The sequence below is a fragment of the Heterocephalus glaber genome, unplaced genomic scaffold (assembly GCF_053883595.1).
Source record: "Heterocephalus glaber isolate CG9 unplaced genomic scaffold, H.glaber_assembly_v1.0 deba00000546, whole genome shotgun sequence".
NCBI classification, from domain to species: domain Eukaryota; kingdom Metazoa; phylum Chordata; class Mammalia; order Rodentia; family Bathyergidae; genus Heterocephalus; species Heterocephalus glaber.
Genome location: NW_028258147.1, coordinates 32,727,928 through 32,975,182, shown reverse-complemented (window position 1 = coordinate 32,975,182; position 247,255 = coordinate 32,727,928). Strand labels below are relative to the sequence as shown.

The 247,255-nt window shown below is 41.1% G+C and overlaps 2 protein-coding genes across 6 annotated transcripts; one reads left to right on the top strand and one right to left on the bottom strand.

Annotated features, from left to right (window-relative positions):
* Nucleotides 1–72,457: 72,457 nt before the first annotated feature.
* Nucleotides 72,458–111,804, bottom strand: Hepacam2 (HEPACAM family member 2). Of its 5 annotated transcripts, none has more exons than XM_021242867.2 (10): nucleotides 111,599–111,804; nucleotides 104,175–104,525; nucleotides 100,899–101,183; nucleotides 90,987–91,283; nucleotides 80,960–81,085; nucleotides 80,851–80,875; nucleotides 80,722–80,759; nucleotides 79,465–79,538; nucleotides 76,227–76,336; nucleotides 72,458–73,104 (listed from the first exon to the last, which is right to left on the bottom strand). In XM_021242867.2, exons 1-10 carry the CDS (start codon nucleotides 111,657–111,659, stop codon nucleotides 73,101–73,103), a joined length of 1,371 nt encoding a protein of 456 aa, XP_021098526.2. In that variant the 5' UTR covers nucleotides 111,660–111,804; the 3' UTR covers nucleotides 72,458–73,100. The 5 variants fall into 5 exon arrangements, with proteins under 5 accessions (XP_021098526.2, XP_087060843.1, XP_004862739.3 ...); XM_087204717.1 differs by having other exon boundaries at nucleotides 104,175–104,792; nucleotides 111,599–111,786; XM_004862682.4 differs by having other exon boundaries at nucleotides 72,969–73,154.
* Nucleotides 111,805–118,442: 6,638 nt separating this feature from the next.
* On the top strand, nucleotides 118,443–246,925 carry Vps50 (VPS50 subunit of EARP/GARPII complex). The gene is made up of 28 exons (XM_004862683.3): nucleotides 118,443–118,598; nucleotides 127,130–127,198; nucleotides 141,634–141,756; nucleotides 142,843–142,914; nucleotides 148,570–148,623; nucleotides 149,428–149,498; nucleotides 150,255–150,372; nucleotides 150,458–150,493; nucleotides 151,643–151,725; nucleotides 156,670–156,712; nucleotides 158,088–158,186; nucleotides 159,637–159,777; nucleotides 177,430–177,562; nucleotides 181,284–181,375; nucleotides 185,173–185,267; nucleotides 185,596–185,694; nucleotides 197,068–197,158; nucleotides 199,553–199,729; nucleotides 202,416–202,534; nucleotides 204,856–204,962; nucleotides 219,982–220,103; nucleotides 223,681–223,761; nucleotides 236,225–236,373; nucleotides 237,366–237,462; nucleotides 238,527–238,685; nucleotides 241,951–242,072; nucleotides 243,840–244,029; nucleotides 246,212–246,925. Exons 1-28 carry the CDS (start codon nucleotides 118,566–118,568, stop codon nucleotides 246,329–246,331), a joined length of 2,895 nt encoding a protein of 964 aa, XP_004862740.2. The 5' UTR covers nucleotides 118,443–118,565; the 3' UTR covers nucleotides 246,332–246,925.
* The last annotated feature ends 330 nt before the right edge of the window (nucleotides 246,926–247,255 follow it).

The window sequence follows — 247,255 nt, the reverse complement described above, 5'->3', positions numbered from 1 at the left end:
CCTCCCCGCCTCTGGGCTTTTGGCTGTGCAGCTACTTGGATCCACGCTACAGAGGCACAGGGGGATATAAAAGCCATTGTCCTGAGCTGCAGAAGTGAACAACAGAGAGAGGACCCCTCGCAGGCTCCTGGAAGAAAACAAGACCATTGAAAAGTGGAGAATCTCTGCAATAAAGGCACACCAGATCACTGTGCTTGGTAAGTTGGAAGGATCATCACCTCCCATTGGAACCTGGACTTCTTTCAGGGGAAAGGCAACTGAAAACTGCAATAGAATCTTGCAGAGTGCAACCGTGTGGGACTTACAACTTGGGACTTACAGCCAGAAATCTGCCTGAATCTCATGGGTCTGGGACTAGCTTACTGAGACTCATTGACATAACTGCACACTGCTACCCACTTTGTCTATTGTGACAGCAGACATACCCTGAAGGAGGCCCTTCATTTTTAAAGGTGATAGATTAGTAACTACCACAAATTATCATTTTCTAAGATGTACTTGATGCTATGGTGTTGCTGATTGTATCACTTGAGCTACGGTGTTGGGATTGATCTAATCAGTTGTCCTTCCCGGTATAATGAACATGAGATCGCCTCAGAGCCATTATAGACTCAAATCCTAAAAACCAGCTATATCTGGAAGACACTTCTGAGAAGCAATCATTCCATAAGGGTTCTAAATACATCAACAAAGATACTTACAATAAGCAACTTCAAAATATCAACCCAGGAACTAAACCAAGGACACTACCAAAAACAAAAATGAGAAGACATTTAAACAAGTCACTAACTCAGACTTCCACCCCTCAAAAGGCAATTCTGGGGGAAATGAGGTGGAAAAGTCTGATAATTAACCACCTGGACAACTTGAACTGATAGCACAGGAAGTAACAAAACAGATGAATGAGGCTCTGGAAAAATTCAAAGCAGAAATAATCTCCCAGATGACTACAGAGATGGTGAGCAGAGTGAAAGACAGGATTAGAGGCTCTAGAACAGAAACTGATAAAAAAAAAAACAGATGAGCTCAGAACCATGCTGGAAGCCAGCAATGCCCAGCATAAGAAAGAAATGGAAACCATGATGGCCCAACATAAGAAAGAAATGGAATCCATGAAACAGATTCAAACAGATATCCTGGAGATAAAAAACTCCATTGAAAGTATTAACAGCAGATTGAGCGAATGTGAAGATAGACTTTTATACACTTATACTATTTTTTTTGGAGCACAGTATTATAATGATTTCTTTAGTTCTTTGCCTGGATGTGTAAATGAGAGTAACAGATCTCCTGGAGCTGTATGCTTGAAGGTGTCACTGTAGGTAAAATTAAAACAGAAGTCATCTAGCCCACACTTTCATGTTCTTAGAGGAATACCAAGGCTCTGAATCTCTGAGTCTCAGTTTCCCTATTTTGTGAGTCATAAGATATCAATTATTTTACAAGTAATGAAGATAAAATTTTATAGATATCATCACACTTTCATGACTATACTTCTTGAAGAACAAAACATTTTGATAGAGTATTAGTGAGCTGTAAGGAAGAACAGCTCCCAAAGTTATTAAGTGACCATGAGGGTCAAAGTCAAAGAAACTTGATTATTGGAAACACGGTTATTTATTTATCTCATATAGATGTTGTCTTTATTAAATATATAGAGGGCAGGCAATTCAACTCAGTGCAACTGAAAAAGCATTTATTGTTTGTTATAAAGTGTATATGTTGGGTTAGATGCCTTAAGGGTCACTCAGAAGATCTTATCTTCTTGGGGATTTCTGAAGTCTCACTTCCTGTGACAAATGTTTATTTAGAATTTAAGAAACTGCTTTGAAGTTTCAGAGAGCATCTGTTATAAACCTAAGTTAAAGTTCTGCTGGGAATTTTCACAGGCATGAAAACAGTCTCCTAGTTTATGCGCAATTTGGGGCAAGTCATTGAGCTGTCCTCTTTCCTAGGAACATATTCAAGTGAGAAAGTTCTTACACACAAATAAACAAGTAAACAAATTGACTACTGGAGGACCAGTAGTATTTGAAACTAATACATTCCCAAGGTAAACTTGACAGAAGATATATTAGCATTTGCTCCTGGAGGACAAGAAAACTCATGTGTGCCTCACATAGACCCTGGACTTGGAGCCAGTGGTGTAGTTTGAAGATGAACTCTGCCATTCATTAGTTTGGTGTCTTTAACAAAATCACGTAACTCCTGCAATCTTGGTTTCTCCATCTGTGAAGTGGGAAAATGTTCTAGCCCACAGGAGTCTTGTAATGACTGAAAGAGGTCATTATGTGAAAGTATTTGTAAATTTCAAGGTTAAACTGGTAATCACAGTAGACAGTGTTATCCATGAGATCAGAAGGAAGGAGAGAGTAACAGGTTTAAATTCACATGTAACTATTTTCTGTATCTGTACAGAAATGGATATCTTTGATTTCTTAATGACTCATGAAATTAAAATATGCATGTATGTATTTATAAACATGAACTTTAAAATATATACCAATGACACATGAGTACACATAACAATGTAAAAGCACAATAAATACAGGTGTCATTGAAGAGGACGCTTGCTCCTAAGCCACCCCGCCCTTCCCTTGAGGGAGCCCAGGACCACCCAAGCAGGTTCAAAGGTGTATCTTCAGGGACCCAGCATCTGCCTCTGTGGCCTGAGGCCCTGGGCCCAAAGGTGGGGAAAAGGAGCAGGAGTGGCCACGCCCACCCTAGGGCGGGGACTGCGGCTCAGGGGCTATAAGAAAGCAGAGCAGTAGGTGGCACGCTCAGTTGCACCTTCTTCCTTGGCCCGCTGAGGAAGCTGCAGCTATGGCCCTGTGCGGGTCAGCCTTGGAAGAGGCGAGCCCGGGGTGGGAGCATCCCGAGCCCCACATGCCACCGGGCCTGAGCCCAGAACAGGCTTGGGCCTGGGCGCTGGATAATTTCGAGGCACTGTGCCACCGTTCCTGCCCGAGAGGTGGAGAGGTCCACTCCCACGAAAGCCAGCCGCTGCCCTGGGTTTCCACCCAAGACGAAGACGGAGCCACCCCCTCAGTAGGCAGGGGACAAAAGCGCCAACGAGAACCCAGGGGACTGCAGCTCCACTCGGCTCAGGGCGACCCAGCCCATGCTAAGGTGAGAACGGGGAGATCTCTACAGCCCCGAAGAGCCCTTGGGATGAACTGCGGGCAGGGAAGGAAAGAAAGAGACGGAAACCATCCCTCTCTCTGGCTGGCGGATGGGCTTCCCGGAGCACGGCAGGCAGGGCTTGGGCTTCTTTAGGCCACAGGGAGCCCAGGGAGAGTGTAGGGTACTCTCCCGAGAGCAGGGAGTGCAGGAAGGGCAGGAGAGCGAGCTAGGAACCCAGCTTAGTCTCTCCCAGGCCCAAGTGGAGGTCCTTCCCGACTTCGGGGTGCCTGCAGTTTCTGTGGCCCTCAGAAGGAGTTTATCTGGCGTGGGGAGCGCTGTGAGCGGGGCTTGCCCACACAGCCGGGAGGGCAGGGCTTTTGCAGGCTCCTCTGTTCCCCAGACAAGTTCAGGCAGGCGGAAGCTTGAGCCTGCGGGGCCTACAAACTGGCCCCTCACCCATCTCCTCTGTCTCACGCGGTGTCTGGTCTCCAACAGGTCAGCTGGGGCCGAGCGACCCCCAAGCAGCCAGGAGATGTGGGCATCAGCGGCGGAAGTGGACAGATCCAGGCCCAGAGCGCGTGCTGCAGTCCGGCTCAGCCCAGGAAGCTGCTCAAGACCCAGGCGCACCGCAGCCAGGAAGCCCAAGAGGAGAGCGAGCCCAGCCTTCGGGAAGCCTCACCTCACCGCACCATGCCCGATGCCCTTCCACTGAGGCCCTGGGAGGAGCCCTGCAAGCTGCAGTGGGGACCTTCCCACTGTCCCTGTGGACTCCTGAGCTCCACCTGCCCCCTGCACCCCTTCCGCCCTTGAGGTCTCTGCCCCGCAGAGCCCCCCTCACTGTGCCCTTCCTCTCCTGAACCACCCTTGCCACCTTTGTGCAGGACAAAGGAAGGACTCCCCGCATGGAGTCAGTAGCATGCTCAAGGACTCTTCGAGCTGTTTACGTTTGTCACGGGGGTTCTCTCCTCGCGATGGTACGGGATGAATAAAGTCGTTCCCCCATTCATGGCCTGTGCAGTCGTGTTGGAATGGGAGAAGTCAGGGTGGGGAGGGTGGGGGGAGGGTCTGGAGGCCCCAAGGTCGGCCACCGGGGTCACAGGGGTGAGGCTGAAATCCAGGGCAAGTTTGAGGAGCTGTGTGGAGCGAGAGAGCGGAAAGGCACACCTGGGTGGGCTTCTCCCTAGGATTGTGGGAAAGAGTGTGTGCGCTCGCTTCTGGAGGGGCCAGAAGAAAATAGACACCCAAACGGAGGTTCAAAAGGCTCCTTGTGTTTCATTCACAAGGCAGGGAGGCGGACTCAAGGGCCCCACCCAGACATGGGAGCTGGGAGGGTGCCCATGCCAGGATTCCTGGCACTCGGGAGGTTGGGGCAGGTGGAGTTCGGAGCCAGCTCGGGCCATGGAGTGAGTTCTAGGCCAGCGCGAGCTACATAGTGACCCGGGTTCCACACACATGGAAAGAGGACAAAAGAAAGAGAACAAGAAAGGAAGGAAGGAAGCAAGGAAGGGAGGACAAAGGGAGAGAAAGAATATGGGAGAGTGGGAGAGGGGGAGGGAAAGAGAACAGGAGAAGGAATGGAAGAAAGGAAGGAAGGGAAGGGGTGAAAGAGAGCAAAAGAAGAATGTATACAAACGCCCACACCCATACACCCCCCCCGCCCCCCCCCCCACAGAGTTTCCAATTCTCGGGAAGCCCAAGACTCCTTCGCTCAACTCAGTGGAATGATGACTTCTTCATCTGCGCCATTTTCTTCCTTTGCTGTGCTTTCTTTATTTGTTTCTTTCTTTCTTTATTCATTTATTTTTTGGTACCGGGAATCAAACTCAGGTCCTTGCGCTTTGGCATCAGGTGGTAAAACAACTGAGCTAAATCCCCGGCAAATATAGACTTTTAGTTTTTATTGTTTTGGGCCTGGGGATGGAACTCGGGACCTTGCGCTTTCCAGGCAGGCAGCGGAACCACTGAGCTAAATCCCTGGCCCAGCCATTTTCTTTCTTTTTGCTGCTCCTGGGTGAGACAATCTACCTGGCACCGAGGTAGTGGGGGAAAGGTTTACTTAGCTGAGAGTCTGTACAGCCTGCAGGGCGTGATTCGCTGGCTCCAAGGCAAGTTGGCTGGGCAGAGGGGCAACAGTTGACGGTGGACAGAAGCCGGCAACAAGTAAGTAAGCTTAACAGTGACATTCTTCCCTTTAATTTGTACAGAGGACTTAGGGCGGGTAGTAATCAAACGCCAAAACCCAGCGCCCTTGAGCCTAGCATTGGACCGGGAACCAATGCCAGGATCACACACTCTGGATCCAGCCACTGCTGGGAAAGCAATCACGATGGCCACGTGAGGCTTTAGGGGAGACGCAATACAAATCACAACAGTCATGCATCCTTCAAAAGCCGCCTTCCCCAGGCGTGGTGGTGCACCCTTTATTCCCAGCACAACCCAGGCTGAGGCAGGAGGACTGCCCGGATTTCAATGCAGGCCTGAAATACAGAGCCAGGATGTTTCTCAAAATAACAACAACCAAAAGGAACCCTCGGGATTCTCAAGGAGCTCGTGGTAGGCAATCCCCGCACACCAAGCACTAAGGAGGCCAGCCTGGACTCCACCGTGACAAGTAACTGAAGAGAGGAGAAGAGAAGAGAAGGGAAGAGAAGACAGCAGAGGAGAGGAGAGAGAGGAGAGGAGAGGAGGAAAGGACGGAAAAGATGAGCGGGATGGCCAATCTGCTCTACCATGAAGTGACTCGTGATCTAGACCAGGATCCGGCCTCCCTGAGGGTCTCCTCTGAAGCCAGAGAACGTCTCTCCGAGGTGGGAGGAGAATGAGGTGTTCTGTAATGGGTCTGGGCCAATCTAGCACAGGAAGCCTTTCTGTTGGGAAGGCAAGGGGCCACTGAAGGGGACGCTTGCTCCTAAGCCACCCCGCCCTTCCCTTGCGGGAGCCCAGGACCACCCAAGCAGGTTCAAAGGTGTATCTTCAGGGACCCAGCATCTGCCTCTGTGGCCTGAGGCCCTGGGCCCAAAGGTGGGGAAAAGGAGCAGGAGTGGCCACGCCCACCCTAGGGCGGGGACTGCGGCTCAGGGGCTATAAGAAAGCAGAGCAGTAGGTGGCACGCTCAGTTGCACCTTCTTCCTTGGCCCGCTGAGGAAGCTGCAGCTATGGCCCTGTGCGGGTCAGCCTTGGAAGAGGCGAGCCCGGGGTGGGAGCATCCCGAGCCCCACATGCCACCGGGCCTGAGCCCAGAACAGGCTTGGGCCTGGGCGCTGGATAATTTCGAGGCACTGTGCCACCGTTCCTGCCCGAGAGGTGGAGAGGTCCACTCCCACGAAAGCCAGCCGCTGCCCTGGGTTTCCACCCAAGACGAAGACGGAGCCACCCCCTCAGTAGGCAGGGGACAAAAGCGCCAACGAGAACCCAGGGGACTGCAGCTCCACTCGGCTCAGGGCGACCCAGCCCATGCTAAGGTGAGAACGGGGAGATCTCTACAGCCCCGAAGAGCCCTTGGGATGAACTGCGGGCAGGGAAGGAAAGAAAGAGACGGAAACCATCCCTCTCTCTGGCTGGCGGATGGGCTTCCCGGAGCACGGCAGGCAGGGCTTGGGCTTCTTTAGGCCACAGGGAGCCCAGGGAGAGTGTAGGGTACTCTCCCGAGAGCAGGGAGTGCAGGAAGGGCAGGAGAGCGAGCTAGGAACCCAGCTTAGTCTCTCCCAGGCCCAAGTGGAGGTCCTTCCCGACTTCGGGGTGCCTGCAGTTTCTGTGGCCCTCAGAAGGAGTTTATCTGGCGTGGGGAGCGCTGTGAGCGGGGCTTGCCCACACAGCCGGGAGGGCAGGGCTTTTGCAGGCTCCTCTGTTCCCCAGACAAGTTCAGGCAGGCGGAAGCTTGAGCCTGCGGGGCCTACAAACTGGCCCCTCACCCATCTCCTCTGTCTCACGCGGTGTCTGGTCTCCAACAGGTCAGCTGGGGCCGAGCGACCCCCAAGCAGCCAGGAGATGTGGGCATCAGCGGCGGAAGTGGACAGATCCAGGCCCAGAGCGCGTGCTGCAGTCCGGCTCAGCCCAGGAAGCTGCTCAAGACCCAGGCGCACCGCAGCCAGGAAGCCCAAGAGGAGAGCGAGCCCAGCCTTCGGGAAGCCTCACCTCACCGCACCATGCCCGATGCCCTTCCACTGAGGCCCTGGGAGGAGCCCTGCAAGCTGCAGTGGGGACCTTCCCACTGTCCCTGTGGACTCCTGAGCTCCACCTGCCCCCTGCACCCCTTCCGCCCTTGAGGTCTCTGCCCCGCAGAGGCCCCCTCACTGTGCCCTTCCTCTCCTGAACCACCCTTGCCACCTTTGTGCAGGACAAAGGAAGGACTCCCCGCATGGAGTCAGTAGCATGCTCAAGGACTCTTCGAGCTGTTTACGTTTGTCACGGGGGTTCTCTCCTCGCGATGGTACGGGATGAATAAAGTCGTTCCCCCATTCATGGCCTGTGCAGTCGTGTTGGAATGGGAGAAGTCAGGGTGGGGAGGGTGGGGGGAGGGTCTGGAGGCCCCAAGGTCGGCCACCGGGGTCACAGGGGTGAGGCTGAAATCCAGGGCAAGTTTGAGGAGCTGTGTGGAGCGAGAGAGCGGAAAGGCACACCTGGGTGGGCTTCTCCCTAGGATTGTGGGAAAGAGTGTGTGCGCTCGCTTCTGGAGGGGCCAGAAGAAAATAGACACCCAAACGGAGGTTCAAAAGGCTCCTTGTGTTTCATTCACAAGGCAGGGAGGCGGACTCAAGGGCCCCACCCAGACATGGGAGCTGGGAGGGTGCCCATGCCAGGATTCCTGGCACTCGGGAGGTTGGGGCAGGTGGAGTTCGGAGCCAGCTCGGGCCATGGAGTGAGTTCTAGGCCAGCGCGAGCTACATAGTGACCCGGGTTCCACACACATGGAAAGAGGACAAAAGAAAGAGAACAAGAAAGGAAGGAAGGAAGCAAGGAAGGGAGGACAAAGGGAGAGAAAGAATATGGGAGAGTGGGAGAGGGGGAGGGAAAGAGAACAGGAGAAGGAATGGAAGAAAGGAAGGAAGGGAAGGGGTGAAAGAGAGCAAAAGAAGAATGTATACAAACGCCCACACCCATACACCCCCCCCCCCCCCCCCCCCCACAGAGTTTCCAATTCTCGGGAAGCCCAAGACTCCTTCGCTCAACTCAGTGGAATGATGACTTCTTCATCTGCGCCATTTTCTTCCTTTGCTGTGCTTTCTTTATTTGTTTCTTTCTTTCTTTATTCATTTATTTTTTGGTACCGGGAATCAAACTCAGGTCCTTGCGCTTTGGCATCAGGTGGTAAAACAACTGAGCTAAATCCCCGGCAAATATAGACTTTTAGTTTTTATTGTTTTGGGCCTGGGGATGGAACTCGGGACCTTGCGCTTTCCAGGCAGGCAGCGGAACCACTGAGCTAAATCCCTGGCCCAGCCATTTTCTTTCTTTTTGCTGCTCCTGGGTGAGACAATCTACCTGGCACCGAGGTAGTGGGGGAAAGGTTTACTTAGCTGAGAGTCTGTACAGCCTGCAGGGCGTGATTCGCTGGCTCCAAGGCAAGTTGGCTGGGCAGAGGGGCAACAGTTGACGGTGGACAGAAGCCGGCAACAAGTAAGTAAGCTTAACAGTGACATTCTTCCCTTTAATTTGTACAGAGGACTTAGGGCGGGTAGTAATCAAACGCCAAAACCCAGCGCCCTTGAGCCTAGCATTGGACCGGGAACCAATGCCAGGATCACACACTCTGGATCCAGCCACTGCTGGGAAAGCAATCACGATGGCCACGTGAGGCTTTAGGGGAGACGCAATACAAATCACAACAGTCATGCATCCTTCAAAAGCCGCCTTCCCCAGGCGTGGTGGTGCACCCTTTATTCCCAGCACAACCCAGGCTGAGGCAGGAGGACTGCCCGGATTTCAATGCAGGCCTGAAATACAGAGCCAGGATGTTTCTCAAAATAACAACAACCAAAAGGAACCCTCGGGATTCTCAAGGAGCTCGTGGTAGGCAATCCCCGCACACCAAGCACTAAGGAGGCCAGCCTGGACTCCACCGTGACAAGTAACTGAAGAGAGGAGAAGAGAAGAGAAGGGAAGAGAAGACAGCAGAGGAGAGGAGAGAGAGGAGAGGAGAGGAGGAAAGGACGGAAAAGATGAGCGGGATGGCCAATCTGCTCTACCATGAAGTGACTCGTGATCTAGACCAGGATCCGGCCTCCCTGAGGGTCTCCTCTGAAGCCAGAGAACGTCTCTCCGAGGTGGGAGGAGAATGAGGTGTTCTGTAATGGGTCTGGGCCAATCTAGCACAGGAAGCCTTTCTGTTGGGAAGGCAAGGGGCCACTGAAGGGGACGCTTGCTCCTAAGCCACCCCGCCCTTCCCTTGCGGGAGCCCAGGACCACCCAAGCAGGTTCAAAGGTGTATCTTCAGGGACCCAGCATCTGCCTCTGTGGCCTGAGGCCCTGGGCCCAAAGGTGGGGAAAAGGAGCAGGAGTGGCCACGCCCACCCTAGGGCGGGGACTGCGGCTCAGGGGCTATAAGAAAGCAGAGCAGTAGGTGGCACGCTCAGTTGCACCTTCTTCCTTGGCCCGCTGAGGAAGCTGCAGCTATGGCCCTGTGCGGGTCAGCCTTGGAAGAGGCGAGCCCGGGGTGGGAGCATCCCGAGCCCCACATGCCACCGGGCCTGAGCCCAGAACAGGCTTGGGCCTGGGCGCTGGATAATTTCGAGGCACTGTGCCACCGTTCCTGCCCGAGAGGTGGAGAGGTCCACTCCCACGAAAGCCAGCCGCTGCCCTGGGTTTCCACCCAAGACGAAGACGGAGCCACCCCCTCAGTAGGCAGGGGACAAAAGCGCCAACGAGAACCCAGGGGACTGCAGCTCCACTCGGCTCAGGGCGACCCAGCCCATGCTAAGGTGAGAACGGGGAGGTCTCTACAGCCCCGAAGAGCCCTTGGGATGAACTGCGGGCAGGGAAGGAAAGAAAGAGACGGAAACCATCCCTCTCTCTGGCTGGCGGATGGGCTTCCCGGAGCACGGCAGGCAGGGCTTGGGCTTCTTTAGGCCACAGGGAGCCCAGGGAGAGTGTAGGGTACTCTCCCGAGAGCAGGGAGTGCAGGAAGGGCAGGAGAGCGAGCTAGGAACCCAGCTTAGTCTCTCCCAGGCCCAAGTGGAGGTCCTTCCCGACTTCGGGGTGCCTGCAGTTTCTGTGGCCCTCAGAAGGAGTTTATCTGGCGTGGGGAGCGCTGTGAGCGGGGCTTGCCCACACAGCCGGGAGGGCAGGGCTTTTGCAGGCTCCTCTGTTCCCCAGACAAGTTCAGGCAGGCGGAAGCTTGAGCCTGCGGGGCCTACAAACTGGCCCCTCACCCATCTCCTCTGTCTCACGCGGTGTCTGGTCTCCAACAGGTCAGCTGGGGCCGAGCGACCCCCAAGCAGCCAGGAGATGTGGGCATCAGCGGCGGAAGTGGACAGATCCAGGCCCAGAGCGCGTGCTGCAGTCCGGCTCAGCCCAGGAAGCTGCTCAAGACCCAGGCGCACCGCAGCCAGGAAGCCCAAGAGGAGAGCGAGCCCAGCCTTCGGGAAGCCTCACCTCACCGCACCATGCCCGATGCCCTTCCACTGAGGCCCTGGGAGGAGCCCTGCAAGCTGCAGTGGGGACCTTCCCACTGTCCCTGTGGACTCCTGAGCTCCACCTGCCCCCTGCACCCCTTCCGCCCTTGAGGTCTCTGCCCCGCAGAGCCCCCCTCACTGTGCCCTTCCTCTCCTGAACCACCCTTGCCACCTTTGTGCAGGACAAAGGAAGGACTCCCCGCATGGAGTCAGTAGCATGCTCAAGGACTCTTCGAGCTGTTTACGTTTGTCACGGGGGTTCTCTCCTCGCGATGGTACGGGATGAATAAAGTCGTTCCCCCATTCATGGCCTGTGCAGTCGTGTTGGAATGGGAGAAGTCAGGGTGGGGAGGGTGGGGGGAGGGTCTGGAGGCCCCAAGGTCGGCCACCGGGGTCACAGGGGTGAGGCTGAAATCCAGGGCAAGTTTGAGGAGCTGTGTGGAGCGAGAGAGCGGAAAGGCACACCTGGGTGGGCTTCTCCCTAGGATTGTGGGAAAGAGTGTGTGCGCTCGCTTCTGGAGGGGCCAGAAGAAAATAGACACCCAAACGGAGGTTCAAAAGGCTCCTTGTGTTTCATTCACAAGGCAGGGAGGCGGACTCAAGGGCCCCACCCAGACATGGGAGCTGGGAGGGTGCCCATGCCAGGATTCCTGGCACTCGGGAGGTTGGGGCAGGTGGAGTTCGGAGCCAGCTCGGGCCATGGAGTGAGTTCTAGGCCAGCGCGAGCTACATAGTGACCCGGGTTCCACACACATGGAAAGAGGACAAAAGAAAGAGAACAAGAAAGGAAGGAAGGAAGCAAGGAAGGGAGGACAAAGGGAGAGAAAGAATATGGGAGAGTGGGAGAGGGGGAGGGAAAGAGAACAGGAGAAGGAATGGAAGAAAGGAAGGAAGGGAAGGGGTGAAAGAGAGCAAAAGAAGAATGTATACAAACGCCCACACCCATACACCCCCCCGCCCCCCCCCCCCCACAGAGTTTCCAATTCTCGGGAAGCCCAAGACTCCTTCGCTCAACTCAGTGGAATGATGACTTCTTCATCTGCGCCATTTTCTTCCTTTGCTGTGCTTTCTTTATTTGTTTCTTTCTTTCTTTATTCATTTATTTTTTGGTACCGGGAATCAAACTCAGGTCCTTGCGCTTTGGCATCAGGTGGTAAAACAACTGAGCTAAATCCCCGGCAAATATAGACTTTTAGTTTTTATTGTTTTGGGCCTGGGGATGGAACTCGGGACCTTGCGCTTTCCAGGCAGGCAGCGGAACCACTGAGCTAAATCCCTGGCCCAGCCATTTTCTTTCTTTTTGCTGCTCCTGGGTGAGACAATCTACCTGGCACCGAGGTAGTGGGGGAAAGGTTTACTTAGCTGAGAGTCTGTACAGCCTGCAGGGCGTGATTCGCTGGCTCCAAGGCAAGTTGGCTGGGCAGAGGGGCAACAGTTGACGGTGGACAGAAGCCGGCAACAAGTAAGTAAGCTTAACAGTGACATTCTTCCCTTTAATTTGTACAGAGGACTTAGGGCGGGTAGTAATCAAACGCCAAAACCCAGCGCCCTTGAGCCTAGCATTGGACCGGGAACCAATGCCAGGATCACACACTCTGGATCCAGCCACTGCTGGGAAAGCAATCACGATGGCCACGTGAGGCTTTAGGGGAGACGCAATACAAATCACAACAGTCATGCATCCTTCAAAAGCCGCCTTCCCCAGGCGTGGTGGTGCACCCTTTATTCCCAGCACAACCCAGGCTGAGGCAGGAGGACTGCCCGGATTTCAATGCAGGCCTGAAATACAGAGCCAGGATGTTTCTCAAAATAACAACAACCAAAAGGAACCCTCGGGATTCTCAAGGAGCTCGTGGTAGGCAATCCCCGCACACCAAGCACTAAGGAGGCCAGCCTGGACTCCACCGTGACAAGTAACTGAAGAGAGGAGAAGAGAAGAGAAGGGAAGAGAAGACAGCAGAGGAGAGGAGAGAGAGGAGAGGAGAGGAGGAAAGGACGGAAAAGATGAGCGGGATGGCCAATCTGCTCTACCATGAAGTGACTCGTGATCTAGACCAGGATCCGGCCTCCCTGAGGGTCTCCTCTGAAGCCAGAGAACGTCTCTCCGAGGTGGGAGGAGAATGAGGTGTTCTGTAATGGGTCTGGGCCAATCTAGCACAGGAAGCCTTTCTGTTGGGAAGGCAAGGGGCCACTGAAGGGGACGCTTGCTCCTAAGCCACCCCGCCCTTCCCTTGCGGGAGCCCAGGACCACCCAAGCAGGTTCAAAGGTGTATCTTCAGGGACCCAGCATCTGCCTCTGTGGCCTGAGGCCCTGGGCCCAAAGGTGGGGAAAAGGAGCAGGAGTGGCCACGCCCACCCTAGGGCGGGGACTGCGGCTCAGGGGCTATAAGAAAGCAGAGCAGTAGGTGGCACGCTCAGTTGCACCTTCTTCCTTGGCCCGCTGAGGAAGCTGCAGCTATGGCCCTGTGCGGGTCAGCCTTGGAAGAGGCGAGCCCGGGGTGGGAGCATCCCGAGCCCCACATGCCACCGGGCCTGAGCCCAGAACAGGCTTGGGCCTGGGCGCTGGATAATTTCGAGGCACTGTGCCACCGTTCCTGCCCGAGAGGTGGAGAGGTCCACTCCCACGAAAGCCAGCCGCTGCCCTGGGTTTCCACCCAAGACGAAGACGGAGCCACCCCCTCAGTAGGCAGGGGACAAAAGCGCCAACGAGAACCCAGGGGACTGCAGCTCCACTCGGCTCAGGGCGACCCAGCCCATGCTAAGGTGAGAACGGGGAGGTCTCTACAGCCCCGAAGAGCCCTTGGGATGAACTGCGGGCAGGGAAGGAAAGAAAGAGACGGAAACCATCCCTCTCTCTGGCTGGCGGATGGGCTTCCCGGAGCACGGCAGGCAGGGCTTGGGCTTCTTTAGGCCACAGGGAGCCCAGGGAGAGTGTAGGGTACTCTCCCGAGAGCAGGGAGTGCAGGAAGGGCAGGAGAGCGAGCTAGGAACCCAGCTTAGTCTCTCCCAGGCCCAAGTGGAGGTCCTTCCCGACTTCGGGGTGCCTGCAGTTTCTGTGGCCCTCAGAAGGAGTTTATCTGGCGTGGGGAGCGCTGTGAGCGGGGCTTGCCCACACAGCCGGGAGGGCAGGGCTTTTGCAGGCTCCTCTGTTCCCCAGACAAGTTCAGGCAGGCGGAAGCTTGAGCCTGCGGGGCCTACAAACTGGCCCCTCACCCATCTCCTCTGTCTCACGCGGTGTCTGGTCTCCAACAGGTCAGCTGGGGCCGAGCGACCCCCAAGCAGCCAGGAGATGTGGGCATCAGCGGCGGAAGTGGACAGATCCAGGCCCAGAGCGCGTGCTGCAGTCCGGCTCAGCCCAGGAAGCTGCTCAAGACCCAGGCGCACCGCAGCCAGGAAGCCCAAGAGGAGAGCGAGCCCAGCCTTCGGGAAGCCTCACCTCACCGCACCATGCCCGATGCCCTTCCACTGAGGCCCTGGGAGGAGCCCTGCAAGCTGCAGTGGGGACCTTCCCACTGTCCCTGTGGACTCCTGAGCTCCACCTGCCCCCTGCACCCCTTCCGCCCTTGAGGTCTCTGCCCCGCAGAGCCCCCCTCACTGTGCCCTTCCTCTCCTGAACCACCCTTGCCACCTTTGTGCAGGACAAAGGAAGGACTCCCCGCATGGAGTCAGTAGCATGCTCAAGGACTCTTCGAGCTGTTTACGTTTGTCACGGGGGTTCTCTCCTCGCGATGGTACGGGATGAATAAAGTCGTTCCCCCATTCATGGCCTGTGCAGTCGTGTTGGAATGGGAGAAGTCAGGGTGGGGAGGGTGGGGGGAGGGTCTGGAGGCCCCAAGGTCGGCCACCGGGGTCACAGGGGTGAGGCTGAAATCCAGGGCAAGTTTGAGGAGCTGTGTGGAGCGAGAGAGCGGAAAGGCACACCTGGGTGGGCTTCTCCCTAGGATTGTGGGAAAGAGTGTGTGCGCTCGCTTCTGGAGGGGCCAGAAGAAAATAGACACCCAAACGGAGGTTCAAAAGGCTCCTTGTGTTTCATTCACAAGGCAGGGAGGCGGACTCAAGGGCCCCACCCAGACATGGGAGCTGGGAGGGTGCCCATGCCAGGATTCCTGGCACTCGGGAGGTTGGGGCAGGTGGAGTTCGGAGCCAGCTCGGGCCATGGAGTGAGTTCTAGGCCAGCGCGAGCTACATAGTGACCCGGGTTCCACACACATGGAAAGAGGACAAAAGAAAGAGAACAAGAAAGGAAGGAAGGAAGCAAGGAAGGGAGGACAAAGGGAGAGAAAGAATATGGGAGAGTGGGAGAGGGGGAGGGAAAGAGAACAGGAGAAGGAATGGAAGAAAGGAAGGAAGGGAAGGGGTGAAAGAGAGCAAAAGAAGAATGTATACAAACGCCCACACCCATACACCCCCCCCCCCCCCCCCCCCCACAGAGTTTCCAATTCTCGGGAAGCCCAAGACTCCTTCGCTCAACTCAGTGGAATGATGACTTCTTCATCTGCGCCATTTTCTTCCTTTGCTGTGCTTTCTTTATTTGTTTCTTTCTTTCTTTATTCATTTATTTTTTGGTACCGGGAATCAAACTCAGGTCCTTGCGCTTTGGCATCAGGTGGTAAAACAACTGAGCTAAATCCCCGGCAAATATAGACTTTTAGTTTTTATTGTTTTGGGCCTGGGGATGGAACTCGGGACCTTGCGCTTTCCAGGCAGGCAGCGGAACCACTGAGCTAAATCCCTGGCCCAGCCATTTTCTTTCTTTTTGCTGCTCCTGGGTGAGACAATCTACCTGGCACCGAGGTAGTGGGGGAAAGGTTTACTTAGCTGAGAGTCTGTACAGCCTGCAGGGCGTGATTCGCTGGCTCCAAGGCAAGTTGGCTGGGCAGAGGGGCAACAGTTGACGGTGGACAGAAGCCGGCAACAAGTAAGTAAGCTTAACAGTGACATTCTTCCCTTTAATTTGTACAGAGGACTTAGGGCGGGTAGTAATCAAACGCCAAAACCCAGCGCCCTTGAGCCTAGCATTGGACCGGGAACCAATGCCAGGATCACACACTCTGGATCCAGCCACTGCTGGGAAAGCAATCACGATGGCCACGTGAGGCTTTAGGGGAGACGCAATACAAATCACAACAGTCATGCATCCTTCAAAAGCCGCCTTCCCCAGGCGTGGTGGTGCACCCTTTATTCCCAGCACAACCCAGGCTGAGGCAGGAGGACTGCCCGGATTTCAATGCAGGCCTGAAATACAGAGCCAGGATGTTTCTCAAAATAACAACAACCAAAAGGAACCCTCGGGATTCTCAAGGAGCTCGTGGTAGGCAATCCCCGCACACCAAGCACTAAGGAGGCCAGCCTGGACTCCACCGTGACAAGTAACTGAAGAGAGGAGAAGAGAAGAGAAGGGAAGAGAAGACAGCAGAGGAGAGGAGAGAGAGGAGAGGAGAGGAGGAAAGGACGGAAAAGATGAGCGGGATGGCCAATCTGCTCTACCATGAAGTGACTCGTGATCTAGACCAGGATCCGGCCTCCCTGAGGGTCTCCTCTGAAGCCAGAGAACGTCTCTCCGAGGTGGGAGGAGAATGAGGTGTTCTGTAATGGGTCTGGGCCAATCTAGCACAGGAAGCCTTTCTGTTGGGAAGGCAAGGGGCCACTGAAGGGGACGCTTGCTCCTAAGCCACCCCGCCCTTCCCTTGCGGGAGCCCAGGACCACCCAAGCAGGTTCAAAGGTGTATCTTCAGGGACCCAGCATCTGCCTCTGTGGCCTGAGGCCCTGGGCCCAAAGGTGGGGAAAAGGAGCAGGAGTGGCCACGCCCACCCTAGGGCGGGGACTGCGGCTCAGGGGCTATAAGAAAGCAGAGCAGTAGGTGGCACGCTCAGTTGCACCTTCTTCCTTGGCCCGCTGAGGAAGCTGCAGCTATGGCCCTGTGCGGGTCAGCCTTGGAAGAGGCGAGCCCGGGGTGGGAGCATCCCGAGCCCCACATGCCACCGGGCCTGAGCCCAGAACAGGCTTGGGCCTGGGCGCTGGATAATTTCGAGGCACTGTGCCACCGTTCCTGCCCGAGAGGTGGAGAGGTCCACTCCCACGAAAGCCAGCCGCTGCCCTGGGTTTCCACCCAAGACGAAGACGGAGCCACCCCCTCAGTAGGCAGGGGACAAAAGCGCCAACGAGAACCCAGGGGACTGCAGCTCCACTCGGCTCAGGGCGACCCAGCCCATGCTAAGGTGAGAACGGGGAGATCTCTACAGCCCCGAAGAGCCCTTGGGATGAACTGCGGGCAGGGAAGGAAAGAAAGAGACGGAAACCATCCCTCTCTCTGGCTGGCGGATGGGCTTCCCGGAGCACGGCAGGCAGGGCTTGGGCTTCTTTAGGCCACAGGGAGCCCAGGGAGAGTGTAGGGTACTCTCCCGAGAGCAGGGAGTGCAGGAAGGGCAGGAGAGCGAGCTAGGAACCCAGCTTAGTCTCTCCCAGGCCCAAGTGGAGGTCCTTCCCGACTTCGGGGTGCCTGCAGTTTCTGTGGCCCTCAGAAGGAGTTTATCTGGCGTGGGGAGCGCTGTGAGCGGGGCTTGCCCACACAGCCGGGAGGGCAGGGCTTTTGCAGGCTCCTCTGTTCCCCAGACAAGTTCAGGCAGGCGGAAGCTTGAGCCTGCGGGGCCTACAAACTGGCCCCTCACCCATCTCCTCTGTCTCACGCGGTGTCTGGTCTCCAACAGGTCAGCTGGGGCCGAGCGACCCCCAAGCAGCCAGGAGATGTGGGCATCAGCGGCGGAAGTGGACAGATCCAGGCCCAGAGCGCGTGCTGCAGTCCGGCTCAGCCCAGGAAGCTGCTCAAGACCCAGGCGCACCGCAGCCAGGAAGCCCAAGAGGAGAGCGAGCCCAGCCTTCGGGAAGCCTCACCTCACCGCACCATGCCCGATGCCCTTCCACTGAGGCCCTGGGAGGAGCCCTGCAAGCTGCAGTGGGGACCTTCCCACTGTCCCTGTGGACTCCTGAGCTCCACCTGCCCCCTGCACCCCTTCCGCCCTTGAGGTCTCTGCCCCGCAGAGCCCCCCTCACTGTGCCCTTCCTCTCCTGAACCACCCTTGCCACCTTTGTGCAGGACAAAGGAAGGACTCCCCGCATGGAGTCAGTAGCATGCTCAAGGACTCTTCGAGCTGTTTACGTTTGTCACGGGGGTTCTCTCCTCGCGATGGTACGGGATGAATAAAGTCGTTCCCCCATTCATGGCCTGTGCAGTCGTGTTGGAATGGGAGAAGTCAGGGTGGGGAGGGTGGGGGGAGGGTCTGGAGGCCCCAAGGTCGGCCACCGGGGTCACAGGGGTGAGGCTGAAATCCAGGGCAAGTTTGAGGAGCTGTGTGGAGCGAGAGAGCGGAAAGGCACACCTGGGTGGGCTTCTCCCTAGGATTGTGGGAAAGAGTGTGTGCGCTCGCTTCTGGAGGGGCCAGAAGAAAATAGACACCCAAACGGAGGTTCAAAAGGCTCCTTGTGTTTCATTCACAAGGCAGGGAGGCGGACTCAAGGGCCCCACCCAGACATGGGAGCTGGGAGGGTGCCCATGCCAGGATTCCTGGCACTCGGGAGGTTGGGGCAGGTGGAGTTCGGAGCCAGCTCGGGCCATGGAGTGAGTTCTAGGCCAGCGCGAGCTACATAGTGACCCGGGTTCCACACACATGGAAAGAGGACAAAAGAAAGAGAACAAGAAAGGAAGGAAGGAAGCAAGGAAGGGAGGACAAAGGGAGAGAAAGAATATGGGAGAGTGGGAGAGGGGGAGGGAAAGAGAACAGGAGAAGGAATGGAAGAAAGGAAGGAAGGGAAGGGGTGAAAGAGAGCAAAAGAAGAATGTATACAAACGCCCACACCCATACACCCCCCCCCCCCCCCCCCCACAGAGTTTCCAATTCTCGGGAAGCCCAAGACTCCTTCGCTCAACTCAGTGGAATGATGACTTCTTCATCTGCGCCATTTTCTTCCTTTGCTGTGCTTTCTTTATTTGTTTCTTTCTTTCTTTATTCATTTATTTTTTGGTACCGGGAATCAAACTCAGGTCCTTGCGCTTTGGCATCAGGTGGTAAAACAACTGAGCTAAATCCCCGGCAAATATAGACTTTTAGTTTTTATTGTTTTGGGCCTGGGGATGGAACTCGGGACCTTGCGCTTTCCAGGCAGGCAGCGGAACCACTGAGCTAAATCCCTGGCCCAGCCATTTTCTTTCTTTTTGCTGCTCCTGGGTGAGACAATCTACCTGGCACCGAGGTAGTGGGGGAAAGGTTTACTTAGCTGAGAGTCTGTACAGCCTGCAGGGCGTGATTCGCTGGCTCCAAGGCAAGTTGGCTGGGCAGAGGGGCAACAGTTGACGGTGGACAGAAGCCGGCAACAAGTAAGTAAGCTTAACAGTGACATTCTTCCCTTTAATTTGTACAGAGGACTTAGGGCGGGTAGTAATCAAACGCCAAAACCCAGCGCCCTTGAGCCTAGCATTGGACCGGGAACCAATGCCAGGATCACACACTCTGGATCCAGCCACTGCTGGGAAAGCAATCACGATGGCCACGTGAGGCTTTAGGGGAGACGCAATACAAATCACAACAGTCATGCATCCTTCAAAAGCCGCCTTCCCCAGGCGTGGTGGTGCACCCTTTATTCCCAGCACAACCCAGGCTGAGGCAGGAGGACTGCCCGGATTTCAATGCAGGCCTGAAATACAGAGCCAGGATGTTTCTCAAAATAACAACAACCAAAAGGAACCCTCGGGATTCTCAAGGAGCTCGTGGTAGGCAATCCCCGCACACCAAGCACTAAGGAGGCCAGCCTGGACTCCACCGTGACAAGTAACTGAAGAGAGGAGAAGAGAAGAGAAGGGAAGAGAAGACAGCAGAGGAGAGGAGAGAGAGGAGAGGAGAGGAGGAAAGGACGGAAAAGATGAGCGGGATGGCCAATCTGCTCTACCATGAAGTGACTCGTGATCTAGACCAGGATCCGGCCTCCCTGAGGGTCTCCTCTGAAGCCAGAGAACGTCTCTCCGAGGTGGGAGGAGAATGAGGTGTTCTGTAATGGGTCTGGGCCAATCTAGCACAGGAAGCCTTTCTGTTGGGAAGGCAAGGGGCCACTGAAGGGGACGCTTGCTCCTAAGCCACCCCGCCCTTCCCTTGCGGGAGCCCAGGACCACCCAAGCAGGTTCAAAGGTGTATCTTCAGGGACCCAGCATCTGCCTCTGTGGCCTGAGGCCCTGGGCCCAAAGGTGGGGAAAAGGAGCAGGAGTGGCCACGCCCACCCTAGGGCGGGGACTGCGGCTCAGGGGCTATAAGAAAGCAGAGCAGTAGGTGGCACGCTCAGTTGCACCTTCTTCCTTGGCCCGCTGAGGAAGCTGCAGCTATGGCCCTGTGCGGGTCAGCCTTGGAAGAGGCGAGCCCGGGGTGGGAGCATCCCGAGCCCCACATGCCACCGGGCCTGAGCCCAGAACAGGCTTGGGCCTGGGCGCTGGATAATTTCGAGGCACTGTGCCACCGTTCCTGCCCGAGAGGTGGAGAGGTCCACTCCCACGAAAGCCAGCCGCTGCCCTGGGTTTCCACCCAAGACGAAGACGGAGCCACCCCCTCAGTAGGCAGGGGACAAAAGCGCCAACGAGAACCCAGGGGACTGCAGCTCCACTCGGCTCAGGGCGACCCAGCCCATGCTAAGGTGAGAACGGGGAGATCTCTACAGCCCCGAAGAGCCCTTGGGATGAACTGCGGGCAGGGAAGGAAAGAAAGAGACGGAAACCATCCCTCTCTCTGGCTGGCGGATGGGCTTCCCGGAGCACGGCAGGCAGGGCTTGGGCTTCTTTAGGCCACAGGGAGCCCAGGGAGAGTGTAGGGTACTCTCCCGAGAGCAGGGAGTGCAGGAAGGGCAGGAGAGCGAGCTAGGAACCCAGCTTAGTCTCTCCCAGGCCCAAGTGGAGGTCCTTCCCGACTTCGGGGTGCCTGCAGTTTCTGTGGCCCTCAGAAGGAGTTTATCTGGCGTGGGGAGCGCTGTGAGCGGGGCTTGCCCACACAGCCGGGAGGGCAGGGCTTTTGCAGGCTCCTCTGTTCCCCAGACAAGTTCAGGCAGGCGGAAGCTTGAGCCTGCGGGGCCTACAAACTGGCCCCTCACCCATCTCCTCTGTCTCACGCGGTGTCTGGTCTCCAACAGGTCAGCTGGGGCCGAGCGACCCCCAAGCAGCCAGGAGATGTGGGCATCAGCGGCGGAAGTGGACAGATCCAGGCCCAGAGCGCGTGCTGCAGTCCGGCTCAGCCCAGGAAGCTGCTCAAGACCCAGGCGCACCGCAGCCAGGAAGCCCAAGAGGAGAGCGAGCCCAGCCTTCGGGAAGCCTCACCTCACCGCACCATGCCCGATGCCCTTCCACTGAGGCCCTGGGAGGAGCCCTGCAAGCTGCAGTGGGGACCTTCCCACTGTCCCTGTGGACTCCTGAGCTCCACCTGCCCCCTGCACCCCTTCCGCCCTTGAGGTCTCTGCCCCGCAGAGCCCCCCTCACTGTGCCCTTCCTCTCCTGAACCACCCTTGCCACCTTTGTGCAGGACAAAGGAAGGACTCCCCGCATGGAGTCAGTAGCATGCTCAAGGACTCTTCGAGCTGTTTACGTTTGTCACGGGGGTTCTCTCCTCGCGATGGTACGGGATGAATAAAGTCGTTCCCCCATTCATGGCCTGTGCAGTCGTGTTGGAATGGGAGAAGTCAGGGTGGGGAGGGTGGGGGGAGGGTCTGGAGGCCCCAAGGTCGGCCACCGGGGTCACAGGGGTGAGGCTGAAATCCAGGGCAAGTTTGAGGAGCTGTGTGGAGCGAGAGAGCGGAAAGGCACACCTGGGTGGGCTTCTCCCTAGGATTGTGGGAAAGAGTGTGTGCGCTCGCTTCTGGAGGGGCCAGAAGAAAATAGACACCCAAACGGAGGTTCAAAAGGCTCCTTGTGTTTCATTCACAAGGCAGGGAGGCGGACTCAAGGGCCCCACCCAGACATGGGAGCTGGGAGGGTGCCCATGCCAGGATTCCTGGCACTCGGGAGGTTGGGGCAGGTGGAGTTCGGAGCCAGCTCGGGCCATGGAGTGAGTTCTAGGCCAGCGCGAGCTACATAGTGACCCGGGTTCCACACACATGGAAAGAGGACAAAAGAAAGAGAACAAGAAAGGAAGGAAGGAAGCAAGGAAGGGAGGACAAAGGGAGAGAAAGAATATGGGAGAGTGGGAGAGGGGGAGGGAAAGAGAACAGGAGAAGGAATGGAAGAAAGGAAGGAAGGGAAGGGGTGAAAGAGAGCAAAAGAAGAATGTATACAAACGCCCACACCCATACACCCCCCCGCCCCCCCCCCCCACAGAGTTTCCAATTCTCGGGAAGCCCAAGACTCCTTCGCTCAACTCAGTGGAATGATGACTTCTTCATCTGCGCCATTTTCTTCCTTTGCTGTGCTTTCTTTATTTGTTTCTTTCTTTCTTTATTCATTTATTTTTTGGTACCGGGAATCAAACTCAGGTCCTTGCGCTTTGGCATCAGGTGGTAAAACAACTGAGCTAAATCCCCGGCAAATATAGACTTTTAGTTTTTATTGTTTTGGGCCTGGGGATGGAACTCGGGACCTTGCGCTTTCCAGGCAGGCAGCGGAACCACTGAGCTAAATCCCTGGCCCAGCCATTTTCTTTCTTTTTGCTGCTCCTGGGTGAGACAATCTACCTGGCACCGAGGTAGTGGGGGAAAGGTTTACTTAGCTGAGAGTCTGTACAGCCTGCAGGGCGTGATTCGCTGGCTCCAAGGCAAGTTGGCTGGGCAGAGGGGCAACAGTTGACGGTGGACAGAAGCCGGCAACAAGTAAGTAAGCTTAACAGTGACATTCTTCCCTTTAATTTGTACAGAGGACTTAGGGCGGGTAGTAATCAAACGCCAAAACCCAGCGCCCTTGAGCCTAGCATTGGACCGGGAACCAATGCCAGGATCACACACTCTGGATCCAGCCACTGCTGGGAAAGCAATCACGATGGCCACGTGAGGCTTTAGGGGAGACGCAATACAAATCACAACAGTCATGCATCCTTCAAAAGCCGCCTTCCCCAGGCGTGGTGGTGCACCCTTTATTCCCAGCACAACCCAGGCTGAGGCAGGAGGACTGCCCGGATTTCAATGCAGGCCTGAAATACAGAGCCAGGATGTTTCTCAAAATAACAACAACCAAAAGGAACCCTCGGGATTCTCAAGGAGCTCGTGGTAGGCAATCCCCGCACACCAAGCACTAAGGAGGCCAGCCTGGACTCCACCGTGACAAGTAACTGAAGAGAGGAGAAGAGAAGAGAAGGGAAGAGAAGACAGCAGAGGAGAGGAGAGAGAGGAGAGGAGAGGAGGAAAGGACGGAAAAGATGAGCGGGATGGCCAATCTGCTCTACCATGAAGTGACTCGTGATCTAGACCAGGATCCGGCCTCCCTGAGGGTCTCCTCTGAAGCCAGAGAACGTCTCTCCGAGGTGGGAGGAGAATGAGGTGTTCTGTAATGGGTCTGGGCCAATCTAGCACAGGAAGCCTTTCTGTTGGGAAGGCAAGGGGCCACTGAAGGGGACGCTTGCTCCTAAGCCACCCCGCCCTTCCCTTGCGGGAGCCCAGGACCACCCAAGCAGGTTCAAAGGTGTATCTTCAGGGACCCAGCATCTGCCTCTGTGGCCTGAGGCCCTGGGCCCAAAGGTGGGGAAAAGGAGCAGGAGTGGCCACGCCCACCCTAGGGCGGGGACTGCGGCTCAGGGGCTATAAGAAAGCAGAGCAGTAGGTGGCACGCTCAGTTGCACCTTCTTCCTTGGCCCGCTGAGGAAGCTGCAGCTATGGCCCTGTGCGGGTCAGCCTTGGAAGAGGCGAGCCCGGGGTGGGAGCATCCCGAGCCCCACATGCCACCGGGCCTGAGCCCAGAACAGGCTTGGGCCTGGGCGCTGGATAATTTCGAGGCACTGTGCCACCGTTCCTGCCCGAGAGGTGGAGAGGTCCACTCCCACGAAAGCCAGCCGCTGCCCTGGGTTTCCACCCAAGACGAAGACGGAGCCACCCCCTCAGTAGGCAGGGGACAAAAGCGCCAACGAGAACCCAGGGGACTGCAGCTCCACTCGGCTCAGGGCGACCCAGCCCATGCTAAGGTGAGAACGGGGAGATCTCTACAGCCCCGAAGAGCCCTTGGGATGAACTGCGGGCAGGGAAGGAAAGAAAGAGACGGAAACCATCCCTCTCTCTGGCTGGCGGATGGGCTTCCCGGAGCACGGCAGGCAGGGCTTGGGCTTCTTTAGGCCACAGGGAGCCCAGGGAGAGTGTAGGGTACTCTCCCGAGAGCAGGGAGTGCAGGAAGGGCAGGAGAGCGAGCTAGGAACCCAGCTTAGTCTCTCCCAGGCCCAAGTGGAGGTCCTTCCCGACTTCGGGGTGCCTGCAGTTTCTGTGGCCCTCAGAAGGAGTTTATCTGGCGTGGGGAGCGCTGTGAGCGGGGCTTGCCCACACAGCCGGGAGGGCAGGGCTTTTGCAGGCTCCTCTGTTCCCCAGACAAGTTCAGGCAGGCGGAAGCTTGAGCCTGCGGGGCCTACAAACTGGCCCCTCACCCATCTCCTCTGTCTCACGCGGTGTCTGGTCTCCAACAGGTCAGCTGGGGCCGAGCGACCCCCAAGCAGCCAGGAGATGTGGGCATCAGCGGCGGAAGTGGACAGATCCAGGCCCAGAGCGCGTGCTGCAGTCCGGCTCAGCCCAGGAAGCTGCTCAAGACCCAGGCGCACCGCAGCCAGGAAGCCCAAGAGGAGAGCGAGCCCAGCCTTCGGGAAGCCTCACCTCACCGCACCATGCCCGATGCCCTTCCACTGAGGCCCTGGGAGGAGCCCTGCAAGCTGCAGTGGGGACCTTCCCACTGTCCCTGTGGACTCCTGAGCTCCACCTGCCCCCTGCACCCCTTCCGCCCTTGAGGTCTCTGCCCCGCAGAGCCCCCCTCACTGTGCCCTTCCTCTCCTGAACCACCCTTGCCACCTTTGTGCAGGACAAAGGAAGGACTCCCCGCATGGAGTCAGTAGCATGCTCAAGGACTCTTCGAGCTGTTTACGTTTGTCACGGGGGTTCTCTCCTCGCGATGGTACGGGATGAATAAAGTCGTTCCCCCATTCATGGCCTGTGCAGTCGTGTTGGAATGGGAGAAGTCAGGGTGGGGAGGGTGGGGGGAGGGTCTGGAGGCCCCAAGGTCGGCCACCGGGGTCACAGGGGTGAGGCTGAAATCCAGGGCAAGTTTGAGGAGCTGTGTGGAGCGAGAGAGCGGAAAGGCACACCTGGGTGGGCTTCTCCCTAGGATTGTGGGAAAGAGTGTGTGCGCTCGCTTCTGGAGGGGCCAGAAGAAAATAGACACCCAAACGGAGGTTCAAAAGGCTCCTTGTGTTTCATTCACAAGGCAGGGAGGCGGACTCAAGGGCCCCACCCAGACATGGGAGCTGGGAGGGTGCCCATGCCAGGATTCCTGGCACTCGGGAGGTTGGGGCAGGTGGAGTTCGGAGCCAGCTCGGGCCATGGAGTGAGTTCTAGGCCAGCGCGAGCTACATAGTGACCCGGGTTCCACACACATGGAAAGAGGACAAAAGAAAGAGAACAAGAAAGGAAGGAAGGAAGCAAGGAAGGGAGGACAAAGGGAGAGAAAGAATATGGGAGAGTGGGAGAGGGGGAGGGAAAGAGAACAGGAGAAGGAATGGAAGAAAGGAAGGAAGGGAAGGGGTGAAAGAGAGCAAAAGAAGAATGTATACAAACGCCCACACCCATACACCCCCCCGCCCCCCCCCCCCCACAGAGTTTCCAATTCTCGGGAAGCCCAAGACTCCTTCGCTCAACTCAGTGGAATGATGACTTCTTCATCTGCGCCATTTTCTTCCTTTGCTGTGCTTTCTTTATTTGTTTCTTTCTTTCTTTATTCATTTATTTTTTGGTACCGGGAATCAAACTCAGGTCCTTGCGCTTTGGCATCAGGTGGTAAAACAACTGAGCTAAATCCCCGGCAAATATAGACTTTTAGTTTTTATTGTTTTGGGCCTGGGGATGGAACTCGGGACCTTGCGCTTTCCAGGCAGGCAGCGGAACCACTGAGCTAAATCCCTGGCCCAGCCATTTTCTTTCTTTTTGCTGCTCCTGGGTGAGACAATCTACCTGGCACCGAGGTAGTGGGGGAAAGGTTTACTTAGCTGAGAGTCTGTACAGCCTGCAGGGCGTGATTCGCTGGCTCCAAGGCAAGTTGGCTGGGCAGAGGGGCAACAGTTGACGGTGGACAGAAGCCGGCAACAAGTAAGTAAGCTTAACAGTGACATTCTTCCCTTTAATTTGTACAGAGGACTTAGGGCGGGTAGTAATCAAACGCCAAAACCCAGCGCCCTTGAGCCTAGCATTGGACCGGGAACCAATGCCAGGATCACACACTCTGGATCCAGCCACTGCTGGGAAAGCAATCACGATGGCCACGTGAGGCTTTAGGGGAGACGCAATACAAATCACAACAGTCATGCATCCTTCAAAAGCCGCCTTCCCCAGGCGTGGTGGTGCACCCTTTATTCCCAGCACAACCCAGGCTGAGGCAGGAGGACTGCCCGGATTTCAATGCAGGCCTGAAATACAGAGCCAGGATGTTTCTCAAAATAACAACAACCAAAAGGAACCCTCGGGATTCTCAAGGAGCTCGTGGTAGGCAATCCCCGCACACCAAGCACTAAGGAGGCCAGCCTGGACTCCACCGTGACAAGTAACTGAAGAGAGGAGAAGAGAAGAGAAGGGAAGAGAAGACAGCAGAGGAGAGGAGAGAGAGGAGAGGAGAGGAGGAAAGGACGGAAAAGATGAGCGGGATGGCCAATCTGCTCTACCATGAAGTGACTCGTGATCTAGACCAGGATCCGGCCTCCCTGAGGGTCTCCTCTGAAGCCAGAGAACGTCTCTCCGAGGTGGGAGGAGAATGAGGTGTTCTGTAATGGGTCTGGGCCAATCTAGCACAGGAAGCCTTTCTGTTGGGAAGGCAAGGGGCCACTGAAGGGGACGCTTGCTCCTAAGCCACCCCGCCCTTCCCTTGCGGGAGCCCAGGACCACCCAAGCAGGTTCAAAGGTGTATCTTCAGGGACCCAGCATCTGCCTCTGTGGCCTGAGGCCCTGGGCCCAAAGGTGGGGAAAAGGAGCAGGAGTGGCCACGCCCACCCTAGGGCGGGGACTGCGGCTCAGGGGCTATAAGAAAGCAGAGCAGTAGGTGGCACGCTCAGTTGCACCTTCTTCCTTGGCCCGCTGAGGAAGCTGCAGCTATGGCCCTGTGCGGGTCAGCCTTGGAAGAGGCGAGCCCGGGGTGGGAGCATCCCGAGCCCCACATGCCACCGGGCCTGAGCCCAGAACAGGCTTGGGCCTGGGCGCTGGATAATTTCGAGGCACTGTGCCACCGTTCCTGCCCGAGAGGCGGAGAGGTCCACTCCCACGAAAGCCAGCCGCTGCCCTGGGTTTCCACCCAAGACGAAGACGGAGCCACCCCCTCAGTAGGCAGGGGACAAAAGCGCCAACGAGAACCCAGGGGACTGCAGCTCCACTCGGCTCAGGGCGACCCAGCCCATGCTAAGGTGAGAACGGGGAGATCTCTACAGCCCCGAAGAGCCCTTGGGATGAACTGCGGGCAGGGAAGGAAAGAAAGAGACGGAAACCATCCCTCTCTCTGGCTGGCGGATGGGCTTCCCGGAGCACGGCAGGCAGGGCTTGGGCTTCTTTAGGCCACAGGGAGCCCAGGGAGAGTGTAGGGTACTCTCCCGAGAGCAGGGAGTGCAGGAAGGGCAGGAGAGCGAGCTAGGAACCCAGCTTAGTCTCTCCCAGGCCCAAGTGGAGGTCCTTCCCGACTTCGGGGTGCCTGCAGTTTCTGTGGCCCTCAGAAGGAGTTTATCTGGCGTGGGGAGCGCTGTGAGCGGGGCTTGCCCACACAGCCGGGAGGGCAGGGCTTTTGCAGGCTCCTCTGTTCCCCAGACAAGTTCAGGCAGGCGGAAGCTTGAGCCTGCGGGGCCTACAAACTGGCCCCTCACCCATCTCCTCTGTCTCACGCGGTGTCTGGTCTCCAACAGGTCAGCTGGGGCCGAGCGACCCCCAAGCAGCCAGGAGATGTGGGCATCAGCGGCGGAAGTGGACAGATCCAGGCCCAGAGCGCGTGCTGCAGTCCGGCTCAGCCCAGGAAGCTGCTCAAGACCCAGGCGCACCGCAGCCAGGAAGCCCAAGAGGAGAGCGAGCCCAGCCTTCGGGAAGCCTCACCTCACCGCACCATGCCCGATGCCCTTCCACTGAGGCCCTGGGAGGAGCCCTGCAAGCTGCAGTGGGGACCTTCCCACTGTCCCTGTGGACTCCTGAGCTCCACCTGCCCCCTGCACCCCTTCCGCCCTTGAGGTCTCTGCCCCGCAGAGCCCCCCTCACTGTGCCCTTCCTCTCCTGAACCACCCTTGCCACCTTTGTGCAGGACAAAGGAAGGACTCCCCGCATGGAGTCAGTAGCATGCTCAAGGACTCTTCGAGCTGTTTACGTTTGTCACGGGGGTTCTCTCCTCGCGATGGTACGGGATGAATAAAGTCGTTCCCCCATTCATGGCCTGTGCAGTCGTGTTGGAATGGGAGAAGTCAGGGTGGGGAGGGTGGGGGGAGGGTCTGGAGGCCCCAAGGTCGGCCACCGGGGTCACAGGGGTGAGGCTGAAATCCAGGGCAAGTTTGAGGAGCTGTGTGGAGCGAGAGAGCGGAAAGGCACACCTGGGTGGGCTTCTCCCTAGGATTGTGGGAAAGAGTGTGTGCGCTCGCTTCTGGAGGGGCCAGAAGAAAATAGACACCCAAACGGAGGTTCAAAAGGCTCCTTGTGTTTCATTCACAAGGCAGGGAGGCGGACTCAAGGGCCCCACCCAGACATGGGAGCTGGGAGGGTGCCCATGCCAGGATTCCTGGCACTCGGGAGGTTGGGGCAGGTGGAGTTCGGAGCCAGCTCGGGCCATGGAGTGAGTTCTAGGCCAGCGCGAGCTACATAGTGACCCGGGTTCCACACACATGGAAAGAGGACAAAAGAAAGAGAACAAGAAAGGAAGGAAGGAAGCAAGGAAGGGAGGACAAAGGGAGAGAAAGAATATGGGAGAGTGGGAGAGGGGGAGGGAAAGAGAACAGGAGAAGGAATGGAAGAAAGGAAGGAAGGGAAGGGGTGAAAGAGAGCAAAAGAAGAATGTATACAAACGCCCACACCCATACACCCCCCCGCCCCCCCCCCCCACAGAGTTTCCAATTCTCGGGAAGCCCAAGACTCCTTCGCTCAACTCAGTGGAATGATGACTTCTTCATCTGCGCCATTTTCTTCCTTTGCTGTGCTTTCTTTATTTGTTTCTTTCTTTCTTTATTCATTTATTTTTTGGTACCGGGAATCAAACTCAGGTCCTTGCGCTTTGGCATCAGGTGGTAAAACAACTGAGCTAAATCCCCGGCAAATATAGACTTTTAGTTTTTATTGTTTTGGGCCTGGGGATGGAACTCGGGACCTTGCGCTTTCCAGGCAGGCAGCGGAACCACTGAGCTAAATCCCTGGCCCAGCCATTTTCTTTCTTTTTGCTGCTCCTGGGTGAGACAATCTACCTGGCACCGAGGTAGTGGGGGAAAGGTTTACTTAGCTGAGAGTCTGTACAGCCTGCAGGGCGTGATTCGCTGGCTCCAAGGCAAGTTGGCTGGGCAGAGGGGCAACAGTTGACGGTGGACAGAAGCCGGCAACAAGTAAGTAAGCTTAACAGTGACATTCTTCCCTTTAATTTGTACAGAGGACTTAGGGCGGGTAGTAATCAAACGCCAAAACCCAGCGCCCTTGAGCCTAGCATTGGACCGGGAACCAATGCCAGGATCACACACTCTGGATCCAGCCACTGCTGGGAAAGCAATCACGATGGCCACGTGAGGCTTTAGGGGAGACGCAATACAAATCACAACAGTCATGCATCCTTCAAAAGCCGCCTTCCCCAGGCGTGGTGGTGCACCCTTTATTCCCAGCACAACCCAGGCTGAGGCAGGAGGACTGCCCGGATTTCAATGCAGGCCTGAAATACAGAGCCAGGATGTTTCTCAAAATAACAACAACCAAAAGGAACCCTCGGGATTCTCAAGGAGCTCGTGGTAGGCAATCCCCGCACACCAAGCACTAAGGAGGCCAGCCTGGACTCCACCGTGACAAGTAACTGAAGAGAGGAGAAGAGAAGAGAAGGGAAGAGAAGACAGCAGAGGAGAGGAGAGAGAGGAGAGGAGAGGAGGAAAGGACGGAAAAGATGAGCGGGATGGCCAATCTGCTCTACCATGAAGTGACTCGTGATCTAGACCAGGATCCGGCCTCCCTGAGGGTCTCCTCTGAAGCCAGAGAACGTCTCTCCGAGGTGGGAGGAGAATGAGGTGTTCTGTAATGGGTCTGGGCCAATCTAGCACAGGAAGCCTTTCTGTTGGGAAGGCAAGGGGCCACTGAAGGGGACGCTTGCTCCTAAGCCACCCCGCCCTTCCCTTGCGGGAGCCCAGGACCACCCAAGCAGGTTCAAAGGTGTATCTTCAGGGACCCAGCATCTGCCTCTGTGGCCTGAGGCCCTGGGCCCAAAGGTGGGGAAAAGGAGCAGGAGTGGCCACGCCCACCCTAGGGCGGGGACTGCGGCTCAGGGGCTATAAGAAAGCAGAGCAGTAGGTGGCACGCTCAGTTGCACCTTCTTCCTTGGCCCGCTGAGGAAGCTGCAGCTATGGCCCTGTGCGGGTCAGCCTTGGAAGAGGCGAGCCCGGGGTGGGAGCATCCCGAGCCCCACATGCCACCGGGCCTGAGCCCAGAACAGGCTTGGGCCTGGGCGCTGGATAATTTCGAGGCACTGTGCCACCGTTCCTGCCCGAGAGGTGGAGAGGTCCACTCCCACGAAAGCCAGCCGCTGCCCTGGGTTTCCACCCAAGACGAAGACGGAGCCACCCCCTCAGTAGGCAGGGGACAAAAGCGCCAACGAGAACCCAGGGGACTGCAGCTCCACTCGGCTCAGGGCGACCCAGCCCATGCTAAGGTGAGAACGGGGAGATCTCTACAGCCCCGAAGAGCCCTTGGGATGAACTGCGGGCAGGGAAGGAAAGAAAGAGACGGAAACCATCCCTCTCTCTGGCTGGCGGATGGGCTTCCCGGAGCACGGCAGGCAGGGCTTGGGCTTCTTTAGGCCACAGGGAGCCCAGGGAGAGTGTAGGGTACTCTCCCGAGAGCAGGGAGTGCAGGAAGGGCAGGAGAGCGAGCTAGGAACCCAGCTTAGTCTCTCCCAGGCCCAAGTGGAGGTCCTTCCCGACTTCGGGGTGCCTGCAGTTTCTGTGGCCCTCAGAAGGAGTTTATCTGGCGTGGGGAGCGCTGTGAGCGGGGCTTGCCCACACAGCCGGGAGGGCAGGGCTTTTGCAGGCTCCTCTGTTCCCCAGACAAGTTCAGGCAGGCGGAAGCTTGAGCCTGCGGGGCCTACAAACTGGCCCCTCACCCATCTCCTCTGTCTCACGCGGTGTCTGGTCTCCAACAGGTCAGCTGGGGCCGAGCGACCCCCAAGCAGCCAGGAGATGTGGGCATCAGCGGCGGAAGTGGACAGATCCAGGCCCAGAGCGCGTGCTGCAGTCCGGCTCAGCCCAGGAAGCTGCTCAAGACCCAGGCGCACCGCAGCCAGGAAGCCCAAGAGGAGAGCGAGCCCAGCCTTCGGGAAGCCTCACCTCACCGCACCATGCCCGATGCCCTTCCACTGAGGCCCTGGGAGGAGCCCTGCAAGCTGCAGTGGGGACCTTCCCACTGTCCCTGTGGACTCCTGAGCTCCACCTGCCCCCTGCACCCCTTCCGCCCTTGAGGTCTCTGCCCCGCAGAGCCCCCCTCACTGTGCCCTTCCTCTCCTGAACCACCCTTGCCACCTTTGTGCAGGACAAAGGAAGGACTCCCCGCATGGAGTCAGTAGCATGCTCAAGGACTCTTCGAGCTGTTTACGTTTGTCACGGGGGTTCTCTCCTCGCGATGGTACGGGATGAATAAAGTCGTTCCCCCATTCATGGCCTGTGCAGTCGTGTTGGAATGGGAGAAGTCAGGGTGGGGAGGGTGGGGGGAGGGTCTGGAGGCCCCAAGGTCGGCCACCGGGGTCACAGGGGTGAGGCTGAAATCCAGGGCAAGTTTGAGGAGCTGTGTGGAGCGAGAGAGCGGAAAGGCACACCTGGGTGGGCTTCTCCCTAGGATTGTGGGAAAGAGTGTGTGCGCTCGCTTCTGGAGGGGCCAGAAGAAAATAGACACCCAAACGGAGGTTCAAAAGGCTCCTTGTGTTTCATTCACAAGGCAGGGAGGCGGACTCAAGGGCCCCACCCAGACATGGGAGCTGGGAGGGTGCCCATGCCAGGATTCCTGGCACTCGGGAGGTTGGGGCAGGTGGAGTTCGGAGCCAGCTCGGGCCATGGAGTGAGTTCTAGGCCAGCGCGAGCTACATAGTGACCCGGGTTCCACACACATGGAAAGAGGACAAAAGAAAGAGAACAAGAAAGGAAGGAAGGAAGCAAGGAAGGGAGGACAAAGGGAGAGAAAGAATATGGGAGAGTGGGAGAGGGGGAGGGAAAGAGAACAGGAGAAGGAATGGAAGAAAGGAAGGAAGGGAAGGGGTGAAAGAGAGCAAAAGAAGAATGTATACAAACACCCACACCCACACACCCCCCCGCCCCCCCCCCCCCACAGAGTTTCCAATTCTCGGGAAGCCCAAGACTCCTTCGCTCAACTCAGTGGAATGATGACTTCTTCATCTGCGCCATTTTCTTCCTTTGCTGTGCTTTCTTTATTTGTTTCTTTCTTTCTTTATTCATTTATTTTTTGGTACCGGGAATCAAACTCAGGTCCTTGCGCTTTGGCATCAGGTGGTAAAACAACTGAGCTAAATCCCCGGCAAATATAGACTTTTAGTTTTTATTGTTTTGGGCCTGGGGATGGAACTCGGGACCTTGCGCTTTCCAGGCAGGCAGCGGAACCACTGAGCTAAATCCCTGGCCCAGCCATTTTCTTTCTTTTTGCTGCTCCTGGGTGAGACAATCTGCCTGGCACCGAGGTAGTGGGGGAAAGGTTTACTTAGCTGAGAGTCTGTACAGCCTGCAGGGCGTGATTCGCTGGCTCCAAGGCAAGTTGGCTGGGCAGAGGGGCAACAGTTGACGGTGGACAGAAGCCGGCAACAAGTAAGTAAGCTTAACAGTGACATTCTTCCCTTTAATTTGTACAGAGGACTTAGGGCGGGTAGTAATCAAACGCCAAAACCCAGCGCCCTTGAGCCTAGCATTGGACCGGGAACCAATGCCAGGATCACACACTCTGGATCCAGCCACTGCTGGGAAAGCAATCACGATGGCCACGTGAGGCTTTAGGGGAGACGCAATACAAATCACAACAGTCATGCATCCTTCAAAAGCCGCCTTCCCCAGGCGTGGTGGTGCACCCTTTATTCCCAGCACAACCCAGGCTGAGGCAGGAGGACTGCCCGGATTTCAATGCAGGCCTGAAATACAGAGCCAGGATGTTTCTCAAAATAACAACAACCAAAAGGAACCCTCGGGATTCTCAAGGAGCTCGTGGTAGGCAATCCCCGCACACCAAGCACTAAGGAGGCCAGCCTGGACTCCACCGTGACAAGTAACTGAAGAGAGGAGAAGAGAAGAGAAGGGAAGAGAAGACAGCAGAGGAGAGGAGAGAGAGGAGAGGAGAGGAGGAAAGGACGGAAAAGATGAGCGGGATGGCCAATCTGCTCTACCATGAAGTGACTCGTGATCTAGACCAGGATCCGGCCTCCCTGAGGGTCTCCTCTGAAGCCAGAGAACGTCTCTCCGAGGTGGGAGGAGAATGAGGTGTTCTGTAATGGGTCTGGGCCAATCTAGCACAGGAAGCCTTTCTGTTGGGAAGGCAAGGGGCCACTGAAGGGGACGCTTGCTCCTAAGCCACCCCGCCCTTCCCTTGCGGGAGCCCAGGACCACCCAAGCAGGTTCAAAGGTGTATCTTCAGGGACCCAGCATCTGCCTCTGTGGCCTGAGGCCCTGGGCCCAAAGGTGGGGAAAAGGAGCAGGAGTGGCCACGCCCACCCTAGGGCGGGGACTGCGGCTCAGGGGCTATAAGAAAGCAGAGCAGTAGGTGGCACGCTCAGTTGCACCTTCTTCCTTGGCCCGCTGAGGAAGCTGCAGCTATGGCCCTGTGCGGGTCAGCCTTGGAAGAGGCGAGCCCGGGGTGGGAGCATCCCGAGCCCCACATGCCACCGGGCCTGAGCCCAGAACAGGCTTGGGCCTGGGCGCTGGATAATTTCGAGGCACTGTGCCACCGTTCCTGCCCGAGAGGCGGAGAGGTCCACTCCCACGAAAGCCAGCCGCTGCCCTGGGTTTCCACCCAAGACGAAGACGGAGCCACCCCCTCAGTAGGCAGGGGACAAAAGCGCCAACGAGAACCCAGGGGACTGCAGCTCCACTCGGCTCAGGGCGACCCAGCCCATGCTAAGGTGAGAACGGGGAGATCTCTACAGCCCCGAAGAGCCCTTGGGATGAACTGCGGGCAGGGAAGGAAAGAAAGAGACGGAAACCATCCCTCTCTCTGGCTGGCGGATGGGCTTCCCGGAGCACGGCAGGCAGGGCTTGGGCTTCTTTAGGCCACAGGGAGCCCAGGGAGAGTGTAGGGTACTCTCCCGAGAGCAGGGAGTGCAGGAAGGGCAGGAGAGCGAGCTAGGAACCCAGCTTAGTCTCTCCCAGGCCCAAGTGGAGGTCCTTCCCGACTTCGGGGTGCCTGCAGTTTCTGTGGCCCTCAGAAGGAGTTTATCTGGCGTGGGGAGCGCTGTGAGCGGGGCTTGCCCACACAGCCGGGAGGGCAGGGCTTTTGCAGGCTCCTCTGTTCCCCAGACAAGTTCAGGCAGGCGGAAGCTTGAGCCTGCGGGGCCTACAAACTGGCCCCTCACCCATCTCCTCTGTCTCACGCGGTGTCTGGTCTCCAACAGGTCAGCTGGGGCCGAGCGACCCCCAAGCAGCCAGGAGATGTGGGCATCAGCGGCGGAAGTGGACAGATCCAGGCCCAGAGCGCGTGCTGCAGTCCGGCTCAGCCCAGGAAGCTGCTCAAGACCCAGGCGCACCGCAGCCAGGAAGCCCAAGAGGAGAGCGAGCCCAGCCTTCGGGAAGCCTCACCTCACCGCACCATGCCCGATGCCCTTCCACTGAGGCCCTGGGAGGAGCCCTGCAAGCTGCAGTGGGGACCTTCCCACTGTCCCTGTGGACTCCTGAGCTCCACCTGCCCCCTGCACCCCTTCCGCCCTTGAGGTCTCTGCCCCGCAGAGCCCCCCTCACTGTGCCCTTCCTCTCCTGAACCACCCTTGCCACCTTTGTGCAGGACAAAGGAAGGACTCCCCGCATGGAGTCAGTAGCATGCTCAAGGACTCTTCGAGCTGTTTACGTTTGTCACGGGGGTTCTCTCCTCGCGATGGTACGGGATGAATAAAGTCGTTCCCCCATTCATGGCCTGTGCAGTCGTGTTGGAATGGGAGAAGTCAGGGTGGGGAGGGTGGGGGGAGGGTCTGGAGGCCCCAAGGTCGGCCACCGGGGTCACAGGGGTGAGGCTGAAATCCAGGGCAAGTTTGAGGAGCTGTGTGGAGCGAGAGAGCGGAAAGGCACACCTGGGTGGGCTTCTCCCTAGGATTGTGGGAAAGAGTGTGTGCGCTCGCTTCTGGAGGGGCCAGAAGAAAATAGACACCCAAACGGAGGTTCAAAAGGCTCCTTGTGTTTCATTCACAAGGCAGGGAGGCGGACTCAAGGGCCCCACCCAGACATGGGAGCTGGGAGGGTGCCCATGCCAGGATTCCTGGCACTCGGGAGGTTGGGGCAGGTGGAGTTCGGAGCCAGCTCGGGCCATGGAGTGAGTTCTAGGCCAGCGCGAGCTACATAGTGACCCGGGTTCCACACACATGGAAAGAGGACAAAAGAAAGAGAACAAGAAAGGAAGGAAGGAAGCAAGGAAGGGAGGACAAAGGGAGAGAAAGAATATGGGAGAGTGGGAGAGGGGGAGGGAAAGAGAACAGGAGAAGGAATGGAAGAAAGGAAGGAAGGGAAGGGGTGAAAGAGAGCAAAAGAAGAATGTATACAAACACCCACACCCACACACCCCCCCCCCCCCCCCCCCCCCCCCACAGAGTTTCCAATTCTCGGGAAGCCCAAGACTCCTTCGCTCAACTCAGTGGAATGATGACTTCTTCATCTGCGCCATTTTCTTCCTTTGCTGTGCTTTCTTTATTTGTTTCTTTCTTTCTTTATTCATTTATTTTTTGGTACCGGGAATCAAACTCAGGTCCTTGCGCTTTGGCATCAGGTGGTAAAACAACTGAGCTAAATCCCCGGCAAATATAGACTTTTAGTTTTTATTGTTTTGGGCCTGGGGATGGAACTCGGGACCTTGCGCTTTCCAGGCAGGCAGCGGAACCACTGAGCTAAATCCCTGGCCCAGCCATTTTCTTTCTTTTTGCTGCTCCTGGGTGAGACAATCTGCCTGGCACCGAGGTAGTGGGGGAAAGGTTTACTTAGCTGAGAGTCTGTACAGCCTGCAGGGCGTGATTCGCTGGCTCCAAGGCAAGTTGGCTGGGCAGAGGGGCAACAGTTGACGGTGGACAGAAGCCGGCAACAAGTAAGTAAGCTTAACAGTGACATTCTTCCCTTTAATTTGTACAGAGGACTTAGGGCGGGTAGTAATCAAACGCCAAAACCCAGCGCCCTTGAGCCTAGCATTGGACCGGGAACCAATGCCAGGATCACACACTCTGGATCCAGCCACTGCTGGGAAAGCAATCACGATGGCCACGTGAGGCTTTAGGGGAGACGCAATACAAATCACAACAGTCATGCATCCTTCAAAAGCCGCCTTCCCCAGGCGTGGTGGTGCACCCTTTATTCCCAGCACAACCCAGGCTGAGGCAGGAGGACTGCCCGGATTTCAATGCAGGCCTGAAATACAGAGCCAGGATGTTTCTCAAAATAACAACAACCAAAAGGAACCCTCGGGATTCTCAAGGAGCTCGTGGTAGGCAATCCCCGCACACCAAGCACTAAGGAGGCCAGCCTGGACTCCACCGTGACAAGTAACTGAAGAGAGGAGAAGAGAAGAGAAGGGAAGAGAAGACAGCAGAGGAGAGGAGAGAGAGGAGAGGAGAGGAGGAAAGGACGGAAAAGATGAGCGGGATGGCCAATCTGCTCTACCATGAAGTGACTCGTGATCTAGACCAGGATCCGGCCTCCCTGAGGGTCTCCTCTGAAGCCAGAGAACGTCTCTCCGAGGTGGGAGGAGAATGAGGTGTTCTGTAATGGGTCTGGGCCAATCTAGCACAGGAAGCCTTTCTGTTGGGAAGGCAAGGGGCCACTGAAGGGGACGCTTGCTCCTAAGCCACCCCGCCCTTCCCTTGCGGGAGCCCAGGACCACCCAAGCAGGTTCAAAGGTGTATCTTCAGGGACCCAGCATCTGCCTCTGTGGCCTGAGGCCCTGGGCCCAAAGGTGGGGAAAAGGAGCAGGAGTGGCCACGCCCACCCTAGGGCGGGGACTGCGGCTCAGGGGCTATAAGAAAGCAGAGCAGTAGGTGGCACGCTCAGTTGCACCTTCTTCCTTGGCCCGCTGAGGAAGCTGCAGCTATGGCCCTGTGCGGGTCAGCCTTGGAAGAGGCGAGCCCGGGGTGGGAGCATCCCGAGCCCCACATGCCACCGGGCCTGAGCCCAGAACAGGCTTGGGCCTGGGCGCTGGATAATTTCGAGGCACTGTGCCACCGTTCCTGCCCGAGAGGCGGAGAGGTCCACTCCCACGAAAGCCAGCCGCTGCCCTGGGTTTCCACCCAAGACGAAGACGGAGCCACCCCCTCAGTAGGCAGGGGACAAAAGCGCCAACGAGAACCCAGGGGACTGCAGCTCCACTCGGCTCAGGGCGACCCAGCCCATGCTAAGGTGAGAACGGGGAGATCTCTACAGCCCCGAAGAGCCCTTGGGATGAACTGCGGGCAGGGAAGGAAAGAAAGAGACGGAAACCATCCCTCTCTCTGGCTGGCGGATGGGCTTCCCGGAGCACGGCAGGCAGGGCTTGGGCTTCTTTAGGCCACAGGGAGCCCAGGGAGAGTGTAGGGTACTCTCCCGAGAGCAGGGAGTGCAGGAAGGGCAGGAGAGCGAGCTAGGAACCCAGCTTAGTCTCTCCCAGGCCCAAGTGGAGGTCCTTCCCGACTTCGGGGTGCCTGCAGTTTCTGTGGCCCTCAGAAGGAGTTTATCTGGCGTGGGGAGCGCTGTGAGCGGGGCTTGCCCACACAGCCGGGAGGGCAGGGCTTTTGCAGGCTCCTCTGTTCCCCAGACAAGTTCAGGCAGGCGGAAGCTTGAGCCTGCGGGGCCTACAAACTGGCCCCTCACCCATCTCCTCTGTCTCACGCGGTGTCTGGTCTCCAACAGGTCAGCTGGGGCCGAGCGACCCCCAAGCAGCCAGGAGATGTGGGCATCAGCGGCGGAAGTGGACAGATCCAGGCCCAGAGCGCGTGCTGCAGTCCGGCTCAGCCCAGGAAGCTGCTCAAGACCCAGGCGCACCGCAGCCAGGAAGCCCAAGAGGAGAGCGAGCCCAGCCTTCGGGAAGCCTCACCTCACCGCACCATGCCCGATGCCCTTCCACTGAGGCCCTGGGAGGAGCCCTGCAAGCTGCAGTGGGGACCTTCCCACTGTCCCTGTGGACTCCTGAGCTCCACCTGCCCCCTGCACCCCTTCCGCCCTTGAGGTCTCTGCCCCGCAGAGCCCCCCTCACTGTGCCCTTCCTCTCCTGAACCACCCTTGCCACCTTTGTGCAGGACAAAGGAAGGACTCCCCGCATGGAGTCAGTAGCATGCTCAAGGACTCTTCGAGCTGTTTACGTTTGTCACGGGGGTTCTCTCCTCGCGATGGTACGGGATGAATAAAGTCGTTCCCCCATTCATGGCCTGTGCAGTCGTGTTGGAATGGGAGAAGTCAGGGTGGGGAGGGTGGGGGGAGGGTCTGGAGGCCCCAAGGTCGGCCACCGGGGTCACAGGGGTGAGGCTGAAATCCAGGGCAAGTTTGAGGAGCTGTGTGGAGCGAGAGAGCGGAAAGGCACACCTGGGTGGGCTTCTCCCTAGGATTGTGGGAAAGAGTGTGTGCGCTCGCTTCTGGAGGGGCCAGAAGAAAATAGACACCCAAACGGAGGTTCAAAAGGCTCCTTGTGTTTCATTCACAAGGCAGGGAGGCGGACTCAAGGGCCCCACCCAGACATGGGAGCTGGGAGGGTGCCCATGCCAGGATTCCTGGCACTCGGGAGGTTGGGGCAGGTGGAGTTCGGAGCCAGCTCGGGCCATGGAGTGAGTTCTAGGCCAGCGCGAGCTACATAGTGACCCGGGTTCCACACACATGGAAAGAGGACAAAAGAAAGAGAACAAGAAAGGAAGGAAGGAAGCAAGGAAGGGAGGACAAAGGGAGAGAAAGAATATGGGAGAGTGGGAGAGGGGGAGGGAAAGAGAACAGGAGAAGGAATGGAAGAAAGGAAGGAAGGGAAGGGGTGAAAGAGAGCAAAAGAAGAATGTATACAAACACCCACACCCACACACCCCCCCGCCCCCCCCCCCCCCACAGAGTTTCCAATTCTCGGGAAGCCCAAGACTCCTTCGCTCAACTCAGTGGAATGATGACTTCTTCATCTGCGCCATTTTCTTCCTTTGCTGTGCTTTCTTTATTTGTTTCTTTCTTTCTTTATTCATTTATTTTTTGGTACCGGGAATCAAACTCAGGTCCTTGCGCTTTGGCATCAGGTGGTAAAACAACTGAGCTAAATCCCCGGCAAATATAGACTTTTAGTTTTTATTGTTTTGGGCCTGGGGATGGAACTCGGGACCTTGCGCTTTCCAGGCAGGCAGCGGAACCACTGAGCTAAATCCCTGGCCCAGCCATTTTCTTTCTTTTTGCTGCTCCTGGGTGAGACAATCTGCCTGGCACCGAGGTAGTGGGGGAAAGGTTTACTTAGCTGAGAGTCTGTACAGCCTGCAGGGCGTGATTCGCTGGCTCCAAGGCAAGTTGGCTGGGCAGAGGGGCAACAGTTGACGGTGGACAGAAGCCGGCAACAAGTAAGTAAGCTTAACAGTGACATTCTTCCCTTTAATTTGTACAGAGGACTTAGGGCGGGTAGTAATCAAACGCCAAAACCCAGCGCCCTTGAGCCTAGCATTGGACCGGGAACCAATGCCAGGATCACACACTCTGGATCCAGCCACTGCTGGGAAAGCAATCACGATGGCCACGTGAGGCTTTAGGGGAGACGCAATACAAATCACAACAGTCATGCATCCTTCAAAAGCCGCCTTCCCCAGGCGTGGTGGTGCACCCTTTATTCCCAGCACAACCCAGGCTGAGGCAGGAGGACTGCCCGGATTTCAATGCAGGCCTGAAATACAGAGCCAGGATGTTTCTCAAAATAACAACAACCAAAAGGAACCCTCGGGATTCTCAAGGAGCTCGTGGTAGGCAATCCCCGCACACCAAGCACTAAGGAGGCCAGCCTGGACTCCACCGTGACAAGTAACTGAAGAGAGGAGAAGAGAAGAGAAGGGAAGAGAAGACAGCAGAGGAGAGGAGAGAGAGGAGAGGAGAGGAGGAAAGGACGGAAAAGATGAGCGGGATGGCCAATCTGCTCTACCATGAAGTGACTCGTGATCTAGACCAGGATCCGGCCTCCCTGAGGGTCTCCTCTGAAGCCAGAGAACGTCTCTCCGAGGTGGGAGGAGAATGAGGTGTTCTGTAATGGGTCTGGGCCAATCTAGCACAGGAAGCCTTTCTGTTGGGAAGGCAAGGGGCCACTGAAGGGGACGCTTGCTCCTAAGCCACCCCGCCCTTCCCTTGCGGGAGCCCAGGACCACCCAAGCAGGTTCAAAGGTGTATCTTCAGGGACCCAGCATCTGCCTCTGTGGCCTGAGGCCCTGGGCCCAAAGGTGGGGAAAAGGAGCAGGAGTGGCCACGCCCACCCTAGGGCGGGGACTGCGGCTCAGGGGCTATAAGAAAGCAGAGCAGTAGGTGGCACGCTCAGTTGCACCTTCTTCCTTGGCCCGCTGAGGAAGCTGCAGCTATGGCCCTGTGCGGGTCAGCCTTGGAAGAGGCGAGCCCGGGGTGGGAGCATCCCGAGCCCCACATGCCACCGGGCCTGAGCCCAGAACAGGCTTGGGCCTGGGCGCTGGATAATTTCGAGGCACTGTGCCACCGTTCCTGCCCGAGAGGCGGAGAGGTCCACTCCCACGAAAGCCAGCCGCTGCCCTGGGTTTCCACCCAAGACGAAGACGGAGCCACCCCCTCAGTAGGCAGGGGACAAAAGCGCCAACGAGAACCCAGGGGACTGCAGCTCCACTCGGCTCAGGGCGACCCAGCCCATGCTAAGGTGAGAACGGGGAGATCTCTACAGCCCCGAAGAGCCCTTGGGATGAACTGCGGGCAGGGAAGGAAAGAAAGAGACGGAAACCATCCCTCTCTCTGGCTGGCGGATGGGCTTCCCGGAGCACGGCAGGCAGGGCTTGGGCTTCTTTAGGCCACAGGGAGCCCAGGGAGAGTGTAGGGTACTCTCCCGAGAGCAGGGAGTGCAGGAAGGGCAGGAGAGCGAGCTAGGAACCCAGCTTAGTCTCTCCCAGGCCCAAGTGGAGGTCCTTCCCGACTTCGGGGTGCCTGCAGTTTCTGTGGCCCTCAGAAGGAGTTTATCTGGCGTGGGGAGCGCTGTGAGCGGGGCTTGCCCACACAGCCGGGAGGGCAGGGCTTTTGCAGGCTCCTCTGTTCCCCAGACAAGTTCAGGCAGGCGGAAGCTTGAGCCTGCGGGGCCTACAAACTGGCCCCTCACCCATCTCCTCTGTCTCACGCGGTGTCTGGTCTCCAACAGGTCAGCTGGGGCCGAGCGACCCCCAAGCAGCCAGGAGATGTGGGCATCAGCGGCGGAAGTGGACAGATCCAGGCCCAGAGCGCGTGCTGCAGTCCGGCTCAGCCCAGGAAGCTGCTCAAGACCCAGGCGCACCGCAGCCAGGAAGCCCAAGAGGAGAGCGAGCCCAGCCTTCGGGAAGCCTCACCTCACCGCACCATGCCCGATGCCCTTCCACTGAGGCCCTGGGAGGAGCCCTGCAAGCTGCAGTGGGGACCTTCCCACTGTCCCTGTGGACTCCTGAGCTCCACCTGCCCCCTGCACCCCTTCCGCCCTTGAGGTCTCTGCCCCGCAGAGCCCCCCTCACTGTGCCCTTCCTCTCCTGAACCACCCTTGCCACCTTTGTGCAGGACAAAGGAAGGACTCCCCGCATGGAGTCAGTAGCATGCTCAAGGACTCTTCGAGCTGTTTACGTTTGTCACGGGGGTTCTCTCCTCGCGATGGTACGGGATGAATAAAGTCGTTCCCCCATTCATGGCCTGTGCAGTCGTGTTGGAATGGGAGAAGTCAGGGTGGGGAGGGTGGGGGGAGGGTCTGGAGGCCCCAAGGTCGGCCACCGGGGTCACAGGGGTGAGGCTGAAATCCAGGGCAAGTTTGAGGAGCTGTGTGGAGCGAGAGAGCGGAAAGGCACACCTGGGTGGGCTTCTCCCTAGGATTGTGGGAAAGAGTGTGTGCGCTCGCTTCTGGAGGGGCCAGAAGAAAATAGACACCCAAACGGAGGTTCAAAAGGCTCCTTGTGTTTCATTCACAAGGCAGGGAGGCGGACTCAAGGGCCCCACCCAGACATGGGAGCTGGGAGGGTGCCCATGCCAGGATTCCTGGCACTCGGGAGGTTGGGGCAGGTGGAGTTCGGAGCCAGCTCGGGCCATGGAGTGAGTTCTAGGCCAGCGCGAGCTACATAGTGACCCGGGTTCCACACACATGGAAAGAGGACAAAAGAAAGAGAACAAGAAAGGAAGGAAGGAAGCAAGGAAGGGAGGACAAAGGGAGAGAAAGAATATGGGAGAGTGGGAGAGGGGGAGGGAAAGAGAACAGGAGAAGGAATGGAAGAAAGGAAGGAAGGGAAGGGGTGAAAGAGAGCAAAAGAAGAATGTATACAAACACCCACACCCACACACCCCCCCCCCCCCCCCCCCACAGAGTTTCCAATTCTCGGGAAGCCCAAGACTCCTTCGCTCAACTCAGTGGAATGATGACTTCTTCATCTGCGCCATTTTCTTCCTTTGCTGTGCTTTCTTTATTTGTTTGTTTCTTTCTTTATTCATTTATTTTTTGGTACCGGGAATCAAACTCAGGTCCTTGCGCTTTGGCATCAGGTGGTAAAACAACTGAGCTAAATCCCCGGCAAATATAGACTTTTAGTTTTTATTGTTTTGGGCCTGGGGATGGAACTCGGGACCTTGCGCTTTCCAGGCAGGCAGCGGAACCACTGAGCTAAATCCCTGGCCCAGCCATTTTCTTTCTTTTTGCTGCTCCTGGGTGAGACAATCTGCCTGGCACCGAGGTAGTGGGGGAAAGGTTTACTTAGCTGAGAGTCTGTACAGCCTGCAGGGCGTGATTCGCTGGCTCCAAGGCAAGTTGGCTGGGCAGAGGGGCAACAGTTGACGGTGGACAGAAGCCGGCAACAAGTAAGTAAGCTTAACAGTGACATTCTTCCCTTTAATTTGTACAGAGGACTTAGGGCGGGTAGTAATCAAACGCCAAAACCCAGCGCCCTTGAGCCTAGCATTGGACCGGGAACCAATGCCAGGATCACACACTCTGGATCCAGCCACTGCTGGGAAAGCAATCACGATGGCCACGTGAGGCTTTAGGGGAGACGCAATACAAATCACAACAGTCATGCATCCTTCAAAAGCCGCCTTCCCCAGGCGTGGTGGTGCACCCTTTATTCCCAGCACAACCCAGGCTGAGGCAGGAGGACTGCCCGGATTTCAATGCAGGCCTGAAATACAGAGCCAGGATGTTTCTCAAAATAACAACAACCAAAAGGAACCCTCGGGATTCTCAAGGAGCTCGTGGTAGGCAATCCCCGCACACCAAGCACTAAGGAGGCCAGCCTGGACTCCACCGTGACAAGTAACTGAAGAGAGGAGAAGAGAAGAGAAGGGAAGAGAAGACAGCAGAGGAGAGGAGAGAGAGGAGAGGAGAGGAGGAAAGGACGGAAAAGATGAGCGGGATGGCCAATCTGCTCTACCATGAAGTGACTCGTGATCTAGACCAGGATCCGGCCTCCCTGAGGGTCTCCTCTGAAGCCAGAGAACGTCTCTCCGAGGTGGGAGGAGAATGAGGTGTTCTGTAATGGGTCTGGGCCAATCTAGCACAGGAAGCCTTTCTGTTGGGAAGGCAAGGGGCCACTGAAGGGGACGCTTGCTCCTAAGCCACCCCGCCCTTCCCTTGCGGGAGCCCAGGACCACCCAAGCAGGTTCAAAGGTGTATCTTCAGGGACCCAGCATCTGCCTCTGTGGCCTGAGGCCCTGGGCCCAAAGGTGGGGAAAAGGAGCAGGAGTGGCCACGCCCACCCTAGGGCGGGGACTGCGGCTCAGGGGCTATAAGAAAGCAGAGCAGTAGGTGGCACGCTCAGTTGCACCTTCTTCCTTGGCCCGCTGAGGAAGCTGCAGCTATGGCCCTGTGCGGGTCAGCCTTGGAAGAGGCGAGCCCGGGGTGGGAGCATCCCGAGCCCCACATGCCACCGGGCCTGAGCCCAGAACAGGCTTGGGCCTGGGCGCTGGATAATTTCGAGGCACTGTGCCACCGTTCCTGCCCGAGAGGCGGAGAGGTCCACTCCCACGAAAGCCAGCCGCTGCCCTGGGTTTCCACCCAAGACGAAGACGGAGCCACCCCCTCAGTAGGCAGGGGACAAAAGCGCCAACGAGAACCCAGGGGACTGCAGCTCCACTCGGCTCAGGGCGACCCAGCCCATGCTAAGGTGAGAACGGGGAGATCTCTACAGCCCCGAAGAGCCCTTGGGATGAACTGCGGGCAGGGAAGGAAAGAAAGAGACGGAAACCATCCCTCTCTCTGGCTGGCGGATGGGCTTCCCGGAGCACGGCAGGCAGGGCTTGGGCTTCTTTAGGCCACAGGGAGCCCAGGGAGAGTGTAGGGTACTCTCCCGAGAGCAGGGAGTGCAGGAAGGGCAGGAGAGCGAGCTAGGAACCCAGCTTAGTCTCTCCCAGGCCCAAGTGGAGGTCCTTCCCGACTTCGGGGTGCCTGCAGTTTCTGTGGCCCTCAGAAGGAGTTTATCTGGCGTGGGGAGCGCTGTGAGCGGGGCTTGCCCACACAGCCGGGAGGGCAGGGCTTTTGCAGGCTCCTCTGTTCCCCAGACAAGTTCAGGCAGGCGGAAGCTTGAGCCTGCGGGGCCTACAAACTGGCCCCTCACCCATCTCCTCTGTCTCACGCGGTGTCTGGTCTCCAACAGGTCAGCTGGGGCCGAGCGACCCCCAAGCAGCCAGGAGATGTGGGCATCAGCGGCGGAAGTGGACAGATCCAGGCCCAGAGCGCGTGCTGCAGTCCGGCTCAGCCCAGGAAGCTGCTCAAGACCCAGGCGCACCGCAGCCAGGAAGCCCAAGAGGAGAGCGAGCCCAGCCTTCGGGAAGCCTCACCTCACCGCACCATGCCCGATGCCCTTCCACTGAGGCCCTGGGAGGAGCCCTGCAAGCTGCAGTGGGGACCTTCCCACTGTCCCTGTGGACTCCTGAGCTCCACCTGCCCCCTGCACCCCTTCCGCCCTTGAGGTCTCTGCCCCGCAGAGCCCCCCTCACTGTGCCCTTCCTCTCCTGAACCACCCTTGCCACCTTTGTGCAGGACAAAGGAAGGACTCCCCGCATGGAGTCAGTAGCATGCTCAAGGACTCTTCGAGCTGTTTACGTTTGTCACGGGGGTTCTCTCCTCGCGATGGTACGGGATGAATAAAGTCGTTCCCCCATTCATGGCCTGTGCAGTCGTGTTGGAATGGGAGAAGTCAGGGTGGGGAGGGTGGGGGGAGGGTCTGGAGGCCCCAAGGTCGGCCACCGGGGTCACAGGGGTGAGGCTGAAATCCAGGGCAAGTTTGAGGAGCTGTGTGGAGCGAGAGAGCGGAAAGGCACACCTGGGTGGGCTTCTCCCTAGGATTGTGGGAAAGAGTGTGTGCGCTCGCTTCTGGAGGGGCCAGAAGAAAATAGACACCCAAACGGAGGTTCAAAAGGCTCCTTGTGTTTCATTCACAAGGCAGGGAGGCGGACTCAAGGGCCCCACCCAGACATGGGAGCTGGGAGGGTGCCCATGCCAGGATTCCTGGCACTCGGGAGGTTGGGGCAGGTGGAGTTCGGAGCCAGCTCGGGCCATGGAGTGAGTTCTAGGCCAGCGCGAGCTACATAGTGACCCGGGTTCCACACACATGGAAAGAGGACAAAAGAAAGAGAACAAGAAAGGAAGGAAGGAAGCAAGGAAGGGAGGACAAAGGGAGAGAAAGAATATGGGAGAGTGGGAGAGGGGGAGGGAAAGAGAACAGGAGAAGGAATGGAAGAAAGGAAGGAAGGGAAGGGGTGAAAGAGAGCAAAAGAAGAATGTATACAAACACCCACACCCACACACCCCCCCGCCCCCCCCCCCACAGAGTTTCCAATTCTCGGGAAGCCCAAGACTCCTTCGCTCAACTCAGTGGAATGATGACTTCTTCATCTGCGCCATTTTCTTCCTTTGCTGTGCTTTCTTTATTTGTTTGTTTCTTTCTTTATTCATTTATTTTTTGGTACCGGGAATCAAACTCAGGTCCTTGCGCTTTGGCATCAGGTGGTAAAACAACTGAGCTAAATCCCCGGCAAATATAGACTTTTAGTTTTTATTGTTTTGGGCCTGGGGATGGAACTCGGGACCTTGCGCTTTCCAGGCAGGCAGCGGAACCACTGAGCTAAATCCCTGGCCCAGCCATTTTCTTTCTTTTTGCTGCTCCTGGGTGAGACAATCTGCCTGGCACCGAGGTAGTGGGGGAAAGGTTTACTTAGCTGAGAGTCTGTACAGCCTGCAGGGCGTGATTCGCTGGCTCCAAGGCAAGTTGGCTGGGCAGAGGGGCAACAGTTGACGGTGGACAGAAGCCGGCAACAAGTAAGTAAGCTTAACAGTGACATTCTTCCCTTTAATTTGTACAGAGGACTTAGGGCGGGTAGTAATCAAACGCCAAAACCCAGCGCCCTTGAGCCTAGCATTGGACCGGGAACCAATGCCAGGATCACACACTCTGGATCCAGCCACTGCTGGGAAAGCAATCACGATGGCCACGTGAGGCTTTAGGGGAGACGCAATACAAATCACAACAGTCATGCATCCTTCAAAAGCCGCCTTCCCCAGGCGTGGTGGTGCACCCTTTATTCCCAGCACAACCCAGGCTGAGGCAGGAGGACTGCCCGGATTTCAATGCAGGCCTGAAATACAGAGCCAGGATGTTTCTCAAAATAACAACAACCAAAAGGAACCCTCGGGATTCTCAAGGAGCTCGTGGTAGGCAATCCCCGCACACCAAGCACTAAGGAGGCCAGCCTGGACTCCACCGTGACAAGTAACTGAAGAGAGGAGAAGAGAAGAGAAGGGAAGAGAAGACAGCAGAGGAGAGGAGAGAGAGGAGAGGAGAGGAGGAAAGGACGGAAAAGATGAGCGGGATGGCCAATCTGCTCTACCATGAAGTGACTCGTGATCTAGACCAGGATCCGGCCTCCCTGAGGGTCTCCTCTGAAGCCAGAGAACGTCTCTCCGAGGTGGGAGGAGAATGAGGTGTTCTGTAATGGGTCTGGGCCAATCTAGCACAGGAAGCCTTTCTGTTGGGAAGGCAAGGGGCCACTGAAGGGGACGCTTGCTCCTAAGCCACCCCGCCCTTCCCTTGCGGGAGCCCAGGACCACCCAAGCAGGTTCAAAGGTGTATCTTCAGGGACCCAGCATCTGCCTCTGTGGCCTGAGGCCCTGGGCCCAAAGGTGGGGAAAAGGAGCAGGAGTGGCCACGCCCACCCTAGGGCGGGGACTGCGGCTCAGGGGCTATAAGAAAGCAGAGCAGTAGGTGGCACGCTCAGTTGCACCTTCTTCCTTGGCCCGCTGAGGAAGCTGCAGCTATGGCCCTGTGCGGGTCAGCCTTGGAAGAGGCGAGCCCGGGGTGGGAGCATCCCGAGCCCCACATGCCACCGGGCCTGAGCCCAGAACAGGCTTGGGCCTGGGCGCTGGATAATTTCGAGGCACTGTGCCACCGTTCCTGCCCGAGAGGCGGAGAGGTCCACTCCCACGAAAGCCAGCCGCTGCCCTGGGTTTCCACCCAAGACGAAGACGGAGCCACCCCCTCAGTAGGCAGGGGACAAAAGCGCCAACGAGAACCCAGGGGACTGCAGCTCCACTCGGCTCAGGGCGACCCAGCCCATGCTAAGGTGAGAACGGGGAGATCTCTACAGCCCCGAAGAGCCCTTGGGATGAACTGCGGGCAGGGAAGGAAAGAAAGAGACGGAAACCATCCCTCTCTCTGGCTGGCGGATGGGCTTCCCGGAGCACGGCAGGCAGGGCTTGGGCTTCTTTAGGCCACAGGGAGCCCAGGGAGAGTGTAGGGTACTCTCCCGAGAGCAGGGAGTGCAGGAAGGGCAGGAGAGCGAGCTAGGAACCCAGCTTAGTCTCTCCCAGGCCCAAGTGGAGGTCCTTCCCGACTTCGGGGTGCCTGCAGTTTCTGTGGCCCTCAGAAGGAGTTTATCTGGCGTGGGGAGCGCTGTGAGCGGGGCTTGCCCACACAGCCGGGAGGGCAGGGCTTTTGCAGGCTCCTCTGTTCCCCAGACAAGTTCAGGCAGGCGGAAGCTTGAGCCTGCGGGGCCTACAAACTGGCCCCTCACCCATCTCCTCTGTCTCACGCGGTGTCTGGTCTCCAACAGGTCAGCTGGGGCCGAGCGACCCCCAAGCAGCCAGGAGATGTGGGCATCAGCGGCGGAAGTGGACAGATCCAGGCCCAGAGCGCGTGCTGCAGTCCGGCTCAGCCCAGGAAGCTGCTCAAGACCCAGGCGCACCGCAGCCAGGAAGCCCAAGAGGAGAGCGAGCCCAGCCTTCGGGAAGCCTCACCTCACCGCACCATGCCCGATGCCCTTCCACTGAGGCCCTGGGAGGAGCCCTGCAAGCTGCAGTGGGGACCTTCCCACTGTCCCTGTGGACTCCTGAGCTCCACCTGCCCCCTGCACCCCTTCCGCCCTTGAGGTCTCTGCCCCGCAGAGCCCCCCTCACTGTGCCCTTCCTCTCCTGAACCACCCTTGCCACCTTTGTGCAGGACAAAGGAAGGACTCCCCGCATGGAGTCAGTAGCATGCTCAAGGACTCTTCGAGCTGTTTACGTTTGTCACGGGGGTTCTCTCCTCGCGATGGTACGGGATGAATAAAGTCGTTCCCCCATTCATGGCCTGTGCAGTCGTGTTGGAATGGGAGAAGTCAGGGTGGGGAGGGTGGGGGGAGGGTCTGGAGGCCCCAAGGTCGGCCACCGGGGTCACAGGGGTGAGGCTGAAATCCAGGGCAAGTTTGAGGAGCTGTGTGGAGCGAGAGAGCGGAAAGGCACACCTGGGTGGGCTTCTCCCTAGGATTGTGGGAAAGAGTGTGTGCGCTCGCTTCTGGAGGGGCCAGAAGAAAATAGACACCCAAACGGAGGTTCAAAAGGCTCCTTGTGTTTCATTCACAAGGCAGGGAGGCGGACTCAAGGGCCCCACCGAGACATGGGAGCTGGGAGGGTGCCCATGCCAGGATTCCTGGCACTCGGGAGGTTGGGGCAGGTGGAGTTCGGAGCCAGCTCGGGCCATGGAGTGAGTTCTAGGCCAGCGCGAGCTACATAGTGACCCGGGTTCCACACACATGGAAAGAGGACAAAAGAAAGAGAACAAGAAAGGAAGGAAGGAAGCAAGGAAGGGAGGACAAAGGGAGAGAAAGAATATGGGAGAGTGGGAGAGGGGGAGGGAAAGAGAACAGGAGAAGGAATGGAAGAAAGGAAGGAAGGGAAGGGGTGAAAGAGAGCAAAAGAAGAATGTATACAAACACCCACACCCACACACCCCCCCGCCCCCCCCCCCCCACAGAGTTTCCAATTCTCGGGAAGCCCAAGACTCCTTCGCTCAACTCAGTGGAATGATGACTTCTTCATCTGCGCCATTTTCTTCCTTTGCTGTGCTTTCTTTATTTGTTTGTTTCTTTCTTTATTCATTTATTTTTTGGTACCGGGAATCAAACTCAGGTCCTTGCGCTTTGGCATCAGGTGGTAAAACAACTGAGCTAAATCCCCGGCAAATATAGACTTTTAGTTTTTATTGTTTTGGGCCTGGGGATGGAACTCGGGACCTTGCGCTTTCCAGGCAGGCAGCGGAACCACTGAGCTAAATCCCTGGCCCAGCCATTTTCTTTCTTTTTGCTGCTCCTGGGTGAGACAATCTGCCTGGCACCGAGGTAGTGGGGGAAAGGTTTACTTAGCTGAGAGTCTGTACAGCCTGCAGGGCGTGATTCGCTGGCTCCAAGGCAAGTTGGCTGGGCAGAGGGGCAACAGTTGACGGTGGACAGAAGCCGGCAACAAGTAAGTAAGCTTAACAGTGACATTCTTCCCTTTAATTTGTACAGAGGACTTAGGGCGGGTAGTAATCAAACGCCAAAACCCAGCGCCCTTGAGCCTAGCATTGGACCGGGAACCAATGCCAGGATCACACACTCTGGATCCAGCCACTGCTGGGAAAGCAATCACGATGGCCACGTGAGGCTTTAGGGGAGACGCAATACAAATCACAACAGTCATGCATCCTTCAAAAGCCGCCTTCCCCAGGCGTGGTGGTGCACCCTTTATTCCCAGCACAACCCAGGCTGAGGCAGGAGGACTGCCCGGATTTCAATGCAGGCCTGAAATACAGAGCCAGGATGTTTCTCAAAATAACAACAACCAAAAGGAACCCTCGGGATTCTCAAGGAGCTCGTGGTAGGCAATCCCCGCACACCAAGCACTAAGGAGGCCAGCCTGGACTCCACCGTGACAAGTAACTGAAGAGAGGAGAAGAGAAGAGAAGGGAAGAGAAGACAGCAGAGGAGAGGAGAGAGAGGAGAGGAGAGGAGGAAAGGACGGAAAAGATGAGCGGGATGGCCAATCTGCTCTACCATGAAGTGACTCGTGATCTAGACCAGGATCCGGCCTCCCTGAGGGTCTCCTCTGAAGCCAGAGAACGTCTCTCCGAGGTGGGAGGAGAATGAGGTGTTCTGTAATGGGTCTGGGCCAATCTAGCACAGGAAGCCTTTCTGTTGGGAAGGCAAGGGGCCACTGAAGGGGACGCTTGCTCCTAAGCCACCCCGCCCTTCCCTTGCGGGAGCCCAGGACCACCCAAGCAGGTTCAAAGGTGTATCTTCAGGGACCCAGCATCTGCCTCTGTGGCCTGAGGCCCTGGGCCCAAAGGTGGGGAAAAGGAGCAGGAGTGGCCACGCCCGCCCTAGGGCGGGGACTGCGGCTCAGGGGCTATAAGAAAGCAGAGCAGTAGGTGGCACGCTCAGTTGCACCTTCTTCCTTGGCCCGCTGAGGAAGCTGCAGCTATGGCCCTGTGCGGGTCAGCCTTGGAAGAGGCGAGCCCGGGGTGGGAGCATCCCGAGCCCCACATGCCACCGGGCCTGAGCCCAGAACAGGCTTGGGCCTGGGCGCTGGATAATTTCGAGGCACTGTGCCACCGTTCCTGCCCGAGAGGCGGAGAGGTCCACTCCCACGAAAGCCAGCCGCTGCCCTGGGTTTCCACCCAAGACGAGGACGGAGCCACCCCCTCAGTAGGCAGGGGACAAAAGCGCCAACGAGAACCCAGGGGACTGCAGCTCCACTCGGCTCAGGGCGACCCAGCCCATGCTAAGGTGAGAACGGGGAGATCTCTACAGCCCCGAAGAGCCCTTGGGATGAACTGCGGGCAGGGAAGGAAAGAAAGAGACGGAAACCATCCCTCTCTCTGGCTGGCGGATGGGCTTCCCGGAGCACGGCAGGCAGGGCTTGGGCTTCTTTAGGCCACAGGGAGCCCAGGGAGAGTGTAGGGTACTCTCCCGAGAGCAGGGAGTGCAGGAAGGGCAGGAGAGCGAGCTAGGAACCCAGCTTAGTCTCTCCCAGGCCCAAGTGGAGGTCCTTCCCGACTTCGGGGTGCCTGCAGTTTCTGTGGCCCTCAGAAGGAGTTTATCTGGCGTGGGGAGCGCTGTGAGCGGGGCTTGCCCACACAGCCGGGAGGGCAGGGCTTTTGCAGGCTCCTCTGTTCCCCAGACAAGTTCAGGCAGGCGGAAGCTTGAGCCTGCGGGGCCTACAAACTGGCCCCTCACCCATCTCCTCTGTCTCACGCGGTGTCTGGTCTCCAACAGGTCAGCTGGGGCCGAGCGACCCCCAAGCAGCCAGGAGATGTGGGCATCAGCGGCGGAAGTGGACAGATCCAGGCCCAGAGCGCGTGCTGCAGTCCGGCTCAGCCCAGGAAGCTGCTCAAGACCCAGGCGCACCGCAGCCAGGAAGCCCAAGAGGAGAGCGAGCCCAGCCTTCGGGAAGCCTCACCTCACCGCACCATGCCCGATGCCCTTCCACTGAGGCCCTGGGAGGAGCCCTGCAAGCTGCAGTGGGGACCTTCCCACTGTCCCTGTGGACTCCTGAGCTCCACCTGCCCCCTGCACCCCTTCCGCCCTTGAGGTCTCTGCCCCGCAGAGCCCCCCTCACTGTGCCCTTCCTCTCCTGAACCACCCTTGCCACCTTTGTGCAGGACAAAGGAAGGACTCCCCGCATGGAGTCAGTAGCATGCTCAAGGACTCTTCGAGCTGTTTACGTTTGTCACGGGGGTTCTCTCCTCGCGATGGTACGGGATGAATAAAGTCGTTCCCCCATTCATGGCCTGTGCAGTCGTGTTGGAATGGGAGAAGTCAGGGTGGGGAGGGTGGGGGGAGGGTCTGGAGGCCCCAAGGTCGGCCACCGGGGTCACAGGGGTGAGGCTGAAATCCAGGGCAAGTTTGAGGAGCTGTGTGGAGCGAGAGAGCGGAAAGGCACACCTGGGTGGGCTTCTCCCTAGGATTGTGGGAAAGAGTGTGTGCGCTCGCTTCTGGAGGGGCCAGAAGAAAATAGACACCCAAACGGAGGTTCAAAAGGCTCCTTGTGTTTCATTCACAAGGCAGGGAGGCGGACTCAAGGGCCCCACCGAGACATGGGAGCTGGGAGGGTGCCCATGCCAGGATTCCTGGCACTCGGGAGGTTGGGGCAGGTGGAGTTCGGAGCCAGCTCGGGCCATGGAGTGAGTTCTAGGCCAGCGCGAGCTACATAGTGACCCGGGTTCCACACACATGGAAAGAGGACAAAAGAAAGAGAACAAGAAAGGAAGGAAGGAAGCAAGGAAGGGAGGACAAAGGGAGAGAAAGAATATGGGAGAGTGGGAGAGGGGGAGGGAAAGAGAACAGGAGAAGGAATGGAAGAAAGGAAGGAAGGGAAGGGGTGAAAGAGAGCAAAAGAAGAATGTATACAAACACCCACACCCACACACCCCCCCGCCCCCCCCCCCCACAGAGTTTCCAATTCTCGGGAAGCCCAAGACTCCTTCGCTCAACTCAGTGGAATGATGACTTCTTCATCTGCGCCATTTTCTTCCTTTGCTGTGCTTTCTTTATTTGTTTCTTTCTTTCTTTATTCATTTATTTTTTGGTACCGGGAATCAAACTCAGGTCCTTGCGCTTTGGCATCAGGTGGTAAAACAACTGAGCTAAATCCCCGGCAAATATAGACTTTTAGTTTTTATTGTTTTGGGCCTGGGGATGGAACTCGGGACCTTGCGCTTTCCAGGCAGGCAGCGGAACCACTGAGCTAAATCCCTGGCCCAGCCATTTTCTTTCTTTTTGCTGCTCCTGGGTGAGACAATCTGCCTGGCACCGAGGTAGTGGGGGAAAGGTTTACTTAGCTGAGAGTCTGTACAGCCTGCAGGGCGTGATTCGCTGGCTCCAAGGCAAGTTGGCTGGGCAGAGGGGCAACAGTTGACGGTGGACAGAAGCCGGCAACAAGTAAGTAAGCTTAACAGTGACATTCTTCCCTTTAATTTGTACAGAGGACTTAGGGCGGGTAGTAATCAAACGCCAAAACCCAGCGCCCTTGAGCCTAGCATTGGACCGGGAACCAATGCCAGGATCACACACTCTGGATCCAGCCACTGCTGGGAAAGCAATCACGATGGCCACGTGAGGCTTTAGGGGAGACGCAATACAAATCACAACAGTCATGCATCCTTCAAAAGCCGCCTTCCCCAGGCGTGGTGGTGCACCCTTTATTCCCAGCACAACCCAGGCTGAGGCAGGAGGACTGCCCGGATTTCAATGCAGGCCTGAAATACAGAGCCAGGATGTTTCTCAAAATAACAACAACCAAAAGGAACCCTCGGGATTCTCAAGGAGCTCGTGGTAGGCAATCCCCGCACACCAAGCACTAAGGAGGCCAGCCTGGACTCCACCGTGACAAGTAACTGAAGAGAGGAGAAGAGAAGAGAAGGGAAGAGAAGACAGCAGAGGAGAGGAGAGAGAGGAGAGGAGAGGAGGAAAGGACGGAAAAGATGAGCGGGATGGCCAATCTGCTCTACCATGAAGTGACTCGTGATCTAGACCAGGATCCGGCCTCCCTGAGGGTCTCCTCTGAAGCCAGAGAACGTCTCTCCGAGGTGGGAGGAGAATGAGGTGTTCTGTAATGGGTCTGGGCCAATCTAGCACAGGAAGCCTTTCTGTTGGGAAGGCAAGGGGCCACTGAAGGGGACGCTTGCTCCTAAGCCACCCCGCCCTTCCCTTGCGGGAGCCCAGGACCACCCAAGCAGGTTCAAAGGTGTATCTTCAGGGACCCAGCATCTGCCTCTGTGGCCTGAGGCCCTGGGCCCAAAGGTGGGGAAAAGGAGCAGGAGTGGCCACGCCCGCCCTAGGGCGGGGACTGCGGCTCAGGGGCTATAAGAAAGCAGAGCAGTAGGTGGCACGCTCAGTTGCACCTTCTTCCTTGGCCCGCTGAGGAAGCTGCAGCTATGGCCCTGTGCGGGTCAGCCTTGGAAGAGGCGAGCCCGGGGTGGGAGCATCCCGAGCCCCACATGCCACCGGGCCTGAGCCCAGAACAGGCTTGGGCCTGGGCGCTGGATAATTTCGAGGCACTGTGCCACCGTTCCTGCCCGAGAGGCGGAGAGGTCCACTCCCACGAAAGCCAGCCGCTGCCCTGGGTTTCCACCCAAGACGAGGACGGAGCCACCCCCTCAGTAGGCAGGGGACAAAAGCGCCAACGAGAACCCAGGGGACTGCAGCTCCACTCGGCTCAGGGCGACCCAGCCCATGCTAAGGTGAGAACGGGGAGATCTCTACAGCCCCGAAGAGCCCTTGGGATGAACTGCGGGCAGGGAAGGAAAGAAAGAGACGGAAACCATCCCTCTCTCTGGCTGGCGGATGGGCTTCCCGGAGCACGGCAGGCAGGGCTTGGGCTTCTTTAGGCCACAGGGAGCCCAGGGAGAGTGTAGGGTACTCTCCCGAGAGCAGGGAGTGCAGGAAGGGCAGGAGAGCGAGCTAGGAACCCAGCTTAGTCTCTCCCAGGCCCAAGTGGAGGTCCTTCCCGACTTCGGGGTGCCTGCAGTTTCTGTGGCCCTCAGAAGGAGTTTATCTGGCGTGGGGAGCGCTGTGAGCGGGGCTTGCCCACACAGCCGGGAGGGCAGGGCTTTTGCAGGCTCCTCTGTTCCCCAGACAAGTTCAGGCAGGCGGAAGCTTGAGCCTGCGGGGCCTACAAACTGGCCCCTCACCCATCTCCTCTGTCTCACGCGGTGTCTGGTCTCCAACAGGTCAGCTGGGGCCGAGCGACCCCCAAGCAGCCAGGAGATGTGGGCATCAGCGGCGGAAGTGGACAGATCCAGGCCCAGAGCGCGTGCTGCAGTCCGGCTCAGCCCAGGAAGCTGCTCAAGACCCAGGTGCACCGCAGCCAGGAAGCCCAAGAGGAGAGCGAGCCCAGCCTTCGGGAAGCCTCACCTCACCGCACCATGCCCGATGCCCTTCCACTGAGGCCCTGGGAGGAGCCCTGCAAGCTGCAGTGGGGACCTTCCCACTGTCCCTGTGGACTCCTGAGCTCCACCTGCCCCCTGCACCCCTTCCGCCCTTGAGGTCTCTGCCCCGCAGAGCCCCCCTCACTGTGCCCTTCCTCTCCTGAACCACCCTTGCCACCTTTGTGCAGGACAAAGGAAGGACTCCCCGCATGGAGTCAGTAGCATGCTCAAGGACTCTTCGAGCTGTTTACGTTTGTCACGGGGGTTCTCTCCTCGCGATGGTACGGGATGAATAAAGTCGTTCCCCCATTCATGGCCTGTGCAGTCGTGTTGGAATGGGAGAAGTCAGGGTGGGGAGGGTGGGGGGAGGGTCTGGAGGCCCCAAGGTCGGCCACCGGGGTCACAGGGGTGAGGCTGAAATCCAGGGCAAGTTTGAGGAGCTGTGTGGAGCGAGAGAGCGGAAAGGCACACCTGGGTGGGCTTCTCCCTAGGATTGTGGGAAAGAGTGTGTGCGCTCGCTTCTGGAGGGGCCAGAAGAAAATAGACACCCAAACGGAGGTTCAAAAGGCTCCTTGTGTTTCATTCACAAGGCAGGGAGGCGGACTCAAGGGCCCCACCGAGACATGGGAGCTGGGAGGGTGCCCATGCCAGGATTCCTGGCACTCGGGAGGTTGGGGCAGGTGGAGTTCGGAGCCAGCTCGGGCCATGGAGTGAGTTCTAGGCCAGCGCGAGCTACATAGTGACCCGGGTTCCACACACATGGAAAGAGGACAAAAGAAAGAGAACAAGAAAGGAAGGAAGGAAGCAAGGAAGGGAGGACAAAGGGAGAGAAAGAATATGGGAGAGTGGGAGAGGGGGAGGGAAAGAGAACAGGAGAAGGAATGGAAGAAAGGAAGGAAGGGAAGGGGTGAAAGAGAGCAAAAGAAGAATGTATACAAACACCCACACCCACACACACCCCCCCCCCCCCCCCCCCCCCACAGAGTTTCCAATTCTCGGGAAGCCCAAGACTCCTTCGCTCAACTCAGTGGAATGATGACTTCTTCATCTGCGCCATTTTCTTCCTTTGCTGTGCTTTCTTTATTTGTTTGTTTCTTTCTTTATTCATTTATTTTTTGGTACCGGGAATCAAACTCAGGTCCTTGCGCTTTGGCATCAGGTGGTAAAACAACTGAGCTAAATCCCCGGCAAATATAGACTTTTAGTTTTTATTGTTTTGGGCCTGGGGATGGAACTCGGGACCTTGCGCTTTCCAGGCAGGCAGCGGAACCACTGAGCTAAATCCCTGGCCCAGCCATTTTCTTTCTTTTTGCTGCTCCTGGGTGAGACAATCTGCCTGGCACCGAGGTAGTGGGGGAAAGGTTTACTTAGCTGAGAGTCTGTACAGCCTGCAGGGCGTGATTCGCTGGCTCCAAGGCAAGTTGGCTGGGCAGAGGGGCAACAGTTGACGGTGGACAGAAGCCGGCAACAAGTAAGTAAGCTTAACAGTGACATTCTTCCCTTTAATTTGTACAGAGGACTTAGGGCGGGTAGTAATCAAACGCCAAAACCCAGCGCCCTTGAGCCTAGCATTGGACCGGGAACCAATGCCAGGATCACACACTCTGGATCCAGCCACTGCTGGGAAAGCAATCACGATGGCCACGTGAGGCTTTAGGGGAGACGCAATACAAATCACAACAGTCATGCATCCTTCAAAAGCCGCCTTCCCCAGGCGTGGTGGTGCACCCTTTATTCCCAGCACAACCCAGGCTGAGGCAGGAGGACTGCCCGGATTTCAATGCAGGCCTGAAATACAGAGCCAGGATGTTTCTCAAAATAACAACAACCAAAAGGAACCCTCGGGATTCTCAAGGAGCTCGTGGTAGGCAATCCCCGCACACCAAGCACTAAGGAGGCCAGCCTGGACTCCACCGTGACAAGTAACTGAAGAGAGGAGAAGAGAAGAGAAGGGAAGAGAAGACAGCAGAGGAGAGGAGAGAGAGGAGAGGAGAGGAGGAAAGGACGGAAAAGATGAGCGGGATGGCCAATCTGCTCTACCATGAAGTGACTCGTGATCTAGACCAGGATCCGGCCTCCCTGAGGGTCTCCTCTGAAGCCAGAGAACGTCTCTCCGAGGTGGGAGGAGAATGAGGTGTTCTGTAATGGGTCTGGGCCAATCTAGCACAGGAAGCCTTTCTGTTGGGAAGGCAAGGGGCCACTGAAGGGGACGCTTGCTCCTAAGCCACCCCGCCCTTCCCTTGCGGGAGCCCAGGACCACCCAAGCAGGTTCAAAGGTGTATCTTCAGGGACCCAGCATCTGCCTCTGTGGCCTGAGGCCCTGGGCCCAAAGGTGGGGAAAAGGAGCAGGAGTGGCCACGCCCGCCCTAGGGCGGGGACTGCGGCTCAGGGGCTATAAGAAAGCAGAGCAGTAGGTGGCACGCTCAGTTGCACCTTCTTCCTTGGCCCGCTGAGGAAGCTGCAGCTATGGCCCTGTGCGGGTCAGCCTTGGAAGAGGCGAGCCCGGGGTGGGAGCATCCCGAGCCCCACATGCCACCGGGCCTGAGCCCAGAACAGGCTTGGGCCTGGGCGCTGGATAATTTCGAGGCACTGTGCCACCGTTCCTGCCCGAGAGGTGGAGAGGTCCACTCCCACGAAAGCCAGCCGCTGCCCTGGGTTTCCACCCAAGACGAAGACGGAGCCACCCCCTCAGTAGGCAGGGGACAAAAGCGCCAACGAGAACCCAGGGGACTGCAGCTCCACTCGGCTCAGGGCGACCCAGCCCATGCTAAGGTGAGAACGGGGAGGTCTCTACAGCCCCGAAGAGCCCTTGGGATGAACTGCGGGCAGGGAAGGAAAGAAAGAGACGGAAACCATCCCTCTCTCTGGCTGGCGGATGGGCTTCCCGGAGCACGGCAGGCAGGGCTTGGGCTTCTTTAGGCCACAGGGAGCCCAGGGAGAGTGTAGGGTACTCTCCCGAGAGCAGGGAGTGCAGGAAGGGCAGGAGAGCGAGCTAGGAACCCAGCTTAGTCTCTCCCAGGCCCAAGTGGAGGTCCTTCCCGACTTCGGGGTGCCTGCAGTTTCTGTGGCCCTCAGAAGGAGTTTATCTGGCGTGGGGAGCGCTGTGAGCGGGGCTTGCCCACACAGCCGGGAGGGCAGGGCTTTTGCAGGCTCCTCTGTTCCCCAGACAAGTTCAGGCAGGCGGAAGCTTGAGCCTGCGGGGCCTACAAACTGGCCCCTCACCCATCTCCTCTGTCTCACGCGGTGTCTGGTCTCCAACAGGTCAGCTGGGGCCGAGCGACCCCCAAGCAGCCAGGAGATGTGGGCATCAGCGGCGGAAGTGGACAGATCCAGGCCCAGAGCGCGTGCTGCAGTCCGGCTCAGCCCAGGAAGCTGCTCAAGACCCAGGCGCACCGCAGCCAGGAAGCCCAAGAGGAGAGCGAGCCCAGCCTTCGGGAAGCCTCACCTCACCGCACCATGCCCGATGCCCTTCCACTGAGGCCCTGGGAGGAGCCCTGCAAGCTGCAGTGGGGACCTTCCCACTGTCCCTGTGGACTCCTGAGCTCCACCTGCCCCCTGCACCCCTTCCGCCCTTGAGGTCTCTGCCCCGCAGAGCCCCCCTCACTGTGCCCTTCCTCTCCTGAACCACCCTTGCCACCTTTGTGCAGGACAAAGGAAGGACTCCCCGCATGGAGTCAGTAGCATGCTCAAGGACTCTTCGAGGTGGGTACATTTTTCACTATTTTTGTTTTGTTCTAATTATGTGATGAATAAATCTTTCCCTCATTCACCACATGTGCAATTGTGATTTAGTGTGTCAAGAGAGGATCAGATGGCTGGTGGAGGGTGTGGAGCCCCAAAGGCCGGAAACCCAGGTCTGAGATGTGAGGCTGAAATCTATGGCCAAAGTGAAGATGTGTGCAGAGTGATAGAGTAGCAAAGAACGAGTCCCTGGGCCTGTCGGTAGCTTTTCTAAAAACTCATGTTGCACTTCTAGTAAGGGGAGCAAAGACTAATCATGAGGATGTATCCTGAAAATGGTTCTGGCAGTTCATTAGCAGGAGAAGGAGGCAAATTCAAGGGCCAAGGTGCAATAAGTACCCTTGGAGCTGGGCAGAAGGCACCTGTTTGTTTTCCCAGCATTTCTTGGCTGAGGCAGGTGGAGTCCAAGGCCATGTAGTGAGTTCCAAGCCAATCGAACTCCATAGTGACCTAGTTTTTTAAAAATGAAAAAATAATGAAAGATGAGAAAGAGAAAAGGAGTGAGAGTGAGAAAGAGGAAGAAAGAAATGGAGGGAAATAGAGGAAAAGAAGGGACAGAAAGATAGAAAGGGAGAGAAAGGGAGAGAAGAAAAATTTGAATTCCAAGGAAGCCCAGGACTCTCCTTTGCTCAACTAAACTTACTCTTTTCCCTGATGGTTATTTTCTTTGTTACTTTGCTCTCCTTGGTGAGACAAAATATCTAGCAACCAGAGTGAAAGCGGGGAAGGTTTAGTTAGCTCTCAGTTTGTAAAGGTTTCAGTCCTTGATTCTCTGGATCCAAGGCAGGGTGGCTTGGAAGGTGGGCACCAGATTATGGTAGGCAGAGGCCAGCAACAAGGAACCTTAACAGCGTCCCTCTTTCCTTTAATCTATTTTTTTTTTTTTTTGGTACTGGGATCGAACTCAGATCCTTGTGCTTGCAAGGCAGGCGGCAGAACCACTGAGCTAAATCCCTGGCCGTTTTCCTTTAATTTAAATAGGCTATTTAGGGCTGGTAGCATCACCCAAAACTCACTGGGCTGAGCCTAGCATTTCACCAGGAATCACTTCCAGCATGACACTCTAGAGCGACCCATTGCTGAAATTTTGCTAAGACCACATGAGGTTTAGGAAAAATTAAATACAAACCACGAAACGTCTATATGCTTAAAAACTGATGTTTGCCAGGCGGGGTGACCTACACTTGGAACCACAGCACATCTCAGGCTGAGGCACAAGGATTGCCAACAGTTCAAAGTCTGCAATATGTAGGTAGACTTTATTTCAAGAAACAACTAAAAAGAAACGCTTTACTCAGATGTTGAACCCAGCCACATCGCCCTTCATGCAGGTAATGACCATGGAGGAGCAAACGCCCGCCTAGACACTTGTCCACCTTTCTGTCGCATACTTAATAAAACTGGAGGGAAATGTCAGCTCCTGCTCACTCTTGTGTCTGCTTGGGGTCTTGGCCAGGAGGGGACGGAGGGTGGGGCCACCTGGCCTGTGTGTGTGGGGGCGACTATGGAACCTTGAGGATCCCAGTGCAAGCACCAGACTAGGCTTCAGGGCTGGTGGGACATGAGGGACTGGGGAGGGGGAAGAGACACGGTGGGGGGGGGGATAAGGGTTGGTGGGGGCGAGAGTCTCCTCCCAAAGGGGACTAGGGCACAGGGGCCCCCACAGCTAAGGGTCCTCTCAGTGCCCCGACCTCTGCTCCAAGGCCTTGCGCAGTGCAGGCCCAGGACCAGTAGCCAGGGTCCCCACTTCATCCCTCAGGGCTCCTGCTCTGCCCTTCTGCTGGCTCCTTTGCTCCTGTGGGCTTTGGCTTCAGCACTGTGGCGGGCACCCCCCTGCTCCTGCTCTGCACAGGCCTCCCTCACGTGTGACCTCCTCCTAGAAGGAAAGCTGGTGGACACCTTCAAGGAGTGCTCATTCCGAGCCTGAGCCTTCCTACAACCCTTCACCTTTGCTTTCTCTGGGATCACAAACATTCAGGGGCTCCTGCCAGATCTGCCTCAAACTCTGAGCTCCCGCCCCTTCCCCCATTGCCCTTACTCTGTTGCACGCAAAGGGTTTTCACACTTTTGAGACACCACTGCCTGCTATTTTACTCCTTCTGATTCAAAACGTGTTTTGGGTTCATTAGGTTTATTGGTACATTGTAGGTATGCAATGCAGTTACATTCATCATTGGGGTCGTGTACCTTTGCACGATGCATCTTGCTTCTTATTTTCCCCCATTCCCCTGCCTTCCCTTCACGCCCTCCACCCTTCCCTATTTACAAAGACTTTTTGTCTATTTTTTCCTTTTCTCCTGTTTTTCTTTTCCCTTCTTTCCTTTCCCCTACCCCCCCTCACTCCCCCTACTCCTTTAGACCTTTTCTTCCTATTTCTCATTATCAAGTACACATTTTGATCCCTATTTGCACTTTTACTTATTCACACCAGAGAAACTATTCGGCATTTAGACATGTGTGTCCTATTTATTTCACTGAAGAGTATGGCCTTAATGTGCATACATTTAGCAATCAATATCTGCAGTTTCTCGTTCTATGTGGCTGAGTAATACTGCATTTTATTAAAACACAAAACAAAACAAAACAAAACAAAACCCCACATGTTTTTGTCCAGCCTCTAGTTGATGGGCAATTGGGTTGCTTCCAAACTGTGCCGCTATAAACATTGGTGCGCATATCTCGCTGTGGTATGATTCTTTTAATTCTTTTGGCAAGATACCCAGCAGGGGAATAGCTGGGTCAAATGGGACCTCTAATCCCGGTTCTCTGAGGTATCTCCATACTGATTTCCACAGTGGTTGCACCAGTCTGCACTCCCACCAACAATGGAGAAGGGTTCCTTTCTCTCCACCCCCCACCAGCCAGAGTCTGTCATTGGTTGATTTCTCTCTTTCTTTCTTTCTTTCTTTCTTTCTTTCTTTCTTTCTTTCTTTCTTTCTTTCTTTCTTTCTTTCTTTCTTTCTTTCCTTCTTTTTTTCTTTTCTTTTTCTTTTTGGACCAGGGATAGAACTCGGGATTTTGCACTTGAGAGGCAGGTGCCAGAACCACAGAACTACAACCCCGGCCCTATTGGTTCATTTCTTTTTTTTTTTTTAAATTTTTTATTGGTACATTGTAGGTATACAACACAATTACATTTCTCATTGTGAATTGTACCTTTATATAATGCATCTAGGCTCTTATTTTTTCCTCATTCCTAGCCCTCCCTTCATGCCCTCCACCCTTCCCTATTTACAAAGACTTTATTTCCAATTCTCAGCATTTTTCCTTTCCCTTCTTTCTTTTCCCCTGCCCCTCCCACTATCCCTACCTCTTTGGACCTTTTCTTCCTATTTTGCATTATCGATTATTCATTCTAATCATTGGTACATTTTAGGTATACAATATAATGACATTCATCATTGGAAATTTGCACCTTTACATAGTCTCTCTTGGTTCTTATTTTTTACCCTTGCCCAGCCCTCCCTTCCACCTCTCCAGTCCTCCCTATTTACAAAGATTTTGTTCCTATTTTTCCATTTTCTCATATTAATCCCATTCCCTTCTATCCTTTCTCCTAGCCCTCCCACTTCCTTCCCCTTTGCCCCTTTTCTTCCTATTTCACATTACCTATTATACATTTTAGTCCTTATTTACACTTTCAGTTTCTCACACCAGAGAAACTATTCAGTATTTATCCATGTGTGTCCTATTTATTTCACTTAAGAGTATCACCTCAATGTGCATCCACTTAGCTATAAATGTCTCTAATTTCTCATTTTTTATGGCTGAGTAGTACTCCAGTTTATAAAAAACCCACATTTTCTTTGTCCAGTCTCCAATTGATGGGCATTTGGGCTGTTTCCAAGTTTTAGCTATCAAAAACTGTGCTGTTATGAACATGGGTGCACATATATCACTGGGGTATGATACTTTTCATTCTTTGGGGAAGATCCCCAGCAGGGGAATACCGGGGTCAAATGGGACTTCCAGTCCTAGTTCTTTGAGGTATCTCCATACTGATTTCCACACTGGTTGCACCAGTCTACACTCCCATCAGCAGTGGAGCAGTGTTCCTCTTTCCCCACAGTCCCACCAGCATTTGTTATTGGTTGATTTTATGATAGCAGCCATTCTTTCTGGAGTGAACTGGAATCTCAGTGCTGTTTTCATTTGCATCTCTCCAATGACCAGTGATGTTGAACATTTTCTCATGTATTTATTTGCTATTTCTACTTCTTTGTCTGAGAAATGTCTGTTCATTTCAGATGCCCATTTTTGGATTGGGTCTTTAAATTTGGGAGGTCTGATCTTTTTAAGTTCTTTATAGATTCGAAATAGTAGACCTTTATCTGAGGAAGAGCAGGTGAAGATTGTTTCCCACATTGTGGGTTGTCTCTTCACACTGCTGGTGGTTTCTCTTGCTGTCCAGAAGCCTTTTAATAAGAAGAGATCCCACTTGTTGATTGTGCTAGTTCATGGGCAACTGAGGTTTCGTTCATAAAAATCTTTTGCTACACCGATGTCTTCAAGGGTTCTATCTAACCTCTGTTCCAACTGGTTTAGAGTTTCTATTTTAATATTTGGATCTTTAATCCATTTTGATTTTAGTTTAGTGCATGGTGAGAGATATAGGTCTAGTTTTAATCTTTGGCAAGTTGAAGCCCAATTTTTCCAGCACCATATATTAAAGAGGCTATCTTTCCTCCACTGAGGGTGTTTGGCTCCTTTATTGAAGAAGAGATGGCCGAGTGTGTCTGGCGTTGTTTCTGCATCTTCTAATCTGTTCCACTGGTCCTCAAGTCTGTTTCTTTGCCAGTACCATGCTGTTTTTAACACAGTAGCTTTGTAGTAGAGTTGCAGGTTGGGGATTGTGATACCCCCTGCCATGTCTCTGTTACCTAGAATTGCTTTTGTTATTCTGGGTCTCTTTTTGTTCCAAATGAATTTTTGGATTGTTTTCTCAAGGTCCATGAAGTATGCTGCTGGGATCTCAACTGGAATTGCATAAAATCTATATAGCAGTTTTGGAAGTATGACCATTTTTGCTATATTAATCCTTCCTACCCAAGAGCAGGGGATGTCTGTTCACTTTCTGATATCATCTTCAATCTCTCTTTTCAGAGTGCCATAGTTTTCAGAGAAGAGGTCTTTGATTTCTTTTGTTAGATTGATTCCTAGGTATTTCAGTATTTTGGATGCTATTGTGAAAGGAATTATTTGCCCTATTTCTCTCTCAGTGAGTTTGTCATTGGTGTAGAGGAAAGCTATTGAATTTTGTGTGTTGACCTTGTAACCAGCTACTTGACTGAATTTGGTTATTAAGTCTAGAAGACTTTTGGTGTAGTTCTTGGGGTCTTCTATATAGAGTATCATGTCATCTACAAATAATGACAATTTGACTTCTTCATTTCCTATCTTTATTCCTTTTATTTCTTTCTCTTGTCTAATTGCAGTGGCTAATGTTTGCAGAACTATATTGAACAAGAGTGGTGATAGAGGACATCCTTGTCTTGTTCCTGATTTTAGTGTGAAGGATTTCAGTTTTTGACCATTTAGTATGATATTGGCTGTTTCTTTTTCATAGATGGCTTCTATCAGTTTGAAGTAGAGACCATCTATTCCCATTTTTATAGGGTTTTTATCATAAATGCATGTTGGATTTTGTCAAATGCTTTTTTCTGTGTCTATGGAGATAATCATATGATTTTATCATTGGCTCTATTGATATAGTGTATTACATTGATTGATTTTCGTATATTGAACCATCCCTGCATCCCTGGGATAAATCCCACTTGATCAGGGTGTATGATCTTCTTGATGATCTTCTGCATTCTGTTTGCCAGTATCTTATTAAGGATTTTTGCATCTATGTTCATTAGTGAGATTGGCCTGTAGTTCTCCTTTTCAGTTGGGTCCTTCTCTGCTTTGGGGATGAAGGTGATGCTTGCTTCCAGGAATGAATTTGGGAGTATTGCTTCCCTTTCAATTTTATTGAAGATTTTAAACAGTAGTGGCAGCAGTTCCTCTCTAAATGTCTTGTAGAATTCAGCAGTGAAGCCATCAGGGCCCGGGCTTTTCTTAGTTGATAAGTTTTTAATTACATTTTCAATTTCCTTGGTTGATATTAGATTGTTCAGAATTTTTAGGTCTCCTTCGTTCAACTTTGGTAATTCATATGTATCTAGGAATCTGTCCATTTCTTCTGTGTTGTCCATCTTTTTGGTGTATAGGTTCTGTATGTAGGTATTGATGATCCTCTGGATTTCTGCTGGGTCTGTTGTAGTTTCACCCTTTTCATTCCTAATTGCGTGGATTTGGGCCTTTTCTTTCCTTTTTCTGATAAGGTTGGCTAAGGGTTTGTCAATTTTGTTGATTCTTTCAAAGAACCAACTCTTGGCTTCATTGATTTTTTGCATCGTTCTCTTAGTCTCCATTGCATTGATTTCTCCTCTGATCTTTATAATTTCCTCCCTTATATGAGCTCTGGGGTTGTCTTGTTCTTCTTTTTCTAGAAGCTTGAGGTGTAGCCTCAGGTTTTTTAATTGGGCTCATTCTGTTTTCCTAATATGCATATTAACTGCTATGAATTTCCCTCCTAAGACTGCTTTCATTGTTTCCCATACATTCCAATATGTTGTATTGTCATTGTCATTTAAATTAAGGAACTGTCTGATTTCTTCTTTAATTTCCTCTGTGACCCATTGGTTATTCAGAAGTGTATTGTTCAATTTGCATGTGTTTATGAAATTTTTTGAGTTTCTTTTGCTATGGATCTCCAATTTCATCGCACTATGGTCTGATAATATACAGGGGATAACTTCAATTCCTTTGCACTTACTTAAACATGTTCTATGTGTGAGTATGTGGTCTATTTTGGAGAATGACCCATGTGCAGCTGAGAAGAATGTGTATTCTGATTTTGTGGGGCGGAAGTCTCTGTAAACATCTGTTAAGTTCATTTGTTTAAGAGTTCGATTGAGTTCTAGTATTTCATTACTTATTTTTTGTCTAGTTGATCTATCTATTTGTGACAGTGGGTGTTGAGGTCCCCCACTACAAGTGTATTAGTGCATATCTGACTTTTCATGTCCATTAGTATTTGTTTTATATAGTTGGGTGCACTAGCGTTTGGTGCATAGATATTTATGATTCTCATCTCTTCCTCTTGGATTGTTCCCTTTACAAGGATATAGAGTGTCCTTCTTTGTCTCTCTTAATCAGTGTTGGTTTGCAGTCCACTTGATCTGCCAAGAGGATAGCTACTCCTGCTTATTTTCAGGTTCTTGTTGCATGGAGTATGGTTTTTCGCCCTTTAACTTTCAGTCTATGAGTTTCCTTTTGAATTAAGTGTGTTTCTTGTATGCAGCATATTGTTGGATTTTGCTTCTTGACCCATTCTGCCAGTCTATTTCTTTTGATTGGTGAATTGAGACCGTTAACATTGATGGTTATAACTGAAACATATTGACTTGTCATTGCCATGACTTTTTCTTTTTGTTGGGTTCTCCCCCTTTATATTTAATTTCTTGTCATGCCAGTTGGGTTCATTCTGCTTTGCTTCCTGGGGTTGTGATCCTCAATGTCTGTTCCTAGGATATTGTGTAAAATTCTTTGGAGTGCTGGTTTGGTATTCACGAAGTTCCTAAGGTGCTCTTTGTCATGAAAGTATCTTATTTCTCCATCCATTTTGAAAGATAGTTTTGCAGAGTACATCAATCTGGGCTGGAGGCTGTTTTCTTTTAGGGCTTGGAATATGTCACTCCAAGTTCTTCTTGCCTTGATGGGTTGTGTTGAGAATTCTGCTGTGATTGTGATGGGCTTTCCTTTGTATGTGATTTGTTTTTTTTCTCTGACTGCTTGTAGAACTTTGTTCTTCTGTTGTGTTTCTGGAATCTTAACAATTATATGCCTATGTGTAGACTTTTTTTGATCAAGGCTATTTGGAGTCCTATATGCCTCACTTATCTGTATGTCAAGCTCTTTTCCCCTTCTTGGGAAGTTTTCTGCCATTATTTCTGTGAAGAGATTTTTTATGTCATCTGCACTCTCTCCTGTTTCTTCATTGACTCCAATCAGTCTTATGTTATTCTTCTTTGCATCATCTAGCAGCTGCTGGATTGGTTTCTCATGTTCTCTTATAATTTTGAAGCAATTTTTCTTTTCCCGGTCACTATTTGCAATCTTATCTTCTATATCTGAAATTCTGTCCTCACATTGGCTCATTCTGCTGTGTAGACTTTCAATGTAGTTTTTCATGTCCTGGAAATCTATTTGCATCTGTTTCATGGATTCCATTTGTTTCCTATGTTGGGCTTCCATCATGTTCCTGAGCTCCTCTCTATATTTATTAATCATGTCTTGCACTAGGAGCACAATTTCTCCTGTTATGTGAGAAATTATTTCTGATTTCCTTTTTTCCAGATCCCCTTTTGTTGCCAGTTCAGTGGGTCCAGGTGGTTGAGTATCAGAGTGTTCCATCTCATTTCCTTTTGGGGTTGCTGTAGGTGATCTGGAAGTCTGGTTTTGAGATTTATTTACATGTTTTCTCATTTTAACTCTGGGGGGGTGCTGTTGGCGCCTGCGGGGATTACTTCCTCTGAGCTGGGAGAGGTGGGACAGGGGCCAGGAGCAGCGGTAGGAATGGTGGTCCAAAAGCCCTTTCCTGTGGGCTGGGAGCAGTGGGAGGGATGGTGGCAGGGAAGCCCCTTCCTGTGGACCAGGAACAGAGGGACAGTGGCTCAGAAGCCTCTACCTCTGGGCCGGGAGCAGCGGGATGCAGTACTGTGGTCTGGTGGTCTGGTATCCTCTGCATCTTTGTAGTGTGGAACCAGGTGGCTGTACAGAGCAGTGGGGGCGGGTCCAGTTGATTGTTACCAAGGCATGCACTGATTCGGTGTGTTCTGTGGGACTGGTGACCTCAGTAGGGCATGTGCAGACCTGCCTGTCTGCAGTGGGTATTGGTTCATTTCTTGACAGCAGCCATTCTTTCTGGGGTGAGGTGGAATCTCAGTGTTGTTTTCACCTGCATCTCTCCAATGACCAGTGACATTGATCTTCAAACAAGATCATACAATCTGACCAAGTTGGATTTATCCCAGGGATGCACAGATGGTTCAATATACATAAATCAATAAATTTAATACACTATATTAACAGAGCCAAGGACAAAAACCACATGATCCTCTCAATAGATGCAGAAAAAATCATTCGAGAAAATGTAACACCCATTCATTATAAAAACCCTACAGAAAATTGAAATAGAAGGTCTTTATCTCAAGCTGATTAAGGCTATGTATAAAAAACCAACAGCCAACATCATACTAAATGGTCAAAAACTGAAAACTTTCATGCTAAAATCAGGAACAAGACAAAGATGCCCACTACCACCACCGCTGTTCAATATAGTTCTGGACACATTAGCCACAGCAATTAGAAAAGAGAAAGAAATAAAAGGAATAAAGATAGGAAAGGAAGAAGTTCAATTGTCATTATTTGCTGATAATATGATACTTTATATAAAAAACCCAAAAAACTCCACCAAAAGACTTCTCGACTTTTTTTTTTTTTTGGTACCAGGGATTGAACTCAGGACCTTGCGCTTGTGAAAGACTTCTAGACTTAATTGACATTTTTAGTAGGGTAGCTGGATACAAGGTCAACACTCAAAAAACAATAGCCTTCTTGTACACAAATAGCAGACTCATTGAGAGAGAAGTTAGGGAAACAATTCCTTTTACAATAGCATCCAAGAAAATGAAATATCTAGGAATCAATCTTACAAAGGATGCAGAAGACCTCTACACTGAAAGCTATAGCACTCTGAAAAAAGAGAGTGAAGGGGATATAAGAAAATGGAAAGACATCTCTCATTTCTAGGTTGGAAGAACCAATATAGTGAAAATGGCCATACTTCCAAAACTGCTATATCGATTTAATGCAATGCTGATTGAAATTCCAACAATATACTTCACAGAACTAGAGAAAACAATCCAAAAATTCATTTGGAACTAGAACAGACCTAGAATAGCAAAAGCAATTCTAGGCAACAGAGATATGGCTGGGGGTATCACAATCCCCAACTTGAAACTACACTACAAGGCTACTGTGATAAAAACAGCATGGTATTGGCAAAGAAACAGAACTGAGGATCCATGGAGTAGATTAGAAGATACAGAAAAACTCCAGACATACTCAGCCACCTCATCTTTGACAAAGGAGCCAACTACCCTCATTGGAGGAAAGATAGCCTATTTAATAAATGGTGTTGGAAAAACTGGATTTCAACCTGCCAAGGATTAAAACTAGACCCATACCTATCACCATGCACTAAACTAAGATCGAAATGGATTAAAGATCTAAATATTAAAACAGAAACACTGAACTCACTGGAAGATAAGTTAGGTAGAACTCTTGAAGACATTGGTATAGGAAGAGACATTATGAACAAAACCTCAATAGCATGGGAACTAGCAGAAAGAATCAACAACTGGGATCTCATCTTATTAAAAAGCTTCTGCACTGCAAGAGAAACCACCAACAGAGCTAAGAGACAACCTAGAATGTGGGAAGAAATTTTTAGCAGCTGTACCTCAGACAAAGGACTACTATCTAGAATGCATAAAGAACTGAAAAAAATCAGACTCCCCAAATTCAAAGACCCAATTCAAAAATGGGCATCTGAAATGAACAGACATTTCTCAGACCAAGAAATAAAAGCAACAAATGAGCATATGAAAAAATGTTGAACATCACTGGTCATTCAAGAGATACAGATGAAAACAACACTGAGATCCCACCTCACCCCAGAAAGAATGGCTGCTGTCAAGAAATCAACCAATAACAAATGTTGGTGGGGTTGTGGAGAGAAAGGAACCCTTCTCCTTTGTTGGTTTGAGTGCAGACTGGTGCAACCACTATGGAAATCAGTATGAAGACACCTCAAAGAACTTGGACTCGAGGTCCCATTTGACCCAGCTATTCCACTGCTGGGTACCTTCCCAAAAGAATTAAAAGAATCATACCACAGTGACCTATGTGAACCCATGTTTATAGCAGCACAGTTTGTAATAGCGAAATCTTGGAAGCAACCCAAGTGCCCATCAACTGGAAACTGGATAAAGAAGATGTGTTTTTTTTTTTTTTATAAAATGGAGTACTACTCAGCCATAAAGGAGAGAGACATTTATAGCTAAATGGATCCATATTGAGGCCATACTCTTAAATGAAATAAATAGGAAACACATGCGTAAATGCCGAATAGTTTCTCTGGTGTGAGAAACTGAAAGAGTAAATAAGGATTAAAATGATTAAAATGAATAATTGATAATTTTAAATAGGAAGAAAAGGTCCAAAGGGTTGGGGGAAGTGGTAGGGAAAATTAATTTGTCAATTAGGTGAACATCTGGGTTTTGGTTCATCACTTCCCTTGGAAACCTTGATTAATTTATTAGATTTTCATCCCCATTTACTAAAAAAAGCAGTGAATCACACGGTATCACACTCCAATGATGGCAAAAGTTAATTGGAGTCCACATCTTTTCACATTTCTCCCTTCAGCAATTCTTTGCTGCTTTGAGTGGAACTATGTGCTAAGGGAGGCTGTGTGTTTTTTTGTGTATGAGAGAGATACAGAAATGAGAGGAATTACAAGTAATTGAAATGTGAATTTGAAAAAAAAATAAGAATATGTTTTTATTTCCTTTGATTTTTGGTGAGAAACTCTGGAGAGCTAAACAAAAATATCGCCTAATTTAAAACTAATAAAGTTATTATCTTGGTGCATACTTTTTATAGAATTTTGATTTGGGAATCATGTGAATATGTTATTGTCTTTGAGAAAAGTGCTTCCTCAGATTGTCTATGGAGTACAATGTTTTAACATTGGGTTTAGGAAGAGGGACACAGAGACGCAGTCCTAGTTTATTGGTTTTATGAATGATGTATCAGCAAAGAGAACAGCACCAAGGAAGGAGAGGACACAAGACCAAGAGAGGAGGGGACCGGTGGATGATGCCTGCCAACCCTGACCTGCCCACTCCTAGGCCTGCAATGGTGCAGCAACCTTTTGTTTTTTTTTTCCTAAACTGTTACAACTAAGTTCTTTGTTTTATTTTTTTACTCATTAAGTTTATTGGTACATTTTAGGTGTATAGTATGATGACATTCATTATTGGGGATTTGTTCCTTCACAGGATAAATCTTGGTTCTTATTTTTTTCCCCATTCTCCTGCCCTCTTTTTAACCCCTCCACCTTTCTTATCTTTGACATTTCTTATCTTACAAATCATGTTCAGTTTAGGAACCCATTCAGAGATACAAACCTGTATATGACACATGATCTTGGTGGTGTAAAACCACATTCACAGACAAAAGGGAATTCATCTCAATGATTATTAATCTTATTTCTGCTTTGGTTTTGCCTCTTTATTTCTTCATCCTGTTTTTCTTATCAACTTTATTTTTTAGGTGCACATTATCTTGTTATATTATACATTTATATGAGCTACCTTAAATCCTTTCTGGAACTGGAAAGACCATGAATAAATATATAAGTCACTAAACTAGGGAAATGCTGACATATTATTTGTTTATAAGGAATTTTAATTGTCTTAGGGTAAATCTTCTGTGTTGCCAAGCATATCTGTATGTTTACCATGAACATATGTTTTTTTTCAACTAGGTAGTTTTTATTTTACTAAATTCAGAGGAAAATGTTTGTGGAAGAACTGATTAACTTTTTCAGCTGAAAAATATGTAATTATGGTAGAGAGAGAAGACCAGAAAGGAGGAGTCATGGGATTCAGTCTTAATTTTTTTTCACAATATGCTGTCATGAAAATATGGAGGTACAGTGTAAATATGAAGTGTGCTTGAAATATTTTAAGGAAGAAATTTTCTATTTTTAAAAAATTTGCCATTTCTCTGCAAAACAACCAGCCATGGGAGGATAAGATTTTTTTGAATAGTTCTCTGTAACTTATACTTTACTGTACTTTGGAAAATAAGAAAAAATCTAATTGTATGTATAATTGTAGATATAAGATTATATGGTTTTACTCCATGAGACTAAGAATCAAGACCATGTAAAAGCAAAAACACAGTATTTATTTTGATTCCTTTTTCTTTGAACAAAAATTAAATGAAACTTTAATAAATCCTTTCCTTGGCAATTTCATAAGTCTTTTAAAAAACATTCTTGACAAACAAGTTGGTTGACAACCAGGCAGAAGGCACAGTCTTACTTTTGTGATGCAAATAATAAGAAATAAATTTGGAAATAAAAATTTAGTCATGAGAATTTAATAAAATAAAGCCTGATGAGAAATTTGCAAATGTAGAGTTTCTACATTTGTAGGTAAGATAAGATAGGGTCAAGGTTGGTGAAAGTGAAAGTAGAAGTTAGAATGAATTGGTGCTTTTTACAAAAATTTGATATAAAAAGACTGACAGGAAAACTTCATTCTTTTCTTTCTCTCAGTCGGCATGATAAAGAATGTCCCCCATGTTCCCTGGTTATACAACACATTCTGTGTAGACTGGAAAACCTGAAGTCCACTGCTGACAATAGATGCCTCTGCTCTGCATGTAAAAGAAGTAGTAAGAGGTACTGGAGTAAAAGTAAGAGGTCGATTTCTTTACTGTTTCCAGATGGATATGCATTTCCACTATTTGTCCTTAGATGTTTCTTTGTTACTTCACTCCAAAGTACTGCTCTGCCCAGGAAAACTCACCTGGTGAAGAGATGTAAGAGATATGTGAACTCTTCTATGGATTTCCAGGTCTGCAGGTAAAAGAACCTTAAATTATTTTATTCCTTTCCATAACTGCAAATCATATGAGGGTTTTGAGATGACTCAAGAAAATTATACTTATCAATCAATAAATATGAAGCGTAAGCAATCATTAAATTCTGTAGATAATCACCCTTTGAAACTCAATGCTTACTTCCTTGAATGAACTGTTTTCAAGACACTAACAGTCAGTATTGTCTTTGGAACAAACTCTGCCAAGAACATTTAATGGTGTCAACAGACAGCATTTCAATAAATGTTCAGTAAACAAATATTTAGGCTCAGTATTAGAATATGAACATAAACCATTTTGCCAGTTTGTTATACATCAGTCCAATTAGCTAACAGTCACTTGTAATCAAGAAAATAGCGTAAGAATCAAAGAATGAAATTTTTTGGTTGTCTTTCTTACCTCAGATGTGATGATCAAATAAAGGTATAAGAAAATTGAAATTTTTTCCCTAGACTACTACACTGATTTTGGAAATTGAGGATGGGGGAGATTCACTAAGCATCTGTAATACTGCATTATTTATGAAATTGATCTTTGAATTTAGTTGGACCTAGAGAATAAAACCACAGGCAATCAGGAAAGAAAAAATGGTCTTTGTATTTATAGGCAACATTTATTCTAAGGAAGAATATTTATTTTATGGAGGATCATTAGTTTTTAGTTAAGATATGCAAATAGGAGCCTGTTATTTACGGCATATTTAAAAGGCTGTCTTATTTCATCTTCCTCCCTAGCACATAATAAACATCCTAGGAATGACTGTAGATTGTAAATAAAATAAGTGCAACAGTTGCTGATGAAAAAAGGGAACGAATTCTACTAGTTTTTAAAATTTAGAATGAGTAACATAAAACTGTATTGAAATTGAAAATGTTGGTTTAAAAAATGTTGTTTTCCCATCTGGATGAGTTGGAAGGTAAACAGAGGAGGGAAATTTTAAAAAAGATTTTAGGGAGAAGGGAGTTTTAAAGAGAAAGACAGGGAGAAAATAGGTCAGACCCAGAAAAGGAGGGAAGCAAAGAATGATACAGCTACTGGAAGACAAATATATTCAGAGAAACAAAGAGACAAGCATATGCAGAAGAAAACAAAAGAAAACACAAAGCAAACCATAGGAAGAGGGAGGGAAGGAGACTTGGAGAAGAGTCAGAAAAGATGTCACCGCAGTTGATCTGGAGAAGAAATGAGCTGATTCCCTGGGACTGTCTACCCTTCAAAAGAGCATTGTCCCCCACCACAATTTTTAACAGCACTTGAAAGAGCATTTCTGGTTTGTTTTCAATTTTCAAAATTTATTTCTGAAAGAAACTTTTATATTTTCAAGAAATTCTAAAGCTTTTGCTCATGTCTAAAAGGCATCAAATTTCAAAGGGTGATTTTTTTTTTTTAGAGAATTACTTTTTCACATACAAAACAACCCAATCACTTTATTTTGTGCTACGAAATTGTAACTGCCATATCTACAATTTTATCTTAACATTTACTTTATTTTTAGGAAACTTAGAAGATAAACCTCAAATTTTCACTTCGTTTGTTTGCATTCTAATGAAAAAAGTAAATGCAGTATTTAGAACAAAAGATATATAGAAAATGAATTAATTTAAATAGGATAAATAGGATAATTATTTTACTGATATATAGGAAATGAATTTAAATAGAATAATTTTTTTTTACTGGATTCAATCTTACAAAACAAGCATATTCTCAAAATTTGGGTGATAGATATACTCATTATTTAGATTTGATCAGTACACATTGTACACATGGATCAAAACATTATATCGCACTTCATAAATATGTGTAATTACTATGCATCAATAAAAAGAAGAAAAAAAGGTAGGAAAAAAGCAATGATCCCATAACTTTCTATTCCAGAAGGTACAGAGGATTAGGTATCATTTCAGATGAGTCTTTATTCTTAATCTATTATGGAATAATCTCCCCATATTTTAGTATTTTACTAGATTCTTTTAGCATTTTACTTGATTAAAAAAGTTCTAAAATAAAAAATATTTCTGTAAATAAATTTTCTTTTCAAGTCAGAAGTTTCTAGCTCCATTAGAGACTTTTCCTAATTTTCTCAGCTCCAGGTAAATTTTATCTGATGGGGTCCTTTGAAGTATGTAGTCATTTATTTCCCCCTTAAATGACTGCAGAGTTCCCCCCAGGATTGAGTTTTCACCCCATCAGATGATTTCCCATGCATTCATTTACTCCTAGCTTGTTATTTTTGGAATTCACCCAGAGGTGTACATGAGTTACTTTGCTGAAACTGTTTCTTTTGCCAGAGGGGAAGTTTCTGTGTGTGGTTATTGATGTTCGGTTTCAAATCAATGCATGACAAATAAAGAAATAATGGAAGATGATTTGTGGCAGTTATACCTGCAGGCAGCTACTGCTCACATGTAAAAAAAATTCCATTTTATTATTTCAGAAGACTAAGGGCTTAGTTTCTCTTGGACAAAGAAGGAACAGAGACTTCTTAGTGGCAGCCTTGAGGTTAACTGGATAAGCAATTTTCTGGTTTTGGCCTCAACACAGGGTTTGTCTTTCTGTAGTTCTCTTTGCTTGTAAACAGACAGATTTGTGTTGGAAGGAGTTGAGCATTTGATGCTGCCTGTGTTGAGTGCCCCCCCACCCCCTGTTTTAGTTTTAGTGAAGGATCTTAGTTCTAAAATTACCAAGGCCACTAGAAAATCATGAAGATAACCAAGATGGCTTGAGAACTGGCCTGCTCATGCCCTTCGTGCCCTGATGTGAATTCCAGGGGACCACTGTGAGCAGGAAAAACATACACAATAGACAGTTGATTCTAGAGCTCTGGATCTAATGCACTGGCTCAAATGCATGGCCCAGAAGATATTTGTGTGTTTGCCTAGTTCTCAAAATTATTTTCAGATGGGGGGGGTGTCCTGTACATTTTTATATATACAGAAGCTATCATTTCCTTTTTAAATATTTTTTTCTGAGCCTTCCAATAAATTCTGAGGGAAGTAGAGGCTAAACATTGAGCTCCCCCATGGCACCACCAAACATGACTCATACTTACTCTGGATGGTCTTGGTGTTGAGCAGGGATGTGCTGAATAACTTCATAAATTGTGCTGTGATAATCTTGCCCTGATACTCCATCAGAGGTGGGAACAGACCTGCTTGGCATCTAGAATAAGTGGCAGGTCAGAAAAACCAAAAATTAGCCCAAGATCAGTCAATAGTATTTCCTTTATATTGTGCAGCTGAAAACATTGGGGAATAATGATGATTAGAGGATTAGAACTGTTTCTCATCCCTTGAATACTTATTTCTTCCTTGCCAGTTTCCTGCACTTACCCTTTGGTGGTCTGTATAGTAGCATAGCTATAAGGTCAGAAGAGGAATAGCTTGACAAAACTATTATATTTTTTATTCATTTAAAAAGAAAGCTGGCAATACCGTTAAGGAACTATAATAGCAGGGAACACAGCAAAAGTGGAGATATGGCAGGTTGGGACAAGAGAGCACATATTCTTATCTTTTATATTACATTTTAGTTACTCTTCTGACATTATTTGCTAATTATATGTGAAAAATGGCTGAAAAGAAGGAACAGTGTACAACCAGAAGCTTTACGCACATCGCAAGTGAGTAAAGACAGTACCAAAAAATACCACTCAAAGGGAGATGTTTCGGATTGAATGAACTAATGGGCTGTAAAAAATAAAAACTTGGACTGCACCTGCCCTGCAAGCGCAAGGTCCTGAGTTTGATCCCTGGTACCGAAAAAAAAACCCAACCAAACCACACAACCCTCCTACCCCAAACAAAAAAACCCAAACCCAAAACAAACAAACAAAAAACTAAAAGCTTGGCTAAAGTTAGAAAGAATACTGTATTTGTCTAGAAAAATATTTTATTTTATTGAGGACATTTTATTGAAACTGACATTCATGTTTTATTAATTCCCATTCCTTCTATTTCCTTCTTCCTAAAAATACTGTCTTCTAATGATTTAGACAAAGCCTGAATATCCTTGACACCCACTTTCTATTTTCATCCTGTTTCTGTGTATTTTCAGTCCTTCATATTTGTACAGCTTCACCCAGAAGCCTTTGCCCTGGATACGTCTGAGCAGTTCCCTGTCTCATCCCAATCTGACTTGTGAGGTTATGTTCAAATGTCTTGGCTTTATGCTCTTCTGGAGCTCCGTTTCCATTCCAGTTACTAAAGCTCTCAAGGACAGTGATTTGTTCTATCATTTCGCGTTAAAGAGATCTGATCTACATTTTGTACTTGAGATAGACTCTTGATTTCTTTGGCTATGGTAAAAACAATCTATAGATGATCACTGACTTCTCTAACCTAATATTAGAACTGTTAAATAACAAATGTGTTCATTTCATACAATTGCTTTCTGCTGGTTTTCCTGAAAGAGGTGCTAAATGGACAGTGAAATGTACAAGCAGAGAGAAAAGTATTTTCATTTTCACATGTACCAAAAATAAATCCAAGAGATTATCTTAACTTTTAAAAACTAAACTATCCCCCTCCCTCTTTGTGGAGGTAGTATGGATTGGACCCTGGGCTTTTGTACTGAGCTCAGTCCACCAGAGTGCTGTTATTTTCCTTCTTAACTTAAATCTTGAGATTTTGATTCTGTTAGTATTTCTTCTTTTCTTCTTGGGGCCGTCGTCTTTGGATGCTAGTGTTCCCATTAACTGCCATTCTGGCTGCTGCTTACTCAGATACTCCTCCTCTTCATGTGCTCGTCCTTATTTCCCTCTTCCTTTTGTTGCTAGTTTTGATTTCTCACTGCTCCCCCAAAGCACCTGGTCTCACCAATTAAGAAGCTCAGCAGAATTCTCCGGGGGTTTCAGCTTTGAAATTGGGCATGGCTCCAAATCAAGTTCTATTTATGAGGGAAATAAGTGGGGTTTCTGAGATGCAATTAAAAGATCCACTTCTGTGCTTTAAATTCTTGAGGAGTGTTAGCAGTTTAAACCTACAGAGGTCTTCCCAATTAGTATCTCAAATCTTGTACTGATTAATAACAAGTCTAAATTTAAAATTTCTTACAAAAATCTCACTAATTTCCAATGAATTCCTAGGAATAAAAAGTGTGAATTATTATAAATGAAGAAAAACTCCTTGTCTCAAAAATTCAATTATCAATCCTTCCAGTTCTTTAGTCTCCTGCTCCATTATCTGAAGCCACACCTTTTGGGGTGCTTTCTGCCACTGTGAGTAGTTTTAGATTACTGCTTTGCCAAATATTTATTTTTGTCTTTTTGTTGTGAAAGTGAAGAGTGAGTCACCCTGCATGAGATGAAATAGGACACCGCAAAGCACCTGCAGGGCAGCTCTCTTCATCTGTGACAACCGGGTGCTGTGCTACTGACTTACCCTCAGGGAGGGTGAAATCCAGTCAACTCCTCTCCATGACTCATATGGCACTTTGGAAATAGTCTGTGGCCAGGAGCCTGCTGAGAGAACCTTGCACATTGATAGAATCCTCTATACCAGTGAAGTAGCCATTTCCTAACAACAAGTAGTCCTTCTAAAAAAGGGAAGTGAGAATGCCCAGAAGCAAGCAATCCCTTTATGACCCTTTCCAAGGGGAACAAGAAAGCAGGGGAAAAACAAGTCCTACACAAATCTGTAACAGTGCTCATGAGGTGATTAGCCCAGAAACACCTTCTGCATGTCTGTTATTATTTTAACAGATTGTCCCCCTAGACTGGATAAATGGCTTCAATGATTACCCGTTTATCCCCTTTATTAATGCCCCCATTAGGATAATTACAAAAATTTAAACTTGCATACTTTAGGTCTATACTGTATGATAACTTCTTTATGGTGAGCATGGGGTACCTTCAACGGTATGAACAAATGTCTTTGAAATGCACTAAAGAGTTGTGAGGAGGAAATGAAGAGAAACTGAGGAACAGAGAGTTCAGTAAAGTGATGTGTTGCAGTCACTAAAGTAATGCAGAATAATTTCAATCAGAGATTCCCAATTCTCTATTGATTCAGTTCTCTTGAACTTCAGTTTAATCAATTCCCTCTTCCCTGAGCTTATAGTAAAGAATGTTTATTAATCAGCATAACTTCCTTATTTGTGTTAGCTTTACCTATAAAGGCAGAGAAAAATGCCTTAGCTCCCCAGATCTGCCAAAATCAATCATTACGGAGTTAATTCAGTAAGTGGTAATAAAGACATTTGACAGCATTGTCCGAGTGCTTAAATTCATGCTTCTTACACCTCTGGTGAGGCAGAATTTTACTTGGTTAATCAGCCACTAGAATACCAACCCTGGAAACACCAGAAGCATCTGGAAAAGCAACAAATTCATATATTCCGAAGTCATCCAGAGCATCTTCATGGCCTGAAATGGAAAACAACACTACTTACAAATTCAATGTTTTGATTTGCTATTGCTTTAAAAACCATTATAAAACTCATCTTCATTGTTTGTGTTAAATGGTAAGTGTACAAAACCAACTGGATATTTCCTAAGCCCTGTTGGTCATATTGCTGTTGAGTGATACCAGAAGTGAATTCTTCTGAAGCTGAAAATTGAAACTGAACTGGAACAATTATTCTTAAAGCCTCATGTGGGAACAATATATCATATATTCAGATGCACACATGTGGACAGGCTTATCCTTTGTAACCTTCAGTTATCAGAGAGTTGTGAACACTAAACCTTCAGCCAGATGTCAGCAGCTTTTGATCCACTCATAATATCCACTTTCCTCTGATAGATCTAACAGAGACCACCAGAAATGAAAAGAATATGTAAATAACTATAGCTGCTTAGACATGCAAAACACTGTACAATAAAGTATTACCATTCATCTAAACTTCATCTGTAAAATAATGGGGGTGGAAGTGGTTTGGAGGAAACAGATGGTCTGACATTCAATCATTTGAGCAAGGGCTAGAAAAGCAGAACAACCATACTGATTAAACATTCAGATAAAATAATTTTCCTAAGGGGAAGGTGGCACATATAGGAAAGAAACCCAGGTTTTGTGATGCCAAGGCCCAAGCAGAAGCTCCATTGTTAACTTATCATCACTTGGTATAGAGTCAACAGTGAAGGCCATGAGAGTCAACTGGAGACAAACAAGGACAGGGCCCTGTCAAACCGTCCTTTCCTCTTTTCCTTGGGATGGAGCTGCCAGCATTTCATGGGAATAAACAGTGATAGGCTCATTGGGCATTTTCAAAATAATAATGATAGGTCAATGAACAAGGAGTCAGCAGAATGCAGTGACTGGGCAAGTGACTTCATCTTTCTGATCTTTAGTTGTCTTGCCGTAAACATTCAGGCTTATCTTCCAGACTTGTATGGCTTACATTAAACCAGTACAGGAACACCACTTATAAAGTGAAGCCACTACTCAGAGGTAAGAGATTGCTAGTATTATACTGGTATTAGCTTATATTAATTCTATTATATTAATGTAATATAATATAATAGAAGTATCAACTAATACCATTAGTTAATGTCAACAATGTTATTTAATATGCTTTAATACAGCCCTTTTTAATATGGCCATTACCTGAAAATGTTTGAGCTTTCCTGTATTCTGTTTCTGGCCTGAAAAGACAAGTAGATATTTCTATCAGGGATAATAATTGAGGAAAAACATCCAAGAATAAAATTATTTTCACAAGAATATGTATATTACCTTCCTTCTAACTTCTGTCTTATAACTAAAGCCAAAAGAAAAAAGCACAGTAAGGTATATTTTAATAGATACACAAAATTTGAAACTTTTTTTTCTAATTTTAACCTACCTTTGTAGGGTTGATATTTTTTCCATATGAAGAGAAGAAGCATGGATATAATCAAAAATAGTGATATTCCAGTTATAATAGCTAAAGGGGACAATGATTTTGCATTTTGTGCGAGCTTCTCCAGTCCTAAATAAAAAGAAAAATATATTTTAGTAATAATTTATTGTAAATTTGATGTGTTTATGATTATTCTTTATCTTAAGACAATTTTGCAAATTTCTTTCTTTCCCCACTCTATTCCAAGAAGGACACCAAATGGAAGGAAAGTACTTATTGCATTTCATTTTAGTTTTTGGAATGTACTTATTTTAGAACACACACACACACACACACACCTCTCTGGGGATATTTGCGGATGGAAATGTGATCTGCCTGGGATCATACTGACACATTGTACTAGATGTAGCAAATAACTCACGTCCTACTTCTTAATTGTGTTTGCCACTTTAATTTAGATTTGTTTCAGTTCACTGTCTTTATATCCCCAGATGCTAGATGTGCCCCCCTCTTTCTCTCTCTCCTCTAGTGTAATTCAAGAATGTGAATTTTCTAAGGCATTAGGGTAAAGTGCAAGAAAAAAGGTGTTTATTTTAAATACACTTTTACTAATTTTTGACCAATCAAGATATGTCACTTAAGATGTATGTGTGATCATCAATACATACTTAAAAGTGGCATTTTATACCTAAGATTCACTTTGTAAGTGATTCCCTTTATTAATATCACTATAGAAAATGTTCTAATAGCTAACATCTGCTGAGATTTTACAGTATATCAGCATCTGTAGTAAGGGTACATGATACCTATTAGCTCATTGAATTTTCCCAACAATCTTACTAGGGAGGTGTTATCTGAGCATCTCCCTCTATGGATGAGGAAGCTGGTGCTTGCCTCAGGACACTGAAGTTGCCAGTGGTAGATATGACCCCAGATCTTAACACTACATCATACTTCTTAGTACTACTTTAACACAACCTAGTAAGCATGCCTGTGCTAATATCAGAGCCAGACTATAATGTGCTTAGTCATATAGTTAACCATGTACAGGAGGAAGAAGTTGTGATTGCCAATAAATTCAAGTCATAAATAGATGTCTTCTCTATCGACATGGGACTGAGATATTGACGTGGAGATGAATCCTGACCTTTGACTATCTCTGCCAAGATTAATGTGGGAATGAAAGTCATATGATACCATTTCCATTCCATAGTGGAGAATGGCCTGGAGAATTTGGGTGTGGTAAAGAACATTGTGACCACTGGACTGTGTAATAAATGTCAAGTCTGGATCCTGTCAAACCCACCAGAAAGCCTCTGTTCAGATTCCCAGCAGCCAAGATAAGCAGGAAGCCTTACTCGTTCTTTTTCGCTCAGTATTTAAACAGATATTAAACTCCTTTAAACCTCGGGTAGAAGAAGTAAGTGCAAAGTGATTTAAAATGAAACAGGATGGCAATTTTTGGTTCTAGAACCAATTTTATTGGTTCTAGTGCTAAACTAGAATATCTTAAGACTTAATAGAAAGATAGATGGCCTCTTTCTTCTCTTTGTTAATAAAAGGTATTCTACTGTTAGAAAGTTGGCCTCTTTGGAACTCTGTTGGCACTTGGGTTATTTTTTTTTTTTTTTCAATTGGGTTATCTTTGTGAGGTCTTAGTCTTTTACATTTTTCTTTTTTACATTTAGTTTTTGATATTGTGCTCCTACTTCACAGGTTTGTTCTCTCTAAAGAGCTGTATAACTTTAGGTGAGCCACTTGACTCTTGGGGTTTTGATTTTCACAGTAGTAAAATGAGGAAGTGAGAACGATAGCCTTTAGATTGTATTCTTGTTCCAATCCTCTGATTTGGTGTATAAAGAGAGACTTACATGAAGTTTCTTACATAAATCAGACATTATATCCAGTGCCATACTAGTAACTCAGCCTCAAAACATTGTTCATATGTACACTAAAGTCACTTATTTTACTGATATAAAGGACATATAGCACATAATTTACAAATAAGTAAAATATGCAATACTCTTTTTTGTTAATTCCACATAGCTAATTGATTCTTATAGCATATATATATAGCTGTTCACCTATGGGTGAAATTCACCTATGTTTTGGTAAAATTAGACTTCAAATAAATGCTGATCACTATCCAATTCAGTAAAGTAATTGCTAACATCATTGATGAACAAGTGTAGTATTAACATGAACATTGGTTGGTACTTAGTAAGATGAAAGTGAGGCAACAATGATGTATATTGAAACTTCATTCATTCATCAAAGACTTGAAGGACTGCTCAACTGATGATAGTTTTTAAATACTGAAAGAACATTCCCTCAGGTGTTTTTTTGGTGCCATACGTAATGTAATAGCCAGGACAATGTATTTTAAGATTAGTCAGCACCGTTATTTTCTCCATCATTTTTTTAACTGTAGATAATCTATTTATAGATAAAATTCCCTGAGTTTTGAAAAGTATCTTTTTCATTATCAATAAGTTTAAGATGTTTTCTAACTTTTATGGAAATTTCATATTCAATATGAATATGTATTATTTAGAAATGCATGATTTAAGCTTGTTATATTTTTTTTCTTTTTTGGTTTAATCTCATTCTTGTCAGAGTATATTCCTTTGAATTAGTGAGGTTTTTTTTAAATGACCATACAAGAGGTCATATGAAAAGAAGGTATGTTTTACTTTTGTTCAATGTAGTATTTTATATTTTTCACTTAGGCCAGGTTGTATTTCTAGTAACTTTTTGTCTGTTTGTTCTATGAATTACTGAAAGAGATATGTTACTGAGAGAGAGAGATCTTCTACTCTGTGGGTTTTTCTATTTTTGTCATATTTTTCTATTTATTAGGTATAGTTTAATGCATATTAATCCTATTAATGCATATTAATGCATCCTATTAATGCATACACATTTTCTGCTGAAGACCATTTTACTTTTATGAAATGTCTGTATTTTATCTGAAGTAATGCTTTTTGTCTTCAACAATTTTTCTAATTCTTTGATGTTACATGATATTGGTATAGCTCTACTCTCTTTCTTCTGGATGTTTGTATGGTTTATTTGTTCATCTTTTGTGTTTAGTTTTTCAGTATCCTTATATATAAAACGTGTCTCTCATAAGCAGAAAATAGAATTTTAAAATCCAGTTTAACAACATATGTCTTTTAGTTGGACTATTTATTCCATTGATACTTAATGTGATTACTTTTACATTTTGGGCTTGATCTGCAAATCATATTATTTTTTATCTTTCTTGCCTTTTTTGTTTCTTTTTCTCTACTCATTTTGAATTAATCAATATTTTATTTTATTCCCACCTCATTTTGAATTAATCAATATTTTATTTTATTCCTATCTGGTATTAAATTCTACATTTTTTGTCTCTTAGGCTTTAGAGCTTAAAAATGTTTTAATTGAAATTAATTCTTTTAATTATTATTGCTTTTTTCTGCTTCCACAGTGCAGGAACAAATTCTTTGTTGAAGTTGAGACATTTACAACTATAACATTCAAACTTGAATTGAGTAATGCCTGACTATATCTATGTTCTTTCTACCACTACTTCCTGACCATTGTAAGGAGAGACTCTTCTTCCAAATTAAGCCTAAATCTTCTCAGTTCTACAAATTAAAACTACAATAAATAAATGAAACCCATTCTATATATTATAACATTTCAGTTGTGTGGTGAAACCCGTATCTCCTTGAACATTCTCTTATTAAGATTCAAGAGCCTGAGATCACTTTGTTGTTCTGTATAGGACTGGTTTCCAGATTCTCTATTATCACAAGGGTGCAATTTTGAAAGCTAAACAAAAGTTAATCAATTTCACTCTTACACTATAAATTTAGAAGAATCCATACTCCACTATGATTCTCAATATGATAAAAGCTAATAGAATGCTCTCTGAAACACTAGAAGTGACAAAAAAAGTAGAAAAATGATAACAATACCAAATAATAAAAAAACAGGATTTATGATTGGAGGACCACTTTCAGCAAACTAATTCTCTATGTCTTCATTTTAAATCTGATATTAAAATCAAAATTAAAGAGAATTTTCAGATAATGCACAGCTAAATATATGTGTATTATACATATAAAAAGATGTATATTTGTTTCCCATTTACTTGGTATAATTTTATCATCATCATCATCATAATAATGAAATTAATTTTAAAAATTCACAGCATCACTTATAGGTATAGATAAAGAAATAGTCTCAGAGAAATTAAAATATTTGACATAGTTGGTAAGCTCCAGAACAGAGAGTGGTATGCAGATTTTTTTTTTCCTGGCTGGGAATTTTTTTTCCTGTTACTCTGTGGTCAAAAATGTTTTTTGCAACTGGCAAGTAGGGTCCTATAAGTCAGCTTCTCTCTAACACTAAATTTTCTTTCTAACACTAAACATCAGGTCCTTCAAACTCTTTTACTTCATGGTAGCCAGATGGCCATCCCCAAAATTCAATAATCTTGGTCCCCTCACAAAAAAAAGAATTAAATCCTAATTTATTCTATTTAGGCTCCTGAAATGTGCTTTACCATGAATAAAATGGAGAAAATCATTTCAGTATACTATCAGTTGTTTTGAAACTCAACTTGAAAATACACTGATGTTTATTATTTCAGAGCACTTTTCATTGTAATGGTGAAGTTTCACTTTGGCATACATCAGACAACTTGCCAGACAATTTGGTTTCAAAAATTGTTGTAGTAGCTTTATTAAAAAATGATTGACTGTCTTATGGTAAGACACATAAGACACGTTTCCTCTCCTTTCCTTCATTCTTAACTTTTTGTCTCTTTTGATGTATATTCACTAAAATGGCTGAATTTGTGCATTCTCTCCTATGGAAAATTGCATGTTTTCCATCTCTCATTTCTTGTTTCTTTTGACTCCCTTCTTATTGCCTTTTGGCCTCTTCCCTTGACCTGTTTGTCCTACATCAGAGAACCACCCTCTAGTGACCATCACCTATCACCCTAAAGTCTTGGAACATGAGGAATGGAGATAATCCTTTACTCAGAACAAAAGATCTTCCTCTTGATTCTTTTCTCCTCCTGACTCTCTGCTCTTAATATGGCTTCTCTATCACAGAATACAAACTGAAGAGCACAGCTGCTGTGCTGACCTAGGCAAGTGTGTTTTGGATAGATGAACTTTCAGAACACAACTTAAAAATAAGATAGTAGGAGGGCTGGGGATTTAGCTCAGTGGCACCGTGCCTGCCATTCAAGTGCAAGGTCCTGAGTTCAATCCTCAGTACCAAAAAAAAAAAAAAAAAAAAAAAAAGATAGTAGGAAAACTTTGACTGTCTTGTCCCAGAGAATGTATAGAGATCCCAGTGCACTTCTGGGGACTTGCAGCAGGACCCTTCTTCCTCTTTTCAGAGAGTTTAGGCTATTCGTTAGCACATAGCATGCCATTCTTCTCATTATTTAAACATGATTGACTCATTTACCAAAGCCCGAAGACAAATGCTCTTTGTCTCCTCCTTAGACAAACAAATAAAATGGAATACATGGTAAGCGCAAATATGAGCAAGAGGCGTGGTATCCATGGTATCGCATCCCTGCTGTTTAAGAGACTGCACCTAAAACAGGACAGCCATATGCTACCAGTCAGTGAGTCTATTTCTAGATCAGAGTGGAGTCCTAAGCTCTCTCCCATCCAACCTATTTAATGATTATGGCAGCTGATTCATGAAGATGAAGGCAACATACTGAAAGGTGTGCTATTTCTACACTCCACCATGACCGCACTTGACAGATGCAGTTACTCTGTGATAGATATGAAGGGGAAGTCACCCAAGGTCTCAGCTCTGGAATTCAGGGCTGTTGTTCCATCTTAATTGTTATCTCTGGTGGCCTAAAGTGAAGATCATCTCCAGGAGTGTATGACTTGAGAAATTTGTAGATAGATAGACGACATTAATAAATTCATTTTCCTGCCTTGGTTCTTTTTCCTATTCTCTTGCTATGAAAACATATAGAATATAAGTTATTGCTAAAATGGTAGATTTCTCAGGATTATATATAAATTCAAAACATTTCTATTATGGCTAAATCTTAAACTACAGCTACGTAGCCTTAGGGAACTCTACATTTAGATGCTTTTAATAAACGCAAACATTTGATTTTTGAGCAGATATTTCCATAAAGATTTTCATTTTATATATATATATATATATATATATATATATATATATATATTTTGCACATCATAATAGAGATTTAGGCTCAGTTAAAATTTTAAAATGGGAATATCTGCATTCAAAGAAATCATTAAGGCAATAAAATCATTACTTTTCAAAATACAAATATATCATTTTAATAGCTATTATTTCCTGGGAATTTCTAGATATTATTTTTAGTAATAGATGTTTATAATTTGTCACTAATATGAAATTATACACACATTATGGACAGAGTATGGGATATTTTTGTGTATAGTATCAAATTATCTAGGATGATGAGAAAATACACACTGGGCTCTACATGACTGTAAGACCACAGTCCTATCGACATTCCCAGTGTCTTTGAATTCAGATATTATCCCTTCCTAGCTGTGTGACCTTTCCCATTGTTTCTGTTTTCTTTAGAATATCTACTCTGACATACTGAAAGGTCAGTTAATAATATCTCCGATTAAATGTGCATTATGGCCCACAGAGGGGGAAGTTGCCATCTGGTCTAGTTTTACCCAGGCAGAAAAATGCACAGCTAATTGTCACGTTCTCTTGCCTTTCTCTCCTCAACTGAAAGTCTTCAATGAAACTTTTAATTATCCCTTGACCTTATCATTTTCTTTCTATATCTGTGACCTTGGAGTCTTCTTTGATTCCATTTTCATTTGCTCTCCACATCCTATTGTTGAGACTTTTTGACTGGCTGCATTTTTTGCCTCATTAAAAATAAAGAGCTTTATCTATTTCCTACAACTTGACTCTGGTTACACCAAACATCAACTCGATCCTGAAAACATCTCAAAAGTAGGTACCTTGTCCTTGGAAATGATTTCAAATTCTCCACAGTTCTTAAGACAGCTTGTTCATCAGAGTGGATGGTCATTGAATACCCAACTGATAATTACACTTAAATCTTCATTGCAGAAGTCCATTCATTTGGAAATGTAGAAAAAATTAAACACTTAATAAAACATGCCAGTATTACTCATTTTCTCCTCCATTTTTCTGCTGTTTGAGTTAAAGTTCTGTGGACATTTGGGAATTTGAAAAATAGCTCTGAAAACCACAAAGACTTCACTAATGTTAACAACCCTGAATCCCTCTGAAAAATAAGCACCTGCTCTTCTTATTTGCTATAATAACAAATGCCTGGTATTTGCACAGGTCAAACAGGTTTTTTTAGATTTTTCAAAAGGCAGTTATATGACATTAAGACTGTAGCTGTAGCAGGGCAGTAGTAATAAGATTGTAATTAAATATCAGAGGCTTCTGATATTATGAAAATACTATGGCTAAATATTAATTGAGAAAGTTTAGGCAGTGGGAAAGCCTTAACTTTAATATACATCTACATGTTATAGTCATGATTTCACTTGCAATGGCATAAAGAACAAGTCTAAGATGATACTTCAATTGTTAACAGATTTTTATATGCTTACTTATCATTTAGTTTAAAATAATGTTTTGGTTAGCTACTAGAGTGACAAGCTGATTAAACCTATAAATATTTTAGAAAAATAGAAAGCGAAGGACTTATCTATTTACATGTTTGTTACCCATTTTAAGTTGTAAACAGGTATTGTTGTTAGCAGGAATTATTTTTTTTCCTATAGTATACTCAGAGCCTATTCCAGTGTTTGGCCTATACTGGGTGCTTGAGTAATAAGTGAATGAATGCTTAATTTTAAAACCCTGAACACATATACTTTGAAGGTCTACAAGAAAATTTATTATTTACTGCCCTAATAAAACATAATTCAGGTAAAAATTCTATAGCTGCATTCTCTAATATGGTATCCACTAAAATACCATAGTCTATATTGTGGCTGTTTACATTTAAATTAAAATTAATAAGATAAAATAAAAATCCACTTCCTCAGTTGCATAGTCATATTTTAACTGTCCAAAAGCCAAATCAGGCTAGTGGCTGCCATACCAAAAAGTGCAGATATTGAAAATTTTCCTCATTGCAGAAAGTTTTACAGGACAGCACTTTTCTAAAGAGTATAATATTTTCTCCGTATTAAAAAAACCACTGGGTTAGTCTATAAATTCTAATATATGCCAGATATTTTGTAAATATGAATATCCTTAACTTTACAAAGTTCTTGGGAGGACCTATACTAAATATTTGTTTATCCCTCTGCAGGTTTGCAATAGTCTTATAATTCTTTTTGGTTCTTTAAAAGCTTTTTAGAAAACTTAAAATTCTATGGAGGAAAAAAGGTGGTTGTCATTTGTGCCTGCTAAATATTTAGACTGCCAGGTCTTACTTGCAAAACTCTCATCCAACAGGTCTCATGTGTCTTCCTGAAGCCAATCTTCCAAGGTGATTTTGATGCAAGTGGCCTAAGGGCCACATAGTGAAAAATTTAGCCCTAAGATTATAAGGATTATATTTTTCCTTCATTCAAAATACACTGGGCTTCTCTCTTATGGATCCTATTCTAGGTACTATGGTTATAAAAATGGAGAAAAAGAGGGCATCAGTGAGAATAATATCAATAGCCACCTTAACCACCGCTTTCTGTTCAAACTTGGCCCAGGTTTCCCCCAAGTAGAATCTTTGTATTTTTCTGTATGCAAAGGACTTAATAGTGACAATACAAGCAGTAAGAGAGGAAGAAAAACAAAAGGGAGAATGAGAAGGAAGAAAACAGGAAAGATGAGGGAAAGACAGAAGGGAAAGGCAAATGAGAAAAGAAAAAAGTAAGGACAGAAAGGAGAGAAAAGTGAACGAATTCAAGAGGCAAGCAGGAAGGAGAATGGATAGAACTTGGTGATTGAATGTGGGGAAGGACAATATGCAAAGGAAAAGAGTCTGGGGTGGCATTAGCTTTCTGTCTTAGGTTGGTAGAGGGCAGGAACATTCACTTAAACAGGGAATACAAACAGAATAGCAATTTATGCGGAAAGAAGATGGTTCAGTTTTGGTATGTTGTCTCTGATAATTTCAAGCAAAGACATCCAGAAGGCAGCTGGGCATTCATTTATAGAGCTTTGAAGATAAAGATTTTGGATGCACCGATGTTACATGAAACCATGGGAATGAGTGGAATCATACAAGAAATAATACAGGAGAATGAAAGCATACTGGGGGGGAATGCAGGGAATGCAAGGGAGGCAGAGAGGCAGAGGGCACAGAGAGGAGAGAGAGAGAGAGAGAGAGAGAGAGAGATCAGAAGGATGGGAATTTTGTGGGCATCTGTGTTTTAACAGTGGTTCTTAACTATTACGGGTTGATGACATTTCTGAAAATGAAGTGATTTCTAGAGAATTTCTAATTTTATAGATTTCCACAATTTTGTGACTTCTAAGGTACTGAGACTCTTGTTGAGAATTTCCACAGATTCATGTGTTGAAAGGTTTAAAAAAGAAAGGACCCAAGGGTCGGGGATTTAGCTCTGGTTTTGTCGCCTGCCACGCAAGCTCAAGGACCAGAGTTCGATCCTGGTACCAAAAACAAAAACAAAAACAAAAACAAAAACAAAAAAAGAAAGGATCCATGAAGAACAATGAGAAGGATGTCAAATAGGAAAACCAGTTTCCCAACCCACAGAGATTTGTTTATCTGATCTAATGTAACAATATTTTCTTAAGTTTCTGTTTATAAAATCAGGAAAGTAATAATTTCTCTCCATTTCATTTTGAGTTTTCTTTTTTTGAATCACAGAAACCATGATGTAGTTAACCTAGGAAAGAGAGTTTCTTAGGGCATATGAGCAACTCCAAAATGATTTTCTCTTCCATGTAGGTGTTCGATTGGGGAAAGCAAGGCCGACATACATTTGTGTCTTATTGGGATCCCTTCCTTTTATGTCACCCTTACCTATAGACGTGATGACTACAGTGAAACGAGTTTCATCTTGCCTCCCAGTTACATTGTTGTAAGCACAGCACACAAAGTCAGTTGTCTTCTGGGCTACCTTGTCCGACGCAACTTCCAAGAGAGGCCCGTGCTTAATGACATACGTTGCATTTTCAGTATTCTGGATCCAGGAGTAGATGTTAGGGGGATAAGAGTCAGCTGAACAGTCAAATAGGATGGCTTCTCCGAGGTCAACAGTAAACACTTCCCCTACTTTTAGCCCTTTATCAGAATTAACTCGAAGTCCATAAGGTCCATCTGTATCAATGTAAAAAAGAAATGGAGGGGTAATAGAAATAATCACAGCATAAGTTTTGGGTTTGGGAGAGCCTTTTATTTTCTTAGAAAATCTTCACATTAGATTGGAGAAAACATATTCTTGTTTAGACTCCAAATATACGATGAGGACCTAAATATGTTTCATTTTGATATTCATGAAAATTGAAGTTATTTTAGATGTGCTTGAACTTATTTGAAGTAGTAAAACCCTAAAGCTTAATTTACAATTTTACATATACTTTCATTATCATTGTGATGTTAAACTTTTCAATAATGTATTAGTAAATGTAAAATCTTGTCAAAAATGAAATTTTTCTGAAATAGTAATTGTAATTTGAAACCTTTTTTCAGCACATTATGACCACTATTTTCTCTTTGGCAACCATGCTTTGAATGCTGTATTTCTCCTCAGTGCTAGGATAGGTCATGCAAATATTTATCGAAGACCTAGTTTCATAAGGAACACAGATTTGTGCAAATAAATACAGGAGTGTTTCATATTTTCATAACATTTTAATAGTTAAATAATTTTAAAAATTCCTTCACCTTATCTAAGCTTAGGACTCCATTTGGAAAAATATTATCTTCACTTTCATTAACAAGTATCTATTGATCACCAATAAACCACTTAATCATGGATATCCCATGGTGTTTTTCTCACACTACAATACTCTTGTAGCATATTACCATTCCTATAGGATCTGATCTCCTCAAATGAAGACACATGTCCATTGCTTTTTTCAGAGAGAGAGAGAGAGAGAATTCCCCAGCTACATAAGTTTTCCCACCTAATCTAAATCATGGTTTATAGTCTAAAAACTTTCATATTTTAGGCTGACTGCACTCATATTTTAGCTGATCATAACTGATATTTATTGTATATTTGCCATGTAAAGATACTTTAAATGCATATACATATGACTCCACTTAATCTTTAAAGCAACCATATGAGGTACATGCTATTGTTCCTATTATAAGATTTTAAAAATTTGTTTGCACATGGTCACACAGCTATCAAATAGCAGAGCTAGGACTCCTAAAATATATGTATATAATCTTTCATATTACTTCCCTAAAAAGAAATAAAGTATAAGTCATATAATTTTCTACATCAGAATATTTTCTTGTTCCCTAATTATCAGTTCTACAATAACTTATTTTCTAATTGTGTATTAATTCTGTAATTAGTGAAATAGTCACTCAACAAATGTTTGAGAGATACTAGTTGTAAGGTAATATATTTAGTATATGAGAAACAGAAACAATTTGTAATCTTAAGAAATTTGCAGACTGGTTTCTTCCATAATGACCTGATATCAAAAGTCCTGATTTTGTTTTGAAAAAGTACCAATTACTCATTTCTAAATACATGTAATAATATAATGTAGTCTCTAGACCTTACAGTAAATAATTTTATCAATCATTAATTAAATGTTCTTTAGAAGTCATTTAAATTTTTTTCATCTCACTTTCCTCATCTTTTCATATAAAAAGTGTTTCATGACTGTTACTCCTAAGGTTTTTTCTATCTTTGAAACACCATGATGCTACATTAAAGTTATTTTGGATACTGGCAAGCCAGTCTCAAGTTTTCAGATTCCCAGAGCAGTTCTCCGTGAAGTAAGCATCTTTTTTTTTTTGGTACTAGGGATCCAACTTGGGACCTTGTGCTTGTGAGGCAGGTGGCAGAAGTCAGCATCTTTTGACTAATGTACCACTGGGGAAACAAATTTCCTAAGATAAAACAGAAACTGATGATACCAAGCAATGTATTATATTTAGCTAAGAAACATAGACTTATACAGATTTGCTTGCTAAAGATGTGGAGAAATGAGAAGGAAATGTATTAGTTAATTCTACTTTCAGTAAGCAAACCTAGAAACTAGTCATCATCCCTTGATATCCTAGGAGATTGCTTCTAGAATCACCCCCAGGATACCCAAATCTGCAGATGCTCAAGTCCCTGATATAAAATGGCATAGTATTTGCATATAATCTACATATATCTTTCTGTATATTTTACATCATCTCTAGATTACTTAGTCTGAATACAATGTAAACGTTACACGAATACTTATAATACCTTATTGTTTAGGAAATAATGACCTGAAAAATATGTACGTGTTCAATACACATGCAATATTTTTTCAAATATTTTCAACTGAGGTTGGTTAAATTTGTTGTGGAATCCGTGGACATGGAGGCTGGACTGTCCTCTAAAATTTAAAGTAATTAGAAACTGGAGGTGGAGAATTAAAATGAGGTATATCTTCCCCTTACCTGTGACTGTACCAGGACTTTGTCACACTGTTCTCTCACTTCAGGCTCTGAAGGAGTCTCAGGTGAAACCACTGGGGTAGGGTTTAGAACAATGTACTTTCTGTAAAGTGGAAGCCTCTATGTGAATTTTACTAAATATAAGTAGTGGAATGGGAATGAAAATTTGCTGTTATTCACTCAACCAAATGAATTATAAAATGTTACTCAGTGCCTCTAGACCTTACTATGTGCTGCTGGTTCCTGAGGCTGCATCTCAGGCAGCAGTGTCCCTTTGGGTGTCACACTGATGGAATATTAAGGAAGCAAATGCTTCTAACAAGGGGACCCCAAATATGGTTCACATGGAAGGAAACCAATGGGAGAAATGGGCTGTGGTTGGAAGTGCAAGAGACCTGAGTTTATATGTGCAAACTAAACTTGAGAGCAGAGTAAGGCAGACTTGATAAAGAAGACAAGTGTGATCATAAAAATATAGTCATTCAATTTAGACCTTTGTCTTCCCCCTGGCTTTTTTGAATGTGGCTGTAAAAACAGATTGCTTCAGAATTTAACACATATAGGGACGATTATTACTTTTTTCAGCGTGCTCACATTGTTCAACACTGTTTTGTGAACTCCTCATTTGGAATTGCTTTAGGACCTTACAACATAATGGAGTATTCTCACAAGTGGTAATTCTCCAATTGTGGAGAGTGCATTCACTTTTAGAAAAAGCCCAGTCATTTATAGCCAATGCTGGTGAATAAGGACAATTATTGAATTTAATAAAATCACTGTAGTTTAAATTAAAACGTAGTTTTAAGGAGAGGAACCCGATTATCTTAACTTGTCTTCTCTATTCACTTATGTTTGATTTTTTTTTTTTTTTTGGTACTGGGGATCAAACTCAGGACCTCAAACTTGCCAGGCCGGGGACAGAACCACTGAGCTAAATCCCCCGACCCTTATGTTTGATTTTGCTACTTAATTTGTTGTGTATCACGACTGACAGTTTTTTCTTTCCTTCTGTATATGTTATATCTGGCTCTTCATAGCCTCCAACCCCTCAAATTGTTGACTGTGGTGGTGCATGTCTGTAATCCCAGTACTCAGGAGGCTGAGGAAGGAGGATCGTCATGAATGAGTTCAAGGTCAGTCTGGACTACATAGTGAATTCAAGACCAGCCTAGACTACACAGGCAGACCCTGTCTCAAAAAACAAAAAATAAAACAAAACAAACACCTCAAATCCCCTAGCTTCTCTCTGCTCTATGAGCAGCTCTTCTAGATCTTGGAACTCTACACCTTGAGGCATTTAGATTCCTTACTTTTGGTCTGGAGGTGTAGTTCAGCGGTAAAGCACTTGCCCAGTGCTCTTGGTTCAATCCCCAGCACCATAAAAAATAAAATAAATTCCTTGCTCTGATATAATTTCTTAAAATGCTACATATTTTACAGTGTGATTATATGGTCTAAGAAATACATGTTCATTGCAAAAAAAATAGTAAAATTCAGAGAAGCCCAACACTGAAGAGTCATTTGTAATTTTACCACTCAGAGAACCATCATCTACATTTCAATGTGTGACCAAATCTTTCTCTCTGTCTCTCTCTACCCCTCACATACACAGACACAAACCTGTCCAGCTATATCTCACATTGTACATGCTGCTTACGATCTATATTTTCTGACTGCACTATGATGTTATTTCCCTTATCATTAGCACTTCCTTTTACTTTGAGTTGGAGCCTAGAATGTTACTAGAATGAATGGGCAATCTGGTTGGAGACATTTAGAGTGACCCAACCACAGCAGAAGGATAGTCCATTTTGATGGGATCATGGTTCACTTTCTTGTTTTTGACAGGGAGTTCCCCATGGAAATGAACTCTTTGCCTCAGGAATGGCTGTTTACTAAATGACTTGTAAAATCACATATCATCTGTTCTTTTTAACAATTTATGGCTGGGTGGGAACAATACCTAAATTTCCATCATGATGCTGCTTGCCACCCTGCTTGGGAGCAGATGGTAAGTATTTACTGTGAATGACCTTTTTTTCCCCTTTAATTTTTATCACTTAGAGTACTCCCCTGCAGCAGTGCCATATGTTACACACAAAATATGGTGGCTACTGGGTTATTATTCACAGCTGGAGCTAGAAGGCATACACATTTCACACGTAGATATCTATCTGAATTATTGACTTGACATTGTATTCCACCAAGGCCGATATCAGTCTATGACATCATAACCTCATAAATATGCAATTAATCTTGCTAGATTTTGTTGAACTTTCTTTCTGTCAAAATAAAAAAAAGTTTCTGCTTTCATGAAGAAAACTGTCAAAGAAACAGTACTTTTAGGAAACAATATGGTTTATTCATGCTAGAATTCTAAATTATGATGTGGCTCTCTATGGGGGAATATTAGAATATGACATTTACCTGGTTATTGAAGAACTTTGCTAAGGGTCAGGGAAAGAAAGGGTGGTGGTGGGGTAAAGCACTGCAATGATGAAGCTGTCATCTTATAGTGGGAATGTAACCTTTCCAAAGTCTCATCAAGTAACCTGGAATCTGAAAGGGGTATGCACAAAGATAATGTGTTCTATTTTAGTCAAGTTCAAAAATCTTATTTAAGTCTTAATCTGTGTCCGGTGTTGCTCTACAGATACAAAGGTGAGACTCTCATTTGGGGATGGGGTGCTTATGTGTGGAAGAGAGTAAAGGAAAGCAATGCAGTGAGGGCCAGGGAGAGGAAAGTCTCGTGTGCTGCAACTGCACAGCAAAATGCAAGTGATGTTGAGGAGGTGAGGTGAGTGGGGACAGGTGAGCCTTCCCAGAGAAGATGGCTTCAGAAGAAAGAGGAGGGCAACCAAGTGAAGGGAGAGCAGCGGGGATAAACTCCAATATGGCACCAATTCCCACAGATCGCAGCATGCTGCTGGTACGTGAGGAATAGGGCAAGGGACAAATCTTGCACTTATTTAATTCTTGTTACCCAGAAATAAGAAAAAGAAAAGTAAAACAAGGCTGAGATGGTGATAACAAGAAAAACTATTAAGTTGAGCCTTTTGTTTTTCTATATGTTACAAAATAGGTAATAATTGCTTAGTACAAACAAGACTCTTCCATTTCTAATCAAATCAAACTAGGACTGAGTGAATGAATGAATATCAATAAGATGAGATGTTGGCCAAGTATGTGTTCCTGCATTTGAACATAAAAATAATCTAGACAAAAAATTAATAAAACTATACTCATGACTACCAATTGGGTCAAAATCTTTCTTAACTATGTAGATAATTCATCTTTACAATGTGTAAATAGAACCCACATTTGCAAATTTTCTTTTTTCTATTGTCAGTATATACTGGTAGTAAAATTTCATAGACTACATCTGAAAGGATATAAAGAAAAAAGGTCGTTCCATAAGTAGAAGGTATGTTTTGTGAAATATGAACTTACTCAAATTGAAATACTTTAATTTTTCCAAATAACACAGGAAAAGAAAGACAGGAGTCTAAAGCATACTATTTAACATTTATAGGTCTGATTATGTTTTTTTTCTCACATTTTTATATTTGTCACACTGTGTATCTGTATATTCCATGACAATGAGATTGGTACAAAGACTTAACACATGTTGACAGACAGATCTTATTTTCACTATTCCAGATTAAAATAAACTATATAGTAAAATAAACGTGTCTTTCAAAAATAATATTTTTACAATATTGTGAAATAGGAAGAAAAGGTCTAAAGGAGTTGGGGGAAATGGGAGGGGTAGGGGAAAGGAAAGAAGGGAAAAGAATAAACATGAGAAAAGGAAAAAAATGGAAACAAAGTCTTTGCAAATAGGGAAGGGTGGAGGGGGTGAAGGGAGGGCAAGGGAAGGGGAAAAAATAAGAACCAAGATACTCATGTAATGGTACAAGATTCCAATGATGAATATAACTGTATTTTTTTTTGGTACTGGGTATCAAACTCGGGTCCTTGCGCTTGTTCAGCAGGTGGTGAAATCACTGAGCTAAATCCCCGGCCCTGTAACTGTATTTTATACCTAAATAAACAATGAAAAAAAAATATTTTCATGTGCCTGTCATTGCATATGCAATTTTTCCCAGGAAATTTTAGGGTAAATTTATAGCAAGAGTTTAAAGGTAGGGAGGTAGGTAAATGAAAAGATATATAAATAGAAAGGCCTAAGGAAAAAAATTGATGTAAAGAAGATATTTTATTATAGAAAAATTAAATATGTTCAATTAAGAAATGATGTTTGGGGAGATAAAAATTCTGCTGTTTTTTCTTTTCAGGTGTCTTCTATATTATCTGGGATCTCCAGAACTTCTCACTATCATGTTGTCAATTATAGGTTTGGTTTAAAAAAAAAGTAAAAGAGCTGACATTGATCGAGCTCTTCATATGTGCCCTACATTAATTTCCTAATTCCTTACATACTCTCACTTAATCCTCTTCACCCCTCTTGAGATAGATATCAGCATGACACTGGGGTCAGCCTGATCAGGTGATAAGGGAACTGATGCACAGGAAAAGGCAGTCACTTACATACACTGGTAAATGCAAGTTCAGGCTCAGACCTAGACTGTCCAAATGATTAGCTTGTGCTCATAATCACTCTCTATTGCACTCCCCCAAATGCATGATGTTTGCTACAGGACACAGTCAAAACCAAACGGGATGTGGCTTTCCTCAATTAACAAGAAATCCTTCAAGACAATCCCATTTCCTGTTGTCTTCCATCCATTAAACAATTGTTCTTTGGGATTAACATTCAGTATGTGATATCTGGCTGGTTTAATACCTTGTTTTGTACGGTATTTATTTTTTTATGTGAATATCAACTATTTAGATCAAGAAATCAGAATAACATAAGGTTGTGTCCACGTACTCCTAGATTTGATCCAGTTAGTACGTTTACATTTTCTTTTCCCTATATTTAAATACTTGGAGTTGAATGAAAGTTTTAAATCATGTCAAAATAACTTTATTGAGTCAAGAACACACATATAAACAGATTTCACCAAATCTAAGTTTTTCAGTCCAATGCTAGTCATGTAGTATATATAGTCAGATCTTTTCTTTGTGACTCTGTGTACAAGCCTATGCTTTAAGGCTGATAGAAAACTTCCACAGTGTTATCTGAAAATAAGTTTGTGTAAAATCATTGTAGGATACATAGCCACGGGTCCAGCTACAAAAATAATGCCATTGTTCCAAGTCCACTTAAATATCGCTTTGTGCAAGAAGTGTTTTCCCCAGTACTTTCTCCAGAAATAATATTTTCATCCTCTGTGCCAATAATGTTATTGTGATAGTAACGTAAACACTACTTACTATGAGCCAGTCAGTATTCAAAGCACTTTATGTAGAGTAACAGGTTTACTCTTCACAACAACTCTATGAAGTAAGCTACCATTATCACTATTATATAGTTGAAGAAACAGGCACAGAGAGTTAAGGTGGCCAAGCCAGGTTTGAACCCGAGCCTTTGTCTCCAGAGTTTCTGTTCCTACCTACTATGCAGCTGTGTATTTATTTTTATGATATCTATGACATTCTATTTCATGTTTCACTGTAAATATTCTCTCTCTTCTACTAAAACATAGAATAACGTCCAGTTTCAAGATTCAGTGATTCTCTTTTCTTAGCTTAGTCTCACTGGTGTAAACAAAATGTCTATGTACACCTGTATTACTACTTTGCTCTTCTCTTCTTCCCAGCAGTCCTTCCCTGCCCTATTGTTGGTGCTTTTAAGTTTCATCTGGTTGGGAAAGGCTCTATTTTGCACATTTACTGGTGAGGCTTTTCCAGAGTTAATAACACATTCCCTTGAAAGGACTCCATCAGTGCTCTATTGAAGAAAGTAGAATACAAATGTATTGATGATAAAATGGCCTCCATTTACCAAATGCTTGCTTTGGGTCAGTCATTTGCTATTTTTTTGCCTCATTTAACCATAACAATATGGTGAGGGGGTTTTAGATCTATCCATTTTATAGAAGAGGCTCTGAAAGATCAAAGGCTTTGCTTAATTAAGGTCATGCAGTTAATGACTAAACCCACTTCTCACTTCAGTGTGTCTGACTGCTAAGCATGTGAATGCAAGGTTTTAGTGCTTCTTCTGGTATTGTGAGGGTATCGTGGGCAAGTGAGTGGATATATGGAACAAACGTAATTCTCTTCTTATAATGTAGCCAGGTGAAACCTCCACCATCATCCCACCGAGATCACAAGTTTTCCTTTGCCATACCCCACTTTTATTAAGCTCTCACTGCAGTCATGCTCTAAGCTACATGGTAACTGGTAATGAGTTTGATAGGCCATTGGTTCTCAACTGGAGGGTTTTGCCCAGTAAAGGATATATGGCAATGTCCAGAGACATTTTTTTTACAACTGGAGAGGGGTGCTATTGCTATACAGTGAATAGAGGTCAGGGAAACTGCTAACCACCTCTCCAGTCCATCTCCCACAGTAAATAGTGATCTAGCCCAAAATATCACCAGTGTACAGTCTGAGAAACTCTGTGCTAAGAGGAAATTAGGATGCAATGCTAAACATGTTAGAGGTAGTGCTATGGAGTAGAAAGGACTGGGAAAATAATGCAATAAGGAAAATGAAGGATTTTGCTTGGGCTAGGGATGGTAATGTGACATGAATTGAAGTTTGATAAACTTAACTCTGCATATGAGTTGTAACAGAAAATAGAACCAAATAAACAGATCAGAATACTAATAACAACAGAAAAAAGAACCGAAGAAAATTGAAATCCAGAAATACTCATAATTACCAATTCTGGGAACCTGATTTTACTGTGGAATAATTCAGTTTTCTCTGACTATGATGCTTCCTGCACTTTTCTTCTAATCATGGAACTGAGGAAATGTTCAGAGAGAACAGTCATGTACTGGGCACACTACCAATGCCTAACTCGGGAGTACTTTGTTTCCTTGGAGTCAGCCCCAGAGCACATCTCTCTCCCAGTTTATCATCACCAACTCTTCTTCTTGGGGGTGAATAAATTAGTTCCTGTGCATGGTTCTTGAAATTGAGATTCTTACTTTCCACTGCATATGAATTTATACAGTGGACTGAATCACAAATTATGTTCTTGATCTTCAAGAAGTAGGGTTGTGCTCATAGATACACGTATTTTATGACAAGACAGTGACTAGGAAGTGTTATTATTACTAGGGCTGAATGACAATAATGATAAAGTCATCTAATGTAGATATTCTCTATGCTTACTCTAGTGAGAACTTCTCAGAAACAATAAAAGTTCATTAGTATTTAAAAACAACCAAAACAACTTACAATATATGGTTGGCGTAATAATATCACTTTCCATTTCACTGACGGGGTTCTTCACAAGGCAACTGTAATTCCCAATGTCTTCTTTGGTCACTGGAGCAATATGAAGGGTGTTGTTTTGGGGAGAAAAAGAATAGGTAGAACTGGTATGGACAGGCTTCCCGTTTTTCAGCCACTGAAAAACTAGCCGGGTGCCTCCTTCCACCTGGCATGTCAGGGTCATGTTTCCCACATACTCCACAGCCCCAGAGGAAGGATGATTCTGCACCACTGGCTTTGTGACAGGGTCTGCAATATCAAGGGACAGAAATAATTTTTTTTGTATCCAAGGAATTATAATAAAACTCCATAAAGTCTTTTAAATATTAAATCCTGGGGAAAGAACGCTAACACTTTATACTTTGCAAATATAGACTGCTTGGGCAATAATTACAATAAAATATCATGTAAAGTGCAAAATAATAAAATAACAAAATTATAGAACTTTCTTTTCACAGATTGCCTAATGAAACCCTTCACTCTGCAGATGATGTGTTTAGTGGTTGAGAGCTTTAGCTTTTTAATTTTCTGTTCATTGTGCTTTCTCCAATACCATAAAGGTATATACTCATAGGCAAGCTTTATATAGTTATTCGCCTTTCTTGGCTTGTCCTAATGTACCCAGAGCAGCTGAATGGAGTGAACATTTAACATCTTCAAACTATTCAGCTCATATAAGGTGTACTATTGGAGAATTGAGGGAAAGTTTTAGAGACTCACAAATGGATAATTTTATGTAAGGGAACTGATTATATGTTTTAATTACTTTGCATTTGTGTTGCAAGATTGTGTTAGTTTTTTTTTATGTTAGTTATTTTAACAAACCAAAGTCTACATTTCAACCCTGACTCAATAGAATAATAAGATAAAATACATTACTGGGATTATATCAAATTAGAGGTATAAAAGGCAATTATAATAGAAATTCCTATTGGAAAATCAAGTCATAGAAAATTAGTTTTATACTGCACTACCAGTACGGTACACAGTAGAAACTTAACATTGTATTTGTCAAATAAATGAATTTCTAAGAATGAGTAAATATTTCCTCTCTGAATTTTAACTCTGAAATTAATGAATATGGGTGAAAATTACATATGCATTGATAACCATTTCAGCAACATTCACCAATCTTTGAGTTTCTTGGCTCTTTATTGATTAAAAATAGTGACTTGTCCAGCATTACATAGAATTCAGTCCCAAAAGGGTCAACATTCAGTAGCTTTGAGTCTGGGAATGTTTCTCTCTTGCATTTTGGAGATATATATTTAATAATTTCCTTCACAAAGAGAATAAGATGACTCCCAAGGAACCAATAATTGGATCCATACTTAGTTTCCAATCAAACTTTTAGTCGAGGTGGATGCATTCTCCTCAGGCATATTTAACTTGAATCATACTCACATTTTTCCTATAATGGAAAAATGTGCATCAGGACACTAACAGGCTAAACTTTCCAGCTCAGAGGAGAAAGAAATAAATGAAAGACAATGAGAAACAAGTGTGAAAGTAGTATGTAGACCAGATGAGTAGTTCTGAAAACTCCAGCATTTTTCAGTGTGGATGCAATCAACCCATTTGGTTTAATCTTTTATCTTTCCTGACAACAGCAAAGGCCATGGAATAGGATTTGTTTGTATTATTAATATTTAAAAGGCAAAATGAATGCTGTGCATTTATTATTTATAAAGCTTTGTTTTCAAGTGCATCTCTGTGTGGAAACATATGTGGTATGGGATAAATAAGTAACATGTTAATGGTAGAGGAGAAGCAATCATTAGAATAGTTACTAGCTTGTGATCATACACTTGCCTAGAACAGTATAACTCAGATGTGGAAGTTTCTCTTCTGAGAAGAATTTTTTCTCAGGCCCTAAAGGCATCTGAAGGCTTTACTCAATTTTTGGTTTCACTTTGCCAAAAAATTCCAACTTCACTGTACATTAACATATAAGGGATGTTCTATTAAAAGTACTGAGGGAAACAGAACACTACATGGGAAAGCCTCATCTGCTTCCTCAGCTTCCCTGAAGCACTCCCTGTCTCCTCTACTGCCGCTCACTACTCCACTGACGGCTACTAAGTATACTAATGACCAGCAAGGTTTTAGGCACTGAAGACAAAGCAGCAAACAATGCAAAGTCTCTGCTCCCCTGGGCCTTGTAGTCTCCTTAGGGAAGAGAAGCAATAAACAAATAAAAATATGCAATATGCCCAGATGGTAATAAATACTACAAAAAAGAGAAAAACAGACTTGAAGATGGTGACTTTGTGACTTTATGGTGTGTGTGTTTGAGGAAGTGAGAGTACAGTTTATATAGGGTAGTTAGGAAAGACTTCACAGATAATGTAGTATTTGAGCTGAGACTTTAAAGGAAATAAGAGAGATATCAGGGAGAAAATCTATTGAGGTAGATTGAATACCAAGTACAAAGGTCCTGTGATGTGAGTGTTTGTCCGGTTCAAGGAAGAGCATGAAGAGCATGGCCAAAACAGAGTGAGGGAAGAAAGTAGAGGTAAGAACTGGATCAAGTAGGTGCTGGTATTCAAATAGGTTCTGGGAGGATTTCAAGCTGCAGGAGCAGAAGCAGAGAGACCAGGTGGTCAGCTATTAGGATGGGCCAGGCCACAGCTGGTGGGGTTGAGTAGGCAGTAAAGGGGCTGATGAGAAGTGGTCAGACTCTGTACACATTTTGAAGGTAAAGCCAACAAACAGATTTCCTTGTGGCTTGGATGTGGGATGTAAGAAAAAGCAATCAATGATGACTATAAGACTAGACTGAGAAACCGATAAAGTAGAATTAATATTTACTAAAATGAGAAATATTTTCAAATAAACAGGTCTAGAGAGAAAAATCAGAAGTTGGACTTTGGACACAGAATATTTAAGGTATGTCATTTACACATTTTGATAAGAAAAATAAACATTTTAAAATTAGCTGACCTCACTCTTCAGAGGACATTTCCAGAAACTTTTATTGCTGTTATGTATGATCTTTGAGCTAATTCTTCCCCAAATGGTGCTGGACACTGTACATATCCCTTATGTGCATGTCTAATTTAATCCTCAGAAAGCCTCATGAAATAGATAATAATGTTATCAGTGTAATGAGATGGTAAGGCTTTGAGGTTTAATTAATTCATCCGAAGTTGCATAGCCAGAACATAATGCCCACAAATTTTAGTGTCCTGAGCCTCTGCTGACTCTACACTAGCTTGCTATATGTCAGAGTAGACTCACCATCAACAGTGACTTGTATCTTCTGACTCGAGGATAGAGTTCCATTTCCTTGAATGTTGACCTTTACAATGTAATTGCCTTCATCATCAAACTGCAGTGGATTAATGAGCAGAGAAGCATTGGGTGGCATCATGGTGAACTTGTGCTGGTATTCCAAGTCAGGAACTACAGACTTATTCACAGAGCTCAATAAGTATTTGGGCATTGTGTGGGGTCTCTCAAATAGCCATATGATCTGGATGTCTGATGCCACAGTGTGGAAGCCATAGTGCACAGGGAGGTAGAGGGCTTGACCTCTGATGGCATGGACAGTGTGTGATGGCACCGTCACCTTCAGCCCGAAACAAGAACCTGATACAAAGGAAAGGAAAGCCGTGAAGATCCTCGGCCACATTTCATAATCCAAAAAGGCAACCGCAGAGAGAACTTGATCCGATGATAATCCTTTCCAGAGAAGAGACTTCTAAGTACTGACCATTCTAGTACCAGTTACATGTAGAGGTAAATATTTGCCTCTGAAATGTTCTGCATTTAAAAAACTCCACCCAAAGTCTATGTCGATTGCATGACTTCCCTAAATGCAAGATGAAAAGGAAAAGCAGAAGTTGTTGTCTATGACTGTTAAAGAATAATGAGAAAAGGAGAACAGAAACAGATTATTAGCTCTAAAGTTCAATGAAACCATTAAAACATTTATAATTATGGCTATATTATTGTCTATGTCATAATCTATCCTAATCAAACTATGTATTCTCAGCTTTTGGTGGGTTCAATCCTTCAAAAACAATTTCCCAAAGCTTTCTGAAATGGCTTAATATTCCATTTTTTGGAAGTCTTCCCCTTTAGCCAAAGCCTTGCTAATTGTAAATAACTCAAGGAGAGGGGCACTGAACCATGATCGGCATGACTGGTCATTCCTGCCCAGAGGAGGAATTGGACATGTACGAGGAACAGCAAAGGAGGGTCACAGATGAGCAGTGTAGAGGAGTAGGAGCACAGTAAGCCATGAGGTCAGTAAGGCGGCCAGGAGAGATGGGGTGAGACCACAGAATCAGGGGAAAGACTTTGGCAATATTACTCTGAAATGAAAATGCAACTAGAGTTTTGGCAGTAGATGGGGATATGGTTTTTCTTATGTTTTATGAGACTCACTGTAGCTGCTGTTTGAACTATGGATAAGAGCAGGAACAGAGAGACTCCTTAGGAGACAACTGCAATAAAACAGAGAATAGATGACAGTGTTATGGGTGGACCATGGTGGTAGTCAGGATATCATGGGAAAAGATTGGTGATGCTGAAAAGATTTGCTAACACAATAAAGGTGAGATACAAGATACAATGAGGAGTCAAGAATGATTTCGATGTCCTTGACTTAGCTGAATGAGAAGAATGGAGTTGCAACTAATAAATTTATCATGGATGGGAGAACTGGTTTTTATGGGGAGGCTCAGCAGGCAGGTTTGGTCATGTTCATTTTGAGATGCTCATTAGGCGTCCAAGAAGAAATGCCGAGTGGACAAAGTGGACTGGAAAGCCTGGTGAACGTGTTTAGGATTGAGTTAGAGGCCTGGTCAGCCCCAGGGTATAGAGCAAGCTTACTACACAGTCCTGGGCAGTTCCCTCTTTGTTTAGGTCCAAGAATTTGCAGCTGTGTCTCATGTTTGCAGGTTCCTTAATAGTTTCTGGTACCTTGGAAATAGCCCGATTTTATATTAAACCATGATAGGGGCCAGGGATTTAGCTCAGTGGCGTTGCGGCTGCCTGGCAAATGCAAGGTCCTGAGTTCGATCCCCAGTAGGAAACAAAAAACAAAACCCATGGTATATTATTTAATGTTATTTAGTATTTCTATGCATTTACAATGAAAAGAGAGTCCTCCTTAGCTTAGACAACCATGTTTCTAAAACTCTAGGTGCTTTGCTTCCAAACCTTCATTTTAAAAGGGGAAAAATATGGTCTCTCCATCATAGGAACATTTGAGATTGTGGAGAAGAGAATGGGGGAATTTAAATGTGGAATATTTTGAACTGTGTGTGAGAGAGAAAAAGGCAGCGGAGACAGTGAGAGTAGATACTCTGGAGAAATTTACTGTGGAAAGCAGCAGAAATATGGGGTAGGAGCGGGGCAGGTTTGTAAAGTGTAAATCCAATTTTTAATTATGAGGAAAGATGCACTAGAAAGGGAAATGTTGAAGGAGTAGAGATGGGTGAAGGTAGAATAAAATCCTGGAGTAGATGAGGATAGAAATTAGGCATAAATGGAAAAATTTTACCATTTCAATTTTCCCATATACAAAGTATTTGTTCTCTTGATTGCTTTTCCTTTTCACTGTTATCAGGAAGGGAGGCTCTTTAGGCTTCAAGAGGTCATGTTGTGGAAAATCATTGATATAAAGAAGAGAAAAGTAGAAAAAGCTCTGTTTTTCATGAGGATTTCTTTGGAGAAACTTAAACATGTAGTCCTGCTCTTAGAAGAAACAAATTCAACCAACAGTAAATTTCTCTTTTTCCTTTCCTAGCAGAGGTGGGAGCAAAGATTTCCACTGTTTTGGCCTATGGCAAGCTGTAAGTAGAGAAGGAGACTCTGGGGCTGGCAGGGAAGTTAGAGAAAAGAATTCTGGAGGAGAAACACAAAGTGGAAGAGCAGAGAGGTTAGAAAGAAAACAGACTCCTAGAGCCTCAACTGAAAGCAAACAGAAGGATGGAAATGCATATGACTACAGGGTAACAGACTCTCTCTTACAGTCTCCTTGGTCTCTGTGTGTACTTGTGGTTAATATAATTTTTTTTGTGATAATGGACTGTACTTGTACATCCACTTCAGTGATCTGTCTGTTCACCAGCACTACAAAGATATGAGGGTTTGCCTCTTTGTTCAGTTCTGGCAAGTTCAAGAATGTTAAATTTGGAGACTTTCCCCCCCTAATCTAAGTGATGAGAAAAAGAGGAACTATGTGCTGGAAAATCTGTAGGGAAGATAGAGTGAATTTCAGAAAAAGTCGGGGTTTTCTCTGGGACATGATAAGAGACAGAAAGGAAGATGGGAGAATAAATCAGTGTTTTAGAACTAGTGATGTCAATTGGGTGTGATGGCACATGCCTGTAAATCTCAGCACTCTGGGAGGCTGAAGCAGGAGGACCCCAAGTTTGTGCTCAGCCTGGGCAACTTTGTGACTTAGTGAGATCCTGTCTCAAAAAGGGGGTTGGGTGGGGATTTAGGTCTGTTGGAAGGCTTTTTGTTCAATCCCCAGTACTGAAAAACAAACAACCAGTGATGTCTAATGTGAACCAGAGGCTGGGTGGTGGTGGGGGTGAAGCTCTTGAAATCATAGATTTATAAAGACATTGGGCATTTGGATGGGAGCAGAATAGAAAAAGATTCCTTCAAGTGTAGGTGTTTTCTGCACAAAACAAAATCATTCACATGCTTTTCACTTAAGGGGCTCTGGAACAGTTCCTGGTAATCTACAAATTAAAAATTAGTCTTTTAATACCCATCATTACTAACTTAAGATATGTAAAATATAACTTTCACTACATTGTACAGAGTATTGCAGTCTTCTTTTTTATTTGAGTGAAAATTAAAATATCTATGAGGGTCTCATTGTTCAGTTCTGATCTTGGATTCCTCCTCTGCTATCCACTAGTTAGTGTTAAAACTGTCAAGTGTAAATTGCCCTGAAATAAGGGTATTCAGGAATCTATTCTCTGAACTTGCAGTGAGATCACTAGACTAGATACTTTGATAAAGCTAAAAATCCACTGAAATATGAGGTCTCAGTAAAAGTCATACGTCCGGGATAAAATAGTAATTGTGACCTTAGATAAGTTGTGTTACTTATCTCAGCCTGTTATCTCATTTGTGAAAACATACCAATATTAGATGAAGTCTAAGGCCTTTCTTGAATGGTTAAATGTTTATGTCTTAACACCCTGAGGTGATTTTCTCAGGGTAGCAGCTACCTGCATTTGAAGGTGAAGGGCTCAAAGAATTTTGAAGCATTGAGTCTCAGTTTCTAGTTCACTTGTTAAGTTGTCAGTCCTGGATATTATTAATGAAGTGCTGGGAATTCACATTAATGCTTTGAGAATGCACTGGGAAAAGCTGCACAGCCGCTGACATAAAATGATACAGCTGCCTCTGCCGGGGAGCAGTTTTGCCATTGACTTCTCTGTCCATTTAAGACATTTCACAGTTCAACCTAGATACTACTGCTAGACTGAGATTCAAAGTAGATACTCCAGATGCAATTTTAGCTGATCTGCTTGTCATTTGCAGAAGTCGTTAGAGAAGGGATTTTTCTTTTTATGGGGGGCGGTTAATGTTTTGTTTTTTAAGGGAAAAAAACCCTTCTTGTCTATCTTCCTTATAATTGCAGTTGAAAATGATAGACTGGGATTTAGGTAACATTCTGGAAACGGTTGGGAGGGACTGCACCACTTTAGATCGAGTATGGAATGGAAATGTTGCTGACTTTTGGATCTTGATTCAGAATGCTAGATTTTTTGTTTGTTTGTTTTGGTAACGGGGCTCAACTCGGGTCCTTGAGCTTGCGGGGCAGGAGGCAGAACCACTGAGCTAAATCCCTGGCCCAGAATGCTAGATTTTAAGTATAAAAAAGACTAGTTAGGGTGTCTACAAGTAAAGTTATGAGAAGAAAATTTTATTTAAAAAATATTAAATATAATACAAATATTGCGGCCCAGAGGAAAACGAGACTACTTTAGCAGAAGATAATTCTTTCTATGGCACTTACAATCATTGTTTAAGGTCGTGGTGGGGATCTAATTCTTTAGGCTATTTTAGAGACTGTATCCTGTAATAATACCTTAAATAATATATTGCCATTGACATCACTGAATATATTCAATGATTCCACATCAAATGATAAAAGTTGTTCAAACATATATGCTTTCTTTTCAAATAGGTATATGACAGTGACAGCAGAACTCTTACAATAGCTGTGTGCTTATAGGTTGCCTACATTATTTTTATGAAATAAGTTATAAGTAACAAGCTATAAAAATGCAGCAAGGAATCAATTTTTTAAAACAGTATCTTATTTCACTTACCTAGAACCTCTGCATTTTGGGGGAAGATATGAATCTACTGGTGATATAGTCCTTATGGTAAAATTTAGGGAACAAACAGATAATTGGATGTTTTATCTACATTTTTAGAATGCATGCTACTCTTTCCACTGATGTGTTTTCTAGTACCGATTTGACAAATTCATGCTGGCAAACATAATAGTTTATTAATTTTAGATAAATTGGCCTCATTTTGAGAAATTTTTAAGCGCTCTTTTCTGGTTTTGTGAGAAAACCCAAAGGACTAAAACTAGTGATTTTAGAAAGCTATCTTCTGTATGAACAATTAAACTTCAGGAAGATAAATAATATAAAAAATTAATGAAATTTTAACTTCTCCTCGATACTCCAAGTATTTGAACTTAAACAGATTAAATTTTATTATATTCATTGATATTTTCTGAGTATAAAAAGAAAGAGACTTTTTGCATCTAAGGCAGTAACACTAAAGAGATTGGTAATTCCATTTACAATCTGGCATATAAAATTTCTTTTTTAGAGACTCTTTTAAGATGCAAACAGTATCTTTAAAAAGTATACAGTTTTGGGGCTGGGGATTTAGCTCAGTGGTTCTGGCACCTGCCTCGAAAGCGCAAGGACCTGAATTTGATACCCGGTACCAAAAAAAAGCAAAAAAAAAGTATACAATATTAAAGAAAATTTGAAGTTACACTGTAAAATGTATCTATAGTCCAGCAACAAAGGACTTTCTACACCAGTTTCACTGTATTGAATATAAACATTAGGCTTCACAAAGTGACCTCTGTCGTAGCTTAAAATAGCTGACATTTATTTCCCCATTACCATGCATGGTATTAGCAAGCACAACACAAGTATTGTTGGCTGAAAATAAACCCTTGCATCTTTGGAGGAAATAGAAATTATGAAGTTGTATTTTGAATAGACTGTATAAGCCATACATTTGAGGCTTCAAATTTTTAGTTTTTTTTACAAAGAAGATACAAACAAAAATTCCATATCCCTAAAAGTAAAAAGATTTCCATATTAACCTGTGATCTTTAAAACACACTACCTATAGTGAAAAGTAAATGTGGATAAAAAGACAGTCTTGAGATAGAATAATGGATTTAACTATTTAAGGATATGTGATTTCTCCAAAGTATGCCTTAATTTTTATTTTAGTAAAATTTCTCAAGTGAATTGTCTCTAAGTTCTTCTTAAGCTCAATTACAAAAACATTACTTATAAAATGAGAAGTTTATTTTAAAATAAAAAGTAAGTGGGACACACACAAGATATTTCAAAGCTAAGATAAAATGGGAAAGTATAGTAATAGTTCAATTTTTAAAAATTTCAAAAGTGAAAATCTATCATAGGCTTGAATTTGATAGACACTGTAATAACTGAAACAATCACAACTAGGGGAAACTTGAAAAATTTACAGATTGTACATTTCAGATATGAGATATATAGTTGATATAAATAATTTATGATGATAATTGTAACAAAATGTATTAATAAAAGTAAGGCTTTAAATAACTGAGAAAGTCTAAAGCTGAAATTGTTTATGTAGCTTAATTTGTTCTTCAATTTAAGGAATAAAGCCTTTTTTTGAATTTCCATCTGTTGAATGTAAACAAAACAAGAAACTAACTTAAAATCTATAAATAGGAAGAATGGAAAAGAATATCTGGTGAGTATAATATTGATAGACAAAAACATTGGAAATGTTAAAGACGAATTCCTTTAAACTAAGGATAAAGAGAAGAAAGAACTAAAACTAAGCTACAAAAAATTTAGTGGGACTAGACACTGGGCAAAGAAAAGCTGAAGACATTAGAGGAAAAATCCTTTTTAACACACTTAGCTCTTTTGTCAGTTAAGACTTTACCTTTTATTCATGTTTTATAGTGTAATAGGTAATTCAAAATAAAGCAGAATCCACAGGTCACAATAATATCTTTTTCACTGAATCTTTAATTAAAAGAAAATGATTCCCATAAATTGTTGAGTTTCATTCTAAGCAGTAACAATTCCATGGCCTATTTGAATTTGCCAAAATAAGCGCATTAAAGCTATCGTACCTATATGTAAGCTCTGTAGAAAAAGATGTCAACTTTCTTAGCAAGTACTGGTGGCAATAACTGTTGTTTCAAGAAAACAATCACCATCTACATATTGAACCTGATTTCTCCTAAATTTTCCTGCTTTGTTGCTGGAACATCATGTTATTGTTAAAAGATTCTCATCTGCGCTTCAATTTTCTGAGAGGATCTACACCTTACAGCAAATATTTACCTTATGCCCACTACTGAAAAAACAAAACAACAACAAAAGTCAAATGCCTAATGTACAATTCATTCAGGGCCTTACCTAAGAGGAGGAGGTAGATTTCACATTGAAAGATCCCAGCAGTGCCTCTGTGGGGCTCCATGAAAGCATCCTATCCCATGCATACAGTGCCCTATTCTCAGTGGTAAGTTGGTTCATGGACTAGCATCTGTTGGTTTATTTGCTAGGGAAATTAGCAGTGAGGTAACAGACCCTATCCTGCCTCTTGCTTCTGTGATTTGAATACAGAATGATGTGTGTACAAAGGACACAGGGAGTGGGGACACCTGTTATGTGCTTTGTCAGAATACAGGCATACGACTTTCAGAATAGTTTCTTAGTGATTATCAGTAACTGTCAGTATGTTTTATAAATTATTCTTTGTTATTACTAATCACAAGATGAAAAATATCCTCCTGGATGACTTTACTGAAAAATAGTGTGCCTACAGAATAAACAAAAAAAAAACTGGTTTCCTCTCATGCAAAACTATGTCATTATTTTGAAACTTGAGATTTCCTATGAAAATTGATATAGTTTATGTATCTACTAAGCAGTTATTAATCCTCATGATGTAAGCAATTAACATATACAGATTACACCAAAGACACCAAACAGAACACCAGGGAATCTTTAAAATGTATTTTTTTATTATTACAAATGACTGCTATGGTTTTATTGAATCTTACTGATTCATTGTGTTTTTAGAAACAGATCACAGGTGTGTTTCCAAGTGGGGCTGAAGCTCATGTCATGCATAATGATGACAAAAATCCTGTGCCAACAGATAATATCTGAGGCCAGATTTCACCGCTGAAACTTGCAGCAAACCAGTAATCCAGAAAAGATCTTGCCTGCACTGTGGCCGTTCTCTTATCTAGCCTCGCCTCTCCACTGTCATGGCAGCAGATAGTCGGAATACTTCTGCTTAATTTACTAAGTTATAAGTTAACTTCCAATTGCAAGAAAGCGTACCATATTAAATGGAAAGTATATTACCAAATCTTCATCAAATCCAGTAAAATTCCTTGCATAAGTCAGTTTTAACAGTAAGGACTCACTGAAGTCCCATGATGAGAGGGGAAGGAAAAGCATTGGTCCAATGTAATTCAAAGTTAAAAAGAATGATAGTTACTTTGGAATCCAACTTGTTTAGAAAGGCTTCCACAGGCAAAGAAAGTGACTACTGAGAAATTTGAGTCCTTGCTGGAGGTCATTTTATGATCTCTCCTGCTTCAGAAACATGGTGAGAGCTCCCTACCTGCAGGTGCTAACTGTACCACCACTTTCTCTGCTGTATCTCTAGATCTTGTACACAGATCTGTTGCAGCACTTATCTAGAAACCTCAGTGCATCTGATTAGATGTTTATTTTCCCTCTGAATTCCTCAAATAGAGAAAAAATTGAATTTAGGAATCCTTAGAATCTAACCATAGTGCTTCACTAGCATTTTTGTCAAGATGTTTACCCCAAAGCAAACTCCAAGTGCTCTTTGGCCTATGCCTTTTAATTCTCAAGGGATACTTAAGAAATGCACATAACTTTAAAAGTTGGGCTGAATAAAACACAATTCCGATTTTAATATGGAATTTGCACTGATACCACAGTTCTCCCAACACCACAGAGATCAGTATTGATCTCCAATTGCTGTTTTCAGATAAGCCCTTCCTGTTGTTTTCCAACGAAGTGATGGCTCATGAAGTTTTTTAGGTCGTTGGCAAAATGTGAGAAATACAGACAACATCGTGTGTGTTTTCTAATGTTAAATGTACTCAATTTAAAAGACTTTATTGTGATTTTTCCTGTTTCTTTTGTTGCATAAATTTTTTTATGACACTGGTGATAGTTGATGTCATATAAATAAATCCAATATCAGGATGAACTATACTTGTTGTCGTTTCATGTGATGACACATACGAAAAAAATTGACCCTAACTCAATAGGACACAGTTTAAGAAAGTGCTACGTGGAGTAAATATGATATGGCGCCCTCTCGTGGTGGGTTGGTAGAAGTAAATCTTTATCTGCAGGAGTAATTTCTGAACTCAGGATGTTTACACGGGAAGTTATACAAGCAATGTTCAAATTTAACTTCAACTGTTGCCAATTTTTACATAATTCTTAAAAATATCTGGAAGTGTTTTATCATTATAAGTAATTTACCGCCAATATCTTGCATCGCACTTGGAATCCACTGGGGAAGCTCTGCTGTATCATTCTGATGAGGATAAAAGGGCCTATACCCTGACCGTTTACTTACCTTAGTTATATTTGCCTTTAAAATGAGGTGACTGATTAACTTGAAACAATCTATATCCATGGCGACCAAATTGCAAACAATGCAAGGATCCAGTGGGATAGTGTGTGTTTGCACTTGCATACGAATACATACACAGTCTTATGTAGGATGTGTGTGTGTGTGTGTGTGTGTGTGTGTGTGTGTGTGTGTGTAGGGCAGGGCTCTTTGTTACCTTTCAAGTCATACTAACATAGTTTACAGTCTAGTTTATTTGAATTATAAGGTTAGTCTTGCTTTATACAGCTACAAGAAATTTCAAACCCTTGTAGTCTTTAATTCACATTTGTGCAGTATTTTGAAACGGTAAAAACGGTGGAGGAAAGGTTGTGAAATGCCAAAGTCAACAAAGAACAGTAGGGCCCATGAAAAAACTGGGGAAAAAAGTGTTTTCTTATTGTAATTAGATCCTAGAAAGGATTGCAGTTTATAGAAAGCACTGTCTGCTAGAGGAGGCTGTCAATAGGCCTGTGTATGCGCTAGTGTTCATGTCTGTATATAATGCTGCCTCCCACAACCCTAGCTCTATCTTCTGTGACTGCTAGATGACATGCAGCAGTATCTTCCCTTCTAGGCACCTGACCAGGTCACTGCTTTGCCTTTAGCAGCTGTTCTGTTTACTCAGGAAGCATATTCAGACTGTCCCAGAGAGGCCAAGCTTCCCCATCAGGTTGATATTTACAGCATGACAAGAAATGTATTTTCCTAATCATGCCAGGACTTCAGTTCTTTTTTTTTTTTTAATCTACACAGGAGTTTATTACTGGCCGGACCCAAGCCTAGCATCGGACTCTAGCCTTGACTGGGGGGAGATTAACATGTTTTATACACCTTTGAGGCCAGCAGTTTCTAGTAAAGCAAGCAAAAGGTACAGAAGCAGAACGTGCTGCTGTTAGAACATTTGTAAAACAATAGTTGATTAATTGTTGTTTCTAAGAGACTCTAAAGGGAGGAGGTTTCTAAGCTTCCTCCTTTATTTATTTATTTATTTATTTATTAAATTCTTTTATTGGTACATTGTAGGTATACAACACAATTACATTTCTCCTTGGGAATTGTACCTTTACATAATGCATCTTGGTTCTTATTTTTTCCCCATTCCTAGCCCTCCCTTTACCCCCTCCACCCTTCCCTATTTACAAAGACTTTATTTCCATTTTTTCCATTTCTCAGCATTTTTCCTTTCCCTTCTTTCCTTTCTCCTGCCCCTCCCACTACCCCTACCTCTTTGGACCTTTTCTTCCTATTTTGGATTATCGATTATTCATTCTAATCATTGGTACATTTTAGGTATACAATATAATGACATTCATCATTGGAAATTTGCACCTTTACATAATCTCTCTTGGTTCTTATTTTTCACCCCTGCCCAGCCCTCCCTTCAAGCCCTCCATTCCTCCCTATTTACAAAGATTTTGTTCCTATTTTTCCCTTTTCTCATATTAATCGCATTCCCTTCTATCCTTTTCCCTAGCCCTCCCACTTCCTTCCCCTTTGCCCCTTTTCTTCCTATTTCACATGACCTATTATACATTTTAAGGACTTCAGTTCTTATTTGAGCTTTGAAAGGCTATTGTTGTTTCAGCCATCAGAAATATGCTTTTATGCTACTAACCTGCTAATGCCATTACCTAAAATCAGTTCACCTTGTTTTACTCTGATCTCTGATGTTCCAGTCTGCAAAAACAGGTCTGGCTATCCATTTCTAAAGGAATATTATCAAGGAAGATTTCTCTAAGACTTGATTTCAGGCCATTGATACTTTCCACTGGTTTTCCCTAGCCTACCACGGACAACAGTAAATCATATATATTGCAAAATGGGAATGAAATAATATACTCCACTGTTTCAAAAAGTGTTACATAGGGCACTTTTATATAGTAATAGAGTATGCTGGTATAGTTTATTTAGACAACGTCAGGGATTTACTTCCCATGTTTTCAGTATTTCACTTGCAGCTTTTGAGTTGTCCAATTCTCCAGCTTATAAGAAATAAACTAAAATGTAGGTATTAGAGTCAAAGTTTTAATGTTTTCCAGAGTCAAATAGCTATGAGAAGAACTCATTTGTCTAAATTTGGCCAATAAGACAAAACAAATACACTGGATTAAAAGAAAAAAACAATTTTTTGGATCAGCCTTAACTTTGTGTAGTTGAGTATATGAAGGAGAAAATTCTGGGACTGAATCTAGGTTCTAGTTCTGCATTGGGCTCTAGTGAAATATGTGGATTATATACCTTATATGGATAAATTTTCTTATTGCTAAAGAATGGATCTGAAATGTTGGGCTGCCTATAAGAGCCACTGATAATCTGAAACCAAGAACTCCAAAGGAAACAGTAACAGTAGCATTCTCTTCAAGTGAATCTGAATAGTCAGGTTGGAGAACTACTGTAATTGGATTGCCTTGAAGGTGTGATTTTCAACTAAACTTGAGATCACAACCATACCTTAAGAAAGTACTTAATACAGAATAGTGTTGCCTTGTGCCCTCAAATCAACAAATGTTTATTGAATTGGGTTTTATTTATATGCTAATATGATTGGCAGTTTCTGTTTCTTTTGATGCTTTCAGGAACTTCTAATATTGAACATTTTCATACACCAAGCACAGTCTAACAGTTAAGATTAGATCAGCTAAAGAAGGAACTACATAAAAAGTCCCTAAAGTGGACTTTTTTTGGTGGTGATGATGGTACTGGAGATCGACCCTAAAGGCACTCTACCACTGAGGTACATCCCTATCTTTCTAATTTAAGTTTTAGACAGGGTCTTCTTAAATTACCCATGTGGGATTTTAACTTGAGGTCCCTCCTGTCTCAGTTTCTCAAATGCTGGGGACCAGATTTTTTGGGGGGATGGTAGAGGTACTGTAAATGGAACCCAGGCATTCTCTACCACTGAGCTATACCTCCAGCCACTTAATTATTTATAACTTTCAGACAAGGTCTTGCTGAATTGCTAAATCGCCCAGGCTAGGCTTGAATTTGTGATTCTCCTGCCTCACCCTCCCACCGCTCTGGGATTAGAGTTGTGTTTAAGAGGTTATCAATAATGTAGTAAAGGATGCATATAGGTCAACATAATTTCAAAAGGAATTGCTCAGTACAGTGATAATGATAGCAGTATGTACAAAGTAGTTCTGTTGGAGCAGAAAACTGGGCAGAATTATGACTAATATCTCAGAATGGCACCGCACTTTACAATTTATAAATTGTATACACTTACATCACTTCATTTTGTCCTTACAAAATCCTATGTCAAATACTACAACTTCTTTTGTAAAAATTAATACAAAATCTTTGAGAGGTGAAATAGAATGAGATTTGAAAATAGCCTCTATATTAATGTTTCCCAAACTTTAGTCACTTGTAAACCACCTTTATTATTCTTACCATCTTTGACTACCACCCGTACTATTGCTTACCTAATATTTTTCATGGGATTAACATGACTTAACATTTTTAGTTATCCTAAGTAGTATTTTTGAAATCATATGTCTATCATTTCTATTCTAATAAGCATTAAACTAAATACAAATTTAAAATCTCATTGGTACCATGCTTTAAGACTCTTCAGTACAATACATGGAACCCTTACTTAAAGCATCTGAACAATCAGTTCTTTCATTTCTACTTGCTCATTTGCGGTAATCTTAGGCAAGTTCCTTTATTTCTCCATACCTGTTTCATTATTTTTAAAATGGAGATAATAGTAATAACCTCATGTAGATAAATGAGATGATAGATGTAAATTTATTAGCAAAGTTCCTCTCATGTACTAAGCTTTCAATAATATTAACAACTATTCTTAGCTCTGGAGACATATTTATCTGATATTCTCATAATTTTATCTTTTTTTTTTGTGGTACCCGGGATCAAACTCAGGACCTTGAGCTTATGAGGCAGGCACAGCATCCCTGAGCTAAATCCCCAGCCCTCTCATAATTTTAAAATCTTTAAAAAATAGAGTCCCCAAAGACTTCCCTATCATTTCCCTAATTTAACTAAACTGCTAAAGTTGAAAGGAGGACTTTAAAGTGACATGTGCATGTATTATTATTGACATATTTTCTGTCTCTACTTGCCTTTGGTTATGCAGCAAGTAACCTCATAGGTGGAGGTCAACCAAAATCCTTTCGTTTTAGGGCTTTTGCAGGGATGCCAAGACCAAGGGAGAACAGTCTATCCTGGCCTGCTCCCTCCCGGGCAACCTGGACCTCGCCTTTCCTCAGGTCAAACCCAGAGCCACCTTGCGAGTGCCAACTTTTTAGGTCACTTCGTGGGGAGTGCCCTTTCTAGAAGTCGTCCACTTTTGTCTAAGTCTCAAGTTCTGCCGCCCCGCCCCTCTAGACCAGGAGTTTGGTTTTTGTCTTTCAGTATTTGTTGCTTAGCTCAATGCTTGGTTATCCAGCACTTTGGTTTCGGCCCCAGCGAAGGAGCACTTTCGGTAAGATTTGTAGGGTTAATTGAAACACTCGCCGCTTTGTTTTCTGGGAAATGTAGTTCCTGGGCTGCCTCCTTCTCTCATTGCTACCGCCAGCGGCCACAGGAAGACTACAGCTCCCAGCATGCCCAGGGAAAGGCAGGCTGACCGGGTGGCGACATCACGTGACCACCTACTATGGCTGCCCTGTGTTAGGGCCGGCTGCTTGCTCGTTCGGTGTCATTTGTTACCTCCTTGCGGTCGTGTAATAGCCTCACGATTTCGACATGCAAAAAATTAAATCTCTCATGACCCGACAGGTAAGTCCTCCTGCCTGAAGCAAAGGCCTTTATCTTACAGGCTGGGAGAGGACCCGAGATGTTCTTTGCCTGGGCGGTTGCCAGCGGAGACTTAAGTTATAGGTGGTGGCGGGTGTCAGGGGCCCCTGGTAAACTCACTTGAGCTGCCTAAGTGGAATCCCTGATCTGGTGGGTAGCACCGTCCTATAGCCGTTCCTTCAGACAAGGTCAAGAAGGGAGTCAGACTATCTTTGTCTTCCCTCTTATCCTTTTTGCCAGCTTTCCAGGACAGCCCGAGCTGTCTCGCAGGATCCCCCGCATCCTGGCTGGCTGTCCTTTGTGAGGAGATGACCTGGGAAGAGAGGGGTCTGTACGATAGAGATAACCTGAAAAGAGTGGGGAAAAAAATTTTTTTAAAGAGGGTGATACAGGACAAAATTTGCAATGTTGTGATTTTGGGCAAATTTCCAAACCTTGTAGCTTTGTTTCTGAATGTGAAAATGAGAATAATAATTACTTTTTGTGCACCTTATTTCACAATTCTATTAGAAATGCTACTTTAAAAATATTGTCCTTGTCATGGAAAAATAATGATCTTTTGGGCCAGAACAATACTTCTTTAATAAGAACTTTTTTTTGTATGAAATTATTTTATTGGTACATTGTAGGTATACAACACAATTATATTTCTCATTGGGAGTTGTACCTTTACATGATGCATCTTGGTTCTTATTTTTTTCCCCATTCCTAGCCCTCCCTTCACGCCCTCCACCCTTCCCTATTTACAAAGACTTTATTTCCATTTTTTCCAGTTCTCATCATTTTTCCTTTCCCTTCTTTCCTTTCCCCTGCCCCTCCCACTACCCCTACCTCTTTGGACCTTTTCTTCCTATTTTACATTATTGATTATTCATTCTAATCATTGGTACATTTTAGGTATATAATATAATGACATTCATCATTGGAAATTTGCACCTTTACATAATCTCTCTTGGTTCTTATTTTTCACCCTTGCCCAGCCCTCCCTTCAACCCCTCCAGTCCTCCCGATTTACAAAGATTTTGTTCCTATTTTTCCCTTTTCTCATATTAATCCCATTCCCTTCTATCCTTTCCCCTAGCCCTCCCACTTCCTTCCCCTTTGCCCCTTTTCTTCCTATTTCACATTACCTATTATACATTTAGTCCTTATTTACACTTTCAGTTTCTCACACCAGAGAAACTATTTGGTATTTACACATGTGTGTCCTATTTATTTCACTTAAGAGTATCACCTCAATGTGCATCCACTTAGCTATAAATGTCTCTAATTTCTCATTTTTTATGGCTGAGTAGTACTCCATTTTATAAAAAACCACATTTTCTTTATCCAGTCTCCAGGTGATGGGCATTTGGGCTGTTTCCAAGTTTTAGCTGTTACAAACTGTGCTGCTGTGAACATGGGTGCACATATATCACTGTGGTATGATTCTTTTAATTTTGGGGGGAAGATCCCCAGCAGTGGAATAGCGGGGTCAAATGGGACTTCCAGTCCTAGTTCTTTGAGGTATCTCCATACTGATTTCCACACTGGTTGCACCAGTCTACACTCCCACCAGCAGTGGAGCAGGGTTCCTCTTTCCCCACAGCCCCGCCAGCATTTGTTATTGGTTGATTTCATGATAGCAGCCATTCTTTCTGGAATGAAGTGGAATCTCAGCATTGTTTTCATTTGCATCTCTCGAATGACCAGTGATGTTGAACATTTTTTCATGTATTTGTTTGCTATTTCTACTTCTTTGTGTGAGAAATGTCTGTTCATTTCAGATGCCCATTTTTGGATTGGGTCTTTAAATTTGGGAGGTCTGATCTTTTTAAGTTCTTTATAGATTCGAAATAGTAGAACTTTGTCTGAGGAACAGCAGGTGAAAATTTTTTCCCACATGGTGGGTTGTCTCTTCACACTGCTGGTGTTTTCTCTTGCTATGCAGAAGCTTTTTAATAAGAAGAGATCCCACTTGTTGATTGTTTGTTCTAGTTCACGGGCAACTGAGGTTTTGTTCATAAAATCTTTTCCTACACCGATGTCTTCAAGGGTTCTACCTAACCTCTGTTCCAACTGGTTCAGAGTTTCTATTTTAATATTTAGATCTTTAATCCATTTTGATTTTAGTTTAGTGCATGGTGAGAGATATAGGTCTGGTTTGAATCTTTGGCAAGTTGAAGCCCAATTTTTCCAGCACCATTTATTAAAGAGGCTATCTTTCCTCCAGTGAGGGTGTTTGGCTCCTTTGTCAAAGATGAGATGGCTGAGTGTGTCTGGCATTGTTTCTGCATCTTCTAATCTGTTCCACTGGTCCTCAGGTCTGTTTCTTTGCCAGTACCATGCTGTTTTTATCACAGTAGCTTTGTAGTATAGTTGCAGTTTGGGGATTGTGATACCCCCTGCCATGTCTCTGTTACCTAGAATTGCTTTTGCTATTCTGGGTCTCTTCTTGCTCCAAATGAATTTTTGGATTGTTTTCTCGAGGTCTATGAAGTATGCTGCTGGGATCTCAGTTGGAATTGCATTAAATCTATATAACAGTTTTGGAAGTATGGCCATTTTCACTCTATTAATCCTTCCTACCCAGGAGCAGGGGATGTCTGTCCATTTTCTGATATCATCTTCAATCTCTCTTTTCAGAGTGCCATAGTTTTCAGAGAAGAGGTCTTTGATTTCTTTTGTTAGGATGATTCCTAGGTATTTCAGTTTTTTGGATGCTATTTAATAAGAACTTTTAAAGTAAGAGTTCGGTAATAAGAATGAGACATAGTTTATCTTAAAATCTTAAATCTTTGTGATTTTGAGAGTTGGGAGAATATGGGCAATAATCCCTTAGTGAAAGGTTCAGTTGGGATTTTTTTTTTTTTGCTTAAAGAAAACACGTTCTAAATTAAATTTTTGTTTATTTGAGAATTCAGAATTGTACAGATATTTGAACAGGTTAAGTGATTATGATGGACAATATAACAAATGATCTCTGCATGATTATTTTGATTTTGACAATTATATTGTTGGTGTTATGAAAATATAATTAAAAGTTCTGTACATAATAAAAAGATTTAAGTAAGTGGGTAGTAATATTTAGCAGTCATTCATATTTTTTTGTGTATTGGTGCTGTGTTTCTTATTACTTCTTACTTGAGAATGAATTTGGATCCTGCTTCTTCTTGCGGTTGCTGTGTGACTGTGGGCAAGTTACCTCACTTTTTTTTTTGGTACTGGGGATCACCTCACCTTTTTAAGCATCTGCTTTCACACCTTTAAAATAGGAACTATAATGTGTTTCTCATGGGGTTAGCCTGATAGTGAATATCATGTGATGTAAATTGATGTCATAAACAAACTTTAAGTTCATAGGCATAGTCAAGGAAATACTTGGTCGTAGAGACCATCACATTAGCTACATTGGTGGGAAGCAGGCTGTTGCTAATTCAAGCAGTAGATAATTTCATGCTGATTTTAGTATCTATTCGACTTTTAAAACAATACACACTTTTGTACGTTATATCATTAATCAGTTGCCTTTGACTGCAGAATTTGGACTAATCTTCATCAGCTAAGTTTGTGCTCTCCCGTTTGCTGTCAGCATTGCCTTAGTTATACAATAGCTTTGGTTGGTTTATTGCTTATGAATCTTCCATTGCAAAATTGAGTAGAAGAGAAAAAATACAAAATTCCTGATACCAGTGATAATATTTGTCTCCCAAATGTAATGAAATTGTGCTGAGAATGTAATTCTTAAGCTTCAGTTAGTTGCTTATTGAATATGAATTGAATTGAATCTGTGTTTAATTGGAATGGAAAAATCTCAACAATGTATACAAACAGATGGAACCATACTATGTAAAAAGTGAAGTAAAACTAGTTTTATGCAAAATTTTAAAGTCATCCTAATTATTTTTATTATTTTTATGGCTTGATTTTCACAAAGTTGATTGTTACACGAACAATGTACTCTATGTTTAGTTAATGTGGAGAGATATGAAATTACACTTGATCTTAGCCAAAAGACCGAGAAGCGATAAGAGATATGAAATTAAAGAGTTTGTTTTTGGCATTTTGGCTGTTCTAAGATCTTTTTTGCAAAGAGTGAGAGGGAGAGAGGGCTTTGTTAGTCCTCTTTATTTAGATGAGATCTTCTTCATTTGCTGTCCTCTGTGCTTTCACTTCATACAAGAAATTGAATGGAGCCCTTTGTGCCAGGCACTGTTCTAAGTTTGTGCGATGCAACAGTGAATAAAATAGACAAATGTTAAGGCTGAGGTGGTGATAAATGCATTAGAGGAAAAGAGAGTAGGGAGTCTGGAAATTGTTGGCAATTATGAACTGTTTGTAATTTCAGATAGGGTAGTCATGGAAGGCCTTACTGAGAAGATAATAAAAAAGACTGGAAGGAAGTTGAGGAAGGAAACCATGTGGGAATCAGTGGAAGGGTAAGCAAATGCAGAGGTCCTGAGGCAGGAGCATATTTGAGGAACAGCGAGAGACCAGTATAGGTGGAGTAAAGTGGGTGAGGAGGAAAGTAGTGAGGGATGAGGTAAGGAGGAAGGATCATGTAGAACCTTGTAGGTTATAGCAAGGCCATGGATTTTGAGTTAAATGGTAAGCAGAGGAGTGTTGTGTTGTAATCTGACCTAAAACTTCAAAAAGACCATTCTTGCCCATGTTTTAAGAATAGACTGAAGAAGGAAAAAGTGCAAAAACAGAACTAGGACTAGGACTAGAGGTCCCATTTGACCCCGCTATTCCCCTGCTGGGGATCTTCCCCAAAGAATTAAAAGAATCATACCACAGTGATATATTGCACCCATGTTCATAGCGGCACAGTTTGTAATAGCTAAAGCTTGGAAACAGCCCAATTGCCCATCAACTGGAGACTGGATAAAGAAAATGTATGTGTGTGTTTTTTAAAATAAAATGGAGTACTACTCAGCCATAAAGAATGAGAAATTAAAGACATTTATAACTAAATGGATGCACATTGAGGCGATACTCTTAAGTGAAGTAAATAGAACACATGTATAAATACTGAATAGTTTCTCTGGTATGAGAAACTGAAAGTGTAAATAAGGACTAAAATGTATAATAGGTAATGTGAGATAGGAAGAAAAGATCCAAGGGGAGGGGGAAGTGGGAGAGGTAGGGGGAAGTGGGAGAGGTAGGGGAAAGGAAAGAGGAGAATGGAATAAATATGAGAAAAGGAAAAAATGGAAACAAAGTTTTTGTAAGTAGGGAGGAGTGGAGGGTTTGACAGGAGGGTAGGGGAGTGGAGAAAAATAAGAATCAAGATATATTATGTAAAGGTACAAATCTCCAGTGATGAATGCCATTATATTGTATACCTAAAGTATATCAATAAACTTAATAAAACAACAAAACAAAACAAAACAGGGAGACCAGCAAGACACTTGCTGCAGTAATCTAAGTGAGAAAGGACATGGGCCTTATCCACTGGTAGAAAGGTTGAGTAGAGCTTGGGTTGTGGATATATCATAAATATAGAATTCAAGATTCCTGATGGATTGGATTTGGGCTGGGAGGAAAAGAGAAGCATCAGGAATAGATAACTCCAAATGATATGGCCTCCATAATGGGGAGAATAGAATTGCTGCATATTGGCATGAGGGTTTGTGTCTGCATTGTGGATAAAACTGAGGGAGGAGCATACTGAGGGAAGATAGTTTTTAGAATTATTAATTCAAAAGCCTATTAGATATTTAAGTGGAGAAATACAGTAGGGAGCCAAATAGACTGAAGTTTTTGGAAAAAATTCAGTGTACAGATAAAACTTGAATTATAAGGGTATTGATAGCAAAAAAAAAAAAAAAGTTATCATCAACAGAGTGGGTATGTGAAGAGTCCAAGGTTGAAGTTTGAGAATTCATTGTTAAAAAATCAGGGAGAAGAGGTGAATTCTTTTAAGAGTAAGAAGGACTATCCAGTAAGGTAAGGAAGAATAATGAAAAGAATAATGAATAATGAAAGGAAGCAACCAATGCTCCCTGCATCCCAGATGACACCTGGCATATAGCAGGAGCTCAATAAATAATTATTGAATGAATGTTTGATAAAGGGAACAGCCAAGAAGAATGGGTCCTAGAAGCCAACTAAAGAATTTAAAAGGAGGGGTGACTAGGAGCATAAGAAGCTGCAGATTGACCAGGTAAGGTGAGAGTAAAAATAAACTTTTGGGACTGAGCAGATTAGGGATTGGTGGTAACTTGACAATAGCACTTTCCGTCTAGTGGGGGTGCTGATTGAGGCATTCAAGAAAATATAGCGAGAGAGATTGGATACTGATTTTAAACACTCTTCGAGCTTTACTAAAAAGAAAAGGAAACAAAAATCATTGCAGATGCTCCTTTTGACCCTGGTAGGAGATAGCTCTTCTCATAAATAGAAAATGAGGATTCATGTAGTTATAACTGAAGTAGTTTGGAGTGTTAATCTGACTTGAGCAAATTGGTACTTAGACTGAATTTTGTATAAAATTAAGCTGGTGATATTATCAAAATAAAAATCAAATAAAAAAAATGAAATGACTAAAATGAAAATTTCAGTTTAATAAAGGCAGAGTTCACAGTTATAATCATGACTTTGTGATTTAGAGAAATATTACATAAAATGACTTTATATTTGTTAGTAGGAACTTATAAAACTGTGAATTAAAGAGATGAAATTCTGTAATCCTGAAGTAGAGTTGATTGTCAAATGTGCTTGGAGACATTTAAATAATTCTTCTTAATTCCTGTTTTGATAACATTTCTCTTGTCAGCATAATAACTTTAAGAATAATGGGTAATACTTAAAAATGCTTGCAATGTACCAGATACCATTTTGGCTCCTCAGATATGACTTTTATTCCTCATAACAACCTAAGCATTATCACCATAAGTGGGATATAATGCACAGATAGGATAGGTAGGTTGTTCAAGACCACAGTGAGAGAGTCAGGATGTAAGGCCAGGTGTTCCTTACAGAGCCCATGCCCAGGATTTCTGCACTCTACTGCCTCCTGCCATATACAGTTTCCAATTTTTATTACTGTTATTCTGTCCATTTGCCAGAAAATTGTCTCATATTCATATTGAATAGTTGCACGTGGTGACTAATTTGGAGGTAATGCCTTTTTCTAGTATTGGAATATGTCACATTTACATTGTAGGTACTGATTTTTTAATTGAATAGCTCTGGAGAAAGAGAAAATTAGACATGTTATATTCCTCCAAGGATTGCTGGTAGTTATACAAGTCATACTTTAAGAATTATTTGTTTAAAAAACAGAATTGTTAAACTTTTAAGAGGATATTTTAGTAGTGGCCATGGCTATGGATCAAATTATAAAATTTTACTTTCTAGTATGTATATGTGTATATTCATGTGTATGTTTGTATACAGTGCATATATAATGTACATAGAAGTTTAGTTACCTAATCCAGCCTTGACTTCTTATCAGTTTGATGTTGTGCCCTCATGATGACTGTTGTTAAGAAAGACAAGGAAGATCAAGCAGCTCAAGACTAGTAACAGATGCCATTCTTCAACCCTTGTTGTGGCATGTTAGACCACAGTAGGCCATTTATTTATTTATTTATTTATTTATTTATTTATTTATTTATCACCAGCAAGCATTCCTGGAAACTTCATTGTTCAATCAGTTACATGTTCCTATGGGAGCAGTGTGCTATTTAGTTGGAGACTAGAGCCTGACAAAGGACTTCTACCCAATAGTTTACTCATTTCTTTAATGTTTATTCTGTTCCCAAAACTTTGCCAGCCACTGGGCAATACAGACAAATAATGCCTGGTCTTTTCCTTTCCTTGGCCTTAAGATCTGGAAGACAAAGAGAAATGTACAGTATTTGTATAGCTTCTTTTAAAAACACACACACACAAGGCCTTCACGATTCTTCTGCTGATATGCGTACAGAAAGTACAAGGTACCAAAGAGCTAAAAAAGAACAGGTAGAAAACAGTTAGATGTGGGATTTAAATCTTAATTTAGGTAGCACAAATTGAATGCATTAGTGGCAATCAAGGAAAATGAGAGAATTGTATTTGTATTAAGAAGTTGTCATTTTTTAAAAATCCTTGTTTCAGTTGCTTAGTATATTTGTGAATTGGAATACTATTGCTTGGACCATTTTCCAGGAGAATTTGCTAATTATTAATAGATAAGTACTTTTCTTTTATAGAACATGCTTTGTAATATAATCTGTTTCTTTTGGCTGTTTTAAAATGAGAGTTGTTATATTTGTTCCCTTAGTTGTGATGGTACCATGTTAAAATACTAAAAGTTCATTCTTAGTTGATTTTATATTAGTACCACATGTATTAAGTCACGATTGCTTTTAGAATATATATTCTGTCTATAATTTGAAGCAGGAAAATTTCTATTTTTAAAATGCTCATTTCTGTTTCATTAGTTACGTTTTATCCTTTTACAGTTCTTCAGCACAGTTAAAATTCTCTTTATCTAAGTGATTGTATTATTTTAATTATCTTAAAATGTCTTCTTATTTTTTTAGGGTCTGAAGAGCCCTCCGGAGAGCCTCAGCGAGTTTGGTGCCCTTGAGAATCCCCGGGTCCCTGGAAAGGTACTGACCTAGGGTGTGAGCACGGCTTCTTATTTTCTTAAGAAAATCTCATTTTCTCGGGATAACAATTGATTCACAGACTCTTCTGTCCCATAGGCACATGGTTGGTGTGATGAGCTGTGTGAATGTTGTCATATGATAGGTGTAGGGCTTGCTTTCTGCTTCCATTGCTCATTCAGATGCAGCATGATTCATTGTAGTAAGGCAGAAACTGTAAAATTTGGTAAATTTAGAGTTTATTATATCCAGTTCTTACCCTGAAAGCATATATATAGATGTATGTATTAATTTATATTTATTAATTGATCTCCTGCAAGTTGGAGAAATAGGCAAAATAACTTACTGTGACTTTTTATACTGTAAAATTCTGAGCCAGAGATTATCGTTCATTATATTTTTGTTTTGGGCAGATTTCTGAATAAGCAGCTAAAACAATTTATCATAAATTGTGTATATCTCAAAGTTCAATCTCTATTACCTCTGTGAACTTCTCAGTTCACAACTTTCATGTGTGCTCCCTAAAGGCTAGTGGGCTTCCTGCAGGAGGATTAGCCATTGCTTAGTCCCTGCGGTGTCTCAGAGTTGGTACTCTGTGCTGTGGTGTTAACGGCCCCACCACAGATAAAAGCTGGCACTTCTGAGTATCTCCTCTTAGCGTTTTTAATTTGAGGATCATATTTGAAAGTACTCTTCGTCTGGTGTGTCTGACATCTATTTCTTTTTTTTTGTACCGGGAATCGAACTCAGGACTGTGTGCTTGCCAGGCAGGCACGGCGCACTGAGCTAAATCCCTGGACCGTGTCTGGCATCTTAATACACGGGGATTGTTTCTCTTGCTCAGCAATCTAAAGCTTCTCCTTATACCATAGCGCCAGCTGCTTAGTAGGATGATTTCCCATTTCACTGAGGCATCTTCCTCCCTAAAAGTAAATTTCAAATTTATTTCTAGGCTTTTTGTTAGGTGAGACCCAAATTTATTGTTTAAATACAATAAAATTCTAGCCAATCCATTTGCATGAAGTGGTTCAGATGAAAACTTAAAGAGACATCTTTGAATAGTAGTTTTATATAATGTTATTAAAAATTATTTGATATGAATTGATTAGAAAATAAAGGATAACCACGTATCCTAAACAGATCTCTTTACTTGACTTATGCAAAAATATTATCTTGCATTGTGAACATGCCTTGAGTTAGATTACATTATGTTTCAGAAGCAATGTCAAATGGATGAGTGAGCATATTTAAAAATACATTAATGTATGTATAAGAACTTTTTGTTATCTTTAAACCTTGAGCCTTGATACTGTTCCAGTACTTGCAGGCAGTGGAGTTTTGACGATCTCGTTGCAGTCTCCTTATGAACTTTCTGCTGCTAACCCCGTCTGGACCAGGGTGGTGTACTTTTGAGATAACTGGCCCTAGGTAGAGTCTAGGATCAAAAGGTCAGCAAATACAAAACGGTTCAGGTAAAGAGTAAGTCTGGGACATTGGTCTTTGGCACACACCAGTAAGCTAAGTGACTTAGATTATGCAATACGTGATAACGAAATGCCTAATACCACTTTGTGAGTTACATGCAGCCTTACTCTGAGAGACCCTGAGGGGCTTCGCAAGTGCTAGAAGGCAAGCAGTGCGGTGCCTTCTTTCTGGATGGCTCTGGAAACCTAAGACTTGCTCAGGCCGGAGAGTGGCAGGGCTGTGGTCTGCAGAGCGAGTTTGCTGTGTTGGGGGGAGCTGCAGTTAGTACTGAGTCTGGCCATGAGGAGGACTCATGTTTAGATGTTCCCTTTACAGTGGATCATGGAATAACTTTAATGCTGAGTATGTTTTTCACAACTTAATATGACTTTATGTTTAGATCATATACATGTATTTTAGGTATTTATTTTTTGTAAAACAGTTACCACTTTTATTTACTTTTATATATATATATGTCATATTTCGATCATTTTTGATCCCTTTGATTCCTTTGATTTCCCCCTTCACTGTTCTCTCCTCCCCCTTCCCCATCCCCAAAATGCCTGCCTCCTTGTTTCCTATGATCCTTCCCTTATTATGTTTTTCGTTTCTCATATAAGAGAAACCATGTGATATTTCACTTTCTGAGTCTGACTTATTTCACTTAACATTATGTTCTAAAGATCCATCTACTTTCCTGCAAATGACATGATTTCATTCTTCTTTATGGCTGAATAATATTCCATAGTGTGTGTGTGTGTGTGTGTGTGTGTGTGTGTGAGAAACGTGATATTTTCTTCATCCATTCTTCTGTTGATGGACATCTTAGCTATTGTGAATTATGCTGCTGTAAACATGGGTATACAGATATCATTATAATCCGATGTCTCTAACTCTTTGAGGAATATACCCAGGAGAAGTATAGGTGAGTTAAATGGAATTTCCATTTTTAGTTTACTTTTGAGGAATCACCATACTGATTTCCATAGCGGTTGTACTAGTTTACATTCCTACCAACAATGGAGAAGGGTTCCTTTTCCTTCATACCTTTTCCAGGATTTGTTGTTTTTTGTGTTCCTGATATTAGCCATTCTGACTGGGGTAAGGTGAATCTCAAGAGTTGTTTTTATTTGCATTTCCCTATTGATTGGGCCATTTGTTTTGGGGGGATTTTTTGAGTTCTTCTAGATATTGATCCTGTATAAGTGATTTATTTTATAGAGTTGTTTTAAAATGAATGTGTAGCTAGTTTTTGATGGCCTGAAATTTGATTTCATTTCAAAAACTGATCTTCACTTACTACTAGCATCTATTTTGTGCTAGATTAACGACTGGTAGTAAAGCGGTAAAAAGACAACCATCCTTTTCAAAAGCCAGAACTGCCCTGTTGTCAGGGAGCTTACTTATTTATATTCAGTTGGGGGAAGGCAGATCGTGAACAAGGTGATTTGCAGATTATACCCAATACTGCAAAGCAAACTGGGTGATGAGATTAACTGTGAAGCCGAGATTATTGAACATGAAGTAGTGAATGAGTGCAGCCTCCCCTCTTTTTAATAAAATAGTGTAATGCTCTAGAAATTATTTTAAAGTTTGGGTTTTAAGTTTAGTAATATATCTTGCATGAAAGATGCCCCTACATATTACTAGGTTTAAAAAGCAAGCTAATCGTTGATTTTTCTTTGTAGGTATTTTTTGAACTTAATAATTTGTGCTATTTAAGTCAGTATTTAATTTTTAATTATTTTGTGTGTGTGGTGCTTGGGATCAAAACCAAAGCCCTCTCCACTGAACTATGTCCTCAGCCCTTTTTGGTTTTGTTTTTATTTTGAGACTGTATCTTGCTAAGTTGCCCAGGTAGGATTTGAACTTGCCATTCTACTACCTCAGCTTCCCTCAGTGCTGGAATTACAGGCATGCACCATTGCAAGCTTTCAGTAGTTAAATGCTTGTCTGGAGAAACTTAAATATTAATTTCATTTGGCAGCACCATCTTGCTCATGAGTATATGGGTAGACTATTAAAAAAAAGTCACCCCTGCTCTTCATGAATGGGTCTGGGTTTTTTCCCTTTTTTTGCCTTTTGTTTTGTTATAGTGTCTCTCTAAATTGGAACAAAGAACTGAAATATTGAGATTTTCGTGTTTTGAAGGAAGAGATTACCTGGTTATGTGTGAAATGTGTGACTTGAAAGGCTTTAGTACAAAGGATAAGTAGGAGGAATATAGGATGAATCATATGAAATGGCTGTTGGTTTAGGTTAAAAATGGTCTAATAGTGGCAAATTTCTTGTGGTTCTCAGGTCACTAGGAAAAGGAATATAGTGAAGAGGAACCAACAAAGGGCATGTAGGTATATTTGATAAAACAGAAGGTATTGTTTATTTTGTTTTGAGAGCTGTGAAAATACTAAGGAGGAAGAAATCTTAGAAATCATCTGGAACAATTTCTGCGTTTTTATAGACAAGATGACATTGTGTCTAGTTATAAGAGGAAATGTAAGTCAAGTGCTAATCCATGTACGAGGAATTTGGAATTTTGGTGAATGAAATAGTATAGAAAAGTAGAAAGTGGAAACATGATCACAGGAGTGGAGAAACAGGAAATAATAGGAACTATTGTAGAAAAATTTTATGTTTTTTTTTTTGTTTGTTTGTTTTGTTTTTTGGGGATAAAGTCTTACTATGTAGCCCAGGCTGGCCTTGTTCTTGCAGCAGTCCTGCCTCAGCCTCCTGAGTGCTGGGATTAGCCTGACTTGTTTTTGTTTTTGTACTTTATCCATTCCACAAATATTTATTGGGTACTTGCCTCCTCTGTAACACTTCTGTTATACTGTATAACATTCTCGGAGTTTGTGCAGGATGTTTTCTACAGATTAAAGTACTTCTGTGAAATAAGATAAATGGATTTAATTTACTTCTTAGCATCTGTGAAAAGAAGCCTAAAATCACACACTGAGTAGAGATCTCAGTTTCCAGAGATGTGTGGAAAAGGTACTGGAATCAATCAAGAGACCTACTTGACTTGGACATTCAGCACGCGGAAGGAAGGTTAATTGAAATTGCTTTATACCTCACTTTCCTTGTCTGTGAGAAGATATGGTTGGACTGTGGTATTTTAGAACCCTTTTAACTCTGATATTTTATGCTTTCTATATTGTAATGTTTGAAAGAGAAGTAAAATGTAAGAAATATACATTCTTTGGAAAAGAATGTATGGAGCAATTTTTAAGAAAATGTGTCTATTGGTTTCTGTATTGGAGAGGCTTAGCATTGAGGCTTATAATTGGATTTTGTTAACTTTAGTGATTGGGACAATAACTTTCATTTTAGGACTATGTATCATTTAGGACAGGCATCTTCTATAGCTGCTATCATGGGAGACTAATTAGGGAATTGAAAAATTATTTAGTTTTGTTTGATACTTAAGGCTCACTATCTGTGTTATTTTAACCATTACTAAATTTTCTTTTTCTGTTTTTTTTTTTTAAGACAAGAACTTGCCATGTAGTTCAGGCTGGCCTTGAACTCTCAGTGCTGGGATTAAAGGCGTGTGCCACAACACCTGGCCTTAAAATTATGTTTATTATGCTGGTGGCTTCTAGGAGACTCTCAACCCTCTTTCATAGCATATCCATTCCATGTGGCAAACATTTATGGAGCCAGGAAGTTAAATATTTAGTGAAGGTACAGAGAGGTACAAGACTCTCCCTATCTCCGCCCATGGGAGGGAGACAAAAGTGGACCATTGTGGAGGAGCATAATCCCATCGATGCTGATTGAGAAGGAAAGAATGTGAGGCACAGGACATGGAGAGGGGTTCAATTTGAGGGACATTTTAAAAGGGACATTTGTTTGATGTGGCAGTAAAGGAGTCTGAAAACCACTAGGGTTGAGGCATTATGATGTCTTTTCTCTTTCAGGAAGGTGTAATGTTTTCACCTAAGAGAAAAAATGGATTACACTGGGCTTTTTTCTCCATATCTCAATTTGCGATATGTCTTTTCTCTAGTGTTGGCCTCCAAATGCATAGGGATGTGGCAGATAGCTTAAGGTGGTTCAAAAAGTTGAAAAGTTTTAAAGACAGCTTTAAAAAGAATTTCATATCTCTGTGGGCCGCGGTGACACATACCTCTAATCCTAGCACTTGGGAAGCTGAGGCAGGAGGATTACCGAGAGTTGGGTTACATAGTGAGTTCAAGACCAGCCTGAACTACAGAGTGAGACCCTGTCTCAAAAAGAAAAGAAAAGAAAAGAAAAGAAAAGAATTTGATATCTCGAGTTACTTTCATCAGTGTTTTCCTTTTCATAGTACCTAATTTAGGAAAATACTTGTTAAAAACAAAAGTCCTAGACTTATGTTGGTATTTTTAACTATAAAATTAAATAAATAAATAAATAAATAAATAAATAAAAATATATACGGTAAAGTATCAAATATGAAATTTATGCTGTGTGGTTTTGTAATTTTCCATTCGTACCAACTCAGTAAATTTCTGTGAATACAGTTTTTATTATATTATTCATGATGTGTGTTTTTTGTGTAAAAAGTGATAAAATACATTTTTAAAATCACAAGTATGGTGTGAGTCTGGGTTAAAATAATGCCATAATGCCATACCTTTTATAAAAATTTTCTGTCATTTTGCTGAAACCTCTTTTCAAATTGTAACCTCACCAATATTCCACTAGATGGCATTGAAAGCCTGAAGAAAAACAGGGTCTACTTTATAGCTATGTTTTATTGAAAACACATGGAACCTGACGATCCAATTACCTTTGATGGATCATTATTGTTGTTCTAGTGGGATTTTTTTTTTTAACCTTTTATTTTTTTAATTTTTTTTCCCCATTAACTTTATTGGTACATTTTAGTTATAAAATACAGTTACATTCATCATTGGGATCTTGTACCATTACATGAGTCTCTTGGTTCTTATTTTTTTTCCCCTTCCTTTGCCCTCCCTTCACCCGCTCCACCCTTCTCTATTTGCAAAGACCTTGTTTCCATTTTTTTCCTCTTCTCATATTTTTTCCTTTCCCTTTTTCCCTTCCCCCACCCCTCCCAATTCCCCTGCTCTTTTAGAGCTTTTCTTCCTGTTACACAGTTATCAGTTATACATTTTTAAAATTACAATATCAAGATCTAGGAGACATTGCCACAGATTTTACAGAATTTAAAAGGATATAGAAAGCATATTACAAAAATCTTTTTTGAAAAAAATTTGACAACTTCTAAGAAGTACCTTGGAAGACAAATTAATGAAACTAACTCTGCAGGAAATATAAAATTTGAATAGCACCTATTAAAGAAAGTATATTCCTAGCTTGAAAACCTACCTATATGACAACAGCAGGCTTATAAACATTTTAACTGATAAATTATATCAAACAATTAAAGCAGAAAAAAGGAACACTTCTCCCCTCATTTTAGGAACTCAACATTGTGCTAATCCTAAAACTGGATAAAGATAATAGAAGAAAAAAGTATGAACATAGATAGAAATTTGTTTAACAAAACAAAGTATTAGAAGTCAGATCTGGCAGTATGTAGAAAGTGGTTTTGTTATAGGGATGGCAGTGTTGGTTCAGCATTGGAAGATCCACCCCCAAAAGTCATCATTTTAACAGAGGAAAGGCAAAAGCCATATGATCCTGTCACTAGTTGGAGAAAAAGTGTTGGACCAAATTCTACAGCTGTTCATGGTAAAAGCTCTCAGGAGACTAGAAGTAGAACAGAACCTTCTCAACAGATTAAAGACATGTACTCCATACTTGCAGCGAGAATGCCTTATATGAATGGAGAAGATACAATGCTTTCTCCTTAAGGTGGGGAACAAGGGCAGATATGCTTACTCTTTATCTGTCCATTAAACTTTGAAACCTAGTCCCCACCAAAATAGTCTGGCAATAAAATGACATAACTAGGATAGGATTGGCAAGGTAGAAGCAAAATCTTTATATGTCGATGAAATGATCACCTACAGAGAAAATACTAAGAAATCTCTAGGAGCCCCTAGAACTTGTACTTGAATTTAGCACGATTAGAATACACAAGGTACATATAAAAATTCAGGTCTGTGTATACTTGCTATAAATGAAGAATTGGATATTGAAATTTAAAAGTTATGTAGGAGTACAAAGGACCTAGAAAAGTTAAAAACAAAAACAAAAACAGTGTTGGAAGACGTTTAGTACCTACTTTCAAGACTTCTTCTAAAGCTACAGTAATCAAGGCACTGTTGGTGTAAGGAAAGACATATAGATCATTTCAATAAAACAGAATCTAGAAATAGAACCACACATATATGGTCTACTGAGTTTTGAAAGATTATTTAACATTAGCATTTTATAGAATATAAACTCAATTCAAGAGCCAAGGAATAGATAGTGTTTTCAGCAAATGGCACTAGAACACCTGGTATCTGTATATAAAAAAATTAACCTCAACCCTTTATTTCCATACATGAAAATAACTTGAAGGGATCTATGAAATAAGAAAGCCTAAAAGTATAAAACTTTAAGAAGAAATTATAAGGGAAAATGTTTATGAATTCAGGGTAGGCAAGAACTACCTAGGATACAAAAACGATGATCTATAAAAGAAAAAAATTGATAAATGAGATTCCATCAAAATTTAGAACTTTAAATGACATCATTAAAATGAAAAGTAGTCCTTAAACAGACCATATTTCCAATGCATATAACGTATGAGCAGAATATGTAAAGAATTCTTAGAGCTCATTAATAGACAACCCAATTAAAAAGTAGACATAAGAAGAAAATAAATAACCAGTATAGCACAAGGAATGGTGTGCAACTCTAGAATCAGAAAAATACTAATCATTACAATAATAAGATTGAATTATACACTCATTAGGGAGATGAAGTTAAAAGTTTTAAAAGCCTTGTTATGACTTTTTCTTTTTGTTGGATTCTCCCCCTTTGCATTTAATTTGTCATGCCCAGTGGATTCATTCTGCTGGGTTTCCTGGGGTTGTGATCCTCATTGTCTTTTCCTAGGGTATTGTCTAAAATTTTTTGGAGTGCCAGTTTGGTATTCATGAAGTTCCTGAGGTGCTCTTTATCATGAAAGTATCTTATTTCTCCATCAATTTTGAAAGATAGTTTTACAGGGTACATCAATCTGGGTTGGAGGCTGTTTTCCTTTAGGGCTTGAAGTACATCACTCCAAGCTCTTCTTGCCTTGAGGGTTTGCATTGAGAAGTCAGTCTGCTGTGATTCTGATGGGCTTTCCTTTGTATGTGATTTGTTTCTTTTCTCTCACTGCTTGTAGAATTTTGTTCTTCTGTTGGATTTCTGGAATCCTAGCTATTATATGCCTATGTGTAGATATTTTTTGATTAAGGCTAGCTGGAGTCCTATATGCCTCACTTATCTGTATGTCAAGTTCTTTTCCCCTCCTTGGGAAGTTTTCTACCATCACTTCTGTGAACAGTTTTTTTTATGTCATCTGCACTCTCTCCTGTTTGTTCATTGACTCCAATCAGTCTTATGTTATTCTTCTTTGCATCATCTAGCAGCTGCTGGATTGATTTCTCGTGTTCCTTTACAATTTTAAAGCAATTTTTCTTTTCCTGGTCACTAATTACAATCTTTTCTTCTATACCTGAAATTCTATCCACACATTGGTTCATTCTGCTGTGCAGACTTTCCATGGAGTTTTTAATCTCTTGGAAAGCTGTTTGCATCTGTTTTATGGAATCCATTTGTTTCCTATGTTGGGATTCCATTGTGTTCCTCAGCTCCTCTATTTTTTTATCTGTGTCCTCTCTAGATTTATTAATCATGTCTTGCACCATGAGCAAAATCTTTGCTGTTATCTGAGTAATTATTTCTGATTTCATTTTTCCCCGATCCTCTTTTGTTGTCAGTTCAGAGAGTCCAGGTGGTTGAGTATCAGAGTGTTCCATCTCATTTCCCTTTGGGGTTGCTGTAGATGATCTGGAAGTCTGTTTTCGAGGCTTGTTTATGTGTCTTCTCATTTCCACGGGGTGGGGGGGCTTCTGGCACCCACGCTGCTCACCTTCTCTGTCCTAGCAGCTTGGGATGGCAGCGGGGGAGCTTCCTTCCGGGTGCTGGGACCGGCTGAGCTTCTCTGCTTTAGGAGCCTGGGATGGAGGTGGGGAGCTTCCTTCCAGGTGCTGGGACCAGCTCACCTTCTCTGCTCTAGGAGCCTGGGATGGCAGCGGGGGAGCTTCTTTCCGGGTTCTGGGACCCGCTGAGCTTCTCTGCCCTAGGAGCCTGGGATCGTTCTAGTGGGATTTTAAGAAAACGTGGCATTTACCCACATAATCAGACATCTAGCAATTCATTATAAACTTATGTGGTACATAGTTTTAGGGTATCTGTGATCTTGGAATAGATTTTGAATTTTATTTCATTTAGAAACAGATCAAACCTATTTCTGTTTAGTGATTTATGACTTTAATAATACTGATTGAATATTGAAAACTTTTTTTCTTTGTTTCAACTCTGTATAGATATTTGTGGCTAAACATTTTCTCCTTTCAATTAGATCTCAAATGTGATGTTAACTTAGCGAGAGTGTGGCTTCTGTTTTTAGAATTTGTTACAAAATACTAGCTCTTTTTTCTAGACTGATGAAAAATAGCAACAAAAAACCCCCCCAATCAAAACAAAACCAAATTTATTCTTTACAGGAGGAAAATTTAGTTGGATGTGGTGGCGCATATCTGTAATCCCAACACTGGGAGGATGAGGCAGGAAGATTGCAAGTTCTAGTTCAGCCTACGCAGCTTAGTGACTTAGTACGAACCTGTCTGAAGGACAGCACAAAGGCCTTGCTTCAATCCCCAGCACTGCAAAAAAATAAAAAAAAATTATAATATTATAAAATAATAAAAAAAATCCCCACTGGTACCTTCCAGTGTGTGTGCGTGCACACACACACACACACACACACACACCTCCTCTCACACTTACATAGACACACACAATGGATTTTTGCCTTTCAGGTATGTAATATAAACTGTGGTGTGATAAGCTAAGTGCAGAAAAGGGAGTTAGAGTTTTAGTATTTATTCTGCAAATTGCTTTTTGTAGTTTTGAAACCTGACTTGTGATAAGCAAAGATTTTTACATTCATCTCTTTGAGTAAAAATCTACCCCTGAGGATTATGAGTTTCTAAGCTGTTCTGTGGGCTTAAAAAGTAGGTTAAATTACTTTTGAAAATTAGAACACTGAGTTTAATAATGGTGAAGAGAACTGTTAAGCTGTCATAAGTAACTTTTCATATTTATAAATGTGTATAGAATTGTAAGTCCTAAAGTTGTGGTTGGATTTTTTAATTATGGTGGATTTTGGATAATTTGGAAGCAATTTGTAATCTCTATTTGTAGTCTCTTATTTTCCTTCCTAAACTTGATAATTCCCTGAAGAGGTGGACTGTTAAGTGGAAATTGCTTTGTAAAGTCATAGTCTAGTTCCTTAGAAACCATAAATATTCTGGAAAATTTTTGTATGACAAGAATTACATTTGAGGGAGAAAGTATTTTCTAGATCTAACTCCCTGGTTCCCATGAAATCATTTGTTTTTATGTTGAGAGGAAAAATGGCTTGGCTAAAATCAAAGATGTTGACTTCAATTTCTGTTCTGATTATTTTTCATTTTTCATAAAATTACATTATAATGTGCATTTTATGTGTATATTCATGTAGCTTTATCTCAGAGATGATCAAAATAGAAAAATAGTCTGTGTATTATTATATGTTACCTCATGGTTTGTTATAACTTCTGGAAAAATAGCCTGTAACATATTGAATGACTTCTTTACTGTCTAGCACTTTTCAAAATAATCTTGCTTTGTTTATTATGTTCGGAAAATATCGAACTTCATTTTTATGTAGCCTCTGATACAGAGCTATGTATAAAGGTAGTGTATTTTTAATAAAGGAAAATACAGTTCAAATATATATGTGGAGGATTTAGAGAATATATATTATATATAAAATATGTATATAGAATTTTAAAGAAATCTCTCTTGGTGCATTTTATTGTCTTTTGGTGATGTGCAGACACTGCCCGTGGCATCTTTCTGCCTTCTGAGGAGCCACCCTTTATTGCTTGAGGCTGTTGTATTCTTTCCCATTACACTGTTTTTACTTTTGCTCCGTTTTCTGTTTGGAGCCCTCTGCCTGCAGTTTCTTAAGTGTGACATTCTGCCTGCCCCCGTCTTCCCTCAATGCTGCCTCTTCCCAGATGCAAACTCACCACGACTGGTGCCCTTGCTTCTGCTCGCACCTCCCATGCTCTGCTGTGCGTTGCCATTGTCATTGACCCCTCTCACTTTAGCGACATTGGAGCGAGGAGCTGAATTTTACTCATCTCTGCTCCTAGATGACCTAGTCTGAGAAATTTATAATAGGTATAAAAAATTGTTTGTTAAGTGGAATTATATTGACTAGGATAGGAAAGGTAAAATAGAACCTTGAAAGTAGGCTGGTTAGCTGCTAATAACATTCGAGATCTTTTCTGCTTTTTTTTTCCTTTACTAAATTCATTACTGTATTTGTAGTTTTGTTCCAGATTTAATTCTGGGGCGATGTTGATGTACATTTTCTTTATTTTAGTTGTCGTTGATTGCCATTCACGGGCAAGTTATAGCACATCTGGTAGTCTGTAGTTATTGACAAATTATTCTTGGATTTTCAGATTTTCAGAGCACTTACACCACCATTACAGTTAACGCGTATTAAGTTACTGTGTGATACAAAATTTATTGGAAAAAATTCTTCTAAGTATTTTATTAATAAAAACACTTTGTAAGGTGGAAATATTTTATTCCAAACTTAAATATTGCAATCTTTTTTTGTTATCTCAAAGATATGGTATAAAGAATTTTATTTGGTAGTGTTTTACCATTTCTTTCCTTTAAATTTGTTTTACTAGGAAATCTTTTGTTCGTTTTGTTTATATGAAATTTTGCCTCACAGGTATTGGCTTGCTGCCTTGTTTCTGTTTTAGGTAAAAAATTATATTTTTGTACATCTCTAATCCAAGGAAAGCATTTTATATAATAGTAAAATTATGGAATCATATTAAGAATATACAATGTAACTGTGTCTATTTTTAATAAAGATGCATCATATATTTCTAAATCATTTAATATTTGTTCTTATTTCTAGTTAGAAGAGAGATTTTTTATTAAGAGCTTGTGGAAATTTTTGACTATCAAAACGAGCTTATTATCTTTTTCTTTTATATTCACTTTTAAATATAATTCACTGATAAATTGATTTTAGTTTGATCAGTGACTATTATCTACAGTGTGCCTTGGCACTACAGGAGTATAATGATGCAGAATAAAGGGCAGTCTCAGTTCTAAAGTGTGTAATCTGATTGAGCAGGCAGGCCTAACAGCGATGAAACATTTGGCGAATGATTTAGTGGAAGCAGCTTCACAGACTACAGGTGCAGCACAACTGAAAAAAACAGGATGATCTGGATTCTCTTCAGAATGGAGTTTGTCTGAATGAATTTAGGTGTGTGTTTCACATAGAAATGACCACGTAGGCTGAAAGGAGAGAGTTCTTTACTGGGATTCAGTGTTGTAGGAGGGCATTTGTTTTGGATTAAATTCTACATTGTATGTTACTTCTTTTCTTACCTTCCTGGGTTTTTTTCCTCTCCCTCATGTTGGTTTCTGTGTTGTATTTCATGCCATTTCTGTGGCACTGTATGGGTTTTTCTGCTTTCTGTGGTATTAATTGCTTAGTTCTCTGGGAAGGAACAACATTTGACCTTTTATATACAAATACAGATTATACTCTTTTTACAGATTCATCATGTTTTGAAATGTACACGTGAGATCTTTTTAAATGAAATCATGTTTTCCTTTTGGCATTCTTAATAACTTTTGATATTTGCTGAGGGAGGTATGTGTGTGGAAGAAGAGCATGAGAGCATGTAAGTTAAACTCTAAAAGGTATCCAAGCTAGCTCTTTTTTAAATAAATGACATACCCTGCAACAAAATAATATAGAATATCTCTATTTGAAAACAATGTCCTTTAATTGACCAGATAAATTTTGTGTATTAGTGATGATTCACTAAGATTTTGGTTAAGTATTAGTTTAATGATTGTAAAATAATTGTTTTGTATTTTAAAATATGAGTTTAAATAAAAATTGAATGTTTGAATTATTGTCTGTCTATAATAATGTCTTCAGTAACTAGTATGGTGGGGAGTGGGTATATTATTCAAATTTTGTAGTTAACTAATGATTTATTCTGTTATGCAGTAAAATTGTATAGGATAAGGTTGCTAACATTAGGGTCAGTATTTGAGAATAAAGAGCTTTTGTTATATAAATCTATGCATGGAAGCCTCACTGTATTATTAGAAATAAAGCATTTTTTTCATAAGCAGATCATGAATTACAGTATTGGTGCTCTTAAGGAAATCTTGTAGGTCTATGGAGCTAAGCTTGTGAACCTTTCCGTGAGCTAGTGTTTCTTAGCAACACGCTGAGATTTTTCACCAGTGTGAGCTGTCTGCTGCTTCTAATTCCAATCCTGATTGTTACCCATACATTACCGACATGGTGTTCCCTTGTTCTTTGTGGTGGAACAGAGTTTAGAATGTGAAAATGATACAGTGTGTATGTGTGTGAAATGTATGTATGAGAGGTGTAAGTATTGTTTATTTCCTTTTGTTAAACATTTAAATTCTTTCAACTTTATTGACACACAAGGAGGTAAGAATAAAATCTTTAAACTGGCTAATTTTTTCTATAGTTGATAGCAGTTACTACTGCTTGGCAATTTCCTAGTCTTCTGCAAACTTTTCTGGTTTCTCATTACTTTGTGTCTTTGATCAGAATGGTTCCCAGAAGATGCGGAGCTGCTAATGACAGATGCTCATTTGTTTCTATGCAAATTGAATTTTAACAGCTACTAGTATTGTAATTGTAACTTTTATTTTTTTTAAAGGAGGAATTCAGGGAACTTCGAGAACAGCCAAGTGATCCTCAAGCTGAACAAGAGCTAATTAATAGTATTGAAGAAGTATATTTTTCTGCGGACTCATTTGATATTGTTAAATATGAGCTGGAGGTAAAAGAAAACTTTCATTAAAACACATCTAAACCCTCTTTTGTTCAGTGATTGAATTAGTGATATTTGAATATTTTCCAGGGACACTTAATGTTTTGATAATCAGAACAGGTGTCTGATTATCATATTGTGACTAAATGAACTAACAGCATTGTTTAATGGTCAAATTATGATATTGTGATTTTTAAGTATAACTTCAGAATATTGGTCAATAAAATATTTCTGTATTTTTGCTTTTCAACTGTTATTCCAATATGTTAGCACATGGCTTCTATCTTGTTTTATAGTGGCTAAGTGTTTTTAGACAAACTCTGAGACTTAATCATGAATGGATATTATGATGAAAACACACTGTGCATTAATATCAGCATTTTAAATTTATAGGAAGCTCAGAAAGTCAGAATAGTAAAACTTTTAGCAGACGAAATGAAGTATGGATAGGTACTTTTTATGTAGTGTACACAGGTCAGTCTGTCTCCAGCTCAGAATGCAGTTTCATCAGTCACTGATGAGACTTGGAGTCTGTTTCCCTGTATGCACAGTTGTAGGCATGTTTTGTTAGTTTCCCATATTACTCTCTAAAAACTAGTGTAATCCAGATTGTATTCCAACACTGTCACTCACACTGTAGCACTTAGTTACCATCCATAGTATTTCAGAAGAGCAGTCTCTATCGAGTTCTATTGTAGATAAATAGAAATGTACCTGTGGCTGGTAGAACAGGGAGTTAGAATTAGGCACTTTTCTCGCATTTCCCAGTACAGGCCATGGAAACATGGTCTTCCAGCACAGGGGCCAGATACTCCAGTGGTAGTGGGGTTTCCCAGAAGTTGAAGTAGTGGCAGTGAGGAGGCGTAGCAAGGCTCAGTGAGGGTTGAAACCAGATTTTTATATAAAAAAGATGTATAGGCTTTTGTGGCTGGAGTCTAGTGAGGACCATGGGAGGACAGGGGAAGTGCAGGGCAATGGCATGTGACGCTGCTGTTCTTTGTGTATATATTGTAGTTTGCCAGTCAGCGGTGTTCATATAAATGAAAGTAAATTAAACAATTAAGTTTTAAATTCTTTTATGATTTCTGTCTATAGAAGCTCCCACCTGTTCTTAATTTGCAAGAATTAGAGGAGTACAGAGACATATTGAAACGACAGCAAGCTGCAGTGAGTAAAAAACATTTTTTTCTGACAAAACTGTAAATGAAACACAACAAACATGTGTAATGTTTGCGATTCATGATTTTAACTAATATATTACGTGTAAACAAATCCTATTATTTAACTCAGGTGATACATTTATATTTTTATACTGATTTTAAGACTGGTTTTAATACCCATGTGATTTTCCTCATGTTACTTTGATAGATTTGCTTCTAGAGCTTGGAATTCTCTCTGGAACCCTAAATGTGATCAAAGAACTTAGAAATTGCTTTTAAGTTAGTCAGTAGATTTAGACTCCTTATAATGTGGGTATGATTTCCACTTCCCTACCCTTAACTTTTTAGTAGAGTGTTTTTATCTCGCACTAAAGGTCCTGACTTCTAGTTGAAACATACAGATCTAACAAGAATAAAGGGCAAAGATTCAGAAAATCTGAGTTGTAGCCATTATCTAATTATGACATTGGGCAGATCATTTATTTAATCTTACTAAATCTCTTATTTGCATTTCTTATAATGCTTTAAAATTTTATTATTCTTTAATTTCGTCATGTGAGGCTGAACTCACTTCATGCAACTTAGAGTAGAAGATTAACTAGTAGTAGCATGTGGTCTTGTTAATATTTTTAAACCCAAGGAATAATGGTAATAAATTTATCTATTTGAATTTAGGATGTACTTTTTAGTAATACATCTGAAAAATCAAGGAAGATATACTTATATTTTCTTTTTTGTTATACCCAAAGGCCCCAGAAATACCAGGGTTTCCTGTTGGAGGTAGCAGTGATACAGGTTAGGCTTGGGCAGGAGAAGGGACTTGGACTCTGTAGGGCTGTATAATAAAAATGTGTGGTGCTATTGCTTTTGGAGAATTAGATTTCAGTGAGTGGTGGCATCTTTTGTTTTCTTGGCCTGTTTATTGACATAGGTTCTCTGCCATTGTGTACTTTATGTGTTAAAATGCTTTGGGAAACAAGCTCCATCATGAGGACTGTGTGGCATGTAGCCTTTTGAGTTTAATAAGTTTAGACTTGGATACTGGCATTGCAACTTACTAACTGTGGGACTGTGGGTGAGTTACTGTTACTTTAAGATCGGTCATCTGGAAAAGAAGGAAGTATGAAACCCAGCTCAGTGGATCATCATGAGACCTAATTCCTGTAATAATGTGGAAAAAACACTTAGTATACACTGGGCACGGTACAGTCTGACAATAACTACATTGTCTATTTTTTTAAACCCAGTGGAATAAAAGTAAATGGATTCTGTCTGCACATGTCTATGCAAATTTATAAATATGAAAATATATGATATGCAGGTAGAACTTACTGGTTTCATTTTCTTTCTTTCTTTTTTTTTTCCCAATAAGTTTATTGGTACATTTTAGGTAAAAAATACAGTTACATTCATCATTGGGATCTTGTACCATTACATGAGTATCTTGGTTCTTATTTTTTTTTCCCTTCCCCTGCCCTCCCTTCACCCCCTCCACCCTTCCCTATTTGCAAAGACTTTGTTTCCATTTTTTTTCCTCTTCTCAAATTTTTTCTTTTCCCTTCCTTCCTTTCCCCTACCCCTCCCACTTCCCGTGCTCCTTTAGACCTTTTCTTCCTGTTACACAATATCGATTATACATTTTTAAAATTACAATATCAAGATCTAGGAGACATTACCACAGAGTTTACAGAATTTAAAAGGATATAGAAAGCATATTACAAAAATCTTTTATGAAATAAGTTTGACAACTTCTAAGAAGTACCTTGGAAGACAAATTAATGAAACTCTGGAGGAAATATAAAATTTGAATAGCACCTATTAAAGAAAGTACATTCCTAGCTTGAAAACCTACCTATATGACAACAGCAGGCTCATATACATTTTAACTGGTAAATTATATCAAACAATTAAAGCAGAAAAAAGAAGGAACACTTCTCCCCTCATTTTAGGAACTCAACATTGTGCTAATCCTAAAACTGGATAAAGATAATAGAAGAAAAAAGCATGAACATAGATAGAAATTTGTTTAACAAAACAAAGTATTAGAAGTCAGATCTGGCAGTATGTAGAAAGTGGTTTTGTCATAGGGATGGCAGTGTTGGTTCAGCATTGGAGGATCCACCCCCAAAAGTCATCATTTTAACAGAGGAAAGGCAAAAGCCATATGATCCTGTCACTAGTTGGAGAAAAAGTATTGGACTAAATTCTACAGCTGTTCATGGTAAAAGCTCTCAGGAGACTAGAAGTAGAACAGAACCTTCTCAACAGATTAAAGACATGTACTCCATACTTCCAGGGATAATGCCTTATATGAATGGAGAAGATACAATGCTTTCTTCTTAAGTTGGAGAACAAGGGCAGATATGCTTACTCTTTATCTGTCCATTAAACTTTGAAACCTAGTCCCCACCAAAATAGTCTGGCAATAAAATGACACAACTAGGATAGGATTGGCATGGCAGAAGCAAAATCTTTATATGTCGATGAAATGATCACCTACAGAGAAAATACTAAGAAATCTCTAGGAGCCCCTAGAACTTGTACTTGAATTTAGCACGATTAGAATACACAAGGTACATATAAAAATTCAGGTCTGTGTATACTTGCTATAAATGAAGAATTGGATATTGAAATTTAAAAGTTATGTAGGAGTACAAAGGACCTAGAAAAGTTAAAAACAAAAACAAAAACAGTGTTGGAAGACGTTTACTACCTACTTTTAAGACTTCTTCTAAAGCTACAGTAATCAAGGCACTGTTGGTGTAAGGAAAGACATATAGATCATTTGAATAAAACAGAATCTAGAAATAAAACCACACATATATGGTCTACTGAGTTTTGAAAGATTATTTAACATTAGCATCTTATAGAATATAAACTCAATTCAAGAGCCAAGGAATAGATAGTGTTTTCAGCAAATGGCACTAGAACACCTGGTATCCGTATATAAAAAATTAACCTCAACCCTTTATTTCCATACATGAAAATAACTTGAAGGGATCTATGAAATAAGAAAGCCTAAAAGTATAAAACTTTAAGAAGAAATTATAAGGGAAAATGTTTATGAATTCAGGGTAGGCAAGAACTACCTAGGATACAAAAACGATGATCTATAAAAGAAAAAAATTGATAAATGAGATTCCATCAAAATTTAGAACTTTAAATGACATCATTAAAATGACAAGTAGTCCTTAAACAGACCATATTTCCAATGCATATAACCTATGAGTAGAATATATAAAGAATTCTTAGAGCTCATTAATAGACAACCCAATTAAAAAGTAGACATAAGAAGATGATAAATAGCCAGTATAGCACAAGGGGTGTGCAACTCTAGAATCAGAAAAATACTAATCAGTACAATAACAGGATTGAATTATACACTCATTAGGGAGATGAAGTTAAAAAGTTTTAAAAGCCTTGTTATGACTTTTTCTTTTTGTTGCATTCTCCTCCTTTGCATTTAATTTGTCACGCCCAGTGGATTCATTCTGCTGGGTTTCCTGGGGTTGTGATCCTCATTGTCTTTTCCTAGGGTATTGTCTAAAATTTTTTGGAGTGCCAGTTTGGTATTCATGAAGTTCCTGAGGTGCTCTTTATCATGAAAGTATCTTATTTCTCCATCAATTTTGAAAGATAGTTTTACAGGGTACATCAATCTGGGTTGGAGGCTGTTTTCCTTTAGGGCTTGAAGTACATCACTCCAAGCTCTTCTTGCCTTGAGGGTTTGCATTGAGAAGTCAGTCTGCTGTGATTCTGATGGGCTTTCCTTTGTATGTGATTTGTTTCTTTTCTCTCACTGCTTGTAGAATTTTGTTCTTCTGTTGGATTTCTGGAATCCTAACTATTATATGCCTATGTGTAGATTTTTTTTGATCAAGGCTATTTGGAGTCCTATATGCCTCACTTATCTGTATGTCAAGCACTTTTCCCCTCCTTGGGAAGTTTTCTGCCATCACTTCTGTGAACAGTTTTTTTTATGTCATCTGCACTCTCTCCTGTTTGTTCATTGACTCCAATCAGTCTTATGTTATTCTTCTTTGCATCGTCTAGCAGCTGCTGGATTGATTTCTCGTGTTCCTTTACAATTTTAAAGCAATTTTTCTTTTCCTGGTCACTAATTACAATCTTTTGTTCTATACCTGAAATTCTATCCACACATTGGTTCATTCTGCTGTGCAGACTTTCCATGGAGTTTTTAATCTCTTGGAAATCTGTTTTCATCTGTTTTATGGAATCCATTTGTTTCCTATGTTGGGATTCCATCATGTTCCTCAGATCCTCTTTTTTTTATCTGTGTCCTCTCTAGATTTATTAATCATGTCTTGCACCATGAGCAAAATCTTTGCTGTTATCTGAGTAATTATTTCTGATTTCATTTTTCCCCGATCCTCTTTTGTTGTCAGTTCAGAGAGTCCAGGTGGTTGAGTATCAGAGTGTTCCATCTCATTTCCCTTTGGGGTTGCTGTAGGTGATCCAGAAGTCTGTTTTTGAGGCTTGTTTACGTGTCTTCTCATTTCCACAGTGGGGGGGTGCTTCTGATCCCCACGTGGCTCACTTTCTCTGCCCTAGGAGCTTGGGATGGTGGTGGGGGAGCTTCCTTCCGGGTGCTGGGACCAGCTCATGTTCTCTGCCCTAGCAGCGTGGGATGGTGGCCGGGGAGCTTCCTTCCGGGTGCTGAGACTGGCTCAGCTCTTCATTTTCTTACTTGTGGTTCCTATTTGACTTTTTCTTGTAGGGACTGTATTATCTTAAGCTTTTATTAGAGAGCCCTAGGGAATCTTTGGAATTTTTAAAATGATATTCAGGGATAATTTTGATATGTCTTTATTAATTGAAGGTTTTAGAGTATGATTTTCTTAACTATAGTGGAATCGTCTTTCTAGACAAAAGCAATCAGTGTATCTAGAAAAAATTCGCATAATTCAAAAATGTTTGATGCAGATTAAGAAAACATGAAATGTTAATCCATTGTTTCATATGTATCCAGTGTTTTGTATCATTTGGCCTGGAGAAGGGGGGCTAGTTGTATTACTTGAGCAAATACTTGGTACCTTCCATGTGTCATGCTTCGTGCTAGATACCATATTTCTGCAGTGCAGTTGGCAGGGCCCCTGCAAGGTGGAGTAAGAGCCTCAGGTTCAAAATCAGTATAATTCTAATATGTGTACGTTAATATCGTTCATAAAATGACCAACAAAACCGTAGACATTTTTATGGCCTCCTAAAAAACATGTATTTTCAATTTTTTAGAAGTAAAAACCAAAGGGTCTGTGTAGTTTCTCTTTAGAGTTGTCTTCATAAATTAAGTTGATTAAAACTTTGAACAAATTCATCTTTTTAAATCATGGACAGTGCCCCTAAAGATGGCTACACTTTTGTACATGTTTGTTAAATCAAATGCTATTCATCAACATTAATACTGTTTATTTAATTTCTGATAAGATCTAGGTGCCTTGTCATGTACATTTATTATACAACTTATTTTACTAATTTCATAGCCTGGGAAAATGTGTTGAGTAGTAGCATTACAATAACTTCTTTAGGAGTTATTGTTAAGACCTATGGAATATTCTGGTAAAAAATCTTAAACATAAAATGTAATAAGACTTAGTGTGAGCTTTTGCTTTTACTTCCTTTGTTTGATTGCATGTTTTTGTAGGTCTCTAAAAAAGTAGCAGATTTAATTCTTGAAAAACAGCCTGCTTATGTAAAGGTAGGATAATGTTTGCTATTTTCATAGTAATATTTTAAAAATGGTTGAGTGACATGCTAGATTGTTAAAATATTGTAATTCTTTTTTGTGTGTAGTGTGTGTGTGTGTGGGGGGGTGGCACGGCACTGTACTTCTCTCTTGTTGGGCAATTTACCAAGCTGAAGAAGTGAAACAATTTTATATGTGATTCTAATGTGATGCCTTTGTTTTCCAAACTTTACAAAAGCTAGTGAAAATTGCTTCTATGAACTTTGTAAGAAAAAACATAAATCAGCAATGTAACAGTCTAGCTCAATGATGGTATAACAGTTTGTCTTTAAAATATGATAAAATTGGAACTGTCTAGTTGAATCTGTTTTCATCAGAAAATGGGAGCTTTCAAAATTCATTGAAATGCCTACCAGTATTCACATCAAGATATTGATTGTCAAAGTATCTTGGAAAACAGAAATCATATTTGTCATATCCTTAAATACTTTGTGAAGTTTTGTTGGGTAGAAACATGTCAATGGTTGTATTATTGGTATTTATTTCTGTCTAAAACAGATTTGGTTTAGACTTCCTTATAAGTACTACTGACTAAATATTTTGTCATCTTTCATTGTGAAAGTCAGTTGGAAGTAGTCATTTTAAATAACTTTGAAAAATATACTAGCAGTTTCCGGGTTTCGGTATTTTTGTTGTTACTTTGTTTTCCAAGCAGGCTTTTCTTTGAAACCCACTAGAGTTTTTATTGAATACCGTAAGTGTAAGAAAGAAAAATAAAATGTCTCAAACAATAATCTGTACCTAATCTTTCCACAGGAACTTGAAAGAGTTACCTCATTACAGACTGGTCTTCAGTTGGCTGCTGTGATCTGCACAAATGGGAGGAGGTATTGTTTTCTGTGATATTTTGTTTCCTAAGCTGTGAAGTATTTCAAAAATGTGGATGAAAGGGCTGGGGATTTAGTTCAGTGGTGCCATGCCTACCTCGCAAGTACAAGGACCTGCGTTCTACCCCTGATACTAGAAAAAAAAAACTTGACTTTTAAAATTATGGCTGTAGTTTCCAGAATAACATTCGTGATGTGAACACATGCTATGATCTAAAAATTACACTAAAAGGACACGTGGGAATATCTATAAGACTATGTATAGGTTAAAAATATTACTGTTTGTGAAGTTGTTTGGACTAGTGCTTCCTGACTATTTGTGGTGAAGGACCAGTGTTTTTCCTTTTTTCCCCCAACTTATCACATGATATTTTTGTAAAATATAAAAGAAACAAATTATGAGGAAAATGAAATTAAAAAAACAACAGAGACATAAAGCAGTCCCAATTTTTAAGTTATTACAGTCACAAAGAATGAAGTTATTCTGTCACATTTTGTAGTAAATTTTTAAATACTTTTTTAAACTTCTGTACTTTTCTTATTGTGGACCACTGATAGTTTGCAGATTGGCACCAGTACACCCACTACATATGAGCAATGCTGGTTTAGATTGCACCATTGCTTCCATTTGTCAGATAGCATTCACATTTCCCAGTTTTAATAGCAATCTGGGTCATTAGTGGTTTAATTGTTCTGTGTAAATAGTGTTCTTGTTATATTAGAAAACTTATAACTATATATTCTTCACTCTTGCAGACACTTGAATATTGCAAAGGAAGGTTTTACTCAAGCTAGTTTAGGCCTTCTTGCAAATCAAAGGAAACGTCAGTTGCTGCTTGGACTTCTGAAGTCTTTGAGAACTATAAAAACACTGGTATATACAGGTCATTTAAAAAAATTAAACCTTAGTTTTGTGTTTGAAACAGCTATTACCTTTGATTTTTTTTTTTTTTTTCCAGCAAAGAACAGATGTACGTTTAAGTGAATTGCTAGAGGTAAGCTAACAAGGCTTGGAAATTAGATGTTGCTAATAATATTATGTATAAAAATGATAGTAGACAAAATTCAAATAGGAATTTTTCTCAAATTGGTATATACTCTAAGGAGCATTTTAAAATAAAGGTACTTGTCCTGGAGCCTTTTCTGTTGGTATAATATATACTTATTTAGAAAACCAAATTTATTTGGAAAAACATTTACTTTTTAGTAACATTGGAATGCTAACTTCAGTCTTTTGATTGTATTACATCCAAATAACAATCAAATTATGTTTTGCATCTAACATATAGTGGCAATTTATGGCACATATGATATTTTTGTTTTATTTAGTATCATGTATTCATTGGTTTTCTGAGTGAGCCATCTTTTTTTTCTTTGATACTCTTAGTATTCTGTGTCTACTTCTATCACAAGGTTCACCAAAGCCTAATGAAAATATGTATGTTTTCCCATCATACTTGAGCTCCTTGGGTACTATGCCATTATCTCATCATCCCCAGTGGTTTGAATAGCATTTGTTGAATTTAGATATGAGCATAGGGGAAAGTTTTTATTGTTTTCCATATAATCATTGTGTTATTTCTGAACTCTTATTACTAACCTAGGTTTGAGAGATCTATATGAGAAATTAATTAGGCACGAAATTATTGTTTAGGTGATAAATATATTCTGAGATTATAATTAATGTTTCACTTTTCCCCATATATATTTCTTTGGAAATGTTTATTGATATCTTGTTGATAGAACTATTGAATCTTGATTACAAAATGCAATACATACTGTTGAACCACTTGATATAAACATTGTCAATAGAACATATGTTAGTAATTAAAGCCTTGCCTAGAAAGCAGCTCATATGCCTGTATGTACTTATTTGTCCACAGTTCATGGTTTCAGAGGGCTGTTACTATGGATTTGAGGCAACACAATATTTTACTATTTTTTTTTTCTTCAGACATTTTAGATCTGGAGTTAGTTGATTATATCTTGTTACTTATCTAGCATGGGTGTTCTAATTTTTCTTTAAGAGGAATTATAATTTTTTGATTCGATAACTTTTGGTTAGAGTACAGAGAGAGATGTGTTTTCATTAGGGGTTTTAAGAAAAATATTTTCCGTCTAATGAGTTCTGTTGTTATGTGAAGGAGGAAGACTATCCAGGAGCTATTCAGCTGTGTCTAGAATGCCAGAAAGCTGCCAGCACTTTTAAACATTATAGTTGTATAAGGTAAGGGAATATAAAAATTTTAAAGCTCATTCTGTTGTTCTTTGAAAAGCAGTAGTTGTGGAATACACAGTGATAATAAACATAGAAAGTTAATGTAAAGTACTTTGTTCTAGCTTAATATTCAGGTTCATAAATGGCGGTACAATAAAGTTGTACATGATAATTCCTAAGATATGAAAGATCAAATACCTTTTAATCCTACCCTTGTCATCTCGTTTAAACTATTTCTCATATTCTTTCTAGTCTGATTGATGTCATTTTATAAGTAGTAGATAAGGATAGATTAATCTGTTCACATCTCCAGTTCATCTCTTGGGAATCCTTCCTATTTAACTTTACTCATCCTATAAATATTGATAGTATTATTGCAGATATAAGATAGTTCAAGTGTTTGGCTCACGATGAGTCTTTGGAGAAGTTTAAATCATCTTTGTAATACTGTACTTAAGTGACTGTATATTTAATGTATTATATCTTTTGTTCAAAATGTACAGTTATAAAATGTACAATGCAATAAAGACTGTTACATCTTTTGTTTTTGGTTCTAATTTTATTAATACATTTTTGGTTTGTTTAAAATGAAGGGTTTGTGTTACATCTTGGAGAGATCCTTAGATGTAATTTCTATCATTCCTCTAAAGCCATCCCAGATAAATATACAATCTAAGTTAAATAGTGTGCTTATCAAGCAAACCTAGTTTTAAATTAAGTCCATACCTGTCTCAGAATGCAGCTTCTTTGTCTCTCCTGTATGGAAATTCTGGCAGTCTGTGAATATGACTCACTGAATTTACAGATATTGTTGGCTGGCATCTGAAAAATAAAAGCATTATGGTAGAGCAAAATATTGATGCAGATTTGAATTCCCTTTTTTTATATATATATACCCTATCATAGGTCTTTGCTGAGTGAAGGCTGAGAGCTAGCAATTTTCCTTCCAGAGATTCTATTTAAATTTTTCTTTTCTTTCTTCATCAGAATCATGCAGCTTGAAATAGCACACTTTATATTTGTTTAGAATGTACATAGTAGGGTAGCACAAGTGATATTTTGGTTTTGTCCATTTTGAGAGTGATTAGCTGTTTTATTACTAAAAACTTGACAGTATCATTTACACTTATTAGATTGAGTGAATTGAGAATTAGCTATATTCTGTTGAATATCTTTGGAAATTTCTAACAAGATATTCTGGATCCTGTATAGACATATAGCATCCATTTAGTTCATTTTTTTGGTGGCAGATCTCTTACATTGGTAACAGCTTGTTTATTGGGTGGAAATAACTCAGGCAATTATGTATTTACTCAGTGTTTGCATGAGGTGTTTTGCATTGATGTTGGCAGTATAATGGTGAACCATACACAGCATAATCAGGATAAATCCCTGGTTTTATAGAGAACATTGTCTATCAAAAAGAATTTGTACTGCACAGGTAGAATTGAGCTTTAGAGAGAAGGAAATTGAGCAGATAGCAGAAGTGTTGGGATCTAACTTTCTTTTTTGAGGTCAAGACTAAGGAGAACCTGAAGGAGGGGGGCCAGGAAGTAGACCAAGATATGCAAGGGGTTGTGGATAGAAAATTCTGGGCACTGGAAATGAAATCTTTGTTAATGACATGCCAAGGAGAATGAAAACTGAAAGTACAGCAATGAGGAAGTCAGTCATCTTTGATGTTTTTGGGAACAGATTTTCTGAGAGCTGGTTGAAGTATAAGATGAGGAAAATTTTGTGAAGAGAGATGTGACACACTTGAATATTTGAAAATTGATGGGAAACAGTAACAGGTTGGAAGTAAAATAGGATAATAGTATACTAAGACTTTGTAGGGATTATAGCAATGATTTACTTTAAAAGGTCATCATCTCTTATAATAGGAAAGAATGAGTGTAACTGAGTGGCAGGAAATTGAGGGAGCAGAAGATATGTTAAAACTATATTTCATGTTAATTAATACATTCTTTTTAGCGATGCTGAAGTAAATAGGTTCCATTATGAGAGTTAGTTATAGGGAGTGTTTTTGAATAAAATTCTTCTTTGGGCTTTTTAAAGTTAGCGTAAATGATTTTTAAGCCCTTTCACATTAATGTGCATAGTAATAAATGGAGGAGCTGTGACAATGACCAAACAATAAAAAGTTTGAAATTGAAAAAGTTTGTAATGACAATTTAAATTAATTTTTAAGGTAATGCAATGTTTAAGAAGCAAGCAGTGTTTACATATGTGAATCCTATGTGTACTGATAAGAAAAGTTGGTCTTTTTTCTATAAATAAGTAGAAATAAGTCAAATCCATTCAGATGTCCCAAATAAGTCACTGTGATGGGATTTCACCTTAGGTTTACCAGGAAAACTGTTAGACGAGTAGAGTTGTTAAGCTGGTGATTTAGTGACAGTGTGAGGCTGGCTCAGAGGGCAGGGCTGTCAGCTGGTGGTGATGACACATAGCCTCTCAGGAATCCTCATCTCAGGTACCAGAAGGTTGGTGAGCAGCCATTCATCTTGCCTGACACCATTCCCCCTTTCCCTTCCCAGTTGGAAGAGCTTAGGTTTGTTCCTTTTTTTTTTTTTTTAATTTAGAGAGAAAAATAAAAAGAGATAGTAGGCAACAGGGAGGTAGACTTTGGGGAGATTGAAAGGGGTGCTGGGAGGGGGAAAGAGAGGAAGGCAGAGGAAGAAGTAAAAATGACCAAGATGTTATGTGTGTATTACTATGTACTAATTCCCCGACATGATATAATTATTACATATTGCAAGCCTGTACTGACAATAAAAGTTATTTATTTAGTTTTGTGTTGGTAGATGCTTTTGGGTATATATTAGCAAATTACAATTATCTGTATTTATGGAGTACAAAGTGACATGATTTTTGAAAACAGTATGGAATGATTAAATCAAGCTAATTAACCTGATCATCACCTCCAATCTTTGACATTTTCTGTGGTGAGAACATTTGAGATTTACTGTCTTAGTGCTGTTGAGATACAGAGTGCTCAGTTACTAGCTTACTCATTGTTGCTGTGCAGTAGATCTCAGAAGAACCCCTCGAACTTACTCTCCCTGTCCTAGGCTCTGTGCCCTTTGACTGTCATTTCCTCGTTTCCCAACTTTCAACCTCTGGTAACCACCATTTTGCTCTCTGTTTCTATAAGTTCAGTCGTTCGGTTTCTCCTAAAACTGGGAACACTTCTTTTGTAGGTAATATGACGTGGGATATGGGGAGAGTGTTAATTCATAATGTGATACAGTTGAGTATATGATGAAAGCCACTATATTCTTGCATTCTTTTATTTTGTCTTTTCACATTAGATACACTTCTGTTATTCTGTGCATTTATTTTCCTTTTGTTCCTTTTCCTCTAGTGTTCCAAACAGAATGTTTGACCTCTTCTTGATCTCTCTAGTTCAGCCTGTGTACACAGGATTCATCAACACTATAAAAATTTAATTGACCTAAGCTTTTGAAATTTAGCCAAAGGCAAGGTCTAATCTTTGCTTGGACCCAAGTGAATCAGAGTGAAGCATCATTTGACACTCTGGTAATCTTAGGAATGGTAATTAATTTCTAATTGGGTGTATATACTCTCACTTTTTTAAACATTTAAATTCTTGTTGAATACTAGAGAATCATAAACATATTCCCCTTAGCAGTGTCTTCTAAGGGAACCACCCTGTGATTTAGAGCATTTCCAAATTCTGGTATGTTTTTTTAAAACTTCATCAAGTTCATACGCACAGTGTACCTGCTCATTTACTTCTTATTTTTTCCTTAGTTGATTGTGTGTTCCTCTTTTCTTACCTTAGCACATTACTCCTCTAATGGAAATGAGGTTTTTGATAGAGACCTCATGGTCTAAAGGGAGGTCCTTGGAGTGCATTCTGTGGAACAAGTTAGGTCTGACTTTTACGATTCTGTAAGTAGGAAAACAATTCATATATTTGCTTCTGCATAAAGAAGCATTGACCGTCTAGCTGAAAGTCTCAGATAAGTTGACTGTAATTTAATACATACAGTCCCTATTGTGGTGCACCCAGTTGGTTGCAAAATGAATGAAAACTACTATTCTATAGTTTATGTCTTCTTAAAATGTGCTGTGTTTCAGTAGCTTTAATGAAAGAAACTCTTGAGGCAGATTTTGTCCACTTTTGTAACTGACAGAGAGCATTTTTCAAGCTATTTTTCCTTTGTTTTCGTTTTGTTCTTTTGGTCGGCTTGTGTAACTTTGGGCCTGTATCACACTGCCTTTCTGCTGTAACTTCTGCTGTAACAGCCTACTTTAGTATATGCTGTTGAACATTCTTTAAATTTTTTTTGGTCTATTCTTAGCCCTTTGAATTTTCACATAAATTTTAAAAGATGCTTATTTGTTCCTACAAATAAAAAAGAAAAGATGGTGGAATTTTGATTATAATTTCTATTATTTTAGGTCATTTTGGTGATAACTGTGTTAAAGGTTTTAATCTATTAAGATGGTATAAACTTCCATTGAATTTGTCTTATTTTAGTTTGCCGTTGTATTTTTTAGTTTTTGTTAAACTTATTCCCAGGGATTTGGTTTTTTAAAATGGTAAAAAGTATTTCATTTTCTAATTCTTTGTTCCTACTGTATAGAAATTAATTTTATCTTTGAAATTTTACTTTTATGTCAATTATGCCTAATATGTTTAAAATTGGTATCAATTTTAAATTCTTAAGTTCTAAGTTGTATTTGTAGATTTGTTTAGAATTTTCTGCTCATATGATCCTGTGGCTACCATTAGTGGCTCATATTTCTTTCTAATTTTTTTCTATTTCTTTTTCTTGTCTTACTGTACTGTGTATAGAATTAGCAGCTTGTCTCGTTGCTCATGTTATTTATATTTGTTGATTATTTTTTCAGCCAATGTGTTTATCTAGCACTTAGTTTTCTTTTAAAAATAGATATATCTAACTCTGTTTTATTTAATAGTGAGCTGAATTCAAAGCTACAAGATACTTTAGAACAAATTGAGGTAAGAAGGGTTTTATCCTAAGTGGCCTGTGTTCAGAGGTGTTTGAGGAGCACAGGTGCAAAATTACGTTTCACCTTTTTTGTGATGTTATCAGTGTGTCTAGATCACTACACCGAATCTGTTGTTTTTTGTTTGGAATATTTATGCTTGCTGGTAATATTACTGTACTTGTAAACAAAGTACTTTTCGAATTATGAGACCTCAAAACAGAACTTGGAAATGTTACCATTTCTAGAAACATCTCCAAGCTATCTAGCTATTTTCTCATGTAAATTATATTTTAACCAAAATACTATTAATTGTAGTTTATCTCTACTTGTCTTTTTTAGTTTAGTGAGTTGATTATGTGTAACTATTGGCTGATGAAAAACTCTCCTAAATTCATGAATCTCTTAATAATATCTCATACAGTTCATCAAAGATGTAGAAACTGAAAAGAAAGAGATGTGAACATGAAGCCTTAGTTTTCCTCCTATGTATATTCAGAATTCTTCTTTTTCTTTGGTAATCTTTGCAAAAAAGGGTATTCATTTTAATAAGCTTAGTAAGAATTAATGTTTTCTAACATTTTATTTTATTGCTTTCCCAATAAGAGTACTTATAAGTGTTAAAGTTGAACTTTCAGATGATCTTTTGCAGAAGTCTTTGATCATAAATGCAGTCATTTGCTAAGTAGGAAAATAATAATTGATTTGATAATCAGAAAAACAACTGCCTTGAATTCTTAGGTAAACAGTTCCCTGATTACTTTAAATAAATCAGAGCTTTCTGTTAAGAGCTCAGTGTTTCACTTTTAATATGGTCTAAACTATTATTCTATACTTACATAGAAAATCATTATTTAAAAATGAAGTCACTGAACTAGAAACCCATAAACAAAGTAATACATTTAATTATAAGATCTTAAATCTTGAGGTAGGTACTTTCAAAATCAGTGTTTTGTTGAGAATTACTTTTCAGTAATTACAGAAAGATTGCTTTATTGTATTTATTAGTTCTACAGACTCACTTTGTATAATTGTAAGATGCTGGGAGATGCTTGAGGAAATGTGAAGCTACAAAAAAAAATTAAAAAATAAGAAATAAGATTCCTTAAGAAACTATTACACTTTGTTTTCCTTAAAACATTAAGTATGGGTTTTAAGGCATAAAATTCACATTGATACTATCTCAGTAAACTTGATTGTAGTTGCTAATAAATTACATTTATTTATTTATAATTTCATTTAAATTTTTTGTCTACTAAATCCAATGTGATAGTAAATTCATGTTGAGATATGAATTAAAAGTTCGAGAATAGTCTTAATAGTCTGTACTCCTGGTCTTGAGAACCCAGTTCCATAATCACTTCTTACTTCCTGTTTTAATCACATAGGAACAATTGGATGTAGCTCTTTCCAAAATCTGCAAAAATTTTGATATTAATCATTATACCAAGGTTCAACAAGCTTATCGGCTTCTTGGAAAAACACAGGTTAGTTTTAAAAGGATGTTCCTTTTTTTTCTTAACCAGCCATCTGTTGACTTTCATGCTTGTTTAAGTCTGAATGTTACTAATGTAGTGTCCTTTAAGAAGTCTCACTTAAAAAAGTACATTTTTGTGCTGAATTAACAGGAGTAACATTGTTGCTTATATAGACACAGAGTGTGCATAGTGGATTAAAACATTATGTAAATTTGTTTTGAACTGTGAAGTGCTTGGCAGGTTTAATGTTTTTGCATTTTTGTAGGGGATTTAGGAAAAGTACATTATAAGGTAAGTCAGTTGGAGATAAGATGTAGTCTCCTTGAACTCAGCTATTGGTTCTAAAACATGGCCTTCTAATATAATATCAGGCTTCATTAGTTCCCAGATAGTCTAGTGTGACTCCCTCAAAATGGTGTGTAAACTTTTGTGGATTGTGTGCAGTTAGCTGTAAGACAGGTCCATTCTATTTGTGAGATTTTTCAAAGGATTCTGTTACCCCCAGAATGTCATAGCTTCCCTTCTAATGCATGGTTTTGCACATTTTTATTGTTCAAGTGCTTCCTTGAGAAAATTGGAACAAGGGCCATGGTTTGAAAGTTAAGTGTCTGTTCTCTGGGTACAGGATTCTGTGTTTATCCATACAGTATTTAATCATGATAGATGTAAATGTTTTCTTCCCTTAAGTGGTCCCCTCTCTAATAAGGAAATTTAAGGCTTTGCCAAATCATTTAAACTCTATTTACATTTTAAAATCTGAATTGTTGAACCTTATTAATTTTTCTCTAGGTACAGCCTTAAATTGTACCTAGGGAAAAATACAAGAGAAAAGATATTTGGCAATTTTGAAGGACATATTTGAAGACCTTTGACTTCGAATTTTCTCCATAAGTGTTTTTATTCATTAAACATTTGTTGGTAACTACTAGATGCGTTACTCCATATACCTGAATATAGGCTTTCATCGGTATTATCTTCTCATGAGAGATACAAACATTAAAGAAATGAATGACTATGCCATTAGGTGATAAAAAGTACAAAGAAACACAAATCAGTGTAAGCAAAGAGTAATGGAAAGTACTGAGTTACATAGGATAGTCAGGAAAGGCGTCGCTGAGAATGTGACCATTGTGGAGTGTCCTGAATGATACAAGAGAATGATGGCAGGGGGATCCACAGGTGTGATTTTGCATGCTACATGTGAAAAATCAGGATGAGTGCCAATTATAAATACAAACCACCACAGCAGTGTTTACAATTGAGACTCTTAAGTACAGTGTCTCTGGTTATGTGAAAGGGTTATTTGTAAACAATGTACGCTGCAATCAGTTCGGAGAATAATAGTGGTCTTTGTGCTGTAGTTAAAATTGATGAAGATTTTTCCCTGTGTCTTTTTTGAATCGGTTGAAATTTATTTAAAAACATGAAGTTATATTGTATGTTCTTTTTCTTGCTGCAGACTGCAATGGATCAACTTCATATGCACTTCACCCAAGCCATTCACAATACTGTGTTTCAAGTTGTCCTTGGATATGTGGAACTATGTGCAGAAAACACAGATACGAAATTCCAAAAGCTGCAATACAAAGATCTCTGTACAGTATGTAGTAGCTTAATTACATACATCTTTCCCTCTGTCAGGTTTAAAATTCTTACTCCCTTTTCCTTTACACCTTGCATTTGAAGATTGTGCTACAGTTAAAACAAATATGTGTGCCAAAATTTTTTTCTTTCCTACTGTTCTTTCCTTATAGAAAAACTGGAGGCCCAGTCACATAGATAGTTAGGGTTGCTGAGACTGGGGTGCAGTTGCTTCCGAATTGACTTTCTTCCCGCTTGTAGCTTCTTTCATGGGCTCTGAATTATCTTCTGAAATTGCATCTTGGATGCTTCTAAGCAGTCCTCTTCATTTATTTACTCTTTCCACGTATATGCATGCTGACTGTGTATCTGTAAGCAGTTTCCCCATTTCATTTTTAAAGCATTAAATCTTCAAGAGGTGAGAAATGAGTGGATTTGAGCTTTGTTTTAGAAGTAGTTTTTGCTGACAGGGTGATACAGAATGTGAAGAAAAGAGAATGGTGAGATTCAAGCTGGGAGATGGTAGTGTCCATTTGCTTTTCCAGGGAATAGAGGAAAGGAGCAAGACTGCAGTGGAAAATCAGGCCTTCTGTTTGATACCCATTAAACAGTCAGCTGGACTTGATGAGGCAGTTGAGTAAAAGAACTTAGGAAAAGCAGGACTTGGCTGTCATCAGTGTCTACTTGTATTTAAAGCAATGTCACTGAAGAAGATTATGGAAAGGAGGTGTAATTAAGAAGATATTAGGGGGGCCGGGGATTTAGCTCAGTGGTTTCGCCGCCTGCTGCGCAAGCGCAAGGACCTGAGTTCAATCCCCGGTCCCCCCCCCAAAAAAAGAGAAGCTATTAGGGCTATGGGCTTTGTGATAGGCCTTAGAGGAGGAGAGACTAGAAGAATATGAGAAAGTGCTATTAGCTGGGGAGGAGGACAACTAAAAGATGTTGACATCACAGCAGCATGAAAAAGGAAGTAACTCAAGAGTAATAGAGCAGAGACCTGTATCACATGCTGCTGAGATTCTGAATTCGATGATTATCTTGCATGGCTTGATTTGACAGGATGGAGGTCATTGCTTACCATGTTGTCATTCATTCTAGTTTAAGAATGCTCTTTCACTAGATACCTCCTGGAGTTTTTTCTAATGTCAACTAAAAAATTAGAACAGTCTCAGGAAGTAGGTATCTGTTCTCTTTTGTAATTGTGTTCAGAAATTAGTGTGAAAGTAAGCTCATCTTCAGTGTTCATCAAGTTTGTGAGGGTTGCAGGTTGTATGTTGGAAATTGGAGAAGTCTTCTTACTTGAGCTACAACAAATATTCTGGGAGATGTGATTATATATGACATATTAAAGATGTGAAATCATTAGTAATAGTGTTATTATGGCTAGCGGGCTTTTAAAAATAATTTCATAAGTCATGAGGATCGTTACACAAATTTTGTGATTAAGAATGATGTAGTTGCATAATTACATCTTTACCTAGTTTTAAATATAACTATCATTTGATAAATTTGGGTAGTTTTAAAATATGTCTTTTTTTTTTGCACTTTATTAAATTCTTTCATTGGTACATTGTAGGTACACAACACAATTACATTTCTCATTGGGAATTGTACCTTTACATAGTGCATCTTGGTTCTTATTTTTTCCCCATTCCTAGCCCTCCCTTCACGCCCTCCACCCTTCCCTATTTACAAAGACTTTATTTCCATTTTTTCCATTTCTCATCATTTTTCCTTTCCCTTCTTTCCTTTCCTCTGCCCCTCCCACTACCCCTACCCCTTTGGACCTTTTCTTCCTATTTTGCATTATCGATTATTCATTCTAATCATTGGTACATTTTAAGTGTACAGTATAATGACATTCATCATTGGAAATTTGCACCTTTACATAGTCTCTCTTGGTTCTTATTTTTCACCCTTGCCCAGCCCTCCCTTCAACCCCTCCATTCCATCAACTGGAGACTGGATAAAGAAAATGTGGTTTTTTTATAAAATGGAGTACTACTCAGCCATAAAAAATGAGGAATTAGAGACATTTATAGCTAAGTGGATGCACATTGAGGCGATACTCTTAAGTGAAATAAATAGGACACACATGTATAAATACTGAATAGTTTCTCTGGTGTGAGAAACTGAAAGTGTAAATAAGGACTAGATGTATAATAGGTAATATGAAATAGAAAAGGGGCAAAGGAGAAGGAAGTGGGGGGGCTAGGGGAAAGGACAGAAGGGAGTGGGATTAATATGAGAAAATGGAAAAATTGGAACAAAATGTCTTTCTTAAACATATGTTTTTAGATTGATAGTGTGTGTTTTAGTTACATACCTAAATAATTATCTTTAATTTTTGATTCTGTTAATGTCACTATCACCAATAGAGTATTTAAATGGTAAAGCAATTTATTACAAGTTTACAATTTTATGCTAAAGCAGAAAATAATTCTTAGTAATTAAAAAGAGACATTTTAAAAGAAATTAGGTCTTTTGTCCTTCCATCTGTTTTACACTGGTTAAATCTGGTATGTATTTGTGTGTGTGTATATGTGTATAGTATATTTTATTACGATTTTAATACATTTTCATTAGCCAAAGACATATTGATGCTCATCCTTCTTGAGAAAGGCCTGTGCCTTTACATAATATAAAGTTGAAAGTTGTACTTATAAATTTTTAAAAATAAAAATTTGTGATCATGTTACCATATTGTTTCTTCTGAATTTCCTTCACTTGCAAAAAAGCTAATGGTAGAATAACCTTTTGAAGTAGCTGTGTGTATTTAAGTGGTCAGCTAATAAATTTCTTCTTGAGTAAATACTTGTCAGCCCCCCCGCCCCCCCCAAAACCCTTCTGATAATATCATTACAAAATTATCCATGTATATGTGATAGTAGGTAAAGCATACGTAATTAAATTATGGAAACATTATTAATACACTAAAGCTGAATCATAGAGAACACATATAAACAACCTCAGGCACATATTAATATGCAGCTATCACAATGGTGCATTTTTGGTTTACATTCAAGGTGTGCTAAAGCATTTATCGAAGGAATTCAGGTTTGAAGTGGCATGAATAACAAATGTTAGTGATGTCTTTATTAAAAACTTTCTTTTGAAGAAAATAATAAAGTAAAAATTGTGGCTGGTTTTCCTTGGTACTGTTTTTGATTTAAAAAAATTAAAGAGATTCAGAAATTATCCTAGGTCTCCTAGAAATGATGTCAGGATTTCTAGTCATTACCGCTACAAGCAGACAGGGATAACATCTCTTTAAAACCTTCAACTAAGTGTTACTTCATTATATTGAGTCACATTTGATATATTTAAACCAGTAAGAGTAAGAAGAAATTACTCCTCTTCAGGAGATTGTTGATGATTTAGTTTGACGAAAAGATGGGAACTTGTAGTAACCGAGTTCTAGAAAAGATGGTAGTTGGCTCAAGAAAGGAAAAATAGAGGGAACTCTTTGAAGTTGAATAAACTGATGAAAGGAAATTTAAATATATTTTGCTGATGGGAACGAGTGTCAATGGCAAGGGAGATAATTTGTGAGGGAGCCTTGCATTGGCAGGCAAGATTCTTAATTTTCCATACGTTGTAGTGGGGAATCATTTTTGCTCCTGGTTAAAAGTAATGATGAGGGGGCCCCCGGGGTGTAGCTCAGTGGTAGAAGCTTCCCTAGCATGCACAAGGCTCCAAGTTTGAGCTCCAGCACTGCAAAATAATAAAAATAAACAAAGGTAGCTGGTAGTACTTACTGAGGATATACTTGTGTGAGAGCGAATGTGACAGTTGGGTATGAGGTGAGAAGAAGCACATCTTCAGGCATATATGTGCACATTTTTGAACGAGAAGAGTGAGCCTAGGCATTTTGGCAGTTTATTTTCTCTATTCTGTGACAATATTTTGAAGGAAGTCCTTAAACATTAACAGAAGTTTGAAATAGCATTAAAATTTATGATAATTGAATGGTACTGAATAAGGGGGAGATGGAGTTCCTCTGAGTAGGCAACCATTGTTCTTCCTTTAAATGGAAAGAGATTAGAAATGAAAAGATAATCATCTACTTGCTTTATTCATAGTATTATTTTCATGTGCTTTCAGATGTCAGCCTAAATGAGCTGGAGTGAAATTAAGCTAATTTTAAAAAAAGTCCTTTTACAAAGAAATCTGGGGCAAAATTAGTATTCTGTTTTTATTAACTCTCATGAACAGAATCTCAAAGTTCTTAAGGCAGGTAGGATCCTGTCCCATTATGAAATTTCTGCTATTTATTCCCTTTACCCTTGGTCAGAGTTTAAAGACTTACTTGGCTTTGAGCTTTTAAAAATAATTTTGCAGCTGAATATGCCCATTTTTTGATGACTAAACTATTTCTAAAGGATTTAATTTTAAGCATAGTTTTTCTTTTTTATAGTCTATTCTTCGGTCTGGTTTCTCTGTTTTTCTTGAATGTGTTGACTTACTGTTTTTAGAAAAGTTACTTGGGTTCATTAAAAAATGTGTACATTGTTTTGAAACACAAATAAATGGCTCATCCTTAGAAACATTTCTGGAAAGGGACAATGCAAAGGAACTTTGTGGCAATTTTACTTGACTTAAAGAAATTAAGCTCTGTTTGTGATTGCGCTTGCATTTTGATGTACCCTATATGTTTAAGCTTTTTTTGAAGAGATTTACAGAGACCACATGGAAGCTCTGAATTTATTGACCCTGTAGGGAGACTCTTTGTGGTTTGTTTGAGAGTTTATAAAATATTCATCTGGTTTTTGGTTTTTTTTGTACCAGGGATCAAACTCTGGTCTTTGCACTTGCGCAGCAGGCAGCGAAACCACTGAGCTAAATCCCCGGCCCTGTGCTTTTTTTTTAATAACATATCTTTGGGAGGATGGTGGCTTTTCCTGGGGAAGTTATCTCAAGATGTTAATTAAGATTATTGATTAATTTTATGATAATAGAGTTGGCTAATTCAGCTAAAAATTTTTAACCTTTTTTCAACTATTTTCCATATGATCTTAATGAGGTTTGAGTTTTGTTTTTGAAACGAACTTGATAATGTAATAGTACTTGGGGGAAAAATAACTTTCTTACAGAAAAAGAAATGGAAATAATTTCAGTATATGTTAAAGTTATTCAGTAAGTGATCGTTGAGTGAATTGGATTGCCATCTTTTCCCAGTCGGTGTGGTGTTGACACGAATCCACATCTAATTAGGCTACATGTGAGGGAAAGGAAACCAATATTGAGCAACTTCTCCGTTCTGTGCCGTCACAGGTGTTTTTTATGTGTTCATTGGAGAAAGACAAACCAAAGTCTCATCTAATTTTTCATCCTTGTAGGCTTTTAAAATATCATTCTTACACAAGTTGTATCTCCTGAAGATTGAATCATAATCATCCAATGTCAGTTTTTGATGGTCAATAAATACATTTGGTAAAACTCCCATTGAATATTGTCTATTTTGATATTCATATAAAAAAACCTAAAGATAAATTGTTCCTTTGAAGACAAATTCTTCCTTTGAGTGTAAAACATGTTTCTGTTTATAGATTCTCAGGGCACTTTCTGTTGTGAAAAATTAATTTATCTTCTCAGATCAGATAGTATGAGAGGATACTAGCTTTCTTTACTATAGATAATAAGCTTCCAGGAAGTTCAGAACTAAATATATTGTTCATTTATAGTGTCAATGCTTTTTGGTTCTCTTTAGAATTAACTGCTTATTTCTTTCTGTTTTCTGACTTTTTAAAGCAACCTTTTTTTTTTTAATACTGGGGATCGAACTTGGGACCTTGAGCTTGCAAGTTAGGCAGTGGCACCAGTGAGCTAAATCCCTGGCCCTTAAAGCAATCTTTTTATTGCCATGTTTTTATGTCACACATAGCCTTTAAAGTTAAGCTCAATATAGATATGTAGTTATCATTAATTAATATGATGCTATGTAGTTATTAATATAATGCTCTTAAAATATATTAATTGTAAGAGAAGATAGAAAAGCAAGAAGAAAATTTATGTCTGCTTGCAAAGGTGGTTCTTTTAACATTTATAAGCAGACCTTTAAAAGTAGCTGTATGTACTCTTATGTCATTTATCTCACTTATGTTATAAACAATTTTCCATTTCAATAAAGATGCAACCCACATAACTTTTAATGATACCCATTTCAGTATAAGAGATCTTGTGGATTAAGTAACTAGTTGCCTCCTCTTAGATGTCTGTGTCATTTACACTTTTTGTCATTAGAAACAACACAGTAGTAAATATTCTTTTTTTGTAGTAAATGTTCTTAAAGCTAAATCTTTGCTTTGATTATTTTGTTAGGATAAATCATGCCAAATGAAATTCCATTGTCAAAGTCTTTACATTTTAAAGACTTGGTTTGCATTTCCAAAATTACTAGAAAGTATGTTTCAATTCATGCTCGACAGCAGTGTTTGCTTTTTAATACTTTTCTCTAAACACACAAGTTCTCATTATTTTTTATTTAATAGCTTGTCAGATACCAAAAAAGCAGGATATAAAGAATAATTTATTGTTTATTACTCAGTTAAATTTGGGATGTTAAGGAAATTAAACCAGGACATATACTGATTATTGCGTTGTTTTGTTGGATTTAACTGGATTTCACTGTGATGTCTTGGTTAGAAAGGTGAGTAGATCTTTCTTTTCTTGTTGAATGTTAACAAACTTGAATAGCTGATTCAAGAGAGAAACCTTTATGGTTTAAGAGACATTATTATTTATTAATTTGAGAGCTTGCTTGGGTCAGTTTTAGAATAAACTGAGAATTCAGGTGTCAGATTTATTCTTATCACATGTACATGTTACCTAGATAACCAGGAATAACAAGTATGTGTGGGTCCAGGGATATGTCGAAGGAAGTACTGTGTGCACTGGCATAAAGGTAGGGAAAAGCAGAGTGGGTTGTCTGGCTTTGTTTGACTGGATTTCAATACAGTGTTGTGTTGTTTCTGGTGTACCCAGGAACTGAGTGCCTGTAGAGCATGTGCTTAGTTATCTGGAACCAGGCTTCCATTTTTCGTGTTAAAGTGAAGGGGTTTTCTGCTTACTTGAAACTGGGATTGGTGTGGCAAGGCCTCTCCACTGTATTAGTCTAAGAACCCTTAAAACTATCAGTGTAATTATTATATTAGACTGATGTGGATGATTTGTAGGGGCAGGAATTGGAGGTATAAAGTGCCAACTTATTTTCTGAAAGGTGGCACACAATTGCCAGCAGAAAAAAAAGTAATTTACTTGTAGAAAACAATTTTTGAAACCTGCCAAAAGCCCCTAATCTTAATTTGATAATGTTTTTATGTTTAAACACTGCCTTTTACTGTTATCTCAGACAGCGCAGTGACGAACAACATTTTATAACTTGAAACTGTTAAAGAGAATGTATATTCTAATTACACATCCTTTACTTGTTTTACAGTATTAAGGTACTATTTGGTTAAGGCAATTTAATGGGAATTAGAAAAGCCTGAGAATAATCTTAAAGTAAAACTCTGAATTTCACACTTTACTAACATCTAGCTTCTTAGTTCCAAGTTTGGACCATTTGTATCATACGTATTATCTTGTCTATGGGTATATACGTATTTAGTAGTAATGAAAATGCCTAGGAGATGAGAAAACTATTTTTCCCCATGGTATATTTGTTTTTAAATCATGAATGAGCCAAGCATATGCATATTTTATGTGCACAGTGTCAAAGAGACTAGGTGATTTGCTTTAACCCATGGAATTTAGATATTTGAAATGATACGCAGGAGTCATGACCGAGTAAGTCACAAGGTTGATCCCCGAACCCAAATATGTTCTATTCAGGTCATTGCTCTTCCTGATACTGTATCTGTACCACCTTCCTGGCTTATTATGGTGAGAAAGTACTTAAGATATTCTTACCTTGGCACTTGTAGAAATAGAGATTGGAGAGGTCTTGTGATTGCTTTGTCCAGACATTTAGTTAGTTTGAATCCAGTCCCCCTGAACAGAGATTTTTAGCTCCCTGAGCCTAGTTCTGTTTTGACCAGCAGCATATTTCCAGAAGTGTATTTAGGGAAGTGTTCTCAGCAACTTCTTGTGACATGAGCTTACAGTACTAACAGTATTCATCTAACACTACTAATAACACTTTGTTGTTTTTTGAAGTGTGTTTGTGTGTGTGTGTGTGTGTGTGAGATTGAAGTGCTAAATCTAAAAATGAAATAAGAACAAAGTGATGCTTTATGGATACCTCTAGAATTTTTATTTTGATGTTATGATATAAGAAGAATCTTCCTGAAATTTTTATAGGGATCTGGTTATACCGATTTTTGATGGGTATAAAAGAAATCATATAATAAGTAAAGATTAACTCCAGCACCTCAGCACCTCTTTTTTTCATGCTTATCACTTTATTTTGCATTTAACTTTCAGAAGATGACATTATTATGTGCTTCAGATTCAGAAAGATTGCTTGTAGTTATTGCTGGATTTACACTATTCTTTGAAAGTGACCTAAACTTATTATTTATAATCACAGCTAACATATTGTTGTTTTTGATGAGTTAATTTCATCATTGTAGTTTTGATCAGGGAGGTTGGTGGCTAGGGTAAAGATGGGAGGTACCAACTGTTACTCTAAACTGATAATGTGATGGGAAGTCAGATCTGTAGATTTTGTCAAAGCATTATTAAAGATTGAATAATGGGCCTGTTTTGGTATTCACATTGTGAAGCATGGTGGAAATACTGCGTTAAAACATTTGCATTGTAACTTCTGGATTTATAAATCTCCACATGCTGCACCCCAGGATATTTGTTACCTTTTATGATCATGGAAGTTATGAGACATGTATGTGTTTTCTATAGAGGTAGTATAATTTTTTAAGTTTCAGGTTATTTAAAATATTCCTTATTTTCTGTACTTTTTTTGAAATATTCCTAAAAGACTGTACTTTTGTTGTTTTTCCTCTCACCATGTAAATTTCACTGAAGGTAAAAGTGGAAATAGCTAAAGAACATAAAGACATACGGCAATTAAATTTCTACTTCCTATCCTTGACTTTAAAAAAAATTCAGGACATATGTTGTTCTTCAGGGTGTCTCAACTGTGTGAATATTTTCTAAAATAATTCATTCAAGGCTTTCAGTGCTATTTTCCATATATGATGTGAACATAGAACTGAAATTACCATATAGTGTGTCATGAGATATTCCTGGTCTTATGCCAAATGAATCCCCCTTTAATTGAAACTTGAATTGAGTTTCAATGTTAGGTATGTGGTAATTGGTAAATGATTTAAGCCAGTGATGAGGCAGGAAGATTGAGGGGGGTAGAACACATTCAGAGTGGCCTGTTCATGTGACTAATATCTAATAATGTGTTCCATTATCATGTGACTGGTTAAGTTGTGCTAGTGGGAATCCAGGGCCTCTTATTCCTGGTCTCTGTCTCTTTCTAAAATTCTCTGCAGGTACAGAGAATTGATGTCTGGGTAGAAATTGTATGGGCTGTTGAGAAATTCAAGTCCTCTTCTTGGCCTGCCCTTCATTTTGTAAATCCTTAGGTAATTATTTGTCTGTCCAGTAAGGTTCTCTATTTGAAATTTGGAGGTGATTTTCATAAAATAATTAGAAAATAATTAGAAAATAGCTGCAATTGATTTTTAAGAACATGGTGTTAAAGGCATGAGAAGCATTTGTTTCTGTGAGTGTGGACACTGGTTGGTTGCATCATATAATGGAAAATGGTCTGATTTTAACATGAAATGATTCCAGTTTATGGCCAGCACAGTTACCAGGTATAGAGATGACCAAATCTGGGTGTGAATCTATTGAAAACACTGTTTTTTATGTTCCATTTTTCCTTAAAGTATTTATTATATTTATATTTGGTAAAATAGTCTCTACACTTGTTTCTATTTTATAATAGAAACAGGACAGAATCATCTTTTTACTCACATTACTTGTGCTAAATATACCATGGCCTTATGCTTGTACATATGATTATATTTAAAGATAATAATATTTGAGTACTTTTTAGAGACTTAGGCAAGTTCAGTGGTTTAGCTAAATCTGTGAATCATTTTTGATTCATTGAGAAACGGTGTATTCTAACTTTACTACATTATCTCAAATTTTTTGAAAAAAATTTGTATGTGTCCATGTGTATATCATGTAAATCTATTAAATTTCAGCAAATCTGAAGAGATAACATGGGAAATAGGCAAATAATATAATTATTTATTATATTATTATATAGATTGTGGTTGAGTGGAGAATAGAAAGTAGTAGATCTAAGTGTTAACTTTCTGGTTGGTTAAACTGTGACAAGTATAAAAGAAATTAATTGGTGACCTGTATCACAATTACTTATGTTGTCACTATTTTTCCTTTGGAAGAAAATATGGCTAATACTGCTTTCTTTTTATCTACCAGAAAGAATGTTGGGATATATGTAGTTTAAGTATATTTGCATAATATAAATGTATGCAAAATGAGTTTATGAAAGTTAGAAAAGATCGCTTACTGAGGAGTACTTTTATTTCAGTCAGTGATTGTTGAGTTGCAGTCCAGAAAATTTGTACAATAATGTTTTGCCTTTCTTTGGTGTCAGCTTTTAGCTTTTTCTTAACCTGATACGTCATTATTGGTTAAGAGTATAGGTAGGTGGTGTAAGAAGTGGGTCAAGTGCAATGATATGGTAAAGTAAAGCAAGGAAAAAGTGAGAATGGTCCTTTGTAAAGGTAGCAATTATAAAATTAAGCGTGACAATTGACCACAAATTATTTTTCACAATTTTATAGTACTTTTTTGTGTAAATGAGTGATAGTTTATTCTGCCAATCTCTTGTGATTGATTTTAATATTTTGGTACAGTAAAACACACAGACTACTTTCCAGAATTCTCCTCAGAATACTCCCCCTGGCTTCAGTCATTAATGCTATCATTCTTGCCACTTTCTGAAGCACTTCTGAAAGTGCTCTTTTGTGCTTTTACTTCTGCTGTCATGGTTGCCTCAATTTGGCTTTCACGGCCATTTTGCAAAAGCCAGGAGTCTCAGTAAGATGGATGAGGACGCATTGCAGTGTTTCTACCAGCCTGCCTTTCCATTGGATGACACTCAGTAGCAGCATTCACTTTACTTTTCACAATGCCTTTACAGACAGACTTCCAGAACTGCTTCACAGAGTGGCAAGGATGATGGGATAAGTGTGTTCAAAGCAACGAGGAGTATTTTGAGGGTGATTAATGGCAATGTGTGTTTTATTATATAAACAGTTTTTTAAATTTAAACACACACCATATTGTTTGATCATCCTTTTTTGTACATAAGCTTTTTTTCTTTTCAGTACTGGGGATTGAATCCAGGGCCTTTGCACTGAGCTATAAGCCCAACCCTTTAAAAAAATTTTTTAAAAAAAATTTTGAGACAGGGCTCCCTAAGTTACCTCAGCCGGGCCCTGCCTTGTGGTCCTCCTGCCTCAGACTCCTAGCATGCTAGGATTACAAGAGTGTGCCATTGCACCTGGCACCAAGGTAGTTTTGTTACATGGTGCCAAGTCCAAATTCCCTTTCTCAGGCTTGTGCCATTGTGCATTCCCGCCGGCAGTGTATCAGGGTGTCTGTTCCTTCACAGCCTGGCCAACAGTATATATGTGCGTATATAGAGGAAAGAACATCAGGCACTAAAGTGGTTAGGACAGATTTTAATCAAAAATAGAATATTCCAATAAATTAAAGAGTCCAGTGTGAATTGAACTCAACTTCAAATTGTGCAAAGGTGGCTAGACATTTTGAAGGGAGAATGAGGGAAGAGAGAGGGTGTTGAGAGGGATTTAGTGGAATTAAGAAATGAAAAATTGCAAAAAAGTGAGAAAGGGCTTGGTTTACATCAAACCCATTTAACTGGTACTTGTAAAAGTTAGATTCCTCCCTTCCCATGGAGACTAGGCAGGTGTTGGCTTTAACACTAAATTAGTTTAGCTGTCTTGAGTTTTTTCAGGCCAGGCTTTCTAAGGGAGGGCGGGATCATCCCAGGGATGTGGTCTTGAGCCATTAGAAACTGTGGTAGAGTGTGTTCAAGTCTTTTTAGGCCAAGTTTTAGGTCTTAGGATAAATACATAGTTGTAAAGGTGGTTCAGAGGAGCCTAGCTAGAGTTTGGTTGAGGAAAGAATCTTTGCCACTGGTCAGTTTTAAAATTTTTAACATCTGATGGGTGAAAATTTTTATTGTAATTTTAATTTATTTGTCCTATTATGAGTAAAGTTGAACGTGATTTTCAATGTTTCAGGTCATTTTTTTCGTGGTGTTGTTTTGTTTTTGTTCTTGAAACAGGGTCTTACTTTGTAGTCTGGGGTGGCATTCAATTCACTAAGTAGGCCAGGCTGGCCTCACACTCACAGCGATCCTCCGGCCTTCAGCCTCGCTGGTGCTGGGATTACAGGCCTCTGCTACCACACCTGCCCAGGAGGCTCTGGGGGACTTGCTAATCTCTGTATCATTCTAAATTTTGTATAGTGCTGCCAAGTGAGCACATTGGGCTCATTTTTTTATGTCACTGGGAGCTGTATTGTTTTGCCTTTCTTTCCCATTTTCCTATAGAATTACTGGGGTTTTCCAAACTTTTATTTATTTGTTTTTGAGACAAGTTTTCACTGTGATGCCTAGGCTGCTTAAACTCCTCAGCTCAAGTGATCCTCTTGTCTTAACCTTGCCAGTAGCTGGGACTACAGCCTCATACCTCCATATCAGCTTCCCAAACTTTCAAGATGTTTTTTGTAGATAAGGGCTATTACCTCTTTAGTTTGAATTTATGTTATGAATATTTTTTCCGGTGTGTCACTTGTCTATTGACAAGTATTGATTTCTTTTATTGTTTGAATTAGTTTTCTATTCTGTAGGAACTGATTCTGTAGGAATGTCCATGTTTATTTTTATGTTGTTAGAAGACAGAATTAGTTTGCTTCTTTTCCTGTCTTTTGCCTATAATTGTTTTCTCTAGTCCAATTGCATTGGCTGGACCTCCAGAACTTTGTTAAATAGAGGTGGAGATGAGCATCCTTTGTTCCTGACCACAGTGATTTATGTCTTAGAATTTTCTCATCATAAGAAAATATCCACCCATTCTCATTTTTGTATTAGCTTCTAGTTAGGAGTGGGTGTTAAATATTATCAAAGTTTTATTTTATCATCTCTTTTGATAATCATTTCTTTTTTCCTAGACCTATTAGTAGGCCGGATGATATTAAGAGACTTTGAAGATTAGACCATTGTAGCATTTTTGCTATAAAGCTGTCTTGGATAGTCCAACTCCGGATCTTAACTCTTGTTTTGCTACTTCAGTTTCAAAGATTAGATATGTATATATAAATACATACCTACAAGTTAGTATTTTTAATAGCTAAATGAATGTTTGATAAATGAGGAATTTGAGGAAGGAGAGATCATCATGGGAAGAAAAAGCTTCCTTCTGCCAACTGTGACATCCTGAGCACCAGCTACACAGTAGCTGTTCTTGCTGTAGCTCTTTTCTACTAGTTGTGTATCTTGGAGGCTTACTTACACCTACAGTCTTAGTCTTTCAGTGTATTAGCAACCTGATCAGTTGTGACTGGTGGATCACAAACTAAAGGAATCCTAGAAAATCTTGAGCAAATATTTCAGTATGACAAATGGGAAGCCTGCAAAATGAAATCAGGCAGAATGACTTTTTACAAAAGATGGGAAAAAAAGCCATGCCTTCTCATTAGAGAAAAGACTGATTTGTGGTCACTTACTGCTTTCTAACCTTGTTTATATAAAACATTGCTTTAAAATTTTACTATCCATAATGGAATATCTGTATCCATTTGATTTAAAGAATTTGGAGATGCTCAAGCTATTTATTTAATTTACACAAATGAAGTGATTGAATTATAAGTCCAACCTCCATTTTTCTAGTTGTGACTCAAGTCCAAGGATAAATATAAATCTGCGTTTGCATGTTTAGGAGTGTGTCTTTGAAAAAACACATTTGAGAGAGTTTACATTGCTGTTTATGGGAAGAACACTTGCTAATTCAGTAGTATTCTGTAGATTCTTTGGTTCTGTGACTATAGTTGATCCACAGTATACTGACTGTTGTTACTGATGAGCACAAAAATGTCAGTTGAAATGGGAATTTAAAAAAATTTTATCCTTGAATCTTCACTTTTAATATATTGGTAGAAGTAGTTTTCTTACTCTAATTTTCTTTTTTAAAAAACATTAATCATATTGGTACATTTAAGGTATACAATATAATGACATTCATCATAGGAAATTTACACCTTTACATAGTCTCTTGGTTCTTATTTTTTCCCCTTCCCCTGCCCTCCCTTCAACCCCTCCACCCCTCCCTATCTACAAAGACTTTGTTTCCATCTTTTCATTTTCTCGTATTAATTCCATTCCCTTCTTTCTTTTCCCCTATCCCTCCCATTTCCCCTTCCCCTTTACTCCTTTTCTTCCTATTTCACATTATCTATTATATCTTTTAGTCCTTCTTTACACTTTCAGTTTCTCATACTAGAGAAACTGTTCGGTATGTACACATGCGTGTCCTATTTATTTCACTTAAGAGTATTGCCTCACTGTGCATCCATTTAGCTATAAATGTCTCTAGTTTCTCATGCTTTATGGCTGAATAATACTCTATTTTATAAAAAAAGCACATTTTCTTTATCCAGCCTCCAGGTGATGGGCAATTGGGTTGTTTCCAAATTTTAGCTGTCACGAATTGTGCTGCTGTGAACATGGGTGCACATCTATCACTGTGGTATGACTTTTAATTCTTTGGGGAAGATCCCCAGCAGGGAAATAGCTGGGTCAAATGGGACTTCCAGTCCTAGTTCTTTGAGGTATCTCTATACTGATTTCCACAGTGGTTGCACCAGTCTACACTCCCACCAGCAGTGGAGTAGGGTTCTTCTTTCCCCACAACCCTGCCAGCATTTGTTATTGGTTGATTTCATGATAGCAGCCATTCTTTCTGGGGTGAGGTGGAATCTCAGCATTGTTTTCATTTGCATCTCTCGAATGACCAGTGATGTTGAACATTTTTTCATATGTTTATTTGCTATTTCTACTTCTTTGAGAAATGTCTGTTCATTTCAGATGCCCATTTTTGGATGGGGTCTTTAAATTTGGGAGGTCTGATTTTTTTTGAGTTCTTTATAGATTCAAGATAGTTAGACCTTTGTCTGGGGGACCACTGGTGAAAATTTTTTCCCACATTGTGGGTTGTCTTTTCACACTGTTGGTGGTTTCTTTTGCTGTGCAGAAGCTTTTTAGTAAGAAGAGATCCCACTTGTTGATTGTTTGTGCTAGTTCACGGGCAACTGAGGTTTTGTTCATAAAATCCTTTCCTACAGCAGTGTCTTCAAGGGTTCTTCCTAACCTCTCTTCTAGCTGGTGTAGTGTTTCTGTTTTAATATTTAGATCTTTAATCCATTTCGATTTTAGTTTAGTGCATGGTGAAAGATATAGGTCTAGTTTTAATATTTGGCAAGTTGAAACCCAATTTTTCCAGCACCAGTTATTAAAGAGGCTATCTTTCCTCCAGTGAGGGTTCTTGGCTCTTTGTGTTTAATTTCTTGTTGTGCCTGATGAATTCATTCTGCTGGGCTTCCTGGGGTTGTGATACTTATTGTCTTTTCGTAGTATATTGTTTAAAAGTTTTTGGAGTACTGGTTTGGTTTTCATGAAGTTCCTAAGGTGCTCTTTGTCATGAAAGTATCTTATTTCTCTATAAATTTTGAAGGATAGTTTTGCAGGGTACGTCAGTCTGGGTTGAAGGTTGTTTTCCTTTAGGGCTTGAAATACATCGCTCCACACTCTTCTTTCCTTGTGGGTTTGTGTTGAGAAGTCTGCTATGATTCTGATGATCCTTCCATTGTATGTGATTTGTTTCTTTAACTGCTTGTAGAATTTTGTTTTTCTGTTGGGTTTCTGCAATCTTAACTATTATATGCCTATGTGTAGATTTTTTTTTTTTGATCATGGCTAGTTGGAGTTCTATGTGCCTCACTTATCTCTATGTCAAGTTCTTTTCCCCTATTTGGGAAGTTTCCTGCCATTACTTCTGTGAACAATTTTTTGCGTTTTGTTTTTTTGGTACCGGGGATTGAACTCGGGTCTTTGCGCTTGCGCAGTGAACAATTTTTTTATGTCATCTGCACTCTTTCCTGTTTCTTCCTTGACTCCAGTCACTCTACTGTTATTCTCCTTTCATTGTCTAGCAGCTGCTGGATTGATTTCTCATGGTCCTTTACTACTTTTAACTAATTTTTCTTTTCCTGGTCACTAATTGCAATCCTATCTTCTATGTCTGAAATTCTGTGCTCTCATTGGCTCATTCTGCTGTGGAAACTTTCAGTGGAGTATTTAATCTCCTGGAAATCTGTTTGCATCTGTTTTATGGATTCCATTTGTTTCCTGTGTTGGGATTCCATCATGTCCCTCAGCTCCTCTACTTTTTTTTTCATCTGTGTCTGCTCTAGATTTATTAATCATGTCTTGTACTATGGGCACAATCTCTGCTGTTTTCTGAGAAATTATTCCAGGTCCCCTTTCTTTGCCAGTTCAAGGGTCCAGGTGGTTGAGTATCAGATTGTTCCATCTCGTTGCCCTTTGGAGTTCCCTTAGGTGATCTGGAAGTCTGGTTTTGGGACTTGTTTACATGTGTTTTCATTTGAGATGCAGGCTGCTATGTTGTTTTGAGGCGACTTTTTGCTCACCGAGTGGTGTTGAATTCTCAACAAGCCACGGAGCAGCCTTTACTCAGCTGCTCACCAGTACACCAATTCCTAGGTTCACATTGGTGGCCTTCAATATCCCTGAGCTGACCTGTTGTCTGAGCAGGGCTCTGGCTGGGTCCTGAGCACACTTGAGATCATATCTAGGCGTGCCTCTCGCTGGGGCCCCTATGTAGCTATTTTTTGGGAGGGCCTCTGGTTGGGGGCTGTGCACCCCAGTTTCTGTTGTCTGCACAGGCTTTGGCTAGGGTCTCTTTGCACTTATCAGTGGTATCATGGCAAACCTCCGGGTATTGCTTATGTGCCTCTACAGCTCTTCTTCAGGCGGTTCCCTGGCTGTAGCCAATGGTATGGTGAGCCTCTGGCTGAAGCCCATGTGTCCTTGCAGCCCCTTTCTGGGCGGGCCTGTGGCTTGGGTGGGTGTGCCTGAGCCTATGGCGTCCTGGCAGACCGCTAGCTAGCTGGGATCTGCCCTCAGTCATGCTGGTCAGGGCCACACATCTGCTCCCTAGGGATCTGCCAACACTTAGCAATGGAATGGCAGGCCTCTGGTGGAGCCAGTGTGCCCCTGTTGCTCCTCTCTGGGCAGGCTCCCGGCCTAGGGGGGTGTGCTTGAGCCTCTAATGTCAAATGGACCAGGGCTGGGTTCCACCTGCAGCTGCTGGTCTGGGCCACACAGCTGCTCCCTGGGATCTGCATGCACTCGTCAGTGGAATGGCGGGCCTCCGGTGGGAGCCTGCTCCTCTCTGGGCAGACCTTAATTTTCTTAAATATGTTGGTAGAAGCAGTTTTCTTACTCTAACTTTTAAAATAATTTGATTAGTAATGTAACATTTTATTTTGATTAGCTATGTATTTAAGTAAGCAATAATTTGAAAATTGGCTTTTCTCTTTTTTTTTTTAGCATGTTACACCAGAAAGCTATATTCCCTGCCTTGGGGATCTCTGCAAAGCACTGTGGGAAGTTATGCTCAGCTATTACAGGACCATGGAATGGCATGAAAAGTATGACAATGAGAACAGTGCTTCAGTTTCTGGTAGGAAATTATTTTGATTTTATTTTAAAACTTGAACTGTATAAAACATTCCATATTTCTGGAGTTAGAAGAAAGGAAAAGGTACATGATACCTTTAGGAATTCAGGTAAGAGTGACAGTAGATTAAATGTTCAGCAAAGAAAGTGCTTCAGTTACTATAAAAGTTCTGTGACCTTTGGAGATTAGCTGGGCCAAAGGACTTTTTAAGTGTCTATTAGTACCAGAGCCCAGGAATATGTGCTGATGGCCTTAAGAATGAGTTGAATTATAGGGAAGAGATTTCTTAAAAAATGATCTATTTAGCTGGGCATGGTGGTGCATGCCAGTAATTTCAGCACTGGGGAGGCTGAGGCAGGAGGATTGCCATGAGTTCAAGATCAGTCCGAACTACAAAGTGAGACCATCTCAAAGAAAAAGCAAACAAAAAATTATTTATTTAATATTATTAGTTGCAAACTAGACAAAACATTGGTCTATTCAAATGTACTATGGGGGCGGGGATTTAGCTCAGTGTTTCCGCCACCTGCCTCGCAAGCACAAGGACCCGAGTTCAATCCCCGGTACCAAAAAAAACCCCAAAAAACAAAAACAAAAACAAAATGTACTATGAAGTCATTACTAAATACATATTCAATATTAATCTATTTTGCTAATTTTTGCACTGTACTAATGCAACATTCTAAGAATTAATAATTATATTGATACTTTCCTTCTGGAAAATATATGAATATTTTGAACTTTGTAAAGAAAATTAAAATAGTCATCTTTGAAAGAAAAATATAAATTTAAATAACTGAGTTGGACAGCTAAGTAATAAAGAACAAGTCTAAAAAATTATTGTATTAGTAGGCATTCTGTTAAAATTACTATGTTCATATAATTATATATTCTGAGTATCTGAATAATAGCTAAGATTGGTTATTGAAAATACTTTTATAAGCAATAATTATTTTATTAGCATTGTGTTTGATATATGTAAAATAAATTATATACTGTACAAGTGTTTTTTATCACATGCAACTTAATGTAGCTAATTAGGTCAAGTTATTTTACTAACTTCAAATTTCTAAGGTGCTTGGTTTCTGTTGTTGGGTGGTACACAAAACATCTAACATCACTGTATGATTAAACAGGATTTTGATAATGTTAAAAGGCATAAGTTTAATCTTTTCTTTGATTTATAACAAGTTCAGAAATATAGAAAGCAAAAAATAAGAGAGGAAAAGTCTATGGATGACCTTCATCTACTTAGAAATACTGCTGGAGAGGGTAATGGAAGGGAAAGGTGGAGAAAGTAGAAGAGGGACCCCAGTATCCTAAAGGTAGAGCCTCGTGGTAAAGTGGCTGTTTGCACATGCGGGGACCTAGGTTTGATTCCCAAACTGTAAAAAAACCCCAAAACATAAAAAAGCATGACCATACAAAGCCCAGTGGATGGTGGACTAGACTGTTTTTACCCAACCCTTATGTTTTACCCCCATATTACCTCTGGGAACATGGAATCCCAGAGGCCTGGCTTTCAGTTTTCACTGCCATTTACCAAAGATGAAAACATAAAGCAATTATCTTCTCTATCTAGTCTTCAGTTTGCTCCTTAAAATACTCCTTAAAAGTTTAGAAAGAGTATAGTGTAGTTGTTAATATCATGAAAGGAAAGACATAGCTGTTACTGCTGTAGAGGCTTTAAAAAAATTCTTTTTTAACCTGATGCTTCTTAGAAATTCCTGGGCTCACTGGGATTCCACTCTTAGCAAATATTATCTTATTTTGGTAACTGTTATATTTTTCTAGATATGGATCCTGTTAAGATATTTCAGCAATCCTTTTTCTTCTTATAATTCATTATTTAAGGAAAAACCAAAGAAACAGTATGAAACAGAATTAACACATGACTAAGTCTAAGAATTCATAAATGTATGCAATTACTGTGAGTCAATAAAAAATTAAAAATAAAAAAGAATTTAGAGGACTGTATATTCATTATAGTAAAGCAGGCTTTTTGATTAAGGGCAGTAGTTTACATTTTTTGGAATACTGAGTCAAGCTTGAAAGTATTTCCAAAAGCCTCATATACTCAGCCCTTTTTGCTAAAAATCCTTTGACCTCAAACTGTTTGTTTTTTTTGTTTTTGGTTTATTTAATCAAACCCAGGGCCTTGCTCATGGATCTCTGGCCCCAGTCTATATATTCAGGTACAGTATTTATCATTGTAGCAGTTTCATGATAATATCTAGGACTCTAAAAAGTTATTTGTTCCAGTCAAATTAATGCTTTCCTATTCATATTCAGTAATAAAATTGTAAGAATCATTAATTTCAAAATTATTCTCAACAGAACTTCATAAAGCTGATGAAGACTCTAGAATTCATCTATTTATAGTGATGACATTTGATATTTAATAGCCTAATACTTTAATATTCTACATAAAACTCTGAACCTATTTTTTAGTTGCTTACCATAGCTACTCAGTCCCCTACAGCCACATTATGCATATAAATAAGCTCTTGTAAGACAGAAAACTGCGGGGATACCCAAACAGAACACTTTGACACATGAAGAAGGAGCAAATCAGCTTTAATGGTGGCAGCTCAGCGGGTGATTCTTGTCGGTCTTGAGAGCCCTGAATAGAAGTTTGTTTTTCTTTATATACCTCTTTTTACACTTACAAAGTTTAATTTTATTGGAGTTTCTCTGGGAATATAGCAAGCAGGATTTACACAAAGCACAGTGCAGTGAGAGGAGAGCAAAGAGATTTGGCAGGACTTTTTCAGTCTGTTATGCTCCTTTGGTGACAGATTACAGAAGCTGTCATGGTTACTCAGGTGCATTCTACGAAGAGTGTAGTTATCCAGTTAACCCATAGTTGCCTAATAACACAGTTTTACCCATAGTTGCCAAATTCCATATGGAGGAGTGGTCGCCTCTCTCAGGTGCAGTGTTCAGAGGTGAACTAAGCTTTTTGTGGCCTGGTTAACCTGGCCAGCTGTGCAGGGACTGTGTTTTAGTTTACCACTGTACACCTTGCTAACCTGATACAAGATGATATTATACTCAGTTATTTTTCACTTTATTCACACAAACATGTACTCTTTAATTTAAAATGTAAATGTGTGTTTTCAGTTGCTTTTAGAGGGAAATTTGTTTTGAGGCAGAGTATTGATTTTACTTGTTGACATGAACATTATCAGATTATTTATATGGAATAAACCATATTGTTACTATTGTTTCACTGCATGGGTAGTTCTACAATCTGTGCTCTTTTTTTTTTTTTTTTGGTACTGGGGATTGAACTCGGGTCCTTGTGCTTGCGAGGCAGGCGCCAGAACCACTGAGCTAAATCCCCGGCCCCAACAATCTGTGCTCTTGTTGGCATCATATTAATTGGTCCTGTATTGCCCAGGTGCCAGTCTGTCACATGGTCATGGAGTGGGTAGTATGTGCTGATCCCTGATTGCTGGGACCACACTGCCTGGGTTGGGATCTCTGCTCCAGTCACATATGTGCTCAGTGGTCTGAGGTGTATACAGTCTAAGGTTACCTCTTATCAAATGACTTTAATCCTAGTACCTGTTTTTTTACATAGTTTTGAATGTATACAGATTGGATATACAGTATTTTCTATATCTTACATTGGTCCTCAAAAATGAAAAGTCAAGTGGAAATTATTTGGGAAAAAAAAGTTGAATTGCATCTAGAAACATATTCCTTCTTTTATTTTCAGAAGGGAATACTATGATGGATACTGAAGAAACTAATTTTGATCGTGGCTATGTAAAAAAGAAATTAGAACATGGGCTAACGCGAATATGGCAGGTTTGGTTTTTTAAAATTATTTTTTCACAGAAGCAATGGAAACTTCCAACTGAAGATGTTTTAGAAATTCAACTTTTAAATTTTCTATATTCATTTTCTTTGAAGATTTAATCAAATGATAGTTTCTCTTTGAAATTAGGCTATTTAATTTCTGTAATTTATTTGGCAGTTGTATTGGACTAAAAGTGACCATAAAAAAAGTCCTCTAGTTTAAAAATCTCCATTGGAAACCTTCATGTATTCCTTATTAAGTTTTTGCTTTTACAGTCTTAGTGAGCATATAATTTTCTAAAGCAATTTTTACTTATTGAGCTGTTCTGTATTTTCTTTTATTTTATTTACTCATATTTTCCTAATTTTCTCTTAGTTGTGGGAAAGGGATAATTAAGTGGGTTACCTGTGGGTGAGAATCTAGGATAGAAATATTTTTTTCTCAAGAACATTGTGCCTTTGGGGGAAGCTTACATGGTTATTGGCTTAGTCTGTCTGTTTTAGTCTATTGGGGCTGCTAAAACAAAAACCTAGATTAATTTAGAAGCAACAGAAATGCATTTCTTAGAGTTCTGGAGGCTGAGAAGTTTAAGATCAAGGCACTGGCAGATTTGGTGTCTGACAAGGTCGTGTTTCCTGGTTCATAGAGGGTGCCTTCTTGCTTTGTCTTCACATGTTGGAAACAGAAAGATGTGTCCGGCAGGCTTCTTTCACGAGGGCATAGGCCACTCGTGAAGGCTCCACTTTCCTGACCCCCTCCCCTCACACAGGCCCTACTTCAGAAGACCGTCCATCACTTAGGGTCTCAGCAGATGAATTTTAGGGTAGACCCAAACATTCAAACCATAGCAATGGTTTTCTTTCAGTTTAGTGGCTCAGTAGTTATAATCAGATAATTTTTTAATTCATTAAAATTTGATATTTCCTAGAACAAAGTATAATTTCTTTGAGGGTAACTTTGTCTTGGACTGGAACCTTGGAAAACTATAGACCCTTTGACCACGTTACGGCCTTTTAAAATGTATTTTTGATTTTCCTAATGAGGCTGAGTTTTAGTTTAGGAAAAATTGTTTCAGAAAACATATCCTGAAAACATAAATTTCCTTAAGAAAGATGTAACACAATTTAGTGCTGTTCTATTTTTTGCTGACTATATTAGGCATGCTTTTAAAATTTATATTTTCATTTTAAAAAATATTTCTATGATAGTTGTAAGAGATTCAACTTTTGTATTTTCTTATATGAGTATATTAAACCATTTTTAAATTTACCATTAATTGTGAATTTGGGTTGCTTTTTTTCTAAGTATTATGTTTAAAGGAACATCAAATCTCATACACATTAAATATATACTCAGGGTCAGATATGAGTTATTTCTCATTTAGCCTCCGGACAGACCCTTGTTGAACTATAGACATAGTTGAAATTATAGCGTCCATGACAGAAGGTCTGATAATTGCAATGTATGTTGAAATATTTGGCCAGTTTCCATTTGGTTTGACAACCTGAGAGCATTCCTGATAGAAGGAAATCTGATAAAGTTTAGTAAACTATTTTCACTTAAGCGGTTGACCAGTTCATGGAAGTCATCATGCTTTGAGTATAAACTACTGTGTTCTAGTTTCAAGCCTGAGTGTCTTCACCTTCACCACTCCTCAGTCCCCTCTGCGTCCCTGACCTATTCTCAACCTGTGCTAGAATAGGACTTTGCATGTTTTAGGGACTCACTGAATGTTTATTAAATTGAAATGAAAACGCTCAGTACAATTGAAAAAGCAAATGCTGTTAAAAAGTTTTTTTTTTTTTAAATTTGGTAACAGGTAAAATCCTGCATCAAATTCATTTTGTGGGAGAACCTGGCCAGCATTTTCTCTACAGCTAGTATTTATTATCCATTAAATGGAATATTGATATATTGCAGGAATATTAATACGTTTGATTAAAGGATGTTGCCACAATCCCTATGATAGGGATGTTATATATAGTATATACCATATGTTCCTTCTTTTCCAACATCAGAAATTCTGAATTCCAAAGCGCTTTTGGCTAAGGATGGGTTCAGATAAACCGGTGAACAAAATAAGAGATGGAATAAAGTCAGAAAATTTACCTGTAATCCGAGAGGATTCCCTCCGCCCCCCGCAGGATATACTCCTGTACCACAGAGGAGTCAGTCTTTATATACATACTAATTTTACATTCTGGTAGCAGACTGCTTACTGGCCTTTAACCTGTAGTGGTATTCTGATGATTCTTGGAATGTAAACTGACTTAAGATCCCTGTATCTGGTTAGGATGTAGAGAGGTGCAAAAGACATCTCTCCCCTCTAACCTCAAAAATAAGGTATACTACAAAATGATTTTATATATAATATACACATATTTTATACATTATGCATACATTCATTCCAGTGAAGAGGCAAAGAAATCTAAGTGAACAAGATTAAGGACGCACTTCTAAAATTTCTCCTGGAACATTTAGAAAATAATCATATAGTTCCTTCATGTTAGGAATCATATTCTATATGTATATTAAATCAAACTTGTTAATTGTCTTATTCTGATCTATATCTTGTTTTTTGTTGTTGTTTTCTTAATCTGTGCAGTTCTGAAGGAGTTTTATCCTTCTAGAATGATTATAGTTTTGTCAAGTTTTTGTTTTATTTCTAACAACTTCTGCTTTTCATGTTAGGAAGCTGTATTGATGCTGAAATGCTAATAACCGCTTTACTTTCTCTGTACATAATTCTCTACATTAATTAAGATAATAGTTTTCTAAAAAAATTCTGAGACATTTTGCTATACATTCTAGTTGACTTGATGTCTTTACTACCACTCATGTCTATTTTGCTTATATCTGCTTGGTAAATGTTTGACCATCTATTTTTTAAAAATGTTTTTGGATTGTGTTTTACTTGTGCCCCTATAATGTAAAAAAATTACATACTGTATTTTAGACTATTTGTCTTGGTTGATTTCTCTGTTATATACTCTTAAGTAGTTTTAATACTTTTAATATAAATAGTATAAGTCTTCTGACATTACTCAAAATTTTTACTCAACCTTTACAAAGCTTTATCTTTTAAAAAAGCAATTATGACCTCTTATTCTTCTAGGTGAATTTTTACATAATTGTTCAGAAAAAAAGTTTTTGTTGTGATTTTTGTTAGAATTTCATTGAACATGACATTAATTTGAAAAAATTACCGTTGTTATATTATTTAGTCACCCATCCCATCCCATTATTTCAGTACACTGAAATTTCTTTTTAGGTTTGTTTTTGTATATCATTAGAGTTGCTATTGTTTTCTTAAATGTATGGTATTTTTAAAGATTATTCTTACTGTGTTTAAATCTTTGATTTAAGTGAAATGTCTTCATTATAAGTGCGTGGCAGTTTCATGACAGTTACCAGTTTTTATATATTGTCTTGTACTTAGTTACTTCATATAGTTATTTAGTTTTGAATTGATTATTTTGGGGTATCTGACCAATCAAAGTCATGCATAAAGATATTTTTTGTCTCATACCCATTATGAGGATATAATTCTTTGTGTGTGTGTGTGTGTGTGTCTTTTTAAAATTTTATGGAACTGTGTTCAATTATAGCAATGATTCCAGGTGTTTCTATTTTGTATCTAATATTCATAGAATTGTCTCTGTTATGTTGCCATAAGGATTTTGACTATTGGCTGAAATAGATATTGTTCATCAAGTTAAAAATGTGTTCTATAACATAGAATAAATGGTACTGAGAACTTATTTTCTATCTTTTGAGTATTTGAAATCTTTTTTTTGTCTCATAGGATGTTCAGCTAAAAGTAAAAACCTACTTGCTTGGAACGGATTTGTCTATATTCAAATATGATGATTTCATCTTTGTTTTGGATATAATCAGCAGGTAGTGTTTGAATCTTGTCTTATTCTTTAGTTTGATTCATTCAACCATGATAATCAAAGAAATCACAAATTAATGAGTTATTATGTAGAATTCCTTCATGGGAATGAAGATAATTATACATCCATAACTAATTGCTGCTGGGTTTGTATGTGCATGTGTTTAAATATTTCTGCCCTTTGGATGTTTATAAAACATTGTGAATTTTTGAACTTTAGAACTTTTCAAATATCTAAATTTTACTTTTGTTGTCTTTGAAGAAAAAGAGCCTAGGCTTTTTTTCTCTGTAAGGATGTTGCTGAAATTTACATAAGTCTTTCTATCCAACTAGGTTAATGCAAGTTGGAGAAGAATTTTGTGGTAGCAAGTCTGAAGTTTTACAAGAATCTATTAGAAAACAAAGTGTCAATTATTTCAAGAACTACCATAGGTGAGAATTCTGGTACAATGTGAATAAATTTATTTAAGTAAAGAGAACATTTTTGTATAATGCTTACTCTAATAGCATTAATTGATTTAAAACAATTATTATTATTATTATTTTTTTGGTACTGGGGATTGAACTTGGGACCTTACACTTGCGAGGCAGGCAGCAGAACCACTGAGCTAAATCCCCAGCCCTAAAACAATTATTTTTGAACAATTACATTCTTGTAGTTCTTTTTAGGATAATTAAGGTTGTTTTATCAGAAATATGATAAAATATCCTCATTACTTATTAATTAAATCTTAATATATTCTTTCTTGAGGGGCTGATACATTGAACTAAATATTGAATTGATTTCTATATGGGTAAAAGATAATCCAAGTTCACTGAAAGAATTTGGCCTCTATTCCATGCACCCTGTATGTGATGTGAGTAGTAAGGAAGCTAAATCAGGAGAGGCAGTACTTGGTGATGACCATCTGCCTTTTAGGAGTAAGGAGGTTTTAGAAAAAGGGATGTGAGACAGGTCTTAAGAGTCACCTCCCCGAACCCGGAAGGAAGCTCCCTGCCGCCATCCCAAACTCCTAGGGCCGAGAAGGTGAGCTGGTCCCAGCACCTGGAAGGAAGCTCCCCCGCCTCCATCCCAGGCTCCTAGGGCAGAGAAGGTGAGCCAGTCTTAGCACCTGGAAGGAAGCTCCCTGCCACTATCCCAGGCTCCTAGGGCAGAGAAGGTGAGCTGGTCTTAGCACCCGGAAGGAAGCTCCCCTGCCATCATCCCAAGCTCCTAGGGCAGAGAACGTGAGCCCGTCCCAGCACCCGGAAGGAAGCTCACCTGCCACCATCCCAAGCTCCTAGGGCCGAGAAGGTGAGGCGGTCCCAGCACCCGGAAGGAAGCTCCCCCACTGCCATCCCCAGCTCCTAGGGCAGAGAAGCTCAGCTGGTCCCAGCACCCAGAAGGAAGCTCCTCCACCACCATCCCAGGCTCCTAGGGCAGAGAAGATGAGCCACCCGGGTACCAGAAGCACTGCTCACCCCCCCCACCCCTCCCCCACCCCCCGTGGAAATGAGAATGAGAAGACACGTAAACAAGCCTCAAAAACAGACTTCTGGATCACCTACAGCAACCCCAAAGGGAAATGAGATCTGACATTCTGATACTCAACCACCTGGACTCTCTGAACTGGCAACAAAAGAGGATCTGGGAAAAATGAAATCAGAAATAATTACTCAGATAACAGCAAAGATTTTGTTCATGGTGCAAGACATGATTTATAAATCTAGAGAGGACACAGAAAAAAGTAGAGGATCTGAGGAACATGGTGAAATCCCAACATAGGAAACAAATGGAATCCATAAAACAGATGCAAACAGATTTCCAAGAGATTAAAAACTCCATGGAAAGTCTGCACAGCAGAATGAACCAATGTGAGGATAGAATTTTAGGTACAGAAAAAAAGATTGTAATTAGTGACCAGGAAAAGAAAAATTGCTTTAAAATTGTAAAGGAACACGAGAAATCAATCCAGCAGCTGCTAGACGATGCAAAGAAGAATAACATAAGACTGATTGGAGTCAATAAAGAAAGAGGAGAGAGTGCAGATGACATAAAAAAACTGTTCTCAGAAGTGATGGCAGAAAACTTCCCAAGGAGGGGAAAAGAATTTGACATACAGATAAGTGAGGCATATAGGACTCCAAATAGTCTTGATAAAAAAAAAATCTACAGATAGGCATATAATAGCTAGGATTCCAGAAATCCAACAGAAGAACAAAATTCTACAAGCAGTGAGAGAAAAGAAACAAATCACATACAAAGGAAAGCCCATCAGAATCACAGCAGACTGACTTCTCAATGCAAACCCTCAAGGCAAGAAGAGCTTGGAGTGATGTACTTCAAGCCCTAAAAGAAAACAGCCTCCAACCCAGATTGATGTACCCTGTAAAACTATCTTTCAAAATTGATGGAGAAATAAGATACTTTCACGTTAAAGAGCACCTCAGGAACTTCATGAATATCAAACCGGCACTCCAAAAAATTTTAGACAATATCCTAGGAAAACACAATGAGGATCACAACCCCAGGAAACCCAGCAGAATGAATCCACTGGGCGTGACAAATTAAATGCAAAGGGGGAGAATGCAACAAAAAGAAAAAGTCATGAAAAGGCTTTTAAAACTTTTAAAATCATCTCCCTAATGAGTGTACAATTCAGTCTTGTTATTGTACTGATTAGTATTTTTCTGATTCTAGAGTTGCACACCTTTCCTTGTGCTGTACTGGCTATCATCTTCTTATGTCTACTTTTTAATTGGGTTGTCTATTAATGAGCTCTAAGAATTCTTTATATATTCTGCTCATAGGTTATATGCATTGGAAATATGGTCTGTTTAAGGACTACTTTTCATTTTAATGATGTCATTTAAAGTTCTAAATTTTCATGGAATCTCATTTATCAATTTTTTTTCTTTTATACATCATGTCTTTTGTATTCTAGGTAGTTCTTGCCTACCCTGAATTCATAAACTTTTTCCCTTATAATTTCTTCTTAAAGTTTTATAGTTTTAATCTTTCATATTTAGGTTCATAGATCCCTTCAAGTTATTTTCATGTATGGAAATGAAGGGTTAAGGTTAATTTTTTATATACGGATACCAGGTGTTCTAGTGCTGTTTGCTGAAAACACTATCTCTTCCTTGCCTCTTGAATTGAGCTTATATTCTATAAAATGCTAATGTTAGATAATCTTTCAAAACTCAGTGGACCATATATGTGTGGTTCTATTTCTAGATTCTCTCTTTTATTCCAATGATCTATATGTTTTTCCTCACACCAACACTGCCTTGATTACTGTAGCTCTAGAGGAAGTCTTAAAAGTAGGTAGTAAACGTCTTCCAACACTGTTTTTGTTTTTGTTTTTAACTTTTCTAGGTCCTTTGTACTCCTACATAACTTTTAAATTTCAATATCCAATTCTTCATTTATAGCAAGTATACACAGACCTGAATTTTTATATATACCTTGTGTTTTCTAATCCTGCTAAATTCAAATACAAGTTCTAGGGGCTCCTAGAGATTTCTTAGTATTTTCTCTGTAGGTGATCATTTCATCTACATATAAAGATTTTGCTTCTACCTTGCCAATCCTATCCTAATTGTGTCATTTTATTGCCAGACTATTTTGGTGGGGCCTAGGTTTCAAAGTTTAATGGACAGATAAAGAGTAAGCATATCTGCCCTTGTTCCCCACCTTAAGGAGAAGACATTGTATCTTCTCCATTCATATAAGGCATTCTCACTGGAAGTATGGAGTACATGCCTTTAATCTGTTGAGAAGGTTCTGTTCTACTTCTAGTCTCCTGATAGCTTTTACCATGAACAGCTGTAGAATTTAGTCCAATACTTTTTCTCCAACTAGTGACAGGATCATATGGCTTTTGCCTTTCCTCTGTTAAAATGATGACTTTTGGGGGGTGGATCTTCCAATGCTGAACCAACACTGCCATCCCTATAGCAAAACCACTTTCTACATCCTGCCAGATCTGACTTCTAATAGTTTGTTTTGTTAAACAAATTTCTATCTATGTTCATGCTTTTTTCTTCTATTATCTTTATCCAGTTTTAGGATTAGCACAATGTTGAGTTCCTAAAATGAGGGGAGAAGTGTTCCTTCTTTTTTCTGCTTTAAATGTTTGATATAATTTATCAGTTAAAATGTATATGAGTCTGCTGTTGTCATATAGGTAGGTTTGCAAGGTAGGAATATACTTTCTTTAATAGGTTCTAGTCAAATTTTGTATTTCCTGCAGAGTTAGTTTCATTAATTTGTCTTCCAAGGTACTTCTTAGAAGTTGTCAAATTTATTTCCAAAAAGATATTTGTAATATGCTTTGCATATCCTTTTAAATTCTATAAAATCTGTGGTAATGTTTCCTAGATCTTGATATTATAATTTTAAAAATGTATAGTTGTTGTTGTGTAACAGGAAGAAAAGGTCTAAAGTTGCAGGGGAAGTGAGAGGGGTAGGGGAAAGGAAAGAAGGGAAAAGAAAAAATATGAGAAAAGGAAGAAAATGGAAACAAGGTCTTTGCAAATAAGGAAGGGTGGAGGTGGTGAAGGGAGGGCAAGGGAAGGGGAAAAAAAATAAGAACCAAGATACTCATGTAAAGGTACAAGATCCCAGTGATGAATGTAACTATTTTGTACCTAAAATGTACCAATAAACTTAATGGGAAAAAAAAGAAAAAGAAAAAAGGATGTGATACTCAGAATGTAGCTCCAAAGCCAAGACTGTAGTGCATTGCTTTGGGTAATTAGGAATCGTTTTGGGGATGGACAAAGATGAGAAAGAATGTTCATATAGCAACAGTGCATTGTGTGCTTAAAACAGTGTTGAGAGAAAAGAGAATTAATATTTATTAGACCTTTCTTGATGTAAACTAGACCTATTTCCCTTAAACTGATCTATATCCCTTATATGCATTTTTTTCATTTGAATTAAGTTTTATCTTCCTTTTTATTCGGAACTTTCACCATTTGGATTATTCTGTTATTTGGTGCCAGAAAGTGTGCCGATTTGAAATTTTATTTTCTTCCTTGTACACAGTGATTACATTCATTGTAGGGTACTGGTGCATGTACATAGCATAATTTAATTCTTTTTATGTCCCCTTAAGTACAGCTTTTCTATACTGTTTGTAAACTGTTAAGTAAATTATTTTGAAAGACTATTTAACTTCCATCTGTACCAAAGCAGTCTTTCAGTTTAATAATCGAATTAAGAGAATGTTAAAAAATAATTTTAGATGTAGTTGAATAAACTTTGAGAAAACAGTGGTAAGGGAACAACATGAAACCCTATCACTTAATACTTCCTGTTCTGCTACAACAAAAAGCTGGTCTATAACACTGCAGTATATACGGGTGGCTTGGGGGGCTTTTAAGCACAGATTGAAAAAAAAAAAAGGAACCACAAAAGAGCCATGAGCCTCAATTCTGGTGCCAGTACGAAGGCAGCCAGATACCTATTTCCCCAAAGATTGCTTTGCCCCCAGCAAGACAACTGGGAGGCATTTTGTCGCTTCTACTGCCTGGGAGGTATGGGTAAAGTAAAAATAGTGATTCCTGGAGGGGCCTCATTGTCAAAAACTGTCTTCTGCGGCAGTGGGCATTTTATTTTATACATTGACCATAATAGATTCCTTTCAGGAGTTCACCTTGGTAGAATACAGAAATGAATTATTTTAATATTTACAAAAATACTCAACATTTTAAAAGACTTCTGTTAGAAATGTTCGTGAAACTTGTTTCTCACTGATCAGGTTGTAGTGTATTGATAGAAACTAGGCTGGGAGACAGTAGACTCAGATTCTTGTACCACTTTTTGCTGCTTACCGTCTCATTAATACTGGGCAAACTATTGAACCTCTCTGGACTTTGGTCCTATCTGTTGTAAGCTGAGGTAGCTGGACTAGAAAAGCTCTATGTAAGGGTTACCTGCATGACTTACCTTTTTTCTTGCTGCATTATTATTATAAGAATAGAACAAGATGAAAAGCAGAGTTAATTATTTATTAGATTCTCTTTCCTCAGTGTGTAAGAAGAAGCTTGTGCCCATTTTCTAATGTCCTCTTCAGTGTCTTTCTTCAGAGTACTATCGTTTTTACTCTAGCAATCTTTAACCTAATTAGTTAGATTGATTCCTAGGCATTTAAGTTTTTTTGATGCTATTGTAAATGGGATTGTTTTCCTGATTTTTTTCTTGGTGGGCTCATTATTGGTGTACAAGATTGATTTTTGTATGTTGATTTTGTTGTATGATGCTACATTGTTCAGTTTGTTTATTGGTTCTAAATCTTCTGGTGGAGATTTTGGGTCTTCTATGTAAAATATAATATGCACATAAAGGTTGTTTGACTTCTTTCTTTTCTATTCATGTTCTTTCTCTTGCCTGATTGATTGCTCTGGCTGAAGTTTTGAGTGCTATATTGAACAGGAGAGAATGGACACCCCAGCCTTGTTGCTGACTTTAGAGGAAATGCTTTCAGTTTTTTTCCATTTAGTGTGATGTTTGCTGTGGCAACAATGAATGGCATTTATCAGCTTGAGGTCATTCTGTACCTATTTTCATCAGGCTTTCTCTTATGAATGAGTATTTAACTTTGTCAAAGGTTTTTTTCTGCATCTCTTGAGTTGATCATGTGTTTTTTTAAATCCTTTTTATTTATATGGTATATTTCATTTGTTGATTTAGTATGTTGAACCATCATTGCATTCTTGAGTTTGACTTGACGATGTTGTGTGATCTTTGTAATGATTTGTTGTATTCTGCTTACATGTATCTTGTTGAGGATTTATCTTAGTTATTTTTCTAGTTGCTGAGACAAAATACCCAAAACTTACAATTTAAGAAGGAAAGGTTTATTTTGGCTCACAGTTTGTAGAGGTTTCCATCCATAATTGGCTGGCTCCAAGGCAGAGTGGCGTGGCAGAAGGGCATCATAGAGGAAAAATAGTCCAAGGTTGGGTAGATAGGAAGCAGCAAGCAAAAGCACCAAGCCTCCCTTTCCCTTTTATCCATCTAGGCCACAAGCCTCATGGGCGGTCCTTCCCACTATCCACATGCAGAATTATGCTAAACCAATCAATGGACTAGTTTGTTTATCACACACCCTAGATCCAGCCACTTCCGAAAACCCTCGCCTATGAGCTCAGGAGTCTTTGGGAGGACAGCTAGGCACAAGCGATAATGATAATTAAAGATATTGGCCTGTAGTTTTCTTTTTTTGTTGAATCCTTGTCTGGTTTTGATATGAGTGTTACAAGTTTGACAGTGTTCCATCCCTTTTAATTTCATGGCAGAGTTTGAGAAATTTTGTTAGTAACTCTTTTCTGAAGTTCTGGTAAACTCCAGCAGTAAATCCATCAGTTCCTAGGTTTTCTTAGTTGGTAGAGTTTTTACTGCTGCCTCAATTACTGCCTGTTATTGGTCTATTCAGGATTTTTAAGTCTTCTTAGTTCAATTTTGGTAAGTCTTATGTGCCTAGGAATGTATACATTTCTTCTAAATTCACCAATTTATTTGAATATAAGTTTTCAAAATAGTTTCGTATAATCCTGTGGATCTTAGCATTGTCTGTTATGGTTTTGCCTTTTTCATTTCTAATTGCATCGATAGGGGTCTTTTTCTTTCCTTCTTTTGGTAAATTTGACTAAGCATTTTTTATCTTTTTTATCCTTTCAGAGCACTAACTCTTTGATTCATTGATATTTTGTATTTTTTCTTTAGCCTCAATTTCATTGATTTCTGCTCCAATCTTTACAATTTGTTTCCTTGTATAAATTTGGGGTTTGGATTATTGCTTTTCTAGGACCTTTCGGTACATAATTAGGTTGTTGATTTGGTAATGCTCTAGTTTTGTAATGTACATACAGCTATAAATGTCTTCCTTAGAGAATGCTTTCATTGTGTCCCACGAGTTTTGCTGTTGGTACTGCCATTGCTGTTTGCTTCTAGGAATTTTTAAGTTTATCCCATGATTTCTTCTATGATCCATTGACTATTCAGGAATATATTTTTTGTTTTTGTTTTTGTTTTTGGTACCAGGGATCGAACTCCGGTCCTTGCGCTTGCGTAGCAGGGGCCGAAACCACTGAGCTAAATCCCCGGCCCAAGGAATATATTATTTAATTTGTATGTGTTTGCATAGTTTTGTGGTTCCTTTTGCTATTGATTTCTAGTTTTATTCCATTGTGAACTGAAAGGATGCAGATTATTTGAATTCTTTTGCACTTATTGAGACACGTTTTATGGCCCAACATAAGGTCTATTTTGGGGAAGGTTCTATGGGCTAATGTCAGGAATGTGTATTTTGCTGTTGTTGCTTGAAACACTCTGTAGATATGTCCTAGGTTCATTTATTCACTGATATGGTACAACTGTGGTATTTCTTTGTTGAGATTTTGCCTGATTGACCTATTTGTGAGAGTGGGACTCTACAGTCCCCCACCGTGGTTGTATTGGCTTCTGTCTATTCTTTTTTGTATTGTGAAATTAGGGTTGCCAACATTCAGTGCATATATACTTAACAGTTGTAAATCCCTTTTGAATTATTTCCTTTATCAATATGTGGTGATCTTTTTGTCTCTTCTGATCAGTTTTTGCTTGGTTTACTTAGTCTGAAATTAGGATAGCTACTCCTGCTTGCTTTTGGGCTCCAGTTGCATGGAGTATGATTTTTCATCCTTTTACTTTCAGTCTATGTGTTTCTCTGTGGGTGAGGTATGTCTCTTATAAGCAACATGTAATTCGGTTTTGTTTTTTATCTAATCAGCCAGTCTGTGTCTTGATTGGGGAGTTAAGATCATTTACATTGAGCATTATTTTTGAAAGGTATTTATTCCTGTCATTGTATTATTTTTTCAGTGCTAACTTCTTTCCATTTTTCTTTTTACTACTCCCTCAGATGTATTCTTTCTTTTGGGATCTTTGATGATATTGCCCTTGGAGTCTTTGTTTAGAATCCTCAAATATTTTTTAGATTACTGATTTGGTAATTATGAATTTCTTTAAATTTTCTTTGTTGTAGAGGGTTTTTTATTTCTCTATCAATTTTGAAGGATAGTTTTTCAGGATACAGTAATCTGGATTGGCAGTTTTCTTTTAGAGTTTGAGCAACTTCACAATAGGCTCTCCTAACCTTTAAGGTTTGTGTTGAGAAATCTGCAGTAGTAAACTTCCCTTTATAAGTGACTTAACTTTTTTCTCTAATGGCTTTTAGTACTCTCTCTCTTTTCTGAATTTTTGGGATTTTTTTACTATAATGTGTTGTGGAGAGGTTCTTTTCTGGGTTGTGTCTAAATGCCTCATTTACATGGGTATCCATTTCAGTCCCTAGATTTGCAATGTTTTCTGCAGTTTCAGTGAATATGTTTTTTGTACCGTTAGTTTCCTTCTCTAGCCATACTTTAACTCCTATAATTCTTATGTTAGTTCTTTTATAGTCATCTAGCAGCTTTTGAATCAACCACTTGTGATTTCTTTTTGTCGCTAAGAGTATCACTGTGTAAGTGATACACTATATCATTCTTGTCTTGAAGTCCCGATATTCTCTCCTCTGACTGGTCATATCTGTTGGCATGACTTTTAATTGTGTTTTTCATTCCTGCTTGATTCTTTTTTATAATTTCTAATTCTTTTCTGAAGTGGTTATTCATATCCATCATTGTCTTCTTTAATTCATTCAGCTCCTTATGTCTTTTTAAGCTCATTGAACATCATATTAAACCCTTATTTACTGATGTACATCTCTTTAAATTCATTGACTGTCTTATGCATTTGCTTGTTTCTTCTTTAATCTCTTCAAACATTTTAACCATTTAGTTTTTGAGTCTTGTGCCGCCTCCACTTCAGTGCCTGTGAGATTAGATTTCACAGTCTGTGACTTCTGTCATGCTTAGGGGTCAGTGGAAGTGAAACCCTGTACATGGAATTCAGTGGCCCTTGGATGGCGATGGGAGGAAGCCCACAGAAGTGCAGAGCTAGGGCATGTTCAGGGGGCAGTGGGAAGGTGCCCACTCTGGCATTACTTCTGTGTCTTCTTCATCCTGGATCCCACTCGTCACAGCCACTGCAAGCCCCCGCAGTTCTGTCTCATGGATCCTCAGAGCTTGGGTCTGGATCCCTGCCCAGGCCATACCCTTTGCTTCTGTTGGTTCCTAGGGCTTACCAGTTCTAACTCATTCCCTGCCCTCTGAATGATTCTCTGGCTTGCATATTCCTTAGTACCCTGATTGGAGAAGGACCTGTCATATGACTATCTAACTTGCTGGGCAGCACTGTGGTCCAATGAGAGGAGAGTTAGGCCATGTGGGCTCTGGGCAGAAGCTGCTAGCTTGAGCACTGACAGGCAGCTATTAGCAGCTGCCCTGAGCTTCTTCCCTCAGAGCTACTTTTACCATGGTGGCCTGTTTGCCAGACCTGGCTATAAGCAGTGCCTAGATCAAAAAGCAGCCCTGTTTATTTTCTAAGTGCTCCTGTTAGTGGGTTTCATCTGATGGGCTTCGCCTTCAAGCTGTCCTCCTTTGAGTGGGTTTTTGCACCTCCCCATTCTCATACCTTGGACTATGGTGTCTTCCAGGGGTCTCCTGAGCACTGCTGCCTGTAGCACATGTGATACAGCTCTCCTTCTCTTATGATCTTTTCTGATTCTTTTTTATTTTTAATTTGTCTTTCAGTTTGGATAATTTCTGTTGATTCATTTTTGGGCTTACTAACCCTGTCGTCTGATATGTCTACCCTGCTGTTTGACTATCCAGTCAGTTTCTTTTTTTTTTTTTGGTACCGGGGATTGAACCTGGGTCTTCAGCTTGTGAGGCAGGCTGTGGAACCACTGAGCTAAATCCCTGGCCCCTCCAGACAGTTTTTAATTGCAGGTGTTGTGTTGTTCAGTTCTGGAATATATATTTGATTCTTTTTTAATTTGTTTTATTATTGCAGTTATTTGGAATTTTCCTCCCTATCCCTCTGTATTTGTGTCTATTTTATCTGACCTATAATAATCATCATAAAATACTTGCCTGTCAACTCCAATATTTGGAGAAGTTCCTGCTTTTCATAGATCCATCTATTTATTGCCTCAATGTTTTTTTTTTTAAAAAATCTAGATTTCATTTTAGCATGGTAGCAACAGCTTATGGTTATAGGGGTTAGGCACCTACCTTTTTTCAACTGGAAATAGGATTTGTTTTTCTGTGACTCCCTGTATAACATGTAGATTACCCAGGATAGATGATGACAGCAAAAGCATTAAAGAAAGGAGATCAGTGTGACATAAGTGATTAGTAGACTGTTGAGGACATGTGTTTCTTACCTGCTAATTTAATTTGTAAATGCTGTGCGGGGATAGGTGCTGAGCTAAAGATCTTTGAGAGTGACTATCTTGATATTGTGCTTTAGTAAGCATGGTTATGATCTGTGCTGTTTAGCATGAAGCTTATATTATTTAATATGACCTCACAGAATCTGTAAATTATTACTCTGCATTTTGACATTGATATATGATTAGCTAAGACTATTATAAATACATTATTTGGTGACCAGCTTTTAGTGTAGCCCCTTAATCAAAATACCATTTCCTACACATTCATTATTTTTGCAGTATGATTATTTGCAAATATTTGACAGTTTTTCTCTTAAAGATGATGAAATATCAGCAAGTAAAAGTGAACATTTGTGTTTACCATATTAATCTGAATGGGTTCTCAGAATTGATTCTGATCGTGATTATGAATATAATTCTATAATTGTATTTTATTTCCTCAACTCTTGTGTGCAGTGTACTTTTCTTCTTTAAGAGAGTTCTTTTTCTTTTTTTTAAGAACACGACTTGATGAGCTGAGAATGTTCTTAGAGAATGAGACTTGGGAACTTTGTCCTGTTAAGTCAAATTTCAGTATCTTGCAACTTCATGTAAGTTTTTCTTAAGAACCAGAATCTGCCTTTTCATTATCTTCTTTTCATTATCTTTTTATCCTTTTAGTTTTCTTAAACAGGTAAATGAGAGCATTTATAAAATAATCAAATTAAGGAATAATGCCTTCTTTCTTTGAAAGTCATTAATAGCAAGCCCCTTTTACAAGAATGATCTTTTATGAATGTGAAAAATCTCTCTTTACAAAATTCAGTTTATATGCTCCAAGGAAAACTTTTGCCTAAAAGAGTTAGTTAAATTGCTGTTTTTCTCATTTGAATTTAGAAGATGATCTCCTGCTATATTTAAATTTTTTTAGAAAATTAATCATGATATTTTGGTACTGTTTGATAAAAATGTTTTTACTACTTAGATATGAAAACTGTCATTTCTGAAAGGGGCTAATAGGTTCTTAAATTATACTACAGTTCATTAATTTGTCTGTATTTAGAAAATGCCTCAGAAATAAAAGAGGCACTAAGAATCTTCTTTTTCTTTAAATTCTTATAGAATGAACAATCTGTGAAAAGTCTTTAGTTGGCTTGATTTTTTTCCTTTGATTGAAACACATTATAGATAACCATTCCTGTGTGGAAGATTGTATTCTACAAATACCAAGTGTCTAAATATAATGCATGTTCTTAAAAATCCATTTTTTGAAAGTATAGTGTGTTTAGTTTTTGCTTTTGGGAGGGATGGCTTTCTAAAAGCAGTTTTCTTAATCTGGATAAATGTAAAGAATACATGAATAGAGCCAGATGTGGTGGCGCATGGCAGTAATCCCAGCTCTCAGAAGGCTGAGGCAGGAGATTGGCATGAGTTCAAGGCCAGCCTGGATTGCAGACCGAGACCCAGTATGAAAAAAACAATGAAAAGAATACATGATTAGAAGGTTTTTTTGAAGTGATAGTCTTTATATTAATTTTATATAACTTCTTATACTTATGCCTTCCTAATATGAGTGTTAAGAACACCGAAATATGTTTAATAAATGCTTAAAGACAACAAAATTAACATTGATTTTAGTTATTAGTAACAAATTAACAATAATTAACCTTAAGTTAATATAGAACCTACAAATTCTGATATAAAGTATTTCCTTAGCATTATTTTGAATTATAAATTTAACATTAATTTTAGAATGCTTATTTAAATTTTTATGTAACTATCAAATTGTGCATGTTTGCATCCATACTGGATATAATTGTAAGACAGTTTGCCATTTTTCAAAAGGCATGTTAAAATGTTCCCATCTGTCAAAGTAGTTACCTTGAAAACTGTTCATAACTTATTGTTCATTTGTCACATATATTCTTACAGATTTTTTAAAACACCATCTCAATATATATTGACCCCTTATTTAGAATTAAAAAATGATGGCATGATTCTTAGGCATTATGATGGACCTGACTTATTGTGTAGCTGAAATTTAAAAAGAAAATGAACATATCTATCATTTAAAACTTTAACCAGCCAATGTACTTTTTAGCAATTTAAAGCTACCTTTTAATAATATCATTGAATATGAAAAAATTTAAGTTTGGGATTAATCTCCTTAAATATGGGAAAATATTAAATTTTGATAAACTAGCAAATCACAAGTTATGCACTTCAGATGAACCTTGAGATTATTCAACTGTTTTTCTAATTATCCATCTAATCTTAAACATGACATTGAATCTCCAGACTGCCTCAGTTTCCTCATCTGGGTAATACATGATTCGGACCAGTCTCCCAATCTAGATTGATCCTCTCAATTTACAGATGAGGAATTTGAAACATGGAGAAGCCAGGTGATATTCTTAACAATATATAGGAAACTAATAGAATGTAATGGGTTAAATAGCAGGAAAGATGTTGAAAACATAGCATCTGCCTCTTAGTGTGTGTGTGTTGTCTGATTCTTGGTATATAAAAAAAATGACAGTTTATAGACATCATCATAATGAAGAATGATATATACCTCATGTTTTGTTTTGATATATATGTATAGAATGTGGTACAGGTATAGTGCATAACTTAACTGTTTTTATAAGTGATTTTATGGGTTAGAATTGTATTCATCAGGACTTTGCTGCTGTGTCAAAATTTTTAGATTATTATTCAAATTTCTTTTCAGAAATTTTTATGTATACTTTTTAAAGGAGCCAAAAGTAGCTTTATGTCGATTACACTTTCTTAAGTGATCTCATTGCTTAAGTTGTTTTTAGGAAAACGTTTACATGTGTATTTCCCAACCTGTAATTTTAGAAAACTCGAAAGATTTAAAAGTAAATAACTGAAGAGTATAATTTTTTTCTACTAACTCTACATTTACATTGATAGACTATGATTATGTACTTGAATTTTATTGTTGCTTCTGAAAGATATCCAATTCCCTTTTTAATGTCTAGGAATTTAAATTCATGGAACAGTCTCGTTCCCCATCAGTTTCACCTAGTAAGCAGCCTGTTACAACTTCTTCAAAGACAATGACTTTATTTGAACAGTGCTGTAGTGGTGGGAATCCATTTGAAATTCAGGCCAACCACAAAGATGAAGAAACGGAAGATGTTTTGGCTTCTAATGGGGTACGTGTTGTTCTTAACACATATTGTGAAATGCAAGTGAGATTTCTAAAAATGTTCTACCCAATGAGCAAGGTAATTTGTTAGAATTTTCATCCACCTACCACCCAGCTTCCTATCTACATGCTTATGTGCCTACAATATTACTACTTACAGAAATAATGACTTTACAATATACCCCAGTGATATTGTCCTCTTGAACAATAAATTTTGCCTCTGTATATGCTTTCTATTTTCACTGGATTACTGATATAGTACCAGTATAGTTCTTCAGTGCATATTTATATAATATACTCCTATAGAGAGATGGGTAAGGAAATAGATCATATGCATTTTTTTTTCTCTGCTCTATTCCTGGGTAACTAAGTCAGTCATTTTGTTTTATTTCCCTTTATCTGAGAGAGAATAATGTCTTCCTTAGTTGCCTGGAAGGAACATTTATAGGATTAGAAGTAATGTTTTGTCAAGAGCAATATTAACTCTAGTTAGTGGAAAGGGTTTGAAGGCAGGTAGTGGATATAACCTTTATTACTAATTAGCTGAGTAGCCCTTGGCAAATTATATTATTTGTGACTGTCAGTTTCCCTGTGTTTGCAGTGAGGAGGATGCTTGTTTCACAGTTCCCTGCACGGTGTTTTCAGAATACTTCATTTGGCCCAGGTTGTTGTTTGGTGTATCTTTCTGATCTTCATAATTTCCAGAGGAACCCACTGTGATTTTTATTTTAGATTTGATGAAGCCAAAGTGAGAACTGTTCAGATGTGAGAAAAATCTATTGGATTTGTCTCCATATTTTAGTTTTGGAATTTCTCTTTTGTTTACTGAAGACATATTTTAAAAAATACTACCGGGAAAATATGCCACTGTCATGTTTTATTGTGAATGTGTTATTTCATATAAAAACATGTTTAAAATTATAGTTCAGTGATTTTTTGTGACATTTTGCCTCTTTGAAATATAGACTAAACTGAGAACTCCGAGTCATTCCAATATTTTGAAATAATATATCCTTCTATAATAGTGATATGTTCATTAAAACTCACATAGTATTTGCTTCTCATTATTTGTGGCAGGTGTATTCTATAAAATTGCTGTGACTCTGAGTTAGCAAATACTGAACCATTGTTCCTAGGAAAGCTATAGTATTAGGTTCCTGTCAACCTCTGGTCACAAAATATTTCCTAACATGTCAGTATATAACCTTATTTTATGTGTGCTTCTGTTAAAGATATCTTATTTAAAATATACTATTGAATCAATAATATTGAACTCATAGCCAGTTGCACCATTACTCATGCCTAAATGGAGTTTATCTAATACAAGCATTTTCTCTGCAAGGCATGCTGTAGACTTCTTGCACTGAACACTAGATAGCACTTTAGTACTACATTCATTCTAAACAGTGAATTCACCAACAAGAAACATTCAAAATACATGGTGCTAAATAAAGCATGAGCAAAACAATAAAGCAGAACATTCTCTTGTTTGCCATGGGTTGGGAATGTGCATGTTGGATGACAATGTTTTTGCTACTCTGCGTGTATTGGTGACTGACCACAAAACTATCTTCATTATTGATTATGGGGTTGCAAATAAATGTTAGCATTAGGCAGATTTGCACATACTGGATCCTTAAATATCTAATGTAGTATTTAATCATGAAACTTGTAACCAGGAACTCTCGCTTGTGTGGACTGCTTGTCGGCACGGCATCAGGATCACACTGTATATAATTATAGAAGTCCTGAGATGCTTTTTTATATTTGTTAATGTGCAGTCTCATCTTTCTAGGTACAACTGAAGTCTTTGAAAATCTGGACATGACATAATGCTTTCCATAGTCATTTTCAGTTGTTGAATTAGGGGACAAATTAGTTGTTGAATTAAGAGACAGAGTTCTTTCCATGTTGCCACCATATTGTTTTCCTCAACTGCTATGTGGAGATAAAACTTCCTCCTAAAATTATTTTTAGGATTCAGTGAGATTATCCCTGAAAGCACTTGGCACAGTACTTGGTCAAAAGCTCAATGAACATTAGCCATTTTAATCATATTAATCCATTAATTGATGATGACGACTGTGATGCTGTTGTCACTGTTTCCTTTGCTTTGCGTGCATTCCACTGCCCTTTCTCTTGGTGACATGGGCCATGGTGCCAAAAGGTGATGAAAATGTTAGGGAGGCACCTTGCTTCTCAAAAGTAAATGGACCGGTTTTTCGTTCTTTTCTCAGGAGGTCCTTGGGTGCTAAGCATAGTCTTTTAAGCTGTTCTTGGGACTAAATCTCATTATAATGAATTAGACAGAACATCAGCATGTGTGTTGTATATGTTTATAGCTGAATTAATACTTCTAGCATGCCAAAAGCAGATACTCAACTTCTTTATAATGAATTAGTGAATTGGAAATAAATGTGATGAAATTTCCAGTTTTTTGGGTTAAAAAAATTAAATATATAATTGTTTCCTGGTTTGAGGTCTAGTAGGTCTGTTATTGTTTTGCTCTTGTATGTAAAGGTTTGGTTTTGTTGGACGTTTAGAGGCTTTTACAAGTATAATATTTTTATTTTCCTTTAGAGCTGGCTAATGTAGGATGATGAAGAAATATAAAATTGAGTACTTTTACTGTGTTGAAAGACCCCAGGGAAGGTGTCTCTTTATTGTTGAATATCTCTCTGTGTTCTCTCCAGTATGAGTCTGATGAACAGGAAAAGAGTGCCTATCAGGAGTATGACAGTGACAGTGACGTCCCTGAGGAACTCAAGCGAGATTACGTGGATGAGCAGACAGGGGATGCCCCTGTGAAAAGGTAATTGTTCTTAGATTGTATGCTATTGAGCATTTTAGGTTGTGCTCGTAACACATCATAGGATGTTTTTCAAGGGTTTAGAAAAAACAAAAGATTGAAAAATTTTGGTGGTCATAATATCATTGAACAGAAGTTAATGTGTTTTAAAAAATGATTACAGAAAGGCTGAAAATGTAGGTTTCCCCTATTTCTTAATAGTGAATTTTCAAGAAAGAAAATATGTACATGAAAAGTTTTACTTAGCAGAACCTTTGTTTTTTGGCATTTTATAGGCCAATTCATTTGTGAGTTTGGTTGTTACTGTGTCAAAAACCATATGAATTCATTTTAAATGGTTAATTAAAGTGGTTTAAAAGTAGCTTTTCTTTTGATTTATACAGCATGTTTGACTTTTTTTTGCAGCAAGATTCTAATTATTTTTTTAAATGTGCCACAAGTTAATGTTGTTTAAAAATTATTTAAAAAATTTTTATCTTGATGAAAATATTAGGTATAATCAAAGAGCTTTTAATTTAGGGATCAACAGTTTTTACAGAAGAAAAAATCTTTAGGTTTGTAAAATCAGTATGCCCTTGGGGGTGATTCGTGCTTCACAGAGATCAGAAAACCTGAAGGAGAAAGTAGCTATTTGCTTTGTACATGAAATTTTTGCCTCAATCGAGGAAACACAGCAAATCAGCACTTATTTTCCCAGTGTCACTTGGATCTTCTATTTGAACCTTCACTTAACCTTAGTGGTTCAATTTTGTTTCATGTTAAATTGTTCTCTTCAAAAATATGATATTAAGAATTATTGTCACCTCCTCTCACTTAAATGGGCCTAATTTTGATGTGTTGAAGTGAATTAATACCAGATATTTAGTGAATACAGATACACTTTTTAAAAATGGTAGATTTAAGTACGCTCTTTCATACTCTTAAACCCCACAACACCTAGTTAATACTTAATTGACCTGAAACCCTGACTAAAATTATTCTCTCCTTATAAGTGAGCCATCATGTGGTTAGGGCAAATTAATTGGGAAAGTTTTTTAAATTGGTTTTTCCACGTTTAAATTGTACATATTTAAATATCTACAGATAGGATCCACTTTGAAATTAGTACAACTATGTTAGACTTCTTTATTAGATATGTTTTGGGTATATTTTGGTGAAAAGGAAAGTTCTATTTGAATTGAAATGAACAAGTAATACAGCATTTACTAGTGTATGTATATATATTTGGTAGGTTTAATGCAGCCTTCCTGACACTGTAGGCTATCCCTAAGAGTTTGAATAATGCGAATGACTAACTGAAGCCAATTAGTTAATAATTGCTTTCAACCCTGAGTTCTAAATGTCTCTTGAATATAATTGTTTTCTTTGACTAGCATATATTGACCATCCTATTTTCTTGCCAAAATGATCTCTGTGCCAGATAACCAAATCATCCTTCTTAGCTTCACTTTTCTTGTCTCTAGTCTTGTCCCTTTAGGCATAAATTTAAAAGTTTTTCTTACAAATTTCTTCCATTTTCTTGGTTAAAGTTTTGATTGGTTTACTGCTGCATTCATACTCCTTAGATTTGATTGCTTTCAGTGGCCTTTGCTTACTTCTTTGCCATTGCTTTTCCCTCTGCTCACGTGTTCTACATGCCACATAGTGAACCCTTGCATTCCTTGCAGCGTACACTCTTTCCTCTTCCTCTGATCATGTAACATGCTGTCCCTTGTTTTCTGCCCTTACATACAGTTTCTACTTTTCTTTTGAGTCTAGTGCTGCCCTTAAACCCTAGACTCTGCCAGATACCTTATATTTCATTCACATGCTAACAAGGGAAGTGTTTCATAAGTTTCTGAAATCAGGAATCTTGGTGTTTTTGCACCTAGATCTGTAATTTCCCTAAAAACTCTTTTCTTTTAAAGTGGTACAACTTTTTTTTGGAACCGGGGATCGAACTTGGGACCTTCCACTTGGGAGATGGGCAGCGGAACCACTGAACTAAATTCCTAGCCCTATATAAGTCTTTTTTTTTTGGTGCTGGGGATCGAACTCGGGTCCTTGCGCTTGCACAGCAAGCGGCGAAACCACTGAGCTAAATCCCCAGCCCTATAAGTCTGTTTTTTTAATGGTTGATAATGTCTTAGAATCAAAGAAGCACATTTATAGTACTTTATTTCTGCTTACTTATTTCTGTTCCTCTCTGGAATATGAGTTCTCCTTATTCATAGTAAGATTTCCAGAAAATAATAAGTAAAAGAAAGTTAAATGCTAAGCTCAATAACTTGTTTTATTACTTGACAACCCTAATTGCATTTCTGTTTTGTTCTTTCATTATTAAGTGTTTCTCGAGAAACCCTAAAAAGCAGGAAGAAATCAGATTATAGTCTAAATAAAGTGAATGCACCTATCTTAACAAATACAACATTGAATGTAATAAGACTTGTTGGTAAGTAACTATATCTTTTTATAAACAAAACTATAGCAATTTAATTAGTCTGCTTTTGTTACCGAATGATTTTTACTTAATGTTTTCATTGAATGGTAACTTTATTACCCCCCACAAGTGAGAGATTTAAGAATATCATGTCAATGTGTCTCATCTTACATGTTCCAACTAGTAGGACTAAATATGTATATCAGTTTTACTTTATCAGTTAACTACTTATTAATTTCTATAACTTCCGATTTTTCTAATTAATTGAAATGTAATTATTCTCTAGTTGAGTTAGAGATATATGTAGGATGATGATAGTATCAATTTCACATTTGTATTATATTTTGCTAATTTTCATTGTTTTATAGATATTTACAATCTTCCTGTCAGATAGGGAGGGTGAATAGTGATTCTCTGGTAATTTTAGAAAGAAAGGTTTTACAAACTAGATGTTCAGAGTATAAGAAGTATTCTTATTACCAATAAGACCTTCACTATTTTATACCATATCTATTTTAAATACAGATTTTTGAAGATGATGTAGATATTTTAATGTCAGTATTTCAGTATTTTATGTGCTTTCAGCTTTTGTGTTTCATAAATAGGTCTGAAGATTTGACAAATAAGTTAGAGTTGTCTTCTCACATTAATTGTAATCTATGTCAATTAAGAATTTTAGTGATTTTTTTCTATAAAAATCTATATTCTAGTTATGAAGATGTTATTTACCTATTGCTTTGTTTCATTAATCTTAACTCTAATGAAATGATCTCTATTCATTAAGATAATTTCTGAATTTCATTAATAGGGTAAAATGTACAAAATGCTTTTTAGTCTTATTTTCTTTGGAGAAGATACAGAAAAGTAAGAATGAATTGAGAGGAAAATGTATACATTTTTATGACACAAAAATGGTAGATTCTAAAAAGCCATCCTGTGGCTAATTATTTTCAGGGAAAGTAGCTTTTCTTTTATCCAAAGCTATCTTTTATCTGGAGCTATATGAATAACTCCAGAATTTAGATTATCAGAATTGGAATTAGATTTTCAGAATTGGAAGGGTCAAGGTTATCGGGTTTAAGTTCTCACAAAATAAGGTTTTCTTTCAATGATGTCTGTGATGTGTTGTGTCTATCAAGCTTTGGTTTCATGACTCATAGTCACTCAACACATTATTTTGCAATACTGTTCATTCTGTCGACTGAACTGGATGGCAGAAATTTTTCCTATGGTTAATCAGGGTCTATCTCTCTTCCTCATTCTATTGGTTGGACTCAATTCTTCCTTTAAAAGAAAAAAGAGTAAACCTGTACTTTTAAAAAAAACTTCTCCTGTACTTCCCGTGTGGTCACTTTTCAGATAGGTATGGTAGTTACCCTGTCCTTCCGGTCCACATCCCTCTCACCCCCTATCCAGTCTCTGACTCAGTGTGTAAACTTCTCATCACCTCTCTTATCTAGTCCTCTCTGATAGAAATTCTGAACCTTTCAGAATCTTTGTCATTCTTCACCTAGATTAGACTTAGTAGTTTTTGTGGTCTGAAGTTTGTCCTCTTTTGCTGATTACATTGGAGAAACAGACAGCACTGACAGCTCTGGCTTTCAGCCGCAGGGAAGTGTGCTTCTGCCCTGGAAGCACCTCAAGGCAAGGGAAGTGGATGGGATCCATGCTGCTCTAAGAAGGAATGGCAGAGCAGATAATTGGGCAAATAATACAATCAGCTACATATACAGTTATATTTTTTAATTTACCCAGGTCAGACTGGATCAGAGGTAGTCATGTTGCTCTTTACTCTAAAAAGGCATATATTCATATGGTCAAATGAAATAAAATATAAGGCTAAAATAAATTGAGGAGGGAGGATATTGTTTTATTCAGTTAAATGCAAGCATCACATCCAACCCTTAACTTTTTGGTGGGCATAAGAAACTTGCAAAAACAATATATTCTGCTATTCTTATGTCAAAGAGGACTTTTGCTCTTATAATAATGGTAGCAATGTTCTCCTGCTGCTTACTTCAGAAGATAGTAACAACACATTCTTATATAAGGATTACTGATTGATGTAGTGCACATTGTGGGTTTTAGTTTTTGTTTGTTTTTGAGCCAGGGTCTTACTAAGTCACTGAGTTACTTAGGCTGGGTGTGTACTCAAAATCCTCCTATCTCAGCTTTCCAGAGTGCTGAGATTACAGTGTGTGCCACTGTTCCTGGCGAGGGGTATAGCTTATTGGTACAGTACTTGTCCAGCATGCACTAGGTCCTGGTTTCAGTCCTCAACACAACAATAACAATAGTAATGCATATTTTAAAACAGATTCCTAGTAACTGAGAAAAGCCGCAGTCTTATGGCCCTTTGGTATATTCACCCTATAAAGTAGGGCACAGTACTGAATAAAACCTTCCTCATTGAAGAGTGCCTGAGCATTGTAATCTCAGCCTTCTCTACTATCATATCTTTTTAGTGGAGTTGTAATTAGGAAACAGTGCCGAGTATGATAATTTAACTTTTTTGTCTTCTTATTTAGTGCTGGCATAAGGTGCTGCCATTATCCCTTATTCTCTCCCAACCAGTTTATACCTGTCCCTTTCTCACTGGAATGTCTTCATGTTCAATTTGTACGTATTTGTAACATAGACTTTGAAGGGAACCACTCACACAGGGGTCTCCATCTACTAACTGCACTGCCCCATACTCTGCCCTTCTGAACTGACAAAGCCAATGCCTCTTCTCACAAAGGGAGGAGTATACTTGTGTGACTAAGGTGGGTTAATTCTGGGTGCCTGGGAGGATAAAGAAACCACTTATTGAGGGGCTGGAAAAATAGATCTTAAGACATTAAAGGCATATTCAGAATGTACTTTTCAAGTAGTGTTTACTGGGCAGATAATTAGGAGAGATTAAACAAGAGCATCAGTGGCATCCCAGCTCTATGTAATACCTGAATCCCTTAAGGAAGACTCAGGGAGATTTTCAACTAGTGCAGAGGGATAATCAGAGCTATAGTTTGTTTAAAAAAAGAAATCTCATCAGCCTGATGAATTTTTTTTGTTTTTTTTGGTACCGGGGATCAAACTCGGGACCTTGCACTTGCAAGGCAGGTGCTGGAACCACTGAGCTAAATAAATCCCCAACCCCAGCCTGATGAATTCTTGTAGACAGAGGTGGAGAAGTGTATCTCATGGAAGTAGCTTTGGTATTTGAGGTCTCTCTCTGGAGGCAGCTGTCCCTTGAACACTTGTGACAGGTCAGAGAGGCAGGGGATAGGTTGCCAAAACCCATGCTTTTAACAGCTACAGAGCTTCCAACAACAAAATCGTTGCTTTGGTAGCTGGGAAAAAAAAGTACTCATTAGCATCAGTACTTAACATGCAACTTGAATATATTCATCTGAGGGATATTGAGGCATAATGTGGCTGAGATTCAACTTATGTGGTGTAGAGAATACAGAAGTGGGAGGGAAGTGATCCACTCTTTCATTTGCACATTCTTTTTTATAGGGCATTAACATTATTATTTTGTCACTATTTTAAATTGAATGATAATATATGGAAATGGTTAAGAGTTAAAATACCTTAAAGTATAAACAGAGCTCCTGAGCTCCAGATCTCCTTAGAGAAAGCTACTCGTTTGATGTTGTTTTCTTTTGGAATATGAGTATACTTTTACAAGTGTATTTCTTCTCTCTTGGTTTGTTATTGTTGTTTCAAAAATTGGATAACACTGTATATACTGTTCACCTGTGGGCTTTTTTACTTCAAATAGCTTAAAAGTATAAAAATATCTTAAGATATTATATATCATAATGTATACAGATCTCATTCTTTTTCATGGTTTTTGTATGGATGTACTGCAGTTTATTTCACAAGTCCTATTATTTCAGGCTGATACTACAAACAATTCCATAGCAAATACCCTTGAAATCACAGCTGTAGGTAATATTCCTTTCTATGAATGTTTCCTGCAACTAAAGGAAAGACTAGATACATTTTCAGTTTTGTTGGACACTCCCAATTTGTCAGCTTACTAAAAGAGCTTACTAAAGCAGGTCTGTTAGTTTGCCTATCTGCCAGTGTTTGAGGGTACTGTATCTCTTTTCCAACTCTCAGCAATGCTACATATTGTATAGCTTTGGATGCTTAACAATTCAGTAGGTTAAAATGGCATCTCATTCAAATAGGTATTTAATAATAATTGAGTTTCAGCATCTTTCATGTGCTTGAAATAGATGTCTACTTATTAATGAACAACTTATTTATATCCAGTTCACATTGTTCTATAAGAAAATCATGTGTTTTAATTTTTTTCTTTCCCTGAGTATCCACTTTGGTCCAATCTTTATACTTATGGATCCCAGCCTAAGTATTACCAAAGAAAAAAATGTAGAGTGCGCTGTTGTAAATATAAATAAGCAGAAAAGAGACAGGGAGAATGAATGATTAGCTTTTTTGGGGGGGGAGCAGTGAAAGGGGTGACTCACTGTGGGGGCTGGCACCCTAGTTGACTTTGAAAAGTGAGTAGGTTCTCATAGATGAAGAAGTTGGTAAAGACATTCTAGATAGAAAGAACAAAATGTTCAAGACAGAAGGTATTCAGAGAACACATCAGCTGAGTTTGCTGTCATGTGTAAAATATGATGAGTGGGAAGTGAGAGCAGGAGAGATGTGGCAAGGAAGGTGGGTGAGTACTACATGCCGAAGGTGGTGTGGAGCTGAAACAGGAGCTCCTTAAAGGTTAAGGGTTTCAAACAGGGAAGAGTCTCAAAACAGCTTACTCTGGTTATGGTGTGAATAATGGATTGACTTAGGGTGAGGCGAAACCAGGAAAGGTCAAAGATTGGAAGGTATAGCATTGAAGTCTCCCAGGCAAGAAATGATGAAGAATTGAGCCTGCATAAAGCAGTGGCCATTGTAATAGAGAGATGGCAGGTTTGAGAACTTTTAGAAATACAGGATGGGATTGTTGAATTAACTATGAGGAATCACTTTCAGTTTTTATGTTTGTATGATAATGTAGTTGTAATACCACTACTGAAAAAAGGAAAATGAAAGAGGAAGACCAAGTCTGGAGAGCTGATGATGATTAGATTTTGGTTGTATAGAAGTACCTCCGAAGACATTTTAGTAGCAATAGCCTAAGGCAGTCGTATACTGTAGTTGGATATGGAGGTCAAGAGAAAAACATTTTCAGAACACAAAATTTAAATCATTGGTATAAAATTTAGTAAAATCCATGTGAGTTTAGTTTGGCAGTGGGTTTTAACCTTTTGGGTTCATAGAATATCAGATAGAGGCTCTGCCACTCTTCTACCCCCATAGTTCACATGAGCATCTAAAGACAGCTGAGCACAAAGGAGCCTGGGATGGCTGAGAAGGGACGGGAGGGAGAGGAAAGGGAAGTAAAAATGATTAAGATGCATAAGTCTATGTCCTTGTTCCACCAGGTGAAAATAATTAGAATGTATTACAAACATATACTTGTAAAAAAAACAAAGAAAACCCAGAGAACAGCAGTGGATATGGATCTGCTGGATGGGCAGACGGCAGAAGAAGCCAGTGAAGGGGGTCCTGAATGAATGCTAGAGAGGCAGGAGAAAATTAGGAGGAAAACTGGTGGTCTTGAAAACCAAAGGACAATAAAGAAGAAGGCCATGCTTGATGAGTCCTTTAGGATGATTTAGTCCATTGATGCTCAAATTTTAGTGTATATCAGAATTATCTACAGGGCTTGTTAAAACACAGATTCCTGGGCCCCAACCCAAAGCATCTGACGAGGTAGGTCTGGGTTGTAACCTGAGAGTGTTCTTAACAAGTGCTGGGTCATGTTCATACAGCTGGTCCAGGGACCGGACTTTGAAAAGCCATTTGTTCCATTCTGTATTTTCCTAATTAAACTGTAAAACAGTAGTGCTTAAGTAAAGAAAATTCTTGATTGCATAACAGGTAATTCAAATGGTAGTTTCCTTTGTGTTTTTATGAATGCAAGTAATCATACAAATTTTTTTCAAAATAACTATATTTCAGATACCATTTAATTTTTTTATTTTAAAAATCATATTTTTAATCCTTGAGAGCCTTTTCATATTGTTTTTATACTCTCCTGTTATGTACACTACTACTGTTTTATGTAATTGTTTTTAATTACATAAAAATACACAGCTGCTGCAGGTGTCTTGTGAGTACTTTTTTTTGTTTGTTTTACACTTTATTAAATTCTTTTATTGGTACATTGTAGGTATACAACACAATTACATTTCTCATTGGGAATTGTACCTTTACATAATGCATCTTGGTTCTTATTTTTTCCCCATTCCTAGCCCTCCCTTCACCCCCTCCACCCTTCCCTATTTACAAAGACTTTATTTCCATTTTTTCCATTTCTCAGCATTTTTCCTTTCCCTTCTTTCCTTTCCCCTGCCCCTCCCACTACCCATATCCCTTTGGACCTTTTCTTCCTATTTTGGATTATCAATTATTCATTCTAATCATTGGTACATTTTAGGTATACAATATAATGACATTCATCATTGGAAATTTGCACCTCTACATAATCTCTCTTGGTTCTTATTTTTCACCCTTGCCCAGCCCTCCCTTCAACCCTCCAGTCCTCCCTATTTACAAAGATTTTGTTCCTATTTTTCCCTTTTCTCATATTAATCCCATTCCCTTCTATCCTTTCCCCTAGCCCTCCCATTTCCTTCCCCTTTGCCCCTTTTCTTCCTGTTTCACATTACCTATTATACATTTAGTCCTTATTTACACTTTGTTTCTCACACCAGAGAAACTATTCAGTATTTATACATGTGTGTCCTATTTATTTCACTTAAGAGTATCACCTCAATGTGCATCCACTTAGCTATAAATGTCTCTAATTTCTCATTTTTTATGGCTGAGTAGTACTCCATTTTATAAAAAACCCCACATTTTCTTTATCCAGTTGCCAGTTAATGGGCATTTGGGCTGTTTCCAAGTTTTAGCTATCACAAACTGTGCTGCTATGAACATGGGCGCACATATATCACTGTGATATGATTCTTTTAATTCTTTGGAGAAGATCCCTAGCAGGGGAATAGCGGGGTCAAATGGGACTCTTCCAGTCCTAGTTCTTTGAGGTATCTCCATACTGATTTCCACAGTGGTTGCACCAGTCTACACTCCCACCAGCAGTGGAGCAGGGTTCCTCTTTCCCCACAGCCCCGCCAGCATTTGTTATTGGTTGATTTCATGATAGCAGCCATTCTTTCTGGAGTGAGGTGGAATCTCAGCATTGTTTTCATTTGCATCTCTCCAATGACCAGTGATGTTGAGCAATTTTTCGTGTATTTATTTGGTATTTCTACTTCTTTGTCTGAGAAATGTCTGTTCATTTCAGATGCCCATTTTTGGATTGGGTCTTTAAATTTGGGAGTTCTGGTCTTTTTAAGTTCTTTATAGATTCGAGATAGTAGAGCTTTGTTTCAGGAAGAGCAGGTGAAGATTGTTTCCCACATTGTGGGTTGTCTCTTCACACTGCTGGTGGTTTCTCTTGCTGTGCAGAAGCCTTTTAATAAGAAGAGATCCCACTTGTTGATTGTTTGTGCTAGTTCAGGGAAAACTGAGGTTTTGTTCATAAAATCTTTTACTACACCGATGTCTTCAAGGGTTCTACCTAACCTCTGTTCTAACTGGTTCAGAGTTTCTATTTTAATATTTAGATCTTTAATCCATTTTGATTTTAGTTTAGTGCATGGTGAGAGATACAGGTCTAGTTTTAATCTTTGGTAAGTTGAAGCCCAATTTTTCCAGCACCATTTATTAAAGAGGCTATCTTTCCTCCAGTGAGGGTGTTTGGCTCCTTTATCGAAGATGAGATGGCTGAGTGTGTCTGGCATTGTTTCTGCATCTTTTAATCTGTTCCACTGGTCCTCAAGTCTGTTTCTTTGCCAGTACCATGTTGTTTTTATCACAGTAACTTTGTAGTATAGTTGCAGGTTGGGGATTGTGATACCCCCTGCCATGTCTCTGTTACCTAGAATTGCTTTTGCTATTCTGGATCTCTTCTTGTTCCAAATGAATTTTTGGATTGTTTTCTCAAGGTCCATGAAGTATGCTGCTGGGATCTCAATTGGAATTGCATTAAATCTATATAGCAGTTTTGGAAGTATGGCCATTTTCACTATATTAATCCTTCCTACCCAGGAGCAGGGGATGTCTGTCCATTTTCTGATATCATCTTCAATCTCTCTTTTCAGAGTGCCATAGTTTTCAGAGAAGAGGTCTTTGATTTCTTTTGTTAGGATGATTCCTAGGTATTTCAGTTTTTTGGATGCTATTGTGAAAGGAATTATTTGCCCTATTTCTCTCTCAGTGAGTCTGTCATTGGTGTAGAGGAAAGCTACTGATTTTTGTGTGTTGATCTTGTAACCAGCTACTTGACTGAATTTGGTTATTAGGTCTAGAAGACTTTTGGTGGATTTCTTGGGGTCTTCTATATAGAGTATCATGTCATCTGCAAAGAATGACAATTTGACTTCTTCATTACCTATCTTTATTCCTTTTATTTCTTTCTCTTGTCTAATTGCCGTGGCTAATGTTTCCAGAACTATATTGAACAAGAGTGGTGATGGTGGACAACCTTGTCTTGTTCCTGATTTTAGTGTGAAGGATTTCAGTTTTTGACCATTTAGTATGATATTGGCTGTTTGTTTTTCATAGATGGCTTCTATCAGTTTGAGGTAGAGACCATCTATTCCAATTTTTTGTAGGGTTTTTATCATAAATGCATGTCGGATTTTGTCAAATGCTTTTTCTGTGTCTATGGAGATAATCGTATGGTCTTTGTCCTTGGCTCTATTGATATAGTGTATTACATTGATTGATTTGCGTATATTGACCCATCCCTGCTTCCCTGGGATGAATCCCACTTGATCAGGGTGTATGATCTTCTTGATGATCTTCTGCATTCTGTTTGCCATTATCTTATTAAGGATTTTTGCAGCTATGTTCATTAGTGAGATTGGCCTATAGTTCTCTTTTTCGGTTGGGTCTTTCTCTGCTTTGGGGATCAAGGTGATGCTTGCTTCCAGGAATGAATTTGGGATATTGCTTCCCTTTCAATTTCACTGAAGAGTTTAAACAGTAGAGGCAGCAGTTCCTCTCTAAATGTCTTGTAGAATTTAGCAGTGAAGCCATCAGGGCCCAGGCTTTTCTTAGTTGGTAAGTTTTTAATTACATTTTCAGTTTCCTTGGTTGATATTGTTCAGAATTTTTAGGTCTTCTTCGTTCAACTTTGGTAATTCATATGTGTCTAGGAATCTGTCCATTTCTTCTGTGTTGTCCATCTTTTTGTTGTATAGGTTCTGGATGTAGGTATTGATGATCCTCTGTATTTCTGCTGGGTCTGTTGTAGTTTCACCCTTTTCATTCCTAATTGCATGGATTTGGGCCTTTTCTTTTCTTTTTCTGACAAGGTTGGCTAAGGGTTTGTCAATTTTGTTGATTCTTTCGAAGAACCAACTTTTGGCTTCATTGATTTTTTGTATCGTTCTCTTAGTCTCCATTGCATTGATTTCTCCTCTTATCTTTATAATTTCCTCCCTTATATGAGCTCTGGGGTTGTTCTGTTCTTCTTTTTCTAGAAGCTTGAGGTTCAGCATCAGGTTGTTTAATTGGGCTCGTTCTGTTTTCCTAATATGCATATTCACTGCTATGAATTTCCCTCATAAGACTGCTTTCATTGTGTCCCATAGATTCCGATATGTTGTATTTTCATTGTCATTTAATTGAAGGAACTGTCTGATTTCTTCTTTAATTTCCTCTGTGACCCATTGGTTATTCAGAAGTGTGTTGTTCAATTTCCATGTGTATATGAAATTTTTTGAGTTTCTTTTGCTATGGATCTCCAATTTCTTCGCACTATGGTCTGATAATATACAGGGAATAACTTCAATTCCTTTACACTTACTTGAACATGTTCTATGTGTGAGTATATGGTCTGTTTTGGAGAATGACCCATGTGCAGCTGAGAAGAATGTGTATTCTGATTTTGTGAGGTGGAAGTCTCTGTAAACATCTGTTAAGTTCATTTGTTGAAGAGTTCACTTGAGTTCTAGTATTTCATTACTTCTTTTTAGTCTAATTGATCTATGTATTTGTGACAGTGGGGTGTTGAGGTCCCCCATTACCATTGTATTAGTGCATATATGACTTTTCATGTCCGTTAATATTTGTTTTATATACTTGGGTGCACTAGTGTTTGGTGCATAGATATTCATGATTGTCATCTCTTCCTCTTGGATTCTTCCCTTTACAAGGATGTAGTATCCTTCTTCATCTCTTTTAATCAGTTTTGGTTTGAAATCTACTTGATCTGCAAAGAGGTTAACTACTCCTGCTTTTTGTTGGGTTCCCGTGGCATGGAGTATTGTTTTCCACCTTTTAACTTTCAGTCTATGAATTTCCTTTTGAATGAAGTGTGTTTCTTGTATGCAGCATATTGTTGGATTTTGCTTCTTGACCCATTCTGCCAGTCTATTTCTTTTCATTGGTGAATTGAGACCATTAACTTTGATGGTTATAACTGAAACGTATTGACTTGTCATTGCCATGACTTTTTCTTTTTGTTGAGTTCTCCCCCTTTACATTTAATTTCTTGTCATGCCAGATGGGTTCATTCTGCTTTGCTTCCTGGGGTTGTGATCCTCACTGTCTGTTCCTAGGATATTGTGTAAAATTCTTTGGAGTGCTGGTTTGATATTCACGAAGTTCCTAAGGTGCTCGTTGTCCTGAAAGTATCTTATTTCTCCATGCATTTTGAAAGATAGTTTTGCAGGGTACATCAGTCTGGGTTGGAGGCTGTTTTCTTTTAGGGCTTGGAATATGTCCCTCCAAGCTCTTCTTGCCTTGATGATTTGTGTTGAGAAGTCTGCTGTGATTCTGATGGGCTTTCCTTTGTATGTGATTTGTTTCTTTTCTCTAACTGCTTGTAGGACTTTGTTCTTCTGTTGAGCTTCTGCAATCTTAATTATATGCCTATGTGTAGATTTTTTTTGATGAAGGCTATTTGGAGTCCCATATGCCTCACTTATCTGTATGTCAAGCTCTTTTCCCCTTCTTGGGAAGTTTTCTGCCATTATTTCTGTGAAGAGATTTTTTTATGTCATCTGCACTCTCTCTTGTTTCTTCATTGACTCCAATCAGTCTTATGTTATTCTTCTTTGCATCATCTACCAGCTGCTGGATTGATTTCTCATGTTCTCTTATAATTTTGAAGCAATTTTTCTTTTCTTGGTCACTAATTACAATCCTATCTTCTATATCTGAAATTCTGTCCTCACATTGGCTCATTCTGTTGTGTAGACTTTCAATGGAGTTTTTCATGTCCTAGAAATCTATTTGCATCTGTTTTATTGATTTCATTTTTTTCCTATGTTGGGATTCCATCATGTTCCTGAGCTCTTCTCTAGATTTATTAATCATGTCTTGCACTAGGGGCACAATTTCTCCTGTTATCTGAGAAATTATTTCTGAGTTCATGTTTTCCATATCTCCTTTTGTTGCCAGTTCAGTGGGTCCAGGTGGTTGAGTATCAGAGTGTTCCATCTCATTTCCCTTTGGGGTTGCTGTAGGTTATCTGGAAGTCTGGTTTTGAGACTTATTTTTGTGTTTTCTCATTTCGACTGGGGGTGGGGGCTGTTGGTGCCTGCACAGATTACCTCTTCTGAGCTGGGAGAGGTGGGACAGGGGCCGGGAGCAGCGGTAGGGATGGTGCCCCAAAAGCCCTTTCCTGTGGGCTGGGAGCAGCGGGAGGGATGGTGGCCAGGAAGCCCCTTTCTCTGGTCCAGGAACAGTGGGATGGCGGCTCAGAAGCCCCTACCTCTGGGCCGAGAGTGGTGGGAGGGATGGTGGCCCAGAATCCCCTTCCTCTGAAGGGGACAGAGGGTGGCCCAAAAGCCCTTTCCTCTGAGCTGGGAGCAGCGGGGAGGGATGGTGGCCGGGAAGCCCCTACCTCTGGGCCGGGAGCAGTGGGACTCAGTACTGTGATCTGGTGGTCCGGTGTCCCCTGCTTCTTTGTAGTGTGGAACCAGGTGGCTGTGCAGGGGGTGCGGGTCCAGTGGATTGTTGCCAGGGCGTGGGCTGATTCGGCATGTTCTGTGGGACTCAGGACCTCTGTAGGGCGTGTGCTGTCTTTTGAGTACTTAGAGCTGTGTCTGAGCTGGTTCTTTCTCCTCACTAGAAATTCAGACTAGGAACACTATGTGGAATAAGGCAAGGTTATTTTATGGGCACAGCACCCCAAATCCCAGAATAAGGCAGAGTGGAATCTGTTTTCCCGATGTCCAATCTAGATGTCTTAGCTTTTCTAATTTATTATTGTTTAATTTTTTTGTTTAGTTTGTTTATTTTTTTTAGAGAGGCACTTTAGGATCTTTTTTTTTTTCTTTTTTTGGTGAGGTTGGCAGGTAAATTTTGGTAGCCTGCACTTCCAGCTGCTAGAGAGGAAGGGATGGATACATGGACTGGTGCAGTTGTCACATTTGTGGACCTGTCATTTCAGCCCTTTTCAGCCATGTTTCTCACTCTTCTGCACCAGCTTCTTTCTAAGCAACCAAATAGCTTCCACTTCCTTTGTAGCCCTCTTATAGTCCATTGGCTTCTTTACATTTTCCATCACCCTGTTCCCATCTGCTCTCTGTAATCCAAAACAGAGGTTGGCAAACTACCATTTAGGCCAAATCGGGCTGGCTGCCTGTTTTTGTAAATAAAGTTTTACTAGAATACACCCATATGTATATATGGCCATACTACCCTGAACACACTGATCTCATGAGAATGCAGTCATGCTCATTCATTTGCACTTTGTCTCTGGCAGCAGTGACAGAGCTGAGCAGTCCAGACAGTCCAGCAGAGCTGCAAAATTGTGACAGCTTATGTGATGTGCAAAGCCAGATCTGTCTACTCTTTGGTCCCTTAAGGAAAGGTTGGGCAAACCCTGGTCTAGAAATGTTTTGAGATTTTTCCTTTTATTCTGATCAGACCTACCTGGCCTTGCTTTCTCACCACCTTCTCTTTGAATTCATTATACAAATTCTTTCTTTAATTTTGTAAGATCTGAGGAGATTATAAGTACCCTCAAAACTCCAAAGATCTGTTCTTTTTCTGTTCTGTCCTGTTGGCTTGGAAAGACAGTCCTTGCCCTTAATGCACAGTAATACACTGGTGGCCTGTTTATTAATTATGGTTTTCCACGTATAACCTTTTAAGCTTTGAGAGCAGGGACTCTGTGTAGTTCCTTGTACTTTAACACAAGGCCGCATATGTAAGAAGCCTTTTAGAAGTGTGCGTTGAATGAATGAATGAATATTATTAGGTTTACTTTTATCATAGTTATGAGAAAGTGAATTGATTTTTATTCTGAATATATATTTTAAAAAGCCTTTATCTGTTAGTAAGTCATTTTTGTATCTAGAGATTAATAATATGGGCAGTGATGAATCTTACAAGGAATGAAAAGGAACTCTGAATTATACATATTATCAGCCCAGTTATTTGCATTCTGTTTAATCATCTTTTCTCACAGTGGCACTTTTTGTCTTAACTAGTTGTAGCTTAAGTAACTATGTTTTTGAGGCAGAGGAACTATCAGCAGATTGATTCAGAATGTTGAGGGATATAGCCTTCAAATGTTTTTTAAATGTGATTTAAAAATATGTCTAAATGAATGAAATAATTGCAAAAGATGATTCTGAAACAAATTACTTGTAAATAGAAATGAGACTAGAACCTGGGTTGGATGGTTTTTAAAACTTTATTTTGTTGTGTACTTGTGTTTGAGTTTCTCTTTCAAAGAATCTGACATAGAATCGTCTATCACATATGTTAAGATAGATGTACTGAGTTCTCAGATAATGAGATGGTTTTGATAGTAGACATTTCCATTAGAGTACATTTTTCATTTCTCCTACTGTAGTTAATGTATTTTCTTTTGACTCATGCTATTTTCAGTAATACCAATTTAAAATTGATAGCTACAGGTTACATGAAGTAGATTCTGTAGATGGATTATATGGGAATTAAGTAAATGACTGGTTTTAACATTTTACTTCTCCAGAAGATACAGAACGTTTTTAATAGATACACCTTTCCCCTAATTGTTTCCCATAGGAAAGAAACAAACGTAGGAACTTGTGGTTGTTATTTTATTCAGGCTATCTGTCTTGTACCCTTCAAATACATGCAGATACTTGGTTTTAATTTTTTTTCCTGTGACTCTTCCTGATCATATGTTCAGAGGATAATACACTGTTGGCATCTCTCAAAGAAAGAAATGGGGAGTACATGTTTGTGGCACTTTGAGGTCATTGAGCTCATGAGTGATGTAGTGATACAAAAGTGTTCTTGGGCTGGGAATTTAGCTCAGTGGCGCCACACCTGCCTCGCAAGCAGAAAGCAGAAGGTCCTGAGTTTGATCCCCGGTACCAAAAGAAAAAAGTGTTCTTTGCCTCTGATGTGAGATTTCACAGAGCTGGGGCTGAAGGGAAGGGACGGTGCCCTCCACTATCCTTTTCCCTCTTGATGTTCCTAACTTTTGATGTGTACATGTGTAAGCTTATGAAAAAAGCACTGTTCTCAAAAAATATGTTGTGTTGTACTTTATTATTCTTAAATGTTTTTGAAGAAAATTACTTTAAATGGACTGTCCTAGAAAAGAAAAACTTTCGTTGAATGTTTATACAGTATGATTTGTAGAAGAGTGAGACATTCCATAAAAATTTGATAAACAAAAAAGTATAATAATAGAAAACATAGTTGGTATCATTTATTAGTGCCATCCAATAGAACTTTCCAAGATATTGGAACTGCTAATAATCTGTGCTGTCTAATTACAGTTACAGCTAGTCATATGTGACTATTTGAAATGTGGCTTGAGTGACTGAGGAATGTCATATTCAATTTTATTTAAATATTTAATACAGTATTTTTAGTATCTCTATAATTACAGACTGACTGATTTCATATTGTTCCACCTAATTTTTAATTTTTTTCTTTTCAGGGAAATATATGCAGATGATGAACATTCTTAAGCCAATTGCTTTTGATGTTATCCATTTCATGTCTCAGCTATTTGATTATTACTTGTATGCAATATATACCTTTTTTGGTCGGAATGATTCAGTAAGTCAACCTTTGGAAAGAAAATCTGTTTCTTTTAAAATTAATCGATTTTTTTAAAATGTAAAGTAAGGGTCTTCATTCTTTCTGTATAAGATAAACAACATTATTTGGAGAATTATCCATCAAATACACCTTTCTGTCTGACTAACTGGCTTTTATTTATGTATTAATTATAAGCTTTGTCATGATAAACATATTATACATTATTTAAATTTTTGGCAGAAAGTTTCAGTGCAGTATCTGTTTCTAACCTTGATATATTTTGGCAATGGAAAATGTGCAAGTTACTTTACTTAAATCTGGCCCTGTATATAATTACTACACAGTAAATGAGACTCTTTAAGTATTAGGTGACAACCTGAGCTATCACTAATATATTCCAAAGGGTATGAGAAATACTTATTAAAATGAGTCAAGATTATTTAACTGAACCGTTTGTCTGCCACAGAACTAATACCTATACCTCCTTTTTGCATTTGTAAAAGTCATATTGAGTTTAGCCTTTTCACTCCTAGTGGAGAGTACCGTGATATTAGTTGGGTAACTGATCTCATGTTTGGAAATTATTATGTGGCTTGCCTGGATGTTTGACAGTTTTCTGTTTTCTTAAAATTCATTTACAGTCTAAAGTATCTGTAGTCACACCCTCTCATTTTGCTATAGACAGTTTGTCTTATCTGCTAATTTTTCCTGAGTGTGATTAACATTTTATCAATTTTCTTCATATTTTTGTAATTGTTTTTAATTTCTTTTATTTCTGCACTTCTCTTTACTATTTCTCTTCTCTCCTCTTTCTGGGTTTAATTTGTTTACTACTTTTTCTATACTTTTAAGGTAGAAATTTTGATCATTGACTTAAATTGTCCTCTGTTATCAGCATTTCAAGCCCAGTACTTTTGAGTATTGATTTAGCTGCATCCTACAACTTTTGATTATGTTGTGTTTTCATTATTATTCAGTTCAAAATGTTTTCTAATTTCTCTTGTTATTTCTTCTTTGACTCGATCATCTAGAAGTGTGTTGTTTTATTTACAAGTATTCAGGATTTTTCTAGTCACCTTGTTGTTGCCTTTTAACTTATCAGATAGTATATTGTATATTATTTCAGTCTTTAAATTTATTAAACTTAAATTTATTCAAATGATTTAATGGCCCAGAATATAGTCTGTCATGATAAACATATCATGGCAATTTTTGAAAAGTGTATATATCCTGCCATATGTTTCTTTAAAAATACATATGAAATGTGAGCCATAAAAGGAAATATTGATAGAAGGGGCTTGTCATGGCTAACAACTTTGACTTTTTGAAAGACATTCAAAAAGGCAGTTCAAATTTGGAGAAAATTTTGCAAACCGTATTAAGAAAGGACATGTTTGTATGGTGTATAAATAACTCTCCTGACTCAGTAAGAAACAGCCCGATTTAAAAATGGGAAAAATTTGATCAGATACATCACAATAGAAGATACATAAATGGCTAACAAGCATATGAGAAGATGTTCTGCATCACTGGTCATCGGAAAAGCGCCCATTAGGAAGCACATTGCATTACCACTACACATCCACTAGAGTGGCTGCTGCCATTAAAAGTACTGACAACATCACAAGTTGTTAAAGTTGTGAAGTGTTTTAGTCTCCTCTGGCTGCCATAACATCATAATCATAGACTGGGAAGCTTTTACAAAAACTTGTTTCTCGCAGTTTTTGAGGCTTGGAGAGTGCAGCACCATCTTACTGGCCAATTCATTTCCTGATGAGAACCCTCTGCTCGGTTTATAGATGGCTGCTTTATCAGTGTGTCCTATACAACCTTTGCTCTGCACACATGGTGAGAGAAAGTAAGCTCTCTGTTACCTCTTCCTATAAGGGCACTAATCCAGTTGTGCAAGGTCTCTACTCATGATCTCCTCTAGTGCCAGTTATAGGCCTCATTTCTGGATATCACATTGTGAGTTAGGGCTTCATCCCGGATTTTGAGGGCATGTAAACAATTCAGTCTGTGATCTGCAGCAACTAGAATGCACATACAGTGTGGCAGTACCTTATAAAGCTAAAAAATACACTTATTAAGTGAACCACTTCTAGCTATTTACCCAAGAGAACTGAAAATAGTACAGGACCAGAGTGTTCAGAGTAGCTTATGCAAATAGCCCAAAGTGGAACACAAATACTTAGTAACTGGTGAGTAAGTAAACAGATTGTGCTACATCTACGCTATCTAAAAGTTTTAAGCAATAGAAGACCAGAAATACTGACAGACTCACAACACAGATGAGCCCCAAAAGCATGCCAAGTGAAAGAAGTCAAAACACAAAAGATAATATACTGTGTGATCCCACTTATATGAAATTTTAAGAAAGGCAAAAATATAGTGACAGCAGATCATAGGTTGAGGATGGGAGGAAGAGATTAGTGCAAAGGTCAGCGGGACATTTTCAAGGGGGAGAGAGTTATGTGTTGCTTTTGATGCTCATTGGAAGATTTTAGACAGCAAAATTAGTCAAATTGTATGTTTAAAGTTGATGGATTTAATTTATAAATAATACTTTAATGAAAAATGGAGACAAAGAATAAAGTGTAGAAAACTAGAGAAAATAAAACATGTTTTAAAGTTAGTTCATGTTTTACTGCAGTATTCTCACATAACTGTTTTGGCTTGAGGCTTTCTAACACATGTAAATATTTTCTCATTCTTGGGAGGGGAGTAATAGTAAATGTGTATGCATTTTGTAAGTCTGTATATTCACAGTCACACATAATTTCTACCAATATAATTAAATACTGTTACATTCTGCTAATAAATAATGCTTTTAATTTATTGGCTCATGGAGAACATTTTAACTTTTTTCTAAATGATTGTATATATCTTTGATTACCTCTCAATTAATTTTGTTTTCATCAGTTGAATCATTATACAGGGGGCTGACCCACTAGCTTTTATGTCTTAATCAAGTCACTCTTCATTTATGCTCTGTGAAGGATTTATAAATGCTTTGACTTTGTTCTAGTAAATAGAATTCTATACTGTGAAATGTCTATTAAATCTGAGAAAATTTCATTGATGTGTCAGCAAGAATTTAGGTTCTCTCATTTGTGTAAGAGAAATAGCAGTACTCTCCATTTTGCTTTTACATAAACACAATACAGTACCCCTTAAGAACAGAGGGTGTCTGAAATCTCAAGCTTCATAATAAAAATAATAGCTTGTGGAAAAGAAATTCTAGTGAACTCTTCTGAGATTGGTAGATGTTAGTATAATCCATAAATGGAAAAAGATTCTTTGGTTCCCTGGAGGGCTAAGGTTTGAGTTCTTTGATTGATGGGTTGGAATTTTTAGATAGTTTGGAAACCCTCTGAAGACTAAGTAACTGAGTGAAAACTCTTCAAATATTTTTGAAGATGTGTCAAATAAATTGAAGATGTGTCACTTGCAAGATATCATGTTTTTGGTACCGGGGATCAAACTTGGGTCCTTGCGCTTGCGAGGCAGACGGCAGAACCACTGAGCTAAATCCCCGCCCCACTTGCAAGATTTTTTTCTAGAGTTGTGTAACATGCTTTTCTTTTTCTTTCAGTTGGAATCAACAGGCCTCGGCCTTAGTAGTAGTAGACTAAGAACAACTCTAAACAGAATACAAGAAAGCCTTATTGATCTGGTGAGTAATGAATTATAATTAATTCCATTGAGTTATCTAAAATAGAAACTAGTCATGTGGTCACCTACATATAAATGTGTGTCTATATATCTTTACAGAGTGCCAAAGCACTTTAGTATGACAATAAGTCCATGTAGGAAGTAAAAGAAAGGTTGCTTGTAGTCTGGCAGATCTTTGTGGTGGGGCGTTGGCATATGCTGAAGAGTGTTATATTGTAGGGATTATCTGAGATCACTTTATGACTGAAATTCAAGAGGAAAGTTTGTGTTTAGTTTGCAGTGTGATAGGGTTGTTCCAGTTTTTTACTGTTGTGTCACATGACAAAATGCATGTTTTTAGAAGACAGGTAATGCAGCACCACAAAAGTGACCCTGTGTAGTTTTTAAGCTAGCATATGTATTTAAAATAAGTTTAAAAAAGAAAAGAAAACCTTTTCCTTGGTTGGTCACTATGACCAGAAATATGTTTTTCAGGACTTTTCTCTACCTTCTTTGAATTTTTATTTATTCCCTCAACCTACGACAAATAATCATTTTCTTTTTTAAAAAATAGTATTTATATCATATGCATACTCCTGTATTTATTTTTTTATAAAACTGTAATCATTCACTCAAATACTTATTGAAATAGTACTATATGCTAAACCTGTACTAAACATTGTTAATGGTGCTAAGAATTCATCTGTGCTTAGAAGAGATAATTTCTGTCTAATTATAACTTTGTATTTTATTGGAGCAGAGAGACAAGCTTATAAAATAGTGTCATATATGATGAGTGCTAAGATGAAAGTGAAGCAGAGAGTGATAGGATGATCTTTGAGGAGAGATACGAATAAAGAAATGGGGGAATACGCTAATATCTTCGTTGAACATTGTTTGAGCAGAGGAAATAGTTGGTGCCTGTCTCCCTTATCATTGGAAATGTTTTAATTTGGTACTCCTCTCTGCATTCCTTTTCCTCCCTCTCTCCCTCCCTCCTTCCTTCCTTACCCTCTACAGCTTTTCCTCATTGTATATGAGGATTGGTTTTCAGACTCCAAGCAGATACTGTAATCCATAGTTAATTCCCTTGTATAAAAATGGCATCTTGTTTATCCCATTTGCATACAACCTGTACACATCCTCCTTTATACCTTACATCATGTCTAGGTTGCTTATAATACCTAATACAATATAAATCCTATATGAATAATTGTTACATTGTATTGTTTAAGAAGTAATAACAAAAAAATCTGTTCATGTTCAGAACAGATGCTTTTTCCCTTTTCTAATATTTTTGATCTGTGATTGGTTGAATCTGTAGATACAGAACCCAAGGATGTGGAGAGCTGACTCCATAGTCAAAGCACTTACCTTGACACATATAATTCTATAAATGTTCATAGGATAAACTCTAGTCCCTGGGCTTTATGTTTCCTGGCTTAATGAGGCCTAACCTGGCTTGTTCTCTTGGCTTTGCTATCTGTTTAATCCTTGATCTTCCTGTACAGATAAAGGCTCTTCATGTACAGATAAAGGCTCCTTGTTTGACCTAGACTTTCTTTAAGTCTTTGTTTAATAAAGTCCATTGGCTTTTATAAACCCTGTTAGCAATTTTCTGTGTTTCAGTTGAAATTCTCTTTGTTTGATGTTTAGTATAACCTTGACCATCAAATCTTATTCCTACAAATCTTAATCCACAGTTGATGTTTTTCTTGTTTCCCACTAAAAGCCTCAAGAATGATGGACTGAAATTCTCATTAGAGTCATTCATTCTGGCATTTCTCTGTCATCTCCACTAGTTACTATATTGTGATTGTCAAACTACAGTTTCACTGGGGCTGGGGATTTAGTTCAGTGGCACTGTGCCTGCCTCATAAGCACAAGGTCCTGAGTTCGATCCCTGGTACAAAAAAACCAAAAAACAAAAAACTACAGTTCCACATTTGACATTACTGCATGCATGGATTTATGCTTCAGGCTTTACACATGGAGTATAATTAAATAGCATAACCACATGAACAATGGAACTAAACCAACTCTTCTTTGACAGAAGCCACCACCCGTCTTCTTGATGATAAAATATTTATGACCTCTGTCTGGCTTCTGTGATCATTGAAAGAGTTTTTTCCTGAACTGATGGAACTGTCAAATTTAGAAGTGTATGTTTAAAAACTAACTACAGTGGTATCTTTGTTAACGATATAATTTGTTCTGCAATTTTTGGAAAGATGGCCATGTTTGTGTTTATGTGGGAAAGATGGCCAAAGTTGTATTTGTCACTTGATGTAGAGTTTGCAAATAAAAACAAAATTTTGCCAAATGCTTCTGTTTGCAAATCAAATTGTCTGCAAACAAAAGTGTTCATGAACCAAGGTACCATTCCAAGCCTTCCTCCCCCTATAAATAAAATGATAGATATACCCATTTTGTTATTACAGTTTTATTTTATTTTGGTATATTGTATCAATTAGGGTTCACTAGCGGGACAGATTCAATATAAAATATATGTATGACATATAAAATATACAAGGTAGGCTTACAATGGTTGCCTGCAGAATCAGGTGTGGAAGAGTCCCAAAGGCCACCTGTGCACTGGAGAGTGGAGGATCCAGTCAGAGGTTGAAGGCCTGGAGCTCACTGCAGAGTCCCATGGGAGTCCATTCCAAGAGGCTGAAGAATCTGCATTGGAAGATTGAAGATGGAGGTCCAAAGGTGCTGGCGAAGTTTAGTGCCCCTCTGAAGAAGCAAAAGTGAGACTTCTTTCCCTTTTTATTCCATCCAGGCTACAAGCCTATTGGTTGGTGCCACCCACACCCAGTGTGGGTCTTCCTTCTAAATCAACATACCCAGAACTATGTTAAACTCATCTAGGGATTTCTTACTCAATTTGACACCACAATTAACTGCCACACACATTTTCTTTTAAAGGAATCCTTAAGTCCTTATCCCTTGCCATCTCTCTTTTTTTTTTTTTTGGTACCGAGGATCAAACTCGGGTCCTTGCGCTTGCGCAGCAGGCGGCGAAACCACTGAGCTAAATCCCCGGCCCTTCTTTGCCATCTCTTAAACTGAAAGACTGTGGGTGGGATGAGAAGACTATGCAAGCACCCATCCTCTTTGGTTTGTAAGGAGTGCTCTCTGACTGGGTTTCTCCAGGCTCCTAATCCCTCTGGAGGATAAGGCTCCACACGGTGCTCTAACGTTTTCCTCAAATTTTCCATTACTTTATGTTTTTTTTCTATTATTTTCTGTTTTTCATAGTTACAAGTTTATTACTTTAAAAAATCTGTTTGTCATTTACTAGGCTTTAATCATAGGTGTTTTTAAGCTGGCATATTAATTTTCTTTCTTCATTAATTAGTATCTACATTGACAGAGAATATTAATTGATTTGCTCTTCAGTACATTTTTTGAATAGTAAATTAATTTATAGCCCAGTCATCCTGGAACTGACGAGCTAGAAGTAGTATTTTTCTTATATTTCTCCTACATGTCATTTAAAATCTTAATAAATGTTTTTCTTAATTTTATTTTTTCCCTGTATATCTTCTAATTTTTACTTTAAGGTGTAAAAGACAAAATAGATCACCATGATCTTAAAAATGCCACCTTGAGGGCCGGGGATTTAGCTCAGTGGTTTCGCTGCCTGCTGCACAAGCACAAGGACCCGAGTTCGATCCCCGGTACCAAAAAAAAACAATGCCCCCTTGGGCTGGGGAGTTAGTTCAATGGCACCACTCCTGCTTGGCAAACACAAGGTCCTGAGTTCCATCCCTGGTACCGGGAAAAAAAAAAAAGAATAAAAATGTCACCTAAAGTAATTTATCCTAAAAGTTCAGTGTAAACTAAGAAAATGTTTGGCATATCAAAAAAAAAAATTCTAAGAAAAGTAATCTAATAGAGGAAAATTAGGAAAGGAAGTTTCTTTTGGTGATAATGTTACCAGAAATGTGAATTTTTAATCTTCCATTTGGTAATGCTAACTATAATGTTTGCTGTAAGACTTTGGGCCATCTTTGATAATAAAAATGTATTTTAGATTTGTCCAGAAAAGTCCACCAATATAAATTATCTTTGTAGTAGTAAATTAATGACAAGAAAGACTAAAAATGAGACTTTTACTATGAGAAGAGTGATTGATTAATGTTTCATTTCTCCAGCAAAGGGGCATGTCCTCCTTTACTTACCGGGCCGGTATAAACCAATCCAGTGTAGAAGCTCTTTGTTTCAGTGCGCGCAGCACATACCATTTATTTATGTCAGCCTGACATTCTGTGATGTCTTGCTCTCTTCACTGTTATTTCCCTAAATGTAAACACAAACCTTTAGACTTTAAGCAGATGATTGCCATAATTTTTATGCCTAAAATGCCAGTATTCACTGTGAACAAAGGAAGGCATTTTAACGAAAACCTTTCCATTTGGGAGGCAGAAATTCCACTGCTCTCTGCATGTTTTTGTGACAGAGCTCGATATGTAAAGGGAACTCAGCATATTTGTGTTAAAGGAACTAAGGAGGTAGTTGGGTACGTTCTTCCGGCGGCTCCTGTCACAGGAGATGAACTTCATTTCTCTTGGACAGCAGATACTCTTTCTTGACCTGCCATTACCTCCTAGCACCACCTGCTTGCTTACTCTTCCAGACTCACTGCGCAGTGAGCATCTAAATTCAAAGAAACTTTGTTTAATGAATATGTTGTTGCATGGTGGTATCTAATCATAAAAAATGAATTTAAAAAGTAACTGCTATTGTTTTATGTGGTATTAATAGTGATCCTTGAGCTATTCTGAGTTTGATATTGTCCAGTATTGTCAAGAAGTTCATGTCAGTTTTAGTTTAATTATAAAATACTTTTTAAATGAGAACATCTGTTAGAAAGAGATTTTGTTATACTATTGGAGTATAATACTCCAGGTTTCAACCAAAGCTGTAGAAGAAAGCTCATTTCTCCACAGTATTTATTCACAGCTAGTAACTGTCAGCTGCTGCTTAAACCTCTTCAGTGTCATGAAACTCCTAACCGTCCAAGTCAGCCCTTCTTGCCTTATAGTCTGCCTGCTAGAATGCGCTTTGTTAGGATGTGGCTTTCTTGCCTGAGTGAGTTATCTCTTCCCCTAACTCCTTTATTAGTTTTTCACGTTTCAAGGTTTCAGGTCTCCTCGTCATTCTTTGACTTGTCTGAGGTAGCTGTTTACAGCTCTGAACTGAGAAGAAAACACAGAGTACTTTAAGAGGTGCTGGCAGTAGACAGAAGGGAAGGAGCCAAGTGATGGGGGCGCAATATGAGGCACATGACAGGTGAATGTTTATTATCTGTTTGTTCACCCATGAGTACTGTGTGTACTTAGGGTCCTTGTGCTAGTACGCCGATCCCTTTGGTGGAGGAGGCAGGTACAGCATGAAAGAAAATCTAATGTGAGCTTGTGTTGAGAGCTGTAAAGAAGTAGATTCAAAGGGTAGAAAGAGAGAAAGAGTGCACTTTAATTTGGGTAATCAGGGAAGAACCCTCTGAAAAGGTAACATTGAGATAGATCCCTGAAGCACATAGGAATGTGAGCCACCTGTGTAAAAATTCACTTGGTAAACAAGGATTTATTTAGTGTCTGTCAATTGAAAACTTCGTATATGGTGACAGGCACCACTCTCGGAGTTAAAGACACAGTTGTAGGTGTGATGGAGGAAACCAGAAAAACTCCGTACTCTTGTGGAGCTTACTTTATAGTAGGGAGAGCATATTTTGGGGAAAAGTGTTTTAAGTTGAGAAAACAGGAAATGCAAGCCCTGAGGAAGGAGCATGCTTTCCTATTGCAGGAACAGGATAGGAACCAGTATAATTGGGATGAGATAATTAGATGAAAGCAGAGAGATCTCGAGTTCCTGGGTCATGTAGTACCATTGCACTTTATTCTGAGGATGACTAGCAGGAACCTATTGGAGAGCTTATGTAGAAGTGTTGATATGATCGGCATAATTATTTTAAAAAAGAATTATTTTGGCTTTTAGTAGTTTGGGAGAAAGATGAGGTAGCTCGCATTGAGGCATTAGTGGAAAACATTAGCAAGATGTGGTCAGATTCTGGGTCTTTTGAAGGTGGCCTCGTAAAGATTTATGGAGGGATTGGAAATGGGGTATGTAGGACTAAGAGAAGTCAAGAATGACGTTTGTTTTCTAGAGAGAGAATGGAAAAACCATTACTGGAGATAGGTAAGAGTTTTGAGAGGGACCCATTCAAAGACTTAAGAGTTCATTTTCAAATCAAGTGCTATGAAGGCAAGGGAGAAGTTGGAGCCAGGAATAGAAGGTTTTTAGTTTTTGACATATACATGGCATAAAACAGGGATTGAACAAAATCATCTAGGAAATAGATTGTAAGTATAGAGAAGTCTGTGGGCTGAACTTGAGGGCACCAGAGTTTAAAGATCAGGGAAAATGACAAGTGGCCAGCAGAATAAGACAGACCAGCAGTATGATGTTCTGGGAACTATGTACAGAAAGTTTTTCAAGATCAGCTATGTAGAGTGCCACAGTATGAATATTTAGGGTTGACTGTTGGATTTGTCCATATGGAGGTCATTGGGAACCTTGATAACTTTCCCTGGAGTGAGGCAGACGAAAGCTGGTTTGAAGTGGTTTGAAAGAGGAAAAGAGGTGAGGCAGACTATTATCATCACTAATTGTGTTCATACAATTTGAGGACCTACTTATGCCAGGAAGCATGTCTAGGTACTGAGGTTCAAAGACAATAAAAGTGTCCTACCCCTCCAGCACCTCGGGGCAGTGAGGGAAGGCAGTCAGGAAACAGTTGCTAACAAAGTGTGCTTTGTGCCATATAAACACTTGCATCTGCTTGGATAGTGGAAACACAAGTTAGGATGCTCATTCTTCATGAGGAACTGAGTAAGTTGTAGCAAGAAGGTGGCCCATGAATTCAGACTTTAGAAATAATATGAAAAGAACTAAATAGAGTAGAGAAGGAGAGCTGAAAAGATAGGTGTTTAAGGAGATGAGGTACAGCAAGCAGCCCAGAGTGGGCCATCTGCAGGCCATTGGAACACCTCGGAATGAGGCTGGTGAAGTTGTCAGGTACAAATGAGTGATGTCCTGGTAACACAGTCAGATTTTTTCTGAAAATAGGTTGAGGCTGCCAAACTAGGGAGTGGTATGATCACACTGTTATTTAGAAGGATGGCACTGGTATTGTAGAAAAATAATACAGTTAACTGTGTGAAGACTGGAGTAGAAACGGGAGAAGCTAGAGATAAAATTCTCTACTTAAAGGCTTATTGCTGTTGCAGTCTTCCTGTTCTATTTTCCTCAAAACTATTTAAAATTTTTTATTAATATATAGTAATTGTACATATTTCTAAGGTACAGTGTGATGTTTTGATACATGTTTATACTGTGTAATTATAAAATCAGGGTAGTTAGTATATCTGTCACCTCATGAATTTACCATTTTCTCATATTGAGAGTATTCAAAAACCTCTCAGCTATTTTGAAGTGTTCAGAGCAATGCTGTGTGATAGAGCACCATTGCTTTTCCCTCCCACCTAACTGTAAATTTGTGTTTCTTGACTAATCTGTCTATATACCCTCTTCTGCTGCCCTTCCCCAGCCTCTGGTAGCTGCTCTTCTACTCTCCATTTCCTTGAAATTGGCTTCTTTGAATAGTGTGTGTGAGTAAGATCACGTGGTACTTGTCTTTCTGTGTCTGGCTTATTATACTTGACATAATGTCCTCCAGGCTCATCTTTCTTGTCACATATGACGAGACTTTGTTTTTTATAGCTGAAGAGTATTCATCTGTTGATGGACAGTGAGGTCGATTCTATATCTTGGCAATTCTGAGTAGTGTTAGAATAATAAACATGGGATGTAGTGAAATTACCAAATATATGGTACCTCTATTTTCAGTGTCCTAGGGAACCTCCATATTGCTTTCCCTAATAGCTATACTAATTTACATTCCCACCAACATTGTGTAAGAGTTCCCCTTTCTCTACATTCTAGCAAGTACCTGTTACTTTTTGCCTTTTTGCTAGTAGCTATGCTTACTGGGATAAGGTGATGGCTCATTGTGGTTTCGATTTGTATTTCCCTGATGATTTATGATGTGTCGATCATTCTTTTGACTTTTTTATTAGTACATGTTTGCAGTACACAATGATTACTATAGGGAATTGGTACTTGTACATAATACATTTCAGTTCTTTCAATTAATTGGATTATTTGGGTTATTTTGCTACTGAGTTGTTTAAATTCCTTTTATTCTCTAGATGTTAACTTCTTGTCATCATAGTTTGAAATATTTTCTCCTATTCTGTAGATTGTCTCATTATTGTGGTGTTGTAGTCAGCAGGATTTGGCAAGGGAATACATTAAATACAGGACACATAAGTTACAAGATTATTTTATGATAATTACCCAAAAAGTCAAATACAAAGGAGTACAAGAGATTAACCGCACACTAGAAGCCCAAAGGATCCAGCTGAGGGCCTGAATCCCAGCAGTTTCCCACACAAGCCCAGCTAAAGCTTAGAGTCCAAAGCAATGCCCTCAAGTCCAGCCAGTGGCCTAGAGCCCATGGTAGTGTCTCATGCCTGTCCATATTGAGGATCTGCATCTGGAAGGCCCAAGGGCTAGTGGTAGAATCCAGAAAACCTATGCCGGTGAGATGAAGGATTTGTGCCACCAAGCTGAAGAATCCACATTGGAGCCAGGAAGTGATGTTCATGGTGAAGATCAGCGCTCCCCTGATGAAAAGAGTAGCCATTCCCAGCAACAGTGAGGTCCTGAGCTCCTGCTCCAATGAGAACAGCCAAGTTGGCATCAGGAAAACTATCCACAGCAAGCTTTTCTTAGAAAATCAACAGGCCAAGACCTTCCCCTCCAGTTCTCTTTTTATGGCTATTGGTAACAATTTCTGGTGGATCTTCCATGCCCAGACCATGCTGATTCAGTTCACCTGGGCGTTACAAGTTGACCATTAGTCAATCCACTACATGTGGGTTTTTTTGATTGTTTTTTTTTTTTTTCCTTCCTGTCCAGGAGCATTTTAGTTTGATGTAATCCCATTTATGTATACTTGCTTTTGTTACCTGTGCTTTTTTTTTTTTTTTTTGGTACCAGGGATCGAACTTGGGTCCTTGTGCTTGCACAGCAGGCAGCAAAACCACTGAGGTAAATCCCCGGCCCTGTTACCTGTGCTTTTGAGGTCTTGTCCAAAAACTCCTTGCCCACTCCAATTTTCTGAAGTGTTTCCCTTATTTTTTCTTCTAGTAGTTTCAGGTTTTATATTTCAATCTTTAGTCAATTTTGGGTTGATTTTTGTCTATGAGTAGATAAAGATCTACTGTCATTCTTTGGCAGTGGGTATCCAGTTTTACCAGCACTATTTATTGAAGACACTGACCTTTTTCCATTGTGTGTTTTTGTCCTAAAATTAGTTGCATATTTATTTTTGTGTTCTCTATTCTGTTTTGCTTATTTGTGTGTCTATTCTTCTGCCAGTACTGTGGTGTTTGAGTACTGTTGTATGTAATTTATTTTGAAGTCAGGTAGTGTGAGACCCCCAGCTTTGTTCTTTTTGCTCAGAAAACCTTTGGGATATAACAAAAGCATTTCTAAGAAAGAATAAAAACTTGTTCAGGCATTTTATTTATTTTATTAATTTATTCATTATTATCTATTATATAAATATTTATTTAGAATAGTCTACCTGAGGCTGCTAAAGGGCCTGAAATTTGATTTACTTGTGACATCAGGAAGGAACAAACAAGAAAAGTATCTCTTTAGGCACAGTTTTGGGTATGGGAATGAAGAAAAAAGAGAGTTGTGAATGATTTCTCACTTGGACAGTTATTAAATAATTATCAGAATTAGTGTTATAGCTGTCTCAGCAAAAAAATCATGCCATGAAAATGTCTAAATTAAAGGAGTCTTTTAATAGCCAGTGACCAAGGATGAGCTCTCCCTCACATTTTTTTTTTTTTTGGTAGCGATCAAGCAGAGAAGTCCAGTTTTTAAAGGGAAAAAACACGCAATAGAATGTCATGATCTCATCTTTGAGCAACCATAGGGGTATAGGAGCAGATTGCAAGTTAGATTAAAATCCAATTTTTGGGATCTGGCAGGAAATTCCTATCTTTATGATTAGGGCCAAGTATATCATGTCCTGTCCTTTATTTTTAACCACACGACAAGATATGTCCTGTCCTTTGTTCTTAACCAGCTAGGTGTTGGTTAACTTATCACTTTGAACAAGCAGTTGGGGGAGGAAAAGGGGTAAAGTTCAGGCATAGACTAATGGAGGGGTTTCTGGTTAACTTGCTTACTTCATTAGCACAGGCAACCATTGGCTACCAAATAGTATCTAATTTTGTGAATTCTCTCCTTTTTGAAATATAGTTTTTTACTTTTTAGTACAGGGAAATAAAGGAGAGGCGACATTGCTTAATTTGCATAGGTCCATGGTCCTGCTTCTCCTTAGAGAAAGCACAGTTATTCGCCCAAATAACTTTTAAATGCTAATGAAGGAATGAAAGATGGAAGATAATCATTATAGTTAGGAGAAGATCAGAAATAGAAAGAATTGGGGAATAAAGCCATTTCTATTTTGAAAGGTTTTGTCATTTTTATTTACATTTTGCTAAATTTGTAAAATTAAAGATATTTTTACAAGAGTCTTATGCATTTGCTGACTCTTACTCATCTGAAAAATGTTGAAGACATGTGATTATAGAATTGCTTCAACAATAATGTAGATTGACATTTTTCCTACTTTTAGATTAATTTACATCTGATTTTTATGGTGAGATTTCCTTTGAGGGTCATGTAAAGCATTTATATTTGCATTTAAACGTCTAATTGTACTATCTGTTCATTCATATCTTCTTTGAAAATCCATAATAGAGATAACCATTTAATATTTCTCATACTGAAAGTAGTTCATAAACGCAAAGGGCTGTATTAGATAATGTGTAACATCTCTTCTACCTCTGCCATTCCATAATTCAATCAACATTTTAATACTTTTTGCTAAAGGATTGGATGGGTAAAAATATATATAATAGCACATCTGCATAGCATTTATTCTATGAATTTCTTCTTCTTGTGAATTTCTCTTCTGGAATTTTTTTTCAAAATGTAATGCATACAGTTTGCTGCCATGTCATACTGGAAGAAGTACTGTATTTAAACTAAGGTTATAATTTCCATTTTTAATCCAAACTAATTGTTAAAAGAAATAAATTTGGTTAGACAAGTTTTCCATAGTGAAGTTACTATGAGATTATAATGCCATCAGTGTTGTAAGGAGGCATTTACTGAGAACAGGCGTCCATGGAGTTGTTCTTTTTACTGTGCATTGAATCTAGCAACTGTTTAGGTAAGTGGTGTGATAGGAATGCTCTAAACAACATTCTTTAACCTTTGCCACATAGAGGGAACCTTGTTCACCTAAATGTACCTCTACTGAAATATGTGGAGTGATTGGAACTTCGGCTGATACTCTTCTAGGCCTCTGTTGACTACTGCAGATAGCCAGTCTAGCACCTCTTTACCTAAGATCTCAAGACACTCCCACCTGCCCCATCATATGGGGTATATTTCTGTGAAGTCTAAGAATATGTGCAACTCATATCCTGGAAGCTGCTTGCCCAGCATCAGAATACGTAGGAGGATAATTAGTAATGAGAAGATTGCTAGTGAGCTTGGCATCAGAAGAAAGTAAAACAGAGATCTGAAGTCTAATGAGGTTTCTTGATTTTGGAGTAGTCTACCTCACTTGTGTTGTCATGTGGCTTCTCATCTGAAATCACTGCTTCTCTCTTGGGCAGTGTAGAGGAGCCCAACACACCTGCTCCCAAGGCATCATTTTCTCTATTCACACTGACCATCTTCCTTCTGATCAAAAAGCTCTCTTCAGTCATATACAGTACAGTTGGTTCTATTTCATTTTATAACTATATTCTAGTCCTACCTTCTTGAGATTATACCAAGGTTACCTTGATTAAGATTTAGGTGTGAAATGGTTAATCAAAGCATACTTTACAATTTTATCAGTTTGGTTCTCAAGAGACAATCTCATTTCCCTCATTTGCAAGTTCTTAAGGGCCATCTCACTATTTTCTCCATGAAATGTCTGTCAATTTGTAAAGATTTCTTGTGTTGGCAGACATTAAGTTATGCAATGATGTCACATATAGTGTTATGTGATGTATAGAATTATTTCCTCTTAGTATAAAAAGGAAAGTTCAAATAGTTATGAAACATAAAATCAGAAAAAACCCCTGAAAGTAGGTGTAATTAATGTATACTTATGAGTATTTTAATTGTAGTTCTAGTTTTGCCAGAACTTTTATTCTGTAGTCTATTGTTGCTATTATGATGGTTTTTACTATTTATTACTGTTATTAGTGTGGTCTATTACTATTAGATTTGCTGTTTTAGCTGTTGTATATGCATGGATATTGTGTTTTCAGGAAGTTTCAACTGACCCTACTGCCACACTCACAGCAGGAGAAGAAAGAAAAGAGAAGGTACCCAGCCCTCACCTCAGCCATCTAGTGGTTTTGACATCTGGGGATACATTGTATGGGTTGGCAGAAAGAGTGATAGCCACAGAATCCTTGTAAGTTGTTAGAAGTAGTTGCTTTGCCCTTAAATATTTAAGAAAAGTTCTACCAGCAAGCATTATATAATTAGATTTCTAGCTATATACAACTACCACCTCTAAATATCATTTATTTCTGAGGAGTATATGCTAACAGAGATTGCCAGTTGATTTAAAAAATTTTTTAAGTTGTATGCTTGGTTTTCAGTTATATAAATGAAGAAAATCTTCTAAGTTTTGATCTTTAGTAACACAATCCTTGCTATAGTTAAAACTTTAAGAAGTCTTATACTTTATATTTCCCTATTGATGACTGAAGAGTCTAGAGAAACTGTAGTTACATTGTTATTTTAATGTTAAGTATAATTCATCTTCACAAATCCTTAAATTTGTTAACTGACTTAAAGCATATAACTTCCATAAAGTGGCCAGTATAACTTAAAAATTTTGGCTACATAACAAAAAGTGGAGACAGGCAGTACTGCATCATAGTATATCTGCAGGCTGTAGTCCAGGTTCATTCACCAGGCAGGTGACTTCCTTCCCACACACAGTTTCGTGCACTGAAGTTCACCTGTGTTACCGAGGGCAAATACATTTTTTGCATGTTATGAATGTTTGGATAACTTATGAAAAGTTTCGCATGCAGAATCTGAACTCAAAAGTCTGTTGTACATGATGGAAAGAGATCTTTAAAATAAATCCTTCAAAACTACTGTATTCTTTTTCTTGTATGTTATCTGCGCTTGTATCTTACATGCAAAGCAACATAACTCTAGACCTTGTGGTAACCTGATTATCTCCTTTGGAGTTACTCTTCTTTTATTTCAACTTCCATTCATTAATTCTTGCATAGATTGTCAGTGAATGTGTCAAGTTCAGACTACACTAATGCAGGAAATGATTTTGTTAAAATTTTGCTTAGAGATCTTAAAAGATTACTTATACAAAAACATAATTGGCTTCAAATCCTGTAATTTGTTTACATGGTGGTTATTTACTCACTTTAGGGTGTTCCTGGCAGAACAGTTTGAGTTCCTTCAGCCACATCTGGATGCTGTGATGCCTGCCGTCAAGAAGCCCTTTCTGCAGCAGTTCTATTCTCAGGTCAGAGGTGGTCCTATGTCGTGTAATTTCAACTGGGAGCAAGATAGGGCTGTCACCAGTCATTTAGGTTTTTGTTTTATTTTGTTTTGTTTTTGTTTTTCTACTGAAGTCTACTGAAGTCCAGTCTCCAAACCCTAGAGAGCTGGGTAGAATTACTAATGGATTCCTGTATTTAAAACAAATACTTACTGAGCATCTCATGTAACTTTGAGTTTAGCGAGAGAGCCAGTTAAGACCATGTTTATAAACAGGTATGATGAATGCTGTAATGAGGGGAAAGAGCAGTGACAGCATATTCAACCCCTACTGAAGAGCAGAGCTGTGGCTAGGAGAAGGTTGTAGTAAGGCTCTTTGGAGGACATGATGTCTAAACTATAGCAGCCAGGTAGAGACAGTTGGGGATGTACTGTAAACTAAGGAGGTGGAGTGTGTCATGAGCAGAAGGTGAAGGAGAGTGTGGTATGTGTCGGCAGCTGGGGAACACTCAACTTATCAGAGCAGGAAGAGGGCTGGTAATGACAAAGATGGCTGGAGTGACCCACAGGAGCTGATCATATAAAGTGCTATCGTCCTGAAGTTGGGCTTTATCCCATAGGCACAGGGCATACCTGGAGGCCTTGGGATAGTTGAGCAGCATCTCCAGGTGTGTGTTTTCAAAGGCGTTCTTTGAGGGCAGGCTGAAGAGTGGAATTAAATGGAATTAGATGGGACAGGGAGACCAGTTTGAAGGCTGATATATATTGTAGGTGGCAGATACTGGAATTCTGAAGTAGGATCCTGGGAGTGGAAATGCAGGGAAGTGGAATTTGAGCAATAATTTCTAGTCTTCATGAAAATTTTGAGTTCTTCTATAATTTTGATATCAGTGGCCTTGAGTTTATTAAATATCTCAAAATTGTGTTTTGAATAAAGCCTTTGGCCTCACATTAAAATATCATAATTTCAATCTCCAAATGTTTTTCTTATTTTCAGCTATGGTGTGTATACTAGAAACAGGGAGAAGTGTTAATAAATTTGATACTTCTAGAAAATAATTATTTTCATTTCTGTGAAATTTATTTCAGACAGTCTCAACTGCTAGTGAACTACGGAAACCGATTTATTGGATTGTAGCTGGTAAAGCCATCGATTATGAACAGATGCTGCTCCTAATGGCTAATGTGAAATGGGATGTAAAGGAGATTATGTCACAGCACAACATATATGTAGATGCATTGTTAAAGGCAAGTGCTCTGGGAGACATCTTTACTACATATCATTCTACTAAGAGAAATGTTCCTGTGACTCTAAAAATAGTGAGATTATAGTTACTATTACATTTCCATTATAGTATTTAAGCCTCTGAACTGGACTAGGCTTACTTTTTGAATTTTCTGTTCTTACTTAGATTGAAGAATACTTCATAGGTATTTTCTTTTTGCTCACAGATTTCCTGTGTTGAGAGTTAGTGTTTGGTTACTGCATATCATGGCTGACTTTCATGCTGTTTAATTCCAGTAGCCGTGATTCTAATGTCAAGAAGATATGTCTGTTTAATTAGAAATTATTTTTGTAGTTCAGTATGCATATTCACTAGCAAGAGATTATGACCTTGATCATTCTAAGTTGTTTTTTCTAGAAATCACATTATTTTTGCAATATGTCATATAAATAGCTCTTTGCATTCAGTGACTGCCTTTGTAAGTTTCCTAGAAAGAACTGTTCTTTATTTTTTCCATTTATGTATAAGTAGCTATTTATAGCCCACCTGACATGTGCCATACAGTGACAGGAGGGCTGACAATGTAATTGTGAATTAAAGAACCTACATGCCTCCGGGAATTTACATGCCAGCGGAAAGATAGGAGTAAACAGGTAAATGGAGATATGATATCAAGTGATGCATAATGCTGTGAAAAAATTAAACCAGCTAAAGAGAGATGGGAAATGACAGCAATACTATTTATTTGCTCTGGTCACAGAGGGACTCAGATAAAATGAGTGAAAAGGAGGCCTGAGGGAAGTAAGGAAATGAGATGTGGGTAGATGAGGTCTCGAAAGAGCATCTGAGAAGATGAGAACATCTTTCAGAAAAATTTTGTTTTCCGTTTTGGTTAGTGAAAAGAAATTGGCCCCTCTGAAGCTCCTGACTTTTGTCTCACTTTACGTTCATTCTTACCTCCTTTTTTCGAGGGAATCCATAGCTGGGGGCATCTGAAAAACGCTAAAGTTATAGGTGAAAACAGCAGCACAGTTGGTCTGTTGTCCCCACTGCCAGCAACTTAAGGCACCTCTTGAAGGACAGTGAAGCTTTCCCCAGACTCAAGAGGCTTGGTAAGCAAAGCCTAGGAGTTCCTTCCCTTGGGGATCTGAGGAGCACATGACGAGGGTACTCTGTATTTGCCATCTTGGAACTCAAAGATCATTGGCCTTGAGATAATTAAAGGAAAAACTTTGGTTTCCAGAGCACCCTGGAGATTTCTATTGCAGATTTTAATTGAGAATGTAAGGGATCTGTATAACTTATAATGATATCTCTCTTTTGATAACAATTCAGCTTGTGAAAAGTTGATTCTTATTTTTTTAAGACATGCTATCTCAGTTCACTCAAGCTGCTGTAACAAAATACAATAGACTGAGTAGTTTATAAACAACAAATTGTTGTTTCTCACAGTTCTGGAGACGAGAAAGTCCTAGATCAAAGCTGAGACCAATTTGCTGTCTGGTCAGAGTCCAGTTTCTCACAGATACCACCATCTTGTATCCTCACACAAAGAAAGGGGCAAGGTAGCTCTTGGCCTAAAAAAACCACTAATCTAATTCATGAGGACTCTGCTCTTATGATCTAATTACCTTTCCAAAGGTCCCTCTCCAGTACTATCACCCTGAAAGTTAGGGTTTCAGCATATGAATGGGAGCGGGCACAGTATTCAGCCCATAGCAGATGCCAACTATGGTACTCACAGGGGTGTAAGAAAGAATTCTGTACTCAGTGAATGTACATATTCGAAGATGGTCACTTGCTTCAGTTATTTTTAATTCCAAGAAACATTATTATAAGGAGGAACCAAGGTTACTCAGATTATTAACCTGAACCCAATGTTTAGCCTACACCTTTTGTTAAGCCTAAAGGTTAATTATCTGTGATAACTTTTGTTCTTACTATTATTTTTCCAAGTTTAAATGAGATGGAAGCAGCTGCTTTTATTGCACCAAAAAAAGTGTTTTAAGAAAATGAAATGGTTTTATTATTCATGTAACAACCACCATTCTTGAATACCGGATTTAGCAATGAGTAGAATGTCATTTTGTACAGTAAGCATGTAGCTTTATCTTTGAAATATTAATGAAAACCATTCAACTATGACTCTTGAAATCCAAAGCAGTTTACTGTAGCAAATGCATAAATATCTTAGCAAATACTACTGCTCTGCTAGATCCATGAAATGAAACAGCAAATGAAGAGCAGTTACTGATTTTCAAAGGTAAGCTTAGTGAATTGATGATTCACTTCTTTGAAAGTAAAGCAAAAGTGGTAAAAATAAATCAGCAAGAAAAATTATGATTTAAGAAATAGTAAAGGAGCACAGGATAGCACAGTTATCATGATGTGCTAGCTTAACCGGGATGATCAGACCAGATATTTTTTTCTCCTGTGTCTTATTAGACTATTTGAACACATATATATCCCAGCTTAAACATTGTGTTGCCTCTCTTTTCAAGAAACTAAATCAAAACATCATTTTAAGCTTTTAAAGGTTTATTTACTATATATTGCCAAAGAAGGGTTAATGGTGTTTATGTTTGTAAATGAGCATATTTAGATGAGACCATTGATTGAAGAGTACACCATCTGCTGCTCTTACATAATTTCTTGGGTTGTCTAAATTAGTTACTTTTTTAATATTTAGTATAATCATTTATAAAAGTTAATAGACTAAAAAGTTCATATTTTCTGTAGATATTAGGAAGTACTGTGTTTTTTCATTTGTATTAAAAATTTGCAGCTGTGACATGACTTTTAAATCATTTGGTATGTACCAATTTATTTTCCAAGAATTTTTAGGAAAGGATAATTTATCAGATTGTTCTCTAAGAAGGATATCCACAAATTTCAAGTAGTTAACTTTGAGTTGAAAATTTATTGAAATTTTTTTAAACTGAACTTCTGAAAGCTATTTTTTAAGCCAAATTTAACTCTCTTAGTCCATAGTGACAACTATAGAAAATTTTGAGATGTAGAAACATTTGGACATTGTTTAACTGGTTAATGACACATTTATTTTGAAATGAGAGGTAGTTTACTCTATACTATAACATAATCCATTCATTTTTAAAGAAAGCCTCACCCTGAGTCCAAATTTTCTTTGTTTTACTTTGATTCTGGATCTTTCTAAATCCCCCCCGCTCCTTCTCTTTCTCTTTTTCTTTTCTTTTTACTATTTTTGTGGGAAAGCACTGTGGCATTACAATGATACTCATGTATGGCTACAACTCTTTTCGTCTTAGGAATTTGAGCAGTTTAATAGGAGACTAAATGAAGTTTCTAAGAGAGTTCGGATACCCTTGCCTGTGTCTAATATACTGTGGGAACACTGTATACGATTGGCTAATAGAACTATTGTAGAAGGGTAAGTTTTTCATGAAAGCATTATCTGTTTCTTAAATGTTAAAATATGTAAATAGCAACATATGCTATCAGTAATGGATGATGGGAATAGATAATGCTAATAATAAACAAGTTTGGAAACTGGTTGTTAGAACAAACCATAAAGCCCACTGTGCCTGTCTCTGTGCTTTATTTTCTTGTTGGTAACATAGAAGGAGCTAGAATGAGTGTGGAATGCAAAATCTACTCGTTATGTGAAAATTAAATTAATAATAACCATTAGACTAAAATTTTTATGATGATTCTTATCTTCTCACATCTATTGAGCCCTGTATGTCATTTACTGAACCAAACATTCTGTCACCAAGAATTATATCATTAAATCCCACCTTACACTGATAGGTACTGTTCCTCTGCCTGCTTTATCAATGTAGGATCCTACACTCAGAAAAACAAGCCTTAAAAGGATTAAGGTGCTCATCCACGTTCACAGTTTTTATAGTCAGAGAAGCCGTGTAAACTCTTGATTTTCTGATGGCAAAGTCAGTCCTCATAACACTTATATCATTGTTAATAAGCATTATCATCCTGTCAGTGGAAACTGTGTTAATCTTCCCTCTGCTAAGATCATCCACACTGTCAGCAGTAATTCTTTCACTTACTCAAGAGACTCTGCTTACTCTGCTCACAACATCTAGAAGAGAGATAAGAATCAGTAACGCATTTAAAATATCCTTGAAAGCCAGCTATTCCCAGACCACACACAGTGATCTAGAATTGCACATCAGTTGACTTTTCACACTATCATTATCTGATTTCTCCTTAGTCCTCATTTGTTATGAAAAGAATGTATTAGAAATGGGAAGGTGCTGGTAATGAACTGACAACTGTTTTGTTATTCCATATTGACGCCGACAATGCTAGAAGAATGCTGCATCAGCAATCATGACTGAAAAGTATTTTCTGTAAATTTGTTTAATAAAGTAGAAAAGGGAGTAATATGTGTTAGATTTTAGTATATAACACTTTATTGGAAATAAAAAAAATGGTTGGTCACTTTAAATAATATGAGTTGGGTTTCCTTACACATTTCCTTAGGGGGAAATGCCTCATTTTCTGAAGTTGAATTTTCCACCATCTGTATGACTGATTGACAGAATGACTTAGAAGTAATAACATGTTACACAGTTATGGTTAATATATTCATGCTTATTATGAGTCCACCTTAAAATACACAGTCTTTCAGTGGGTGTCAGAATAAATCTGTAAAATTATTTTATCATGGAAAATAGGTATAGTGTCCATAGGAGAATTATTTCATTGGTTTTCTTTGCATGGAGTAGTTCCAATATTAAACAATTTTATAAAACTAGGATTACTTTGCAGTATTCAGAGCTTAATTTTATAAATAACTTGGCAGTGAGATTAACTGAAATACTACTTTAACTTTCTTTCCTACATAGTTATGTTAATTGAGTGGAGAGAAAATAGTCTGTATTAGCAAAAAAGAACCTGGAAGTTGGTTGATTTCTTTGCTTTACAAATGAGGAAACTGAAAGCAAGATAGGAAAACAGCTTCTTTTTTTGTGATAAAAATGACAGGGAATGAACTTAGTCCACTCCTTCTGAGTCATATCCTCTTTCTGAGTCTTAAATGCTCTTCTTCCTGAACCCTCTCATTTTTAACAATGCGTCAAAATGTGTTTTAGGAAAGAGTTCACATACTAAAGGTTTCTTTTCCTAACCCTAGCTTTCCCATCATTTATGTTGTCTCATTATTGTATCTTAGATATGCCAATGTCAAGAAGTGCAGTAATGAAGGTCGTGCCTTGATGCAATTGGATTTTCAACAGTTTTTAATGAAACTTGAAAAACTAACAGATATAAGACCTATTCCCGATAAAGAATTTGTGGAAACATATATCAAAGCCTACTACTTGACTGAGAATGACATGGAACGCTGGATCAAAGAGCACAGGGTGAGAACTGAAAAACAGTTCATTAGGTGTTTATTCTTTTTCTTTGTGCTGGTCTCCTGTGGTGTGTTATATAATAATCATGAGAGTGAAATTTACTTTTTTAACAATGGCTAGTTGGGTCAGTTTATTATTTTCAGATTGTATTTATAAAGCCCTTTGCCTGAATAATTCCTTTTGAGCCCCTTTGAACTATCACTGTAATTATTCAGAAATATAACCAGAGTCAGAACATTAGCTGCTTTTCCTCCAACTGTGTTGTAGGAAAACACCGAAGTTGGTTTACATCAAAGTATAATGTTTTATGCTATAGCCTTTGTAGAACATAAACCTTCTTGTCCTTCTTTACAGTGAAATGATAACATTCTAATCACATTAACATGTATTAGTAACATTTGAAGATAATATTTACATGGCTAAAGCTTAATTTGCATCCTATATTGGATTTTGCCCTCAATATAGATTTGATTATTTTTCTTTTGTGAATATACAGATAAATAGAGAAAAATGCTATTTAGTGTTTTTTAGGATGCTGAATTTTTATCACTGTTCAACTTAACATGTACCACTTAGTCATGGTTGATAGGGTTGACTTTTATACCCCAATGTATCATTTGTCAAATAGGCATTATGTGAATGAAGATGGACTTAGTAGAAGTACACAAAGTGTTGAAATCATCACCAGCTCTAGTGTTCACATTTAGTTAGGCTCTAAACACCATAGGTAAGAGCTAAGTAATATTTGGGTAAAGAAATAAGGAATTATGTGTATTAACCTTATCAGGGTCAGCCTTTTGAATTCTAATGCACTAGAAAGAGGAAATGAACTGTAGCATGGAATATCAACATTGGTTCAGTTTTGTGTAAATGTGCTCACTGCAGGTTGGAAGGAGAGTAGAAATGTACATGTTATTTCATTGATTTTGACCAATAAGCCAGAATTGAGAAAACTTCAACACTTACAGTTCCAATGATATTTGAGAACTAAATGCTAACCCCATATTGATGGTCTACTGAATGTTGCTAGAATCCATCGAATAAAGTAAGCTGGAAACACTTCCTGCTCTCACACTGAGGAAGGGATTCACAGAAACAGTATAAAGTAACCAAGGTGAAAGGCACAGCTCTCAAGTATCTATTATTTGATGCAAGAATGATACTGACTTTAAGATTTCTTCTTTGAATATAGTGTTCTGAAATGTTTTAGCTGGGTGTTTTAGAAGAACATTAAGTGATCGAAATCTGTAATTCAGTGATAGTTTCCCATCAGCAGCAGGGAATTTTAGAGAAACTCCCACCGTGGCAAGGCTAATGCTCTGTGAGAGGGACCCTTGCTGAGTGCCACTGGTTAGGTGAAATTAGTGACCAGGTGGTGGCTGGTGCCCTCGGAGAGCAGATATACAGACTGAGCTGTTTGCTGAGGTTTAAGATGAACTCATTCCTGTCCTGTTAGTGGTTACCTTCAATTAAAACAGGTTTTCTGTTTTTATTAGGTCATAGTACAAAGCCATCTTTTTCTATATGACCTCTTGCAACTCAAACTCCAGAACCAAACTAGTATGCAAAACTTTTTCATGAACCTATTTATTCTCATCCTGGGAATGCATTGTCTGAAACTCAGGAACCATATGGATTTGGGTAGTGGAGATAGTCTTTAGTTACTGTCTACTGATTATAATATAAGGGTTTAAAAAACAGTGACTTTCTGATCCTTATTACATTCATTTTTTGTATTTTAAAAGAGTTGTTATTCTGTGGGAGGTTTCTTTTTAATAAAAGATGTTTCTATAATGTAGACTCCCAGAAAAATACTTAATCAGTAGCATTTTAAAAATTTGAAATGACTATATTTGATAACCTAATAATATCACAGAAGCAAACATAACAGTGTGTGACCTTTTAAGTGATAAAAAGCCTATGTATGTCAGATTATTTTGCCAGAGGAAGGCAGATTCTATTGCTTGTTATTTCAATAATATACTACGATATCCTTACTCCTTATTTTTACAGCTCAGTAAACAATTTGTCTTCTGTGTCCTTGCTGTAATTTCCATTGTTCTTCACTGGTTAGTCATACTCGTAACTATCTCCTGACACCAGAATACCATATCTGACTGTTCTTCTGGTGTGTTGATCAGATACATGTCTTCGGTGTACTAAATTTGGATCTTCTTTCTTTGAGCAGGAATATTCAGCGAAGCAGTTGACCAATCTGGTAAATGTTTGCCTGGGATCTCATATCAATAAGAAAGCCAGACAAAAACTTCTAGCAGCTATAGATGATATAGACAGACCTAAGAGATAATCAACACAGCTGTTTTTCCATCATGGCGTCAGTCTTCTCTCAGCATATATGACATGAAAGCGAGTATTTTCATGCATTCCTGACCACTCTCTGCTAAGAAAACTCTGTGCATGTTCTTTCCAAACAGAAAGTGGGAAACACTGAAATGTGTATCAAATGACTTTTATACCCTCTGGTCTCCTCTCTTCAATTTTTGGTCCCATTTGTTGCAGTCCTTCCCTGAAATGATACTATTGTTTCCTAATAACTATTGTTACGTGGCTACAATTATACATTTTACAGAAAAATGTATCATAAATATATAGTTAGAAGAAATAGTGGCTAATATATCTGTGAGCAGTTTTTGGAGAGTAAATTGATGTTGACATTTTTTTTACCCCCTGAACTTGGTTCTTAATAAGCATAATATGAAAGGGTTAATGTACAGTATTTCCTAATTATGAGCACTGCATGAGAATTACAAAGTGCATGTAAATAAAATAGTTGAAAAATCAGTATATTCTGTTTTTAAGTGTCAAAGTTTATGGCAGAGTTAATTTGGTTATAAAGTAATCATAAATGATAAGATTTAATAAATACTATACTCTAAAATGATCAGCCTGTGTGAGACTACATTTTGTTATTTTACCCAACAGGCAGATTTCATGACACTATAATGTAATTTTTTTAACATATTCTAATTGTAATTTTGTATTCTAGAACCAGTGGTGAGAAGTAATTTCATTACATATTCTTTTTCAGTGTCTAAGAAGTATATAGAATGATAAATGTGGAGTTTTCTTTTATCTTTCTCTATAAAAATATAAAATATCTTTTATACAAATTTTCTTCCCTAAGTTCAGCTGTTGTCTTCGGAAAACAAAACCTGGGTTGACCCACCCAGAAAAGAACTTGTCTATTAATCAAGCAGAGGTATAGGGCCAT

What these genes read in the sequence shown, in the direction of transcription:
- Hepacam2 (XM_004862682.4), bottom strand. Translation starts at nt 111,659, where the DNA reads ATGGAGCCCCACAGAGGCACTGCTGGGATCTTTCAATGTGAAATCTAC. An exon ending in AGACAGAAGTTAGAAGGAAG is followed by an intron (nt 80,760 to 80,850) that starts GTAATATACATA and finishes TTGTCTTTTCAG; the next exon opens with GCCAGAAACAGAATACAGGA. An exon ending in GAAAGCTCAAACATTTTCAG is followed by an intron (nt 79,539 to 80,721) that starts GTAATGGCCATA and finishes TTTCCATTTCAG; the next exon opens with GCCATGAAGATGCTCTGGAT.
- Vps50 (XM_004862683.3), top strand. Translation starts at nt 118,566, where the DNA reads ATGCAAAAAATTAAATCTCTCATGACCCGACAG. An exon ending in GGCTAACGCGAATATGGCAG is followed by an intron (nt 181,376 to 185,172) that starts GTTTGGTTTTTT and finishes TTTGTCTCATAG; the next exon opens with GATGTTCAGCTAAAAGTAAA. An exon ending in TGCAGCAGTTCTATTCTCAG is followed by an intron (nt 237,463 to 238,526) that starts GTCAGAGGTGGT and finishes AATTTATTTCAG; the next exon opens with ACAGTCTCAACTGCTAGTGA.